General features: G+C 48.6%; 22 protein-coding genes and 2 non-coding genes across 45 annotated transcripts; 11 read left to right on the top strand and 13 right to left on the bottom strand.

Annotated features, from left to right (window-relative positions):
• Nucleotides 1–1,253: 1,253 nt before the first annotated feature.
• Nucleotides 1,254–80,465, top strand: LOC120953725 (uncharacterized). Of its 8 annotated transcripts, none has more exons than XM_040373930.2 (7): nt 1,254–1,508; nt 4,156–4,486; nt 46,166–46,380; nt 64,231–65,003; nt 65,101–65,212; nt 71,869–72,008; nt 75,770–80,465. In XM_040373930.2, exons 4-7 carry the CDS (start codon nt 64,577–64,579, stop codon nt 78,190–78,192), a joined length of 3,102 nt encoding a protein of 1,033 aa, XP_040229864.2. In that variant the 5' UTR covers nt 1,254–1,508; nt 4,156–4,486; nt 46,166–46,380; nt 64,231–64,576; the 3' UTR covers nt 78,193–80,465. The 8 variants fall into 8 exon arrangements, with proteins under 8 accessions (XP_040229864.2, XP_040229861.2, XP_040229862.2 ...); XM_040373927.2 differs by having other exon boundaries at nt 1,254–1,635; XM_040373928.2 differs by having other exon boundaries at nt 1,254–1,639.
• Nucleotides 44,444–44,515, top strand: Trnat-cgu (transfer RNA threonine (anticodon CGU)). The gene has a single exon. It is a non-coding gene; the product is annotated as a tRNA-Thr (tRNA).
• A 1,055-nt stretch (nt 80,466–81,520) lies between the features above and the next one.
• On the bottom strand, nt 81,521–91,131 carry LOC120953729 (uncharacterized). 3 transcript variants are annotated; one of them, XM_040373939.2, is made up of 7 exons: nt 91,041–91,131; nt 90,548–90,737; nt 90,020–90,361; nt 86,394–86,776; nt 85,810–86,284; nt 84,557–84,782; nt 81,521–84,455 (listed from the first exon to the last, which is right to left on the bottom strand). In XM_040373939.2, the coding sequence occupies exons 3-7, from the start codon at nt 90,354–90,356 to the stop codon at nt 84,074–84,076; spliced, it is 1,803 nt and encodes a 600-aa protein (XP_040229873.2). In that variant the 5' UTR covers nt 90,357–90,361; nt 90,548–90,737; nt 91,041–91,131; the 3' UTR covers nt 81,521–84,073. The 3 variants fall into 3 exon arrangements, with proteins under 3 accessions (XP_040229873.2, XP_040229871.2, XP_040229872.2); XM_040373937.2 differs by lacking the exon at nt 81,521–84,455 and having other exon boundaries at nt 84,739–85,486; XM_040373938.2 differs by lacking the exon at nt 81,521–84,455 and having other exon boundaries at nt 84,739–85,486; nt 85,810–86,281.
• Nucleotides 91,132–92,334: 1,203 nt separating this feature from the next.
• LOC120953730 (E3 ubiquitin-protein ligase KCMF1) lies at nt 92,335–101,893 on the bottom strand. The gene is made up of 5 exons (XM_040373940.2): nt 100,479–101,893; nt 98,904–99,328; nt 98,017–98,286; nt 95,290–95,645; nt 92,335–95,179 (listed from the first exon to the last, which is right to left on the bottom strand). Exons 1-5 carry the CDS (start codon nt 100,492–100,494, stop codon nt 94,543–94,545), a joined length of 1,704 nt encoding a protein of 567 aa, XP_040229874.2. The 5' UTR covers nt 100,495–101,893; the 3' UTR covers nt 92,335–94,542.
• A 138-nt stretch (nt 101,894–102,031) lies between these two features.
• Nucleotides 102,032–104,753, top strand: LOC120953728 (flap endonuclease GEN). The gene is made up of 3 exons (XM_040373935.2): nt 102,032–102,488; nt 102,559–103,501; nt 103,566–104,753. The coding sequence occupies exons 1-3, from the start codon at nt 102,331–102,333 to the stop codon at nt 104,703–104,705; spliced, it is 2,241 nt and encodes a 746-aa protein (XP_040229869.2). The 5' UTR covers nt 102,032–102,330; the 3' UTR covers nt 104,706–104,753.
• On the bottom strand, nt 104,695–105,133 carry LOC120953735 (protein FMC1 homolog). Its single transcript, XM_040373944.2, has one exon. It carries the CDS (start codon nt 105,131–105,133, stop codon nt 104,804–104,806), a length of 330 nt encoding a protein of 109 aa, XP_040229878.2. The 3' UTR covers nt 104,695–104,803.
• Nucleotides 105,134–105,147: 14 nt separating this feature from the next.
• LOC120953731 (SRR1-like protein) lies at nt 105,148–106,187 on the bottom strand. Its single transcript, XM_040373941.2, has 2 exons — nt 105,971–106,187; nt 105,148–105,841 (listed from the first exon to the last, which is right to left on the bottom strand). Exons 1-2 carry the CDS (start codon nt 106,132–106,134, stop codon nt 105,148–105,150), a joined length of 858 nt encoding a protein of 285 aa, XP_040229875.2. The 5' UTR covers nt 106,135–106,187.
• A 480-nt stretch (nt 106,188–106,667) lies between these two features.
• LOC120953733 (translationally-controlled tumor protein homolog) lies at nt 106,668–108,665 on the bottom strand. Its single transcript, XM_040373943.2, has 3 exons — nt 108,532–108,665; nt 107,769–108,024; nt 106,668–107,632 (listed from the first exon to the last, which is right to left on the bottom strand). Exons 1-3 carry the CDS (start codon nt 108,557–108,559, stop codon nt 107,401–107,403), a joined length of 516 nt encoding a protein of 171 aa, XP_040229877.1. The 5' UTR covers nt 108,560–108,665; the 3' UTR covers nt 106,668–107,400.
• A 472-nt stretch (nt 108,666–109,137) lies between these two features.
• On the top strand, nt 109,138–111,510 carry LOC120953732 (dolichyldiphosphatase 1-like). The gene is made up of 3 exons (XM_040373942.2): nt 109,138–109,706; nt 109,789–110,068; nt 110,144–111,510. Exons 1-3 carry the CDS (start codon nt 109,598–109,600, stop codon nt 110,505–110,507), a joined length of 753 nt encoding a protein of 250 aa, XP_040229876.2. The 5' UTR covers nt 109,138–109,597; the 3' UTR covers nt 110,508–111,510.
• A 94-nt stretch (nt 111,511–111,604) lies between these two features.
• On the bottom strand, nt 111,605–115,504 carry LOC120953724 (vacuolar protein sorting-associated protein 11 homolog). The gene is made up of 5 exons (XM_040373925.2): nt 115,366–115,504; nt 113,159–115,295; nt 112,785–113,082; nt 112,479–112,707; nt 111,605–112,411 (listed from the first exon to the last, which is right to left on the bottom strand). The coding sequence occupies exons 1-5, from the start codon at nt 115,378–115,380 to the stop codon at nt 111,821–111,823; spliced, it is 3,270 nt and encodes a 1,089-aa protein (XP_040229859.2). The 5' UTR covers nt 115,381–115,504; the 3' UTR covers nt 111,605–111,820.
• A 274-nt stretch (nt 115,505–115,778) lies between these two features.
• On the top strand, nt 115,779–117,108 carry LOC120949443 (mediator of RNA polymerase II transcription subunit 27). The gene is made up of 4 exons (XM_040366750.2): nt 115,779–116,030; nt 116,099–116,450; nt 116,517–116,738; nt 116,813–117,108. The coding sequence occupies exons 1-4, from the start codon at nt 115,852–115,854 to the stop codon at nt 116,945–116,947; spliced, it is 888 nt and encodes a 295-aa protein (XP_040222684.1). The 5' UTR covers nt 115,779–115,851; the 3' UTR covers nt 116,948–117,108.
• A 50-nt stretch (nt 117,109–117,158) lies between these two features.
• On the bottom strand, nt 117,159–155,518 carry LOC120949442 (uncharacterized). Its single transcript, XM_040366749.2, has 2 exons — nt 153,190–155,518; nt 117,159–119,044 (listed from the first exon to the last, which is right to left on the bottom strand). The coding sequence occupies exons 1-2, from the start codon at nt 153,281–153,283 to the stop codon at nt 117,957–117,959; spliced, it is 1,182 nt and encodes a 393-aa protein (XP_040222683.2). The 5' UTR covers nt 153,284–155,518; the 3' UTR covers nt 117,159–117,956.
• Nucleotides 155,519–155,845: 327 nt separating this feature from the next.
• Nucleotides 155,846–159,220, top strand: LOC120947863 (CDP-diacylglycerol--glycerol-3-phosphate 3-phosphatidyltransferase, mitochondrial). 2 transcript variants are annotated; one of them, XM_040363650.2, is made up of 4 exons: nt 155,846–156,136; nt 156,651–156,891; nt 157,169–158,291; nt 158,371–159,220. In XM_040363650.2, the coding sequence occupies exons 3-4, from the start codon at nt 157,200–157,202 to the stop codon at nt 158,788–158,790; spliced, it is 1,512 nt and encodes a 503-aa protein (XP_040219584.2). In that variant the 5' UTR covers nt 155,846–156,136; nt 156,651–156,891; nt 157,169–157,199; the 3' UTR covers nt 158,791–159,220. The 2 variants fall into 2 exon arrangements, with proteins under 2 accessions (XP_040219584.2, XP_040219583.2); XM_040363649.2 differs by lacking the exon at nt 156,651–156,891.
• LOC120947865 (delta(3,5)-Delta(2,4)-dienoyl-CoA isomerase, mitochondrial) lies at nt 159,203–160,408 on the bottom strand. The gene is made up of 2 exons (XM_040363653.2): nt 160,263–160,408; nt 159,203–160,195 (listed from the first exon to the last, which is right to left on the bottom strand). Exons 1-2 carry the CDS (start codon nt 160,321–160,323, stop codon nt 159,297–159,299), a joined length of 960 nt encoding a protein of 319 aa, XP_040219587.2. The 5' UTR covers nt 160,324–160,408; the 3' UTR covers nt 159,203–159,296.
• Nucleotides 160,409–160,794: 386 nt separating this feature from the next.
• LOC120947864 (P3 protein) lies at nt 160,795–163,754 on the top strand. Of its 3 annotated transcripts, none has more exons than XM_049606632.1 (3): nt 160,795–161,091; nt 161,990–163,409; nt 163,484–163,754. In XM_049606632.1, exons 2-3 carry the CDS (start codon nt 162,082–162,084, stop codon nt 163,536–163,538), a joined length of 1,383 nt encoding a protein of 460 aa, XP_049462589.1. In that variant the 5' UTR covers nt 160,795–161,091; nt 161,990–162,081; the 3' UTR covers nt 163,539–163,754. The 3 variants fall into 3 exon arrangements, with proteins under 3 accessions (XP_049462589.1, XP_040219585.2, XP_040219586.2); XM_040363651.2 differs by having other exon boundaries at nt 160,797–161,091; nt 163,510–163,754; XM_040363652.2 differs by lacking the exon at nt 160,795–161,091 and adding an exon at nt 161,122–161,590 and having other exon boundaries at nt 163,510–163,754.
• Trnae-cuc (transfer RNA glutamic acid (anticodon CUC)) lies at nt 161,805–161,876 on the bottom strand. Its single transcript has one exon. It is a non-coding gene; the product is annotated as a tRNA-Glu (tRNA).
• On the bottom strand, nt 163,706–164,265 carry LOC120947866 (small nuclear ribonucleoprotein F). Of its 3 annotated transcripts, none has more exons than XM_040363655.2 (2): nt 164,155–164,265; nt 163,706–164,082 (listed from the first exon to the last, which is right to left on the bottom strand). In XM_040363655.2, the coding sequence occupies exon 2, from the start codon at nt 164,025–164,027 to the stop codon at nt 163,761–163,763; it is 267 nt and encodes an 88-aa protein (XP_040219589.1). In that variant the 5' UTR covers nt 164,028–164,082; nt 164,155–164,265; the 3' UTR covers nt 163,706–163,760. The 3 variants fall into 3 exon arrangements, with proteins under 3 accessions (XP_040219589.1, XP_040219591.1, XP_040219590.1); XM_040363657.2 differs by having other exon boundaries at nt 163,706–164,063; XM_040363656.2 differs by having other exon boundaries at nt 163,706–164,097; nt 164,155–164,257.
• Nucleotides 164,266–164,538: 273 nt separating this feature from the next.
• LOC120951619 (TIP41-like protein) lies at nt 164,539–165,819 on the top strand. Its single transcript, XM_040370419.2, has 2 exons — nt 164,539–164,699; nt 164,775–165,819. Exons 1-2 carry the CDS (start codon nt 164,673–164,675, stop codon nt 165,612–165,614), a joined length of 867 nt encoding a protein of 288 aa, XP_040226353.1. The 5' UTR covers nt 164,539–164,672; the 3' UTR covers nt 165,615–165,819.
• LOC120951616 (general transcription factor 3C polypeptide 1) lies at nt 165,697–172,519 on the bottom strand. The gene is made up of 7 exons (XM_040370417.2): nt 172,343–172,519; nt 171,932–172,265; nt 170,975–171,850; nt 166,473–170,906; nt 166,216–166,408; nt 166,056–166,146; nt 165,697–165,983 (listed from the first exon to the last, which is right to left on the bottom strand). The coding sequence occupies exons 1-7, from the start codon at nt 172,419–172,421 to the stop codon at nt 165,844–165,846; spliced, it is 6,147 nt and encodes a 2,048-aa protein (XP_040226351.2). The 5' UTR covers nt 172,422–172,519; the 3' UTR covers nt 165,697–165,843.
• A 1,060-nt stretch (nt 172,520–173,579) lies between these two features.
• LOC120951618 (uncharacterized) lies at nt 173,580–180,822 on the bottom strand. The gene is made up of 5 exons (XM_040370418.2): nt 180,517–180,822; nt 178,849–179,130; nt 177,560–178,294; nt 176,744–177,481; nt 173,580–176,643 (listed from the first exon to the last, which is right to left on the bottom strand). Exons 1-5 carry the CDS (start codon nt 180,545–180,547, stop codon nt 176,138–176,140), a joined length of 2,292 nt encoding a protein of 763 aa, XP_040226352.1. The 5' UTR covers nt 180,548–180,822; the 3' UTR covers nt 173,580–176,137.
• A 498-nt stretch (nt 180,823–181,320) lies between these two features.
• LOC120948487 (fibroin heavy chain-like) lies at nt 181,321–192,096 on the top strand. The gene is made up of 5 exons (XM_040364869.2): nt 181,321–181,535; nt 181,639–181,692; nt 182,181–183,647; nt 183,807–184,181; nt 185,446–192,096. Exons 1-5 carry the CDS (start codon nt 181,487–181,489, stop codon nt 187,116–187,118), a joined length of 3,618 nt encoding a protein of 1,205 aa, XP_040220803.2. The 5' UTR covers nt 181,321–181,486; the 3' UTR covers nt 187,119–192,096.
• An 8,432-nt stretch (nt 192,097–200,528) lies between these two features.
• LOC120948488 (phenylalanine--tRNA ligase alpha subunit) lies at nt 200,529–202,214 on the top strand. Its single transcript, XM_040364870.2, has 2 exons — nt 200,529–200,869; nt 200,951–202,214. Exons 1-2 carry the CDS (start codon nt 200,591–200,593, stop codon nt 202,160–202,162), a joined length of 1,491 nt encoding a protein of 496 aa, XP_040220804.1. The 5' UTR covers nt 200,529–200,590; the 3' UTR covers nt 202,163–202,214.
• Nucleotides 202,215–202,268: 54 nt separating this feature from the next.
• LOC120948489 (saccharopine dehydrogenase-like oxidoreductase) lies at nt 202,269–205,359 on the bottom strand. Of its 5 annotated transcripts, none has more exons than XM_040364871.2 (5): nt 205,226–205,359; nt 203,181–204,053; nt 203,008–203,098; nt 202,659–202,927; nt 202,269–202,563 (listed from the first exon to the last, which is right to left on the bottom strand). In XM_040364871.2, exons 2-5 carry the CDS (start codon nt 204,008–204,010, stop codon nt 202,461–202,463), a joined length of 1,293 nt encoding a protein of 430 aa, XP_040220805.2. In that variant the 5' UTR covers nt 204,011–204,053; nt 205,226–205,359; the 3' UTR covers nt 202,269–202,460. The 5 variants fall into 5 exon arrangements, with proteins under 5 accessions (XP_040220805.2, XP_040220806.2, XP_049462590.1 ...); XM_040364872.2 differs by having other exon boundaries at nt 203,181–204,284; nt 205,226–205,294; XM_049606633.1 differs by lacking the exon at nt 205,226–205,359 and adding an exon at nt 205,124–205,225.
• Nucleotides 205,360–205,685: 326 nt separating this feature from the next.
• Nucleotides 205,686–227,890, top strand: LOC120948486 (baculoviral IAP repeat-containing protein 6). Of its 4 annotated transcripts, none has more exons than XM_040364863.2 (21): nt 205,686–206,154; nt 206,872–207,230; nt 207,344–210,164; nt 210,262–210,488; nt 210,566–210,787; nt 211,508–211,696; nt 212,099–212,585; nt 212,657–214,578; nt 214,662–215,454; nt 215,523–215,902; nt 215,998–217,054; nt 217,135–217,837; nt 217,924–218,167; nt 218,253–222,203; nt 222,279–222,445; nt 222,515–223,288; nt 223,376–223,618; nt 223,690–223,870; nt 223,965–224,148; nt 224,236–224,480; nt 224,563–227,890. In XM_040364863.2, the coding sequence occupies exons 2-21, from the start codon at nt 207,044–207,046 to the stop codon at nt 226,257–226,259; spliced, it is 16,674 nt and encodes a 5,557-aa protein (XP_040220797.2). In that variant the 5' UTR covers nt 205,686–206,154; nt 206,872–207,043; the 3' UTR covers nt 226,260–227,890. The 4 variants fall into 4 exon arrangements, with proteins under 4 accessions (XP_040220797.2, XP_040220802.2, XP_040220800.2 ...); XM_040364864.2 differs by lacking the exon at nt 205,686–206,154 and adding an exon at nt 206,592–206,776; XM_040364868.2 differs by lacking the exon at nt 211,508–211,696 and having other exon boundaries at nt 210,566–210,775.
• Nucleotides 227,891–233,507: the final 5,617 nt, after the last annotated feature.

Here is a 233,507-nt window from a genome sequence, read left to right as displayed (position 1 = left end):
GGATTATTACATAAAATGAATCTTTCTTTTTTTTAATTACCTCCGATGAGGTGAACGTTCAAAATATGATGCTTTTTAATAAAGCATTAATTTTCTGTTCGATGTATACAAAAAAAAACAATCGCTCTTCTATCTCGATCGATGTGTTTAAATCTTTTTCCCCAACTTCGTGCTTTCCTCATTCATTTCGCACTTGGCTTTCCTCTCCGGAGGCAACAAAAACGTGCACGCCTTATGGCATTATTAAAATTAATGCAAAACACCTCGCCCACCATTCCCATCGTACCAGCAGCAACGCAGACGGAGCAAAACAAACTGCTTCCCATTGCACTTGCCCACACCAAACGGGGCTGCACGGTCTCCAGCGAAACAAACACACACAAACACACGCGCGCACACCCGTATAACCGTTCCGTCACACAAACCACAAGGCGCCTCCATCGCTTCTGCGGTTTTGGGTTGTTTTGGTCAGGGAATACAAAGCAAAAGAAGCAAAGGAAGAAAAATAAAACACGAACGAACACAACGAAACCAGCCAAACGTGCAACCGAACGAAAGCGAGGAATCAAAACACAAGCTCAAAAACGGATTCGGGACGGGGGGGGGGGGGGGGAGGGAGACCTTTCCCTTCCTGCTTGCGTTTCACTGTATCGCTGTGTATGGGCATGTGCTGCGTGTGCGTGTGTGTGAGCATCGCGCTAGCGTACGACTCCGCAAAGCAACGCCAAAATGTCAAAACACACAGATGCGTGGATGGATTTGGGATGGCAAGCGGAAGGACAGGGGTGGATGTCCTCGTGCTGAATTCAAAGACCAGCACGAAACGGCAAATACGAACGGTGGCCGAAAAATGGCATTTATTTATTTTCGGCTCGACGGCGCCAGTGCGCAAACTCACCACCACCACCACCATCAGCGCTCGCAACGTTCGCTCGCTTGACACATGGCCAACTTGACAGCCGACGACGACGACGACTAGGAATGGTGTGTGGTGAGTTTTGTGGTTAGCTCCCGCTCACGCACACACCCATACTGTACGGCTTGTGTCCTTTGTTGACTGCAAACATGCATGCGAGCATTAGGGTAAGTGCACACCTGGACAGTAAAAGTGAGATGACGGTGGCTGTGTGTTGGTGTGAAAGTGGAGCCGCTGCTACACGAACACACACAAAGCCAGTGTACTGTAAAAAAGAAACAGCACGAGCCAAGCGTGTAGCGTGTGGCCGCGCTCGTCGCCTTAAAATGGAGCGTGGTCGGCAGCCCGATTCTCAGTTAAGCGGTCTCTGTTCGTACGGTCGGTTCGATCTGGCAGCCGGAAAGCGTGTCGCCAAGCGCGTCGGTACAGTAGCAGTGCTACACTGTAGTGAAACCCCCGCGACAAGCTGTCAAAGCAGAGCAAAGCGGAGCAAAGCGGAACGGAACAGAGAGCCTGTGCCGCTGCTGCTGCTGCTTGTAAGGAGGGGTTAGTTTTCCGGTGTCGGCAGGTCACCACCACCAACGGCGCACAGGTCGGTTCCGGAATCGTGTGGCGACCGGCGAAAAGGAGGCCAAGGCGGCGCTCCGCGCTGGTGTGAGTGTGTGTGCTGGAAAATTGTGTGTCCGTCGGTAAAGGACAATCGCTATTACGGGTGCAAAGTGAGTGAGTTTCCTTCAACGCTGGAACTGCTGTGTGTGTCAGTGCGTGTGTGTGTGTGGGTTTGTTGTGTGTGGGTAGATGGACGGTGTTTTATCCTTTTTCTCCCGAGCCCGAGTTTGGGTTTGCGTGTTGTGCGGCTGTGTGGCCGTTATTGTTTCCTGGCGCGAACCCGGGGAAGGGAAAACAACGAATGTAACGTGCTCCCCCCCCCCTTCGCTTTGTCGTCCCCAATTGGCTGTACGATTGCGTGCGTTCCGTATGGGAAGCGAACGGGGAAAGTTGAACAATTCCCATTTAGGACAGAACAACAACAACAAAAAAACACCCAAATTCCCCCTCCCGAAACACCGAATTTGCTGGTCAATATTCGAGAGAAGGGAGTTGTGTGTGAGTGAGAAGGAACAAAAAAGAAGGACATCCAACTCCAACTAACTTTCTCAAGACATTGAGTAGGCGCCAACTCAAACGTCGCCAAGGGATACGGAAGTTTTTTTTTGGGGGGAAGGCAGTTTTGTGCGCCTTTACCCGATTTAGGTCTCGTTATTGTCTTCTCCCTGTTAGTTAAAGGGGGGAGGGGGAGGGCTCACTCGCTCGTAGGACTTTTCCAGCTGGTCGGCACACTGTTCCCGCAGTTCCGTGTCGTTACGTACTGTACTTTATTGGAAACCGATAAGCACGGGACGCACTCACGCTGTCGCCAAACTCACCCCCCCAACCACACACGAGGCAAAACCAGACCTAAAGGACATTCGCAAACATCAACACCAACTTAGATGAGAAAGACAGAAAGTGTGTGTGTGTGTGTGTATGTTTGTGTGTGGGTGCATGACACGAGCTTTCGGAGAATATTGGGCAAAGTTTGTCCAATTTCCTACCACATTGGAGAGGCGAAGGGGACAGCATTCGGAAAGTGGGGAACGAAATGAAGCATAATAAATATGTGAATTTGTTTCCCCGTCGGGCCCGCCCCACTTTCTTGTTCCATCCGCCCTTGCGCCACTACTGGATTGGCCGGATGTTTTTCCCAAAGCTTCGGAAAGGGGGCAAAAAAACGGAGTAAACCGACTACGATGGCCACAAAATGAGGCCGAGACAACCGGAGACAATGAAGAGCTAAGCCCCCCGGACCGTCACAGGGCCGAGCTTTGAGCGAAGGGTACGGCCGACACCAGCACACAGCGAGCAGCCCCATCTGAATCAAAACAAAATTCCAACAAAGAGAAAAGGGGCAAAAACACACACACACAAACCAACAACAAACGAATGCCGTTTCTCTGGCGCGCCGTTGTAACGAACGACTGTCCGAAAACGGTTCCGGGCGCGTCTGTGGGAAGACAGCACACAACAACAACAAAAAGCGGTGGGAAATAGATTAAGAGGCGTCGAAAACTTGATCCTACGGGCTTGCGGGAAAGCTGGCGGGGCTGAGTGTGTTTTCAAGCGGCTGCCAAACGATACGAAAGGCTGAGTGAAAGGCCGTTGCTTTTAAGTAAAGGGCCGCTTTTTCTTGGTGCGAAAGATAGTTCGGTCCCATCGGGTGTCCCACTGGTTGGGGAAGCGCAAGTAGCACGCTCTGGGTGGAAATGAAGACCCGCACACAGGCACAACCCAACCCCAAATCGGAAGGGGACGAGCTCCGTCGTTTGAGGATGGAGGAAGGAATCGTTTCTCGTTCGCTGGCGTAAAACACAAAAAAGTACAAAAATGCTTTGGAGGAGTTTTGTTGGAGTTGCCTTAAGCCCTAGACTAGAAGAAGTTGATGATGATGTTGGCGGCGGCGTTGATGCAGCAGCGCGTGGAATGCATTCGGAGAGCAGAACCGGCCGCCTAGCGCGTTGTTACAATCGACCATGGACCATCCTTTCGAATTCTGTCGCTTCCCATTTTGTCAGCATTAAATGTGTCGCCACCGCCAGCAAAACAGCAAAAGTAAAAAACAAAACAAAAAAAAACCGGACGGCAGTAAAAAGCAAGCAGCAACTCACACAGCCACACACTCTGCCCGTCAAACCCGTCGCATTGAAAGTGTCGCCCGGGTCAAAGTGTGCGTTTCCCGAGGAGGGACGCCAAATATGATCCATTCGAATCGGTCGGTTTCGGTGTCGCACAATCCCAGCTTAACAGTGGCTGGTTTTAATGGGCGCCATAAAAACATCGGGCGATGATGGCCGACGGGATTGTAAGATGTACGACCGATAACCACCGACATTCTACTGTCATTCTGCTGCTTACATTCGGCTCGGCAGAAGCGATTGTTTTACACCCCGAAGGGATGGGGGTGGCCGACCCTGGAAACAGCAATCATTTTAACGATCTGTTTCGTTTCCTGTTTCGGACTGGGCAGTGTAGTTTGCTGGTGGGGAGGTTGAATTTGAGAGTATTAAAATTTGGGGCAACTTTCCTCCTAGTGGGGCGAAAGCGTTTGTCGTGGATGCAGGAATTGCTGGAATGTCGACAAGCTACGTAAAGCTAATGATTGAAATCCTTTTTTTTTGTTCTCTCCTCTCCGTCCTTTGAAGTGGCCTGATCGATTGTTCTGTTCGAGGGCAAGGTTCGTCCAATCGTGTGCTTTCTTCCACCAAGGTTAAGATGAGTCCGGGACCGCCCCGAGGGTAACAATGTGCTGAGCAGTTTCCATCAAGTGCTACGAATGAGTGTAATTGTAAGCGGAGAAGAGAAAAAGTGAGAAAGCAAAGGAAGAAACACAAGAGTGCAAGGAGCGAAAAGAAAAACCACCGAGCGCGCCAACTCGCACTGTCACTCAAGCTGGGGCGAGTGGCATTCTTGGAAAGTTAGCACCAACGGTTCAGCAGCCTGCCAGAGACACACAGTGCGCCAGCACACGGGACGGTAAGTGCCTATTAGTTAATTAGAACACCCGAACACATACACACAGACACACAGACACACCAGACACCAGACTAGAAAAAAGAATTCCAAGAAAACCCCCGAACTCCCGCACCAACAGGCTGCCAACTAGAACCAGTGCCAATGCTGGGATCCGTTACGCTCTGGTGGATGTTAACGGGGGATGCTTTTGCTTCGAAAAGCTGCACTGTCAAGAGCGGCCCTCGTACGCGGCATCTTGAAAACTTCACGACCAACACACCATCAAGTGGGCTGGGAGACACTCGAAGCTTTTCTCTGCCGCCCCAAAATTAACTTCATGCGTGATTGGCTTCGGGGAATTCTGAGTGCGCTCATGATCGGGAGCAGCACGAACGAGGACGAACGACGTTTTGGGGTGATCTCGATAAAGCGGAACTGCTGTTTGGCGAACCTGCTCTCGACCGAAGCCGAAGTTGCTAGCACACTGCACAGTCACCATTCTTGCCCGGTCTGGCCGGGGGTTGTCTAGAGCAGGGTAAATTACCTGTTGAACAATGACGCAGCTCGCCCTCCGCACCATGCAGTGACAAAGGCTCGGGAGCTCTATTGATTAAACACTGGAGCACTGGAGGGGGTTTGTTACACGGGAGCATTGTGGTAAAGGTTTGGAATTAGCGGTCAAATTGTGATTGATCTAACAGGTTCCCTTTCAGCGATTCATCTATTCGCCAACAATCGAAAACCTTTTGTAAAGGAAACCATTGACCGATTGGATTGATTTCTCTGAAATGAAACATTAATTAGCAAGTCGAAAAGTTGTTTGATTGCACTACAAAGCATTGCGTTCTGACAGGTAGTTTTTGTTTATTCAGGACGAACGGGTCCATAAAGGCCGTTCTGACAGGTATAAAATTAAATGATTGCAGTAAGTAATAATTTGATATCAAATTGCATACATTTTGGCGTTCTGCTATACTGGCCCGGCATGCATAAAAACATTATTGCTCTACTTATTTTGCATGCATTTTCCGACTGGTGCGATAAAATGACCTACTAATATCTGTCGATAAGTGTATTTGTATGTCGTTCCACCGAACTGTCAGTCCCATAACCCATAACTATAATATATCTGGAACCATACTGCAACGTTGCCAGACTTTTAGGGACTTTGGCGTTACCCTAGACTGTAAATTGAATTTTCATCAGCACTGCTCCGATATTTTAGACAAGGCCAACAAAATGGTAGGTTTCATTGTACAAGTCTCTTGTTCGTCCACTGCCTGAGTCTAGTTCGGTAGTATGATCTCCTTCATCCAGCTTTTGGTCCAAAAAATTGGAGTCAGTACAGAGAAAGTTTACACGTTTTCTCCTACGTTTTACCCCGGGTCGCAATGTAGATCCTCGTCCGTCTTATGAAACTAGGTGTTTACTGTTTGGGTTAGAGACGCCTGAAAAGAGACGAGAAGTAGCTTAGCAGAAATTTATGCCTAAGCTAATTATAGGTGAGACTGACGCACCCGAACTACTAGCTAGAATTAACATAAATGTACCCTCTAGAACATTTCTTAACTATCGACTTCTTAAAACTCAACTGACTAGACGTGCTTATAGTGAAAATGTCCCATAACTGCGATGGCTCTGAAATTTAACGCTAAATACGATAATTTTGACTGGCATCACGCGACTCATTGTTAACATGTATGCTGTACTGTGCGTTATGTTATGTATTTGTTCGGTTACTTATAAGCTATGTATTGCTAGATTTAAGTTGTAGGGTAGTATGAAGTAATAAGGCCACCTCGTTCGGCGAATTATTTCTGCAATAAACAATACAATACAATACTTATGCAGGTTTATGAGCGCTTAGAGATATACAACACATATCTGATAGGTTCATAATATAGTTTATACCATTTTCATTTGCATACCTTCAGGCGGATTCCAACACTCGAACGAGTTGCTTACAGTGCTGCAAAATGTCACCGTCAATGTCATAACTGCTTGGTCAGTAACTTTATCGTGACTTTTTTTATTATGAACAGATCTGCAAAATATCATTGACATAGTCATGTAAAATTGAGGTGAAACTCAAACATGTGGTGCGACCATCACATGCTGATGCACTTTCATTTAGTATCAGCAATAAGCATCAAGTTTTCGGTAAGTAGATAAGTTCATTGTTTTCGGTGATGATTGTTACGTGATGGTCATGACATTTTGCAGCACGTCACGTGTTTGCTTGTGCATTTATGCTACGAATTACCTAGAAATGGTTATCCTTACAGGGTTTCCCACGATAGATTGGTTGGTTCCCACGATTTATTGGTGCGTTCCCACGATTTTTTGGTCATTTCCCATAATTTTTTGGTAGCAACCCACGATTTATTGGTCGGTTCCCAAATATTATTGGTCGGTTCCCAAATATTATTGGTCGTTTCCCAAATATTATTGGTCGGTATTATATTATATTATATTTGGGAACCGACCAATAATATTTGGGAAACGACCAATAATATTTGGGAACCGACCAATAATATTTGGGAACCGACCAATAAATCGTGGGTTGCTACCAAAAAATTATGGGAAATGACCAAAAAATCGTGGGAACGCACCAATAAATCGTGGGAACCAACCAATCTATCGTGGGAAACCCTGTAAAGGCATTGACTTTGAAATGGTTAATTATGCGCCTGAATTGCTGCAAACTACAAAACGATTTTTGCGATTTTACGGTTAATTCGCGGATTGTACCAATTGTCTTACATCAGCAACAATATTAGCAAGCGCCACCACATGCCTGCTCAATTTAATCCATCCACACACGCATCATTGCCCGTCTTCCTTCCAAGCTAGAAATGTCCTTCGCTCATGTCCATCTCGCCAGCGGGAGGCAACAGCTAATTGAGATGTACATACGCCAACAGTATGCTTGACAGCGTGTAGCGTAAGTATTTGACGGCTAACCAAATTGTTATTCTACTTATCACAACCATGCTGTGCAGCTCCAATGCCACGTCAAGCTTAACTAACAACTCGCCGAACCGGAACCAGCCTGATGCCCGATCGACTCCGGCACACTCACACACACGGACACGGACACGGACGCACCAGACGCTCGACCATTCGTGCCGGAAATCAAAGCAAAAGCGAACCAACGTTGCGCGCCGAAAGCGTTGCATTCCTATGCAAATGATTAAATCAACATTTCACAGTGAATTATACAACCGGAGTGAAATTATGGCTCCCGGTGGGCAAGTTTTCTTTCCATCCAGCCCGGTTTGGCCGGTGGTAGTTGGTGCCGCAACACATCGCACGGTCTGCAGCCCAACCGGGTGAATGGGGCTGAGCTGAGCGGTGTTGGCGAAGGATAGGACCGCTGCCCGGGATTGATATAAATCTTGTCCGGTCCGACTTATTTAGTGGGCGGCTGGCGAACCGTGAATCTTCGGACTCATTCCCATCTGACCTGGTCCTTCTGCTGCTGCTATTGCTAAATGCTGTGGAAACGAAAGCACACGGGAACCTGGTTGGGCAAACAGGGAATCCGCTAGCTTGTACGTAGCTGCTGAGCTGTGATCATGGTTTAAGGTTTAACTTTCTGTTAAGTCGCTTTTACGCGAGAGGCAGTGAAGCAGTGGTTCGACTGGGTGGTTGAAATAGAAATCGAACGGTCATCGGACCGGCAGCCGTGTGATTCAGTACGGCTACCGGCCGACTAGCCTTGCCATTCGATTGATTAGTGGTGATCCCTTTCAAGGACTACCCTCGCGTTAGCCAGCATTTTCCTCGCCCTGTGAACTTAGCATTTCAAGGTTGGTTACGGTTACGGATCGATCCGTCCGGTGCAGGTGGATAAGGAGGAGTGAGAAAAAACGGCCCCAACCAAACAAACCGAACCGAAAATCCTTTCCATCCGATAGCCGCTAGCGTGAGCTTTGGTCCATCGGTGCTTGATTCTGCGTCGAAAAGGGGCTCGACAATTTGTGCTTCGATGGTCATTCAATCGTTTGCTACGCGCGCCCACACTGGGCTACATTATGCAGATTACTTTTATGCATTCTGCATCATGGGCTCGTGCGGGAAGCGCGTCCATGGCACTGGGTCCGGTGCATGTTTTATTCAAACATCGGCGGGCGGGCCTTTGACCAACGGCTTCTCGATCCCGCGGGGGAGCTGCATCGAGTACTGGTTGGCCGTAAGGGCAGCACAGTGACGTAAGCTTTCGTGTTCTCTTCTCTCGCTATCCCTCCCTCTCACACGCAGAGGTAACAGACAGCACTGCTTATTATCCATCGGTGGTTGGAGCAGGCTTGGCAGCTTGGTTAGCTAACTATTTCCGATTGGAAACCCGATCCGACCCAGAGCAGGCTCCATCGGCTCTATCTGGGTCATGTTCATTAACACGGCCCGTTTGCATTCAAAATCTTCCCACCCTTCCTTCTCGAACGGTGGAACCGTACCCAGCCAAGCAACAAAACCCGTATGTGAGATCGCATTGAGCGTCGATAATGATTGCTTTTAGCTGGCAGCGATACTGTCGGCAGCTTATTGACAGTGGAATCGCGCGGTGCCCGTTACGTGCGCCGCTGTACCCGCTGTGATAAATTATTACAGCCCGCGTCTGCGACTGACACATTTCACGAAGGGCCTTAATCCACTGGTGTCGCATACATTAGCTTCCGGTATCGGGCCATGCGCGCGCGTACAGTCAGTGATAAGGTACACCATGTAGCGCGAGGTTCGTGAAGTTTATCGTTCCATCGGGCACCATCGAGCAGTAATTTCTTGTAAATGCAGCTATCAATGGTATTATGGGCATTGTTTCGAACAGCGATGACAGTTTTTGGCTGACAATGACACAGCGATAAGAGAATTGCTGTTACAAATGTATTAAAATTAAATTATTCATAATCTGCAGAAAGAGAGTGTGTGCAAGCCGCAATGATAAACGAGATTTTTGTGCAATGAGTTTCTTTCCATTAATGCAATAAAAACATTTAAAATGAAGTACAATAATACTATTCTGACAGGCAGATTGCATACCTTAAGGCGTTCCGCTGTTTTTATGTTCCTTATCGCCCTAAAGTATGCAATCCGCACCACGATCAAGTCATCGTTAGGACGCAAATAGCTTACCATGAATCTGACAGCAACTTTCAGCCAAAATAATTTGCCAACCATTTCCTTCGAATTAAATTAAAATCAAGATAGCAACAATAATAGCACGCAATGTTCGCTACTTTGCGCAACGTTTGATACACTTCATAGAACATAATAATGCAACAACGTGAAATCAAAATTTGCGCCTACAGCACCAGCATCATCACTACGACCACGAACAGCCACATCGACCGCTTGCACGGCGCAAGATAGTTGGCATTATAAATTTACCATTATTAAAGTTTCCCCCCCCCCACCCCCACTAAAGTATGGCCCCCGCTCTGCGCACTTCCGCTCATCTTCCCCCCACCCGAAAGAAATCACTACCCGGAACGCAACAGGCGTCAGAAGGCTGTCGCTGGTATGCCGCGGAAATTCTTATCATTTCCTTTGCTGTAGTTTCGCCCACGAACCACGAACTTCCTGTATGCTGTACTGTCGGCTGCGTCTTGAAGCGTTCAGTTGTCTTTGAGCCAGCAACAGAGTGCCACGACTTCACACAGAACAAAAAAATAAAAGAAAACGAAACCGGCCGACAAAAGTAGTTCATTAAACAAACCCACGGTGTAAAGTTACGACAAATGTCAACTTCGTACAGCGGGCGGAACAGGCAGGGAGGCCTTTTTGAATAGTTTTTCCCGCTTGTAGGGGGGGGGGGGGGGAGAGGGGAAGGGAGATGAGTTTTCGAGCGCCTTCCGTTTCGAATACCGACTTCCGTCCCACCTCCTGCCCTTCATTAGCAATCCCACTCAATAAAGGGGTTTTTGAGGTTTCCTGAGGGGTTTGGGTTGCAGCCCAAGCCAAACTGCCGGCTAGTGTGGGTGAAACTAGCACTTTAAAATTTAATAAACCGCCCGAAATGCAGGCTCGGTGGCAGCCTCCGGCTACACACCTCGGGAGATGTCGTGTCGTGTTGAACATGCACAGTTCTCTCGTCCGCGCGCGTGTACCCCGTGTGAGTGTGTGACATTTCGCACGAAAACTTTTCCCTATCGCCCACCGTTACCGTACCTGCAGCTGGCTGTAAGAAGAAGAAAAGTCCCAAAACGTACCAGCTCTTCATCCTCCAAGGTGCGCGCTGCCGGGTGCCCCAGTCGACGATCGACGGGTTTGTTTTCGTGCTGAATTTGTTTAATATAATTACAAAACTTTATCATTTATCGCAGCTTTATCTGCGATGAAATGCAAATGCTTGCCAGCAGTTGCAGGTTGCCCCCCCCCCCCCCCCACCCGGGCCCCATTCCGCTCAAGCCCCGATTTCCGGGGCTGAAACGTCGATATCGCCACGGAACGAGCGCGCACGGGGACGCCACTTCATTTCGAGCGATGAAGATAATGACGACCTCGGGCACCTCGGGCGGTTGCCTACACCCAGTGGCCACCAATGGTGAGCGAGTTAATTTGCGAAAGATTAGACGAGTGTGGGAGTGTTGCTTTTTTTTTGTTTTGTTTTTGGCCTCCATCATCCTCCTTTGCCCTGGTGAGGGGCACGAGGCTGCATCACACACAAAGGACAAAGCGTTCCATTCTCTCTAATACTCAATCGTGAACCGTGAAGCGGCACTGCGCTGGCCTAATAGCGAGACAGCCGGAACGGGTGGGATAGAAACATGCGGGAAAAGAGCCCCTCACCCCTTCCCCCCTCCACCCCGTGGACAGACAGTGAGCATTTCTCCGCACGAAAGTTTAGCCCGAAGTTCATCGGGAAAGTTGGCCTCCCCGATCCCGCGTCAGAAAATGCAGAAAACCATAAAAATGAAAAGAGAGCGTTAGCGGAGAAAATAAAACGTGATATCGCCTCCATTCGCTAAGCAGTTCTTTTTACCCCTACTGGCCGGGTTTGTGCACCATTCCCGCCCTTCCTTACTGCCACACAGACCAGCCAGACAGACAGGGCGCGCCTGTCTAATGTCCTGCGGGGCACAACTTCGGGGCAGCATTTTTGACAACGATGATAAAACTCTGCTCGAGCAAGTCCCCCCCCCCCCCCCTCTTCCCTCTATAGCGGTGACGATGGTGTTGGTGGTTCTGAATGAATCCCGTGTGTAGGGTTTTGCTTAGTGTGTGTGTGTGTGCTGAGCAAGAAGGACGATAGTGACACTTGTACGACGATGTTTCGTGACCGGATGGAGGCTTTTCTTTTTTCTTTTTTTTTTGGCTACAAATGGAAGCAAAAAAGTACTCGCGTGTGAGTGTGTCGGTGGAAGCGAGCGAGTGTATGAGTGTACATTTTAACAAACCATAGTGATCCCGCGGCTAGAAACTAGATCTAGAAGTTTTTCAAAAGCATCAAAAATCGCCTAACGAGTTTGCCCTACCCGGAAGAGTGGAAAATGGTGGGTCGGCGGGGGGAGAGGGGGATGCATTGAGGCGGAAAGGGGGGCCACAAGGACGCAAGTAGCAAATTGAGGGTTATAAAAAGGGCAAACGATTTACCGAACTTGCTCCAATACGTCAGTCAGGTTCCAGGGACGGCCACCAGGAGGGATTGTCAGCAGGAAAAGAGGATCCAGTGGGAAAGGCTGCCCCTCCTTCCTACCTGCAGGCAACGGGCACATTTTCCCCAGGTTCCCCGGGCCAAACCAGAGCAGCAGTGGCAGCAAATCTCCCCCTCCATCTCCCTTCAAAAACTCTCCTGCCGCTTTTTTAATTGATGAGTTTACTTTTCCAACACTTTTGTGCTACCAAACGGCTCCTCACTTTCCCTCCCTACGTGGATGTGTGTGTGTCTGTCTGTTGTGCCGCTGTTGCTGAACACGGCCGTGCGCAAAGTTTAGCCTTATTTTGTTGTTCTTTCGCGTCTCGCGAAATTTGAATGCCAGGGCAGATTGTTGACACATCATTTAAAGTTGTTCGCTTAACCTGTTTTTTCTGCTCCTTCTTCTGCTGGGGAACTCTTGGTTTGGTGGAAAAAATAACACGCGATGCTGCGCCAGGCCTGAATGTTCCGGCACGGGTTATATACGGGTCTTATGGCTGGATGCCGGTGAGGATTGCGAAAGACATTTATGTGTTTCACTTAAAACCGATTCCCGTGGATTGGATAAAGGGTAAAGCTGTTTGACATTTAAGCATGCTGTTCGTTTTCTGTTGTTTCACAAAAACTCAACTGAAAACGGACGTGTGATGTATCATTTTCGCATCCATCAAACGCTTCTCGAAACGTGGCGCGTAGAATTGCAATCAAACCACCACCGTTGTTGGTTGTTGTTCCTTCAGAACTTTTAATTTCCCGTTTTTAACGCACGAAGCACTATTCTTTAGATCTTTTGCTCCGTTCGCTTAATGCCCATCGCCAGCCGCGGAAGTAATGGGATTTTAATGAGCTGCTCCAGCTAAACACGGCTACCGCTGCTGGCAGCAGCGTGCTCGCCCATCATCACATCTGCTCGTTGCACCCGCCGTATATCGCCGTTATCGAATCTTGCCAACATTTTACATTAATTTCGTGCTGTTGTAAATTAATTTTCTATTTCAATTTTAATCCATCACCCGGCGTGTCGGTCGGTGGCAGAACGCGAACTCCCGGCGAGAAAGGGACGAGTCTCGACGCCGCGCTTATCGTGCTCATCATAATTTTAATTTAATCTAGAACCTACGAGGGCACACCGTACACCTACCATGGAACCACCCGGTAACCGGGCTTTGCTGCACTTTGCCCATCGCGACCACCACCACCGCCACCGCCGCTGGGAAATGATTTATTTTTGCGACGAAATTTAATAAAACTTTTCCACACCCGGGTCACAAATCGTCGGAAGACACACGACACCGGCTAGGTGCGGAGCGATCTTGCTTGCGGTTGGACGAGAAGAGAATGAGACAGAGAGAGAGAGAGAGAGTAAAGGAGAGAACAAGATCTCTAGAACGTAAGAGGCTAGCACCACGCCGATCGAGAGCTAGCAGAACCACAGAATGCTTTTAGCGCGGAAAACAGATAGAAAGGGCGCCGGTTTTCAAAAAGCAAACGAATGAAAATGAATGCAAACGCGTTATCTTTAGGTTTCGCTGTTTCGCCACATTGCTCTCTCTCTCTCTCTATCCCTCTCTCTCTCTCTCTCCCTATCTCTCTACATGAAGAGCACTTTCTCCCCGAGCTTGAGGCACCCTATTTTGCCACTTATGCCTTATGCCCACTTGTCCGCTGCACCGCCCGAGCGCGCCCAGGCACAGGCTGGCGGGAACATATTGATGAGGAAGTAAATTAAATTTATTGATAAACTTTTGCCACTTTGCAGCGGCAGATAGATCGGGGGTGGTGGTCGCGGTTTTGAACTGCCGGCGCAGGATAAGTTTCATTTCCGTCGCGCGAACGCTTCCGGCAGCGGCCTGGGGTAGGAAAGCAGGAAGGGGCAAAGAACGCGCGCCCGGGAAGTTAAAATTCCATCCCCAGTCCGGACCAAAGTGTGCGGTTTATCCTGCTGCAGGAGGATAAATCGTGTTTGCGTTTTGGGGCTGTGCTATATAACGCCTTACAGCAGCGCGTGAGCGTGTCGATTGTGTGGCTTTTTCCCCGGTTTTGGGGTTTTCGGGAGGGTGCGGTTTCTTTTTTAATATTAATTTTCTAATTTTCCACCAAAAAAAAAAAAAAACACCCACGTGTCCCTCCCCCTGAGGTGGTGCTGGGTTCTGGGGCGCTTGGGAGTGGTAAGTTTTAAGCGCCTAATTTGTTAAGGTCTGCTACATTTTATTGGATCAGCGAAGGGTGCGAAATTGGGTATACAAGCTATTTTACCATCATTATGGTGCTTGCGGCCAATGGATTGAGTTTTGCGTTGGTAAGTTTGGTAAGTTATGAAATCTTTTCCTCTACCGAGGGTCGAGTAATTTTTGTACAGGCACACACACACTGCCGGTGTTTTTTTTCTTCTTCTTCTGACACCCTGATCAGAGTAATTTAATCAGAAGGTACAACAGGAGAGGCTCTCTTAATTTTAGAGCTTTATTATGCTTACGTTTTCATGATTTCCCTCGCGGCTTCGTGTAGTTGATTTGAGTGGCGATAATTTTATGTTTTTGGTGATTTTCCATTCCAACTCAGTGGGTTTTGGGCTATTTCAATTATATTTTTTTACTTCCAGCGCTTGAAACTACGTTTCAATCTTCATATCAAACGAATGCGCGGATTGTTTCAATCTGAATCCTCGAAAAGTTTACCTCTTATATTTCAATATGCATAATTATTAGCATAGTGTTGTAAAAGTCAGATTTAGTAGAATGCAATCATTAATTAGGAACGATAGAATTATCGTGGATGATAAACAAGATAAAAAGTTTTCTAATTTAATGCGGGAAATATACCACACTAAGAATTTTTGAACGTTTTGTAACAGGTAAAATCTACTTTCGGGCGTTTGGATATGATTGCTTTATGAAAATAACATAATAATGAAACGCCTAAATGTATACAGTTTCAAACACAACCTTACAGGGTTTGATAATAGGGGTTCTCATAGCTGTGGGACACTTCCTTCACTCTTTCTTGTGGGAAGTGAACTTCATATGACGGAAATTGGACTCTATGGCACTCTTTTTGGACTTGGAAGAGGCGGATGAGGCCAATTGGCTCTAATTATCTATAAAACACAAAAACAAAAATAACCCTTCTTGGACATGCTCCTTCAAATTTCCTATTGGATTTGTCCAACAAGGGTGCTATAGAGTCCAATTCCCATTACATTAAGTTCATTTCACGTAAGAAGGAGTCTATAAAGTATCCCACAGCTATGAGAACTCCTGGAAAACCCTGTAACATTGTTTGCGCCTAAAACTATGCATTCCGCACTGAATTTTGTTATCTAGAGCCAGTTGGTAAATGGACAGGAGTGCTTAGGGATAGCAATAAATATATTTTTTTGTAAATATAGACGAGTAAGAAACTAAAGAAAACTTAGTATGGACGTACCACAGAATTATGTAAATGAGCCGTCCGAACTAAGTTTTAAAATTGCTAATAACCGTCACTCGAACCTACACAGCTTTGCAGAGCACTACAGGCTTATACCTGATTATTATTCAAAACACTCCATTTTTCTAGCACCTTGCCTAAGTAACGCCTTTCCATTGCTATTTACATTCTTCCCCGCCCTAAAGACATTGGATACGGGGCTCCATCATGCACGGCTCTAATTAATAGAAAAATGTGGAAAGCTTTCATAGCTCCTTAGCTTTTCCGAGCACCACAAACAGCAACAACAACAACCTCTCAATGCGTCAGCTTCTGCATCGGCACAGGAACGGAACGGCAGTAATCCAACCGGCAGTAATACCACCAACCACCAGTGGAAGTACCGCGGTGACGAACCGTAAAGGAGTGCTCAAGGATCTTCCCAGCCTTCCCTGTTTTTTTTCCACCACCACACGAACAAGGTGCAACTACTGCAGAGGCTAAAGCCCCGACACACACATCGTACACAGCACAGCATCCAGCGTTGCTAGCAGGAAGCCGGTGGAAAGTACTCACTCTCTGCATAATGGATGCGGAGCATTCTTCGTTTTTCGGGGTCGAGCGATTTGTGTTTTCCTTCTTTTTGTTGGTGTTGCTTCTACTACTTCTTCCAGTTGTTTCTACCCCTTGTTTCTTGCTTCGCTCATCGTGAGCCGGATGTGAAATGGGGTTTTCCACGTATGTGGTAGAGGAGCTGGGGGACAGGATAGTTGTCTACATTTACAAAAATCTACCATCTTCAAGCGGCAGCGGCAGCTGATGGCAACCGGTGGGATTATGCTGCTGCATCGCTGCACAAAGCGTCTTTTAAAAGGTGCGGTCTTATCCTTCCCCGGGTGCAAGGGGCACCCGCTCTGTATGCGACACACACACACACACACACACACACACATAAAAACACACATGTAGCGCACACTTCTTGCCGTTGCTTTTGATTTGTGTCATGCTGTGCCGCGCCAACCAGCTCGTACAGTTTCGCTTACCCACTCATTTTACCACCCCTGCTTCAACCGTTGCCCCCGCGAGTTGTGTTTCGTTTTGGCAGTGACAACTCGTTCGTGCCCGTCACAAGTGCCACAAGGCTGCCGTTAAGTGTGGGAGACTATATTTACAAACTCCCGTTGTCACACGGAAACATCACACGTGGCATCGAGTGGTGGTGCTGGTGCTGCTGCTGTTGCTGCTGGTGTATCACATTACGCTTCACGTAGCTGCGCAAGGTGGCCCACTCTGTCCCTGGCTGGCTGGTTTCTGGCAGCGTTATGGCAGGCACAACGGTTGGGATTGGATTTTTATTTCCATTCGCATCGCTCTTGTGCCTCGCAGAGGCAACACAGCCCACCACCAACGCATAACGGGTGGATGGAAGTCAAAGGTCATCTGCGTTGTGTTGAAAAGAGAGACAAAAGACGGCTGCAACACCTGCCCAATGGTGGTGGTAGCATGCTGATAATAAATTGTTTTAATTTTTAACAGCACAGGAGCATAAAGAATGCCGGAATTAGGACAAACGAACCTGATTTTATTCCACATCCCTGCCGAGAGTGATGGAAGCCATTGATGTTGTTTAGAATTTTGTATTTCTGTAGGTGTAAATTTTCCTTTTTCATTTCAAATTACATATTGGTATGCGATTTAATTCATGTAATGATTTTTTTAAAAATAAATTGCCTTATTGTGTACTATTAACTTTTCAAATCCCCTAATCAATTATATTTCTGAGAGCATCATTTATTTGTTGGATCAATTAGAACTACAATTGACTGAAGCCATTGATGTTAATTATTGCATTAAAATTCATGTTTGTAAAAAGTACATAAAATAATTAGTGTAAAATTGCATACCAAACGGTGAATTATTCACCATAATACATTTTTTACTAGAACGCCTTGATTTATGCAATGTAATGTAGTCAAGCCATAGATGGTCAAGCCACTAAATTCCTCATTAAGTAAATTTAGCGAGCTTATGCTATATTGCATACCGTTAGGCGATTTTTTCCACAAGTTGCATATTTAAGTTAAACACCTGAATGTATGCAATTTGCGCTTCAATTTCCCTAAACAAATGCTCCATGCATTGTAAAATTCCATTTCAAAAACGACTGAACGTTACAAAAATGCATTTCATGTGTAACATTCGATTACATCTATTGCGCTTCCGACGTAGTTACTCAAACTGGCATAGAAAAAAACGCAACAGCAAAGCAATCAACATAAAAAATAGGTTACACGTCCCTTCTAGTCAATCGAAATTTGGATTCGCTTTGAGAACCATCCATGATCCATTCCATTTCGTTCCAAAGCTACGTTTTTTTTCCTTCACCACCAAATTACACTCACTACTGACCTAGTTCACTGTATCGAAACATACAGTCCCCTAGAGACCACACCGACCAATCAATGGACAGTTATAGATGAAAAAAGAAAGAATTTCAAACGCACACCAACACATCCTCGAGCCAAATTGTGGCGTTCCGCAGATAAGTAAATTTTCCACCCACGCACGCAATCGGACAACGCGTGTGACGTGCGCACAGGGTCACGCACCGTTTCGCTGTACCAACTGCGATTGTCAGGACGATTACTGTCGATTAGTTGATGGTGCTTTGACATTTTCGGCCGAAACATCTGTTCTGGTGCTGTGGTTTTTTTCTCCCACCCACCAGCTCTGCCCACACTCTGCCCGCCGTTATTTGAATTATTACCACTGCACCGTACTAAAGCGAGTGTGGGTTTTTGTGCAGTGGGACTATTTGAAAGAGAAAAAAAAGATATTCGCCATTGCTTTTAGGCAAACGTTGCGCTCTACCACATAAATGCATCCCAAAGGGGCAAGTAGCGCGGCTTTATCCGCGTTCTGCCGGAACCAAAAAACAGACACCCGATCGAGACGTACTCTCAAATAGAGATGCTAACCCGGGTTCAATTTCCAGCTAACAAGCGGTGTATTTATTCCTCCGCTCACACAATAAATGGCATCCCGCCACGCGGGCCAGACCGCATCAACTTTTGCTTCTGTGCTCTAATTAAAGTGCGCCTTTCAGCCGGCTGTAGAAGAGGTTGATAATTGGAAAGAACGACGGTACGCCATACGGTGAACGACGCTCCGACGCTGCAGCTACAAATGGCTTTCAATAAACAACAATAGACAGCATCATCGATACAACGGTGAGACCTGTGTATGTGTGTGTGTGTTGGTGTGTTGAGTGCGTTGGTGCAGGAGGTGAAATAGTTGCTCAACCAACGCTGAAATAGTTCGCCCGTTCGTCCCCGGGTAGGAATGCTTTTCACCGACTCCGGCTGCTTCGAAATGGATAAGGAAGGCAAGCCAACAAGCCAAAGTTATGCGATGCCATTTAATTGCGATGCTTTTGCGGGCTACGGTTGCTTCGGCGCCGTATCGGAAGCATTCAATCAGTAGAAAATAACCAAAGCACTATCCACCTCTTGCGCACACTATTCTCTTTCTTTCTCTCTCTCTCTCTGTCGCTCTCGCTTCAACTTGTCTGTGCGTTAAGGATAAAGGATCCATAAGGGGACCCACTCTGTGGAAAACAATTTAAATCTCAATCTGCTGCGGAGCGGGTGAAAAATTGCGGCCAACGTTATTTGCAACCAAGCCGAGGTCAAGCGAGTGCTAGCCCGACGGTCCGGACACTTTGTCGCCCACTGTGGCACTCCGGTGCAAGGCTGCACCTGCGGCACGCGTACGCACGCGTATCATAAAGTGGCAGCGGGTACTTTCTGCATTTTTATCGGGGAAAACCCCGTGCCTCGTCGATGGTGCTCTCGTTTCGGTAGTTCGAGCACGGACGTCGGTTTAACGTTATTGACACGAATCGAGTTAGGTTAAACACGAATTATCGCCTTCTTCTTCATAGCGTCACGGTCACGGAAAGAACGCAACGCCCTGGACCCGGTACGGTACCGCCAAGCCCGATGCTTATTCCCTCTCGAGCCGTAGCATCATTATCACCGTAACAACGTCGTTTCGATGCTACGCAGCATCGACACCGGACGCCGGAGCAATAATTTAATTTGGCAAGTGTTCTCCACTCGCCGGCCAGCGGCAAAGCGGAAGAAGGCTTACGGGAACGGTCCAACCGCCACCATCGCAACCAATCACCAATATTGCCAGTAACGCCGAAATAGGGCACACTTGGGTCGATCGAGTAGCGACGGCATCGGATCTTGCTCGGAGCTGCTCGGGCGTAAGGAAGTTGTTTAACAAAATGTTCGCGCAGCAACGCTTGACGCCAGTGATGATGATTTCGAACCAACGCCACTGCTCGGCTTGATCTGTCGGTCGCACGGGCGAACCTGCACAGCCATAAATTACATCCCGAGCTCCAAAGAACCCTCGCGGGAAAATGCCACTCTCAGCATGTTTGCGAGGTGCGAAAATAGTTTAATTTGATTTCACTTTAAAGCACGGGGCGTCGGCGAGGATAAGCTCCGATGGCGGTGCAAGAGCAAGCATACATATGCATATTTGCTCAATCATGTAATTGTGTATCGGGAAACTAATGCAATTAATTTGCCCAAAAGCCTGTGTGGTATGCGTGCGGCCCGCTGCCAGCATCACACCTGACAAAGGCGGTGCAATTTATGCGTGCACACAATGGCCAGCATACCGGAACAATGGCCGATGCAGCTCAATGTGCAACGATCGTTGTATCGGTGTGATTGATCAGGTTGCACTCGCACAAAGGAATACACCGCTTAACAACACGTTTAATGAGGGCGCTTTGTTTGTTTGTTGCATCTCGATATGGTTGAAGCTTGTCACGGTCGTAATTGTTCCAGTTATTTCGAAACAGGCTTTTTGTGTAATACGGGGAATGGCGAATTTACGAAGTATGAAAAGAAACGAATTTTACTACAAAACGAAACATATTTTGCGAAGCGTATTGCATACTTTGTGGCTATTATCATTCCACAAGCTGCAGGATATGAAACGTGTTAAACTAGCACGCCTAAAGGTATGCAATATGCGTTTCAAATTTGTAGAATAATATTGTGGTTGCCTTTTCTTCGGAGAATCATGTCCAGCAGGCTCACAAACCATATAAAGTATCAATAGTATTATAACACATTCTACAAAAAAGCCCGATATTTAACCCCTCGTCACATATATAGCCTCAAAATCCATCGGTAAAACCTTCGACTATACAACGGGGCGTTTCGTTCATTTGAATATACGCACGTAGTGTGCATAATTTTACCTCCAGCTTCCAATAACAATCATTTATTCCTTGGAACAGCCTCGAAAACCGCCGAAAAGCCCCCGAACGGTAGGTGTGTAATCACACATTACATCAATTGAAGTGAAGCCCACTCATCCCTTTAAGTGCATCCACAATTCCAGTAAATCCCCGCTTTGCGCTACAACGGTGATAATATTTTCCAATCTTTTCCAACATCCTTCTGCCTACACGGTCGCACCGAATCGCTTTCCGACACTAACTTGCAGCCTTTCGTGTATTTGTCTGTGAGTGTGTGTGTGTGTGGAGTTAACATCAGGCAGCAGCAAAAAAAGGTAACAACAACAAAAAACAACCCCAACTTGAACCATCAAAGGCATGGGGCTCGTATTACATTTCGAAAATACATTACCAACAATTCATCGTCGTTGGATAATTTCATTGTGAGGCGGCATAAAGGCAACGATCATTATGGGACATCCCAGACCTGAGGCCCCGCAACCCCGGCTGTACCGTCAAACCGTCCCAAGCCCGGGGAGCTTGGGTGTAAAAATGGGGTTTGAGAAAATTATCATTCCAACCCACTGCCGATGCCCGAAGCCAGTGGGTGAAGCAAAACGCGCCACACACCACCACTAGTCTACGGTAGCACGGCACGGAAGGGATCGTGGAAAGTTTCACAACCCAAGCAACAAAAAAAAAAACGAACCTTTGCCATCGGCTCCCCCCAGATCAGTCTCGGCAAATGGTACACGCGCACGATGGTACAGCAGCAACAAAACAGGAAGGGTAGAAGATTTAATTTGGGATAATATTTCGCCCACCTGTCCCTTTTGTACTCCTTCGGTCTCTCCGGGCTGCTCCGGGCGAGTAATGGGTGGTGAAAGGGCCCGCCGGCTCCGTTTATCTTTCGCCTGCGGCGTTTGCTATCGAGTGTTGAGTGACGCCGAGTGCGAAGAAGTGGAGGAGATCAGACGGAGCAAGAAAAAAAGACACACAAAGGAACACAAAAAGAATAGCAAGGAAATGTAATAAGATTATAAGGGATTGAATGAATCTAACGCCCAACCGAGCGGGAGGCAAATAGAGGCGACGTGATGGTGACGCGCCAGTCTTTCCCGGCACGGTTATGGCTACCGATTTGTTACCTCATCAGGATCCGGACGAAGGTGATGAGCGAATAAGCGGAATCCCATCCCAAGGCCAATCCGGTGAAGAAAGCCCCGTCTCGGGGCTCTTTTGTACACCACACACTCACCGGCACCACCGGTAATTCGAGTGCGTCACCGGGCGCCTCCATCGAGCAAACATCGACATGCCGGCCGAGGGGTTTTCTCCATTCCAGCGTGACGTTTGCAGAAAGCCATGAAGCCAGTTGACACTGGAAACGTGCCACCGGTACACACATACACACACACACAGTCGCACTGTTTGAAGCCGACTTTAAACTTGTACCAGATTTTACCGATGAAGAAAGGACTCGGAAAGGGGGGGGGGGGAAGTATGGTCTTCCAGATAAAACGAGAAGCATGTTTTATTCCCGGTACCAAAAGCCAGCAGTGCTACATGGCTGGCTTTCTTTCTAGCCTAGCCCCGGGGACGCCATCAGGGTCGGCAATTGTATCGGAAAACTTTCTCCACTAAGCGCGCGCGCACGTGTGTGTGTGTTTGGTTGGTTCCCTTTGCCCCAATATATGTCTGTCTGTGTATCCAGTGTTCCAACTTTCCACCTGCACCAAACCATTCGGAGCGGTGCTGGGGATGTAATTTTGCAGACACAGTTTTCGCCGTCCTCTCGGCTAATCTTTGACGATCATTACTTATTCATGTGGCAGTGCCAAGCTGCCGAACTTGTGAAACTATCACGACCGGTGTGCTGATGTGCCCACCACCCACCAACACACACACACACAAACGGCAGCCCGGGTTTTCACAAAATACGTGAGAGTGTTTCTGTATGCTTGCCAGCGCAGCCCGAACACACCATGTGGCCGACGCTGCTGATGGTTTTGTATTGTGATTTTATTTTAGACCTTCGCTCTATCCTTTCTCCGCCCCTGCAACAGCTCGACCGAGAACCGCCCGAGTAATAGAAAACTTCCCTCCAATAGGGAAGGGGAGGCAGCGTTGGAGGATAGGATATTAAAAATTCACCAGCCAATTCTAATCAATGAAATACAGGACAGGACGAATTGGCGAAGGCCCCAGGGATTGCCACCCCTCTGACACACAGGGACAGCAAACCTTGCAATTCACGAACGAAACGAACTCGAGTTCAAAGTTTCGACTCGACAGATTGATTGACCGGAGACGGTCGCTCCAACGTGCCAGATGGCAAGAGCTGCTACAGCGCTGTAGCGAGTGGGAAGCATCAAGAAATGCTTCATGCTACACTTACTCCCAGGCACAGGCAAGTAATCTGGGATCGGTTTCGATGGCGCGGCACTACACGGATTCGGATCCCGGACAGTGCTGGGGACCGGTTGGGATTTATGGCCGGATTGATTTCGCAAATTTGAGCTATTTAATAGGCTCCACTCCACACACCTGCCCGTACTCGTGCATCTCGAAACAGGATTAAATGTAGCGGCTGCTTTGCTATGCCAGCTGTACGGTGGGCAAGTCCCGGGAAAGATTTGCCTCACCCGATCGGCAGCAGCTGTGTACGCTGAGTGTCGGTTCACGCACCGGAGTTTCATGAGGGAAGGGGAAGGGGATTAGTAGGGCCGACTTTATTCTGAAACGACAGGACGATAGTTACCTTTTGCGGAGCTTATTCGTTTCACCGTGTACCGTAGTTCTTTGAAGTGGGTTTATATTCCGTGTACAAATGGCTCAGGCGTTCGCTGCACGTGTTTGAAAGTTTGATCCGGTATGGCATTTGGAAGTAGAGTGCGTAGGGCAATAACGTTCACCCAACATTCGGTTTGAATTTTCTTTCAAGGTTTTTAGTGCGTTGGTTGCTTGATAAAAATAGGGCCGTATTGAATTGGCTTCTATTTCGATCACGTATTTAACATTTTCGTTGCTACTGTTGTACAGGCGAAACGAGTAATTTACAGGGTTTTCAATAATATTATTGACATGTTCAGCGAGTTGTAGATTCGTTCGGGCATATAATTGACACTTTCAGCGAGATATTGAATTGTTCGTAAGCAGGCGTTGACATGTTCAGCGATTCTGTAGTGCTGTCATTTGTTTTGTTTACACACTGTGCCGCAGGGTTCAATTTTCTATTCTTAGAAGTCCTAAAAGTAGCTAATAATCATTCCCCAAGCTGTTTAATACATGAATTAGTTAAAACAAACATATTTTTACGAAAACCGTTTGTTTACCTTCTGATGAGAATGATCCAAGCTGCAGTCCAAGGGGTACGAAAGTGACAGCTCTATAGTATCGCCGAACTTGTCAACGCCTGCTTCCGAACAATTCAATATCTCGCTGAAAGTGTCAATTATATGCCCGAACGGATCAACAACTCGCTGAACACGTCAATAATATCATTGAAAACCCTGTAATATGAAATGATGATTTAGGTACACCATCATTCAATTGCAAGATTATAAAGGCCGGGCTACATTGATCGTACTCCGTATCGTAATTTCGATTTTCACTAGCGCATCTGCTGGCGGCTGTCGGAAACATTTTGCCAAACAATATGTAGCCGCTTCAGAAAATATGTTATTTTTCCTTGTTTTCTACTTTATCTGGACTGGAAAAGCTATGCAATTGATAGATGAATATGTTGTGCAAGTATTCCAGCCATTTTCGCATCGAAAAACGGTGAAAAAACAACTTAAATTTGAGATCCGGCACAATCATTCCCTCGATGATCAAAAAAAAACTTCTACCAGCCGCCGCCAGATGCGCTAGTGAAAATCGAAATTACACTAGCGAGTACGGACAGTGTCCCCCGACCTTAACATTTTACATCATAGCAATCGGGCTCTACACTTTACATCATGGATTGCCTCCGATTGTATGATATCAACTGAAAGTAAATTACTACAATTCCAACACAACTCCATCTAACAACACTTTAAACCACACGTTCAAACCCCCAAACAATGTATAAATGGTGCAAAAGTCAAAATTAACTGGTTTTCGTTAGGATGATTGCATACTTTGCGGCGTCTTGCCGCTGCTCGCTGTTGCATTTGCGAATTTAACACAATTTTACCACACAATAACAAGTACAAACATTAATCAACACAACCTGTTGGATCGTTCTTCCTGTTACGTCTATCATGCCATCGCCATGGTACGGTTTGGAGCATAAACAAAGATGTATCAGCTTAGCGCACGTGCTTTACATCACTTATCAATCGAACGCAAACACGGCACCACTGCGATACGCCTGCACAAACTGTGAGCGTAATTGATTAGCACGCCGATGACAGTAACACCACGCACATTCAATTTGCCTTCGTTTGCCAACGTACTGCCCTCTGCACCGAACCTCCAATTCTAATCAACCTTGATGACGGATTTGATTTTGCTGGCGCCCTGCCCGTTCCCTATCTTCCCTACCGTGCAGTCGAACCAACGGCCTGCCCTGTGAGCTCTTGATTTCCCGATAAACATTTAATCTTATCACACCGGTGTCACATTTCTCCGTCAGCCGTGTGTGATGAGGCTCTACCAGCAGTGCAAGGCTGCAAATGCGACAGAAGCACATTCGTGCGAGAAGCTCCGGGCTGCCTGCCTACGATCCAAATCGATCCGTCTGCACACAGGCACACACTCTGGTTGCTGGACGGCCAATGAGCCCTTTTTTTGGGTACGATGTGGTCCCCAAAAGCACGCCACACTCGCACACACGTGTGCGTATACATAGATCGAAAAAATCGTAGAAAGCATAGTACGCTCATGAGCGGTGCCAATCATCGGCATCATAGCAACCCGGGGTCGATCATTTCGTGCGCAACGTTGCGGCGGCAGCACCAAAACACCAAGATGACTTCGTGAACCAACCGTTCCTCGCTTAAACTGCAATGACAGTGACAGTGTGCCGTGCATGATGGCATGATTGAAATCGCCCCGGCGACAGCATCGTCCCCGGTACGTGATGAAACCGGACATTAAAGGACACCACCATCCGGGCCGGTGCTATGCCCGGAGACTTGCTGCTGCTGCTGCTGCTGTTTGCAGTACAACCACATCGCACGTGTGTATGCTATAATGCTGCCACATCCCTTCCAACACACACACACACACACAGGCAGTCGTTCCCAGCTCCTGACCAATGCTTTGGGTTCGGGCGGTCAACATAATGAGATGTTGTGCCCAATACACTTAGGGCGCTTAGGAGAGTCAAGTGGTTAACCTACTCGTTTGCGGGTGACTTGACGCGTCAAACCCCGGACTGGAACATTGTACGGGTAAAATAAGTGCACCAAAGCCTGTGCCTTGCCTGCCTACTACGATCGATAACCGTGACGCCAGTAAAATCCGACCCCCGAAAATGAAGACTTGGGCTTTGGGTTGCCTACTGGCTACTGCTCGAACGCCCTCTCCCATTCGCTCTCTAGGTCTGGGGCGGTGTAATAGCGATAATCATCGCTATCAGCGACATCGTTTACACTTTTTCGTTTCCTTCCTTCCCTCTCTCTCTCTCTCTCTGTCTCTTTCTCTCATCCAACCTTTTCCTAAGCCTTTTTCGACGAAAACAACATCCGATGAAGGTTGTAATGGTCGAGAATGGTCCTACTTCCCCTGCCTCTGCGTTGAGCCCCATGAATGGACATTACTGACACCAGAGTAGGAGTTGCCCGGCTCGGGCAGGAATGGCATATAAATCACGTAGCTATTTGTGGCCTGCCGCCAAACCTCTCACCCAGCGTGTCGGTGTGTTGGCATGTGTGTGTGTGTGTGTTTGTTGTACGATTACATTGTCCGATGGTTCCCTTACTGCCTCCCTAGATTCGGTATCGAACGATGATACCAAATCCCCAACAATTCCCAACTGGGGACGAATGATAATTCGTGTAACTTCAATGAATTGTTTTCCATCCGTTGGCCTGGCTCCCTTGCACTCCCCTGCCGTCAGCCGTAAACATAACCATGTATGTGTGCCAGTGATAGAGGATGTCCCCTAAACAGTGCCGAAATAATGGCCTGATGATTGGTGCAGCTCGGATTCGTGTTCCGGGTTTTTGATTGCGTGTCCCTTGTTGGAAGCAGAACCGTCCAATCTTCTCTGGTACATCATTCTATTAGTCTGAAATTGTACCATGTTCTGGTACATACATTCAACAAAACATGGGTTTAGAAGAATATTATAAATTGCAAATAAGAGCAATCATCTTCTCGATGAATATTTTAGTCCATTTTGTAGCTCTTTGTAGCTGCCAAAGGCCTAGCAGGCTTGTGACATGATGGAATGAACAAAAAAACACAAAACTAGCTGTGTCATAAAATTTAGGCATCCTCTTCCATGCTTCGACACCATTTCGGCTCTTCTTATTTTCATTGCACCTAAACTGTCTTGTTGCAATGCCGCTTTGCAGACTCATCCTGGCTCATCCAGCCGGCAAGATTAGTTTCATCTCGCCACCAGCTCAACAACCGGACACAAGCTCCAACTCCTTGCAGTTCCTTAACACTTTCATTACCTCACTTCCGGCTCCACTACCTACTACCGCGGACACGGACGGAGTATCCGGGTCACTCCCTAGCTGTCCAAAACTCCCCCGGGGCGAGTAGCTCAACCAAGTGAAACATCAAGGACATATCTTGCCCACAGCTCTTCAACCATAGCTCGCCAGCACGCCAGTGTGTGCAGTGGGCAGTGCTGTACTGCTGCTGCTGTTGTTGCTGCTGCTGCTACTACTACTACTGCTGCTGCTGCTGTCGGAGGGCGGTAGCGCGTGTGCTATGAATTTTGAATGATTCATGTATAAATTATCCAAAACGCTTATGAATATTTAATTGGCGTGCAAACAGAGAAAGAGAGAGAGAGAGCGAAAGAGAGACAGAAACGCTGGAATGAAAATTGGAGGCGAGCAGTCGGTGGACGGAAAGTGCGAGAAGTGGAAGGCCGGGAAGTAGTCAAACATTATTTATTTGTCCCGGGAATGCAATAATCCGCCGAGGATTGTGCTTGAAATGTGAGCGAAAGTGTAAAATGGCTGTTCATTTGGCAGCACGCTCCAAAGACCAATGGCAACGGTCGGTGACGGTAGGCCTCTTGAAGCGGGACGAGCGCATGGGCCCGGGACGAGTAGACAAACAAACCCTAGGAGTTGGTATGGGAATGCCACGTTCAACTGGCGGTATGGGGTGTACGTTCTTTTCTTCTGCTGTGTTTCACTTTTTCAAAATGGGCAAAAACACAGCAACAAAACCATGCGTTTGCTTCAAACCAGCGTTCCGGCAGTGGGTCGATTTAAGCTCACTGTTGATGTGAAGCTACGCGGCTTTAAGCCCAGTAATAAAGCACTTGGGTTGCGTGTGCTTATTGGATGTCATGCGGAGTATTTGCATGGCAAATAAACACTCGCAACAGCAAGTGATGAGCGATGGAAAAACGGTACCGTAACGGTTGGACTGTAACGCTGTTGGTGGGAGAGAATGTAAAGGCCTATTATTTTTCTGTTTTTGTAGGGCAACGCCAAGGATTCAAAACTATTGTACGGTCTAGCTTTCGTCCGGGGCTATAAAAAGATCATAAAACTCAATCTGGGACGTTATAAGAGGGTATGTGTGTAAGAATGCTGCATGATAGTTGATTTAATAGCAGTAATGTTTCAAGCAAGAGCGAAATTGATGATTGGCTAAATTTAGAAGACTGACACACACATTGCATACCTTCAGGCGCAATGTTTCGCTATTCACTAAGCGCCTAAAGTCATGCAATCTTTACGGTAGTTGTTAGATTATAAGATTGAACCAAATTTTATTTTCCATGTTTCCATTCCAGGGATTATAATAAAATAATTACTCCTCTGTAACATAAGAAAAGCATTCCTCAATCGTTATGCTCATTAATAAAAGGATTTCCACTTTGCTTGTTATTGAAAACTGTCTAAGCTAGACACGTTTTTACTGGGAACGTGTTTGCTTACTTCACATGCACCAGACTACTAACAACCCGTCCATCATACCGGTGGCATATCGCCGGAACGGCCGGAAACAATTCCCCGAATTGCCCATTTGCAGGATGTGCGGACCGGTTTCCGCCTACCACGCCCCGAACCCTGGGACGCCCTGGGCTCGTGTCGTTTCGTACTGCACCAAAAATAATTTCCCTGACCAGCGTGGGCGGTCCGACCGGCGGCCGGATATATGCCGTTTTGAAACAGGAGATGAATTTTCAGCTCCACTCGAACCGCTTCGTTGTACAGGATAGAAGCGAACGAACCAACCCGAGAGCTGGTGAAGCAAATCTTCATCTTTTACTGTCCCTCCCCGACCCCCGATTGTTCGATTGTCGGGCACATGTTTGTTTGGTGTGTTTGGTAGCGCTCAAAAAAACGTAACACCTTTTACCGCACCTTGCCACGCCCACGGGATATGATATTTCTACGCAAGCGGGCAATAACTTTTCCCCAAGGTTTGCAAACCATCGGCACAGCGGCACCACCAAAGCCGCTTCGAAGGCAGCCAAATAGGCAACGATTGGATTCGAAGAAATATTCACATTTCGTGCCGGTCTGAAGTTTTATGCCCGGCGCAGCGTGTGAATGCAAATATTCGTCCCTGTCAGGCGGTCTTTGGTGTAGTTGCCCAGTCGGTACCGCGCATTGCTCCCTACGGGTATCATCGTCAGCACCGTTGGGCTACTTCAAAAGTGCTGTAATCAAATTAATACCGTCCCTGTGCGTACCGCTGCTCGATCGGCTCTTCGCCCACCATCACAATGCACAATCGTCAGTTGTTTGTTCAGGCGCTTCTTAAAATGGCGTCCTTGGCTGGCAAAAAAAAAGGATCCCGGCACCCTCCCACTCGGCTTCGTTTGATATTTGATTACACATTCTTCAGTTGTTTTCGTTTGTGCTTAGATGCACAAATCATTACTGGGTCGACCGGGCGGGATAGGTCAACTGACAAGAGCAGCTTCCGAGAATAGGAGCAGGAATTTGAAGTTCGTTTTTATCCTCTCTTGCCACTGACACCGTGTTACTGGAAGCTCTTTCCACGAATTAAGCTAGCATAATTAACATGACAAAAAGTCGCATTCAATTATCGGTAGCACTTATCGTACATTTTTCCTCCCCAGCTCCAATTATGAAGTCATCATCGTTCATCATGCTACAATGATGAGTGACTTTCATCCGAGCATGGTTCGATAGTGGGCACCACACCTACCAATACCAATATTTGTTCAGCCGATTTTTGCATCCCCAAATGGATTTATTTGGACAGCTTGTACTGTTTAAACTGGCAAACACAATTGCGAAGCCGTTTTGGCATGCAAATTGCATACTACAAGGCGTTTTAAAGCAATTACTTTACTGAAACGATTCAATACTACATCAGGCCTACTTAAATACAGCAGATTTAATATCTTTAAATTAGTTTAATTCACTATAAAAAAACATGCAGCTTTAAGTTGGGAAACATTCCTAAGCCTTTCACTGATCCCATCTTACCAGCTCCCTGATAAGCTTATGAACTCGGGGTGGCTTGTGATGCACAAGCAAGTAACTAGACGCTACATACCTCATCACTGTACACCACAGCCATAAAATTGTTGACCCCAGCACAGAAAGGTTTTATTATTGCATCTTGTACAACCACTGTACAGCGCGTACGGTTCTGCAGCGAAACATGGAAGCGGGCAGCCGGCCGACAAGATGCAGCTGTAACATGTTCGATACTCACGTCCATTTGCACATTTGCTGCATCACAAAACCGACCCGAACGCATCGTCAACGGCACATCAGCTCAACGTTCCAGCTCGGGCCGCACATATGCTAACTGTCTTGGGCCCCTTGTTTCCCCTTTGTCGACTAGCACAACAACCGCACATCGGAACACATTATCGGCGTACGTGCGAGTACTGCCAACAGCGGTAATCTACTTTGTTCTAGTGCTGCCGCCGATGTGCTTGCATTCCGTCCTCTATGGCTCCTTATGCTTGTCTTTTGTATGTGTGTATGTGTGTGTGTCTTTCGCTGTCGGCCCTTTGGTACGTTCCTGTCCCATTTCGACGCGTGTACTAGCAATCAATTTTGTCGGAAGTACACATAATGCTTGACGCTCCATTACTAGGACACACGAGCTCAGGAACGCGACAGGGACACGGGGATTGAAGCTGATAAATTGTTTTCCGCCCGACCTTACGCGCCTCGGGTCGGGTGACGCTGGGTTTCAATAAACGGTGACCAGATTAGTCATGGCAGCGAGTTCGACACCGGCGCCAACACAACCGGGACACTCATAATCGACTGCCCCCGACTAAACTAATCCAGCGAACCGTCCCGTACGGCATACGTCTCAAGACGTAAGCAAAGCGTCTTTCTGTGAAGCAAAAACCGAACCAGTCGCCCCGGACGGTGCGAAGAAGCGGAAGAATCGTGTTAATTTATCACTGCCACGCTAGCCAAAAGGTCCTGCCGGTTTGCCGAAATGCGAGCCAGGATGGTCCAGGGATGGGTGGGCTGCAACGGCTGCTAGCTTAGGTACCTCGGGTTCATGTTTGCGCAAGCAAACAGTTGCCCACACTCCACGCTGAAACAAGGACCGTAAGTCCTTCCTCACACACACACACACACACAAGTACACTGGCACATGATCAACCTCAAGCGACAATGTTTATACTGGCGAGCGCTACGAGAATCGAAAACATTAGCTAACGATTTGTCACTCGATTAACTTGCCCCGGCGGTGGTTTTACAGTATCGACGCTTCACATGACTCCACGTGGTTCGAAGATCTCGCAGACACGGACACCTACACCCGCAAAACATGCCGGAGCGTAATTGATCCTCCCGCCATGGTTCACCCGTTTCCCGTTTCCGGCTTACTGGCCATAGGGCTCTTTTGTGCCCTTTTGTGCTGTGATTTTTCAACCAATCACTTCCAAGGAGGGCAAGCGAAGATTTGTCGCTGCTCTGCTGATTTAAGACGATACCGTCGAGAACGTCGGCGAGAACGTCGTCTACGGTAAGACCGGGCTGTACAAAACGGTGCATCCCTTTTGTTAGTGCATCCCTAGCGGCGACAAAGCGGAGGGCAAGCATCCGGGGTAATTGTTACAATTTACTTGGCTTGTTTTCACCCTTTCCCCTTTGTAGGACGCGGTGAGGAAATCGGGTTGCATGGGAGAAGAATAATTTGATGACAAAATTGAATAAAATATGCACGTCATTCTTTGCCGGGTCTTTGCTAGCGCACACGAGAAGCAGCCTCGCAACCGTTGCAAGTCATTTGTTTTTGCTATGCAAAACACACACACACACTGGTTTCTGGGTGAGTGAGTGCATGTAATTAATAGTAATTTAATGTTTTTACAGTAGATTTTATTTGAAAACTGTCGTATAAAACGTTTTCTGTCGCTTGCGGTGCTTTTTTATGAAAACCGCCTAAATGTATGCAATGCACATTACTTTTAGAGTCTATTAGAAAACATTTGTTCGTTTGCTTTGTTAGTTTCTTAACAAAAAAAAACACACACACACACACAATTATATTCAAATGTAAACTACTTGCTTCCTCAAAACCATTTCAAGCGTGTTCGACATCATCATAATAGTTTAAAATCACTTGTAAAAGCAAAGTAAAAGAACGGAGTACGGCAAGTTCGGGATGAAAAAGACTCAACCTAGCAATAATTTTTATTGTAACCCATTCAGAGGCCCCATTCTGTCCGCCTCTCTGCATTGATTTGACTGGAGACTTGAGCAGCAAAAGGGGACAGAAAAAACAGCTCTATCATAAAGTAGAGTTTCATTTTTATGCGTTTTTTTTTTATTCGTAAACCGAGAATGCACCGAGCCGAACAATATTCCCAACTACACTACACCAAGGGCCACCGCCCGGTGCAGTGGGAGGAAAGGGAGACAAAAAACTTTATCCTCCGCCGGGCCCAGCAACCACAAATGTCTTTCTTGTTTCCCTTTTTTGTCTGATTTGCCGCTCACAAGCAACTCCCGAGGCAACTGGTAAAGGTATAACTTTAAAACATTTCTTTATATTCATACACCGCCGGTCAAAGCTAATTAAGAGCGAGTAAGGAGTGTATGCTTCAATATAGAGTATGTAAGTGTGTGTGTGTGTGTGTGTGTGTACAAGCGCTTGCGTTTCCAGCCGGAACCGTAATCCAGTAACAGTAAGCGCCACCAAAGCGAAGCTCCAGGCACGATTGAGTCGAAGCCGCTCTTGCTTGGAACGCTCGCTGCTGCGGTGTGCCCGTGCAAACGCAAACGACTACTCCGCGTCCCGACCGCTCAACTTCATTCAACTTAATTTCGTTTAACAAGGATCCACAGCCTGCCCCACCACTGGGGTGGGACACCCGGCAAAACTGAACCGATGCTGGAATTTCCGCGGTTTGGACGACGCTCAAGGACGCCCGCAAGCCGGTCCGGGTTTTATGTCCGTGCCCGTGCCCGGTCCTTTGTGTGTCTCTTTCTTTGCCGATTTCACCACAATTGTTCTACGCTTGACCGCAGCACTGCTGCCGCTTCGCTTTATCTCACACTTTAACCTTTGTTCTTCCTTGCCGCAATCCACCCTCCCCCCCCCCCCCCCCCCCCGGTCCAGCTCCATTCGCAATCCGCCTTTGCCAATCGAGCGGAAACAGCATCAAGCGATTTGGCATCGTTTTGCAAGGATGGTGCAACCATCGGCACAAAAGGACATTGCATCGCATGTGCACCATCATCGGGTGTAGTACACGTACACCGGTGTGCTTGTGTCTGTGTGTGTGTGCTGTGTGCCGGTGTGTTTATTTGCACTGCTTGCCACCTCACCAGCCACCTCTTTATGGGGCAGCTTAAGGGCATCCCGAGCAACGGAATGACTGGGAATATGTTGGCCATATTTTCTCGCACTCGCCAATCTTATCCAACACTTTACTTTATTTCTTACCTTCGCTGCCGCCGCTGTGCCGCCAGCACCATGCTGCCTCCCCCCCTCCCCCCCACCACACGAACACTAACAGGGCCAAGGATAATATTCCCACGTCGAACGATTGTTCTTCCACTCGAGAACACTTTCGGCCGGCAATGTGGAACGCGCGGCCCGATGTTGGTACGGACGCGTGCAGAGAGTGCAGGTTATGAAGTGTTTGTTGTTGTTTAGTTATCATCCACTCTGGAGGGCCCCATGTGTCTGTGTGTGTGTGGTCTTGTTGTGCGGGTGCCGGTGGTTCACTGGTTGCGATGAACGCTGCACGCCACACTGAAAGGAAACTCCGAGCAAGGATAAAGTCGTCCCGGATCGCCTTGTTCCAACCCATCGCCGGCCCTGGCCAAAGGCGTAGAGAAGAGAGAAAAAATACGAAGCACACACACATACCCAAGAAGCCGTAAAACGGCGGCCAAGCGGCCCAAATGTCCTTATGCAGAGTGTGGCTGTACGAGCAGCTGCTAAGGATGGCTTTGTTCATTCTGCTCCTCCTGCTGTGTGGGTTTTCCCCCCTCGCCTTTGCTCGCTCTCGTTTCTGTTTTCCTTCGGTTGGGAGCGTAAACTTTCTACACGACATTTATACAAGATTTTGCACCATGTTTCTACATGCCGACTGTGTGTGTGTGTGTGTGTGTCGCACACGCGAGTTTGGCACGTCCAAATGCAATTTTCAACCCGCTGTCTGCTTTCTTTCTTTTTTTCCATCTCCCCCCCCCCCCCCCCCCCCCCCCCCAGGTGGTTGTGGGGAGGAAGGAACTTTTATTTTCTTTCGCTTCAACTCACCGTGTACTAAACCTGTACATGCGTCGGATCGAACAAGCACGAAGATGGGTCTGTGAGGTTGGGTCGAGGGAGGTTTTTATTTTGGAGGGGGAGAGAAGGTCAGCACTTTGAAAGGATGGCAACACCGAACCAACGGCAACGATGAATTATGTGTGGTGATAGTCGTGGAGTACCGAACTGCACCAAAACGCCGGTGCACCAGTTGGCAATCCTCGGTTGCATCGGGGATTTGTCGGATAAGAGACGAAAATAAATGAAGCAAACCGTTTCGAGCGTAAAAACTTACTCGCACACACACACAGATCTAAAGCCAAGTAGTTATCGCGGAAACACATGCACACACATGCTCGGGAGTGTGTGTTCGCGCGGAAGGGCTTAACGGTTCGGTCGTGTCACCCCGTCGCTGGCCGGAAGAAATAGTAACGAGATCATCCATCGAGCTGCAACAACCGAGGCGAAGGCCAGCGGGTTGGCAAGAATGTAATCCTTTTCGAGTGCTGCTGCCAACACACACACACACAGTCTCGCTAGAAACTCATGCAAACATGCATATATAGAAAGGAAGAAAAAGAACAAAAAAGACCACCAAAAACAAACAACACTCGCACAGCAAACTGCACTTTACTTTCGCCGCACAACATTCGACAGCGGCTGAAGACGCCCCAATCGAAACCCGTCAGCTCTTTTCCGCTTTTCAGCTCGAGTGCTTTCGTGTGTGTGTGTGTGTTTGGTTGGGACCAAAGTTTTCCGACTCGGATCGTTGCAGTTCCAGTTTATTTCATTGCACTTCGTCCGACCCGCACCCGCTCCCGCACCGAAATGGAGCTCGCAGCCAAACACGATAATGTTGTTTGCATAACTATATCTGTTCAAAATTTACCCATTCGAAGCGGCTGGCACCGCCACGCTTTATGATCGTATTGGACTGGGCAAAACCCCCGCTCTCACATGCACACACACACACACACACATGCGCATAGTCGTTGAGATGAGATCTAACAAACTTGTTAATGCCAATAGTGCTTTGGAGATTGTATCGTGCATGATTTCTATTTCTCGCAGTTGATGATGGCGACGTTATGCTTTGTACTGTGTATTGGATTTGTTTGCCCTGCTCGAGGAGGATGATGTTTTTCTCTGTAATAACGTTTTATTAAATAGCTAGATGAGTTTTGTGAAGCATCGTTCTTGTTTTAGTTGGCAAATATTTTGCACTAAAATATTTGAGTAATAAAACAAATGAACGATTCAACACGGTCAGTAGTAGTAGTAGTAGTAGTAGTAGTAATGTATTTCTGAGATAATTATCTGAGTTTTACAATGACGATTCGAAATTCGGTAAATAGTGGGTTCAATTTCATTTTTCCTCGCTAACTGAAACTGTTCTTGGCTTAGCTGACTGTAACATAATATTTATCCAACATGGGGTTTTAAACTTGAGTAGGAAAACTGTTTTCATCAAAAACCTACCTCACATTCAACAGAAAAAAAAAAAAAATTGTTACTTAACTTACTTAGAGTCTAATTCTTAACGTTATGGATTTCCTATACAGTTCAATTTTAAGTTCTTATACTTGATTTAACGTTTTCAATGCAATAGGAGTATTGGGATTTTGGGATTGTGGATTTTAGGTGGTATTGTAGGATTAGACAGGATTTCTAATTATTTCTAATTGTACCCGTCTAAGTTACTGTTTATGAATCTTGTATTGAATTTTTGAACTATTTTTGCCGTGAATTTTTCGATTGAGGGAACCTGGCAAATTGAATGAAGAGTTCTTGTTCTGAACCACGGTGGTACATTAAGTATTGTTTTCAGAAACTTATTTTGTGTTCTTTGTAGTTTCATTTTATGTGTTTTAGTACAACTGTTCCAAACAGGCGAAGCATATGTGATGATAGGTCTTATTATGGATGTATATAATAATATTTTATTGCCTATATTCAACTTAGATTTTCTATTAATTAAACTATACAAGCTACGAAATACTTTTTCACATTTAATTACAGTATTCAACACGGTCAGTACAAACAATCATTCTTTGTCTTGCCTAAAAATGGAACAGAGTATTCTGGTAAAGCCCTCAATTGACACTGATTAACTAACAATCCGTTCTACACGTTGCTATGAATCATGATATATCCTGAAAGTATGCAATCTACATTGCAATGCGCCAAAAATTATGCAATTTACAATAAAAGATTGTTTGCTGGAGAATTTTTTGTGGAAGTTAGAGCCAAAAACATAACTCCTTCATCATGCATGCTACATTGAAGGGTTAACATCGATTCCAGGTAAAACTGGAACGTCCAATTTGCAATGGAACCATTTATACCGTCTATAGAAAGAAAAAAAAAATCCCCCCCCCCAACCCCCAGTACACATATATGAAGCCAAATATTTCGACACATTTGCATCCACCATTGCTGCTGCAATGTTCCCCCTGCGGTCCGGTCCCCGCTAACCCAACCCGAAAGGACATACATACATAAAATATATTGCTGGCCAAAAAACCGAAAAAAGGGAGTGCCACCGTCGAGAATGAGTGCACCTCGGGAGTGAGAAAATCGTTCGTTCGCTATTATGCAGGAAAAAGTCAACGGCACTACGTCGTGAAACAGCTCCCATACACACAAATGAGAATGGGGAGGGGGAGAACAGTTGCAACTTGCAATAAAAGTTTGGTAAAAGCTGGCGCTCGTTTTTGTGTTGCAAAACAGCACACCTTTCCTTTACGCTCCCGCTCTAGTGCGATTGCCATTCAAATGCTATTAAAACAGAGGAAAATCCCTTCGCATTTCTACGGTCGTGGGTCGTTCCAATTGACGTGTTTTACGTTGCGGCCAGCGTTACACCAGCCGGAGCTACTGCGCTAGCAGATCCATTTCCAGCGAGTCAACTTTTATTCATTTATTATGAGCGTCTATTTGAACTCTTTTTTGTGATGCTTGGGCAATACGGTAACAGCGCACGGACTGGAATTTGATATTTTCTAGTAAGATTTTTTTTTTGCACGCTTTTGCCTGCTGTTTTACAATTTCATTCCACCTAACATGAACGGTGCATGAATGATTGAAAGAAAAACGTAACCCCATCATACAGGAGAGATTTATTTGCTGCCCCGAGAGCGGCAGCAAATAATGGACGCAGTTTTCAACTTCAAATTGATGTTTTTATTAGATTAGCTGATTTCGTGATTCCACATCGAGCAGGATGAAGTTATGATAATCCCGGTTTTGAATTTCTGATTGTGATACGGCACTCATTCAACCAGTAATGGACGAACAAACGCGCGGAAACGAGCTTTTGTTTCTGTTGCGCTCGCTCGCGCGTATTCTTCTATGATTCGCGCTTCTCTGCCCTTTTGTATTAGTATTTATTACGAACAAAAGCCTCGCCCTATCGTTACTCAGGTTTTGTGCATATGTATGTGTGTATTTGAGTGTGGGGCTACGTTGATGTAGCCACATGTAACGTCGGCGGGCGCTTCCGCGATCCCATTTTCACACTCTCGACCCATTGGTTCTTAATCAAAACGAATACTCACATCGTTACCGGAGGGTGCCCTTTTCCGCGTTGGGAATGGAGCTTCGAGCCACAATGCCTAAGGGGGGGAAGAGTAGGAGAATGCAGACCAAATAAAAAAAACTCCCCAAACACGGCGCAGCGGTCTAATCCCCACAGCAGCATAAAGCCCGCAAAACGGTCCCGGGTCGATCGGCGCAAATAGATACGGGGCCGTCATGCCACTGCCTAAATGTTCCCGATGGCCCATTTCCGGTTACGAGCGCGTTCCGGAAAACGCCAAAGACACACTTATCGCCATCCATTTTGGGGTGCCATTTCGTGGCACACACACACACACACACTCTTGCTCAACACTGTCCCTTTATCCGGCGAATCCATCCATCCATCTCGTCGCAATATCATCATCCTTTAGCCCTAATGCAAACACTCTCAACCGAAGGGGGGGCCAAAACTTCATCCTTAAACGCTTGCGACAGATGACGGGCCGCTTGCCTGAGCGCCGGAACGTGGCAGCGCCCGCAAACGTTCTCGAAAGCTTCCGAAACCCTCCGAAACCGTGGGCATACGTGAGCGGGCAGAATCGATAAAGGTGTAGATAAACTCCATTTCGTACCGCTCAGGGCCCACACGATGACGACGCAGAGCACGGAGTGGGGATGTGTTTGAATGTGTTGTTTTATGTGTCGCGTTTCAACGCCCGCCGCACCCAGCCCACGGACCCGAACGTGTGCGAGTGTTTTTGTGTGGCGCATCACAACGCCGGAACCGGCAGAACCGTAAGACGTGCTTACGGCTCTCACCCCTCCGGTGCTGGTGCAGAGATATCGAGGCATGGTGTCACTTTTGACAGGAATTTAATCTTCTTCAATAAAAACGACTACACACAGACGCAGCCTGTTACCAGGGGTTGCGCCGGATGTAGGTGAGTGCTGCTAAAGCTTCGGTTTTATTTTTTTTGTCTGCCAGAGAAGCTTTGAATTAGCTCCTCAACCTACCGGGTTTTGTTGTTGTTAGTAAAGGGTGTTTGGTTGATGCTGATACAGTGCGATACGGCCGTTTGTAGCACATGTGAAATCTGAATCGGATCAAATTACGCGAAGGTCGGCGAAGGTGCCGAGGACCACTCAACTAAACATGAAACGAAAACAGCCAGAAGAGCACGGGTCATGTGTTGTTTGAACCTTAGCTAGTCCGTAGAAGATCACACGAAAAGTTTATAAAGAGATTAGGAGCGTTGTTATAAGTAAAGATATTAAGCGACCGGTTTTTGAACATTTTGAAAAGACCAGCTGTATGCTATGAAAGCAATAGAAATACTCAAATTTATTTTTTTAATCTACCATACTAAAACTAAAAACAAAACTAACCTTCACTGACATTTCAAAACGCATAAAATTATGAATTTTATTAAAGTATTATTTTTTTAATCTTTTAGATAAAAATAATTATTCAAAAAATATTCAATACAATATATTCTTCAAAAATACATCGAAGCAAGCAAAACCAGAAAAGATGCAATAAATAATCATTTGTAGCCCACGAGATCCTCAGCCGAGGGAAAATCTTCCACCGTTTACACCTTTTTGTTTTTAAATGTACATTTTGTAACGCCTAAAACTATGCAACACATTAAATAAAATCATTGGCATAGTAACCACAAACTCTGTCGTGGTTTTGAAGCGCCTGAATATATGCAAAATGTTGCTTTTGTATCACTTTTTAGTAGCTTTGGTAGCTCATTAATGTAATAATTGTTGATAAATGAGAAAAAAGACACTCTATAACATTTAGCGGGAAATACGACTTAAAAGTAATGTAAAAAGGAACATCAATAGTCAAACATTTCATGCGTATCAATAAGGGCAACCAAATTTAATAAGCAAATATTTAAGACACTTGTTGCACAAAGTATTTAGATGCTATTCTATGTTAAATTTATTGTTCTGCCTTAATTCTCATTCTCATATAAGCCAATCGCTACTCAAACTAAAACAAAGGCAAAGCAGGTGGAAAAAAGTTGCCACTCACTGTGTGTTGCCTCTCGATTCCTCCCAATCAATCCACATCGTTGCACGCACACAAACATTTCCCATTATTGGCATACGAACAAGGCAAGGCCACATTCGAATCACATCCTACACATGATAACGCGATTCCCTTGAGGGTAGGAGAGAGAGTCGAAGAGAGCAAAGAGAGATCATGGTAAAGACATCGCGAAACTGAGCCACCACACGCTGCCAGATATCCATCGGTTGGATAAAGTCATAAAAATTGACATCCCGTAATCTGGTTTCGTTCCACCAGCATAGCAAAGTCAGCCAAAGCCCCGCCCGACCGATCCGTCCCCAGCGCTGTTTGAACGTTTGATTTGACAATTGAGTTAAATCGCGCCTGATTTGACCCTAATGCTTGATGCGCTCCGATCCATTATGCCGCGGCGCTGGTGGCACGTGCTGCGTGTGCGATGGGAGCAAGGAGCAGGAGGGGGTGCCGAATGTTGGCGAAAGATTCGTCGCTGGAACCGCACCACCCTTCACCACGACCTTCCCCTGCCCAGCTAATGAGACGCGATGGGTGGCTCGGATTCGGGAGTGTGTTTTGTGCAGTTTCGGTTTCACGTGACACTACCATTAACGGTGCCCGATGCGAACTTTGCGTTGGAAAAAGCTTTACCTCCCGGAATCAGATTGCTCGAGACCAGAGATTTGCTGGAGAAAGTACCGCGCCGGCAGCATAAAACTTTCCTCGCTCTCCCCCATGCTTCCCCATCCCTGCTCAATTGCATTGCCATTTTAATGTAGTTGCTGGTGCCGTTTTGTTACGATCCATGTTTGAGCGTTTCTCTATGTGTGTGTGTGTGAGTGTGTGTGAGTAGCCGCCGTGTATATCGCGTTTGCACGCAAAACGGAACGACCTTCCCATGCCCGCCAGGCACGGCGTTATGGTGCGCGCGCGATGCGCTTGTGAAAACAATGGCAACATGGAGGCGCCCAACCGCCCACAGCGCAGCTCCGGCGCTGGTGCAGTTTGCAGAAATTGAAAACAACCGATCGGGGCAACTGTTTTAAATAACAGTTTGACCGAAAGTTTGCACACATTTCCCCGTTGCTGCGTCCCGGGGGGAGATTAGCTTCGTGGCCCCAGATGGCGATCCCAGAAAGCGGCAATTGCTCGGGGCTGCCTCCCGATTCCGCAGCCGCCCATGATTACCCCTGGAGCCGGAGGTGTAGCATTGTGGCAGGTTCAGGATCATCATGTGTGTGTGTGTGTGGGTGTGTTCGTGCACAAGAACACTGTCCGCCTTCTGATTTGCCGTCCCTTCGCTCCGTTTGCCAAACGTTTGCCCGTTATTGGTTGGTGGTACAACTTTCAGATCAACTTTTCGCCATTCTGCTTTCGGGCTCGGGCTGTTTCTCTCCACCACCTCCTTGGACCACCCATATCTGCCCCGCTGGTTCATTGGATTTAGCGATGAGAAATACAGCTTTTTTGCTTCCCTTCCTTTCTCCTGCACGCGCTCCATATGTGCTCGTGTGGAAATGAGCTTAGCTAGTTCGCACAACACACGTGCCTCACTCCGCGTTGGATGGTGGCGGTCGGAGTGGCGATCGCGCGGTGCATAAACCCTCCCTCTAGGGATGCCAGATGCCGAACGCTTCCCAGCAGCAGTATCGCATGACATAATCGGTGCTGTTGTATAATGCCATAAACTTTCGTGACTTTTCGTGTTGCCCTTGGTGGGCGGCCCGAGGAAGCAAAAGTCCCGCCCGGGCCGGGAACCAACCCGCCTCGGGGTTCGTTTTGGTCATTTGCAGTGCTGTCGGGAGCTGTCGAAACCGCTTCCCACCTTTTTTTTACCGGTTGTTGTTTTGCTTTGCGTTTCGTTTCGTTGTCACACGGGCTAACGAGTGTATTAATTAGTTTTTGGCCACCCGGGCTTATCTGGTGGCACCGTACCGACGGTGCTGCTTCCATGCTTCCATTTTCTTTCGCCCATTTCCTTTCTCGTTGACCGGTGCGGGTGGTGTCGTATGCGTTCATTAGGCGATTTTATGCGAAAACTAACTAACGTACAGCAATTGGAAGCTTTTGAACGTGTTTGTGCTATTATTTAAAGTTTCTAATTAAGGGGTAGCAACTCTTTTTTTTCGGAAATAAAATAATACTTTTTATCAACTATTAACAAGCAGAAAGTATTTGCAAGAGGTATCCATCTATCCTGAAATCTTTCGCCAAAAAAAATCTCACACAACTTTTGGCTTCCCTGTGTGTCTGCGCTTTTCGATACATGTACAACTTTGGCACTGACCAACAACAAAAAAACCCTCCACTGGCACCACATTGACCGAATCGTCCTGCACAAAACTTTTTGTTTGCCTTCCCATCTAATCGCTCAACTGGTACCGTCTGCCCTGCCGTTCAATGACGGAACTTTGCGTTCCACAGTTCTCCTGCGGGAAGTAGTAAAACGGAACGTTCCAGGAACGTTCAAGCAACACACACACACACACAAAAACACCATTTAATACAGCAGCCATCCAAATCATGTCCCTATCCCAGGAAGCCATGGACACCACCGTGGTTGAGAGCACTCGTGGTGATGCTCGTGCTTTACCGTAGTTTTTGTTTTTGCTCATTGCTTTGCGCCTTCAGAATCGTTACGCAAAACTCAAAAAAACAAAACCCAAATAGGGAGGCTATCGAGTGATCGAGGGGAAAAAAGTCAGACAAAATTAATAAAATGCGTACTTCGGTGAGTCCACCAGCAAGAGAGAGTGAGAGAGAGAGAGAGAGAGAGAGAGAGAGAGAGAGAGAGAGAGTGTGGGTGTGTGTATTGTCGTGGTTTCCCCGTCAGCGGATAGTACCTCAGTGGGCCGCTCTTGGTAGCATATGTTGGGGCAGTTTTAGGTTGCAAAAGTTTCACGTTCGCAACCCACGCAATAGCCCCGTTGCCTGGGGATGATGACTTTTGCCTTCTAACATTGAAACTTTGCGACAGCGTTTCATTACACGCGCTGCCAGTTTTTTTTTTTTTGGTAAAATGCGTGTTCACACTGTTTTTATGGTTCTTTATATATGTCCATGTGCGTGTGTGTGTGTGTGTGAGTTGAGGCAGACACGTGAGACTAAATTGGGCAACCAATATATCTCTGCGCGGGAAAATTAACCCACATCGTTGGGCATCCGGTGAAGGCCGTTGTTTGCCAACGGTTTAGACCGTTTAGATTAAAGCTTTTAAGTGTCAAGTTTGCGTGCATAACTGACACCTGATCTGCACACCGCCTGCATACTAACACACCACTGATGCTCTTCTCAGCTCTGACATCTGACCTGTCTGCCAGATAACTGACAGCAGAATCAAAATGTCATCCTAATCCCTCCAACGCACCCCAACCCCGCCGCTACTGACGGTGCTTCGACTAATAAGGCACACCACCGATGGGTGCAACGGATTGGATGTGATTGGGTACACACACACACATTTGCATCCATCTGGCTGTCACCCGGCAATGGCTACGACTACCACTGCACAACCACGCTATAGTAATCAAGTGCAACCACAAACCTAATTGTCTGCAGTGAGCGAACGTGAATGCCTCCGGTAGTAGGTAGCTGCTTCCCCCGTGCACTGGCGTGAAGTGTGTGTGTGTCCCGGGGCCCGTGTGTCCGTCGATTGATGACACTTCATCATTTGGAGTCGTATCAGCATCAACGACACCGCCCAACCGCCGGTTTAAATGGAAAACCATTGTGGTGTACTACACTTGTCCCCAATTCGGGGTTGGGAAAGGCCCGTGCAGACGCATCGAGAAAGGCCCGCGCGAGAAGCCACGGGCCCGGGTGAGGGGTCAAGAGCCCCGTTGGCTTGTCAATCGACATCATCATTATTAATGGGTGTGTGTGGTGGTGTAGCAGTGCGGGCCCCTGACTGAGTGAGTGGTTTTAATGGTCGAATGACCAAAGTTTGTATGTATGTGTGTGTGTGTGTCTGTGTATTGGCAGGTGATTAAGCGCGAAAGCTTTACACACGTACGCACGGGCTTGAAATACCGATCATCGATCACGGGTTGGGTTTTATTCGGTGCGCAAGCAGTGCTATGTTCTAATCATCCATCTCGTACCAGTGTCTTTATCTGTGGTGTAAGTGTGTCGAGCTTAGATTAATGACGTACGCGTAAAGCACAGCGCCTCAGCAGTGCGTGTGTAGAGTTCGAGCAGATACGTGGAAGCAAACGTTTGACGTTTATCAAGCGCTTTAGCACACGCACTTGCAAGCGCGCCTCTTTAGCTCAGTGGTAGAGCGCTGGTCTCGTAAACCAGCGGTCGTGAGTTCAATCCTCACAGGAGGCATTGGAAATAAATCACAAAATGTTGTTTTTATTAAGAGTGTAATTAATAACACACCTTTTATTACACCAACATAGGGAATTTTCTCAATCTAAACTGAATCACACCAATATTATGATACAATCGATTTTACACTCCAACAACTCCTAAACCTCTGTCACATATTACAAACTAACAAACTTTAATGGGTGCGCAGGGCATTATTATATGTGTAATAAGCCTTTGTCACGCATCAGATGGACGTGTGGTTTAATTAATTTGCCATCCAGCCAACCGTTTGCGCCCATTCCCCCCGCTACATGTACGCTTCGATACGCACACAAATCATTCTAAATGCGATTAAAAATGTGTTACAATCGCTTCTCTGACAGGCGGGTGTGGTGTGGTGGTCGTTAGGTTGACCGAACAAAAACACACACACAAGCAAAAAGGTGCTGGTGCTGCTGCCAGCCCCCCAACACAAGCATTCTTTCTCTTTCTCGCTATCGCTATCTGCAACACCATTGAAAAGCCAAACACCGCGCGCACAACGGACTCTGCTCTCCTCTATTTTTTCCCTCCTAACCTTCTCTCTCGCTGTGCGTTATATACCAATCGTTAATAATAATAATTGTGTTAATTGAAACCTATTCCAAAGCTTCTGTTTACGCTAGAGATTAATTGCATCGCGTGCGCTCGCACACACTGGCTGTTTGCACAACCGCACACAATCTAATTATTGTGCAACCCCCTGGTGCGGATGGTGGGGGAGGAGGCTTTTTTGTTCCCCAGCTCCTCCCTTATACCCCATCTCCCGTTCCCTAATAATCACAATCATAAGCAAAACCCTAGCCTGACACGCATTAAATCCTTGCCGCGGTGTCAGAGGTGCCAATTTTGAGTTTGCCAAATGGATTGATTTGCATCATCGCTTTTGTGCAGATGGGTGGCAGTTTTGGCGGTGGGTGGCCCTGTGGGTAGGAGGTTATGAACACCATGTAGCAAAACAAAGCTCATTACTGTCTTTTGCATATAAATGAGCGCGGCAAGCATTATGGATGTGTGTGTGTGGGGCGTACACACATTATTTGGCAAAGGCCATCCGATCGCACTTTCGACAGGGTCGTTCGTCGTCCGGCAATTAGAGCCCATGCCTCACTCAGCATTCCCTGCTCGATTCCACCCCCAATCAGCTCATGCTTTGTTTCCGTGCCTTTTGATTGGGCTTGCAAACGGGATTAGTCCAACCACCGACGCCCAATGATGCATCCTTGCTTCATCGAATTGTTAGAATTTGTAGCATGTGTGTGTGTGTGTATGCTTAAGTATGTCTGTGTGTTTATGTGTGCTAAAAATTAATCGCCGGATAAGTGAGCGCTCTCTTCAGTGGCTTTACGCAGTAGGCCCGCATTCCATTCCAGCGACAGTTTTCCCATGACCCTTGAACATTATTACCTCACCAGAGCAGGAATCCTACCCTTTTCCCCCCTCTAATTCTGCTGTCACACTTCCGGTCCAGTGCCTGCCTGGTGTGGCGTTGGCAAGAAGCGGAACCCTGGTAGTCCGAGTCCCGAGCGAAAGTGGGTCAAGCTTTCCGGCAAGGGCCGGGATAATCAACCAATGGATTGCTGCAGTCGATTCTAAAACGGGGCATTATTTTTCGTTTCATTGCAGATACGGTCAGGGCGAGAACACGTCAACGGGTGTGGTGGTGTAGGCTACCGTCGTGTGCGGTCACCGTACGGGCATCTCGCTCCAGGGGCCAGTCGGGCGAGAGATTCATAAATAAATCCACCACTACCACCACCACCACCAACCACCAACGGCCATCCCCCTTTTGATCGCACTCCCCGTTAGAGGCCAATAATGCTGCTGCTGTTGATCCCAAGGTAACGATGATGCATCGTGCGTGCAACGACCAAAAACCTGTCCCGGCCAGTGGCAGCATCGCTGCGCTGGATGCATAATCCCCCGGGTTCAGCAAATCCGGGGAATTATCGTCTCGATTGTGTGTGGTACTTTGTTATTTGCGGGGGGCGAATGAAGTTAAGGATGCACATTATTTATGCAAAACCAGAAAGCCCACTCTAGGCTTGTGGGTGCGTGCGTGTATGTGTGGTCTGCCGACTGTCAGGAGCAGATCGTTGCGTCCGTTGCCTATCGAAGGCTGTATGGCATTTCGATTGGTTTCAGCTCGATTAAGGCGAAGACAGAGACGAACGCTGTTAGGGTTAAGGCATTGGTTTGAAGAGCTTCGAGATATACCAGACATAGCTGACAAAAGAAGTAATCTCAGTTGTGCTATGATGCTATACATGGATTACTAAAGCCAGTGCGGTAAAGTGTACGGGATTGTTTTGGGCCTACAAAACAGCAGAAGCTAGCATGCGATAAGACGTTCATTTCAACAATAATATGTTCCGAGAAATTATAATCCAGCAACAAACAATGCCTTCCAAAACGCATCACTCCATGGCCGTGTGTAACTCTCGACGTAATGGGAGCAAAAACACCTCAAACTCGTTCCGAGAATCTGAGGGAACACAAGCCTTCAGTTGAAAGCGCTCCATTCTGGCAGGGCAGCTTACCCAACACACACACACCATGATAAAGCAAATATTTACATCCAAAACCCCCAAACATTCACTTCCGGGAGGCTTTCCCGGTACGGTGCGGGGCCGCTTTACCAATTTTTGAAAAGGATAGTCAAGACTTCGGGAACCAATTCAGAACGTTCGTTGCTAAACATTCAATATGTTCCCTTCTCAAAAATCAACCAGAGACGCGTTCGACACGATCGATGAATGTAATGCTGGGCTTTAATTTTGCCACCCTCACCACCCGAGAAGGTGCAAAAATTGCACATTGGAATTAAATTTTAATCACACACCCTTTTGGGCAACGATTTATCGGCAACGGGTTTTCCATTAGCTTCAGGGCCACCTCGGGCCAACCTGCACACCGCACTGCACCGACCGGTCGGACGGTCGGTATACTTAAGGATTGGGAATAGAAAAATTATCGAAATCAATTATAGTAAATCACAGTCATTTTCTGCTCCATTATGTTCTCTCGCCAGCCGCGCAATGCCATGCAAGTCGCGTGTGCTGTGCAAAGAAGTCGTGCGGTGAGCTACGGAAACCAAGGGTAAGGCCAGAACACACAGTCCTACCAGTTCGAAGCTAACCTCTGGAGCCGCAGCGTAGAGGTGTTGAAAGTACGGTGAAAAGTGAAATAAAATTCCCACCAGTAAAGTGAACCAGCAGACGGGTTCGACCAAACTCACTGCGCCACGGGAGAGCAAATGCAATGGGGTTGAAAAAGAAAATGCCCCATGTTCGAGTGCCGTGTTGGAAAGATGGATATTTCCTTCCATTTCGACACGGCATGAGACATGGCCTATCGAATTATTACTCTTTTTTTGCTCTTCTTTTCCCAAGCATCAGGCTCCATGTATCACGGGGTACGATGAAAAGCGGAATTGGATTTGGGGTCCTGCTTCTGCTTCGCTTCGATTTCCAATCCTTCGTATGTCGTACGCCTTTTCCGAGGTTTGCCACACGAGGCGCACACGATCCTTCATCTCACGCTTCTCCCGTACACAGCGCTGCTCGCTAAGGCTTTTATCTTATTTTCATTCATTTACTTCGCCCTAATAGGATTAGCGAATTGTTACTGCTCGCATGTTTGCCTCGCTGCCATGGGATGGTACCGTGTTCCTCCTGCGGGAAAGCGCCTGTAGCGTTCGATGCCAATTGCTTAATGACGGATTTGCCGTATCTGTGTGCCTGTTTCTTGCTGGCTCTGTTATCATCTCGTTAGAGCGTTGGCATAGGAGCGCAGAAGAAGTAAAAAACATATCGTGAAATACGATCCGTTAGCACGTTCTCGAACCTGTCAGACATGGTCGGAATTAAAGAAGGAAAAGAGTTGACAGAGTCTTCGTTGTTGGGTCCTAGCAAATGGGGGGGGGGGGAATAATAATCGCAATCATTACTGATGGTGTTCGAACGAGCAGAAAGGAAGAGATTAAATATCTCAATTGGTCTCAGTAGAGAGACTGTTTTCAGCAAGGGAAATCATTTCAATCGCATGGAAGCAAATGATCATTAAGAGTCTTTGAATTGCATACATTGAGGCGCATTGCAGCAGAAACATCCTGCTGGATCCTTTTCTTTTGCACAACGCCTAAATGTAGGCAAATGTTATCTCTTAGTATGAATTTTCAAATTGTAGGTAATGCTCATCCGTTTTCTTAACTTCTAATCCTCTTAATGATGAAATCTACAGACTTACTGTACCACCTGCAATTGCCGGAAAGAAACCATCATGCTTTTGAAGTGCACTCACAAATCATCGTAATGATTTTTAATCATCGTATCAACCAACGCACATTCCCTCACACCCAGCAAAACCCTAGAGAGTATAGGTGAGCGTTGGAAAATGCATCCCCCCGAAGCGTACAGCTCACCTAACCACTAATCAACCGAGTTGGCTACATGTTGGCCACGGCAAACGACAGGCACGACGAGGACGGCAAACTAACGAGCATGGCTCCTGCAACACTGTAATCATGTTATGCTTCCGTTACGCACGATGCATACCGATCACAATCAAGATGCAGCATGCAATCGGGTACAATGTTGCTACATTGCAAATACTGATAAAATGTTGAAAGATACGCATCCCCGAGATAGCACAGAAACACGGAAACGCAACCGTATCGTTTTTCAACGGTAAGATAAAAAGGCACTCATACACAGCACCCCGCTGCCGATGCTTCTCGTTAGAAGCCGAGATTACATTTCGAACATATCCAATCTCACCGTTACCGGTACCAGGTTGGCAGGCAGGGGACGGGGGCGATGCTAGGACGACATTTGCACAAGCTTGCAACGGCAAAGCCTTGCTGCCCTGCTCAATAATGTAGCGATCGAAACGAGGGAGAGCAAAAGGTCCATCCGATCCGGACCGTACAAAAGATGTCGCCAAGGCAAAGTCCTCTCAACTCGCCACAATATGCGGGGGTAGAGGTGGAGGGGTTTTTAGAGGTGGGTGGTACAGATATTGCTTTGCTGTATGCTGCAGCGTGTGTCTTAATAATCGAGTTATAATTCCATTGCAGCCTTTCCAATGCCTTTATCACTGATGGCAGCAACAAAAAAGAACCCACGAGAACCGCCGGTATGGGTTGATGGGGAAGAGTTGAGCTTCGAGATAACCTGGAAATTCAATCTGTCGCCCTGGTTTCGTTCCACCGCTGGTGGAAAAATCCTTCCAATTGTCCTAGAGCATCATCACCCGTCAGCAAAACGTTGATAGAATGGCGACCAAAGGGAAAAGCATTTCTTGACGCTATTTTCTCCTTAAAAGGAAGACATTTACTCCGAGCACTCAAACACCTCCCCTCTGTAAGCTGGAGTGTCGTATACTGCGCTGCTTTTGCTATCCGAACCACCTCACCAAGTCGCTGGTTTTTGGCTGAGCTTGAGCTTTTCTTTTCATCGTGTGCTTCAAAGCCAAGATATGCTAAGGCGCAACAATTTGCTTCCAACATTCACTTCTTTTCTCTCGTTCTCTCTCTCTCTCTCTCTCTCTCTCTCTCTCTCTCTCTCTGCACTGCAGAGTGTCGCCTTTTGTTACCCATTATCACTCACGAGCCGGGCTTCGACACTACACTAGGCTAGAATATCAAAGGCGGCCATTGCGAGCTCTGTGTGTGTGTTTGTGCACAGCCCAACAGTGGGCAGAAAAACTTGCCCAAGCGCACCACACTACTATCCAAATCAACTAACCTATCCATTTCGCAGCCGTTAACTTTTATTTTCCACCACCTCCTCGCTCCCTTGTAGCATACAATCACGCCAGCGTTGCAAAAGCCGCACGGAAACAAAGGGCAAAATCTTTTGCCATGAAATTTACATAACCGTATTCATCCCGTTTGCCCGATTGTTCCTTTTAAAACAATAGAGCCGGTGGGGTGGTGAGCTTCGGGATGGGAAAATGCTGATGGCAACACACACACGCACACTGAATACAACGGCAATCTAGCATACGTGTGGCACTCTCTCTACTTCTTTCTTTCCCAACATTCTCTCTCTGCTTCTCTCTCTCTCTCTCTCCCTCTCTCTCTCTCATCATAGTGCAGTGGTAGTACCAGCTTTTAATAGTGTTGCCCTAACGGTGGATAAAGCCCACCCTAGCTGAAAGCTAAACCTTTGTGCTACTGTTATGCTGAAAAGGATGAAGAAAAAAGCCGTTACAATAGCGAAATGCTCTTCGGCGAAATGGAAAGAAAGCGAACAAACGGGCCTGCCTTGGTGTTTGTGCCCGTTCCCGTTTCGTGTCCGCTTTTGTCGTCCGCCTCGAAAACGGCTTCGTTATGACAGTTGGTAGCAGTGTGCATTGCCTAGATGCAGGCGCTTGGCGTTGCTGGCGCTCCATTGTCACTGCTACAGTTTCTTCCCCCTGTTTAATGCCGACCCTCCGTCGTATTTGGTTTCGAATCCCGTCGACTGTTGCATCCGCTGTTGCAGCTCGGCATGCAGCACACACCGTTCGTCGGTGGATCGAATCCGATCCTTGATTGCCCAAATGAATGCACTGCATGTAGGGAGCGCCTAGTGTTACGCTCCCGTAGCTCCTGAATACCGTTGTTTGACGCTGAATGATGGCGTCCCGCCTTCTACCCAGCGCCCAATCCGGTCGAAACAAAAGCAACCAAAATCGTCACAATCATCCATTCTTGCGCCGCACCGACAACGACCCTCCTTTTACTCCTCGTCAAAAAGGATGAAGGGAGGAGGGTGGGGGCTAATGTCACGACATTCACCATTATGATTGAAAGTATCTTTCGCGAAAAATGCGGTCCGCCGGTGTTGACCTACTTTTGGAGCCGCGGAGACTGCTTTTCAGTGGGAATTTTCATCGCCGTAAAAAAAGGGGAAATGCACACAGATAAGTCATGCGGGGGTTTTTTTTTGAACGGGGGAAGGGGTGGTGTGGTTTTCCCATCATCAAAATGTTCTTTCGCTCATATGATCAGAAACATGGCATCCTTAATTAGAAAAAAAAGATGTGTTCACCTCTTATTGTGCCAGCCTGCTGCGTGCGTGGTTACATTTTCTTCGACAACACACTCTTGGGAGCCGTAAATAAATCCTTTCCCACCGGCACATCTCACCCGCCCAACCACACATGCACCCTTTTAGGAAAGCTCATGCAAAGCTCTAACCAGCTAACACCACTCCAACTCCTTTCCACAGGGGTTGTTTGTTACCACGGGCGGAAATACAACAACGGAAGCCGATTTCCTGCTTTACATCTCGCGTACGCCAAAAAAGGGGTTGAGGGGGGGGGTGCCCCCACCCACGGCTGAATGTGTAATGAATATTTATACGATCCTTCGCCGAAATAGCCCGCGGCGTCCAGGACCGCGACGTCCTCCTTTCGGCACGCGCCCACTCACACACACACACACAGAAACAGAGAAAGGCTCACCCGCGCTATGGCCCTCGCGGGGATGATTAAGCTGTTTTAAACTGCTTCTTCCATCGGGCGCTCCGGGGCGCTGGTGCCGTTGCGGCCTAACGTCATGTCGCGCGTGCCGTGACAACAGTGGGCTTTGGTCCTTTGGTTTGAAACGGGAAACGCAGTCAATTAAGTCGCTAGCCCCGGCCAGTACTCGGGCGTCATTCTGGCATTCCGGCGGGCTCGCAATAAAACTCGCTTGCCGGGCCGCACTGCCTGTACACTATCATCATCAGTATCATTGCCATCGCAGGGAGAGAGAGAGCGATACAGGCGTGGGAGTCGTTATGACCCCAAACGGTAATGTGGTTGTCAGCGGTACACGACTACCGTCGAAATAGGGCAGCACACCGATTCAACATGCAGATTACTTCGCACTTAATTGTTTTTGCACTGCACTGCACGCTTCGGCCAAGGGTCGAATGGGACCCTGGACGACGATTTGAAGCTCCGGGCTTAACGGGTTGTACCTTCCGCCCTCAAAACATTTATCCTTACGCGCCCGTACTCCACGTCCACGTTGACAAAGCAAAACGGGATGGATGTCCCGACGGGTCCCGCTCCTGGTACGGCCTTGGCCCCCAACCCACCGTTCCGAGCGAGAAGTCGTGAAACGAGCCGTGTGAACCCGTGTCGCAAGCGCGCCAAGTAATCCGCACCATTGTTTGCACCCCCCGCATCCCTGATCATCCCCCAACCGCACACTCCCGGGGTACAGCGATCCGTCAGCGAACCGTCAGCGCTGGTACAGCATAAACGCCGTCTCGCGTTATCACAGCCTGCACATCTATATGATTAATTTTTATGTTCTGGCAGATGTCGCGCTCAATTTCGCGCAAACAATAGCGCGATTGTACCGAGATCTGCTACCACCGCCGCCGCCGCCGTCTTGCCACCACGCACCATGGTAACGTCGGTCTTGTCGGCCCCGGAAATCAAACTCCAGCTCGGGTGGGTGAATGTTGTTTTTTTCTTCTTTTTTGCAAAGCGTTCGGAATCCGAGTTGGCTGCGACGACGCTGCACAATAAATAATCGTACTAGTGCTTGTTTACTTTGTCCCCTTTCTTTTTCTACACTCTCCCCGTCACTCCCACTCAACAGGGGGGGGGGGGGGGGCTCAATAAAGTGTACCAGCTTCCACCGTTCACTGATTGACTGCCCGTAAAGCCCGGCAATCCCGCCCGATCCCGCCGGTCGTTTGCGGCTTGTACCAGCACGACCTCACGTTTATAGGAAACCGCATAATTTATTGAGCAATAACTTGGCCACAGTAGCGACCGGGGCCCGAGTCCGGGCAAACCGCAACCCGTTCCGTTGTTTACTTCTTTTTTTGCTTTTTTGTTGGTTAGAATGACCATCAATTTTAAATTATCTCATATGCTCCTGCTGGCTTTGCTGGCTTTGTTTCTACCAACTGGCGGTTTGATTTCCATGGCAACAAATCGGCCACAACTCGATGTTTTATACATTTTTAAAAAGCACACATAAAGCCCCAGTAAAGGTGCCAGGAACTGTTGGGGTAAAGCACGCCAAACCCCACTGGCGCAACTAATGTGGCAATGTCGATCGTGATCGTTTTGCGCGGTGATGATTGTCATCGAATTAAAGAGCTATTTAGTTGTTTGCTTCTTTCTGCCTATTTCCCCCCCTGTTTCTGCGCTTTGATGAATGTTTGCCGGTAACACCGGTTGCATTGGGAAAGCCTTTTCCACGTACTGTGTGTTGCGCCTGCAACACATTTTCCCCCCATTCTATTCTCCTCCTCATTAACCGACAAACAGGTTCAGCGCGGATCGGTTCGCAAGTAACTTCGCCTTCGTCCGTGGCAAACGCAATTGCAAAACACAGTGCACGTTGCACAGCGCACCCTCGAGCTGCACATTATAATTGAATGATTTCACCACACACACACACACACACACACATAGGACATAGTCCCTTTCCCGACACACTCGCCTCGTGTTGCCTGTACCGGTAGTGGCAGCGGGCAACAGGTGCTAATCCCGCCGCTTCACGACACGGCAAGATACATCAGCCGCACGCAGAGCGACACAGCGACACGCACGGGCACCAACCTTCCACCCAAACCCTGTACCAGCCGTCCGCCGCAAACACATACGGGTTAAGCCCGTTCACTGGTTCACAAACTCCACAAACAAGCAGCATAATTATTCAATAAAGCATAATTCCCACCACCCGGCTCGAGGTTCGCTGTCAGTGTGCGATTTCAGAAGCGATCACACACAGACACACACTTTCGGGCCAGACACACTTCCGCTCCAACCGGGTGTCAGATCAGTCTGTTGGCGCAACAAACTCGGCCGGCCCTTGCGTACGTGTTGTCCGACTTTTCCGGTCCAACATGTGTGTGTGTGTGTGTGTGTGTGTCTGTACACCGGGTTGCTTGTCGAGATGGAGAACGAAGCCGAAGAAATGCTCCATCCATCGGGCAGTACCGCCCATGACCCACCACAACATGGTCCGGACGGTACAACAACCACCTCATCGCAACATCCCGCCCGATCACCAACAAGCTTTAACGACCTGAAATGAAACCTAATAGAATGCTCGGACAGGCGCGAGAAGACGACGAGATACGACGACGCTTATCGCGCAATGCCGCTTATCAACTGCGTATGTGTGTTTGGACGGTGCTGCTGCTGCTGCAGGGTTGCTTCGGTAGTTTTCCGCTTTTAAAAACTCCATCCATACCGGCACTTTCCGAGCCACTTTAATTAAGCGAACTTCGTTTTAGTTTTTGTTTCGTCGGGCAGTTCGCAATTCGCCACCTAATTGTGTCCGTTTCTTTTGCCCGCTGTATGATTAAATTTACACTCAGGCGTACTGCAACAACCGGCTAGTCCACAGGACTCAACACAGCTCGCTTCTCTGCTCCATCTCTGCCCGTCCTGCTCCCTCTCGCTCGCTCGCACACAATCAAATATTGGAGCAAACTTTTTGGACCGTCTCCCAGCAGCTTGGCCGCTTCACAGTTGCAACTTGCGGTGATGAATGTTTGATAGAGCAGTCCGGTGTGTTCGTGTACGTGCCGCGGGAAGAAAACCCATTCGTTCCGCCCATCCCAACACGAGGCGCGAGCGCAAGCGATAAGCGATGCCACCGACCAGCCCGGGCACGGCCAAGAGCTTACCCAAACAAACCATTACATTACATTATTAAATCGCTGCCCACCGTCGGTCGCGGACGTACCCGCGGGTCCCGAGCTTGCCAGACGAAGCGAACGGATTGCCTGGCTGACATCCCAAGTTGCCCGTTGTGATTCTGGCCACGCGCGCGCCCGTCCGCCAGCGATAGTTCTGTGATGGCGGTGCAGATAGAGAGCAGTGCAGAGGGCTGGGGACAGTGAGTAGCAGCATCGTCTCTTAGCTAACCGTAACGAAGAGAGCGGTACGGGATCGGATTGGCAAAAACGGTGCAAATCAACGCTCCAAATTCAGCGCTCCGTATCCGTGCCATGTCACAGGAGAAAGCTAAGAAGTTCGGACCGTTAAGAGAGTGAAAGTGGTGTTCTTAAATCATTCATTACGCGCAAACAAAGCCACGTAGAGTCAACGACACTGTGGGACGCGAACGAGTGCTACCGTGGAGCATTCAGACATCGAAATCATCTGAGCTGTGCTGCATCAAAAACGTTATAGTGTTTGTACCGTTGCCCCATCCAGTTGGGGTGGGAAGAGAAGGTATCTTATCGAATTGATAAGCGGAACGTATAAGGCACCAAACCCTATCGGGTGATAAGTGAGACGCAAAATCCCGTTCGTGGTTTGTGATAAGAATCGAAACCCCCGTAAGCTCTGATCGGTTGTTTGGGCGATCGATTTGTCTTAGCCATTTCCGGCTTGCGTTGGTAAATTGCAATTTGTTTATCTAGTGTGCTGTGACGTGGAGTTTTGACAGGTTGACGCAAGTGTATTCTGAAACGTTTCTGGAAGATTGCAAGGAAGTGTTTTTGTTGGGTGTTGGTGGTTTTGTGACAAAAATGGCTGTTATTTATCAAGAATTGCATTGCAAGTGAAAAACAAACGTAAGTTTCTGTTACCGTGAGGCCACATCAGGTGAAATATACAGCGAAATGAACTATTTGACAGGCGAAATATCTGACGGATAAAGAATCACAGCAACCAGCTAATGTGCAATGTAAACAAATAACGTGCACAAAATCGTAACTAAACCAATTGAATAACTTCAATGTGGAGTACTTCGTCCATTTTCGGTCAACAGTTCATAATTTCTTTCAATTAGAAAATGTTCTGCTTAAGAAGATATTATTTTTAAGTGAGTTTCGAAAGCGGATGTTGTGTCTCCTCTTTACCCTTTACCTGTACCTGTCAAATAGTTCATTTCGCTGTATTTTAATTCATGATGACTAAGGATCTTCCATGCGACAAAAAACCACATTGCTGATAGCAGTGAAGTTCTAAAGTTAGTTTCTACAAGTACACGATACCTGCACCATTCAAACAAACAGAAAATCGCCAACTAGATTGCTCTTTGGCGCGATTTTGTTTGATTTGATGTATGTATGCATTGCACTTCACCGAGTCACTCGTTTTTTTTTCCTGAGGTGCCAATACGTACACGCACTCTCTCTCTCTCTATCTCTCACACACACACACACACACACACACGATAAAAGCTTTTCAGTGTAATTTCATTACCCCGGCTTTCGAAGTCCCTGGAACGGTGAACAGAACGAACGAACGAACGAACGAATGAATGGGAAAGCCTAAGATATTATTCATGAAGGGCTTGCCGATCGAATTGGAACTCACCAGTGTTCGAACTGGACCGGTCGGTGGGAAAATAATTGAACCACAGGAAACTTTTGAGCGGGAGAGCAGGAGATCGCCCACCCCATTTCCCGCCTCTCAGGCTGGTGGTAGAAAAATCACGTACAGAAAGAATTCGCTCAAAAGTTAACGAACGCTTCTTCACCGGTTTCTCGCGAAACTCGATCGATAATTCATCCCTTTTTGTTTTCCACTGCGTTCAAGTGCTGATGTGCGTTCTTCACCATGTGGGAAGCTTTGTGCTTGGGTGTGTTTGTGAGTCTGTTTGGTTAGAATCCTTACATTAGCCTGAAGGGCGGGCAGCAACCGTTCGACAGAACCAGCGAACGAACGGACTGATTGGATGCTGGATCGATTAAAATCATTTCATTAATGGCTGGAAAGGATCATAAAAAAGCGTCAAGCATTTCGCAATCGGAGCGCCGCTTTGTTAGCTTCTTTGTTGGAATCTAACCAACGCAGCCAGCGATTTATGTTATCTTGGCAGCCCCAACCTGGTTCCTAGGACTCGAATCCAATCGTTCAACACCATAAACCATGCTTTGCTTTAGTGTTTTTTTTTTGTTTTGCTCTCGAGGAGCGCGCGATGGAAAGACAGGGAGGATATTTATTCAACCCACAGCTTTATGTCCACAGAAAGTTCGAATCGATCGCACGACTTGTGTCGTTTGCAGTGTTGCCGTGATGAATGCTTTTCGCCAACCGTTGAAGGTTGGCCAATTTATTGTGATAAGACACTTCGCTCGAGACCGGTTGGAAATGAACCAAAAATTCAGTGCTACTTAAACTGTTTACGAACTTTTGTTACTTGTTCTTCATTTAAACACAAACAAGTTTCTCTGTTGGAGTCAGGCATGGTACAATTGTAATGCTCCCTGGATGATGATTGGCTATCTTAAGCATTGCATACTACTAGGAGCTACCGGCAAGGGAGTAACGCGCCTAAAGGTATGCAATTGAAATACAATAGTTACTTTTTAGGATGAATAGTTCCCAATCGACTATTTCTTCAACTAACCAGGCATGAATACACCAAATAATCTCTCTCAACTCAATAAATAAACGGGTTGGCTATAAATTCGTAGAAAAACGCCGTTCTCTATGCAGCCAACATCTTGAGGAACACTGCGTTCGAAGACGGATCGACCATACCGAACAGGGCATTTGTTTTCCTGCACTGTTTACCAGTACGGTAAAGACACTTTTTCAAAGGCACCGCTTACCTGGTGAGCTAAAAACGGGGTCACGCATTAAAAATCCAACAGCGGTTCAAAGCAGTGGAGCGCACTAGAAGAAACAGTCCCTCAAATTAGTGTCATCAATTTCACCGTGGCGACTATTAATCGTTTGGAAAGCGGTGTTTGCCTTCTGGTGCACCCTTCCGGCAGCTGATGGTGAAGAAAAAGAACCTCTGTTTAGCGTCACTCATACAGCTGCTGCGGCTGCAAAGAGACGCGGGACACGTTTGAACGTTTGTTTAGTGTCGTTCGTCTTGTGGGTAGGCACATGGGCCATTATTTCGGTACGGTTGTCGGATAATAACAACACCTTAGCTTTTTGCCGCTATTACCGCTGCGTCACACTCACAGCGACAGGGGAAGGTTTGTCCTCCGGTACCGAAAACACACACACACACAACCTTCTGACAAGAGGGCAAAGTGTGAAATAAATCAAGATTTTTCATGGTTGACCCAATTCGCTACGTCTCCGTCGCAAATCATCTTGAGTGTACCCGCGTCCCGCGTATTTCCCCCCTCTCGTTACTCGCTTTATCACTTATACCAATGTTATAGGATGTGCTCCAAAACAAAACGTAAAAATGACCCTTAAAGTGCACCAAAGCGAAAGAGACAGATGGCTGCACTGGGCAAAGCTGGAAGAGCGAACCCAATCCCCTTGAGTTGCACTGGTGCACCTGATCTTGTCCTCAGCACCCACGAGCGCCGCAGGAAAGTGGTTGTCGCCCACAGTATTTGATCAGGGATAAACTAACTCGTTGGCCTTGGCACTCGGTTGGCAGGAAAATGGGAGAAAAAGCACAAACAGTAATGCTTTTTCATTGGATGAGCTAGCTTGGGAGGACAAAAAAAAACTGGAACTGGAACGCATTCCACTTCCGTTGTAGCACTAGGGAAAAAACGAATCGGCCCTTCGCCGACAAACGGGCCAAAGGTGGGCCGCGAAAACAGGTGCCAGAGCTGGTGTCTTTAGCTGCAACTTTGTTTATCTTTACCTTTCCCCACACAAAAGATAGAAGCCTCTTATGGATGTTGCAATGGATGGGGAGAGAGAGAGAGAGAGAGAGAGATAGAGATAGAGAGTACAACTACCCAAGCTGTACAACGTCTCGTTTTTCTTTCTCTTTGAAATAATTCCTACAACTTATTTCGCTGCTAGTTGCACTGCTGGTTGCATCAGGGGGGTTCCTAGAATTGCATATAATTTTACAAGCAGCAGTAAGAGAAAAAAAAAACTTGCAATAAGAGAAAAAACCTGCAGCGTAACGATGACCACCGTAAGCAATGTGCACGGAAACCGGATACAGAAGTCAAGCGAACGGTGGTGCCATCGAGCAGAAGGTAAAAATATTAATACTTTTATGTGGGCACAATGGGAGCTGACCTCGAGCTGGGACTTTTATGCGAACAATTTCTCTTGCAGCAAAGCGGCTGGTTTCGTTCCCAACCCGTCTTTAAGTGCTATAAGTAATGGAAATGCTACCCGCAATATTCGGTAACAAGGTTGCATTACAAAATGAAGTCGCTCTTGAAAAGCAGAAAGCATAACTAATGATTGTACTGTCGACATCCTAATTGCATACCTTAAGGCGTCACTGTGGTAAACGTAGCTGGATTGAAACAAAATTGCCTCAAAGTATGCAAACTGTGTTACAAATATGCAATATTAATTACGAAACTGTCGGCATAATCGTGAACAAGTTATGGTTCCATCGGAACCAGTCCCATCAACTGGCTGTAGGTCCCCGATACTATCTGAAATATTACGGGAGCAACCTGTTATCAACCTATTAGCAATAAATATGGCACCCTGCTTAATGCTCGAAGCACAAGCCACTGGCAATCTCCATCGTACCATCGAACTTCAATCATTTTCATTTGAAACTGGTTCTGACAGATCGGTTTCCGTATCGTTGGCTTGCCGTTTCTCCTTCCAGTTCTCGTTCCATGAGCTCGGAGCACTCGTCCCTCGGCGGGACAGATGTTCGGCAGCACTTAAACAACCCACTTAACCCACAGTGGACGTCCCAAAATTTACTTCACAGTCTCTTAACATCTATCTCTCATAACACACTTACACAGTCACGCTCAGCACACCCCAGCACACACACACAGAAATGTAAAGAGGAAGCGTCGCATAGGGCGAACCCCAGGGAAAAGCCAGGGAAGCTTCATAAACCGTACAAAGTTGCCAGCCAATTTTCAACGGGGTGGGTTTACCATCCTTTCTTTCATCATGAGCATGAGCTTCGAACCCCTCTGTGTGTGTATGTGTGTGTGTGTGTGTGTGTGTGTGTGTGTGTAGGAGGGTGTGTATCCATAAAATGAGCTTTGCTCTGCACAAAATCCCATTTGCGCACAATTGCTTCCGAAAGTCGGCAAAACTCGCAAACCCAATGGAACCAACGGGTCCACTATTTCGAAAGATATTGCAAAGCCCCGACAACACTCGGTTGTCGCAGAAAACGGGAAATATCAGAATGGAGCCGAACAAGCCGAAACCACCACCTCCCCGGTTTGCCGACCGAAAAAAAAAAGTTGTCGAGTAAGCGTAGTCTTCCTACCCTAGTGTAGAGGCAGAGCGGGGTGTACCGTGGGATGCGCCGAGCACAAAGGAGCAACGAAAAAGGGGAGAGAATCAACCAAAAAAACCAGTGGCAAGAAAAATCCAATTCAAATTTTCCAAAGCCTGGGCCCACCGTTCCGGAACATGAATACTGAAATAGCGCGCGCCCGCACACGCCCCACACGGGAACGCTACCCAACAACCCCCTCCATTGGAGGTCCCCCAAAGTCCCCCCCCCTCCCCTTCAGTTTCTTCCATCACCGCTTTTCGGCCATTCGACAAGACTTTTCTCGCTCGCGGCGGGCGAAACAAACGAACGACTTAACACTCAATCGAGAGCAGCACTTTGCGATGGAGTGGAAATGTGTTTAATTAAATCTCCAACTTCTTTCCAGTTGATTTGATATTCAAATTTCGAAAATCCATTTCGAACAACCATTTGCTTCCCGCCGCGCACCATTGTTTCCCGCTGTTTCTACCCATTACTCAAACCTGATTCTTAACGGGTTTTTTTAAAGGAGCGTTCCTTCTCGTCCTTCCATTTCGTACTTCATCTTGTTTCCTTTTTTTCGTTTTTTTTGTCTACCCTGGCCAGGGCCTGTCTTTTCATCGCGAGCATTAAATGACAAAAAGTGCGCATTTGTGTAACAGGCACAATTCAATGGAACCAAGTCCTTCCGTGAATACACACTCAGGCACACGCAAACACTCTCGCAGTCTTCCTGTTGCTTGCACATGATGAACATCTTCCTTGCTCGCGTACACATTGTGCACCTCGCGTTGGTTTAGTTAGGTCGGCTGCTTTTGACTCAGCGTCGCTTTCATTCTACACCTTGTGTAGAATACACACACAAACACACACACACACACACTAGCTTTCAATTTTCCACTGTCCTCAAGATTGGCATCGAAACAGACAGACTTTCATTAGGGAGGGCAAAATTGGACTTTCTTCGTAGCGTCTGTATTTTTTTTTTTTTGCCTTCCATTGCCCAACTCTCGTGCATCCGCTGGCGTCTGTCTCTGGTTGCCGTTCTGTATTGTTTGAGATTAAAGGCGTGAATGGCATTTCGTGTAGGTGAGAGGAGTCCTTTCGAATGCTCTTTCATTTATTTGCAAATTTTCCGGGAATTTCACGGGACTTGAGCATTTTAAGCCGCTTCTATCACACGCTTCCTCCAGTAGCTTTGTGTTGAAGAAGATGTTTTTTTTATTACACGCACACACAGCTGTAGAGAAACAGGATTAGTAAATATGGCTTAAAGTATAGCCATGCCTTAAAGCCTCCGTTAAATTAGCGAGTGACCAATAATTATGCCCTTCAAGGCGATTAAATTGGGCCGACCACGGAAATGGCGCAATTACACTTCACGGAATGATAATCAAACCAAGTCAATTACAGAAAACGATGTCATAGAAAATCAATTACATCTACGTTGTTAGACGCTCAATTGTTATGGCACTTCTTGAGCAGCTCAACAACGATCAGCAACTGTACCATCAATAGCCATTTTGCAATAATATGAACTAAGATGTTTTCAATCAGTCAAATGATTCCCTAATCTAATAGATCTAATTGATCCTTAATTGCCAGTTTTATGATAATTTCACTCATAATACTAAACATCATGAGAATCACGCAAAATAAATGAACTTTGTTGTGCAGATTGCCTAATTTACGGCGTATTTTCATCTATCATTGAGGTTTTCTTTTATTAAATACGTGAAAAAGGACAGTTTTGAGTGTGCTTGTTAATATTGTTCAAATATCACTCTGAATTAAAAGTTGAAACAACAAAACTTTGCGACATTAATGTTACACAACGAATAATACGCATTCCCGTGAACATTCCACATTCCCAACACCACGATAAGCATCCTCACAGCAAGAGTCAGCTGTGGCAAACGCCAAACCGGCACTAATTACCATGCAACCGAAAGGGAGCGAGAGGAGAGTCGTCCACCACACGTTAAATTATGTGCACATTGGATGCATTTTTCCATTAAACCGAACCGAAGGTGCACCAAACCACCAAATGAAAACAAATTCGATGATACACTTGCTCGAAAAAGAAAAAAAGAAAGGCTCCTGCTACGTACAGCATAACACATCCGGAGCGGAAGCGTGTAGCTTTTAACCGCTGCCACCACCACCACCCCCATTTGCTGGAAGAGCCCAGCGCAACCGGGAGGGCCACAGCCACTCGACACAGTTCAATAAGTCCATTTTTCCTGTGATTATCGAGTTTGGAGTTCGATTGGGTGTGGGAGTAGCAAAGGTCTTTTTTTGTTGTTGTTGCTGTTGTGTTGTCGGTGTTGTACCTTCATTCTGCTGCATTGTGTTTATCCACCTTGGGCACGGTTTGCCCACCAGCGGACGACTGGTGGAAATACGAAACAAACAAAAACAATCAACACAAATCCAAACACACACACACACACACACCGACACGCGCACAGGAAATTTGGGATTCGGCAAAACCGGAAACGAGCGAACGAGAGTGGAGAGTGAACGTGAACCATAACGAAAGCAATCAATAAGTGATTATTTTGCAGCCCGGGCACTGAATCAAAAATGCAAACAAATAAAAATAAAACAACTTCAAGCACTGCTGTCCTGGCTGCAGCAAGAGCGCAACGAGCGAACGAGGCGAAGGCCTCGCTTGTGGGGAACGCGCTGAGCTGGAGGTGGAATTTTCACCTTCACATTTTCCACGCTCCATGACGAGCCGTTACGAAACGAAGCTCGAAACGTTCGTGCAACAATTTAAGGTTGCCTGTGGTCGCTCTCTTTCTTCTCTTTCATTCTCTCCCTCTCTCCCTACCACACATACAAACACTCAAAATGGTTACTTGAGTTTAACGAGCCCTACCGGTCGGCCCTGCCCTCACTGCAAGAGCCTGTACAATTGATTATCATTCCAATTGTGATTGTTTCTCTCCAGTGATTTATGCGATCCCTGGACCCTGCCCTGCCCTGTTTGCTGCAGGTGGAAGCAAAGGTAGCAGCTATGGATGGTAAAAAACACTTTGTGACCACTCCGGACAGGCGGGACAACAACCCACCCGGAGCTTCGGGCACAAGTATTTTAAACAATAATTTATTGCCCCGGCAGCACAAAGTAAGTGCGCTTCGGGGAGATATTTCCCAGCAAAACTATTCCCCTATCTTCGAGGAACAGTTTTTTCCCGAACCAACAGGGGGTTCAGTGCAATCAAAGTTTGATTTCATTAGAGATTCCGAACGCTCACGTCGGCGATGGTACCACTGCGTCGTATCATTCGCCACACCGTCAATCGTAATTGAGATTCCAGCGGCGATCGATGATGACCGCGCAAGATGTAGCCTCCAGGGATTACAGTACGAGGAGAAGGTTCCGTTTCCTGGTACGCAGGAAACGTTCAGCACTGCGCTCGGACATCGATCGCTTGTCGAAATCAATCTCAGTCCTCATAATCATCCCTCAACACTTCTTTCGACACTAATTTACACCCCCGTCGTCCCTATGAACGCAAACAAGTGTGTGTGTGTGTCTAGTAAATATAGAACTCCTCTCACCACCACCCTATTTTCTGCTTCTTTCCTTCCCCAGGGACGACACGCGAGTGCTTCTGTGAGGGGGTCGAACGGGCCGGTCCCGACCAATCGGCCCGGCGCTGTGCTGTGTGCTGCTAATCGATCGATAATGACAAAATAACAGCCGACCGAACGAAGTGCACGAAGACCACCGGAACACAGGCTAAGGTCAAGGGCTGCGTACGTCGAGATTACGCGCCAGCGAACATAACTGGCAAAACAACACGGAACCGTCTCTCGCTGCGTGGTACCGTCAGTATTCGCCGAGAAGGGGCGACCATCGGGCGACACTGTGACACTCGCTGTGTGCGTGTGTGTGTGTGTGGTGCAGCATACCTTTACCGGTCTCCAAAAGAGTGATAATGTGCTCCCGCCGAAGCAGTCGAGCGTCCTGCGGGACATCTTCGACGCCTTGGGTCCTGGGCGTTGTTACCCTCACACTGCTGACGCTCGCCCCCACCCGAAGCCTTTGCAGTGTAGCACCACATCCGGCCACTAGCACCATTAGCAGCGTTGCCAGTTCCAGTGTCGCATCGAGCAGCTCCACCGCCCCCGTTCCGGACGCTACGACCGCACGGCCGACGGTCAGCGCACGCCAGGATGCGGGCCCGACCGAACAGCCAACCCTGCCACCCGAAGGTCAGATACCGCTGGAACGATTGCCCTCCAACACGCTGCTCAAGTACACCGCCTACAAGGACGTCTCGATACTGCACTTTCGCATACCGACCGACACCCGGACGGCCTTCTTTAGCTTTAAGGCGTACGAGGAATCCAAAGGTGCCTTCCGTAAGTGTGCACCATCCCTCCCCCGTTTGCAATCTGCGTTCGATGAACAATATCATTACCATGACGATCTTTCTTTTCTCTCCTTCTCCCACTGCAGAGCGCAACTGCAAACCGAACGATATTACGCTGCACCTGAAAGCGGGAAGCTATCCGGTCATCAGTCCGGAAAATATCACATTTCCCAAACACTTTCTGGACGCCGAGGAGCGGTAAGTTTCTGTTTCTGCTTTCTTTTTCGGGTGAATTTCGAGAGGATTCGGTAGGAGAGAGTGTGTGGTAATATGACGGACAAAGAAATTGGACGAACTTTTTTCATTAGTTCAGTTACGGCTGCACGTGTGTGTGTGTGCGTGTGCCACATGTCCCAATGGGAAACATTAAACCCTTGAGTGCCGTCTAGTCCTCATTCGTTCGTATTGGTTAGTTTGTGTTCGCATTTTGCGTTGCCGTAAGTCGACATAGATAAAGATATGTTAATTGTCAAATCCTGTTGTTAACTACAAAAATTTCAATTTGAGACATCGACAACAAGATTTGAACCATAATAAGACTCTATTGTACGCTTTAAAAATTCAAAACAAATTAAACCAAATTTAACGCTAGCTAATATGACGAAAAATAACAGGGCAAAATTAAGCGGCAATAATTATACAGGATTCTTCAATAGTACTCATAATTTTGAGACACTTTCCTGACCTCTTCTAATGGAAGATGAACTTTTTATGATGGGAACTGGACTCACCGGCACGCATTTTGGATAGTCGCAATAGGAATTTCCAATGACACTGTCCCAAAAGGGTGCGACAGAATCCAATATAGAATCCACCTCATAAAATACATTTCACGTAAGAACGAGTCAAGAAAGTGTCCCAAAATTATGAGAACCTGTGAAAACTCCTGTTATGTCGTTAGCACAGACATACGGTGTTATTTTCATGATCTGAACAACCGTCTATAGGTATGTACAGCACAATATAATCCAGTTAGATCTAAACAATGTTCAACTTCAGTGAATGTTGCGTCATCTTGAAATATTTGCATTTCTTTAATAATCTAGGCTTTTTAATTACAAAACTGTAACGAAGAGAAGAACCAGTCCTGATTATTGTAACACATTGCCCATTGAATTTTCTACTACCCCAAACAAGCCCTTTTAAGCATTAAAACACAGCTTAAGGCACCCATACAAATTTTCACGTTTCCAGGTGTTTGGAATTATTACCAATTACCCAGCTCCTAAAATTGTAAATTTTTATCAAAACACTTCAACCCCAAAAACCGCTACAAAAACCCCTAAAAAAACGAATCCTTTCCAGTAAAGGGTGAATATCAAACCTTGCCGTGCGCTGCTGTAATTTACGCCATTACACACGATCGCTGATCGAAGCCCGCTGCTGCTGGTGGTAACTGTCGGTTTTGCTGGCTGGTAACAAGCAAACTGACTATCTTGTCGTACAACCGCCGGAAGGGGGGCCCCGGGTCGGGCGCGGTAGCGCCCAAACGCAGTAAAACTCATCAAAAATTACGTGACAAATGTTGCCAAAGCTATCATCAGTCAACCGCAGCTTCTGGCCCCACGCGTGTCAAACTGTACCATCACGACGACCAGCACGTCCCGTGGAGGCGTCGTGGAGGCGCATTTCAGCGAAAAGTTGTACTTTGCCAAAGTCTTTAACGAGGTTGGTGGGGAGGGGGAGGGGGAGTGAGGCTCCAGTTCCTTTCCCCTCCGGACTGCCTCAGTCCAGGCGTCTCCATCAACAGTGAAACAAACTCCCCAAAGTGTGACGGTTTGTGTGGCGGTCCCTGGGAAACGCTGTTGGCCACAACAAAATCACAGGTTTTATAAATGTGTGCCAACGTGCGCGCACGTGTGTGTGTGTGTGTGTGTGTGCGTCTTCCATCTTTGGCAACCGTCTTCATTTGGGGAGGGGGGGGGGGGGGGAACATTATACCATTATACCGGAGCCTACAGAAAAGGGGGAAAAGTTATTTGCCCAAAACTTCCAGCACTCCCACCCTCCCGCCCGCTATGAACGCCCGCCGAAGGGTGAATTGGAATGCACGATAAAAGATGGTGCGTATCCTCCACCATCCGCAAGGTAACGGTGATGGTTCGGTGGGGAAAAAAAGAAAAAAAAGTATAAACATAACTTTTCATCGAAAAGTGGGACGATAAAGTTGCTCCTTTACGGGCAGCAGAGAAGGAGCGGAGGAGAGATTTGAGGGCGGAGGGCTGCAGACGGAACCGAGCAGACAGCCCAGGACACGTAGCGCAGGAAATGAGTAGTCGATGAGGCTTTGAGCCGATGAGGGAACACAGCCAAATATTCATCGCCCTGATGGATCTCCCCCCCTCTCTCGCACCATCCCTCACTTCCGATACAACCCACAGAGGAACTCGGAAAAGTTGGACAAACAATTCGCTGAAACGCTTACCGCTGAAGGCAAGAGCAACAATTTGCTTACTGCTGCCGGCAGCGCCAGGCTGCGATTAGCTGCCTGTCCAGCACCGGGAACGTCGCCATTAGCCGTTCCACTGGGCGTTCGGATTGTCCATTATTTAGTGAGGGTTTCGAGGTGGGCGGAAATTTCCAATGCCCCAGGACAAAGCAAAATAGCGCCGGATTGACGTAAATTTATAGTCTTTCGATTTCAAAGTGGAAGTTCAAGTGTTGCCCCTTCCCTGGATGGACGAAGAAGGACCGAAGACGTCCGTTTGCCGCGTATCGTTAAATGAAGTGAGCTTGTAAGCGGAAGCCGGAATACCACTCTGCCGAAAGCTGTCTCACCTTCAAAGAACTAAACCTTGGCGAAGTAACCGTCACTCCGTCGGCCAACCATTTCGCTCGGAATTGTATCCGCTGCGAGCGTTTTTCATTCGTCATTGTCTCACTGCCCCACACACTGTCGCACTTAATTAGTGCAGTTTTGTACGTTGCTTCATCTTTCGGTTGAAGATTCGTTGGGGTAGGCGCAACTGGCCTACAGAACGGGGCCAGCGTGTGCCAGCAGTTCAAAGCACACGTGTTACATGATATCTCTGATGTGTGTGAGGAGTATGCCGTTTTCTCTTCTGGGGACGGCTTCATGGTCATGGATGAAAAATCAAAAACCACCCGCTCCGGCAGGATTTGGCAAACAAAAACAAAATCCCCGCTTTAGAAGCGGAAGAGTGACGACGGCAGCGTGGGATAACGCTGGCGAGCAAAATAAAACATTGTGGAAAAGCAAATTTCAACTCCCCAAACATGCTGTGCCAGTGCTTTTGATAGAGACCGAAACTCCCGCCCACGGCACAAACGAACGAACGAACGAACGAGTTTCCCCGTGAATCGGATCATGGAAAAATGACAAATTCTATCACATTCCGATACGCCGAAATCATCGGAACACGCGACGACGACGCAGCGAAGACACAAAATCCTATGAATATCAAAAAACGAATCCCCCAGAAGTGGTCCCCGCGGCAGGCGTACCGGCGCGTTTGATACTGGGATTTGGGACCGTGGGAAGGATGTGGCTCACAGCGTCGCACACGTCGCTTTCCTTCCCAAATCTTTATGTGATTTGGTACGATTTGTTTGACTCCGCGCACTTGGCAGACGATGGCAGATGGGGCGCCGAATCTACCTTTTCGGTGAGAGTGCTAGTACACCTACCTATCGCCCTACCAACGGCAATGGGACGAGTGCCCACCGACCCCCCCCCCCCCCCCACACTACCACGTGATGCAACATTCTGGTGAAAGACTTGTAGCTTTGGAATCGAAAAGCAACTCTTCTCCCCTTGCCAAAGTCCACCAAGTGCCGCCGTATGAGACGATGGAGACGCCAGTAGTTTCGCCACTGCCTCTTTTTTTCTGGGATTTTTTTTTCTCTCCCTAGCTCGCCCAACGCTTGGCAAAACAAAAGTGCCAAAAACAACCCGAAAAAACCGAACCAAAAAAAAAAAACAAAAACCCTCATCATAACCCATGGAAATCGTGGCGTTCCCGTCTATCTATGCACGCTAACAGCAGTACGTGGGACGTGGGACGGAAGAAAACTCCAACCACCGTTCGTTACTATTTCTGCCGCTGCCAGGCCAATCCCCTCGCACGGCTAATGCTATTTTGTGCTAGATTATTATATTTTCTTTTGCCATTTTCCTTCTCCTACGTGTGGGTTTGTGTGTGTGTGTGGGGATGATGACGACGACTGATGCACTGCCGGTTTGGCGTCCGGAATTCATCGCCAACGACCGCGCGCGCCCGGTACAGGTACTTGGCCTGGTGGTCGGTCGGTAGTGGAGCCGTGGACACGGGGAAGCATATTTGCATAGCGATCGGGCCAGTCCTCGGAGCACACACAACGGGCGAAAGTAGCTGTCCCCTGGCTTAACTCTGGAGCGAGCATTGGAAAAGACGAATGGCGTTGAAATTTGATTTACAGCCCGAACGCCCCAGAACACGCCAAACTCTCTTCTACTCATACACGGGGCATACACATACACACACATAGACACATGGACAGGCCAGTGTGCCAGCGTGTTCTCATGGCAGTGGGCGAAATAGTCTCCTCCTTTGCGGGAATGGGGATGGGTTTGTGTTTGGATGTATCGCAAGGGTCCACTGGTCCGTCATGTGAACTCAAGGCTAACCGCACACACACACACATATTCAAACAAGGGAAATAGAAATGGGAGCTTTGGCTTCTTTTTTCTATTGGCACAAGGGCATTCGGGACGGCGGAGAGTGTTTGTTGGAGGGCTCAAAGTCAGCAGAAACGGGAACGCTAGTTTCTCCGAACAGTGCTCAACGAAAAGCTGCTGCCAAAAAAGAAAACGCTGCTTTCAGCTCGTATTTAAATTACTTCCCAGTTGTGTGCGGTTTTGTGAGGGTGACCTGTGGGGTTCAACAAAACAGTAAGGGCGAGTGTAGCCATTTTCGAACAAATTCCTTCGCACACTATAACGCTTCCATCGACTAACAAGCCAATTTACGTGCACTACTTTACAACCGTTTGCCCAAGCAAACCTTATTCCTTGCATTACAGGTCAGTCAGTGTGTGCTGAATAAAAATGGCTCAAGTCATTCCCCTCCAAATCGGATGTAATAGGCACTTGAATGTGAAGACAGTGACAGAAATTGTGCATCTTTACTTTTGAGTAAAGTTTAATACCACCTGCTGGCCTCAAATTCAACCTCCATCTAAGCTTCATACTGTTGATGCTAAATCATTTTGATTGCAGTGAACAATACAAAAAGTTTTGTTCTTCTACTTATTTGGTGCAACAAATGTATTCCTTGTAGTTCTGCCATTTGAATATAGACAGAGGGGGCTTCAACCCATGTGACGGGGGCATACTGTTAGGTTGTACGACTTAACTATGGTGCCATCAAACTAGTGCCCAATAATATATTTTGTTTCAAAAAATCCTTATCAATTACAAAAAAAACCTATGCGCGCATACATTGGCTGGTATCATTGTATCCGTCCGTAGCGGGAAAGGCACGGCGCTCACATCGGAATCCTAGGGATGGCAACACATCTGATGTGGCGGGTCCTACAACGCCGCGGGAAACAACTATAGCAAGCATCTAGTACGTTAGAAAAATGAGTGAAAATGAGTGTCGGGATTAGTGATGTGCTGTATGGAGCGCACCCACGACTCCGATCCGACTCCGACTATTGTTAATCCGATTCCGACTCCGGCAAAATGAAACCACTAAATCCACCCGGAGACGGAGTCGTTCGGAGTCGTCCGGAGTCGACCGGAGTCGTCCGGAGTCGTCCGGAGTCGTCCGGAGTCGTCCGGAGTCGACCGGAGTCGACCGGAGTTGTCCGGAGTCGACGACTCCGAACGACTCCGAACGACTCTGGACGACTCCTGACGACTCCGAACGACTTCGAACGACTCCGGACGACTCCGAACGACTCCGAACGACTCCGAACGACTCCGGACGACTCAGACTCCGGGCGACTCCGGACGACTCCGACGACTCCGAACGACTCCGAACGACTCCGAACGACTCCGAACGACTCCGAACGACTCCGAATGACTCCAGACGACTCCGACTCCGGGCGACTCCGGACGACTCCGAACGACTCCGTACGGCTCCGGACGATTCCGAATGACTCCGGATGACTCCGACTCCGGGCGACTCCGGGCGACTCCGGGCGACTCCGTACGGCTCCGGACGATTCCGAATGACTCCGGATATTGAAGCGCGGACCTACCTTCCGGAGTCGATTCCGAATTTATCGGAGTCGGATCGGAGTCGACTCCGGATTTTTGCCAACTTTACCCATCACTAGTCGGGATGTACGCTGCCGAAACGAAGGGATCAATTGATACGACACCATTGGCCATTGGGTTTTATTTTGATACCGTCACCAAGCTTATCTCGTCATCAACCTAAAACATTAAACACCATTTCAACTACTGAAGAATGCTCTCTCTCTGTAATTAAAGATGACGCAAAAAGGTTAAAAATTAAAATTGGTTTTTTGTTGTAGCTAGTTAAAAATTAGTTCAGTTTTACAATTTAAATCCTTTTTAAAACGTACATTTAGTTCCGACTTAAAGGGCCGTTGTACTCATGAAAACCAAATACGACCATCTCGTTAAATCTAAAGTTTGAATATGAAAGCCAACGAATAGCAAAATTTGCTAAAAAAAACAGGACTCGCTTATATAGATTTCTGCCACTGTAGAGACAGACTTTTCTAGAGTGGGAACGGATATTTCACACACACAGAAACAAGCCCAAAATAACATACACCCATCAAAAACATCAAAAATAACCCCTGTCGAATAATCACGATTTTTTCCAATTTTGCAATCTCTTCCCGCTTCACCGGTTTTATCTCCACCGGCGGCACAGGTTCGAAATCCACAGCCTACAGTTCAAGTCGGACAGCACGACGAGGCGGCTAAGCATTGAGGGACCCCATCCGGGCAACTGGTTCGCCGTGGCATTCATCAGCTGGACCGACCCGAACAACGAGCGGATAGAGCAGCAAGGTAAGTGTCGCTGTTGTGACGGAGTTGGCAAAGAGTTCCGGGAAAACTGTGTGTCCGCCCCCAAAACTAGGACAGGCACGAGCGAGCGAGCGCGTACAATCAGACGGGCCAACGGGTCGCATCATCCGTCAAAAAGCGACAGCACACCTTTTGGTGTGCCTTTAAAGAGGGGCGTACTTGAACATGACACACCGGACACGGGACCGGCCGGTAATAGTGTAATTAAATCACCACGCCACTGGTGGACAATTTCGTCCAAATAGAGAGCGAGGGAGGGAGTGTGTGAAGGAGAGAGAGGAAGGAAAAGAAACTCAATTCACACGCCCATGCAAATCCAAGCCCAGGCCCGGCGATATAGTATGCTCCAATATGCAGATTGAGAACATTGTCCACTGAACACGGGGCAGGCCGTCGAGCGAAACGGACCAACCTCAAATGGTCCGCTCTGTGTGCTCTGTGCGAGCGGGAAAAAGAAACGCCAAAAGAACGACCACAAACCGACCACCGCCGTTTGATTGACTGTCATTATTAGTAATTAGGTCGAGATATTGAGACACATCCCTAAAATAGTGTGCCCGAACGGTCCGGAACGGTCCCTCAATCAAATTAACAAATGGCGTTCCATTCCCGAAGCGCTTGCTGGGGTGCTCTCTTGCGTGCCGTTGGAAAATTGAAACCATTCAACAATGTCCAAATCGGTCGGTACGGATACGTCGAAGCGGAATTTAGCGCGTGCCCGATTCGACGTGTGTTTGACGCCGCACAATCGCGGAGCAGTGCTGCCGTGGACGTGCAACCGGTGATTATTGCATTCCAGCGTGTGTGAAAATTCAGGTTGGGGATCTTTTTTTATGTTTTCCAGCTCCTACCAGCAGACAGATCCTCTGCGGGACAATGTCACTGCGGCAGGATGGTAGAATTAAAGCTGAACCGAAATCTTGATTTCCCTCAGTCCTCGAAAGGGGGGAAAGGTGGGTAGGTTACGGGACGTGGGAGACACACACTCGGTAGTCAACCCATTCGTATGTTTTACACACCCCTAATAGGTGGGTCATTAATTTTAGGGCCACGGGAAAAGCCGGATTCCAGCCGCGACATTAAAATAGTATAATTAGAACATTAGCATATCTATAGAGGGCGAAAAAGACAGAGATATAAAGAGAGAGAGAGAGAGAGAGAGAGAGAGAGAAGGATTTTCTTTGGGAACAAATCAGTGGTGTAGAGTATACTTTTCAGTTCGCGGGCCGCATTCCTTTGCAAGTAAGGTTGTTGGGGACCATTTTGGCGTTACCTTTAGCGTACGGGTGAACATTTAAATCTCGTTTTAATACAAAAGTACAAACTGAATAATGTGAAATATGTACAGGTATTCCCCAATATACGCTATTAATGCGGACCGGAGGGAAGAGCGTATCTAGAATATTAGCATAAGTCGATTTTCGAGGGTTTCCGGCAAATTACAGTCTGTAACGCGGTTTGTACGTTTCCGAGGAATTCGCGTAACTCGAATATCCGCGTAAGTCGAATTTCGCGATTTTCGGCCAAAATACAATTGATTACTCGGTTTGTTTTTATTAAATTTAGTACTTTTAGTACTGAGTCGGTATCATGGTACAGTCGTCAACTCGTACGACTTAACAACATGCCCGTCATGGGTTCAAGCCCCAAATAGACCGTGCCGCCATACGTAGAACTGACTATCCTGCTATGGGGGGGTAATCCAAAAGTCATTGAAAGCCAACCCCATAAGTGGTGTGGTACAGAGGCGGGCAGGTCTTGACCGACAACGGTTATTATTGAGCCAAAAAGAAGAAGACTTTTACATACTCTAATCATTTATTTTATACGATTCGTGCAGAACATTCTTATATTTTTGGCTTTTTCAGTGGATTAAATTTATCAGCAAAAATGCTATTTATACTGCTTAGGACAATTCTTGAAGCGATGTGCACTGATTTGACATTTGATCTGTTAAATTAAGAAAACCACGAATCCGCGTAAGTCGTGAACTGCGTAACTCGGGAACAGACTATATAACTAATTTTTGTATAATTTTGCTGGAAATGGTCGGTTTTAGTCACTACATCTAAGGGACTTGGTCTAAGTACAATTTGCTCAAGGAGCTGTCAAATTTAAAAAATCGCTTATATCGAAATTGCTTTCTATTATTGAAGCTCGATTGAAGCTTGTAAAAATAAGTAAAAATAAAATTTAAAATGGTCATATACGAAAAGAATAATATGTTTGTTTTAATCCTTGCCAAGTAATAAGCATGCCCCGCACTATAAGCCTCTCGAGGGTCAAAAGACCGTTGCTTGACGACCCCTCCTCCCCCCCCCCCCTCCCCCGCTCCCCTGGAGTAGAAGAGAAAGGGATATTCTAATTTGTTTCGTAATAACTACCATCCTATTCCTAGCCAGTACTATATACATACATAGAAACCTATACATAGAAACATCGAGCGAGTAAGATAAGACAAGGTAAACTTGTTGTGTGTCACTAATTTTGACACGTATAAGTAAGAGATTTGATACTAATCCGTTATTGTGAAAATGGCAGCACGTCTAACGATTACACCACCGAGACGTACAACGGCTGAGCATTATCATCAGCAATATATGTCGGAGCAATGTGCTTCGATAATTTGCATAAAGCTTGTGAATTTATATTTAAATTCAAATTGAACAGAACGTCCTAAGAGTAACATTTTTACAAAAAAGGAAACACGGCTTTTCCAAAAAACAAAAACCCGTATTCCAATCAATCGCCGACACAAAGGCGTATTAATTAAGTGCCACAAAACACAGAGCAACGTACTGACGGGGCGAAATTGAATTTTGCGATGCGAAACGGAAAACTGGCGGAAAAACGCACAGAAGTTCCACTCTTGCTGGGTGTTTTCTCTTCCGCTGCGGCTCGTGATACGCGTTAAGTGCAAAATTAACTCTTAAAACCCGGCGCAGAAACGGAATAGTAGACACAAACACACACACACAAAACCCTCCCACCTGGTAATGGCTAAATTATCCTCCGCCTCGTTGCGCCCATTTCCACCTCACAAGCTCTTCGATTCCATTTCCCCCATTTAAGATAAACGTTTTTGCACCGGTTCGAGGATTTGAAAGCGATGGTATAACGAACCGAAATGGCAACGACTCTACCACTTGCCAGCTCAAACCTCACCTGTCCCAGAGTAAGTTGAGTGGTTCCCGTGGTTCGACACTCGACTTTGCACATCACCTTCCCTCTATCTCTCTCTCTGTCGGGCGGGGAACCGTGGAAAACAAACTTTTCCACTGAAGTGATAAGAAATTTTAATACTAAGTAAAAAAGGACGTGTCCCATCCGTGCGTCTCCTCGCGCCATCGCGGTTTGCACGAGCCGGGGTTTGTTGAAAGGTTGAAAATTGAACTGTAGCGACAATCGTGCACTATTGGCACCAGTATGGGGCAGTAGCAGTCGGTAGCGGTAGTTTGCGAATGTGTTGAAAAGAAAGCGAATGAAGAAGAAAGCGGAAATCTGACTTTCTTTCGTTCGTAGAAGTAGTTAAAGTTTTTAATGACATTCGGAACGGTGGGAAGCAGTGTTCGTTCTGGTGGATACTTAACTTCAATTCCCTCTGCGGCTCTGTCTGATGCGCTGTGTTTCCGTTTTAGCCCAACGAAGAGTGTTAAATAGCATTCCAGATATTTTAAAAATGTTCACTTACCCACTTCTTCTTCTTACTCTTCTTTGCCTTTCGCCTTCTTTCAACCAACCAGGTCTGGCGGCATCCTGCGAAACACTGCTCATGTCCGAGATGGCGGTCGTGAGCGCCCGGCCCCAGCTGCTGAACGTGGACGTCCGGTACGAGGGTACGCTGGCGGCCGATCAGCCGGAACCGCGGTCGTTCAAGTTCTTCGTGCCGCACAACGTGTCGATCGTCACCTGGCGGCTGTCCATCGCGCAGCCCTGCTTCAACTGTACGGACGTGAGCTTCCACGTGCAGGCGAGCGCCCTGCCCACGGCGCGCAACTATCTGCAGAACGCGCTCATCTGCCCGAACCAGACGGGGGACGTCAGCATCGATTTCTATCCGCACGAGGGCGCCTGGCACTACGTGGATATGGACTTTGCGCGTGAAACGTTGCCCACCGCCATCGGTGCGATCGTGGCCCCTGGCTACCGGACACCGAACGAGACGACCGAGCCGGAGGAAAGGAAGCAGCAACCGGCGGCACCCACCACCGCCGGTGCACCCGAGGCGCAAATGGTCGCGTACACGGTCGAGCTTATCTATCACGATACGTACGATGCAGGGGTAGGATCGACTGCTGCTGCTGCTGCTGCTACTCCAACGACTCCGTCCACCGAAGATCCAACGCCTGCCGACGCGAGTGGCGACGCAGCGGAGGACAGTGCGGAGGGTCCCGCGGCCGACACCAAATCGCTGCCGAACCGAAGCTTCGATCGCTACCCGGTGCTGCGCCAAACGTACCGCGAGTTCTTCATGTTCGACTACGACCTGCTGCCGGACGTGAACGGGACGGTGCCGGTGACGCTTAACCTGACCGCCGGCGTGCCGGCACTGATGAAGTTCGACGTGAACGATGTGTACGACATTGGCGGGACGCTTAGCTTTGCCGTTGCGATGCGGCAGGATCTCAAGGGCAGCCTGATCGACGCGCGCCACGAATCGACCAACGAGCATGCGAGCGTGGTGGCGGAGAAGCTGGTCGACGTGCAGGAAGAGTTTGTGCCGGAGGTGGATCTGATGACGACAACGACGACGACGACGACCACCACGACCACCACCACCACAACGTCCAGTACTACCACGAGCACCACGCCATCGAGCGCTGGTGAGGCGGGCAAGGGCAAGACAGCGCCTGCCGGCAAAGCAAATCAAACGGTGATCGTGTGCCTGCGCCTGGAGGAACCGGGCATACCGACCTGGCCGGACAAGTGTGTGTACGGCCGGCACATCTACCCGGCCGCCATCGTCATCAACAACACGGACGCGGACACGAACACGGGCCTGGTGCACGTGCCGTTTCCCGAGCCGGGCAGCTGGTACGTCACGCTCGGCCTGTTCTGCCACGGCACGGAGGCGACCGCCCGCTCCACCATCATCGACAGCGTGAAAGACTTCGTGCGCTCCTACCGAGCGACACTGGCGGCGATGCGCGCCCCATGCTCGTGCGCCGATCGGCTCAGCTACTATCGCGGCTGTCTCGCGGACGACGGCTGCCTGCAGGCGCTCAACGAAACGGAAACGCTCAAGATCAAGGAGTGCATCATGGACGCCAAGTGTACCGGCGGCCGGTCGGACGAGATGGCGCGCAAGTTCGAGCAGCACCACAAGTACGCAACGGAGCAGAGCGTGCAGGGTGGCGTCGCGGACAGCACCTGCAACTCGAGCGTCGTCTTCACCATCTCGTCCAGCCCGTGCGTGGCGGGGCGCTGCGGGCGGTTCGGCCGCTGCTACCACTACATGTCGGGCGGGTTCGTGTTTTCCACCTGCCTCTGTCTGCGCAACTATCGCGGCTGGGACTGTACGGAGGATTCGCAGGTACCGTCCAGTGCCTCGATCCTGCTCGCCTCGCTCATGCTGACGCTGTCCAATCTGCTGTTTCTGCCGAGCATCTTTTACGCGGTCAAGCGCGGCTACCACAGCGAAGCGATCATCTACTTCTTCGCGATGTTCTTCTCCGCGTTCTATCACGCGTGCGATTCGGGCGAGGAAGAGTTTAGCTTCTGTCTGGTGAAGATCGGCGTGCTGCAGTTTTGCGACTTCTACTGCGGGCTGCTCGCGATCTGGGTGACGCTGATCGCGATGTCCAACATCCGGCACCAGCTGGTGTCGCTGCTGCACATGCTCGGCGCGATCCTGCTCGCGTTCGGCACCGAGCTGAACAAGCAGTCGCTGTGGGTGTTTCTGGCGCCCGCCCTCACCGGCATCTGTCTCATCTCGGTCAGCTGGGGGCTGCGGTGCCGCAAGACGAAGCGCTGCTTCCCGGCCCGCAGCTACCTGGCCCTCTACCTGCCGATCGGCAGCGTGCTGGTGATGGTGGGCCTGGTCTGCTTCGCCTTTCTGCAGACCAAGCAGAACTATCACATCGTCCACTCGATCTGGCACATGGTGATGGCGCTCAGCATTCTCTGCCTGCTGCCGGACCGCAAAACGTTCCACCCGAAGTGCTAGCATACGGTGCGCATCTACCTGCTCAACTCGGGCTCACCCTCCACCTCCACCCAGTCGTCGTCCGGCTCGATGTCGACGTCCTCGACGACGTCCTCCTGCTCGACCGTGGCGGCGGTGGCCGCCAACACCACTACCAGCTCCGTCGCCACCACCGCCACCTCCACCACGGCTGTGATATCCCAGGCGTCTCCGGTGGCAGCGCCCTGCACGGTGGCCACGATCACGGACGGGCAGGGTGCGATCGTACACCGCGAACGGGCGGCACCGGGACACGAAGGGCCACTGGAAGCTCTAGCGCCATAAACGGCCCGCTCGCTCAACCTTCTGCACCTTTCCCCCACGGTCACACGCCCTGCACAGGCCAGTAGTAGTAGTTAGAGAGTAACACCGAGCACCACCACAACCCGATCGATGTTGATGTCCTGCACCCCCCCCCCCCTCCTTCTCAAATTGTGGCCGCAGATACTAGTTAGATGGATTAGCTCAATGAACAGCGTGGGGGGGGGGGGGGGAACGAAACGACTCAGGACTTCCTGGTCCAGAACGCCCCTCCTTCCCGGTGTCTTCTCGATATGATGTGTGTGTGTGTGTGTGATTTGTTATCTCGTGTCTCTGTCTGCATAGGTCTATGGATGTACGTGTAGGTGTATGTGTGTATGTATGTGTGTATGTGTGCGTATCTGTGCTTGAAAGACTAAAGGGCACTTCCGGCGTAGGGCCCTGCGGTGGATGTGTTTTAGAGCTCGTCCGTGTCGTCCATATTCCGGCATATGGTTGGCGCGATGGTTGCGGCACTTTCGTCCCATTTCCTCAATCGAATGCTGTAGAACGGAGGAGAGAAACTATTGGTAGAGATCGATTACACTAGGAGAAAAAGGAGGACATGTTCTAATACTCACACTGCACACACATAAGAAACGCCATATAGATATATATTTGAGGGTGCCAGATTTACACCGTTCGATCGACCATTGTTTGATAAATTCATACGTGCCTTGCTGTTGTAGTGGAAGCGGAACCCGAGCAAAAAGAGAACAAAAAAAGCAACAACCCTCCCCGACCAGACAGTTGCAGTTGCGTCAAGTTCGAAACTCACCCCGGAAACAGTGAGCATTCACAACGGATGGGGGGACACAGCGGGGATGAACAGGGCTGCTGGCGGGATATAGTGCGAAGGGACGAGGGTTTTGTGAAGCTTTTACTCCTTCAACTTTCTCGTGTCGTGTTGTTGTTGTTGTTGTTGTGCACAGCCCAATCTGCGCGGGTGTTTTTGTATTTCCTCTTTGCGTTGCAACCTAACGATACGATGCACAACCGTTTTTTCACTCCCCTACACACTCACACACACACACACACACACACTCCAAAACACAGTCACCAAATATCCGGTTTTTTGCACCACTCACTGTTAGGGAACGAACGCGAAGAGGCAGAAACTAAACCTACAAACAAGAGAGATAAGAATTATTGTAAAAAAACATTGCAAAAACCAAACGAAGAAGCGGATTAATTAATGTAACTTTACTCCGTAGTAGTGCGCCGGTAGAGAGAGGAACTAGAGAAAGAGAGTAAGATTATAATTACTATTTACCACAACAGCCATCCCCTGGCGAACGTAAGAACGAAAAAAGTGAAACCAACTCTTAAACATTTTACACGTCCAAAAGCAAATGAAATAGATGTTTGATACCAAAAAAATAAAAAATAAAAAATAAAAACAAAAGCTCAAATAACCCTAAACCAGAGCAAAGTAGTTAGAGTACGCGCGCAACTGCAAGCAACTTCTTATCACAGCAACAACAAACACAACAACTCTTTTTGTCGCACGGTATCGTACACTTATATGTTTGTTTGTTTTTGTATACGTAATAGAGGCAAACTGGCTAAGGCAATGCACATCACTTCAATGTATGGCACCGCAAACGGTTGTAAGAAAGCCCTTTGCGCAAGAGAGAACAGGATAGGCACGCGGAACGCGCATAACTAGCATGTACAACATGCCAATAGGAACACATTTAAGATCAGCATTAGGCAGTGCTGTGGAAGTACACACCGGTTCTCATTTACTGCAAGAAAAAAAAAGACAGACTTTGATGGCATATTTTTCTACCACTGTAATACGACTACTACCACAAGCGTAATCGAACATTGTTACCAAGCGCGCGGACAGGTGGGATTATGAATCCGCACCGGTTTTCTTGTATAAACGAACTATTATTTTCTTTTATCTTAATAAAAAAAGTACGAACTTTCGTCCGAGAGCAAAATGAAAAGCAATGGTAAAGACTGCAACCCTCCAACAAACGTGTGTGTGTGTGTGTTTGTGTGTTTAACGCTACTCGGCAGTATATAGGGTTTTCCAATAGGGTTCTCATAGTTGTGGGACTCTTCCTTGACTCTTTCCTATAGGAAGTGAACTACATATGATGGAAATTGGCCTCTACGGCACCCTTTTTGGACAGGCTGCTTGGAGATTCCGATTGGATTCGTCCAGCAAGGGTGCTACAGAGTCTAATTCACGAAAGAAAGAGTCAATAAAGTGTCACACAGCTATGAGAACTCCCGGAAAACCCTGTAACGTTCGGCATCGGCCCACGTGGACGAACCACTGCGCCACGTGTGCCATACACTACGTTGCAAAGTATGAAGAGTGACTTTTTTTTAATTTTACTTCTTACTTACACAGTGAGAAAACAAACAAACAAATGAAAAACCAAAGCTAATAACGCCTGTTCCGGACCCCCGGAACACACCACGAAACACACCCTAGGATACGAATGTAAAAATGATCGGATAGAAAAGGGAATTTTTCACCTAGACCTACGTCGTTCTTTAACATAATACATAAGAAAACAAACACAAAAACACGATAAATCTTTGCACAGAAACAGTATCAAACAGTACACAAACGGGCGCGCGCCCGCGCGCACAGGAAAAGGATGTTGAAAAGGATGTGAAGCGTAACACTCTTGCGCGGAGGGCGGCGCACCGGCACGGTAAAAAAAAGTTGTAGAAAAGTTGACGAAAAAGGATCGTGTTTGTAATCGATGGAGAGAAATAATGCAGCAGCAGCGACAACAACAAAAAAAACTCTATGTGTAATAGCAACAAAGATCTAATAAACGTTTTCTAAAAAAAAAGAACAACTATCTTTAAACTGCATCACCTTTGAACGCAACTCTGGCTTTCCCAAGCGCGTGTGATACATCACAATACATGATACGCGATAAACGAGTGTTGTGTTTCTTTCTACACACTACAGAAGTATTTCCCACCGGCAAAGGGTGGCGAGAGAGAGAGAGAGAGAGAGAGAGAGAGAGAGAGAGAGTGCGTGATTTAGACTTTTATTCAATTTTGATTTCCAACCTGATTCGCGCGCAGGAAACGAACGCATTTGGGGGAGTATGCATTTGTCGCAGCTACCGGGGAACCGAGCGGGAGGAGCAAAACCAAGTGGTGTAAGGACTAAACTTCCCGCAACCGAGTTCCCTACAGTGTTGGCTTCCACAGCTATCGAACCTTTTTGGGGCAAAGAAACAAACAATTTTTCCACACTTCCCAATACAACAATTTCTTTTAACGTTTCTTTGTTTGTGCCTTTTACGTGTGTTTTCGTTCGTTTTGTTTTTGTTTTTGTTTGCCCGGTACACTAATAACTCCTACCCTCCCCCCCTCCCCTACCCCCTCTAGAGAGTTTGTGATCGCAATTTAATAAATTTAATTTTAATATTCGCTTCAATGCGCGGCCTACTTACTTGGAAGTTTATGATACTGGATTCTTTTTCTAGTTGTTTTTCTTCTTCTTCTTCTGCTTTTTGTTACTAATTCAACCAACCATCGTTGAGTTTACATGTTCGAGTCTACGGCGCTAGATTATTCTTCAAGCACTGTTTTTTTATCTTCTTCTTCTTTATACTACAATCCAATCAAAAACTGTTTTCTCCGTTTTCTGCTCGTCATTAACATGAAAGTTTTGTGTCTCACCTAGTGCGTTAGAAGATCTGAAAAATCTAATACTTTACTTTATACTACAATATCACTAGCACTACTACGAGAGCTCTGTATCTTTAACTCTGTTTCACAACATTGGAAACTCAACTGTTAGTGCTCAAGCCGTCTCGTTTGCTTCCGACTCTTCCCCTTTTGTTCATCCTCTTCTCTCGTCTCACAGTCGTTCGGTTTTGTTTTCTTTTAGAATCACAAATCTATTCGCCCCTTTCGACTACTGCCCCTCACTCTACAATCAAATGAACCGGAATGCTACATGTAGTAGCAACTCACCTTTTTTGTTTGTGAGTGTACACGATGGCAGGGCGGTATTGTCATGCCCGCGTTCGCGTCTGTAAATTTGTGCTCCACTATACTGATATATCTGCCATCTGTTCCTTTGCACACTGTTGCACACGAACCCCGCCTCCCTCCCTTTGTATAGCCCCTATCTAATTGTTTGAATGAGATTTCTTTTACTCCTTTTCCCTTTTTGTTTGTCTTTTAAGGAATCACAGCTGAATCAAATGATTTGTTCATTTATCTTCTTCACTTTTTTGTGTGTGTTTTTTTTTTGCTTCTAAACGTTTGCTCGTCCGGATCGTTGTCTTCGTTGCCCGATATAATAGTTTATCGCGTACCCTTGCGCCTATTTTACTACTACTACCCTAAATAGTGTTTGTATGTGTGTGTGTGTGTGCCATTCCTTTCGAGCATTAAGGCAAATTTGTAGAGAAAGAGAAACAAACAAACTGGCTGACTAACAAGACGAAAATTGTGATGTAAAAAGCTGTTATAAATACGAAAAATGCACTATACGATAAAATGTGACTCACTGTGGTAACGTAACTACTACTAATATAGCAAATATGGAGCTATGCACACACTTAATTGAAGAAAGAAAGAAAAAAAAATGCTAAAACTAAATCTATCGTGTACACAACAGAGACTGGTTGTGTGCCGATCGCGTGCCAGTCTGAGGAGGAGAGAAGCTACGGCAGCTTTGTTCGTGTTTTCCTAGTTTCAAATTTAACACATTCCCACTAACGTGACTGTGACAATAGAAGCGCCGCCAGTAATTAAATTATCCTATTTTGAGTTGATACTAGCAGAAAAAGGACCCCCACCGCCTGGGCAAACCGCGCTTGCGCAATTTGTGGCGGTGATCGTCGGAGCCTGTTGCATACCAGGATCATCCTACCAAGTACAATTACGGTTATTTAAAATTTCTGTAAGGACGTTTTCTTTGTTCATTATTGGAAGGCGAAGCTTAGCTAATTTCAAATCGTCTTTTCAATTCGCATTATACTTGACTTGATGAGAGGAAGCGCGTCAGCAGACTTAACGTTTTTTTTTGTTGTCTATGTATGTAAATAATGCTCCATAAACTGGCCCTTTTTGCAAGTGTGTCGCCCCTTCTCTTTCTGCCTTTTTCTACTTATTAACTAAGCAGCTCTACTGCTGCGTTCACGTGTTCCAGTACCACCGCGCGGTGGGAACGCAAATACGGTGCCGAAGTTAGTCAGTGGGCGGTTTGGTGCGTTTGTGTGTGTGTGTGTGCCATTGCTTTACAGTCTAAATGAGATTCTGGGTGTGTCGTTGAAATGGCTGTGCGTTTCGAGCTTGTAACTGTGCATATTAAAGAGAGTATAAGACGCGCCCACGATCCTTCTTCCGGTACGGCGTTCCTTCCTGTCATGTCCGCTTGTAGAGATTGCTCATCATTCGGTGGATAGTAGTAGTAGTAGTAGTAGTAGTAGTGGTAGTAGTGTCCCCTCTTTGTCACCCACACACATACACATACACACAGACAGACAGATCACCAGATCGACAGGAACTGGCGATAGCGTCGCCGCGACCGGCCCGATGGCGGTATGGCCGCCCGTTTACGGCATCATTGACACTTTTTGCGCTGCTGCAGCTTCAGCTGGCCAACGGTGAACCGTTTCTCCGGCCCGCTGCACACGATCGAGCCATTGGTGATGTAGTCGTACGCGGTGCGCAGTTCGCTCGCCTGTAGCTGATGCTGGGAGATCATGCCCCGCAGGGCGCACAGGTCTTTGGTGTAGGAGTAGAAGAACAGTGGATGGTGCCGGCGCCGTACCTTCACCCGATCCGCCACGATGCCGGTCAGGTAGACGTCCTCCAGGTGGAAGATCGGTGTCGACAGGCTCGCCCGGTACAGCAGCCGGGCCGTCTCGAGGTTCATCAGATACGCCGTGCCGGACAGATAGTTTGGGTACACATCCTTGTCGTACATGTACGTCGGTGAGTACCTGCAACGATCGACCACGAAGCAACACACACACGGGCGCGGTTAGAAAGCAACTGTTTGCTCGTACCTACTTGGTGACGAAGCACACACCACGACACGTACCACTTGCTGCTGGTATCGCCGATCGGTTTCGCCTCGCAGAAGAGGAACCCGGTCAGCAGGTGCCTGCCCACGGTGAGACGGTTTTTGGGTGACTTCACCGCCACCGTGTTGGTGTCGTAGAAAGATATGGCCGCTTTGTATAGGGGGACCGTACCGCCCAGCAGAACGTGCAGCAGGTTCGGTACGTTGACAAACGTGTCATCATCACACTTCATGATAAATTTTACTGAAACAAAAACAAAAAGAAGATGGCACAGAAACACCGGTTGACCGGTTGCCGGTTAGTGCTGGAACCGAACGGTCAGAATGAACCATCACCCCCACATGCATGTGTGTCTAAAACCAAAGCACGAAACACCAAAACCGATGAATCCCAAATTGCCAACCGTTGCCTACCGACAATACCGTTCAATTCAACCGCAGCCGTTTGCCATCCGCACCAAAGCATTGCTGTAAAGGGGGAAGAAAAACGTATGCAAACTAGAAAAAATGGTCTTACAAATTGCGAATCAGTCGGACTGTTCACCACCAGCAGGGCGGCGAGTTCGTTGAGTGTTTCCACCGCGATGTACTTGCTGGTACGGACCGTGCCCTGGTCGCGCTCCTTAAACCACTCCAGCACCAGATCCGTCACGTTGAACTCGACAAAGTCACCTAAACCTTTCGGGACGGTGCGCTGGAAGCGCTCCAGCACACCACCCGCCTTGCCGGTCCTGCCCACGGTGAAGATGACTTCGCGCTTATCCAGCTTATCGGCTGAGCCGGCGACTCCTCCGTCCGCGCGCATGCTGTTGCTCTTCAGCCATTCCTCGCCGCGCACGTACACCATCAGCTTGGCGTGCAGGTCGCCGGTGAAGTCACGCGTTTCCAGCTTAAACTGTAGGTACTGCTTCCGGTCGCCGAGCGGACGGCGGTCCTGCTCTGGAGCCTCTGCCAAGCGGTCCATCAAGCGGAGACCGAAATCAAAGGAAAGAGACACACAAACACACATACACACACACATACAGACAGACACACACACATACACACCATATTAGCACGGGGTACCATCGTTATATGAACGGGTTGACGACGACCTTGTCCATTCTGCCACCGCCGTTGATTGTTGCCAACCGCATTGCACGACGGAAAAGCAAACCGGGACCGTTTTCGAACACTCGAATCATTGTAAACGCATTGTACCCTTAAAGCTAAAGCCCACGCTTGCCGGCCAAAAGTTTACCAGACCCCCTTCTGCCACCTGCAGCACTCACCTTTGCCATCACAGTTGTTGGTAACCCACTTCAGCATCATGATCGTCTTCAGCGTCAGGTTGTTGTAACTATCTATAAAGCTCTCCTGTATAATATCACCGTACACTTCGCTTTCGTTCACGAGGCGCAGCTGCAGCTCGTCCACCTGCTCGTTGCCGGGCGGGTTGAACGCGGGATCGACGTCCGCCCCGCTGGGAAACAGTGAGGAATGGGATGGGCCTGTCGCATCGGCCGACGGCTCGCCGCCGGCCACTGGCACGTCCGTGGCCTGCGACACGGGCCGCCTCGTGTCGCTTTCGCTGTCTGCCGGCGGGTAGGCCGCTGATCGCTGCCGTTGCTGTACGTAGTCCGCTTCGGATTGACCGACGAGAAACACGAGCTTAACGTTAAATGCCTTTCCCGCGAGACTGCTGCTGCTGCTTCCGCCATTCCCGTCACTGTGACTAGAAGAGTTCGGTTTCGCGTGACCGTCCTGCTGCAAAATGGGAGAAGAGAAGAAGTGTAGATGCACATTCACACCATTTACTCCCGTTTTTTTAGGGAGCACCGAACCCGAACCAAACCCCAGAGCCAAACACACTTACATTCCCTGCGATGGTGGTTGTGGCGGGCGCACTGTCATCACCGTCCGGCACGCGCCACATGTACTCCTGCAGCTCCTGCGCTACCAGCTTTTCCTTCGGGTCGAGATATTCGCCGCGCATGCGCTCGTGCAGCCGGGCGAACTGATCGTAATTAAACTCCCGCACTCTGCCCCACGTTTCGCGGATCGCCTGGCGGGCTTCGAAGTTGCGGGCGGACGAGCAGACCACGATCAGCAGAAACACTTTCCCGCTTTCCTCCACCAGCCCGGACCGCTCCTCGGTGGTGCACACGTTCAGCGGATCGATCAGCGTCGTGTTTTCCTCCGGCAGCACGTAGTCGACCGTTGCCCGGGACGTGTTCAATCCCCAGCCGGCGATCGTACCTGTGGGCAATACAGTGGCAAAGTGTACAAAAGCACCCAAAAATCGTGAGAACACAGCGGATGAGATGGCACCGATATACGATGGTTGAATGCCGCAACTAATGGCCGCGCAACGGCATTCAACCCAATTTCAACCAACGCTAAACGGCTACTGGCTCGATTTTTCGCGCGCCAATAAAAATTAACCCCCCTTTTGGTCGAAACCAGAAAAAAACGGAGGGTCCGTACCCGGAGAGGCTTCGCGGCTCAATTGAAACGAGTGTGCAACCCCAGCTTTGCCCTCCCAAAATCTGCCCTCGTGCCTCGCCTCGTCCAAAACCGAGTGCAAAATCCCTGGCCTCGTGCAGCACACCACCACCACCACATCGTCATCTTCTCATCCACGTTCGATCTCGATTCTCCCTTTTTGTTCCCTTCGCACAGCAACGCAGATGCAACGAGCGTGGGGAGAGAAGCAGCAAGCACCAACCAAACAACACCACGCTCGATCCTCTCGGGAGAGAAGATCCTCGCGGCACGGGTGCCCGACCGCGGGACATCAAGACGACCCATTCGCTCTCGTTTTCTCTTTCCCTCTTCGAGTGTTGTGGTGCTGTTGATCCTCCCACTGCGCTGCTATGAAGCGTTCGGGAACGATATCGGTCGGGGGATGGAACGGGCACCACCATCACCGCTACACCACCGTCACTAGCGTGTGCTCGATACAATCTAATTATCCACCATCTGAGAAGAATTCCTTCCCCGCTCTCCACCTTCTCCTTGTGCCGAACACACCCTTCCCCTTTGCTGGCCCTCTCGGGGGCATGGTGGCGCATGGTTTTGACGAATTAAATTGATCGTGCAGCAGCAGCAGCAAGCAAGGGGTGTGGAGCAGATGACTCCATGCCCGATGATGGTGCAGCAACCTTGGACCCGTTGTGTTGCTGCTGTGCTTTGGTGCTCTGGTGAGTTTGTTTTCTTCATCACATCATCAAATGCGGTCATTTGACCCCACAGCAGCAGCACCAGCAGCAGCTCATGCGCATCAACGGTACCATGCAAGTCCGGCATCTCGCACCCCAAGGGGGGATGCAATGATCATACACGCCTTCGTGTCGAACTGTCGTCGACGTGACGCCAATGTGTCAGTCGTTTTTGTTCCGTTGTTTTTTTTTACCGCGCGCCGTGTTCTTCGTTCGTCGCCAGCAAGACACTGCCCCGCCCGTGCACGCCCTGGACAACACCGAGTGAATCGGTGCTGCTCAAATCAGTGTAGTGCACAATGGTATCAATAAAATTAAAAAGCTTTAAATTGATTCCAATCAACGCCAATGCCGGTAAGGGGAAGGAAAATATTGACCTCTTCCGTCGCGAACATGTCACACCCATCATGCAGCGAGCGGTAACCGTAGCGTTGGAATCTGCCCGCTTCTGGAGAACGCATACGGTGCGTTCTTCCACCGCAGCCCGGTCGAAGCGATGGCGATGCGTATACGCATGAATTCTAATCGCGCACGAATGCGTGCGTTCGTTTTATGCTGGGATGGGGATTGCCCAGCAGGAAGCTTTTGCTAGCAAGTATGGCTGTTCGGAACTTCAACAAAAAAAAACGGAAAGAAACGTCATAACGCGTGTCGCCATTTCGGGGTAGAGACGATCTTCATTCATGCCCACACAGGGGCGTTTGGGGACGCCAACGGAGATGGGAGGTGGCAATAGATTCATTGATAGACTCGCGATCGAAGCTCGTGTAATGATGATGGGGCGAGGTGGTTGATGGGGCCCCTCATCGGCTGTTTGTGCGGAGCCAATGCAAGCAAACGAACCCGCGAACGCCCATGGCGGTTGCTCATAGAGATAGAACGCCGTCCCCGCGGCACGAGCGACACTTTCGGGACTCCGTGTCAATTGGGGCGATGGTACTACTAATCGGGCCCGTTGGCAATGATTTGAGGGAACGCAGTATCGTCAACGAAGTGGTTTCTAATTCATTTGTTTGATGGCACTTCCTGTGGGCACGCGCACGGTGCGGAAAAGACTACAAACACGGGCATTACCACTACCTCGCTCTCTAGCATAGCTAAATGAAGCCAATCAATAATCGTTTGCCCGATGGGAGAGTAGCCCGTGTTTTTTTTTTTTTGGGGGGTGTGGGTTGGGTCGTGCTATATATAGACCCCCCGACAGCGAGCGATCTGCGGGAAGGACAAAAGGACGTTTCACATTAAAATTGGATGCTGAATGAGGGTGACAATGAATGGAGAACCACAATGTGAAAGCTATTGGATACATTGTCTCCATCGCTGTGCTGCTACTCGATTCGATGGCAAATCTCAATCGCAGCACTTCGTACTACCTCCATTAAGCGTCTACTTTACACGATATAGATAAGATTTTCCCGACACAACGGTGACTTTTGGTGAACCATTTTAACCTCTGTTGCCTACCCCGGGTACAGCCGGGCCACAAGTACGGCCGATATTTTGGACCACTTTTCCACGGTCGCTAAAAATGTGCGCAAGTGTCTTCTTCCCCCTGCCTGTGCTCCGACCCATGCCCAAGCTAATTCGGAACATGCTCGTATTTCGCCAATTGAGTCAATTGAAATTCGTTGAATTCAATTCGCGTTTTTTTTTTGTTTCTCTCGCTTACTCCGAAATGAGCGTTCGAATGCTGATTTTTGTCTTTCTTGCATTGTCTTCCGTACGTGCAGCAAGTTGCCAGCAAGCAACGCTCAGAACACTGAAGACTTATGGGGACACCGTGATGTGTACCAACAGGCCCCGTGGCTTGCCGATGATGCGGATGGAACCGGGAGAGGTGTGGACTTCACATTTGCATAATCAAAGCTTGCAAATGTCGAACCGTCTAGCCAAAACATAACATTCACCTCGATCGCCCGGCCCGGCCTAATCGAAGCACGCGAGAGGGTAATGGCCGGCAGTGTGTTTCATCGGCCAGTTGGCCACGAAAGCGCATGCCACACGATCGAACAATCCCTCACTCCCCTCCCCCCCCCCCTCCTTACGGCAATGTCAATGATTTTCTCAATCAGCATTCGAGGCCAAAGTAATATTGGAGATAGCGCGGGCGAAGCAGCGAAAACGCTGCGGTGCCATCGATAATTCGGGCGCAGGTCTTGCCCACACTTGCCAATTCGTGCAAAAATTCGTACCTTGTGCAACGAGAACCAATAATGGTGGTGGACATTCGGTGCAGGGCGAGGGGAGGGAGTGTGCATGCAAACGCGTAAATCGTACTCACCTACACGACCCCGGTCGTTGCCGGTGGAGATGATGTTCATGAAGACGGTGCACATGATGAGCGCCGAAAAGCACAGGCCAAGGAATATTTTCATGCAGAAACCACCGCCATTGTGGGGCGCCGGCGGCGTAATGTCGTACAATCGCTCGTGCTTCCGGACCGTCTCATCCAGCAGGGTGGTACTTTCGGTGTCGTTGCTCGCCGAACTGTTACTGCCACCGTCGATGTCTTGAAACCGGCGATACACGTCGCCATTGCCTGCGCCGGTACCGATGTCGACGGTACTGCCGAATCGTTCGTTCCAATCCACCTGCACCACGCCGCTTTGTGCGTACATTATTTCTGCAAGATATTATCACCTTCATTAGCATGATCGTAAGGCAGAGTGGTTGCGCGTGGTCGAACCATACGAACGGGGCCCTTGCGACACAAATGCGCCACGGGACCTTCGGATTGTACGGCGAGCGAATATGTAGGAGAGAGAGAGAGGGAAAGAGAAAGGTGTGCATTGCATCATTTGCCACTTACCCGTTGCCGTCCACCAAGCCGACGTAGAACGAAAGGACACTCCAGAACGATTTGATGAAGCTTTAGCATCGGCAGCATCGGAAACCCACCAGGAAATCACTCATACTGAGATAAGCAGAGAGTGGGCGCAATTGTTGGTGAATGTCCTCTGCCTATGCGTACATTTCATCGAAGCACGGATGAGTTTATGCTGTACATGGAAGGAGAAAACTGTTACTAATACATTGCGGGGTTTTTAACACACTTTGTACGAAAACTATTTCGCCTGCAACACTTTCAATAGGTTTTAAATTCTCTTATGGGGATGCATTGTCATAAGTATGAACATTTTCATCTCGTTTCTCGTTCTTGCCCACCAAGTGCCATCTATGGATATGTTAAAAATTTCTATTGTGTGTGCTTCTATCGACCGATAAGGGGAAGCAAATCAATTCCTACACACTTTTTATAAACTTTTGTAAGCTAAAATCCATTTTATAGTGCTTAAATTCACCTTTTTCGTTCGAAGGAAAGTTGCTGTTTTGGCCGACAACTTCGTTTGTTTTGACAGAAGCCGAAATGCGTCAACTGTCAAAAAGGGGGTTTTGCATGAAATTCCCAATAGGGGCAACGCACTATGGGCATCCATAATGGGATCGAGCGTATTTTGGTCAAAATTATTTGTTCCCTACTTTCTGAACGTAGGGTAACTGTACCAGTTTTCGGCAGGCTAGTGCAGCAGTACACTTTCACTACAAAATTGTATTTTGTGAAATTTTTTACCGCATTTGTGCAGAATTTCACGTTTTTAGCTACCCTGCCGAAAATAGGTACACTGCCGAAAACTGGTACAGTTACCCTATAAGAGGTACCGTGTATCTCGGGGACCGCCTGTAATCGATTTTCACGGATTGTCAAACTAAAAAAATATTCAAATTAAAAAATTATAAAATTCACTGGTTTTACTAACAATTCACGATCGATTCAATCGATTGATAATTGCTAGATTATTATTTTAATCAATAACTATGGGTTTAAAAAACTGTTTATGCACAAAAATGAAATTTGAAAATATCACTAAACACTAGATAGCTGCACAAAAAAAAGTTTTTTCAACTTGACCATCGCTGTAAATGTTCGCCACGATTGAACAGCTGTCTAAATTGACGCGCACGAATAAGCCGCCCACCGGTTAATCCAACCCCGGATAATCGATTCGGGTTCTACTGTATTCATTTTTAAATATTAAAAATTTTGATCTTTTTCTAAATTTATCATATTTCTTTCATTAAAAATATAACAAAATTTGCAAAAATGTGTCCGATCATAAACTTACCCTGCATAGCTCTCTTGCAACCAAACATTAATAATTTATATGCACCAATATTACGAACTTATTATTGCGCAACAACTACTTTTTCCCAAGCTCGCATTGCACAATACTTACAGCTCCAATCAGAACCAAAATAAATCGCATCTCGAAGCAAACCAGCATTTTTTTTTCTATGTCTTGCTTTATTTTCAACATTGAAATATTACTTGTTTCTGTTGTTGTTGTAATTATCGATTGTTTTTAAAATTTAAATTTCTATACAAGCGCTAGATAAATATACTTTTTTTTCTTGTTGAAGAATCATGTACGAATTCAGCTGGGAAAAATAATAATATTTTGAAAACGAAGACCGGACCGAACGGCCGCTCGAATGGCTCCAGCTTCACACTAAGACCGTTGACCATTTGTGTAAACCGGACCCCATTGATAACAACACAAAACATGAGCACAAAACGTTCTAATTCTACCGGGGAGGCGCACGAAACTAATGTTTTCGCAAGGATAAAAGTAAAAACATACCAACGGAGAGTGTGAATATGGAAAACATAAATGTACAACACAACATATCATGCACGACGCTCCTCCTCGTTTTTTTTTGCAAACTCCCCTTTTCTCCTCCAACCGTGTGCAGCAGACTCGCAAACGAACCAAATCCAAGTGAAGCGTATATAGCCTTCGCATTTTTTTTTTTGCGGAACGGAACACCTTCGCAGGACGAATCATCAGTCGGCCCAAATTAAACTAAGTAGCATAACGTATATATGGATGCTGTGTGTTATACCTTGTATAGATGTACACTTTTCGCTTTTGCGTTAAGAAGTGCCGCCCGTTCTTGCGTTCAGTAGTGCACTCCCGCCGCCTGGGAGTTGGTAGTGTGGAGTAATGCAACGCTAACTGAATTTTTAAGAAATATCCAACAAACACGTTTATGAATGGCCTCTCTATCTCTCTCTCTTCCTCTTCCTTATCTCTCTCCCTCTCTAACTCTTCTACTTTGCATCACTTGCATCATCATCACTCTTATCGACTGCTTTCACTCCCTCTTGGCTTCAGGTCCATATATTCACGGTTATTACTAGTGCTTAGCTTATAGGATATCTCAGCTTGGCATGGTGCTTGTTTGAATCGTACGATATCTTTTTGCGCAATGATTAATAATGTATTCTGTTCGCTCTTTCGCTCGATCTTTCCCTCCCATCTATGTTTTTTTTACATTCCCAACGCTCCCAATCAGGTTTGGGCCGTTGAAAACCATTCCGTCGTTTGTTTGCTTGTTTCCCTTTCTTCTAATGTCAGACTTTGTATACTAACAAGGACCAAGATTAATGCTCAGCATTTGCAAGAACAACATGCATTGTATGTGTGTGTGTGTGTTTGGTTAGTTGAAATTCGATCCATCGACGGTAGTAGTACACCATCGAGTACCATCGACGATAGCCGTCCGCGAACCGGCACAAATTCAAGTAAGATTATTTGTTCCACGTTCACAGAACACACCAGGCTGCTGGCTGCTGCTGCATGAAGTTGCCGAAAACAAACCCCATTTCGCTCTGACCCCATGTGTCGATGCTTGAACTGTGTGTATATGTGCAGATAGTGAACAAGTTTAAACTATACGCGTATAAGAATAAGTATGTTAAATTATTACCAACCAATATTACAATCGAAAGCGTTAGCATAGAGTCTTTTAAAAAGACTATGCACAGTATAAGAAGGAAACAAACGTGGCTTCACAGGTGGGCACCGATGAACAACTGAGAGAATTGGATGGATCAAATGTAATTTTGTTCTTCTTTTCCTTTTCTTTTTGGCTAATTGAAATGCAGCATTTTTCGTGTGATAAATCACTTCTGACCATATTTTTGGTGCTTCAAAAATACTCTCAAATTCGTTATCACACTCAAAACCAACGTCCCGCTGCCGCCACCTTATTATTCCATTCCTTCTTACAAAGATAGCTCTAGTGGTTTAGTAGTTTATGTGACCTGTGTTTGTTTGTGGCATAAATTTCCTACATCCAATTTTCCCACCCACCACCACCCTCCGTTAGAGCTGATGAAGGTGGTGTATACTTTTCTTTCCGCTTAAATGTTGCCCAGTGCTGGCTAATTTGCATTATCTGCCGATTCTTGGATTCATTCTCTTACTGCGTTTCTGTTTTGTTTTGCTTGGTTTGGTGATCACACATAATAATTTTACTTGTTTGCTGTTTGTTTTTTTCTTCTTCTTCTTGTTTTACACACACACACTCACACACACAAAAAACACTCCCACTGTATGTAGGTGAGGCAAAAACAAAGCACATGCTTCCCTATTTCTCCCCGATTGCGTAGCCTTACTGCCGATATTACTGCCTCTCACACACATTCATTCAGCTCACACACACACACACGCACACACATTCTATAATTTATTTCCACTGCCAGTCGTGCAGAAAACCTCAATGGGAGCGGAAGGGAGTTGCATTTTTCTTCGCCTAACCGTCCCTTTACCTTACCATTCCATGGATTAAGAGACAAATAGATAATGTGGGTTTGTTTTTGTGTGACTACACTGCTACTACTGCTACGGGCGACGGCAACGGCATCGGTTACCGGATTACTCTCCCACTGTCCGCTTCTTCTGTTTTCATGCTGCTCCTGCTGTTTTGCTAAATAACTTATACCAGTTCACCGACCAAACACTACCTGGAGTCGGGCACGTGGTGCTGCTGTCTCGACGACACCGACGTGGAAGTGTTTGACGAAGAGTTCGCCTGCTTCAGTTCGCGGGCTTTGGCCGCGTTAGCGCCACCACCACCGGACGGGGGCGTTTGGCGGGACGCTCTGCGCTCAACTGGACCGCCGCCACCACCACCACCACCGGCACCACCGCCACCACCCAGGCCCGATTTGGTCGAGCTGCCGCTTTTCGATTTGCCGGCATGTCCACCACGCTGCTGCTGCTGCTGCTGCTGGGGACCTAGCGCGTGCTGTGCGGCCGACGGATGCATCATGTTCGGCGACTCGTCGTTCGACCCACCGTTGGCGGAATCGGCACCTAGCTTGAAACTATCACAATTGCCATCCTCCTTGCCGTAGTTGCTGCTGTCCGTAGCACCACCATCCTGTAGCAGCAGCTCCCCCACCGCGGTCTCGCCACCATCGTCCGATGCCGGCCTCTTTACACTACTGTTAACGGTACTGCTGCACGTGTTGGTGCCACCGCCGACACCTAAATTCATTGAACTCAACTCATCGGACAGCTCTTCCTCGGCGTTTTTGTTGAACGGTTGAACGTTTGCGATGGTTGATAACATTAAAGCTTGAACAAATTGGGATCTGCAAGCAGGTGGCAAGAGAAAACAACAAAACCGTTACCAATATGAGTAAGGAAAATGCGTTCTGCCAAGTGCTTGGCAATTCCTTGCCTCCCCTCTCTATGCGCTCACCTGTCCGCTCTATCACGTCCCAGCTGGGTCTGTTCGGCATCGTCCATGGTGGGCACCATGAAGCGGGCCATCAGAAACTGCGACTGCTGCGCGCTGGAACCAGCGCCGGCTGCACCGCCAACCGTACCGGGCACATTGCACACCCCGCCGACACCGGTCGACACCATTGGCAACGAGGAGGAGGCTGCGATCGGACCATCGCGCCCGCCGGCGTTCAGTGTGATGATTGTATGGTTCGGATTGGCTTGTGTCGCGCCGATCGCATTGTTGTTGACACCGGTTGCGTTCGGGGCGGAGGACACGACGGCCGGCTGCTGCTGTCGTCTCGGTAGTCGTTCCAACTGTTGACGAGCGGCCTTGAAGCATGGGGGAAGGGGAAAAAATGAGAACAATAATTACTGGTTTGCATACACACAGCTTCGATTCCGATTGATGCTGCTACGTTTCCATTACAACATTCATTCCATCCTCTACGCGTATTCTAATGTCACATACGAAATTATTATTCGAATGTTTGGACGATTTTAAGATGTACTTTTTACGGGTTAAATTTAAACGACCTCAGCGTACACTATACTAAGGCGAACCCCCCGTTCCAAAATCTGGCCCCGTTGGCGGATGGATGGATAGTTGGCCCAATCGTTGTTGACGGCACCTAGCAACGCAAAATCCAGTGCTCGATGTACCATGACATCCTTATACACACAATAAAGTTCTAAATTTAGGTAAGCAGCTGCAAACCCCTCCCCCTCACCAACCGACAAAATTCCACTAACGAATTGTTCGTTCTATCCTGCCCCAGGGTGGAGTTAACGTTATGTTTTAGCAAACAATAAATCGATGCTGTTGAGCAGCAGCTCGGAATATTCCCCGCTCACTCTCTTCGTACGATATCGACTGCTGCCACCGTGCAAACAAGCAAGCAAAACTAAGCCAAAGCGTTTGTGTCAAGGAACTTTGATCGATAATAATATGGTAGAAAAAAAAGAGTTTTGCAAAGCCACAATCATAATCAGCAATTACCGTGGTAAACAAGCTGGCATACAAAACAAGGAACGTGTAACAGAAAAAGGCTACTTCGAGAAGCAATGCCCATGGATGGCGCCAAAAGTGCACTACGATTGTTTCGTACATTGTTCTTCCCGTGGCATCGGCTGCATCAGCACTGCATTTTGATACGGCGCCGATACAAAACACGCGCACAAACATCCACAGCACACAGGATGATCGCATACGACGGTACACACACACGCGCGCGCGGGAGGGTTGATAATTCGATAGGTTGTTCTTCGCGCACAGGAGAGGGCCGTCCGTTAGCACAGTAGTGCACTGCTTGTACCAAAGAGCGGAAGGACGGAGTTGATTAAAACAGGTGTTGGGGGAAGGTGGTGGTGGTTTGTGGGTGTAGCGATAATAAGAAGTAGAACGCCACACCACTACACTATGCCCTATCGATGGTAGCAGCAGCAGTAGTAGTAGAAGTAGTAGTAGTAGCAGTAGTAGAGTACCAGTAGTAGTGAAGGTGAGGATGATGACAAAGATTCACTAAATGTACACTATTGGATGATGATACAACGATACGAAGCGGAGAATTTCTCCTAGGAAACTACCAAAAACGCAATCGGCGGAATCGCTGGAAGGTGTGCACCGGGTACTGCACTGCGACGCGCTCTACCGCTGGTGCTACCGCCCCCGGAATGCATCGAAGAACGGCTGCCCAGCGCCCCCGTTGCAGGCAGAGGGGATGGCAAAAGTGCAACAACGACACGCGTCTTCAGCACCGTAACGAAACCGCGCTTTTGCGCGCCTGCCTTTGTGTTCGCGGCCAAATGTAACGTCGTCTGCACCGAATATTTGCTGCTTGGCACCCGCCTTCTACTCTCCTCCTCCGACGAAGACGACGAAAGCGGGGATGCTCTATTTTGAATTTTGATCCACTGCCGCTGCCGTAACTCTCTCCTCGCGATGACTTTTGCCCTCACTTCATGCGCCTTCCTTCCGCTGCTCCTTGTCACACGCACGCACACACACACACACACGATCAACACTACGGGCGCTGTAAGGGTAACGGGCGGTTACGACGGGTCCAGGCAAGCTGGAAAGGGGGCGCGAGAACACTACCAGAAGGCTCACAGCCAACTTTAACCAGCGAGTGGTTTGAAATTGTGCGCTGCTCCAAACAAACGCAGCTACACCCCGAACAGCGGGGTTCGTTTCATGTACATGGGCAAACAGACGGACCTAACGATACAACCGAAACCCATTCTCATGCTCGGATCGTGTTGGCGAGGTTTCGAACGGTGGAATGCAATCGGCACACTGCCGCCATTCGCACACTACCATCCGCTCAAACAGTTGTCAGGATGGTGGATTCGGGCGGTCTCAAAAAGGGCACGATAGAGGGAAGGGGTAGGTGGCATTATGCACCAATACACCAGCACACACAAACACTCTCTGTTGTGTAATTTTCGGGTGCGCGAAATGAACCCACATTCGGTCAGTTTGCGCAACGAGTTTAAATTTAATACACTAATACGCTTTTCACTTTTCGTCACCGACTACTCGTCCCGGTCGACGACGGTGAAGAATTTCAATTTGCCATATGAGTGAAACTCCCTTCCCCGCTGGTGGAGTACGAGTCGCAAATCAGCTGAGCTTTGTTTACACTATTTATGTGGCGTGTTGGCCCCGACCTGAGCCCACCATTGCTACCGACATGACACTTACGGTGACTTGCTGTCGCTCGAGCTGAATCTGCATTTGCAGTTGCTGCAGCTGTGATGGTTGCGGCGCACCACCGCGACGTACGTTCGATAGCTGCTGCAGCAGTTCCGCGATCGGGTCAACCGACTCTCTGCCCGACGGGGACAGCGTGGACAGCCCTCCGCCGGATGAGCTGAAGTGCATGTTGGATCGACGGGATCGGGGCCCGCCGAGCGCACGGCCCGAGTGGGGCATCCTTCTGACACCTCCGTGGCGGATCGCTGATGGCTCATCGTACACAACCGAACGAAAAAAGCAAATCTTCAGTTAAGGAAAACTTTACCAGAGTGGAGCTGGACTGTGGAGAAAAGAGAGATGTTAGGGAGACGCTCGATCTAGCTGTTTGTATGCGTTGAAACGTGGCCCTAACGATCTTATTAATCATGTGGCAAGAATCTCGATATTAATATCCCCTGTCATGGTTTTGTGACTCTATCGAAAACCTATGGAAAGTCGATATGATTGTGAAGATCGTTCGAAGAATCCTGGCATGAAGGTAAATCCTTTAAAGACAGTAACTGAATGTACAAATCTACAAATTTCTCTTTGCGTCCTAATGAAACTACCGTAACATGGACTAAGCTAATTGGTAAAACATTTTTAAACAACTCGCATATACAAATGATCAGCAATTACACTTCTTTCTCACACGAATGCATCGATCTTGCAGGTATCGACATACAGTGCTGTGTTAGCTTATTAAAACTACATCCTGTGCTTTTTTAATTTAATCCTATCATTCCAATGTCCCTTTTACTTTGCATCCACTATCCTCCGCACAAGATCGAGAGCCTCCCTACAAAAGCTGATCGTTACGACGACAGATTCAGTAGCATATTTGAAAAGGATATCAGAAACGAGATGAGATCCCGGGATCCGCTCCGATGCTCCAGGCTGAGATGGCGCGCGAAATCGTCCGTCACGAAGTTGGGCTCGCCGCCGGGCAGCGCGGCACAGACCGGGCACACCACCTCCAGCCCGGTGTCGGTGTGCTCCGCACTGACGTGCTCCAGCAGGGCGGAATCGCTCAGCCCCATCCGCTTGCAGTACGGGCAGGTGAACGATTGGGGCTGGTCGGCCTGCAGCACCTCGCCCCCATAGTACAGCTCGAAGTCGGACTGCGTCAGTATGCACTGCATCGGGTGGTCGGTCGAGTGGCGGGTTGTGGTCGCGCCCTCCTCATAGCAGGTCGCGCACAGATCGTAATCATAGCAGATCAGACACTTGTACCGTCTGCCGCGGAAGTTACTTTTCAAGCACGAATCACAGCTGACCCCTGTGTGGGAGAGGGAGAGGGATGGGGGTTTGGACCCCGCGAGCGGAGAAGAAAGATTAGTTAATTAGTTTCAAAAACGTCCTTAAACCTTCCCTTTGTTAGGAGGGAGCGTGTGTGAGTGGGAGAGACTGAGAGTGAGTTGGATAAGATTGTTGTTTGTTGCCCTTTTGCTTCGTTTCGTCCCGCCGACCGTGGAGGGAATGGAGGCCCTCGATCCGATACAAAGCAGCAATCGATGGGATATCCGCATGGTGTTTATTCTTACGGACAAGCCGCTTCAAGGAGAGGACCATTGCGAGCGTTTCCAAGGGAGATGAACAAGCTTTGAGTTAGCCTAGTAGGAAGAAACATGCACACACACACTTACAGGACAAGGCGGTCATGACGATCGACAGCCTCCCAACTACAGTGTTGATGTGTGTGTGTGTATGTTTGTATGTTCACAGAAAAAATCCTCTATATTTAGCAGCACAAAGAATGCTGTTCTGTGCTCATTGCTTCTTGCGTTTGAGGACGAAGGGAGGCGCTGGCGCTGCAAGTACTTGCGACGATGTGTCATGTGTAGTTAGTGCCGATGTGCGGTCGATGGTTCTATCCTCTCGTGGTGCAATATGGTCATCGCGTACACCGCCAGCTGGCGCGGGACGTAGGTCATTCTATCCAGGTCATTCCGGTAGTGCGTAGTAATTGAGATCATCCCGGGGATCCCGCCCAGGGTTGACGCTCACCGAGTCGCCATTTCCGAGCACCAGCACATGTCGTCGTATCGTGGTCCCGCGTGCAATGGCACCCTTCACAACCCCTCCTCTCAGGGGCAGAAGAGAACGGACGGACTTTGGCAGTGCTACAAAAACAAATCCACCGCCCTAGGAATGACTGCCCTTTTTGGTTGGCCATCACCACCACTACCATCCGCTAAGGGAAACACAATATGGTGATGTTGGTGGATGATATGTGTTGTTTTGTCCGGTTATCGTTAGACACCGGGCTTTCCCTTCCGGCCTCAGGCAGGAACGAAATGAAGTGGCAACAAATCACAATCTAGTAGTCGGATTTTTCCGCAATATCTCTCTCTGTCTCTCTCTCTCTCTCTTCCATCTCTCGGTGGGATGTATTTGTGATTGATCGTTTACTGCAAATTTTGTATTACCTTCATGGCGACTCATTATTTTTTCACTCCTAGACCTCCGGCACCTTAAGCACACACACTACGCGCGCACACACACACACACACTAGTCGGCAACCAGGCCAGGCCAGCAAGAGACACACAGTGGCCAACACGCACGCACGCACACACACACCGGGAGCCGCGCGTAGCCAAGAGAACGGCCAATGCAATTCTACACTCGCGCGCGCACACACTAGCGAACAACACCGATTTTCACCGTTCACCCCTCTCTGCACCGTTGTCTGGTCGGCCTACTTGTTCGGAGATGCGCGCCCTTTGCAGCGGGGCGGGGTGGGGGGATGAGTGGGGGGAAATCTGACTAAACACCAGCACCGAGCACAACCGTCCCCGTTAGGCTCACCTCGCTTTTCACAAAAATCGCACCCCGAACGGTACAACTGTGTGTGTGTATGTGTATGTGTGCTTTGTGCCTCTGCTTTTCCGTGACACCCGTGTGACAATGTGATCGATAGTTGGCTGCGGCAGCAGGGTTGTCCCACTCTTTTGCCAACCTTTTCCCGTTCCCTTGCACGCCGGGGGCTCCGCTCCGCCTCCTCTCCCTTTGATTATTGCACTGATACTTTTGTGCGATCCCCCCACCCACTGACGCACCACTCTCTCACACACACACACTCACGCACACCGTCTGACACAATTTTCAGTGCTAGAAAAGTGCACAATTCGGTGTCGCCTTTGCTGCTCCGAAACACACATACACCCTGTATCGGGGCACACGCAATATACGTACGCACAAACACGCACCGCACACGCACACGCACACATACACCGTCAGCAGCGCAAGCAGGCCAGGCTAGGAAAACTATTCACATAACACCGTGGTTTGTGGGGCGAGCGATGTGTATTTTTCTTTTCCTCTTCTCTGGCTATGTGTGTGTGTGTGTTTATGAATGTCAGTGTGCGACCGCACACATTCACCTGTACGCTGGGGCCCGTATTGGTTCTTCGCTCTATTGTGCAGCAGTAACGCAATGCATATTCACAGATCGGCAGCACAGCGAGCCTTTAATAATTATTGGACGCAGTTAACACGGACGCACACACTTGGCAGATGAAGCGAACCGCACGACGAACGGTGGCCACACAATGGCATTGGACGTTTTATTTGCCTTGCCACCACTTCCGATGTAACTCGAGAGCGACGGGAGCACCTCTTTCGTGCGCTTTCTTTTTCTTTCCCTCTTCACCCGAACGTTATGGCGTGTCCTTCCGGTTCCGGTGTCGGGCGGCAGGGCACCACAGGACAGTTGGAGTTTCGCACACGGCACACGGCACAGAGAGTTGGGATGGGAATTCTTGCACAGCTCGTTTTTTTCCGCGACGAAAAAATCATTCCCTTCTTGCGCCCGTGATGATGACTCTTTGCTTTGCTGCTCACACACTCACTTCGATTCGTCGTACCGATGCGGTGTCTACACGGCGCTAAGGCGACAGATGACAGTTCGTACACCCGTTGCGGGTTGGAGAATCGAAATTGTAGTTAACGATCTGCGCTGCGCTTTATGTTTAAGATTTTGTTTCCTCCAAACAAAAATGTCTCTAAATCATGCAAATTGATCATTTGCGCAATCCTGTGAGCTAATTAACAGCAATAAAATATGAATACACAACGGAGTTGCAACGTCCATCGGTACCACGTGTAGATTGGGCATTAGCTGTCAACTGGTCAAACGTCAAACTGCTCCTTAATTCACCACGGTCCACCTCTGCAGTGCTTTGTGTACCTTGATTCAACGGTTGTTTACGTTCAGTTGAAATGTGGTGAAACGTTTGAACAACGATTGTTTTGCCGCATTAGCGCATCAACTCCACGAAATGGGTGTAAAAGATCTCTGGAATTTACTAACTCCGCACATGGAGCGCAAGCCACTGTTCGAGCTGAGCAATAAGGTGGTTGCGATCGATCTTTCCGGCTGGGTGTGCGAAAGCTTGAACGTTGTGGATTATTTCGTCCATCCGCGGTTCTATCTACGGTCGGTGCCAGTGGTTCATTGCTTCCCAAAACAGCCTATCTAACCAAAACATCCAATTGACCAATTGCAGCAATCTGTTCTTCCGTACCTGCTACTTGCTGCAAACCGGCATCACGCCTGTCTTTGTGCTGGAGGGCACGGCACCGCCGCTAAAGTACGGCGTAATCGTTAAGCGCAATCAGATGCAGTTCCGCGGAGCGCGCCCCAAGAAGATTGCCAACTGCGACAAAGCAACGGTCAGCAGTACGCAGACCACGGAAAAGCCCGCCAAACCGACGGAACAGAAACGGAACCGGTTTCACCATGTGCTGAAGCAGTGCGAGGAACTGCTCAGCGCCATGGGGTTGGTGTGCGTGCAGGCACCCGGGGAAGCGGAAGCCCTGTGCGCCTATCTAAACCGGGACAATCTCATCTACGGTGTGATCAGCCAGGATTCGGACTGCTTTGCGTACGGTGCCGTTCGTGTGTTTCGCAACTTTTGTGCCTCCCAGAACGGGGGCTCGGTCGAGATTTACGATCTTACCCGGGTGAACGCAAGCGTGCTGCAGCTCGGCCAGGAAAAGATCGTTGCCATGGCGCTACTGTCCGGCTGCGACTACTGTCCGGCCGGTGTGATGGGGGTGGGCCGGGAGCTGGTAACGCGCTTCATCAGCTGTTACGAAAATGGTGAAATATTGCCCAAGATTCGATCCTGGCGTAAGACGGCCGATCGGCTGACGGAGCTGGAAATTCGAGCCGAAGATAAAAACATCTGCTCCGAGTGTGGTCACGTCGGGAAGCAGCTGCAGCATCGCAGGGCCGGTTGTTTGGACTGTCGAATGAAGCCCGGCTGCAATGAGACGCGGTGGAAGCAGCAACGTTGCAACATTCGGACGGAGCTGGAAATTAAACGCAAAGCGCTGAAAGATCCGGAATTCCCACACGAACCGATCATAGAAGAGTTTCTTACCCGGCCGTGCGAGCTGCCAGCGCTTGACCTATCCTGGAGGCAGCCCAACTTGGTGAAATTTATTGTACGTACATTCCCAATTGTTTGCTTCAGTGCATCCTTTCATTGCGTTTATTTGCTATTTTCAGAGAAGCATGTCTACCTACCTGCAGTGGAACGAGCTGTACTGCTTTCAAAAGCTTCTACCACTCTTCACGCGCTGGCAGGTATACGCAAAGGAGCATCCTTCGTGTAAGCGAAGCAGCATCTTTCTCGAACCGGATCATATAAAAAAGCAACGAACACCGAAAGGCATCGCTAGCTACGAAATAGTGTGGAAAGATGCGCACAACATGTTTACGGGGCTAATTCCGCAAGAGCAAATCGATTCCTATCTGGCCGAAGCGGGCAACACGCTCGAAAGCTTATGGAGTACGATCGAACCGCACGATCTGGTGCAGACGGCATATCCGGAACTGGTGGACGCCTTTCACGCAAGCAAAAGCAAGGGTAAAAAGAAAAAAGCACCCACCATACCATCGGCTGCCGAGGACAAACCGAAGAAGAAAGTCCGCACCAAGAAGGATAAGGGGCAAATTCCGTTAAAAGAGTTTCTAGCGAAAGCAAACAGCCAAACGCAGAAGGAGGAAATGGTCGAGCAAAGGGGCAACAGTAGCGGCAGTGATACGGAAAACCATCCAAACGCCCTAAACGTATCATCCGAGGAGGCGTGCCTGAGTTCGGTCGATCATTTCCTGAACTTTACCGCCGAGCTGGAAGCCATCGCGGAGGATCGCACAGCAAACGATACGTTCAATTCGTCCAACTTTATCGAACGCTTGTGCCGGCCAAACTATCTGCAGCAAGCGCTGGAAGAGTACATGCAACTTATTGAGACGGAACGGAAGGCCAGCGCATTGCAGCAGCTCCTCTCACAGAGTGGTGTTGCCCTGTCGAGGGAAGCGGAGGAAGAACTGGAAGAAGACGGCCGTGTGCAGCATTGCATCGTGTTGAAGCGTGATATACTGAACGCTTCAATGGGCGGTAATGGGCAGCAGCTGATGAATCAGTCCGCTTGCCAGATGCTACCGAGCAAGAAGAAGCGCATGAGCTTCTTTTTCGAACCAATTGACATTCCGCCTCCGGAGGAGCAGCAGGAGCATGGAAACGAACCGGATGGTATGGACATGTTCGAGTGTTCGCTTATGCTGAAGGATCAAATTGTGGTTGGACCGTGCGACGGGGAAAGTGATATCAATCAGACAATCATATACGATGTCGATTTTTAGAATGATAATATTATATGTAGATTTGCTTACGTTTTATACGTTTTTACACGCCAGGCTGGTACTGTTTTTGTTTGAGCCCCGAAACACAACCTGCCCATCTACTTGGGATCGTGCGGCAGCTTGAAGCCCACCATATCCGCCGTGTCGCGGATGCTGCGTTCGCCCTTGCCGCGGTAGCTTTCGTTCAGGTCCTTCAGCTTGCGCAAGCTCTCCAGGTAGCAGCGGTACGTCTCCGCCGTGAACTGCAGCTCCTCCTTCGCCCGGCAGTGCTGCTGTTCCGTCGTCTCGAACCGCCGGTACTGGTCGGTGATGTACTTCGAGGCCAGCGCGAACGCACCGGAGTCTTCGGCCGACCGGATCGCTTTCAGCTCGGAAAGCAGTTGCTTCAGCGAACGGCTGCCGGCTGCTGCACGGATAGCGGTTGCCATGGTGCCGAAAGCTTTCAAGCAAATGCAAGTTTTGCTACCTTCTCCTTGGAAATGAGCTCGAGATCGTCCTCCGCGTACGATGGTTCTACGGTGCAGTCCCAAACGGCAGCGTTGTCCCCTGCCGGGCGGTCGTTGTTCGCAAAATAATGAAGCGAAGTGTCGTTAAATATGTCGCCGAAGCGGAAGCTGTTGCGTAGTGGCACTTCCTGAAACAGGTCGACCGCGCGCAAGATGTAACCCGCGTTGATGCGCAGCAATCGGTCCGGAGCGTTGTTCACCACCGTGCTGAAACTGTTGCAAAGAAGCACCACGTTCGGTAGCCGGTGCGGGTACCAATTCTTCCACAGCAAGTTGTTCACGATCTGCTTCGGACAGTGTGGAAGGAAGAACAGTGTTTTGCGCTCGACACTGTACTTGCCTTCGAGATTCTCCTGCAGGACGGTTTCACCAAGGGCGTGCTGCAGCGTGTCCACCTCCGACGGGGTAAACACTGGATCGAAAAATTGTCCCTTCGCGGTGAGATTAGCTTTGTTGCGTACACAGCGTATGAACGCCAGCTGGTAGCGTGCAATCGTGCAGTCGAGAAAGTTGCCCAAACCGAGACAAATGATGTCTTGTACGCCGACCAGGACCGGCTCAAGCTTTTCCAAACACTCGCGCAAAAACTCCGACTGCAGTAGGTCCGCCTCGGCCTGCTGCAGCTGCGTGCTGAAAATGGGTTTGAATTTATGTAACCAATCACGGCCAAATGTCTGTTGGGTGTCAAATGCACACACCCAGGAATGCTCTGGTTGCCGCCGGGTGAAGCAAGTAGAGAGGGTGGTTTGTGATACGTACAGTACTGTCTTATGGCAAAATTCGGTTCGATCGACGCGTTCTTTATCTTCCAGCTGATGTACGAACGTGTGTGCTTTGTTTCTCTGCTTTGAGCGATTTTTTCCTTTCCTCGTTACCACCAATTTAAAGTCCAATTCGTTCGCGACCGCATCCACCTCGCTCATTGCATTGTTTACGTTTTGGAAGTGCGTGTTTTGCCTTTGTCCCACAGCGTGTCCTCGGTCAATGTGTTCTTGGATGGTGGACATGACGTTGACGGTTAACAAAATGCTTGGACAAAAAAATAAAATCTGCTATAAATTATAAAATTATTCACAAAAATATTAAATTAAGGAATCAGAAACACAAATTGCCGACTTAACAAGATTTAAAATATTGTAACCTATTGTTCGATATTTTTAGTCTACAGCAAATTGAAGACTTCAGTATGTCAGCGAACACGTGCTGCAGCAGATGTTAATTTATTTAAAATGTATGCATCACTGTAGTTGCACCAAGAGAATCAAGAACCTGCATGATTTTTATAGACTTCATCCAACGACCTGACGGCACCGCCCAACCAACTGTTGATTCGCGGATTCACTATCATCTACCGTTATCTCAACCGCGGGCTCCTAGGTCTGGCTACATTCGCTGCACATACAAGTAAATCTGCGCATTCGCTCGTTCGGAATAATCAACACAATAGGCCATGGGGTTTCAGTTGATACGATTGATGTTTTCTTCTTTATTTGATGTTAAGTTTCATGCTTGAAGTTGTTATTATTTTTTGCAAGGAAGTTGTTAAATCTTGCAGCACACAGAAGATAATCGTGTTGGTTTTTCTCCACCTTCCAAAGAAGTCATGATGCCAATTCTGGTACGTTCCTTTGCGCGCACACGTTCGGGCTGATGTTCTGTCCACGTGCGCTTTCTACCGTGCTACCGCCCAACGAAAAGTTGATAACATAACGGAACTGCGTACACGTTGGGAGGGGCGCGGGCGAGTATTGTTTAGTCTTTTTCTTCACACACTTGTAAATGATTGTAGACGATTCGTTACACCGTGAGGCTCTCATCCGCATCGTGTTTGGAAATGTCGCGCCTAGTCGTAAAGTTAAATGCTGACGGTAATTTATAAAAAAAAAAGTATGTCTCAAAATATCCTCTTCGCCTTTCGTTTAGTGTCCTCGATTGTTCTCTACCGGGTTGCTGCTGCCCGAGCGCGGAAAGCGGTGCGAAAAAACGCATCCCACCTAAGCGCGCTACTGTCGCTGCTTACACCATTATAAATAACGCTATTGTTTAGTCAGTAGTCTGCCCTTTTCTATGCTCGATGCAGGATCAATCGGGGTCAATATGAAAGCTTAAACCAAATTGAAAAATATATGCATGATGCTAACGCGCGTCTCGGCAACAATCACACACACATACACAAACACCACCACACTTTAGAACTTCTCCTCCTCCAGACCGTGCTTGAAGCAGAGCAGCACGGGCACGGACTCGCCATCGATATCACGGTACTCCAGCATGGCGATCAGACCCTCGCAGTCCATCGATTCACCGGTGAAGAACTGCAGGTCCTTGAAGCGACCGAGCAGATCCTTCATCACTTTGTTGATGTTCGTTTTGAAGACTTCCACCTCGCCGGGCGACTTCTCCTCCAGCCGGGTGACAAGTCTGTGTGGGGGGGAAGGAAAATACAAAATTAGAGTTAGATGCTGTTTCTTGCACCATGCATCACAGCACACCATGAACCAAACATGGCTGCATTGCAGCAGCTGCCGCAGCCATCTCGGAGGGCGCCATAACTTACTTCTTCATGTAGTCCTTCAGGTAGGTGGTGAACTGCTTCTTGTCTGAAAATCCGGTTTCAACCAGACGGTGGTTCAGGACGATATCCACTCCACTTTCGGTGGCGGATTCGGTTCCCTCCTCGGCTTCCTCGGCGGACGGGTTGGCGCCATCCAGCTGCACGTCACCCAGGGTGCGGGAGACGTGCTTGCCGTACACCTCGTACATGACATCGTCCACCAGCTTGACCTTGTAGGTGTCCGAGAACATCTCGTCACCTTAGAATGGATTTTCATCGGGGGAAAGTGAAAGAATAAGAAAAGAACACCGGTTAACTTTTTTTGTCCATCACAAGTCCATGAGTCATCCTCTGCAGGAAATAGACGAACGATGACCCCTAACCTCAAATATCATCGCGTATCCTTTTGTTTACGTTTGCAGTACCCTGCCGCCAGGATAAAGCAAACACACGGAAACCATATTTTCATCCAAAAAAAGGATTAGCAAGCCACATAGTACAGATCTTTCGTCGTTGCATTCGCCCAATTCACAACGCTTGCCACTGCATCTGCTTTTTTCCAATTACGGACTTTACACGTACACATACGCCATCCTCGCCAGTGTGTGAGAGAGACAGAGAGGGCAACCAGCGGTCTTCTCACCGAGTGCAACATACAAGCGGCACATTGTAACCACTTTTGCGGCGAGTTTTAGCATACTAATTCACGCGGCTTTCACGATATTCCATCGCAAAACGATGGCCCTTCACATATTTTATCACTTACCGGTGAAAACGTCCTTCCAGATTTTCATTTTGTTGGAAGATGGAGAAAACTTTTGTCCAACTAATAAAAACTACGATGCGTCCACCTGAAGAGCCTCACCGGAAAGAGAGATCTGAAGCGAACGACGTTTTGATATAGACAGTTCGGACCACATCCGGCACTGTGGGACATCCCCATCAAAGTAATGCAGCAAATTTACGCCATTTTGTGTAGTTTTCTCCTTTCGGGTAGGCGTATAAAATGATTTCTATGTTTAAATGATTATTCAAACTACTGATATGCAAAAAGATAAACGTAATTAGACAAAATTAATTAAATTATCTCGAAGCTTTGAAAATAACTGGCACCCCCGACACCCTGTGCTGGTTGTAAACGTCAATTATTTCTTGACAGCAGAACAATGGGTTTCCTTGATGCTCTTCGGAACATCTTTTGCTTTAAAATACATGTTCTACAAACAATTAAATTGAACATTAATTTGTTCATCCTTTAGCCGATGAAGTGTAACCAATTATTGTGATTTGATGCTGAGCTAAAAATACATTTTACATCGAGCAAATTTTGACTATTGACGTAGATCGTGACCACGAATATAACCCACCGTTCAGTGCCTTGTCATTTGTAGCCACACATACAAAACATTGCCAACAGTTTCTGCACGACTTCGGTTTCTATACCCAAAATATATGCCCTTTTTGCATATATGGTCCAGGAACTAGCGTACACCTAGGGTAGAATTTTTGCTAACAACATACGCAGTGTGCAATGATAACGAGACGCTCACAGTCCAGTGTTTGGGCCTGAAACGGCAACGCAAGAACCATCCACGAGAAACAACACGCACTGATCGGTCAAAGAGTGGCGAAGCTCCTTACTTACCTTTCGCAAACTGCCTTAACCAATCTACCACACACTCCCATCACAGGACGCCCTTCGCAAAGAAAGGGCAGAAGCGTGACACGTTAACAATACCCGTACCGGCGTGCCCGTTCCATTCGTCCAGTCGCAAAACGGCAGCAAATGTCACAGCATCGTTAGAAGTAAAGCTAGTTCTTCTTCACGTAAAATGTCCTCACCGGATCTGCTGCTGCCGAACGAACCGAGCCTGTCGGTGGACGAAAATGTGGCAATAGATTGGCAACCCATCACACTGACACTGGTGGAGTATCCCAAAGGTGAGTGGAATCCTCCGCAAATGCGTCTGCGGCTCTAACGCTTCCCACACAAAGCAATGACGATCGTTTCTCGTTCCCGCAGGAGATTTCGTCGGCAAATTGCTAGCCTGGATCAGTCTGGCCCCGCTCGGCATTGGTGCGGGGTTTGTCGCACTGATACTGTTCCGAAGAGACTTGCACACCATCGTGTTCTTTCTAGGGATGCTGGTAAACGAATGTCTTAACATCCTGCTGAAACACTGGATCCAGGAGCCACGGCCAGTGTCGCGCGCACAAATTTGGACCGAGTACGGCATGCCTTCATCGCACTCACAGTTTATGTGCTTTTTTTCCACCTACGTACTCCTGTTTATCTTCATAAGGTAAGTGCGAACGTGCGTGCGTTCGATATCGGAGCTGGATTATTACTGATTCACACCTTCCCTCACTTCCCACAGACTGCATCATATAAATAATAGTAATAGTGCCCGGTTCGAGCGACTAGTACGATTGCTGGTACTTGCCATCTGTTGGACGGCCGCATTTCTCGTCTGCTTCGGCAGGATCTACCTGCTCTATCACACACTTTCCCAAGTGCTGATCGGTGCCCTCGTCGGTACGGTAATGGGTGCGCTGTGGTTCCTGCTGACGCACTTCGTCCTCACGCCCTACTTTCCGATGGTCGTGCTGTGGCGCGTGTCGGAACTGTTCCTGCTGCGGGACACCACGCTCATACCGAACATACTGTGGTTCGAGTATACCGTTACGCGGCACGAAGCGCGCGCCCGGTCGCGCAAGCTGGTGAGCATGAAATCTCAGTGACGTTTTTGGTCACCCTGACGGCGATACTCGTACATCAAATAGCATTAACAAGTAGGCGACGCGTGTGCTATGGACACTCTACTTTGCAAAGCGCAAATTGCCCCTGTCATACGGACGGAATACCGGGAAGGGCCGGCAAATCACCGATGGTGCAATAGACAGCAACATTTTTGGACTTTTCTGTCCCTGTGTGGATGTGGAGAAGCTAAACAGTCGGAGAGAGAGAGAGTTAGAGAGAGTGTTCCGATGGTCAGCATAGGAACAACAATCGAGTCATACAAACATCCAGAAGCTGTGGATGTGCTTTAGAGAATAAGAATAAGAACATAGTTTCACAAACACTGAATACACACACACCGATTTCCCGATACAGGCATTTACTATACGAGAACGTTTGAGTTCGCAAAGCTGCTACATTGCGTCAACACGAAGGGAGGGCAAATCGTTTGTCTAATTCCTCACACCCCTTTTGGCAATAGGAATTATTGTCGGATTTTACGCCATTCGTTTCCGGAAAGCAATCAGCGACTTTTTAATTTCTTCTTCTTCTTCTTCTTTTTGCCGTAACGACCTACCCGGTCATGCCGATCTATACAAGCTTCCGAGACTTATTAGTACACCACGCAGCCGGATGATAGTGATAGATCTCTTGCTACGGAAACGAATCGAATAGACATTCGGGCCACCCCGACTTAATAATTTATGTTTGGTAATTGAAACTTTCCCTCCGCGAAGGGCACACTAATTGTTAGACCGACGATTGCTGGCGAATACCAACGCGAAAACACTTCTCACAGCAAGTCACAGGCACGACGCACGCCTGAAAAGCGCAAAAAATATTCAGGAGCTTACACTCTTCAATGCGACTCCGTAGGACACGTGCACACCACCACCACCACCAGAATGTATTGTGATGATGATGATGACGATGATGATGATACACATGTTTGATTTTTTTTTAGAAAACTAAAGAAGACATATAAAAGCGACAAAAACACTGGAAGTGATTGATTTTTCGATTCGTACGCACAGGAAAAGGAAGAATAAATTAGAACGAGCTTGTAAAGCGAGGCTCACATAATTAAACAACTCTGGCGTTTGATGCATACCGTTGCAGAAACTTCTCCTTTACAGGGGTTATCAGATTCTTTTATTGGTTACATTCACCGACGGTATAAATACGGGACGCATTTGTTGGGTTAGACTCAACAGAATTGAAATAATATGTCAGCGAAAAAGATGGTATTAAATTATCATTTTCTTTTGCGCGCTATAACATGCACGATATACTTATGTTTGATGTGTTGGTAGCATTACTCCGCAAATGGATCCAGCTTGCTGTCGTACTCCTCCTCGAACGGGTTCCTAGCAGCGGAACGATCGATTGCCGCCGGTGCACTCTCTTCACCGAACGGATTTTTGGTATTGTCGTAGTCCGCCGCCTCCTCCTCCTCGAACGGATTGCGTGCCGTAGTTGCGATCGGTATTTTTGCGATATCTTTTGCGCTGCTGATCGGCTTCGACGACGGAACGACGTTTGCCTTTTCGAATGGATTCAGCAGCTGTTTGCTCAGATCGACGCTGGCCGATGCGGGACGCGGACTGCCGTACGGGGATTGCATCTTGGGACTGCGACGATCGTCCCGAAGCTTCATCTGCTGCTGTGCCATAGTGGCTGCCTGCTGCCGCTGCCGGATGCGCTCCTGTTCCATCAGCCGGAGGCGCATTTCACTTTCCTGCGACTCCATGCGCAGCTGTCCCGAGCGTCCGCCCTCCTCCTGGCGTAGTCTCGCTTCGCTCGTGTACGCCGGCGCTGCTGGTTGGGGCGGAATGGCCGGCCGTGGTTCGTACGCAACGGATGGGCTTGGCTTTGCTCTTTCCGTTTGTTTGGGCGGCTCTGGAATCTATACAACGGGGGTGAAAGCGTCATTCATTATCTGCAGAATGTATCCTGGAATGCTCATTGCTTACCTCCATCGGTGGATCGCCTTCCTCAACAATCAGCAGCTTATTGAACAAACCACGCCCGAAGTAGTCGGCCACCACTGAGAACGGTTCCGGCGAGCGATCGAGCAGGTCGTGAAACATTTCGTGCTGATCGCGGGCCTCACTCTGCGCTCTAAGCGCCTCGATTAGTTGCATGTTGTTCTTATTGCACACGGGGCAGTCCCGTTCCGTATCGGTGTAGCTTCGAATGCAGCTGAAAATACGTTCGCACGTGGAAAACACGATATCAACCATTGCTAATTGTAACTGTGACCAATTGTTATCGCTTACTCTTGATGGTAGGAATGTTTGCAGAGGAAAAACAAGGCCGGCATCGAAAGCGGCTGCTTACACGCATCACAGGTTGTGTTTTGAAACTCCACATTACCCTCCTGCAGGTGCTTTATGTAGCGTTTAATGGACACCGACTCTTCGCGGTACGCTCGCGCCTGTTCCTCCTCACTGCGGATGGTGTCCTGTTCCTTCTGGAACACCTGCATAAAGTATTCCTTCACCGAGAGGAAGTTGGGACCGTTATCCACCGCCAGACAGTCGAGCACCTGCAGCGGAGCCTGCAGTCTTTTCTGAGCTGTGAAGGAAATTAAATAATAAATATAAACCAATGTCTATTAAACAAGCCTAGCCATGGTCACGTATGTACTTACAAATTACTTGCAGTATCTGGTTGAACAGATGCGGCGGTGCTTGCGCATCGTTCTTCAGCCCGTTCAGCGTCAGCAGCCACAGGGAGGCATTGTTGTGAGCCAGCTTCCGGCAGCACGCCAACAGCTCCTCGTACTGCCGATGCCGCAGATAGTGCCGTATGATAAGATGGTACAGCTTATCCTCCTCGTACAGATACATGACGCCGGGCCAAAACTCGTGCATGCGGCACTGGGCGAGCGCATGGTTTTTGTCGTACCGGTCCGTGTTGAATTTGAGCAGATCGAGCAGCTTTTCCTCGACCGCCGTGCTTTCCTTCCACCGGTACAGATAGTGCTCGATCAGCGTGCTGTACACGCACTGGCTGCTAGCCGGCACGAACCGTATCAGATGCTCGAGAAAATCGATCAACAGCTCCGTATCGTCGAACAGATGTATAAACTCTTCCGGGTTGCCGTGGCCGCGCTCGTCGTTCAGGTTTAGATCGGCCAGCAAGTCGGCCACCGTCAGGGCGTCCCTGCCCTGCGTCGAGTTCCGGTTCGTCGCATACTCTGTGCAGAGTTTTTTCAGCAGCGCGATCGTTCGGGACGGACAGTTTGCCATCAGCACGGAACCGTAGCGCTTTATACTGTGCTCCGCTTCCGCACACGCCAGCGACTCGATGTAGTTCAGCGCCTCCTCAAACTGACCCATATCCTCCGTCAGTATGCTGAGGCAGGCGTCATGCTTACGGTGTGCTTTCGCCAGCTGCAACGCCTCCTCCACATACGACGCATCACGGCACACCTTGATCGCTACGTCAATATCGAACAGGTTGGACTTTTGATCGTTCTTCAGAAACTCCTTCAGCTGGGTCGTACGATCGAGCCGCGTGAAACAGTTCAGCAGCAGCGTCGTGTGGTCGGCCGTCGCCCGGCCCTGCGCGTGTATCGTTTGCAGATAGTCCGTGAGATAGTGTATGTGGCGGGCGTCCAGGAAGCGCTGTATCACGTACGAAGGCTCCAGGTAGCCGATCGTTTTCGCGTACTGCTCTACCGCACCGGCGAAATCGCCCTTGCTGTACAGATGGTCGCCGTACTGCTTGAAAATGCCGGCCAGCCCTTCCGCATCGTACTGATTGCATTTGGCTATGCGCACCGCAATGTCGTACAGATTTTTCTTAAACAGCACGTTCAGCTTGCTCTGCAGGTCCTTCTCGTCCAGATGGAGGATCTGTTTGCCCTCCGTCAGGATGTAGCAGGTGCCGAACTCGGTCAGAATCGCCGATACCTCCTCTATCGGCGAGGTGAACACGATGAACTTGTTCTGTATGTCGATGACGGTGAGCGTGAACCCGCCCGGACTTCTCGGGTTGCGCATCACCACCAGCAGATGGGACCGATACCAGTGGAGCAGCGTCTTGTTGCCTTCCAGCGCGTAGCACGGCCCCCGACCATCCGACGTGTAGCAGTACACCGCATCCTCTAGCCCCACCATAAAGTGGCCCTCGTTGTGGCCAGTCTGCAGCGCACAGCAACCGACCGGTTTCTTCATGGTGGCCAGTATCACGCGAATCTCCTTATCGCGACTGTGCAGGTTGTACACGTACACGCCCGAGTTCGAGCAGACAAACATTTGCGTGTGCTTGTGGCAGTGCTTGAAAGCGATACCCGCGATGTCGCTCGTGCCGGCCGTCAGCTGTTTGAGCGTTTTCGACCGATCTCGGCTAATGTCCCCGCGGTACAGGGAGATGTTGCCCTGGGCAAACCCGATCGCCATAAACTGCCCACCGTCCGAGACGGCCAGCGCGGTTGGCACGGACACCATCGTTCGCACGGTGCGCAAACATTGCGCCCCATTCGTGGCGGACAGCTTCGACAGGTTCCAAACCTTAAATGAGGGGCCATTAATATCTTCGCCCACCGTTACGAGCAGATTGTTGGGCTTGGCAATGTCGCACAGCAGTATCGAGCCTTCGTGGCCCTTAAAGCTGATGGCCGACCAGGTGCGGCTGAATGTGTGGATGTATCCGTTCGAGTCGCAAATCACGATCAAGCTGCTGCCATTGGCCGTCGCGGTAATCTTTGCGCCCTGCAACGCCCCGGACACGTTATCTTTATCGACGCCCTGGCGGAGGTCGAAAAAGTTGAACTTACGCCACTGTGGAATACGGTACAGAGATGAAGACGGTTAGTTACGTTGCAGGCAATGCACGCTGTAGCTTTTTCACCTCGAAGATAGCCATTGCGGTGTGCCTTTCGGCAGAGTCGTACGAATTTATCCAATTAGTGCAATTTGCTGCAATACTGTTGTTCGGTGCTGTTCTGCGAAGACGGGGGGGAAATGTTTTGATGAGCAATTTTCTCGTCCAGTTCAACTGTCACTTTGACAATGGTCCTTTTCGTGCCAGCTAGCCCTTTGTGCAGTTTAATTTTTGAACTTTTTTTTCAAAACCTTTCGATTAAAATTTAACGAAGCAATTGAAGCACTCAAGTTGTTCAGAATATTTATATTTTAAGCAAACAGTACAGTAAACGGTAAAACAGAAATAAATGAGCCATTTTTTGTACTTTCAAGCCGAATCGAATTCGAGACTGAACCCTCTCTTATAAACCAAATCCAGAGGCCGCTTGTTTACGTTTGCCGCATGTGACACGACATAAACAATACAAAACTATACCGGGATCACGGCTTGCAGGAAGTTTGCCAAAATATCATGAATTTAGAACCAATTAACAACGCTCTCTCTCAGTTGCGCGTGTTGCGCTCGAGTGTAGGTCAAGTGTTCGAAACGCTCGGCACAGGAGTGCGTGCAGACCATGGCGAAGAGGGCAAGGAGCAGAAGTTTCTTCAAGAGCTACAGGAGCTACTCAACTCGGTTAACGCTAATCTCAAGTAAGGATAGCTCGTGAGATAAAACTGAAATACACATTACTCATGCATGCTGCCGGTACCGTTTTCAGAGACTTTGAATCCTGCATAAACGATCTAACGCCACCCCAGACGCCGCTGACGCTTGCCAACTCGGCATACCTGTCGCTGGAGACGAACCTCGAACGGCAGGCACTGTATCCGCACCTGGTGCAGAGCTACAAATGGCACGACAAGCTGCACGAGTACAGCACCTTCGCCTCGACGCTACTGCAGCAGAACTCGCTGAAACGCTCGTACTACACCAACACCAAGCGCCGACGGTCGCTTCCCTCGAGCCATCTGGCCACACCGCAAATGGTGGAAAATCTGATCGGTAGCATACATTACAACAACATGAACCTGAAAATTGCACGCCCCTTTATGACGAATGCAATTTTACACGTAAGAACCCACCAGAAAGTAAGCGTAATGTAGTGGAATTGCAATACATTTTCGGACGCATTTCAGATAACCATTGCCCGTGTGCTGCGCGCTGCAGTCATACTGAAGGGACTGCTGATCGAATGGGTGACGGTGAAAGGGTACGAGGAGTCACTGCTGGACGGGGTCGACGAGCAATGGACCGAATCGAGACATCAGGTATTCCGCAAGGTGCAGGATCATGCACATTCGGCAATGTTGCATTTTTTCTCACCCACACTGCCGGAGCTGGCCATACGCAGCTTTATCGTAAGTGTATGCGCGCGTACCACAAAGGTGAAAGTTGCAATTGCAACGATTGATCTTTTATTTTTCTCTTTCAGACGTGGTTCCGAAGCTACGTAACCCTTTTCGCTGATCCGTGTAAAAAGTGTGGAAAACATCTGCACAACACACTTCCACCGACCTGGCGCGATTTACGAACGTTGGAACCGTTTCACGAAGAATGTAAACAGTAACAGTGGAAGCTCGAGTGAAATAGATTACAGCATACATGGGCGTTCGCTATCGACTGGACATAGTACTCCGTGCCAGTTATCAAGGCGTATGAACGGGAGGCATTTTTCGGAATAAAACAAATTCCATGCAGTAAAAACTGATCGTTTTTACTGAATCATGATCTGAAAAGCTCGTTTTTCAAACTGCAAGAAACACACAAATACGACTAAATGAGTTTCCCTTTCACAATAGTAACAAAAGATTTATTTTTGTAATGTATCTCTTGCAATATGTCCGTTTTTTTCGTTTTATTTCGTTCGTAGTATAAGAATAACTTCATTTTGCCCACTTCGTATAGAGGATGATTTTTCTCTAAAATTAATCATTATTGTCGTACTTTGTGCAACATGGACCATCTAAACCGATTCGATCCGCGATGGAATAATGAATAGTGCTTAAGAAAAAAGACAATGCAATAGCACAGCTTACAATTGCTTAATCCTTCGTATCGATTAACCAATCGACAATTGGTCTAGCCCTGCCTTGTGCATTCCCGCGATCGAGGAAGAAAACAGGAATAAATAGTTCTGCCTAACGTTCCCTTCAACCAGCTCAATTGGTGGTTGTCTTGTTTGAATACCCTATTTTTACAATATAACTTTGTCCTGTTAGTTTGTAGCTCAATGTTTACATATACACACACTAACAATTTTAATGCTGATTACGGATTATGTCCTCCTCCTTCGCGTTGTTCGTTGTCCGCCTATGCCCGCCTATGTGATTCTAGAGCACCGCGCTCGTATCTGACTAGTGCACATGATGCCTGCGTGTGCGCCATTATATGTGCGTATTGTTTCGCGGGTCCCGTAATCATCACGCCAAACGATAGCACCGGGCGGCTGCGGCGGCGGCGGCGGGGTATTTTGACAATGTATTGCTTATATACAAATATTGCGTATCCTGTTGATTTGCACTGGAATGGTGACATCATCGTGTATTTGGGACAAACGTTTTCTCCTCCCTCGCCGATCAAAGCTCGGTCGTGATTTCGTCCTGGGGCCGGAAGCCCAGCTTAAAGAACTCGTCCTGCAACCAGAGCGAACTGTCGTTCATCCCGGACGTGGACAGGTACGTGCGAACGTGATCGAACGTATCGTCGAACGGATTGTTGCCACCACCTCCGCCGCCACCACCACCGCTCCCACTAACGACGCCGGTCGTCGAATGGTGGTTCGAGCTGGTGTCGGTCGTGTGGGACGATCGTTCGTCAAACTCGTGCAAACTGATCAGCGAACCGAGGAAGTGGTGCGTGGTCTGCATCGACGGCAGTGTGCGATGTTTCTGCAGCTGGATCAACTCCGGCTGCAGCAGGTTGCGCTCGTTCTTCTGGCTCAGGCTCGGCGATAGGTCCGTGCCCGGCGCACCACCGTGCTGGTGGTACGATGCCGACTTGAAGGTGGAATGGTCCGACGCACCGAGCCGTGGATCGGAGGCAGACGGTTGCTGCAGAAACTCGATCAGCTGCGCCAGCTCGGGCTTGTAGCGGTCGAGCACACGTTCGGCCCACACGTACAGCCGCTGCCAGTCGTGCGGTGGCGCATTGATCAGCTCGATCGGTTTGTTCAGCAGGATCAGTATTTTGGCGAGATCGCGCACCACCGGATGGTACGTGGCAGCGCCGGCACTGTCACCGGCCAGGTGCAGCTTCCGTATCTGGCGCCGCGTGTCGTTCAGCATCTGCAGGAAGTATTCCGCCTGCGGGCGCAGCTCGTCCAGCTGGCGCAAGAACTCGAGCCGGTCGATGTTTTCGTCGATGAACGATTCGCGGTACTTTTTGCGCTTCTGGCGCCGTCGCAGGATGGCCAGCGCACCGAAAATCAGCACCACGCACAGGATCGCCCCAGCAATGATGCCGACGACGGCCGCCAGGAACGAGCCCGACATCCCGACCGGATGGCAGACGCGGCCCATGTACTCGCTGCTCGTAGACCACTGGGCGCCGTACCCGCTCGGGCACTCCGACAGACATTCGCCGGTGTCGATGCGCAGCACTTCCGTACACTTGACGCAGCCCGTATCGGTGCAGCGGACACATTGCTCGTGAAAGCGGGTACAGTCTGCAAGTGAACGAATGAGAAGAAGCGTTAGATTTGCTTACAAACAAGCCATGATGTTTACGAAGGTCATTGTTTAATAATTAAGTTAATCCTATTTGCGACACCCCTCCAATCGCTCCAAACGACTTAGCATTTCAAAGCAGCCGATATCTCTTTATCCAACGCCAGTCGATGTACTATGTTGAACACGATTGATGTACGTTATTTCCTTTCCAATGTTCAAACCTCAATCGATATTCAAACAAATGCTGCGTGGGCAGCGTGTTATGGCAAGCGATCGAGGTCTGGAGAAATATTGGCATACATTAGCGTCAGCTTTAACTATGCAATAAAAATGGTTTAACGACGCGTTTAAATCTTCGCAGGTGGTCGACAAATTTCGGGGCTTGCGAAAGATTACTTTGTAGATATAAGCCCACTATTTTTGAATGAAAACGAACATGTGTAAATATTATTTAAATTTATGTTGTGATCTTCATGCAGCAATACGTAACGCAACTCGAAGGTCCTCATAAACATCGGAGCACGGACACGGAAGGGGTAACTGCTTCCTAATCTCTCCTGGTTCTGAGCCAGAGTCGCAAACCTATACAAATCCTGTAACTCAGAAGGGAAAGAGACCCTAAGAGGTCAAAAAAACTCTTTAATATTTTAAACAACAACTAGTCTGTAACTGATTTTGGAGTATCCTAGGTCCAAGTCCGGATATGATTCTAATCCAATTCTGAACAGTGGATGCGGAACATTGAAGTAATTCAGAGAAGTTCAGAGAACAAAATCCAGAAAATTTGTGGAAGAATATCAGAAACAATTCAGGGATAAATTAAACTGCAATTTTTGTAGCTATTACTAGAACATGAAAACCAAACTCAAAGTTTATGGTCAACTTGCAGCATTTTATTTTATCTAGATTAAGCTACAAAGCATGGATTTAGGTTGAGCAACTCACCCTGGCTGTGGGCGCACGGTGCTGCGCTTTACAATGAAAAACGAAAGCACCGTATAAAGCTATCGCGCTCCAAAAGCAGCTTCGCGATTGCCCTGCAGCTCTTACGAAGAAAACCAGTCGAAACTTATCGACAATTATTGTCTACCGCACATCTACCTTCTGGGCTCCTGCGCGGCCACGGCTCACGCCAGTTCCCCTTTTGAAAGGCGGACACAATTGAGATTCGAGTGCAACGATAAACCGAAATCCTCCTGACCACTTGTAACGCGCACCGCCACCCGACACGAAGACACGAAGTGTATGCGCACCTCCTTGCGGCGGCGGCAATGGCAAGCATTTGAATGCGAACATCTCGAATGCAGACGCCGACCAGTGGTGGGTACGTGTGCGCAGTGCACAATGATGTAATTTCCGAGCGCCTGCTAACGGCCGATCAGGTACCGGTGGTCGATCGGTAAAAGATGAAACTAAAAGAGCTCCCTTGCATTTCCCAACCCTCGGTGGAGGGGTGGTTAATCAACTGACTGTACAGAAGAGTGCCTAATGTGCAAATAAGGTATAGGAGATGATCCCTTTTCCCAGTGTGCGATGCATCGCGACGTCTCAAGGGAGCTCCTTCGGTAGGGAAGCGGATACGTCGCCTTACGTAAGACGAACGGTGGGTGAGAGCCTGGCAAGATGGGTGCTTTTTGAAGGAGATTCACATCGATAAGGGAAAGCTAGGGCTGGCTTCCACTACCAGCCTACTTCGCACGGCTATGTGGAGTATTACACTACCGAAGTAGGGAAGTGGAGATCGATCGCTTAGCGTGCGGACGGTGGGGCTTGAGCAAGTTCAACGTTTGCTAGTCGTGATCGGCTTGTTTGCATCAAGCGATCTCATGTAACACCAGCGCGCTATTGACATACGCCTTGGGGCAGGATAAGCTACAACGAGATCACTACTTTAGAGTGTGCCGAGTTCTAGCTATCCTCTACTAGTGTGTTTGTATCGCCTAGCGTCGCCTTTCGGAGGATGCAATTACTGTTAATTATCTCGTGCCAGCTGCCCGACTTGCAATTGCACTCGACGCTCTGACCCTTTCAGCCTGTGAAATTGCGCCCTGCTTGCCTTGCCCGTGACCGCTAACGAGGTGATCCTCTGGCCCCGTTACACATACCGCAATATGTGGGTCAGAGCTAATATTCAGTAAACGTATAAACATTTCATGCATTGTGGGTTTGCATTTTTTGAATAAAAAAAAGCCAGAAGTATACTGGAATGCATTACATTCACCTGTTCCAATCTTGTTTTCTAAATGATGCAAAGCGTGCTTTTGTTCCTGTTTCTAACTCTGTTGCGCTTGCTGCAATGTCTGTTGCGCTTGCTGCAATGCTTCGATGTTGAGCATCTCATAGCTGCACCACTGCAGGTTATGGTCGTGTACGCTCAAGCTAGAACATACCACACACATTGGTCGCAATGGTGGTGGTACGCCGGTGGCCAAAAGTTCGCATGCTGCACACAACAGCATCACAATTCTAGCGCTGCCTCAGGGAACCGGTTTAATTCGCTTAGCAGCACACACACACGAAGAAACAGGCCGTAAAGAGTCCTCCTCACCGACCTCAAGACCTCTTCGCAGGGTTCGTTTAGGTTCCTGGGTTGGAACGTCTTGGAACGTCGTCGCACACAATAATGGGCCCCCATCTTGGTGGCGATGCAGTTCAGGGAAATAATGCATCCCGAGTTTGTCCTTCTCATTTTCTCTCTCTCGCTCTGTCTCTATCTCTCTCTCTCTCTCTCTCTCTCTCTCTCTATCTTTCCCTTTCTCTCTCTCTCTCTCTTTCTTTCTCTCCCTTTCTCTCTGCTTTTCTGTGGTCGGTCCGGCGTTCTAGCAAAACATGCCGAATTCAGCACCGATGCACAGCCGCCGAAAAAGGTCGACATTATTGCACCGCTCGTGAATGTGTTTGTACGTGTATGCAAGGCTCGGTGCAATTACTGTAAATGATGCCCGATGCACCAGAGCAAATTCTACCCTTTTGCACATGAATCGACGGTAATGCATTGAGGGTAAAACGCAACGAAAGAGGAGAACGATAGAAAGAGATCGAAGGAAGCGCGTAATTTCCAATAGCGTGCACCTTTTTAAGCACTTCCCGGCACGGATGATTCAGAAGCAGGTTTCTGGCTTAAGCGCAGCATCCCGCATCTTGAAGGACATACCCCGTGTACTGGTGGCGTCAGTCGCACCGCAGTAGTAGGAGGTTCTTTGTTACTTTTTTGTTTTACTTTGTTGTGTTTTTTGTAATTGGGCAAAGCAAAAAGAACATTATACCAGTAAGATGATCACAAACACTATAATACTGCAAAAATCCGCACAAAAAAAAACACACGCCTCACTGGCAAATGCTCATCGAATGAGTCAGATAGCACACCACCGGTGTTGTGTCGTGCGTTCGTCCCCGTCGAACCGAGTCCGACGTCTTCATTGCTTCCTTATTGCTTTCCTCCCTTCGGGGATGTAGGTGCTGCAATGGTGCTGCGTGCTGTTCTCGGGGGTTGGGTGGGTGTCGTACTGGGCTCTAACTTGGCCAGACACCAGAGACTTGTGCAGTGCCAACGAGCACCTTGCACATGAAGAAATTGAATGATTATTAGCAATAAAACACGAACCACACTAGCCGAGTCATGGAAGACGCTGGTATGGAACCAACCGAACATGTATAGAACAAAGACACACGCCAGTGCAAACATAGCACGCCTTCAACAAACATGCCTGTTTGTGATGTTTCTGATGGGGCTGGTGGTCGAGGAACACTGTTCCAGCTATTAGACACTTAACATTTAAACGCGCTGGTTAAGTATTTATAGGGAAGTAATCATCATTTCCTGTCTGCACACATTAGCATACACACACACACACACGCACAACAGCAACATAAGATTCTGCTTCTCCATATGTTGGCCTATGGTGCGTGTACGGAGGGAGGGCAGCTTAAATCCCCAACGAGGATCAGATCGCGTGGAATAATAATGTCCATTTTTTATTACATTCCTCCGCTCGTGTCTCACATGCAAACATGTGCACACTCACAAACACAACAGTTTCCATCCCAAGTTTAATGCTCCTCCTGCTGCTTGCACAGCGCAGCATCACCACATAATAAATGCAACTACAATGCAACGCCATTCATTTCAAAACACACACACATACACCCAGCGATAGCGATCGGATGCCTGACAGTAAGGCGCAGATGAATGAACTCCGCAGCGAAGGATGACTCCAGGGGTTGCTGCAGCGGCTTCTGCTGCTGTTTTAACGAATGCGGGCGGCAGAAATGATGAATTTGATATCTTAATCAAATTGCGCGGTTTTCTCCCTCGTCCGCGCCCGTTTATGACACACCCAGCGAGCCAATCTGCCAGCCAGCCAGCGAGATTGCATTCTGGTGAAATTGTTGCCTCTCCTCCACAGTGTGACAGTGTGAAGATTCTAGAGTTACAACCGCAGCGTGCGCTGGTTGGGGAGCGGTGTCGTTTAAATCATTAAACCCCAACCAACCTCGCTTACTGAACTTTCTAAATGTCATTAAGTTGTTGTTGCCGGCGACCGAAAACCGCAACCGTGAAAGTGACTGAGAACTGAACTTGTTACTCGGGCAGGCCGCCGGTGAGGTTCGTGTTACAGAATCGAATATGACAAATTGTGATGGCTGGGGTTGAGGGTTGAGGGTTGAGGTTGAGGCACCCACCTCGGCCTCATTCACCGCACGATTGGCTTCACAAACAAACGACAACAATGATTTCACACCAAACATCGTTGTGAGCGGTGTGACACCTTTAGTGTTAGACGATTCCACCAAATGTCGGTGCCAATTCCCGGTTGCTTCAATCCTGGAAAGCTTCTGCCCATATGCTGACAGCGAGCAGATGTCTTCAATTATCGTCTCATTATCACAATAACGTGTGCTCCCTCTCACCCATCCCAGGCAGATAGCTAAACAACTGGTACCCAAACATGACACTCCAAAAATGGCTCTCCATATTTGTCCTCGGCGTGCCGCTAGATCCGACCCCGTGTGGCGTGCGAATTTTTGGCGAATGTCTTCTCTAACGACATTTTGAACTGCTAATAAGGTGGGGGGATGGCAGAGTGCGAATGTGAGTGCACCAAACCCCGAGCAAGTCGTTTCACTCCAACCTATACCCCCCCCCCCCCCCCCCCATGGTTAGGGGTGTCATTTTTTGCTTCGTTTCATTTATTGTTCGCACTTCGACGCTTTGCCGCAATGAATGAATTGCGGTGGGTGGGAAGAGCATTCGCAAGGCGGAAACGGAGGAAAGAAAGCCGTGGGATTCTGCACAACTCCATTCAACGACGCCAACGCAGCACCAACCACCCTCTGCGCCATTCTTCGCTAGGCGAGTGAGTGTGCACGGTGACATAAATTCGATTCAATGGTTGTCGTCCACCAACCAATTCGGGATGGAGGTGAGAAGGTGGTGGTTATCCTGGGCAGACCGAAACCGACTAAACCGAAAGCTTATCCCGCATGGTGGCGCGTGTACCCGCCAGCCAGGGCTGGGGGCAAGTAGTACCGGCGCAAGCGGCTGCGCCGTGAGTGTTCGGCTCTGTGCGTCAATCAGCTGCACGTGGGAAGATTTCCGTCCCCGAAGTGTCACCTCTTGCCGCGTCGGAACCACAGCCTACTGCGGTCCCACGTCCCGAGAGAAATGTTTGGCCGGAAAAGAGTTGCAGCTGGGAGAGAGGTGGGAAGCACAATTCATTCGCAGTCATCCATCGGAGGCCGAAGATGCTTTCGAATCGAGTCAAGCCAGTATCGAACGAAGCTGTATGCGTTTGCGTCGATCAATGCGCGATCAGAGAGTGATCTTAAATGTGTGCGTTAAAGATAATATGCAAATCATGATCAGCAATCGGCAGTTCAGATCCTCCCGTCCTGTATATGACGGAGTTGACCGATCAAATTAAAGCAAACCACCGGAGCACCATAGCTCAGCATGACTCCGTCTGCAGCAACAACCATGCGGTGGCACGATGAATATGCACTTATTAGGCAGGATTATACATACACAGCTTGTCCGTCTGCGGGAGTTTGCATTGCAAACTTCACCTGATCCCGGCACGGCGGTGACATGACACAAATGAACCGTATGACCTGCAGGGAAGGATATATGCACACACGGTGCAGTTTGGTCACATTGAATAGGCTTTACTCGCTTGTAACGTCTCGGCACACGTTGCGGCCCTTTCACCCTCATTTCCTATGCCTCCGTGTGCTACTCCATTTCGCCCAACGTCCATGTCTGTTGATATGTTAATGAGCAGGGAATTATCTGCGGCAACACATCTTTACAAACCCCCCCCCAGTACACTCGGCTCAGCGCAACGTATGTGCGGTTGTTCATTTTTATTGTTATTTGCAGTCTTAAACTGTCTCAAGTTGTGCGATTTTGTTACGCTTCGTCGTTGTTGTTGTTGTGCGGTGCTGCTCTTTGTGAATCATGGCCGCGATTTGCAGCAGGAACGTGCAACGCATACAACCTTCTGGGGTATGGTTTTGTGCATGTCCTAGTTCCGCCGAGTCCGTTGTCGGTGTGCTTCTACAACATCTTCTTCTGCATAGAGGCCGCGCTTCACCAACCACCACCACCACCAGAGCTCGTAAAAATGTTTATTTATTGGCAAACTTCATAACTGCCAATGGCAAATGTAATAAGTGCCTGGTGTACGGGCACCACCACTCATAGCAACCAGTACGCAACCCACAACACAGGCACACCACTTTGCACGACGACGACACACGAAGCATTCGTTCGTTGTGAACAGAGTTGCTGCATGCATTTTTTGAACGGAACGGTTGAGGGAGACCCACCAAACACTGTGGACTGGCTGGGCCAGAGAACAAGGAAAGGGCAGCGTCCCGCAAATGCAAAGTTAAATCACACACACACGCACACACATCCATCCGTGCAGAGACACCGTTTATGAATGAAATTAAGATTAAGATTATGGAGTCCGTGTAACGCGTGGGTTGTTTACTTCATCGAAGAATCTTGTTCCGTGCCACACTACCACCGCACAAGCTGTTCGCGCTCAGGCAACCGGAACCGGTTCTAGTGGCAAGTGCAGCAACATAGAAGGGAAGGGGTTCCTCGAAGCAGCACTACTACTGCGCACTAGAAATATGTGATAGCACACAGCCTGTCACAGGTAAGGATGCTTCCTGTGACAGTTATGAGATACAGTCAGCATCTCCCGTAATATCGCTCGCAACAATGTCTGCGGCAAGGGCCCAATATCGTCCTACGACTAGGGCCCCAAAGGGAGCACTGCTCCTTCTAGGTAGCAGCATCATTAGGTATTATCTGCAAAAGGGACAGAATTGCCCATCATACAGCAGCAGCTGGCGTGTGGGCTGACTTCCGTGCATAATGTGGGAACCACTTTGCAATAACTTACACAGTAGTTCTTGCCCGCGGGATGTCCAGTTTGTAGATGACACCGGAGCAAAAAAGTGGAAGTTGACTACACAAAGGTTGCTGACTTTGTTACAAAGAAAGCAAGTGTTGCAACAAATACCACCCATCTGTAGACCGATTTGAGGAGTCGTTCTCGTGGTACAGCTGTCAAATGTAAGTCTTAATTGCATGCACGTGCCAGGTTCCAATCTAGTATATACTGAGGCTTTCTGGACAGCATCGCTAGGACTTTTGTAACTATCTTCATGATCCGCAATATGGCCTTTTTAAAAGCAGACACTAACCTAACACACAATCCTATGCGGGATGTGACTAATGGAAGACACCTGAGATCCAATGGATGACACTGGAGAGTCCGTCGACTAAATTCTAACACAGCATGAATCATACACCAAATAAATGCAGCAACAAACACATACCTACAGACCATATTTTGTTTATCTTTTTCCCACTCTTTCACGTGTTATAGCGTCATAATATGTGGAAAAAGCTTGCGCAAACCAATGAACCTGTATCCGTGGCTCCAGTACCACACTATCTACCCCGCGTCACGATTGACCGATTCCATGCGAAAAAGGATCGCCAAAAACAAAACATCCGCATAACATCTCGAACAACCTAAGCAAAATGAAACGGATCCGTCCCGTATCGGATGTCACCACTCGATCGATAGATAGACAGGCGATCGACTTTTGTGCGAAACGTTTTCTTGCCTGCGCACCCCGTATTAAGTTTCCCTGCGGGCGCTCCCGGAAGGGCATGCAAAGTGAGCGTTTCTTCCGCTGAAAATTGATCAAACAAATCCGGGCAGTCTTGGATGAATGATCAGCTAACCCCCAACCCAAAGCGTGTGAGGGTGGATTTGAAAGACGTGGCAAAAAAAAAAAAACGGTTCCATGCACCGCGTACAAACACAACATCAACCATTCAACACACGTTCATCGTGTGGCGGTGTGGTTCGTCAGTAACCTTCGCCAGGGTTTCGGGTACAATCTTTTAAAGTGAATTTCGTCACAGAAGGTTTTTGCTCTCTTCTGCTATGTAGTACCGCCGCAAAGGAAGTCACCGAGACATTGTGCGCGAGGTTCGAATATTTTGTTTGCCACTGATAGTGGCGAACCCAAAAACCTTCATCAAAAAGTTTCCAAACTGATAGCGATCACTGACGTGTGTGGCTGAGAGCAAAGTAATTCTGCATTAACTCATCTGATGAGCATGCCCGATTGTTCTGGAATCGGATGGTCACTGCTTATCGCCCTCAGAGGTTGTTTCCCTTTTTGCAGCAGCCCAGCAAAGGCCTTCCGACTCCCTGCAAACTGATTTATTACAGAAGCAAATTTACGACAACGCTAATTAACCGACCGAGCACACTTGACAGGATTTCACTTCCCATTTTTCTACCGAGCACCTCCCCGCACGATGTGTGTGTGTATGCGGTGATAAAATGCAAATTCAATATACACCAACAAAACGTCTTTCTTCCTCGCCGTAGCATAACACCACCACACCACGCATCGCTCTCGTTGCTTAATGCTTCCTTGTACGGCAAATGATCATGTGATTATAATAATCATTATTATCATACACACACACACACCCATCTTGTTTTATGCAGATTCGTTTCATGCTTGCTTGTTTTTTTCTTCCCTTCTGCTCTTCACACTCCTCGTTTCCTATTGCTCTCCGCCACAGTCATCCTCAGCTCCACTTCATAACGATATTTAATCGGAAATAATGCCTCCTCTGCTCAATTACCCACCAAACCGCCGGTACCGCAGAGCGCATCGCGCGGTGTAATCATGGTGAGAAATTCCGGTCACAGAGTACGGCTCGGGTCGGAAAAGCCTCCAGACCCGACCGTGGTGGTCATCTCGGTCGACTCGCCATGCGTATGAAAGGAAAAAAAAACTAAGAAACCGAAACCAGGTCAGACACGTTGTGTTACGCGGCGATACTGCTTGCGGCTCGGTCGCCGTAGCCATACACACACACACACACACACACCCTTCGTAACCCTTTGCGCGTTTTGGCTCGTGTCGCGCGCGCTCCGCATGGTCCGTCCGGGAAACGCGCGGCGCGATAGTGCGCAAGCGGATAACTATTCCTCGGCAGCGGGGTGGCGACACGAGGTCCTCTGCTCGATAGTGATTATTATGTAAGTCGGTCGCGCCGGACCAATTGCGTTCTGGACCACTGGGGGGTGTCTGTGCATTTCCTTCGCTATGCATTTACGTGCAGCTGTGTTGCGCCGACTGTGACCCACTATTGTCATCTGTGTCGGGGTGCGTGCGCGCGGCATCTTCCGGCAGCATGGCTGCTCGATGGCAGACTACTCCAGGTACGGGCACGGTGTGGTAGACAAGTACGATTTTCCCCGCTGGGCACCAGCGCTAATTTGACAGCTAACGCGATCGCGATCGGGAGCGAATAAAGATCGATTCCTACATTCACGGCTGCCCAAGATGCAACGATGGTGTGGGTATCGTGTCAGTAGGTCACACTTAGTGTATCCCGTGTATCTTGAAGGCAAGCCCAGAAGTCTGGAAATGTGTATTTTTTTTAAATTATTTACCATTAAATACTCCCCCCCCCCCCCTTTCTCTGTACCAGCAGCGGAAGACACATAGGGCGGAAAGAAAACAACGCACGATAAATTTACATCGATTAATAACCGTGCACAGCGGTTGATCTTCGTCTTTGTTGGATGTGACAGTCCGATGGTAACGCTTCGTGATCTCCTGCCGTTTTGCCACAGTCGCTTTCTTAACAGCGCAGTACGTTGATCAGTTTATAATTTGCGTGCATACAAAGCAAGCAAAAAACACGCCCCACGGTAGGTCGGTTTTCGATTATTGGATTGCGTTTTTTTTTATTTCTTGACCCAGAAAGCGAGTTTCTGGACAAATGCCTCCCTCCGCCCCTCATACTAGTGTTTTTTTTTGCAATAGTCGTTTACCGTTCTTTCCTTTGCCCCGGTAAAGTGTGGTACTATCCGAGCAGAGATTTATTTATTTCGTTTGCTTCCTTAACTACCACACATCGATATTTCAAGTGTTCCAGCTGCACGAATCGAACAACCGTTGTAGTTCCAAAGTTTATGTGCGTGCCACTCCATAGTACCTTGTCGTGCTAATTGCAGTACGCAACATCGCGCTTTGCCTTCTCTTTTTTTCTGGTGACTGTGTGTGTGTGCGCGCGCGCGCGCCCTTTGGCAAACAAAAAGCAAAAGTCCGCACTCGGCATACTCCAGCCATTGCAAGGAAGCAAGAAAGCGTGTGTGCAATCAACAACCGATAAGTGAGCTTTAAACTTTCGGTTCGAAGGTATACACGGACACACAAACACACCCAAGAGGTAAAGGTATTCGATCAGACTCTGATTGCGCATGAAATACGCACCCGGTTCCACCCCTCGAGGTGATGCACAGCCTCCTCCACCAAGTAGGGGAGATAAATTATTCCCTTGACTGTGTGTACAACCAAATTCGGACGCGTCGATCCTTGTTTGGGTGTGGGGTAGATTAATGATGGCGCGAGTAATAATCCGTACCGAAATTACGTTCCGCCAGATCCTGGTCGCAGTTGCAGAAGGAAGGGAAACTCTACATTTAACCTTCAACAAAATAGTGGGGTGCCATTTTTGCTTAACTTTTGTTCAATAAGTATCATAGAAACACACAGACATACTAAATCCCAACTTTTTTTTTATCTCAAACAGTGTGCATGACACAGAACCAGAGGTGTTTCTCCTTTGTTTTCTCCTTATGCGATACACATCTTCGATGCGCTTGCACTTTTGGCGAGAAAATGCGGTTAAGCGGAATGTTAATTGATTATCAGCATTATACTGGCTCGGTGCGCGCGATACTGCCTTGACGCTGGAACGCAATGACGAAACGCAAGAGCTATTTGCCATAGTTCAAGGGGATGGCGGGATGGGGTAGGATGGCGGTGTTCCATGATGCATTTGCGTGGAATGCTTTACCTCCGCCGAACCCATACCACGTGTGAGTAGGCTTGAAATATCGCCTATGAAATGCACAGTATGGTGGGCAATCGGAATGGGGTACCAGTAACTGCATTCTTCCAGTTCCAGCAGATTGTGTGCAAAGCTGCAAACTCGACAGTGTAACAATATCCTGTCGCATGGAACCGCTGATTGCATGTCCGGAGGGTGCCAGAAGATTTCCACTTCGCGCACACATTACTGTACACGATGGTGCGCCTTAGGCAATGCTGTAAAGCCTATCCTTGTCGACCGATTCGCACCAAACGACCAAAAACATACTATTACGTCATGGCGTCCAACACCGACAGTGGACAAGTTGCTCGGCAGTCCACAACAGCTGATCGTACCCTACACAGTGGAGTTGGTAGTTGTCGCTCCGTCGTCGACGTGTTTGCAGATGAATAATCGATCAGACCACACGCAATCGGTGCTGACAGGGGCGTTTATGCCGTTCCTTCGACAAGACGTCAGGAGATGACGAACCGGAGGAAACGACGACATGCCATGACGACGTTGTAGCACATTGAAATGCAAAGCCTGCGCGCCCGACACGCGTCATGGTCGCGACCTGTCCCCGCGCGTAATGATGGCAAGAAACAATGTTAATGCTGTTGTTTAGTGGAATTTTACATACAATCTGAACACCAAAACATCAAGGAGTTGCGATAGAGTACAAACCGCAACAGCTGCGTGAAAAGCTTTTTTGTCTAGGTGATAAAAAGCTACAGTCATTCAACCGTGTCCCGAGGCACGTCCGATGCTATTTGTTAAGTGCATCCATAGATGTAAATAGATTCTATTTTGATGTTTACTAAATGTTGTCACTAGGTATAGCCCTATTTTTCGTTGTGTGTACATGTTGACACGTAATTTAGGGTATTGCTGTTAAATAAAAGCGTGTGTGTCTTTCCTCCAATAACTGCAGACTTATTGCTCATTAAATATTTCACGAACAAACAAGCCTTATTGCTCATTTGCAATAATATGATATCTAAAAGTGTGAAGAGCTCTTTTCCCGCATGATCGAGATTTGAACCCACATCAGTTTTTTATCTGGTTAACCCATTCCATTCGCTTACACACTCCGCTATCCGTGGTGACTGCGCAATGTCGCACTTTTCACGAACAAAAACTAACTCCCCTGCTACAAAACACGCCGGTACAACGCAATACACGATTTGATTCATCTTTCCAATCATATATTTATCTGATACTACTACCCACCAATCACGCGAAACAACAGCTTTTGATCGCCATAAAAATCGGCTCACCAGACAAATGACATGGCGATGGCGATGGCTGCTAGAGCCCGCTCCAGGTTCGCCCACTACTCAGGCATTGTGTGTGCGTGTGTGGTGAAATTCTGGCCCACTATCCCGTTTGTTGCCGGTATGTCTTGTCGATTACGCAAATCCTGAAAAAAAGCCAACGAACACACACTAAGCCGACAGATATTATACCTTTCGGGTTAGTTCTCCGCTGCTGCGTTGGCGTTCCAATTAAAGCGCACTGCCCACACTGAGATGATCGTACGTGTATTGGGGCGCTGTTGACAGTGCAACGCAACCGGCTGGCGGACGGATAAGATCAATTGACATGCTACACACGCGGGGTCAAACAATTAGGAGGTCCACCAATCGTTCGTACACTGTTCAGAGCAGCACTGAAACATGGATATATTGATGAGATAAGACCTGGCAGAGGTGGGAAATACTACTTCGACTACACAACGAATTATGTGTGTCACGTGAAGCTGCGCGGATTAGCAAAATATTCTCGCATCACGAGGGGGAAGGTCACGGTGATGTGATGTCTATTATTTACACATTGCTTATGTAATATGTGCCAATGCGTCCGTGTTGTAACGATCAGATACTACACATCGGCATGTGATGCTTGTCGAACACCATTTATGTTTAAGTAAAAAGCTTTTATCTGCTTAAAAAGGAGAGCATTCCGGAGCATGGATATTGAAAATAAATCTTCAATCAGGCAACTATTGCTATAAAGCAGTAGGTAGGTTGGGGTTGGCACTATATATTACTGCATTCTTTCAATCGATTTGATAGTCCACCAACCATTTTGGAATCAATATAATAGAAAGCAACGTGGATTTCTCCATTACCTTTCTGAGGTCACAATAGGTAACTTACGCAATCGAGTTTTAGTAAGGATCGCAATCGTAAGGGATTGGCAGAGCATCCATTAAATAGCCATCAATGTCCCGGATTGTATCCAATTGCCCGTTCATCTTATTCGAAAACCAACACGGCATCTTGTTGCCACCAGGCTGCATTCTCACGGGACTTGCCCTTCGAGAGGCAACACTCTGCCGAAGCCAAAATAAACAGTTAAGCACAAAATAAGCAGCCCTCGGCTTGTTTAATGTCAACGGACACAAACGACCGATAGAAACCGTCGCCGCCTTCTGCTCCTCCGTGCCACCAAAACGACCGATACAACACATCGCGGGAACTCTGGGTCTTCCTTCCCTTTTGCGTTTCGAAGCTGCGCGGTTTTGTTTGTTTTGACAAATCGCTCGTTAGTCGTCAAACTGTTGAAATTCACAAACACTCGACATCCGGAGAGGAACCGGCCGAACGGCGCAAAAAGGGGACAAACACACAGAAACACACACTAGCACAACCGTACACAAGGCAATGGAGCTGGCAGCAGAGGGGTTTGGAAAAATAAATTATCAACAGCACACACCCTACTACTCTCTTGTTGTGTGTCCTGGGTGGGAGGAAAGATCTCCGAATGCATAAAACACCCCATGCGTGTACGTGCACTAATCGTAGAACGTGAGGGTGTGCAACCGGATGCTTCCATTCCCTATCTGCCCTCTCTCCGGCCGTCCAAAAAAGTGAGTCCCCACTCGCCCAGTTGGCCAATCATGCTAAGAAGGGAGAGTATTTAAAGAGTCGTCGTCGCCATCGTCGTAGCGCCGAACTCGGTTGGTGCACGGTTCCTTGTTCGTGATCTACCGTCAACTCGGTGCGCCAATTCAATTAGAGATGGGCGACCTATTTTCTGACCTAGTTGGAGCGCGCTCCCCACAGCCAACCAGTACCACCACACCACCATCGTTGCAAACTATCGAGAGCTCCCCACCCCACCCCCATTGACTTCTAGGCTAGGTCAGCGCGCGCTACGGTTAAGTGTGCGCACGGGGGGACGCGCGTCTTTAGCAATGTCTCACAGAAAGACAGACGCTGACAGCGCAATCGTTGCCCGAGCTCTAAGTACGGTGTGCAGTTGTTGGGTGGAAAATTGTGCACTTTTCCGGCTAGATGGTGATCGTTCAACAATGAATGCCGCGCTCAACGGAGATAGTGCGCGCTTCAAACGTCTTCATCTTTGCGGGCCGTAGTTTTATTGACTCTCCTTAATACCACCTCGAACCTGGCTTGTCGAAGCGTCAATATTGACTCGCCTGCAACCTAACGCGGTGGTGCAACTTCCTCAACCGTGCTAAGGTCAAGTGGGATCATATAACAAGAGTGCGTTCACGTTCACGTCTCCCCGATGTAACGGAAGCGTGCAGCAGTAAGAGTACCTTTCTAAACGATACAATAATAAACTTGAATAAACATTTAAGCAGTCCTTTACAACGGGCAATATGTTCCGCTTTCACTGGTCAATGCAGAAACGAGCTTACACACACAAATCAGCCGAATGTTACGGTACTACCGCCGCAGGTGTAGGTAGACATCATCGGCCAAGATGACACGCCTAATGGGATGACTCACAAGCACAAATGGCGTCATTATTCGGTCACTGGATTCCATTTCCGTAAGGCACTGTTTAAGGCCATTGGGAAAGCAACATCGTCAAGGGTAAAAGTGTCACGATTACCGACGAAAACGACGTACATTTCACTTTGTCCAGTGACAGGTGCATGAAATCAAATTAGTGAAGCTATTGTGCATTCTGCTAATTAAGTGATGACTGTTTGATTTAGCATGTCCCAACATTTTCCCACCGTCCTTATGCCAGCCACTGGTGTGCGCGCACATTATTCAAGTGTGGATTGCCCTCTCCCACTGTAAATTCAATTGGCAGATTAGCATAGCCGTGACATATTTCATCGAGCGTAGCAGCAGTGGCCTCTCTCTCCCTCTCTTGTCACCGCCAGAGATAAAAGAGCCGCATAGTCCATGGACACATAATCCGTGCGACAAATCTGGCCTGGCATTATCTCACTCCATAAAACTGCCATCGCTATTAATTTGAGCATTCTGTCCCACCACAGGTACTACCGCACAGATGCAACAGCTACATTCACTTTACCGCTTGCAGGATGGGGACTGGCCTCTCCTTTCCCGTAGGGTGGGCAGCTCCTGTGATGTGAGCGTTACTCGCTACTAAAAGGTTCTCTCTGGAAGCGTTTAGCACTTCACTTATCGCGCGCAACCGACCACCGTACGGGCTGGTACTGTGACATTCGGCCATGGAACCACGGTGTGGAACGCGCTGTAATTCATAGTCATCGCTTCACACGACACAAAATGGGTGACGCAACCCACGCCGAGAGAGCTTAAACAGCGGAGGGAGTAGTCGTGCCGATCCGGTTGCCCATTTACACTTGCCACAGCAAGTACTTAAATGCCAGGTCTAGAAAGAGCAAAAAAAAGCACACAAGTAATCATCGCAACCACAATCAATGTGCCCGTGCCGGCGCGTAAGTATGGATAGTTAATAAATCAAAATTTTCCGATCGCCACCGAGAGCGATTTCCGGTTCATATCTCAAGGCTTCTCCCTTCATTAAAGAGAGTGTGTGTACCTTCGCTGCGCTCCCTACGATTGCCAATTTCTTCTCCTATTCTCCTAATTCTCCTAAGCTTGATGGTGACGAAGTGTGAAAAACGACCAAATGGCTGTCCTGATTTCTAGCAGCAACTACACGGCTCACGACGCTTTGCACTATTGATCTGCGCCTAGAATGGGAGTCAAGTCAAAGATCTTGCTAAGGTAACACCACTGCCGGCTAGTTGTTTCGTGGACCCGCGTGGGCAGCGGTTTATTTTACTAAATTGCACATGTGTACCTGCCAACTGCACTGTGGCGTCGCGACGATCCTTTGAAGCTCACCGACATCTACAGACCGCGGCAAGGGGGAGTTGTTGGTGCACAAGCATGCACTTTTGCGACATGCAATTACGCCCGTTTGCTTTGCATGCAGCATTTGCTCAACGGTGCGCATAATGCACGCTCCACCAAGAGGTTTAGCTGATAGTTCATGTGGTAAGATTTGAGCGATTCCCGTTGTCGCCGCTGAGCTGATGGGTTTAACTCTCCGATGCGTCTCTTGTCAAAAAAAACCTGCAAACTGACATAGTCAGCATTTACGCCTAAGCGTCGAGGCTTGTGAACCGTTCGCCTATCGTTAGCTTCAATTGCGTACGGCCTGCCGATAGCACGGGTGCAGCGCACCCGCCAAGCAGCATCGTTTAGTATGCTAACGGCAAAAATTATGCCAACAATATGGCAGCATTGATTGCGTTCCCCCGACGCACAGCTCTGTTGGCCTGCCGCTACCGATTGCGCACGGATCGGATGATCGTTGACAACTTGTTTCGTTTTGCCACACGGTTGCTGCTAATCGGCTCCCGTCAATCTTTGCGCCATTCCCTGGTAAACGGAGCGATACCGTAGTACATTGCTGACAGAATGACACACGTTTTGTCAAGCTTTACACCTCCTTTCGGTGGGCAGACGGAGCAGGAAGAGAAGGGTAATTCACAGCGGGGAGCTGCGACGTAATCGCAAGCGAGCTGATTTAATCTAACATTGCCTGTTGAAGGATATCTTGATATGGCAATCTTGCGCGGCTAAAGCGTGCAAAGAATTCATAGCCCTTCATAAGAAAGGGCCGTATAGACACAGTCTGGGGACACTCGGGGTATCACCACCCGTTTCCAGTAGTGCCGTCTCCGGCAGAGTAAATACAAAGCATGCACTTTTACAGTGCATCTGCCATTACGCGCATCGAACGGGGAACATCCGGTGATAAGACCATCGCGAACGGCGTGCCCCCCACACCCAAACGCGTCATAAAACGATCACTGTTTGTCGCCCGTAAATATCCACTACTGCTCTGCGCAGGGCTAATCCATTAATCAACATTATTTCCCCATCGACGTCGCATGCAAATGAATCATTGCCGGACAAATTGAAAGCAAAACGCCTATCCAAACACACGTATCGGAGAGCACAAATCATCATGAATAATCGATTAAATGTACCGCAACGACCCGCAGGGGATCTCTCTCTAACCCGGGGTTGTCACGGCATTAGTGATGCTTTCGGAAACATGTTGCACCCTAAAACCGCCTGTCTATGGGTATCTCGGCCACAAATCATAAGCATAATCATCCACGGAATGAATTTCATTCGCCTGCCCTGCGGCGACTGGTTCTCCTCCACAGCAGAGAGTGGTGGTTCGCTGTGGTTCCGCCGATCGTCACCAGAGTGGCAGCGAAAGTTAAAGGAAACAAAGTAGAAAGTAGAAGCAACAGATTATGACGCTGTCAAAACAGTGATAATTTCCTCTGCCCACGTGTCCGCGTTTCCGCCTAGGCCCTGTTCGCGTACGCTTTGTTTTCTACTCAAATTCCGTTCCGATGCCACTCACGAGACGGGGCGCGATGCATCGGAGCTGCAGCAGCGGCACACACACACACACACACACACACACACACACACACACACAAAGACATAGTATGTGTGTCTTTTTAATGGATTTTAATAGACCGATTATGTTATAACTCAACCCGCGGGACGATCGGAAGTGTGTTTGTCGGAGCCGAAGCATGACCAGTTTTACAGGAGAGAGGGAGAGGAGGCCGATCGGTTTATGAGCATTTAAATTTTATCGATCGAACCCCTCGTCGGTTATTTTAATGGAAATTCTGTCAACCGCACGGTACAGCAGGTGTCAAAAGCAGGCAACCAGGAACTATCGTGCATTGGCCGACCTGCACCCAAGACAAAGGACTCTGCTGCACCAGAAAACTGTCCACTGTCGACCCGGGGAGATGGCTTGGCCGGCGCACAACGACCTCCGGGATGGAATGTTGGACGGAAATGAAGTCGGCGTGTGTTTGACAGCCAACTTTCCATCGACACCCACTTACGAGGGGGCTTGGCACAGCAGACCCATTACTTGGCGAGCCCTTCTTTTCTGGAACCGTTTTGACTGGGTCGAGCTTTTTTTTTTCATTCCGAAAGATGCTGGAGAGAGCCATCTGCGGATACCTTGAGTGAGCACCAAATTTACGGAGAATGGCAGCCGGACGATTCAACGTTCGGTGTGTGCCCGAGGGCAAATACACGACACCAAGACCACACCACAACAATCGCCACTATTCACTGCATTTTCTCGTGCCCGGGATGAAAATCCACCGACAAAAGGTTGAGCTGCTTCTTTGTGTTGAGTCGTGGACGCTCTTTGCTTTGCCTTCCGTTTCTTATCGCTCTCTGCGGCACTGAAACCTGAAGGGAGCACACAAGCGACAAATAACATTGAAATATTAACTAAAAATGAACCTTTTTTGTGTATTGTTGTTTTTTTTAAACATGGACAACCACACACTTTGTTGCCACTTTGCCATGGAAAAATGTAGCCCTCCAACACCAAACGCATAGAGCGAAAAGGAGAGACAGAGAGAGAAGCGAAGGAAGCTTAGTCGCCGTCCCAATCCAATTAAGCGCGCATCATGATGATCGTTCCGAGCTGCGCTTCTCAACACTGCATGGACAAATATTTTGTCCCATTGTGTTCACGCAGGTGTAGTAGGTTGGGGGAGAAGGGCATTTATTTGCGTCTTTTTTGTTTTCAAACCAACCATCGCCCTATGATAAAAAACAAACCCCGCCAAGCCAGACAATGCGACGATACATTCGCTTACAGCGGTTGGCGAAACATGATCATCGAGGCCGCGCGTCTGGCCCCGGAAGGATGCAGCAGCACATGGAGAGCTGTGGGGCGTAAGGGGAGTAGCGGGAAAGGGAGAAAAACATGGCAACGTTCTAAAACAACCATAAATCTGGTACAAACTGCCGCTTTTCTGGCGGTGGTAACCCGCTGCAAGCCAAGTTCGCTCTAGTACCTTCTCCGTTCGCTGGCAGTTTCCTTGTTGCTGGTGCTTTTTTGTGTAGCCTTGCGTAGTTCTAGGAACACACACACCGTTGATGTTCGCTGGTCATGATCGTTTGTTCCGCAACACGCAGTAGAAGCAACGAACGAAATGAAAAGCTATTCCTTAAAGAGCATCACATATTATGGGTAGTAGCGCTGCGCTCTGTTCAGAAATTCGTTTCGCTTCCAGATCCAGCATCACGACAATCCCGAGCCTGTCCGGGCAGCTGCTCCCCCACTTACACTGGACGGTCTGGGATAGGGGCGTCCAGCTTTATTGCCTTGTCTGTTGCAATTGCTTTTTTATAGATCAATTTGTTTGCAATTGATGGTAGCACAAAGTCTGCAGTTATTTTCCATCTCAGTCTTGGAGGATGATTTCGGTTCTAGATTACACCATTCTAAAGCACGGGTAGTGTCAGCATCATCTCACCAGTCCGTCGTAAAATGCTGCATCAAACGTAGTTCTATAATGGTTCAACATCAGCTCAAACCTGCACTATTAAACTGAGGTACAAAATGATCAGCTGTATAGGGCTCACATCACCCTATTGCCTTGAGGACAAAGTCATTATGGAACGGGAAAAACTTGAAACCTCACATCTCGACCTTTTCCAACACCCCGCCCACCCCAACGGCCATATCTATTGCATCGCGTCCGGAGCGTGCATTCGTTCAAAATTGGCACTATTGTGCATCAATTCAACTCCATTTCGACGTTGATACGTGTGCGTACTCAACAAGACACGGCCGGGCACGCGCACGCTTCGCCAAAGTCATGTTAATTTAATTTATACCACACAGAGGTCACGAAACTGTTGCAACTCTACACAAGTACGCTCCTCCCCCCATACGGTTACCGTTTTCCCTTTGGGGCTTAGTGTACGATGTACGGTAGCGCGCCAAACACCACAGCAAAACACGGCCCGGATCTAAACATACGCTCCAAAAAAGGAGAACCCTGAATGGCTCTGCCGCAATCTTTCTGGAGCGCACAGTTAAACCACGCCGCAGAAAGGATCGGTTCATCACGTAGTTCTCCTGCCCGATAGCCATGATTCACCTTGATGTTTACACACACACGCACATGCCCTAGCTCCAAGAGAGGAAAGAAAGTCAAGAAAGAGTGGAAAAGAAAGCCAGGTACTCCCCTTATATGGAACCATACCCTAACCGCGCAGCACTCGGCGTTTGATTATATAGATGAACGGGTGTATTGAATGCCCCCGATGGGGCCCCAATAGAACCGAACCTGCCAAATGGAGTGATCACTTCACTTTTGCTCGCAGCGAAGTCCCACTCCCCCTCCCCGTTTGATTATCCCGTGTACTCTGGAGGCCAAAGGTACTGCTGTCCGTTCCCGTTTCTGCTGGCAGGAATTAAACCCGTGAGTCTGCCAGAGAACTCCAACATAGGCAGGCAGGTGAACATGTTCGTACGTTCGGAGAAGCAGCCAAGGCTTTTGGCCAGCACTACACCCGTACCACTCGAACCATTGGATGTTCTTTGCCATGCCAATCGACATTCTCTCGCATGCTGGTTGGCTTTTACGTGATCTTCATGTGTATCGCTCATCGAGCATTGCCCTTCCTCTTCCCGAGGGCCTTTACAGAGGAAGGCCGCCTCTTTATCCTCCTACCTTACCAAACGTTAGCACATACACTGGAGAGCAAGTTTCTCCCAGTTCCGAAAGTGCTGGCCCGTCACTCCCAAGGCATACCACCACCAGCAAGCGTGTGCGGAAAACTGCGGAGCAAAAAGGCGCGTCGGAAGCGTTTGCGTACGCCGCAGAAGAAAGAAGCGAACGAGGACGAAACGGCTCAAGTCAATCACTATTCCAGGCACGCGAAAACATCGACCAACCTTCTCTCCTCGCTGGACGAGGGGCGATCTCTGTTGCTGAACGGCGACGGTCGCCACCGCTGCCTGATCGTAGCAATTTGAAGCCATTAGCATCCAAAAAAAAGTGATAGCTAATAAAATGTCCGCCGTCTGCAGTGGCGCGGGATACGCAAAAGAATGGATCGAGAGCAGCGCAGCGGTCAAGGAGGTAACTGTACATTCGTGCTACTTATGGTGAAGTATGCTAAATTATGGCGCCTCCAAGAGGTTACTCCACTTAGAATGAGGATCAGGGCGGGATGTAGCAACCCTCTTTTGCTCTTTCTTTCGGCATTAGGGTGTTGCGCAAACATGTCACTATTCTTGCGATCCTGCTACGATCGTCTCGCGAGTTTGCGAGAAATCATAGCCTTGTTCACACGTCTTTGAAGATCGTCTTTGCTTTAAAAGGGTTTAGAAAAGTTGTTTACACTTCCAGCGACGATTTATACGAGCTCTTCATCATGTGCCGGGGTTTACACAACACAGCATTGGTCATAATTTATGCCTAACCCTACCATTAACCTTCGGATGCATCATATAATCTTCAAGCCCTTGAAAAAACGAGCCCATAAATTGGGCGTTTTGTTGGAAGCCGATACCAGCCGGCTGTCTCGCAGGTCTCACTGCTCGCTAGCAAATCGGTTAATTGTCTCCCTTGCGGTTGATCATCGTGAATATTTTTGCTGTCACAAAACATCGCAAACCGAACAGACCGAAAAAAAACAGGCAAACACCTTCTCCCAAAACGTGAAAAACCTGTTCCACGCCAACCTGTTCGCTCGCCAAGAGCCAATGTCGGTGAGGCTGCGGGTGAGTTTGACCGAGAATATTGCCGCAGGCAGTGGCCAGCCAGCAGTTGATCATTATTACTATACGCCCCGAGCTCACGTGCTGCTTTCGCGGGGAAGTATTGAGCTTTTTTTTCTGAGAACAATGGCAGATATCAAAAAGCTTAAAAAATTGAAAGCAAAAAATACGTCCAAAAAAACCTTTCTTTGCGTACAAAGGAACCAAAACGAGTGAAAACTTTCCCCAAAACTTTACATCAATATCTGCTCGTTTGGGTGGCGTAACGGTGTGGATACGTGTCGTTTTTTTTATCAAACCCTCCACTGGCCAGCTCCACCCTGCACCATCATTAGGGCCATACACTGTCGCAAGTCATGCTCTCCCTTTGGCCCCTGCGGGCAATCCAATCAGTAGGATCCGCCATACGACTACCATTGATCTCTAAATGCCCCGCTAGCCCCAATGACAGATGGCATCATCTCATCTTGTGCTACCGAAAAGGGCATCGAAATAGAAGAGAAACGGCCTCCCCTTAAAGGTAAACCACCTTGTGAAGTATGCGTTAGCGCTAGCGAGAGTCGCCTATAAACAACTTGAAATTTATCTTCGCATGAGTTGCAGTCACTAACGATTCCCGCGTTTCAACGTTGCGAATAGATCACCTGTTAATGATCACTGCATCGTAATTCATGTGCCAAGGTATCACTAGAGTCGCGCACCACTCAGAAAAATACACACACACATTCAAAGTAATGGCAATCGTTGGCTTTTTAATTCTACCAATTCCTTGAGGAAAATCCTTCAGGAATCGAAAGCCTGTGCTGTCGAACGCGTGTAGCAACTGTCATGTTTCACAAACGATTACCCCAAGGAGGGGTTTGCTGCTGGATGCTACAATCGAGCGCAAGCATCATCGTGCGCAAATGTCGCGCTGCGTCAACCACTGGCGCATCAACATTGACGCGGTTGACAAGCAGTCAGCTCCAAAAGAACACCGTTAATTTCCTAGCGGTTTCCTGGTCGCGCCGCAGATGGTGTACGCAAAAGAATTCGCAATATGGAAACTTGCTCACCTGGAAGGTCCCCGGTGGCTCGGTGGGGCAATGTCAGTCAACCAACGGGTGCACTAAGCGGACTTGCCCAGAACCACCTCTCGCCAGTTATGCTGCACACCAAGTACCACCCGGAAAGAAGACATGCGTCCCCAATGTGTACCGGGATGTATTGCAAGCTGCAGCTGAATGTACTCCACTTAAAGCCGACGGTGTCGTCGAACCAGTGCCTTTAGGCAAGTCACGACAACTCGATCACACACACACACTTGTGGCGCACGACGGGTTGCAGTCGGTGAGTATGACTCATCTCCTTACGTGAAGTCATCAGTAGAAGCTCATCAAAGTTACGACGCAAAAACGAGCGGGTTTTAGGACCTCCAACCAGTCCTCTCCAGCAACGTTCTGGTTCTACAAAAGTACTAAGGGCCCTGAACCTGCATACCAGTGGTAGTTGATAATTTATCATACATTTTACCGACATAAATGCCATTCTAATCGGAGGAGAAAGCTTTTATTCTCTGCTTGGCACACGTGCGAGTGTATACGAGTGCGTTGGACGCATGCTTTAGATGACGAACGGCATCATCAGCCCCAAAAACGCACGTGAATGACCATCAACAGCGACAATGGACTGTAGCCGTCCGGACTAATGGCCGACGGCGAATGCACGCCACCAACAATTTGCCCGAAAGCGCGATTCCCGTCCAGGGCGGGACAAACGGTCGAGAACGACCGATAACGGCCAGCGGTCTAACGGTGAAGGTGTGGCCATCTTTCAAACTGCCCCGAGTCATGACGACCCTTCTCTGCTGGTTTGCAACCTGTGACGAATCGTACCAACCATTCTCGATGAAAGATGATGTGCTGAAGCGAGTGGCGAGCTTACGCGAGGAGCACGATAACTTGGCCGTAGCGACAACGCCACGAAACAAAACGCTCCCTTGGAAGGGTAAGATCGATCGGTACCTGTGTGCGCACCGGCGACTGGACCACGGCACCACACCTCGCCCATGTCCGGCATGATGGATGTTGAATCCGTGCGATGACGATGCACTTTCCGAACCGCCGCATCGAGCCACCAGCCGGTGGAACTTTCGTTTGCGCGTTCTGATTAACCTATGATGCCCCAGTCGGTGGGGTATCACCGTAACAGCGTGGTATCGGAAATCTGCCCAACTCGGGGCAAAACCCGCAAACAAAATGTTAACCCGCGGTCCAGGCAACCCCCCCCTCCCCCGCTGCCTTCCTCTCTCTTTATGTCTCTCTTTCTCCAGCTGTAATGATGTAGCCGGTTAGATTTAAAGGAAACAAAAGGCACGATCATGTGTTGCTGAAGTAATCGTTAAAGGCTGGGAGGTAATCTTTCCATCGGCGGTCATAATTCTTCCTTCTATCCGCGCGCGCCGCCGCTAACAAAACGGAGATTCATCTTCTTTCGTAGGTCCCGTGTGCAGTGGATAGAACCATTCACCATTCTGCCCATCCGTGGATGGGTTTATTTTAGTTAATTTCATTTCTTTGCAGCTCGGTTTTTTTTCGTAAACTCTCTTATACCCCGAACCGGAATCGGATGCCCTCCACCACCGACCACAAAAAGCTTGCCCGACACGGGGTCAGCACAGGTGATGGGGCAGATGAAGTTTAGAGATTGTAGTTAGCAGATTGTATCGTTTGCTTGTTTGCTTGTGCCGCGGTTGGCAGCGAAGGAGAAACTCCATGTATCAGCCGTGTTGCCGTTGCCCTTTGTAACGTCCCGGGCCATTACGCGAACGGTACCGGTGTACACTGGTGCCTTCAAATGTCGGTCACAAAAAGGAAGCATTACAGTTCCACGGCATGCGCATTGTGGAGAGTTTGCTGAGTTAAGATGTAACGCCGTACAATTTCGCTCCCGTGCAGCAGCGGGTCGCATAAACGTTCGGCTTGGTCAGTGGTCAGTCGGGTTGATATAAATATTGATAAGGAATATCTCATCTTCCCAAACCTAAGATCACATTGCCTTCCAATACGATTCGTGGGGTTACCGCTAAAGCCTTCGGACGCCCCTGTGAAGTACAGACCGTGACCATTTGGGTCAGCAAGTACGGTTCGGGGTCTCTGTTCACCAATACACCGTTGATCGGTCCACGTGTATTTTATTGTTCAAAATTCCAACAAGATTAATGTATCATCATCAGGATGATTTCTCCCGATCTGCAGCAACGCTGTTGGTAAACAAATGAACGGTCACGACGAAGGGAACAATCAACAAGAAACTCCCGTCGCTGGCATCATCAGCATCACTTTAATAGCTTCTGGTACAGCCAATTCCACCATTATTGTAGATGACGATGGTGCCGCTTTTTTCTTCACTCCGTTTATCATTGTTCGTTGGCTGCTAAAGTTCTGCACTGCGAGCGTGATGAAATGCAACACCGGTGATGTTGAGGTTTCGCGACATGCTCATGATTTCACTTTTCTCCGCACCATCTTTCTTGCCAGCGGAAACGCTCATCCTTTTTTGTTGTTCGTATACACCCCTGAACCACAACGATCGTGTGTCTGGCTGTCGCCAGTCTGTGCTAAAGTCGCCTCACGTCCAAACACTTACGCGCAAAAGAAGGCAACGCCGACCGGTGCCTCCCGTGCCTGTGAACCGCATCGTAATTAGAGATGCGTTTAAAATGCGATAATTATCATCAGCGCCATCGGACAGTGTGCGTCGGATTGGCACGCAGGTTCCAGTCGACGATTGTCCATCGGGAGGGTGGCGGCCTGGGGTAGCGTTCAGCCGTCCACTTCCTTTTCTATTATTTCTCTAGCTCCATTAAATGGGTGTGTTTTGTTAATGCACGGACGTTCCACAGCAGCCGTTTGTTGTGACCGTTTCCCTTTCTAGAAATTGGGAGCTTCCATGGCCACACTCACTCACGCACCACTGCCAAAGATCTTGAACTTCGGATTAGACGGGGCCGAGAGTTTTCGTCATTTTGGAATGGCAAGGAAAAATTAAAACGAAAGTGTGCAAGACGCTACCCAATCTGTCCATCAGCGCCGCGTGCAACTCGCAGTCTCGTCCGACAAAAGTAGCCACCGTACCACTGTGTTGTCTTTTCTGTGGGTCTCGCTTGGGTGAAAGTCATAGCTGTCAAAGTTAAAATATGCTAAATTAACTCCAACTAGCTCACAGCCACGGATTACACAAATGGAGAGGAAAACCAGGGCGATTAAATCCCATAAAACAGGCAACGGAAAACTGATCGGTTTCGCTGTAACTGAGCTATAAACAAATCTTTCTCCCATCCCACAACAATACGGTAGCCACATGGTACGCGGGAAAGAGCGAACACAAATTAGTGGTCCTGGTGCCAGAATCTCCTTGTTTGTGTGCGTGTGTGTGTGTGTGTGAGTGGGAAAATAGGTCAAAAGTTTATGATCCCTCCGCTGTTTAAGCGCTCTCCTAGCTCCCCATGTTGCCTCACCCGGGCGAATGGTACGGTTTAATCAGCAACAAACCCGACACATATCCCTCCCCCCTGGTAGTGGCAACCAGACAAAACATAGCCTTTGGACATAAGAAGGTGTGCGTGTATGTGTGTTTGTTTCCGATCAATCAAATGTACAACACAACGTGTCTGGGCATTCGTGCATACATGCCCGGTGTGTAACGGACAGGCCGGACACCAACCAGCCATCCAACCTCCATCACTACTTGGGGCAACAGTAACACAAAACAAACCTGTTCCTTTAAAGACGTCTTCTTGTCTTGACTTGGCGGTGTCTCGTCTTTCACGACCGCGCGAAGAATGATGAAAGATGATGAAGATGAATTTTAATTGGTTCGCCAAAAAGTACACTACCAGCAAATCCTCGGGATGGGGGAAAGGATACACCACAACAGAGAGGAAACTTGAAGCTTGCCACGGGTGTTGTTTGTACGTACATTCCTTCGCTGGCTACATTTGCATAATGTCATCGCGTGTCCTCCTTTGCAAATATCATCTCATCGGAAGTGACAGTACGTACCGTTACCGTACCTTTACTATCACGCGTGGTGTCTCTTTTGACACTTTGATTAACATCAGGCTCGGTGGGAATTAGGAGAAGCTTGCACACAGCCTGAATCCTGCCGTGCGATTTCGTGACTACAACAAGGGGCCCCACACATATTGGAGATTTTCGTTGATAGTACTCTGGAAGTGGTAGGATTTCCAAACTGCATTTTAAAAAGCAAACTAACCTTAGCCCGCATGTAAAGAGGTACGATGCGGTCAACGCTTGGTGTCAAAGTCGTGACACGGTCAAGAGAAACGGTACCTCGGCGTTTGCGTTGCGTGCAAGCGCACGAGTCTGCTCACGAAGTCGCGAGATATAATCGATCGGGTAAGGAAAATTATGCGTTGCTGCATTTGGCCCCATTTGCACCAGCTGATTGTGGACAAATGCGGGAATGCTTTTAAAAAGCAGTCAGATTAACGCCTGCCCCCGGGTGGTTAGGTTGAGACGTACGGGGAGATTAAGAAAACGTGTTTTGCTTCCCTGAAGAGCTGATATCGACCTAAAGCAGCACATTCGTGGGGTTCCGATTTCTTTGTTTTGTGTTGCAGTACACAATACACAAACTTCCTGGTTTGCAGCAAGGATCGTGTGAGAATTGCTTAAGCCACTGTGCCACTGGTGCTCAAAATCAGTCATTTTATTGATGCCCATATTTGGAATTTGGTACGAAAACGCTAATGAAGTTTCACACGTTGATCGCAATAAATACCGCCACAAATGTCCATCTAATTTCAACACGTCTATCGATTGGGAAGTTGGATACTGAGTCATTGCATTGTATTGTATTGGATACGGGATAGTTTGTGCCGGTCTGCAAAGCACATGACAGACCATGCTCATTACTGGGGCAAGGCACGATAATACTGGTCCAAAGTCCAGAGCTCCCCGATGCCTAACTCCACAACCATTCCATTAATCACTCCTCATTTGGGCAAGTACCACCGCCTTTACGGCGTACAATCCCGTACCGAAGAATGACGGAATTACGATCAACGGTAGCAGAAGAATAACGACCTAGCGGTCAATTCTTGGCCAATGCGCAGACACCAACGATTGGGTCATTGGACATTGAGCGTTCAGCACAACCTACGCACTGGCATGTAGTCTGCATTGCCCTGTCCAATCACTTGCCACCCTTGAATAAGAGCATGTAGCTGGCAATTTTCGACGTAAATAACCATACATAGACGGAGTTCTATGATCCGAGATATAACATCTTGTTGAAGTTGCCGTGCAAATCCACACTTCGGCGGTAGCAGGTACAATCGACACTTGCTCGGGGATGTATGTTATGTGCACCCGGCAATGATTAGATCTCATCGCAAAACCCCCGTTACAAAACATTGGTGCAACGGTAGACGGTTTCTACTCCTACTCAATCCGTACGGTCTCCACCTTCAACCATGCCACGCAACGCAATGATTAATCGTGTTCAATATGTGATCATGACATCTTATGCTGGTGCGAGATCGGCTGTCTAAGGTGAGGATCCCGTCCGTGTGGAACACGGTGCAGTGCACAGTCAACGGAAGTTGGCAGCTAGCGTGTCGCGTGGGCGCTGGTTGGCAAGCATTATTTCGCAACGGTGCGCAAATGAGAGAGCAAATGATCGCCCACCTGCTTCGCAATGACTTAAGGCTCCAGAGGTGACAAGATCACAATGGTGCAGCGCGCAGGATGGTTTAATAGGCTTACGCAGAGAAGCTAATAACAAACAAACAAGCTATCCGGGAAAGAGGGGTGAAGGAGGATCAAATCCCTCCTCCCAAGAAAACAAGTTCTTGCCAATCTTTTTCAACAGATATTCGGGAACGAATGAACCTAACTCGTTTATGCTACTCTCTATTTCCTACATGCATTCAGCCTATACGCACAGCTTCTTTGGATAGAACTAGTCAATTCTCGTACGCGCGTGGTACTCGCGGCCGCTCTCCACTCACCCTAGTCAAACGTGTTCTTGGACGAGACACTCATGGCTATCGGATCGACACGACAGCTTGACAGCTCTCGACTTCCGTCCGCTGAAACTCGAGAACTGGCCGTTAACTTCACCGAGCACAACCAAGTCATGCATGTGTGTTAGCTTTTGCGATCGAGCCCCATTTGACGTCATCATTTCGAACGCCTGTCATAATGTGGTCGCACAGTCAGATCAAAACCTACCCAACCATCCGCTTTTGCAGACTGTCGGCCGTTAGTCCCAGACACAATCGCACATGTCTTCCAGCCATTCATCGATTCTGGGCGGCAGTAGTTCTGTTGCCCACTGTTATACGTCCCTTCACCGACCCACACACACACGCACACTTATTACCCGGGCCAAGTTCTTCTCTAGCCTAGCGTCCCATTCTGCGGGACACACGCACCACAGAGCGCGCGATCAGAGCCAAACGAGTGGTGATTTCGATTAAATGAATTCAATTAGTGACGGGCGAGTCAGTTTGGAGGCAGCGAAGAGCATTGCTTGATTTCGCGGGGCCAATGTGGAGACTGTGAGCGTGCCTGTGTGCTGTTGGTGGTTGCTAAACATTGCGATTTGGATGGCGAAGCGTACACCAGCCGACAAGTGGGCGCAGGGCGAGGATGAAATATATTAAATAATTTCCATTATTAACCGAAACGGTCTATACGAAGAGAGGTGCAGCGCTACCTAAGCTCCCACCCGAATGGTCTAAATATGCGAGCTAAATTAATTGTATTTGTCTACCTCCTCTTCTCCACACAAGACGTGAGTAGGGGAGATGGTATCTGTTTTTTACCACACATATTTGTTTCTGTTCCTACCACAACCCGACACAGCAACCCTAACTCGATCGCTTTGTCGTGAGCAGACTAATAGCCCGTAATGGATCGATATGTTTCGGTTATGTTCCCATCCATTCCAGCGGCGTCTGACCAAAATGTACCACACACACACACAAGCTCGATCGGACGACGGCATCAAAACGATCGTTTTTACAACCGAAATAAAATACAGCAGCACAACGTGATCTTGCGTACCGGGAGAACACATAAAACCTTGACGTTATGGTACAGAGTTCAACGGGCATGTGCAGCTATCAGTCGCGCGGCGTCGAACGCACAACCGGCGATCGTGGTGGTGGTATTTGCCGATTAGAAACAGCAACGTTGGGGAGGCTTGGTATTGAGGGGATTCTGGATGATGCTCGTGATTTCAGCGTAATCAGTCGTAAGTATAATGTTCCAAATTATTCCAGAAGCAATCAAAAAATCACTGCACGACTGCTGGTGGATGACAACAGCAACGCTTCTTACGTATGTGTGCGCAGAAGCAAGGTGGAAATGTGTGATTAAATGGGAGCGCTGTCAGAACAGAAAAAAACAACAACACATTATAAATTGCAAATTTGATAAGAGATAGAGGGACGACTTTGCAAACTTGTTAACAGAAGAGGAAGTAAATATACGATCGGAAAGATCTTGAATCGTCGTTGCCTTAATTGTCCCTCTTTTAAGGTGTGTTTCGTTTTATTTGTAATAGCATTAATAGTTTTAATAATCACTGTCCATTTATTGCACCAAAAAATGAAGTTTAATTTGACTGAGAAAAACAAAATTTGTACACAATTTCGCGACAGTATCACTGAAGCATGAAGCTAACTGTTTTTGCTACTTCATTGTAAATTCACTTTAAAAAAATATATTACTTGAAATGGAATATACTAACACTCTTTTCCTCTTTCTCTTTGTGGCAATAAAGCTAATCGAAATTAAATGCGGTGGATAGCTTTTCCATTTGCAAACAAGTCATGGTTCCGAAAAAAGGGAAAATCGGTAAACAATAATCGAACCAGCCAGTGGAGCCAGAGAAACCGATCGTTAACTACTTTATTATTGCGAATTTCAACAAATGCGTGCTTGAAAGAAAATCAAAACAACTCGTTCCACCAACTAGAGAGCAATTGATATGCTTGATAAAATCTGTCGAAACGGAATTAAAATAAACACTAGTACGTAAAAACCCGGAATGGCCGTTAAACTGATGTACAAACGCATGCGAAAGCCGTCAGAAAAGTGGAACTTTCCAAGACAAATGATTTCAGTACCAAGGGTTAGGTTTTTCTCACCAACTTTTAGTTTACATTGCCGGCCGAAGGTAATGCAATGTTGTCTATAATTCCATAACAAAAATTATGTACACGGTAGTAATTTTGTGCAACCAAATGACACGTTCACATCAGAGATGGAATAAATTTAAAAAGGCCACCAACTTTGTTGTAACATCCACATCAGAAAACACTTCCCGCCTTTAAACTCAAAATCACTTCAAAACCAGTGAAACTCAAAAGACACAGAGAGAAAGAGAGAAAGAGAGTGTGTATGTGCCGCCTTAAGTGCTGCTGTCCCATTTAATTTTTTGGAATGTTTTCCTACACAATTTTCGGTAGCGTCGGCGCATCTAGAGGCACCATTACTTTCCCTTCGCAAGCGCGGGCGCGCGCCTCTGAAGCCCTTTAGCGCTGGTTTGTGCCGCAACCTTTTTCCCAGCATGCCTTAACTGCATCCACCCGATAGTATCTGTTCCGAAGCGCCCTCCCGAAAGAGGCTGTGTGTGTGAGTGAGTGTGTGCCCGCGCGTACCACCTGCCCCGCGTTGTCGATCGTTGCATTTATTTACCTCATTCCACCATACCACTTTAGAGGCTCGTTTATCTTTGGAAGAGAGTCATCTTCACTGACCTACGCAGAGGGGCACATGCAGCAGAGAGAAAGGTGGCTGCTGGAGAGCTCTTGTACACGGTTCACGGGGGTTCGCCGCCTATCGACAGCACACCACACGGTAGTCCTTGGAAGAAATCATGATAAAAAAAAAACGAAAACCTCTCTTCCCGGCTCTTATCTACAGCACCATACCCTCTCTCCTTTAAGGGGTACATGTGGCTCGGAATGTGGCTAAAGTGCACTTCATCCCCGCGCCAAGTAGCGGCCACGGCTAGAAACAAAGTACTCTTTCTCACTTTTCTTTAAAAAAAAAAAGCAGCCAACCAAAAATGCCGCTGTGAAGGTGGTGGTTCCCCCGCTTAGCCGCAAAGTCCCCGTTATTTCTATCAGGGGGTGGACTGTACACTTTTTTTTTTCTGTATGTACATTTCATTTGGTACCGTCCGTAAGATCGTTTCGGTTCCGATGCCGCACAAAATGTCAATAAACTGCCCCATCGCGATCGCGATCATACCCATAGAAGAGGAGTGTTTAAGGGGCTAGGGTGGAATGGTGGATTATTAAACAAACGTCCCCGAAAACGTTCATTTGGGAAGCACACTACTACCGTGTATATCATTGCGGGAGGAAGAGAAAGAAAAATAATAACGGCACACCAAAGCAAGACCCCACCAGCACGTGGAGATGGAGGAGCAAACGAACGAAACCACCCATCATCGGCCCGACGACCGGGAGGAAAAAACACTTCTTAATGCAATGTTTATATTTGCGAGAGGAATAAACCGAAGCCTGGGGGGCTTCGGGCCGGGCCACATTTGTACAACAAAAATACACGCGATGTTTAAATTTGAGCTTCTCGCAGTTGGCGTGGCGCAGTTAAAAGGTGACTGTGGTAGGAGCGCTGTGAGGGAGAGGGTTTGCTCGTTCCTACCTACCGGTGTGCAACTGCAGATGCAACGGTAAGCATGTGGGGCAGAACCGAGGACGGTAGCTTGCGGGAGGGAATTTCTCCCATCCAAAACTCATCATAAATGCAATGTCTGCTGGGGCTTGTTGAACAGCCCCCTCCCCCCCTGGCAGACACACGCGGTGCTATGTTGTCGCCGGTAAGACAAACATTAGCAATGGCGTGTGAGCAAGCAGTGCGTACAGCATCAGCGCTCGGCACCTTTCTCCACTCGATATCATCTTTAGATACGAGAAAGACATCACACTCGACTGTCGTCGGACAACGGCAACGGGACTCTAATTAAGACATTCTAGTGACAGTGATGATCGCGATCGCAGGCTCTGTGCGAGACGATTACAAGCTGTAGATGTGTTTCGTTTTAAATCATGTGACATGATTTGTACACAACATATTTCCATAACTATCATTGCAATAACGAAGAATTTCAATTTGCTGCTTGCCCTTGCCCGGAGTGCAAAAAACACTTGCTAATCAATTTCGCTCGCTCCGTGAAGTGTAAAATTTTACGCAACATGTCCGGATGTAAACCTTTTCCCTTTTTATATTTTTACCCCGGGCCGATATGCCCAGAAGAAGAAAGAAGCAGTACCCAAAAAAGAACCTTAAAACCGGGCAAAGCAAAACAAAACACCAAGATAGATGAGTGTAACAAATAGGATAAGAAGCTGAAGATGAAAAGTTGTAGCATAAAACAAAACCATCGACGGGGGTCCCCGTCCTTTCGGATTCGGTTTTGTCTTACATGTTGTGCTCTGCTCTGCTCACGCCAAGACTCCCGCCCGGAGTTTTTAATGCCCAACTACACGGTGTGGCCTTCGGCTGCTTGGAGGTTTTCTTTTGTAAAGAGGCTTACAACTATAGCACAACTTATCGAACCCGATCTTGGCCCTTTAGTGTGTTAAGCGCTTCAAGACGGACGAATTGAACTTGAGAGCCAAAGATGACTTAAATTTAGTTTGTTTAGTGTATCAACACGAACAGTTGTTTGGGACGGTGTAAAAAGACCAAACTTTCTCCAAGGGAGTAGTGTTACATTAAGACATCATTTTCAGCCCAGTAAACATGGAAATGGGAGGGCAAATACACAGAGAAAAAAAGAAACAACGCACGCTACAAATTAACACCCCGATCTTACCTTTCGTGTGTGACATGTTATGATGTTCCGCCGTTGCACCGGGCAGCATAAACGCGCTGCTGAGCAGCATAAACAGTAGCCCTGGCCAGATCATGTTTTTTTTTTTTTTTTGAGGAGGTGCGATGTGTATCGGACCCAGAGGTTCCTGTCCCGGTTTATTCCCTTTTTTCTGTAGCTCTTCCGTTCGGTTTCCTATTCCCACTTCCAGTGGGTGTGTGTAGGGTGGGCGCACTTTCACCGAACAATGGAAGCAGCACCGTCAGAACAACAGTACACCGTCTTCCGCTCGCCTGGAGAATAGAAGAATGATGCTGCTGCTGCTGCTGCTGCTGTTGCTGATAGTGTGGCTGGGCTGTGCTTACTGTGATGCACGATAGAGGCCCAGACGCAAACAAACGCACGCGGGTTGTTATGCTGTCGGCAAGACAGCATGCGATGATGATGATGGTGTTGAAATTGTGTGGCCTTCGCTGGATGATCTCCTACGTTTGGGTGTGAGTGTGTGTGTGTTTGCACCGGAAGATAGTGAGAACGATTCGAAACACCGTCTTCGTTCGCCCAGGCTAGCACCGGTCTTGTGGGGTACGGGTACAAACTTTCAATTAAATCCCAATCGAACTTTTTCTTTCCTTCTTTCTCTCTTCACTACCGCGCCACCACAGCCGACTTTGATTCGTCAGACGGTGAAGGGATGTGTTTTTCCGGTGTGAATGTGTTTTGTTTTTTTTTTTGTTTCTTCTTCGGAGAACTAATTTTCAAAAAAAAAAAAACACCCAAACAACTGCCAGCAGCGGGAAGAGCGAATTACCGCACTTTAATAATCGTGATTTATTCTTTCGCACCGCAGTGGACCCCGCGCAAGCACAATCTGTTTTGGGCGCCTACGTTGTGTTTTCCTTCCGCGGTTTTGTGAAACTGAACTTTGTAAATCAATTAGCTTTTCTTTTTTTCTCACACACAATTGCTTCCCCGAATGGGCGACCCCTTTTCGCACTAATTCACTATCAGTGCAACGGTTGCAACAGTGAGGACGGCATCACACAGACACACACACGCACTTATTTATCAGCATCCGAACGATTGTGTCTTCCGGGATCTTCGAGAAGGCGCGCAGCTCATCAACACACTGACTCACCACGGCCAGACATACTTCAGGGAGCCCTGAAGACAATCAGACACAGACACGCAGCGCCCTCTTCCCGCTGCTCACTTTTATAAGGGGCGAGAGTAATCGGACGATTATGTTGCACAAGGGGCCGCAGATTCACTACAAATTGCACTTCTTTGATGCGTTGCGTTAAGACGCAAGGGGTCGTCTACAATTGGCAAACCTTCGCTTCGCTTGCGATGAGGGATGGCGAACACAATGGACACTAATTCGATGGCTAATTTTAGGCTCACACATCCGCAGAGCACGGCGCCACCGCCGCCGTCGCAACCACCCGCACTAGAGCAGCAAGACGCACTTAATTCCACGCGCACTTCGTCACCGTTGTGCTGCACGGTGCCCCACTATTGAATGGGTACGCACAATACCCGTTTTTGGCCGTTCTCCATATCGGGTGCGGCGCACCACCCTCTTTCCCTCATTGACCCAGGCGTAACAGCGTATCAAACAGCGGGAGCGGGGGGGAGTTATCACCGTATCGTGTGGGCACGTTTCGCGACTTTCACGACGATATGGCGCGTCTCCGGCCGCAAACACCCTTTGGGTGGATCCTTTTTTTTTTCTCTCGAACTCACTCACTGCACATGAACAAACAACACACACTCACACACGCGTGCACTGATCGCGCAAGCACGGCCAACATAAACGGTCATAAAGATTCTTGGCCGAAAAAAAGGTGATCGCGAAAACGTGCAAGCATGCGATGATCTCGCATAGCATCGACGCGCCCAAACTCATAAACAAGAACAGCGGCCTCGTCGCTGGCGTCCGTGGGTCCCTGTGGAAGCTGCTCCGCACCGGAAAAGGCGTATCGTGTGCTTTTCACCGTACTTTGGAGCCCTTGCCTTCTTGCCCTGCACTTGTCGGTTCCGTCGTGCGTGAATTGAATCCGTTGATCGGATGGAAGGAAAGAAAGCCCTGATTTTTGCTACGATCGGACCACGTCTTTCTGTTCTATCTTGCACAACAAATAAAATGCACGAACCGCTCACAGAAGTTTCGCAGTTAACTTGCGTACACCTTTCGGCAGGTAGAAAACAAAACAGCAAAACAGAAACGAACCACGGTTTTCTCGGTGTGTGCGGAGCTCGCGGAAACAGGCACGGCACACGCGTCCACTCGCACCGAAGCGCAATGCTGAAATGAATCGAAATGAACGAAGCGAAGCCGAAATGAACCGACACGAACGGTGCGCAGGATGAACGGAATGAACAGTACTGGGATGCCCAGCTGGTTGATGGCGAGTGAACTTGTTTGATTTTTCCCCTCATAATATGAATACATTTAGCATGCTTTTCCTAATTCCTCATACATTTGAGTAAAAAAATATGTTTTGATATTTTGCTTTTATCGTTTCATTCCAATGAATATTTTAAACATTATGGCAACATTCGGTTGTTAAATTTCGCACAGCACACAGTTCAGCACACCCGCAATCTACTCACCTTGAGCTAACCGGTTCAAAAGTTGACGTTCGTATTTCGCAACGTAAATATTGACATCCATCCAGTGCGCACTGTTGTTGGCTGGTTTCACTGGCGTTTTTCCATTGCCTGCGGTTTCGGACGGTGCGAAGGTGGTCCAAATTTTGCAGCCTACCCAAAAACGGACGTACTGCGGTATCTACTACAGCGCAGCAGAGAGTTTCCTCCGCCCGAATTGGAAAGTAAGATCAGCAGCTTCAACGAAAAGGAACCTTCGCGCTTGGTGTCGCGAACAGTGATGGTAGTAGTAGTATAAAGTAAACCCAACCATGAGCGTAATCGATTTTCTCTTCAGGTAAGCGCGCTCGTCCTGCATACACGCACAGTTTCGTTTATTCTCTTTCGTTTTTTTTCTACCCCCGGTTTTTGGCTCAAGCTATATAGTCCGATTTTTCCGATTTTAAAACCAATTTTTACCCTTCCCTTTTCTATGCTCTTTTGTCTTACTTCCACTCGGCAATTGTTCCACGTATTATCAGTTTCTTTCTCTTACCAGTCTCATTACGAATGCACTGTTGTTACGGTAGCGGTTTGGTTTGACGACCTCACTACAAGATGCGCATTGAGCTTGTTTTGTTTATAAAAATAGATCCAAACTTCTCTCGCCCTTTTTCCTCTTGCATCCCAAACCACAACAAAAACGGAAGCTTTACCGTACAGCCCTTCCTCTCGTTACGAACACCTGTTCGTGCCCTCTTCGAATCCTTTCCTACTACCCCTCCTGGTCTGCAGTCCTGGTCCAGTGGAAACACAAACAAAAAACGTGCTCTTACATTCCCTGTTTTTTCCCCATTACTTTTCTCGTGCAGCAGAAACAGTCTCGCTCAGTAAAAGCGGGTTTGGCGCCGAACATACACCCGGCACGCCAAATATTGTTGTTATCCTTTCATCAATGCTTTTGCGTACAAAAACGTACACCAAAAATTCGATTCCAAAAGGTGCGGCGAAACACACAAAGATTCAATCTCTCTCTATATATACATATCGGCCATCCAGCGTGCGTGTGAGTAGAGTGTGTAGCCTTGATGCGCGTGGTTACTAGCGAACGAGGTAAGAATTTACTACTTTTTTGTCCCCCCTTTTTTGCAATAACTACTGTGTATGGCGTTTGTAGTGCTCGTTGATAGCATTTGTACTAGAGCTAGCGTGTGTATATGTGTGTGTGTGCCATGTGCTTGTTCGTTAATGCTTCTGGAGTATACCCGTTCACGGTTGCATCAGCGTTTGTGTTTGTTGCGTACGAATGCTTAAACTACCTAGCGCATCCCCTTACAATCTGTCTGTCCCAGCTTATGGTTCGCGGATCTTTTCTTCTCTTTCCCAACAGTTGGCAGATTGTACTAAAACCACTGCTAAAGATGATCCGGCGACTGTTCAGCACGCTCATTGCGGATTACCCTCCGGCCGGGGAGTTCCTTCCGTCGGCACCCAGCAATCGACAACCTTCCACAGGCAGTGGTAGCGGTGGTGCGGACGTAGTGCCACCGGCGTTCCGGACCAGCTCGCTACAGTCCTTGAGCTGGCTGCACGCCATCTCGCCCTGCTTTCCGGTGTCAGGCGACCGCATAGAGGTCATCCGTGAGCCTGGCACGTTCTACAACACGCTGCTGGACAAATGTTCGGTCGCGCAGCGAAGGATCATGCTCGCCAGCCTGTATCTTGGCACGGGCAGCCTGGAAACGCAGCTCGTGGCCGCCATTCACGAAAACCTCCGCAACAATGTGCAGCTCAAGGTGGACGTACTGCTGGACTTTACGCGTGGCACACGGGGCGAGCGCAACAGCAAAACCACGCTGATGCCGCTGGTCAAGGAGACGGACAATTTCCGCCTCTCGCTGTACCACACGCCGGTGCTGCGTGGGCTAACGAAACGCCTTGCGCCACCGCGATGGAACGAGCTGCTCGGCATACAGCACATGAAACTGTACCTGGTGGACGATACGGTCATCATTTCCGGTGCGAATCTGTCCAACGATTATTTCACCAACCGGCAAGACCGGTACGTCATGATCGAGGATCGCCGGCTGGCCGACTTCTATGCCAACTTCCTGGGGAAGGTGCAGGAGTTTAGCCTGACGGTGGGGCGCGATGGAGCGACCCGACTGCACGACACGTGGACCATGCTGCCGTACAAGTGTGCCCAGCTAGAGTTTGCCACGGAAGCGCGGGATCGCATCCGGGCGTACTATCGCAGCGTGATGGACGAGCAGCGGGCGGTTTGCGAGCGGGACGAGGCACAGCACGCGGACACGTGGATATTCCCGCTGATCGAGATGGGACAGCTCGGCATACATCACGACAGCCTGGCGACGAAGCAGCTGCTGTCGGGTTGTTTGGCCGGCTCGCAGCTGCGGTTGGCGACGGGATACTTTAACCTAACGGAAACGTACATGAACACGCTGACGCACGAGTGTCAGGCACAGTGTAACATACTGATGGCGCACCCGAACGTAAGCAGCTTTTAGTGCGTCGCGAGTTCAAATCAATATGCCAACTAACGCAATGACTTTGTTCGCTTTTTTCCCACAGGCCAACGGGTTCCTCGGAGCGAAAGGACCGGCGGGCGGTATCCCCGCAGCATACTCCCTGCTGGCGCGCAAGTTTCTCGAGATGCTGAAATCGTCCGGCCAAAGCCACCGGGTGGAGCTGCTCGAGTACGAACGACCCGGGTGGACGTACCACGCCAAGGGCCTGTGGTACTATCTACCCGACTCGTCCCTCCCGAACGTCACCCTCATCGGTTCGTCCAACTTTGGCGAGCGCTCGGTGAACCGCGACCTCGAGGCACAGATCTGCGTGGTCACGAATAACGCCACTCTGCAGCACAAGCTCGAAACCGAGTATCAAAATTTGCTCCAGCACGCGACCACCGCCGAAACGGAGCTCATCAACCGGCCGGTGCCCCGGTGGGTGCGTGCCGTCGTGGGACTGTTTCGCAACTTTTTCTAATCTCGCCCCGCTTCCGCTGGCGGCCGGTCCGGGTCCGGCCGACGGCATCATTGCGCATCGAAGATGCGATACTCGTGAGCCCGCGCGAACAAACGCCTAACGTATCGAATACACGTGACAGTCCCGTTGGAGTTGTGATCAGTGTTAAGCCGACCAATCGTTCGGTTCCGACAAGGACCTGGGCCCGTGCCCAGGGTTACTTCTAGCTTCTATTTTCGCCATCATGCATCGCGTTAGCTTAATCGAAAAAGAAAATATCTTGTTACACAAGTTTGTTACCGTTCCAGTTGAAGGTTGCTCCAGCGTGCGTACGACCGATCACCAAAGGAAGCAGCAATAGGGAAAAAATGAAACCGAACAGTTCCTGTGTTGATGAAGTAAAAGACATTGTTTTAAAAACAGTAAACCACTATAGCGTAGAAAAATCGAGGCCCCTCGTCGGTACCACCACTTTATTTGCACTCCGGCCTTGCCTTTCCGAAGCGTTCCCTCCGCCCTCCTTTCCGTTACAGCTTAGCAAATACCGGCGTTTCCTTGCTCTGCGAAGCCATGATCGCGTTCAGGAAATCTTCACTCTGCAAGTTCAGCATGTTAATAGCGCGGATATGATCGAGCCCTTCCTGCACCGTGTGGTCCGCCGAGTAGACGATGTTTTTCTTCGTTCCCTGCACCGCGATCGGGCTCTTGCTCGCGATCTCCTCCGCCAGCTTGATCGCACCCTGCAGCAACTCTTCCCGATTGTCGAACAGCCGCGATACGAGCCCGTGGCTGTGCGCTTCATCGCTAGCGAACTTCCGCGCGGTAAAGGCAAGCTCCCGCACCCAGCTCTGATTTCCGACGACACGCGGGAACCGCTGCAGTGCGCCAACGTCCGCCGCCAGCCCGATGTCCACCTCCTTCAGCGAGAACCAGGCGTCCCGCGTGCAGTACCGCACGTCAGCCGCCGTAATCAGGTTAAGGCCGGCCCCGATGCAAGCGGAATGTACCGCCACGATGACCGGCTTGTAGCAGTGCTCCAGCGAGCTGATGCAGTCCTGGTACAGCTTGATGGTGCCCTCGAGCAGGCGGCCCCGTCGACCCACCTCCTCGATGGCTCCCATCTCCTGGCCCAGCTTCATCATATCGAACAGATCGATGCCTGCGGTAAAGTGTTTGGAGGAACCGCCGGACAGTACCACCGCCCGGCAGTCGGGATCGTTGTGCAGCTGGTCGAAGCAGTCCTTGATCTCCGTCCACAGCTGCCGATTGAACGCGTTCATACGATCGGGCCGATTGAACTCGACGTGCACCACGAACGGGCTCGGCGTGGACAGTTTCAGTGTTTTGAAGTTGTACTTCGTCGACGCATCGGTAGAAGCGTTGGCCGCGGCGCACAGATTACGTGCGATGTGTGGCGCAACCGGTGCTGTGAAATGAAGCATTTGCAGACGTTATTGGAGTCCATTTTGTGGATTAGCAATACTTTCACTTACCTCCTGGACGGGCCATCGTTTTGAGTGTGGAGAAAACGGTACTAAATGCAAGCTTGTTCATGGTGGCAAATGAAACTGCAAAATTTAGCCTTTTTAATGCTGGACTTTGATCCGTAGGAAGAGCAACGAAGATTCGAATCAGCTGAACCGTGTATCAACCGTGTGAGAGGGAAGAGGATGGTGAAATGATAACGGTACAGCAACCCTTTGCTATCGCAGATAAACGTCAAACCTATACGTAAACATTGGCTGACGCATTTGATTTAATTTTACCGCTTCATGGGTAAGTATTTTTATTTTTTCTGGTAGTTTCAAATAAACCTCCCTTAATATAAACTCTTGATGGTCCTTTTATAAATGTAGTTGAATGTTTGATCCTCCAACTACGAAAACTTTATATAAATTCCAAAAACAATTCCAACCCGGTGGAGTGACATTTGTAGAGCTCCGCTGGGAATTACCGGTTCGGATTGCAACCGTCTATACTGCACTGAATGTTTTGAAGAATTCTTCCCTTCGGCAAGTTTTTAACTGTAATTCATTGTAGTGTTTGGTTTGGTGCATGCCGCTCTACGCGTAGAGCGCAGTTGCATCACAATATTCATTCCGATCGCTGTTGTGATTGAAAGTGCACAGTGCACCACAGCAAAACGCTGTTCAGTTTCTCATCGTGGGAGCCGCTGCTAGTGTGCACGTTTTTTAGCCCCTACTGTGGCTACGAACACATTCCGAAAGGGGTATCCACGCAGTTGTTTTGTTTTTCCAGCACTTTTCAGCAAGACGCAAACTAAAGTGAACGTGAACGTGCAATGTTCCATACAATCTCATGGTAATTTGTTTATTTTTATCGCAGTATTAACGTGTCGCCTCTTCGATGTTATTCGATTTTAATGTGCAATAAGAAGTTATTGTAAAACATGATGTTACTGCCAGCCTGTATCCAGAGTCGCGGTAATGGGGCAGGTGCATAGAATTTGGAGCGTATTTCCATTAGCTTCTTGCATAGCAATTAAATGGAATGTGTTTCAACTGGTTGTGCAACAGGTTTCCCCCGGGCGAAGTGATACTCTCACGACACGAAAGTGGATTAGATTATAAAATAGTGTAGAAGATACAGTGCGGATAGATCCGTGCGATGGTGCGTGACAACATCACTAAAACTGCGATAAGATTCAGACATCCCTGGAGAGGGTTGTGAGACAAGTTTATGGTTGAAGCTCTGTTCATCAAACAAAAAAGGAGGAACAGACACAAACAAGCGCAATCAGTGCCCGGCTCTCAATATCACTGGGACCGGCAATAATGCTTTACAGATAAGGTCACAAAACGTACGTATGAACCACGGTCAAATGGTTTGGTGGCTTCCTACTGCTACTCGTGTGTGTTGTCATAATTAAGATTGCTGATTGAACAATCAAAGCAAACCGATACAGTCTACACACGCGTACAGTGATTCACCATCGTCTGCCGAAATGAACCGCGCAATGACTATGCAAAAACAAAATAAAACAGCATGTGTGGTGCGAATGGAGAAAAAAGAGTTTCCCATACCGGGAATCGAACCCGGGCCTTCCGGGTGAGAGCCGGATATCCTAACCACTAGACAATATGGGACTGTTAGCGGAGTGGCAATACAAACCGTTCTGTATCTACTGCTGCGCTTTCATATAGAATCCAAGTAATTGAATCATTCAGTCATGCATTTTGTTTTTTAATTTTCTTTACAGAACCAGCGCAAATATCTCCTGCTCCCAACGGTGCTTAGTAACGTGGAAAACTAACGTATCACACACCTCCGAACGCAATTCCATCGAGTACAATGGCCTGTCCACTGTATAAGCTGCTGCTATTCACTGCCCTACTGATACTTCAACTGATAGCGACCTGCAAAGCCACTTTAGCAGCAAATTACGATGAGCAACTGGATAATGCCATCCGCCAGGTGTCCAGCGTGGGCTGGGAAGTTACCTATGATCCGCCTAAGCTCAACATGGACATGAGCACCACGCGAAATGTAACGCTACGAATAGAGCGCATAGCGAAGGCGGATTTGGAAGACATCCGCTCGGTGCAGTTGAGAAGCGAGCGTGAGCACGTGGCTTGGGTCGAGAACGGTACGATCGTCATTGAACCACTCGTCGCGGCCATCGCGTACAATGGGTCGTTTACCGTCGTTGCCAACTTTCTCGGCCAGACCAGCTTTTTCGTCGAGCTGGTGCGCATGAACGGCACGACCGAGAGTATCAAATCGTCCACCCTTCCGATAACCGTGATCCGCCCGGAGCGCGTCATTGACCATGTGTTTACCGGATCGGTCATACTGCTCATCTCCATCCTGTACATTAACTTTGGCGCTGCGCTGGATGTTGGAGCCTTGAAACAGATCGCACGGCGTCCGATTGGACCGATGATCGGGTTCGTGTGCCAGTTCGTGTTCATGCCCCTGCTCAGCTACGGTCTCGGGCATTTGCTGTTTCCGGACAACTACGAGCTGCAGCTGGGACTGTTCTTTACCGGCGTCTCGCCGGCCGGTGGAGCTTCCAACATCTGGACTGTGGCGCTGGGCGGCAATCTAACGCTCTCCATCGCCATGACCACTATCAGCACGATCGCCGCGTTCGGCATGATGCCGCTGTGGATTTTTACCCTCGGGCGTACTATCTTCCAGCGGGCAAACCTCGTCGTGCCCTACAGCCGCATTGCATACACGGCCGTTGGACTGGTGGTCCCGATCAGTGCCGGTCTGCTCATACAACGGTACTGTCCCCGGTTCAGCCGGCTGCTGGTGCGCATCCTGAAGCCCATGTCCGTGATATTGATCCTGTTCATCGTCATCTTCGCGATCGTAACCAACCTGTACCTGTTTGAGCTGTTTTCCTGGCAAATCATCATCGCCGGGTTGGGTCTCCCTTTGCTCGGCTACTGTTTCGGGTTTCTGGCGAGCACGCTGATGCGTCTGCCGCTAGCCGACTCGCTGGCCATTTCGGTCGAAACGGGCATACAGAACACCGGTATTGCGATCTTTCTGCTACGCTTTGCCCTGGAACAGCCGGCGGCGGATCTAACGACGGTTATGCCCGTTTCGAATGCGATTATGACACCGTTACCTCTGCTTCTGCTCCTGGTCGGCCTACGCATTCATGAACGGTAAGTTTTACATGTCTGTACATTTGCTGTGTGCTGTCTGTTTTGTGTGTTTTTGCTAATTTGAGATGCTTAAGCCGCAACCATTATTGTTTAATTTCAGCACGAAGCGACGCGCTGAAAACAGTCTGATACCGAAGACGGAGACGGATCCTGTGGTGGCAACGCCAGAGTGAAGACAAACAACTACGATCATCCCCCCGATGGTGACGGTTTTAGGGAACACAGGCCTAGCGAACAACTCACAATCACACATACACACACATACATCATACTTAGCACATAGTAGAAGAATGTGATTTGTTTTTTGTACATCGAAATACAGAAAAGCCGTTTATTCTAAAAATCCCTATCTTAGTCTCGCATTTCACCTTCCTCGTCCTCATCGTCTATACCGCGTATGTACAGCACGTTGTTGCACCGGATCAGCACCTCACCAAGGTGTCCCGTGTTCTGTCCGTCCACAAACTCTTCCGTGTTGGCTAGCTGCATGTTCATGTACCCGTCTACCGATACCAGAAACCCTTTGTACTCGTGGCCCCACTTTAGCTTAATGATCACCGGCTTGCCAGTGAGTCCATTGAGGAATGGTTTTGGGTTTATCGGCATAGCAGTCGCCATCGTGCTGGATTGTTGTGTTTTCTTTTGCGGTACTTGCTAGAAAGAATTATGCAAACTAAAGCAAATTCACCTATTACCAGATGATGGAGGGAAGTGAACGATTGTTTTCGTGTTCTGCTATACTTACTCGAGGTTCGGGAAACTGCAAAACACCAATTTATTTGGCGTCCTTTAGCAAAAATTTCTTGTTTTCTCTCGCGTACAGCCGGTCGAGTGTTTTTTTGACAGCTCGCCCTTGCGCGTTTTGCAAAATGTCAAATGGATACAACTGGGTTGAGCTTCGCATGATCGCGTGGAAGACGCATGAGCAAAATAAGTAAACTTGTGACGCAAATGAGCATGATTTTTATTTTATTTTTTTCATTTTTTCATATAAACACATCTACAGTAGATTTCGGATTAGTAAACTGCCGTTGATCTACTATTTCTTACCAAAAGTATCGAAATGTTTTACACGGGTACAGCTCCTCTACATTCACCTTGAACTTTTTTGGAGTTTATTTGCTGGCTGGCACCACTGCCCACAAACGTCAACATCGCGGGTACGATAAACGAAGGACGCTGGAATATTTCTTGTTTACATCATTTTTGCAGCAAATTCTTGTCGATTTTCCGATACCAAATACACATTAAATTGAACGTACCATGGCCACAAAAGCGTCACCACAAGCGGTAAGTAGAAACGAGCAATCGAATCCAAGAAAGTAAAATAAGTTTCAAGAAACTTTTCATTTTTCCTCGCCATAGCCTCCACAGGTAATGGGGGACAACGATCTCGGACCGGTCCGTTTGCCGGTGGATCGAGAAACGCACCAGTACGACGATTGGACCATCGGGTACACCAAATCGCACATCCTCAAAAGTGTCTGCGTCAAGGGCGAAACCTGTGTGGCCGGCGATCCGGACTGCTGCGAACTGTGCGTGTACAACTTTGCGCTCGCGCTACCCCACCTGCCCGATATGGTGTTTCACCGGAATGTGCTCCGCATCAGCCATGCGTCGGGCGCACAGCTCGAATTCAATCCACTCGACGCACTAAAGCTTGTGCGCAACGAAAAGCTCGACCTGAAGGTGGCCTGCTCGGACGAGTGGCGCGAAAGCCGCCCGGAAGCGGCACAAACGGGAGACAAAGTGAAGCCGTTCGACTGGACGTTCACGACGGAGTACACCGGCACGGTGAACGATCGCTTCCGCGTCGAACCGACCGAGCAGCGCATCGATATGTTTAAGCTGATGCGCAAGGAGGAGATTCTGTTCTATCACAATCTAACCCTGTTCGAGGACGAGCTGCACGATCACGGCATATCGTTGCTCTCGGTGAAGGTTCGCGTGATGCCGTCCGGGTTCTACGTGCTGTTGCGTTTCTTCCTGCGCGTCGACAATGTGCTGCTGCGCAGCAACGACACGCGCTTCCACTACGAGAAGGGAAACGATTACGTGCTGAAGGAGTTTACGCACCGCGAGGCGAAGGTGGAGCAGTTGAAACACATTCCACCGGCACTGTTTACCAATCCGGACCACATTGTGGATAAGCTGCCGGTTGTTCGGAAGGTGAACGAGAAGCTAACGATCATCAAACCGGAATGAGTCGGTGTGTGTGTCGCGAGCGATCTCACGGTGAACTTGTAGGGTTTGAGTGTGTGTCTGTAAGCAAAGAACAGTACGCGTGTAAGTGGTAAGGGCCGTAGCTATGGCGTCAATGAAACGGACCGTCGTTTGTGATTTTATTATGTCAATATGAAAAATAAATACATACACACATGACACGTAATGTGTGTGCTTTTAAAATCAAGCGGAAATTCGGCCCACTTGCTGTTTAGGGGTTTTTCCGCGTAGGATCGTAGATATCCTGTCCATACTTGCGGTTTTCTCCGATGCAGAGGGACAGCGTGCTCATCGCATCGGTTGCCACCTCAACGTACGTTTGTTCGTCGGGAAGGAACTCCGAGGGTGGGACTGTTGCGGAAGAGAAGCGAATCATTGAAGGCACCATAGTAATGTTAAAGAGAACATTCACCCGCTACTTACCAACAGCGGAGGGTGAATAGACGGAGAAGATCGTTTTCTTCGCCGTGTGCTGCATCGAATGCATGCTAATACAACCGTAATTTTGAAGTATCTGTAACGGGAAAAAGCGAAAAAAATAAGACCAGTTTTATAGTGACACTGTGAGCCTAAGCCACTTCACCTCTAGCAGCTGCCTCAGATAGAACGGTGGCATCATGTTGAAGCGTACGAACAGCACACTTAGCGGAACGCCCGGATGGGCTACGCAGTACAGCAGTATTGAGGTGAGCCAGCGGAACAGCAATCGCTTATTGACGACACCGTCAATCCTTATCCAGGGTGCCATCGCCAGCAGCATATACTTCCGCTTAGGCCTAACGGTACAAAGGGAAAGGAAAGGTGATTAAAGAGTAACACGAAACCATGCTTTCAACTCACCTTTTTGTTTCCGCTTTGCTGTCGGAAGTATCCGGCCGATTCTTCTCTTCGGTTGTGGCACCTTTCGACCGTTTTGCCGTCTGCTCTTCCACATCCGACGTTCCCTTACGCTTGGTACCGGCTTTGATCGGGTCGGCTGAACTGCTTGGTTGTTCCTCGCCGGATCGATGGCCGCTGATGGCTTCCGGTACCGGTGCCTTCGTCAGCCACTCCTCCACAAACTGCCAATGCACGTAGGTGATGGTACGGTACCCGGTACGCAGCAACAGCTTGAACCCGCACAGCGCCTGCAGATGCTGCTTCAGCTGCGCGTGGTTCGGGAAGGAAGCGGCCAGCTCGAACACGGTCGCACCCAGCCACTGCTTTGACTCGATGTACGCCAGCAAGGCGCAGGCGTGCGTGTTGCGCTCGATCACGGACATCGCTTCGTGCAGCGGCCGTTTCAGTTGCTCCATCGCGGGCCACAGCGCATCGCTGGTCAGCTTGACCAGCAGCTCGCGGCGCCGCTTCGCACCCTCCGGCAGGAAGCATCGCGGCACATTCCACTGGCCGTACGGTTCCCGGTCGGCCAGGGCCGCCGCGCTGAAACGCTCTGCCGGCGTCAGCTTCATGCGAATGTGAACCTTCATGATTGTCACTTCGTAGAAGTTGTGCAGCTTAAACACTTTCTCGCTGAGCGCCGTCAGGCTGCCGTACAGCCGTTCCTCGTCCTGTTCCGTCTCGCCCGCATCCTCGTCCTCGAGCGCATTGGACAGCTCGTACCGATCGAGCCAACTGTACTCGGGCAGCTCACTGTCAAAGGACAGGCAGTCCTCGGCCAGCTCGGCCATGTTGACGGCGTGCCTGTCCAGCGCCTGCCCGGCCAGGGTCTGACGATTCACGTCCCGCTTCTGCTTTTCGGCCCACCGCTGCTGAAACTCGGCAATGTATTTGCTGAAGAACGGCAGCAGATTTTCCTCCCGCACATCGAACATCATCGCAACGTCCATGCGATTTTTGCGCTGCGTGCGGTCGCTTGCGTACTGCCTAATGCGCGCCAACTGTTCCTGTCGTCCCTGTGCCACCGCCAGGCATCTACCGATCAGATCGACATTACGCGCACCTCCGCTAGCTTTCGTCCCCACGCCAACACATCCGGCCAGCGAGCAGTGAGCCGGTTGCGAATCGTCGATTTTAAACGTCTGCGCAATGAGTCGCCGCTCGCCCTGCTGCAGCTGATCGAGCAGGCAGAAAAAGTGAAAGTACTCGATCGGTACCTTCAGCAGCCGCTCGACCGGATGCGAAACGTACTGGAATGTAATGTCCTTCTGCGAGGAAAAGCGCAGCTTGCGCGATGCCGCCGGATTCACCTTGTCAGTGGGCGCTTTAAAGGGCGTTTGGGCAGGTTTGGGCGGCACCTTTCGTGCGCTGGACGCTGGTTCTTCCTGGCCCGAGCCGCACTCCTGCTCCGCCAGCACGTCCGTGTAGAATGGCACCGTTTCCTTCGTGTCGGCGCGCACCTCGATGTAGTTCGCTTCCTGGTCGATGTGTACGTCGATGCGGCCGGTCGCCAGCAGCTCGCTAAGCAGCAGTACCAGCCCCTGCGCGTCATCATCGTACGCGTACATCTCGTCGTAGCGGACGCGATCGAGCAGCTGCATGTACTGGCCAAAGATCGGCAGAAACAGATCGAACGGGAGCGATGTCATCAGCTGCTGCTGGTAGTGGATCGACACGTGGTACAGCTCACGATCGCCTGCGTTCGAGGTGTGCGTAACGAGCAGCTTCGTCCCGACGCCTCTCAGCGTCTTGTTCAGCGAAACGAGATGGTAGTTGCGCATCAGACGCATCGCCCCGGACAGGATGCTCTCGGAGAACTCACGGTACACGTTTTGCAGCGCGTCCGGCGTCCGGCCGTGCGTTACCGCGCTGTGCATGAGTATGGTCAGCTTGTATATTTGCAGCTCCTGCAGGGTGGTCGGATCGGTCGCGTAGTTCAGCTGCTTCGCCACGTGGCTCGTGTCCGTCACGGTGAACTTCCGGTGCAGCTCCTCGATCGTGCCCGGTATGCGCGGGTAGCTGCGCCGCGGCTCATTGTTCCGGTCGCGCGGAGCTCGCGGCGTCGTCTGCGTGGTGCCCGTGTTGATGCTTCGCACCAGATTGGTGCAGTACTGGCGGACCAGGTGCACCAGCTGCACGAAGTGGATGCGGGCCGCCACCATGTACTCTTCGCTTTCGGTATACCGCTCGCGCAGCTTCCGCACAAACCCCGGCCCAAAGCGCTCGGTTATTATCGGGTTTTGCTTCACCTCCTCGAGACAGGTTTGTATCATGTCCGCGACGCCCGGCACCTTCTTGCCCATGTACAGTACGCGCCGCTGGCAGGCGCGAGACGTTTTGCTCACCGAGCGGGCACAGGCCCAGTGCAGCACGTCCCGGAAGGTGGACGAATTCACCGGGCAGCTGATGGTGAGCGAAGCGTACATGTACAGCTGCGCCACGCGGCACATCACCAGTATCTGATCCTCGGCCGGGGACCACTTGACGCGCAGGTTGCTCATCAGTTTGAGCGCCCGCTTGTCCACCTCGTCGTACGTTTCGCGCCACAGCCGGGTCGAGGGTTTGCGCGGTTTGATGACGCGCTTTTTTATCTTCGATTTGCGCGGCACCTTACGCGGCACCACCGAACCGGTGACGGTCGGTTTGTCCGTGCTAGCGGACGTGGTCGACGCGACGCCACCGTCGCCGCCCGTCTTGACCTTCTTCTGCTTTAGCTTTAGTGCGCGCCTCACGTACTGCAGCCGGTGTTTATCAAACCGCCGGCTGTACGCCGTGTTGACCATCTTCTGCCAGTTCGTTTTCAGGTGCATAAACAGGGCGGAATCGAAGCCGGCTGCTCCCTTCCCGTCACCGCGCGGCAATCGCTCTGGGCGATCGTTGAGCGGGGCGGTGTCGGTCGTTTGTACTTTTAGCGCTTCGACCAGCGCCGGCTTGGTGCTGAGCTGCTGCACCTGCACTTCCCGCCCGATGGCCGTGCTGCGTAGGTTTAGCCGAGTCGAGATCGATATATCGAACAGCCGGTCCCAGTAGTCCTGCAGATCATCCATCGTTTCGAAGCGGTACCGTAGGACGGGGTACTTGCGCGCCTCGATCTCGTGGTAGCTGTCCTTCGACGAGGTGGTGTTCAGCAGGCAGGCGTGCCGGTTCAGGTACACGTACGTTTGGTCGCGCGTTTTGCGCAGCTGCGGTCCCATCTGAACGAGGCCCGCATAGCACAGCAGCTTCGTAATGTCCAGCGTGGCGTGTATGTAGCGCCGTCTGGCCAGCAACTGCACGCGCACCGCATCCGGCAGATCCTTCAGTATGATGTACTTGCGTATCGGATGGTTCAGATAGTAATCCAGCGCGGGCGTGTAGAACGAGAAGGTAAAGATCGAGCAGAAGATGAAGAGCGGCATGCGCACGACCGCATCGGTGAGCAGCACCCAGCCGGGCCCGTACCCATCGTACAGGTTCAGCGGTGGGATGAACATTTTCCAATCGTTCGTGTCGCTGTAGATGGGCGACAATTCGTCCGGATCTAGCCCGCGGAGATCGATCTCCTTCAGCTCGCTTACGCTGATATCGCGCGCGTCCCTCGGCTGCACGTACGCCGTATAGAAAAGGTACTCGTGGTACAGCTTCATGCGCGGACACTTGGGCAGACAGCCATGGTAGCCCTTCGGTTCGACGGAATCGTCGGTCGGTGCGTCCGGGATCGTGATGGAGGACTGCGTTTGCAGCACGATGCGCGTCTTCGCCATGGCCAGCTTCGACTGTAACCCGGGATGATCGACCGTTATTTTAGGATCGCAGATGTACACCAGCTGAAATTCACGATCCTCCCGCCGCATCGTCACGTTCGCGATCATGACCAACTTGTCGGCGGCCAGGCGACCGATCAGGCGCATCAGCGACTTATTGCACGCCGTGTACTGATTGCCAATCGACGACTCTGCCTGCTTCAGCCGGTTCAGTATGGCGCGGGGTTCGATCGCCTCCTCTTGCTTCACGAGATCGATGATGAAGTTGCAACGCCGCAGCATCAACTCGCTGACCAGCTTCGATTTCATCGCGCTCGAGATGCCTTTCTGCGCTTTCTTCAGCATCAGCTTGTCGGTAAGGATCACATCGGTGATGATATTGTCCTGCAGTGTACTATCGAACGCGTTGTTTTCGCTCACATTGTGCACCGACAGAGCAGAAGAGCCAGCAGTGCCAGGGTTGTCGTCGATGCTCATATCGGAGATCGGTTCGGCCTTGCTGTTGATGGCGGCTGGCTCCGGAATGCTCGCACTAATAGCAGCAGATATCTGCTGTCGCTTGCTTTCGATCACGTTCAGCTGGTTCGATACGTACTGGGACATTTCCTTCTCAAACACAGCCGTCCGCTGTGAGCTTCCCGGTATGAAGAATCTGCAAAAAGAAGATAAGCACTATAAGCATATCTATCTGGATATGAAGCTAGTGAATACAAAATTTACTTCGAGGTACGCTGTCTTCCTTCATCCACAGCCATGCTTTCGATGGCTTTCAGCTTGACGAGATTTTTCACAACGCCCCGCGCGTTAAGCTTATCCAGCCCCATCTCCTGCGCCATCTCCGACTGCGATATGCCCTTCCCTCCATGATGCGCAACCACATTGTAGGCCAGCTGCAGCAAGGGTACGTCGACGTACAGCGAGTTGCTGTCCGCACCGGCCAAAAACCCTTCCTTCGCCTCAGCTGCACCTTCCTCGGCCGCGTCACGATTGCACGCATCGTACACGTCCGCATTCGGGTCGATCAGTCGCATCACGCGTACCATCTTTTCTTCCCCACGCTTTGTCATGTACGCGTTTTTGGACGCATCCGGATAGAGCGTCCGAAATGGTACGGATTCGTCCGTTTTGATGTAGCGCTGAAATTCGGGCGTGCGAAACACTTTACCCGCCTCCGATTTGTTCAACACCATCAGCTTGATCTCCTCGTAGTCGGCCATATAGTGGTCCCGGCGCTTCAGCTCGTTCACCACGCGCTCGGCAATCACCATCTGCTTCGTTTTCATCTCCGTGTAGTAGCGCGGCAGATGAAACACCATGCCCTGGATGCTTATATCGTCCACCCGGATCGAGAGGTTTTGGCGCGTAATCAGCTTAGCACCGCTCAGCACCTTTCGGTGGTAGAACAGCGAGCTGGAATCGCCCGTTACCTCCACCAGCGAAAACTTCCCGTGCGATGTTTCCCCATTGAAGCGGGAGCGACCGATCCACTCGAGCAGGCAGTACTGCATGCCCGTCAGCTCGACCGTGCAGTTCGGCACGATCAGAAACGATTCGCGCATTCGCTGAGACGCCACAATTACAAACTTACGTCCATATCTGCAAGGATAGAAAATGACCCGAGCTACCGTTTATAACAAGCACAATGCGTTTTTTTTAAAGCCTCGATGCCTGCCCTACCTTTGCTCCGCCTCAACGCAGCTAATCGTGCGCAATTCCTCCCGCGGGATTGGCGTACGCGTATCATATTCTTCGCACGAACCACGCACCCCATTCTCTTCGACCAGCCGGTACGCGAACCGATGGCCCGGATACTCGCTCGGCTGGATCGGGATCCCATTTTCCGGATCGATTTTGCCGAGGCGGTTAAAGTGTGTAAAAGGTTTCCGCTCGGCTAGCAGCAGGAAGAACTCGTACTCGGGATTGCGCACAATCAGCGTCCAGACTGTGCCCATCAGCTTCGGCGGCAGTGGCATCGCTGTCTTCAGCCGTAATGCGATGTGATTCCATAGCGCTGTGAAAACATGGAGGAAAAACACTCGCTCAGCATATGCGGCCATTGCGGTGGAAAGAACGCGCCGCTGTACTTACAGTTGAGCGTACTTCCTTCAAGACCTTCCAGACTTATTTCCTCATCGATTATCGATTTCAGCGATGCATTTGGTAGCATTTTGGCAGGATTTTATCGAAAAACAATCAAAGAGCCGAGAAACATCGTCCGAAAGTTTGTTTGTGTACACTTCGTAATGACAGCTACAAGGCGGCAAGGCACACAGGGCGCCATCCACGGTCAATATGATCAGATTTATTTATTTTTTTAACATCTTCAAACAAAGATAATTAATTTGTTCAAAGACTCAAAAGATTTTAAAATGTTTTATGAGCTTACTTACGGGTAACGTGTATGTACTTTCAAATAAATAGATTAATTGTAAATGATTCTTTCCAAGACAGCAGATGGGTTTGTTTACGGTATTCACCATTTGATTGTATTGGTGTGTTGCTGTGACTGCAACTTGCATTTGAACTAGTGATGTGCAAATGCGGAGTGGAGTCATGAATCCAACTCCGGCTCTGACAAACTGTATCCGACTCCGAATCAAAACCGGATTCGTAGCTACAATTCTGGAAGAGTACGAACGTATACGGTCAAATCTGGCGATCGAATCATATTTATTAAATTAAAAGGCATATCCTTTACACATGTGATATTATATGTACCGCTGTTATGAAAATTTCTTTCGAATAATAAAACAAACTACATACACTTATTAACGCGGTTATCTGAAAGAGCAGAAATTTATTAGCGTTATTTGATGGTGCGTAAATGCCTGCAATGAAAAAGAGTACAATTAATGTTTGCATTTATTTATAATATTTCATGGAGCTGATGTAATAGTAAGTAATAGCAACAGTGTTTATTGCGTATTATTAAAAAGGGCAATTGATGAATTCACATGAATTTGATCAACGAAGATCAGTGGATCAGTTAAAAATTTGCTTCGGCTAAAGAAGAGCCTCTGCTTACTTACGGAAAATCTTCAAAACGGTGTTAACTATTCATCTTTTGAGCGATATGGGCTCCGTTTTTTGGGACATAAAAAGCACCATACATTGGTACAATTATTTTGCATCAATTACCATGTCATCCTTCGGGACACTGGACAAAAAAATGAAAAACATTCATAAAAGAAATCTTCCAACCAACCTACTACTATTTATCGCAATGACGAAACCCATTCATGGTAATACATACAATTTACAATTGCATCGTCAAATTAAAAAAAAAAAGTCACAACAATCAATAAATGACCGTCAGGTCGGGGGGTTAAGGTTTTACAATTTTTTCTTTATTATTTTAGTACTTTTTGCTTCTTTTTTTGTTCTGTATTTCGAAAAATACGTTTTCCACTTTATGCTGCGCGCGTCACATTGCCTACAGAGTTTGAAGCGCCACTGGGATCGTATCTCTCTTTGTTAATACACGATCGTTCCGAGTTTGCACAGCTGAATGCAGTAATGCTCACACTAAATAGTAGATTATAATTATACAATACGGTTGTAAGAGTTGAGAAAAAGTGAATAGAAGTAGTTTTGTTGATTTTTCTTGCTGTTACATCAATTTACACCACCAGTTAAGTGTGTGTAGAAAACTCATTGTTTCGTGTAATCCTGGTGATGGGTTTTGTTTTATGTTATTTTTTTCATCAAATTCTCCCCATCTATGGAAGAATATTGCGAGAAATGTTATGCGGAAACATCGAGCTCGACACACGCACACACTCTTCGAGCATCCTTAGCAGAGTGGAGTCGTCTGCTGAAATGAATGTAGTAGGAGCGGCAATATGAAGCCACTGGGCGTAACGAACAGTTTTCCACGGATGTTTGTGTCAGAGACACCGTCAATCTTGGGGACATTTAAAAAAAAAAGATACAATTATTCATTGCTTGTTTCTCGGTTTCCTAATCAGGACAAAATTAACCTGCATGTTACTGGTCACACTGAACTAACTCTATTGCATATCTTTCTTGTGTTACACTGGAATGAGCATGCCTCAGCTTTGTTGCTGAGCTACGCTACACACCACACCACTGCTTGTCTCTGTGCCCACTACTACTGGAAACCAAAAACATTGCTGCAGGTGTCGGGGTTTGCTGTCTAAAACTGACTACACACGACTAGCGATAGTGTCGGGTACGGTATATTTAAAAATTACTTGCACAATACTTAGTTCATTCAACGAGTTTTTGTTTTCAGTGAACGAGGTTGCATTTCAAAATAGTTAGTAAGTTTTATGCAAGAATCGTTTCATGCGCTTCGGTACGCAGAACAAAACACACACACTCTACAGACAAGGATGAACAATGTCGCCCTTTTAAATCGCTTGCTCGCTTGCTACGTCATGATGTAGTGCTCACTACCTATTAATGTTCCGAGAAGGCGGCTATCGTGCACACACGTTTTAGAAATACCAAAACTCGTCAATTTCCGCTCACTTCCATACAACCACCAAAGGGCACTGTCCTATGATGGGCAGTAGTAGCGCGGCCACTTCCTACTAAGTTTCCGTTATTTAATTTCCACAAATGGTGGCGTCTGTTACATATCATGCTAGGTTTATCATATTTATGCAATTATAGGCAGGCTAATCGTTTTTTTACTGTTCTTGAATGAATGTATTTCCGTTTGTATGAAAAAATAATCATGTTTGCTGCTCTCCAGTGGCTCCGCCAAGCCCCAGGAGGCGCGCAATTATTAAACACACACACATATCTATTCACTTGATTATATATGTGCCCTCGTTTTGTGGCAATGCACGATATTTGAATAGAACCAGTTTACTGACACGACCAGTTTTACAGTACATTTGAAGACGAAACGAACGAAAAGAAAAATAAAAGCAGTGTGTAGCATACACGCGCACAAGAAAAATTTATTTGCTCGCTCTATCTTATGTTGCTTTTGTTTAAAAAAAAATCGGCTATGGAACAACACCATATGCCCATTGGGAGCCTGTTCCCTGAAGATAATTTAATCCTATCTGTCGGATTGCGTACGGAAAACTACAATGAACAGGTCTGGCTGGAAGCGCTCCACTTCACAAAATGTCCGAGACATGTTTAAAATACACGAAAATTAGTTTATGTTTACACAATTTCCATCGAATGTGGATGGGTAATTAAATAAAAATAATTGCATCAAAACTGCCTCTTTCGCTACACATGTACGAAAATATATCTTTCGCGAAAAATATAGTAAGGAGAAACAAATTACTTAAAATGTGTGTCCGAGAATCAAACATACGCGAAAGAAGTGGTTCTTTTCTCTTCTCCAATAGTCATTTTTGTAGTTTCAAAAATACCACGATTTGTGTGGTAAAACGTTTTTCTACGCAGCTACCTGCCAAACGTGGATCGATATATGGTTACGCTCAAACGATCTATGCTACACATACACGCACATACACACACACACACACGTACATAAAATCGCAGTAGGCGATGAAATGTATGATCATCGCCTTCGTCTGAAAAAACAATTTGATTGCGCAGAGTGTCCATCCATGCTACTACCGAAAGATGAAATGTCGTCATACATTTGGTGGTGGAAGATAAAAAAACAGAGCCTGACGCATTTGGCCAACATATGAGACTCCAAGTGGCGCAGTTTAGCAGCTCCTTAACCTACCGAATTGGGGTAGTGATGTAGCAGCAATAGTCGGCTGGTGTCTCCTCTTAAGTCAATATGGGATAATAGATTGGGATAGTAGGGTGAGTGTGTGTGTGTGTGTGTATGTGTGTATGTGTTTGTTTGTGTAAGTGTGAGTGGATCGACGTTCACTGCTACCACTACCTGCTATAGTTTGCTGGATGTGTGTGGATGGCTTAGAAGCGTCGGTTCTGGTTTCCACCGCCCTGGCGATTGTTCTGTCCCATGCGGTTCGTTTGCTGGGAGCCACCGTTGAAGCGCTTGCCGCCGAAGCCGCCACCCATATTGACGCGCCCATAGCCACCGCTGCCCATGGCGCCGCCGCCTCCGCCCACATTCTGGCCGAAGTTACGATTAACGCCGCCACCTCCCATGTTGTTTCGGTTGCCGCCGCCCATGTTACCGCTGGCGTTGTTCGAGCTACCGCCAAAGTTGCCATTGTTGGAGTTGTTGAAGCTGTTGCGCTGATTGCCACCGCCGAAGCCATTGGTAAGGTTTAGGTTGGGTAGTGGCGGATCGCCACTGTTGAACGGGTTGCTGTTTCCGCTGATAGCGAGACCCTCGCCGAGATTTTTGCCGGAGATGAAGGCCAACCGGAGCAAATCCTGGATGACCTGCGGATTGCTGAAGTCACCACCATTGTTCGGGTTGAACTGGTTGCGCGGTCCCTGCATGCCGAAGTCTGGCGAGGGGAAAGCAAGAAATAGAAGATAAGTATTAACAAAAGTATAACCAACGAGCCAACTAACACACACACACACACGCACGCATCGGATACTTACTGGCTGGGCCGCTGAATCGGCTGCGCTTCAACGGTGGCGGACCGCTAGAACGATCCGACGAAACGTTCTCCAGCACGGCCGGGTTTTTGTCAATGATTTCCTGCATAGCGAGTGAAATCTTTTCGTCGTTCTCTTTGAAGATCTTTTTGTTGATCTTGCCCGTCACTGCCTCGACGTTGCATCGCACCGGCCGTTGCTTCTCGTCCAGCTTCAGCACCTTCTCGGCGATTTCCTTATCGCGGAACTCAATATACGCCGTGGTGCGGTCCTTCTTCACCACACACTCGATGAAGCCGAACTTGCGGAACTTCTCGAACAGCTTCTCCTCAGTCACGGCCAGATTTAGCCGCACCACCTTGATCGACTTTTCCACGTCGAAGTAGGTGTCCTTGCGGCCCGGGAACACGTGCAAACACTTGCTCTGGAAGTGTTTGCCGTTGAATGCTTTGATCGCTTCGTTGGCCTGCTCGCGGCGTGCGAAGTAGATGAGCGCGGCCATCACCATGGACGTTTGGCTCTGCTTGTACGACGGAATGTTCGGCGAGAAGATAAACTTAATGTGTCCACCATAGCTGGAGAAATACTGTTTGATTTCGCGCTTGTCCGCCTTGTACGGCAGGTTGGCGACGTAGATCGGCCATAGCTTGGCCAGTGGCTGCGGTGGCGGACGTTGCTTCTGCTCCTCGCCTTCCTCGCTGGAGGCACCCTTCTTCATTGCCGGTAGCTTAATGTCCAGAACTGTCCCGAGAGAGAATAAAAATCATTAGCAACAGGAGAATCACACACCAGACGACCACGCGGATGCGATCCACTTACCCAACGGACCATCGTAACGCTTGACAACGATGGTCTTGTCCTCCGTGGTAGTCTCTTCCCCTTCCTTCTTCGTTACCGGCAGGGTGGTGCACTCGAGTGCACGGTCAACCGAGCTGGCCTCCTTGAAGCACACCATACCGTGCTCGTCGCCGAACTTACGCCGGTTAACGAAGTCAATCTCGCCGTACTGCTCAAAGTGTGCGTACAGCATCTCCTCCGTGATCGTTTTGTCCAAATTTTCCACGTACACGCTTGTCTTGAAGTTCGGTATCATGGTGGCAATAACGTGATGCGCGTGGACCCGCTTGCCCTCGAAGAGCTGCTGGTTCAACTTCTCGGCCGCGGCCTTCGCCTCGTCGGCCGTCTCGTAGAAAACTTGCGCGGCCGGCCCAAAGTTGCCGGTCGTGACGCGCACCTCGGTCACGGTGCCGGAGCTTTCGACGGCCTTTTTCAGCTCGTCTTGGGAGCTGATCCAGGACTCGGGAATGTTGTACATCTGGACACGGTTCAAATTGCGGAAGAACAGCTTGGCAGCGCGCAGCACGTCAATGTGCTGGTTCTGATCGTGCCCGTTACAATCGTACACGTTTATGCCCGCCTCCACGATCTTCTTCATCGCTTCCTCCTTGTCCTCCGGACTGGTGCAAGTCACGTAGGCAAGCGGATGGAACAAAACCACCGACTGGACCTTGGCCAGATCTTTAAACTTCTCATACACGTCCTCCTCCGTTACATCTACCAAAGCACATACATGTGCACACATACACATACACACACACACGAACCATTGTCAATGTGTTTTGTTGTTCATCATCAAGAACACACCATCATCGTCATCGTCACCGTCAAACGCAACGCAAGGCACGAAAAGGCACGAGGCAAATCATCAACCAGGATGGAATTAGAGAGAGAAGAAAAAGAAAAAAATAGTAACCAAAAATAAGGCGACAAAACCGTTCTCGTTCATTTTGCATATTTTGTGTGCGTGTGTCTGTTTTTGCTTCATGTGTGTTTGTACAGCCTGCGCCATACGCACAGCGTGCCCGGGGCGCCATCAGGCTGACAGACCCGGTGGCCCCGGTGGATAATGCACGGATGCGCGCGCGTGAGCTCGGCGGCAGGAGTGACACGCCACACAACACAAAATTCAACAACCAACAACAACAAACAACAACTACTATGTACCACCAAAATTGGCGGCACTGTTATTTCGAGTGATTTTTACATCCAAAACAAAGCAACGGATTTTATTTAGAGAGATGAAAAAAAGGGTGTTGGATAAAACTTACTCTCATTGTCAACAACATGCACGAAGACATCCTTCTTCATGTGACAAATGACGATGAACTCAAGGTGCATACGCAGCCGACGTCCGCGGAAGACAGAATTTTCTTTCTCCTTGAGAGCCTTCGTTGCCGTCTCCTTATCTTTGAAGAGCAACAATGCCAAGGTGTACTGTTTGTAGTGGAAAATTTCCACACTTTCAACCGGATGGTCCGCAAAAAGCTCCCGCAGTTCCTCCTCGGTGATGTCGGCTGGCAGATTGCCAACATTCAATTTCTTTTTGTTGTCTGAAAACAGAGCGCACAAACGGAGAGAAAGAAGAGAGAGTTCCATACAGAAAATGCATCTTTTGGCGGTGTGGGGGAGCACGGAAGGACGGCAACAAAAAAATAACACGCGGCTACACGGGCGCGCGTTCGTTCTAAAAACAAATACATGTGTATGTGGTTCCGAGAGGGATGGGCCGGCGCTCAAAGAATCTCGATATCCTAGGGAGTGGGATTTTGCGAATTCATATCTTCCCATCGGCACAGTACCTCTGGAACCGGCCAAAAGGGAGTGAGATAAGGCACCACAAACGCGCGCGCGCCACCACTTTTTCTACTCTAAGTTCGAGATTGCTCTGGGAATGTGCGATGCTGGTTTCGGTGGCATAATTGCACACACCACACTGCTACTTCTGCTATCCCGAATTGCCAACGCAGAGGGGACGCGCTCTCGCGCTTTCTGTTACTTTGTAGCGGGTCATTTTGACCGCTTGCTCCACACATTACGACTAAGCCTTCTTTGATGGCAATTTCGCGGTGTAAACAGTCGAAGAACCTTTTGCAGCCCGGACGTACTCTGAAATGAACAATTTTAGTTTGCAAATTCTCATACAGTAAAGAATGGGGAGTGTGTGTGGAAGGGCGTTCGATGAATCAGGGTGATGAATGAGGAGGAGTTAACCGGAAGCATCTCAGACGACGGTTCCCGGTAAATAGCCGCCATTGCGAGTACAACAGCGGCACAAGCATCGGTTTTTTGTTAATGGCGTTTTTCTTCTTCCCTTCACGTATTCTCTCACGGTTCCCACTCATTCACGCACACACTCTCACATACAATTTCATCCGTACACATCGCGCCGGGTGAGAGGGTAAGAAGGGATATATGCGCGCGTTTCGGTGCGTGTGTGCCAGTGAGATGAAGTGAGAAACAGCATTCTCATTTTTTTCACTGTTACCGCCGCCATTGTTCGCCATTGGATCGACATGAACCGAAATCGGTAAACCTTGACCGGGAGATGATGCTAATACCGGTGGGGATGATGTATCTATGCTACCGAGTGATGGGGGAGCAGCGAAGGTGCGTGTACAGGAAAGGTTCGCGGATAGGGGAGCATTGAATAACATATTCGGATAAAGGCACACACAAATAGACCTGGCCGCGGACGGCCGGACAGATGAACGATTTGTCTTCACCACTAGAAAGCGTCGCCATTTTAAGCTATTCGCGGCGTCCCTCTTCTTCTATGCCTCCGGGGAGAGGACATGTGAGGTTGGAAAATGTAAAAAGTTGGCTAAACTTTTACAACCACTTCATCTTGGTCTCGAATACCGGGTTGGTGGTAGGGCCGTCGCACCCCTTGGTAAAGCAGCAGCATTCGTTGCACACACCAATTCACGCTTACTCACCAGCCTTCATTCTGGATGGGTTATCAGCCATTTTTCACTTTGGATCAAAATTGGTTCGGCGAACAAATACAGCAAATATCGATTCGTTTCGGTGGACGAACGGTTTCGTGCACTGGTATTTCACTGTCACAAAGCACAGGGGCTTCACTTAAAACACAAAATCTTTTATTAAACTGGGCGAACGTCGGAAAACGGTCTCTGCGTACGCTACGTGTGCGGAGTCAGCAGTCCCGGCTTGGCTCTCTGGTGCTGCGATGGAGAAAAAAACTCTGATCTGCGCCTTGCTCTTTCAGCGGTCGCCCATTTTATTTGCCGTGCTTGAGGCACAGCTATACCCGTACCGGGTACTGCTGCATTCGATCGCTGTAAACTTCACAGTAGAAAACGGTGAAGGCAGCAAAAGCGTTGGAAAGAGCGAGACCATGGCATCGAGAACAACCATGTACCTGACTAGATGGGTGCAGTCCGTGCGAGGAATTTCGAACTCATGTTTCAGGTGAGATCAGAGGCACGCTGTACGTTCCGCCATGTTTTTTTGATAAATACAATTTTTGCTATACCGGTTTACATAAAACAATTCTATTTTGTTGCAAAAACCTTATATTTCAGTAAAAATCTATTGCGATGAGTTTATTCATTTTTGTTTGCTAAATTTCTAAGGAATTTCTTGACTAATTTTCATTTTGTACATTGTGTGCAAAAGAGAGCGAAAACGCAACCCAATTATGTCAAATGTGGAATCTGTCATAAAATATAACCATGAACTTACCCGGTCGAATAAAACATTTAGCTTAGAAAATTTCGCTCTGCAAGTCGCCATTTTATTCATTCGTCATTGTTCATCCACTTGTTCTGGATTAACTGGCTGCTCGTGTGGTTTGTGAAAAAGAAAATTCTAGGAAACCCGGAAATAAGTGGTTTTAAATTTGTGACTACCAGTTTGCTGTAAGTTTTAAATCTGTGAACAATAATGACTGACGCCGAGAAGACCGCACCAGAAACCACCGCCGAAACAAAGGGTAAGTGAATTTCACATCTTGTACGGTCGTAATAACGGGAAGGGCTCGGTAGAGGATGATTAAATTAATGACGTCTTTTGTTCATTTTGTGCTGCATTTACAGAAACGACCAAAGCGGAAAACGATGGAACTGAAGGCGATGTGCAAAAGGACAACGGTGAGTAAAAATGTTGCTTTTTGGTTACGGTCAGAGCGGGGAGCATGTTAGCAGCGAAAATGTAGCAATGGCGGCCGCTTGGCCTTGTGTGCTTGGTGTAGCGCTAGCGCTACGCACCGCTAGGGATGTCGGCTTGAATTCAAGATGGCGGACGTACTGACGCCACTTGCTAGCGGTGAGAATTTGTGTTAAAAGAACAGCGAAAAGGCTCGTTTCTTCGATGATATCCATTATTTTTTTTTGAAGTAATCGCTCTTAATTGATCCATTTGTGATATTTTTCCGTGCATCAGATTATTTATGATGAAGTGCAGTACAATCGATTAATTTAATAGGTCATGGACCTTTCCTCCCCCCACACTTCTATGGACGCCATTTGCGGTAGTTCTTAGTAGCAAGGGTTGGTGATCAAGCTTTGTACCTTTGTCTACGTGCAGCAACTGAAATTCGAATGTTTCGTTTGTTTTCCCTCGCATTTATTGTTTCTAGAACACCAACGTACGATCAATGTTGGTAACTTGCCGAAAGATATTACGGAGCAGCAGCTGCGTGATCACTTCGCGGGGCATGAGGTAGAGCGCGTTGAGATTTATCACTATCTCCGCAACACGCTTGCCCTGCTGGTGTTCAAGGAGAAAGCGGCCGCTCAGAAGGCTTGTGAGGAGAAGGATGGTTCGATGCTGAATGATCGTCGGCTTCGCATCCATATCGAGTACATTACCATCCGGTACACCAAGAAGGACGTGATTGTGGCCGTCTTGGACGATGACATGACCGAGGAGAAGCTGTACGATCGCGTCAAGGAGCACTGCGAGGTCACGCAGGTGTTCATCTTCCATCCGCTCGGCTACGTGCACCTTGGCAAGGATGTCGATAAGGCAGCGGTGCTGGAAAAGCTGAACGCCGGCGGGCTGAAGGCGTACGACGTGAATGGGCGCGATCAGAACCAGCACGTCGACCTGTGGCGTGCGGCCAAGCTGTTCTTCCGCAACCGCAACCGGGTGCAGCTGCTGAACATACCCCAGAAGTGGGTAGAAAATACGGAAGAGCTGAAGAAGGCTTGCTCCGAGGCGGGCACCATTACCGAGGCCATCGCTAACAACGTCAGCCAGGGATCGTCCAACTATTACGCGCGCATTTTCTTCGAAACGGAGGAGCAGGCGGCGAAGGCAGCCGAACTGCTGAACGGCAAAGTGTTCGAAGGCAAGCGCATCCACGCGCTGCATCTGTCATCCGCGCTGCTGCCAAACTACAAAACGTCCGTTTATGTGGCGCCGCTGGAACGCACTGTCACCGAGGAGGAAGTGTACGAGCATTTCAAGCAGTTCGGTGATATCGATTTCGTCAACCGGCGCAACTGTGGAGAAAATGCCATCGTTTGCTACAAGACGTCGGAGGCGGCAGAGAAAGCGCTTGCCTGCACCACCTTCCCGGCTCCGACCGAAGCCAACAAGGAGGCCACCAAGACGGTCACCGTCTTGCGGTACGATGGGCCGCTGGTGCTGCGTGCCACAAGCGTGAAGCGTAAGGCAGCTAGCGGCACCGCCAAGGGTGCGGCCGGTGAAGGCAAGACGCGTGAGTCTCGCCCGGCAGGTGGTTCGGATCGCGAAAAGTCGCACAAGGACATCCTGCAGAAGCTGCAGGCGTTCTACCCGGTGTACGTGTCGAACATTCCGTTCAGCTGCCCGGCGCACGTCATCCGTGAGTTCTTCTCCGGGGCCGGTGGTGAGGTGAAGTTTATCTTCTCGCCCCAGCACTACCATCCGTACCGGCTGAGCTCCCCGCAACCGGTCAAGACGGCGATGGTGTACTACACGCGCCGCAGCGACATGCTGAACGCGATCAAGCAGCTGGACAAGAAGATGCTGAACAATCAGCACCTGCACGTGCTGCCCGGACGCGGAGACTGCAACTTCAGCCAGCAGAAAACGGTAAAGCTGTCCAAGATCACTGAATGTAAGTACCGAAAGAAGCTTTCCCACAATTTTGCCATCGACAAGCAGGCTCGAGCGCGGGACCTGTTCCAGTGATCGGTGCTGCTAGCCGCGTGTGCAGTAAGTAACACGTTTAATAAAACAAACCCGTATTTCTTTTCTTTCTCCCTTCCACAAACAGCCCTGTCGGAGGACGCCATTTTCCGCAAGATGCGTCCGCTAGGTAAAGTTGTACGTTTGACCAAAAAGAATCGCTCACTGGCATTTGTCGAGTTTGCCGACGCTGCCGATGTTGAGAAGGTCTTGAAAATGAAGCCGGACGAGCTGACGATCAATTGTGTCTATTCGAAGATCACGAAGGACGTCAGCCGCCGGCTGTACAACGAGTCCGATCCTCGCATTCTGGGTACAATCGTGCGCTTGCTGCGCCGCAACCCGAAGATGCTGAACAAGACCACCGGGGCCGGTCCACTTATGGGCGGCAATAGTGCCGTTGGCGGTGGTCCCGGTGGATTCGGTGGTGGCAAACGCCCTCGCATGAATGGTCCGCCTGGTGGTAAGCTTTTCTTTCTTATCGATCTACTAGTTTGTTTTACTCTTCATCGCCTATATTTTCCTGTACACTTTCATAATGTAGAGATGCATTTCTGTTTGTTAAATTCTTCTACTCACAGTGCCTTCGCACGTCGTAATAGTTCTATTTCTCGTTATAAATTTGTATACTTTTTATTGCTATTTTTTCATAGCAATTTTCATTAGCATCTCTATGATGTTTTGTGCCCATTAAGGAACCGTGAGAGAACGTTTACTTTTCATAAAATGTGGTGAGAGTTGAATTTAGCTCAAGATGGCAATGTCCCAAAAAAAAAGCAACTAATATTGCTGTGTTACAGTGTCATTCTTTTCAATTGCTGTATCAATTGAAAACCATCGTTTCATGTAGCTCGGTTGTATAGCAGCAGCGCAACTGAAATTAGAAACGCCCTCGCTTTTAATGAAAAAGAGTTTTGATAACAAAAGATCCTGAATCAGCCAAAATAATTGTTGTAACAGGTCTTGTTTCCAACATTGTCTAGCATCCCTGACCCAATCATTTGATCGTGTTGATCCCAGCACGAATTCCTGGGTAAGATCTTCTGTCATTGATATCTGTTTACCAATTCTTACCCTGATTCATGTTGTGCTTCTGTAGTTCCAGTGTCCCATGAATGCGCATGAATTTCTTTTTAACATGCTTGTAATTGGATATTCAACTAGTATCGTTCTCTCGCAATGTATGCACAAGACAGCAATAGTACTACTAATCTTTTAGACATTTTTCAATGAACTAGTACATTTCCTTTAGTAATCTATTAGACACACGATTGCTACAATTGATCCATTCGACGACGTATTTAAAAAAGAACCCTTTATCTGCGTGTGAGAGGTGATACGTGCATCTTAGTTTGGCTAAGTTGAAGACGCAACCAGTTTCGAATTGCGAAGGCCATGCGTTTTTACGCATTAAGATTCGAGTATTGGCTCTTCACTTTTACTTACGAACATAAGAGCGCGCGTAGGGTGCAATAAAGGACCTGAAGATGCAAGCAAGCGAGATGCGCTGCGCAGTGTGTTAGTGGTCGATTGGATGATTGTAGTGCGTACACATTTCACGCTCAATACTTTTTTTGTTGGCATTTATAATGCGACGAAGGGCTGGAGTGTGGTGGCATACGGCTTGTGTCGGTCCGCCCTCTCGTCGCCGGAATGCATTCAGGGTGAATATTTCTCATTATTCCCATTTCTCTCTCTCTTCCCAACATTTACCACTTCTCTTCCAGGTTTCGGCAATGTGCCTCCCTTCAATCCGAATGCCGGAGGCAATAACCTTAATAACAACCAAGCCATCCAGGACCTGCTGCGCCTGGCGTTCATGTCTGGCAAGAACGTTGGCGAAAGTTTGGCCGCCGGCGGTGGCAATGTTGGTGGCAATCAGGGCCCCAACCGCGGTGGCGGCGGCGGCGGTTCTTTCAATAATGCCGATCCTCCAATTTCTAACCAGGGCGGCGGCAACAATGCCTTCGGTGGTGGTGACGGTGGCTTCGGCGCCGGCGGCGGCGGCGGTGGTGGCGGCCGCAATATGAACAATCGTAATCAGAACATGAACTTCCGCGGTGGTAACCGCAACAATCAGAACAACAACGTCGGTGGCAATCGAGGCCTCGGCAACAACAGCAACAACAATGCTGGTGGTAACAATAATTTCGGCAACCAGAACCAGAGCGGTGGTGGTAGTGGTGGGCCACGTGGCGGCGGCGGTGCGCTCGGTGGTGGTGGTGGCAACAACAACAGCGGTGGTGGTATGATGAACAACCGCAACATGAATAACATGAACAACCGCAACAATAGCAACAATATGAATATGAACAACAAGCGCACCGGGGGCAACAACAATCTGCCGCAGCAGAATGCTGCCCTCCCGGCCGGCGGCGTTGCTGCCGCCGTCGGTGGAGGCAATATGAACAAGGGCGGTGGCATGCGGGGCAACAACAATCAGGGCATGGGTGGAGGTGGCAGTGGAATGGGCAGCGGTGGGGGTGGTAACATGAACATGAACCGTTCGAACAATAGTATGGGCGGCGGCAGCGGTATGGGTGGGGGTAACAACCGCAACAATCGCAACAACTTCAACGACACCAGCTCGTTTGGCGGTGTCGGCGGTGGCAATAGTAACTCGTTCGGCGGTGGTAACAACAACTTCTCGAACGACAACTTTGGCGGTGGTCGTAACAACGACAACAGCTACTCGAACGACAACTTTGGCGGTGGACGTAACGATAGTTACTCCAGCGATAGTAACTTTGGCGGTAATAGCGGCGGCGGCGGCGGAGGCCGTAACAATTTTGGTGGCAATCGCAACAACGATAGCTACGGTAGCAACCGCAACGATAACTTCGGCGGTAGTGGTGGCGGTAGCTCCAACTTTGGAGGCGGCAACGCGTTCGGCAACAACAGTCGCTTTAGCAACGACAATGATGGCCCGTTCAGTGGCAACAGCGGCGGCAATGCCGGTGGCGGTAACAATTCCTTCGGTGCGAATAACCGCGGCAACAACTCGTCCAACAGCCGCTTCAGTGACGATAACATTGGCGGCGGCGGTTACGGCGGTGGTGGCAACACCAGCAACCGCGGGGGCAATTTTAACGACAGCGGCAACAACTTTGGTGGCAACAACCGCGGCAGCGGTGGCAACCAGAAGCCCCAGGGTCTGTTCAACCTCGGCGGAGGTGGTGGCTCCGGAGGTGGAAACCTCGGCGGAAGCGGCAACATGTCGTACAATAACAATTTCGGCGGCGGCAACTCGAACAATTCGGGTGGCAACAATTTCCGCAACAACGACAACAACAAGGGAGGCTGGAACAGCAACAACAGTGGGCTGGGTGGTGGCCGATCAAACAACAACCAGGACAATATTGGTCGCCTGGCGGGTAGTCTGTTCAGTCGCCGCTTTTAAGCTAAATAACGTGTGTCGCGCTTTTTGTTGATGCGAAAAGGCGTTTTTGAAATAATAGTTGGTGGTGTTGGTAGCTTGTCCCGCTACGAGCCACGAAGAGGGTGCGCGCAGTGTGTTTTCGAACACACACACACACAAACACACATACATATACGTGCGTGCGTAAGTACCGATATATGATCTTGACCCAGCACATGCATCTGCTGCTATTTTCTCTTAAGAATCCTTGACAAACAAAAATAGTTCAAAGTTGAGAGATGTTCCGCAAAATTACCACCCTTCACCAAGAAAGCCCTAACCAACGTGTAACACCCCACCAACGATAGGAAACTGCAAACTTTCAGGGTGAATGTTGTTGCCCAGTAGAGTAGGGTTTAAGTTAAGAGATGTCGACATATTTGATACGATCGTGAGATATCCATGGTGTATCAATTTTTCAGATAGATTGAATTACTTTCTCCCTCCCTCCCTCCCCGTGCATTATGTTCATGCGCCCGCTTAGTTCATAATTCTAACGCCGATGTAACTAGCTTGTTTTACCAGTTTAATTGTGAACAGAATTTATTTATTTGTAACTCGACAGTTCGCAGTTTGGCACCTCCTTTACGAGCACTCTTCCATTTATTGTTTTGTTTAGCATTGACGGAAGAGGAAAATCCTTCCCTCTTGTACTGTCGGACATGCAAATTTTTAACTAAACTCATTTAATGTAAGGTATATATCGCAGGCAGTGCAAAGATACTTAGGATTAATTGGATACATGATTAAGGCAAACCACACGCGCGAAGGAGACTACCAAGCTAAACTAGGATTACATGTTTCACCTTAACATTACATTCTTTAGAAATGTATTTGAAATGAAATGCGCTTCACAAGTAGTAAATCGAGCTAGGAATGATGCAAATACATGATAACAAAGAAGTCGATTCGTGATTGGTTTTGTGGCACTAGTGTACGAGAGACAGAGAAAGAGCTTGATGTGCTGTGCGATGTGGTGGCTTTCGTTACGCTCCACCATTATTTAACACTTTATTCTACAACTTCTGATTCGTCGTCGCAAAAGTGTATCACCTTTGTAGTATGACAGGCGACGAAACGGTTTTACACCGACTCAAACCTTTAGTGATCTTTTTAGCACTGTTTTGAAGTGATGCTTGAAAAATAGACTCATCTTTTCTTTGTCTTTCCTGTTGATTGGTTAGTTGAATAGTTCCAAAGCACAGAGGATCGCTGATAACTACAATCTAAAACGAAATTCATAACAGTTTGAATGAGTCAACCGCAAATAAAGAAGTGTATCATTTACGAGGCAACTGCATGATCACAGCTGCAGCTGCTGCATGAATTCAATGCACGCACATTGCCCCCGATCCGTACAGCAAACGATGGTTAATAATAGCTGTTCTCTTGCGAACTTAGCACGTTTTTTTGTAAATAATAGTTCGGCACTCAAACTTAGCATCGGGTTTGAATAAACCGCAACGTGTGTAAAAAATTCACCTGATAATGGTTTTTATTAAAACACATAATCAATTTTCTTGAACATGTTTAACAATCACCACATCCACGTCAGATCGTACTACAATTAGCCTAAAAGCTTCAATCACAGCTTGGTCGATCGTACTAAGTGTAGAAATATGCATTGTGTATTATTCCAGAATAATTGGAATAAGTTTTAACGGGGCACATATTTAGAGTCTCTCAGTTCAAAACACTTAGTAGAAGAGAGACCGACCAATAACCTCTGTTGCTAGCGGGCGGTCCCAGCCAAATACATTCGCTCTTGAATTGTGTGTATTGTGCATCATATTTGGCAAGAAAGTTAGGTGGTTTGCGCATGTCGAAACAGAATCGATTTATAAATAGTGAAAAACATGTACAACAACAAGATCAGTCAGTGTCAGTCAGTCCATCCCGAGTGTACACGTGTATGTTGACTATCGGCTGGTGTGTATTGGCACACGTGTTCTTTTTCCCTGAGACAGTACCGACCCCGTTGCCAATTCATAGGCGCGCGCATAAGTGTGCAACGGTAAATATGATTGTGTCGTGGAATGATTGAAAAGCATGATAGTATTTATAATTAAAATAATATGCTCAAACCCGACGCAACTACTTCGTGCGGCGTTTCTGCTAAAAGAAGAAGAGGAGGGAACACACGGATGCTAATTCCTAGCAGAAAAGCAAACCCCGTAAGCTAATACAAAAAAAAAAACAAAACAAAACATTCAACTAAATAAAATTGGGAAAACCAATACTTATAAATACTTGGTTTGACAAGTTGTCTGATTTTATATTTCCATAGACAAGAAAGCATACCTATAGAGCCTAACTAGCTTGTGGGAACAGTTTAATATTTATCCTTCCCTTTTTACAGTAAAACACGGTAGCATTGTACACCAACGGCAAGAAGTGTACCTGATGTATGCCACAAAATTGTATCAAATGGTAGCAAAAGAGTGAAGACTCAATAATACAAACAATGATGGACCACTTGTCGATCGTTACGGGTAGTTTCGCTTACCGTCTGTTTTGAAAACACTTGGCTTCCCGATTGCCCTGCCGCACAGGAATTCCGCCGGATGTCCGCATTCAGCAATATTACACCATATAGAAGGATGGAAAGGAAATAAACAACCAGCAGCCACCAGTTACTGCTGCAGCTATCTTCACCACTGAAACCCAATGCGTGTATGCGCTTGCAACGCGTCAACGGAACTTCAATCTCCTCATATTCCCGCAATAGGGAGCGAAAAGCGTTCACTACTCATTGTCCAAAGCTCTAATGTGTACACTATTTTGCCTTAGTCATGTGGCGCACTTGCATTGTATGGTAATATGGCATTTCTGTCTTCACCAACAGCTTTTGTTCAGACGAGAAAAGAAAACACGTTGCTGTGGTGCTGGTGGATGATGTGAACGGTATACAGCTGATTGCATTTAATTGCGATGCACATCTCAAAAACAAAAATAACATCATAATAATAATAGTGTTTGGTGTGCCTTAACACACAATTCTCGATCAACCAGCTTCGAGACGCGCGCAGTTATATTAACATTTTTAGAGCGAATTGGATTTACCTTTGAGTCGTCCTCAATCTGCCAAAGGAGCAGCAAAGCAAACACACCTTGCTGGTAGCGCTTGACGCGCGTGTAGCAACTTATGTAAGTAAAACTTAATTATGCTTCTGCCACCATTTTTGGCCGCCTTGGACGCATCGAGCGTTGTTTCACATTAGCTTTTTAGCTAGGATAGTCAATCGCCACCACCAACCCGAAATAGGGAGAGCTCTGATCTTCCAATAGACACACACACACCTCTCACGATCGCCTCGTCTAACGTTGCCCTTGAGTGCATCATGTTCGTGAGCGAACTATCCGAAAGCATCCTGCGGATGTGTGTATCATCCAGGACGAAGGAATAATAATGTAAGATCTCGATTAAAAAAAAAACCCCAAATGATCATTGCTCTCCATCCGTCTTCCCGTTTAAAAAGATGTTATTATTCTTATAACTCTTATTATAACCCGTCTTATTCTAGCTGTTAGTCTTTGTTTCTGTTGCCACACTAGTGTTAAACACAAGTGGGCTGAAACATAGCAATTTAAATATTCTATGGGTACGACTCAACATTCCTAGTAATGTAATGTAACGGATTGATGGCTCTCCAAAACATCGTATTCCTATCACTGCCCGATGGGGGAGCAATGAAGCCCCGAGACAAGTGCCGCCGTTGTTGTACTTGGCGCAACACGAATTGCATTCCAGGACCGTAAAGTTACCTCTCGTTTATTGGACGTGACAGAGGGAAGGGTGAGTCCTTCGAGCAAATCTTGACAAACCCGTCTCCAAAAGGATCCATCCTATCCGGCACTATCGGTAATCTTATTACGATACGGGGGCATACGGACACAGTAACATTTCGTAGTCTGTGCTGTGTGCATTCCTGTTTTTAGTGCGTACCCACGACTCTCATCATGTTCCTTGCTCTCTGTTTTTATAAATTGTATTATTACATTATTATGCTTGCAAATATCTTCCCAATCACTTACACCTACTGCTGAACAGTGTGCTACTAATTATACTTTGATCTATCTTTTAGTGTCCAAGAAGCCTGTGGGGTGTATTTTAATGATAATCGTCGATTTATACTTAAATTAAACTAATTAACCTTTAACAAGCTTATCGTTCGTCCGCGGAGTGATCATCATCATCATCATCTGGATACATCGTCTGCGACACGATCTATGGTGGTAAATATGAAAAGGGAGCCGTCTTGTAAGTTGGTTACTGGTACAATGATTATATTGTTATTGCTATTACTTCATATTTTAAATGTAAATTTCGCTATGCTCAATCATAAACGAAAGATTCCAAAACGGTGTTTCGAATGAGTAATGCTCAGCCGTCCCCGTAAATGAGCAAATGTGTAAATGACGTGTGACAGATGGTAGGAGATATGTTATTTACAATTACCTCAAATAATAGCCAAAGTGTGCGTGTGTATGCTTCCAGCATGATTGCGGAAATGCTGTTATACTCTGCTACTAACGGAAAACTGGTGTGTGCTGTAGTGTGTGAAACATTGGATATAAACAAACAAACAAACAAAGGCAAACGCCCGAGGCCCATTTGGTTGTGTCACCGCCCCAAACAGATCGGCCGGGAATGTTGAATAAAACAGAATCAAACTGATTTGTGCGCCTCTTAGTTCCGACGAAATGGGTGGCGTTGTGTGCTCTATCACTGGACTTGCAAAGCGGCGGGGATCATCTTGTGGTTCTTCACAAAGGTTTTGGATGCACACGATGGCGTCGATGTTCGAATGTAGAATGTGTGAAGAAGGGTTACAATTCTATTGGAACATGGAAGCATAATCATGTGTCAACAAAACACCGTTTTTGCTTTCCACACGCGCACACAATCTCGCGTTTCGGAAGAACGAATGGGGCCCCACATCGTTTGTTGAAAATCAAATTTACTGACTTGTGTATTTGTTTACCTCATTTCTCGATATATTCTCTTCTCCCTCAACAATAACCACAACACGCTCTCGCTCTGGTTGGTCGTACTTGATGTCCGAATCTGTTTCTCTTTTCCACCTCCCGCTGCGGCTAATGATGGTCCCGGTTGGGGTTTTGCTTGTATCGGTTTGGTCCACGTTCTTCTTTTCGCACTCAACATCTCATCGCATCTCCCCTGGTCTTGGTTTTGGTACGTTCCGTGCATTGGCCCTTCGGAAGACACGTTCGACGACGAGCGTTACTATCAGTCGATAACGCCCACGCCGGCCCTGCCCGTACCGGCAACGATACAGGCGGTGGCACCGGCCACCGTCGTCACGACCGTGATCACCAGCGACAACTCCTTCCAGTCGGAGTACATCCCGGTGCCGCGGGGCGACGAGCGGTACGAGTTCGCGGCGAGTATGATGCCGCGCGACACGCGCATGTACGAACCGGGCGGACTTGTGTCCGCGTCCGGACCGATGGGTGATGCCACTGCTGCCGCCGGTGGTGGCGCTGGTGGCGGTGGCAGCCTCTCGAACGCTGGCCCACCGCCTCCAGTCGTTCCGCTGTCGTACCGGGGAGACGAACGGCACTACTATCCGGTGGTCAGTACCATCACTAGCTCCTATCTGCTCGACAACCGGCAGTACGAGCAGTCGCTCAACTCACCCTCGATGATGCACGAGCGGCTGTACCAGCCGACGACGCACACCATTACCAGCGGCATGCTGTACAACGAGCGGTCCCACTACGAGACGGCCAGCATTGCGGCCGTCGGCGGGGCGGGCCCACCACCGCCACCCCATCTGGCCAGCCTGTCGAACAACAGCGACTGCCACGCGGTCGACATCATGATGCGCTCGGACGCGTCGGTCGCGGCAGCGGCTGCGGCAGCAGCGGCCGCCGGCATCGAGCACGCGGAAGCGTCCTGGCGGGCGGAGATGATGGAGCGCCAGGACGAGATCGATCGCCAGTACTTGGTGCTGTTGCCGCGCGAGGACAAGATCGAGCCGCAGGACGACCTCTGAATGGTGGGGACCGGCGGTCGGTCGCTAGCAGCTACCGGCGGCTCACAGACGTTCTAAAGCGTGCTCCTCCTCCTCCTCTCCTCTTCCTGTGACACTCTTGTGGTGCTTTTGGAGCAGGAGTAGAGGAAGTGTGGTAGTGGTAATGGTCAGTTGAGTAACAAGGAAGAGAGAGAGAGAGAGAGAGAGTACGAGGAGACACCACCTCCAATCTGCAGACATTCGTGTGTGCTCTTACACATCGCGAACCACCACCACGGGTGACGCACAGAAATTGCCTTATATCCTGTAAATGAATGCAGTGCAGAACTGGACAGAGGAGAAGACTGCCTTTGTGTGGAAGGAAGTGGAGAAACCACGTTTCAAATGCCCGACAAATGGTCAATTTTTGTAGCGCGCAATACCAGTTGATGCACCCGATGGCGAAGGAGAGGACAAAGACAGCGAAAGGCCGCCGCAAAGAAGGGTCGTAGCAGAAGAAGAAAAAGGAGGAAGAGAAAAGGATTAATAGGGAAAGGTTTCTTCCTCCTTGCGCCGCCGCCGCCGCCGCCAATATGTTAAAAGACGTTTTTGTAGTAATCCAATGTTCAAGCAATTTATAGACTAAAAAGAAAAAGAAGGGCGCATTATTATTAACTGACATTATATACATAGAGGAAATGTGCAGTAGCGTGGTGTGTGCGTGTTTGTGGTGGTACAACTGTGTGTGGAAGAACGCGCAAACACAAAAAAAAAAACAAGTTTCTTAAGCAACAAACATGGCTTTAAAGACAGCAATGAGGAAGAGAGAGAGAGAGAGAGAGAAAGAGAGAAAGAGAGAGAGAGAGAGAGAGAAAGGTGGCAAAAAGCAACCCCTTGCTTTGGTGGCGTTGATGAAGGCCCGATGAAGGAGAGAGAGAGAGAGAGAGAGAGGTCCTAGAAAAGCAGAGAACAAACGCAGTGAGAGTTGGTTGAAGCAACTCAACAACTACGACGAGTACCCATTATTCTAAAACAGTAATGATAAGACACTGGGGCTGAGCAATAACTAACTAACGGAGTAAGAAACATAGAAACAACTATATAGAAGTAATAAGCAATATATATATATATATATACAGGGCAACAAAAAAAACAGCCCGATTTGTACGTTGATTGTTTTGGACGTTTTCTTTAGTTCTTTTTTTATAAGATAAGATTTCATTAGGACAATAATTACGAAGCGAAAGTAGTAGACAAATAGATTGTAGAGTATAGTAATACACCTAGCCGGCGCAGCGTGTAGCTGCTAAAAGCCCACATTAATTAACATAGGGGAGGGACACAGATACTACAACTATGTTACCACGTTGCGAAGGCGAAGTCCAAAGTCCGATAGGAAACTGAACTAACTACTAAAACCTTAGCGTGTTCCTTTTCTAACGTTACTCTCGTACACGTACGAAAGCTGGGAAACACTATAAAACGATTCAAAAAGGACATTATTAACAACGATGAGCGAGCACTATTAGTAATATAAAATACACACAAACACACTCACTTGTTACCACATTACTATAGGAGGGGGAAAGCTAGGAAAGCTGGTAAACCGAAGGCAACGACGATAATATAATAAAATGCAAAGCCGGGCGGGCGGGATAGTACCGTGGTAGGTAATATTATGAAGAGAAGGGCAAACGCGCAAAATCAAGTATATTAAGAATTTATATTGAACAACAATAACTGGCCTTAAACATATTAAACTATATTTACAACAAAAGGAAAACAAACAAACAAACAAACAAACAAACAACGAGGACAAAACTACTAATGCTCTAACTATTTATAGCAGCAGCAAAAACTCTGTGGTGCGATCGTTTTGTGGGTCCCTTCCCAGCTAACAACTAACCGTTTAACGAGAAACGATCTCTCGATTATTATACATCGTGATCGCGATCGTGATCGTGGCATACGAGGATTTGTACATAAGATTCACGCCTGTATGAATTTCTAACCCAACCTCCCTCCCCTCCTCCGTACCCATTTATCACACCATTTTTTGTAGAAGTGTTACATGAAAACAGTTCTTTATATACGGAAGTTAAAAACAAACGTTTCAAATTGAACACAACACACGAAGTGCAGTAGTAGAAAGGCTAACAACACCGCTCCAACTGATATAGCCACGAGCACGTTTCACACTTACTTACTTATCGTCTTACTACTACTACTACTATCTCAATCGTTATCTGTATTTGATACTAATATCTCTTTCTCTGCTACTATCACCACTACTATCACTACTACTGCTATTATTACTATTACTACTATTGCAAACTAACTACTACACTACCACCACACTTGCTATATCTTTCCCTCCCCTATCCTCTTATTATTACACTAAAAAGCGCTGCTTACTAGGTTGGTAATAATGATCATGAATCATGAGGCTAAGTACTATGTTAGCGAGCCCTCAGTACTTCAATCGACTAAAGGTGAGATAGAGAGAGAGAACGACTTTACTTGTCAGCCAAAATCAAAATTAATAATTGCATGCTTTTTTTTCTAACATACATATTTATACATAAAAAAAGAAATGTGAGAAGGGCCGGTTTTTGCTACGCTAGTTCTTCAAACAGTGGTTGAGTTAACAAAATAGAATTGTTAAAAAGTGATCACGTGCCAATAGAAGAGAGGAAAGCGAGCGAGAAAACAAATCATAAGTAGATTGTGATGATTGCTTATTAATTAGTAGGAATCCGGTACGGGGTAAAACCAATGGTGCGCAATTATATAATAATAATATATAAACAACAGTAAACAGAACTGAGCAAATTGTTAACGTCACAAAAAGGAGCTAAATTTAATGAGAGCGAGAGAGAGAATGAGATGCGTATAAGGCCTTACCGATAAAACTATATATCGGCTAAAAACGGGAAAAATGTACTGTGTTACTAAACGTGTTAAACATTGGTTATTAAAGCGAAACTGAGCAAAATAGGCAGGAGCATTGGAAGAAACCACAAATATGATCACCTGAATTTGTTTCATCTTTTGGTCAAAGAATTTGAAAAATTACTACAACAAACATGACTTAAAATCGTATGGAAATGTTTTACTTCAACACCAAATTGGCTTTAAATAGATGAACGTATTGTAAATCGAACCCGAAAATCTAATTTCCCACGTGTTCACTGACCTTAGGTTACCTTCAACTAACACCAGCTTTATTAATCAGCTAATAGTACCCGCATTAGTCGGTGCACCCGAATAACACAATGTGTCATTGAAAAAGTGAACAAATTTTGCACAAAGCAGGCGGGCGACGCCATCACCACCTGCGCCTAGCAGTTGGGAAGAAGTGTCGTCGAGGTAGTAACAACCAGGCATCTTTAGTGCACCTACTCTTCTTGCACTGTACATGCGCGTGGTCAGACTTGTGTTTGTGCGTGTGTAAGTGTGTGTGTGCATAGGTTGCATTAGCGTTTAAAATCAAAATTCCTCCCCTCTCTAACCTAAATGAATGAGTTATCGAAACCAAGTAGTGATATTTAGAAGATTCTATATACTTGCATATATAAACACAAACGAAAGTCTCTCGATATATAAACCGAATTCAATGATAGGGATATCCTCTTATGATAGACACCATTATTCTATTTGAAATGAAGCGAGTGAAGACAACGAAGAGAGCGATACTACTAAAAGTGGGATGAAAGGCAAGTTTAAAAAAAAGTGTATTACAAACCTACCAACTAGGATTGAAAACAGACAGAAACGAGATAAAAAAACACACGCCTTCCAATTATTCTATAAGCAAGCTGACACGTTAGGTTTTTTTATATAGACTATAGATTAATACTGGATCAGTAGAAGTTTTTTGAAGTAGCGTTGTCTTCGGGAAAGTGTTTGGAGTATGATTAGTATGATGGATAAAGGTATTAAGAACGTGCTCTTACACATTAGGACATACACACACGTACACACATCGGTTGGGGAAGCATTTCTTCTTCTATACCTAGCCAGACGTGATATCGTTGTCATCGTCACCATGGTGACAACGACGCGAACATTAAGCGTAGGGATGAGAAGAAAGGCCCCTAAGCGATCATTCAACATATAAAAACAAAGTTGGCCATCGGGTTTCCCAGAAGCAATAGCCTCTCTATAAAGCGGATCGATATTTCAACACAAAGAAAAGGCAACGGCGTTAGGTGAGTAAACAGAATGAAAACATTAAAAAAAAGGTTCAAAATCAAATGCTATTAGGGTTTTCTTCACAAGTAGCTGCGGGTTGATATTTACCATTTAAAAAGAAAACTGATACGCTAAACAACAAAGAAATGGTCCTCAAATCAGGCGACAACCATGCCAAAATGAAACAAAGATACGTATTTTCTGCTGGGTACAGCTGTCCCTGGGTATTGAAATAATAACAGCATACCTCTGCAGACAGCAGCAAGGGGAGTGCCAGGATTGTATGGTAAACGGCCGGAGCCAGGTACACAAGAACCTAAAATTGGACTGTAATAAGATCATCATAGACCGAATACAATGAAAACCGAAACTGGTGTTTGTGTGTGCCTAATACCCTATATTACTAATCGTGCGTCGTACAGCTAGGACGGTGGGGCAGGTTTAATGGAGGTAGTGAAGGTAGATTGAACAGACAAACCCACATGGTCGCTCCAGTGTGCTAGGAAAAGAAGGCAAACCGGTAAACCCCAACCCATAGAAGGTAGAATCTGCTAAGAGTGTGATAAAACTGATGAAAATACAATGAAAATGTCCTTCAGCAACCATCATACCACTCTCCCCTAGAGGCTCTGTGGTACACGGGAAGGTGGTGGAGGTATTCATAGTGGAAGGAAGGATATGATATAGTCAATTAACAGTGAGAAGACAGAAGAAGGTAGAAGGGAATTTCGCCCGAAACAAAGACGCCCAGTTTATATAAGAAGGTACAGGCGATCGACAGAGTGGAGAGACAGAGTTTATGCGCTTAAAAGTTAGAAGCGACTCTAGCGAGCGTACTATTACTACTACTACTATATTACTACATCACTTACAATCCCCCCCTCCCTCAATCGGGTGCAAAGTATACACTTTTTCAAGGATAGCAATTGTGCCAAACACCACATTAAAATAAGAGCAGTTTGATCGAGAATATTAGAGTATTAGAGACATGCCCGAGAGTTTGTTACCAGCAGCTAGCAGCAAGAATAGCGTAATACTCCTCCCGTACGGCTCCCAAAAGAGGAGAAAACAATTAATTGGATACACAGAGCCGACTTGGATAGACGAAGAAGGAGAGGGAAGGTTAGCGAATATTGTACACGCACGATCGCGCTCTGCTTGTTGATCGCGACGACGGCATACTGTTGAAGGCTACACATTGAATCAGCGTTTTCCACAGCCATTTCCTTGCTCCCATTGCACTGCGCTCTGCTCCATCCCTGCGGAGTAGTGCTTAAAGCAATCTCTTCAAGAATTAGTTCATTTTCCACGTGCGCGAGCAGCGCTTATATGTTAGCATGCGCTTAGGTGTCCGTTTGCTTTTCGTGCACACATCATCATGTACAGGATGATCGTGATGGGTGAATACTTTCGATTGCTATCCATCCATCGATCGTGTGAACTCACGATCCGTTTTTTTCGCGTTTCTTTTTCGTAATCGCTCTCTATCTATCTTAGAAAATGAGAAAGCAAGCAGAGAAAACAGTAAACAGCCAGGGGTGTAACAGTAAAAAAAGGTGGACAACAGGGGATCGCTATAAAATTACCATTCAAGCCGGAACAACGCGGAAGAAAACACGTAACTATAAAAAGTGCCTTTTGAATGTATTGTTATTAGAACTTTTTATCACCACCGATCGTGTTCCTCTTTCGAACGATCGGTGGTTCTCAACGTTTGTGTCGTTGTCGTCGTCGTCGTCGTTGTCGTCCTTTTTTCAATTGCATCGTTGATGCTAGGTGTGTCGTCGTGCCATTTAAAAAAAAGGGATTATTTCGTTACTAGGTTTAGGCGCTGTGATTTGTGTGTTTATCGGTGCACCCGCGTGCGTCCCAAGAGGATTTTTGTTTCTCTGTGTGTGAGTGTGTGTATGTGTTGTGTTGTGCTATACACCGACCTAACCCTTTCCCTTTGAACCTTTCATTATGTGGTTCGCTGTATATTGTTGCTGAATTGTTTGAGAACGCTTCTAGATAATTTATTAACCGCGCTCCTCCTACGCACGTGTTCTCGTACCATTCTCCGTCTGTGGTCACCTTTTCAGACAGCACGGGAGGGAAACAAGCTTGTTAATTAATTTTACTTACATGCCCAGTCCTTTAGTTAGTTGAATGGAAGTAGACACTAAGCTAAGCTCGAAGCAGCATTCGTAGGTACTTAGTATACAAAAGCCGGCCAGCTAAGCGAGCATGGGCGCGCAGACATGCCAAACCGGGAACTTACTAATGGGGGAAATCCCCTCAAAAATGCGCCCTGAAAATGTTAATTGAACTAAGAAGAACAAAAAAAAAAACAAGGCAAGACGAAACAAACTGAGAAAAATGAGTGCATAACATTTGATACACAACAACTACACTTTCTAACATTAGTTTACTCTCTTCATCTTCTCTCTACTATACTATTGTTGCTCTGTAGGTCTCTCTAAATGGGATTTTCTATGCGTTCGAACGGTTGTTTCAATTAGGAGAACGAAAACCTTCCCTTCCCCACGTTTTATAAGTCGTCAGGCAGTGCAATGTGAAATGTGTTAGGAGAGGAGAGAGGGATACGTTAGCAATGCAAAAACACTACCATCGAAATTTATACTCTCACTCTCTTTCTTCACCATCTTCATATGTTACTTTCTTATAAAGTGCGTTAGCGTACACATTTGCTATGCTGCTCCCCCCCTTTCTCACAGGCATAATCACACTATTTTGCGTGATTACGTTCATAGACAATTCTGACCCAGTAGTGAAAACCGAAATATTCATACACTCCCCCTTTCGTCATGATAAGCTGCATAGAACGCAAAAGGGTCACAAAAGACTTGTACACACAAAACGAACACTATTACTACTATTATTGCGCTTAAAGACACACGAAAATCATGATATGTACCGTCAAACTCTCTATCTATTGTATGATTTTCTTATGCTAATGCTTCACATAAATACATTTCAAAGAAAAACCGTGTGTGTGTGTCTTTTCAGATTTGTTTTCAAATGCATCCGTTTGAAAGAAACCCATATTGTGTAAAGGGATGAACGGTTTCGCGTCAAACCGACAGTTCCGTAACGGCCCCCTCTGTTCAAATTTAAAAACATTCGAACGTGTGTTTTTCGAACAAGGGTGACACACCTTGGCTATAGGTACCGTGTCAAAATTTGACATGACGTGACACGCGGCATGTTATTTAGGTATCTTGTTTGCCGGTGCCAGACAGCCACTAGCAAGACGGTTCGTGCTGCTGCAGTATCATCAAAATGCAGGATATTTCGGAACGTATTCTAAAATACATCGCCGACCATGGCGAAGTGGATACGCTCGATCTGGCCACCATTTTCGGCGAGGATCATCAAAAGGTTGTCGGCGGCGTGAAGAGTATCGAGGCGACGGGCGAGCTGATCCGCTCCGTGCCAAGCACGCGCAAATCCTGGAAGCTGACTGCCGAAGGCCGGGACATACTGGAGCACGGAAGCCACGAAGCAAACGTGTTCCAGGCGGTCCCCAAGGATGGCATAGCGCAAAGCGAGCTGATGAAGGTAGGATGAAACTTGAGTTTGTGTACTGTACACTGTGCCGGGTTCGCTAATCTCTCACACACACCACCCATGTTGTTTCAGTGTGGTGGCAAGAATCCGAAGGCTGGCTTCAGCAAAGCAATGTCGAACGGGTGGATCTACATCGACAAGTCTGGCGGGGCCCCGCTGGTCCGGCGCAAGGTCGACACAATCGACGATGAGGTCGGTGCGCACGTGAAAGCCATCGCCGGGGGAAAGGAATCGAGCGTACCGGACGGGGTGAAAAATGAGTACAAGAAGCGTAAGATTTTGGAGGAAAGTGTGACGAAAAGCTTCGTCCTATCGAAAGGGCCCGAATTTGCCACCACGCTCAAGAAGCTGGAAACCGACCTGACGGTGGAAATGTTGGCAAGCGGCCTGTGGAAAGATCTAAAGTTCAAGGCGTACAACTTTGATGCGCTCGGTGCACCGCCCGGCCGGGGCCAGCTGCATCCGCTGATGAAGGTGCGCACCGAGTTCCGGCAGATCTTCCTCGAGATGGGCTTCTCCGAGATGCCGACGAACAACTTCGTGGAGTCGGGCTTCTGGAACTTTGACGCACTGTACGTGCCGCAGCAGCATCCGGCGCGCGACCAGCAGGACACGTTCTTCGTGTCCCACCCGAAGATGAGCGACAAGTTCCCGCTGGCGCTAGTGGACGCAGTGCGCGATTCGCACGAGCGCGGTGTCGACGGTTCGATCGGCTACCGGTACGACTGGAAGCTGGACGAGGGGCGGAAGAACGTGCTGCGCACGCACACGACCGGTGTGAGCGCGCGCATGCTGTACAAGATCTCCCACCAGCCCGGTGGGTTCAAGCCGATCAAGTACTTCAGCATCGACAAGGTGTTCCGGAACGAAACGTTGGACGCGACGCATCTGGCCGAGTTCCACCAGGTGGAGGGCGTCGTGGCGGACTACGGCATCACGCTTGGCGATCTGATCGGTACGTTCAATGCGTTCTTCAACAAGCTCGGCATCACGGAGCTGGAGTACAAGCCCACCTTCAACCCGTACACGGAACCGTCGATGGAGATCTTTTGCTTCCATCCCGGGCTGCAGCGATGGATCGAGGTGGGCAACTCGGGAGTGTTCCGGCCGGAGATGACCCGGCCGCTCGGCGTGCCCAAGGGTGTGAACGTAATTGCCTGGGGGCTGTCGCTCGAGCGTCCCACGATGATCAAGTACGGTTTGAACAACATACGTGACCTTATTGGCCCGAAGGTGGATCTGAAGATGGTGCAGGATAACCCAATCTGCCGTATGGACTGTTAATTTAAACAAAAAAGCAAGCCGAACAATACATTCACAATTCTGCTGCCACGTACGATTTGTTCTTTCGTTCCTTATCTCTAAAGAAAAAATGGTCTCTATCTGTCTGTAAGTGTTTAAATTAATCTCTTTAAGAATGTATTAGTAATAATCGATGACAGTGAAATGTTAAAGGCGACTTTGTCGCAACCACCACTAACCATTTGCAACCTTCCCACAGTTTGACACGTACCAAGAGTGAATTTATACCGCTGTAATGTAAAGTTTCCTCCGACCGTCCCGCCGCTGCCTATTACTGCAATTACTTCGGCGGCTTGATCACTTCGAATGTGAAACCATTCTTAGACAGCTGCTCGATAAGGCTCGTTTTAGCATAGGCAGCGCCGGGAGGATAAACGCCACCGCTAGAAGCACCGGAAGAAGGGGAGAAAGAAATGATGAATCATCGATCGAAGCAAGCGAGCGCAACACGAAGATCAGCAATGCTGAGGTTACTTACGTGCCGGGCATTTTATCACTTTCACGCAAAATAGTAAGAGCAGACAGGACCAGGGCAACGCAGGTTGCTCCATAGCCCGGATTGGTGCCCGACACCTTCGTGACGATCTTTTTCGTCGGAGGGCTCTTGAACTGGTCGGTGGGTTCGAGCAACTTCTCCTCCTTATCCCACCCTTCACCGCGGAAGTAGATCGCAAACTGTGCGTTTTCCATCGATTTTTCAGTCGGACCTTCGTGCGACGCGTATCCAAAGGTGAAAAGTTTTGGGAACTACAAGGTGGAGAGAAGACGAATAAAATCAATTTTAATTATTACGTGCTACATGGGCGAAAAGATCAGCTTGCACCAACCTTAAGCAGCATCTGGCGACCGAATTTGAACCGGCACATGATCGCAAATACGATCGCTACAAACGCAACCGCCAAAACTTGCACAATTGATCTGGAACGTGATAAGAAATGGAAAGAATAGGCTTTTAGTGAGACGATACTATCGCAAACTGCTTCGAAACTGTTCTACTTACTCAAACGCAACGTAAGCCTTCATTTGGATCGGACGCTTCTTTTCTGTGTCGTAGAAATGGCGCTGGGAGCGCATCACGACCGACCGATCGGAACCGGGGAACGGTACAGCCCACCAGCCGTTCAGAAAGCTCGCCTTATGCACCACCATACGATCCTTAAGGCGTGGTTGGAAGTTGGGCAGTCGCGTTTTGTACAGCTGCGTCCGCAGTGGTCGTAGCTCGTTGGCGTGGGCCAGCCCGTAAATTGCCGATTCCCAGGTACCGTAGTGCAGGACCGCCCCACCGTCGTGCGGAATTTTCGACGTCACCTGCAGATACGTTTCGACCGAGTTGACCACCCCGTCGAACTGGCGCTCCAGAAACACGGTGCCGAGATCGGCCGGGATGGAATCGAACCCGCAGGCAGACACCACGTAGACGCCGCGCTCCTGCGCCCGCTGGTGATACTCCAGCTGCATCCGCTCCATGTACTGCGGTTCACCGCTGACGTCCACATGGTGGGTGCCGGCCTCGATGCACGCCTTCACCACCGGTTCACCGTAGAATCGGTACGGGCCGCAGCAATTGATCAGCACCTTGCACCGTTCCGCCATCTGCTTCAGCGAGACGTCATCCTTCAGGTCGGCCGTAATGATGGGCACCTCCGACAGGTCCTTGTCCGCTTTCTTTTCGATCTCGGCCACCGTCTGGCGCAATTTCTCGCGACTGCGGCCAGCTACGCCCCACCGCAGCCCCTCGAGCAGCTTGATGCCTTCGTAGATGGTGTATTTGCCGGTGAAGCCGCTTGCGCCAAAAATGATGACGTCCAGTCTTTCCTCGTTCTGTGCCATGTTTGCTGCGCTATCAGTTCACCACGTACCACGTCGTAGCAGGCTGGATGGAAAACGAATGAGAGTATAAATTTCACCGCCGCCTTTGCTGTGCACACACTGTTCTGTTGGTGTTGCCCTTTTACGATGGGGTCTGCGGTCCCGCATTAGGCAAACTAACACATTTAGCGGGCTATATGTGCCGTTACATATGCTTCACGGTGTATGTAAAAGGGGGCGAACTTGCATTCAGCAGACCATGCCGGGGAATGCGAAATGCAACAAAAGTGGGTGGCTAGGGGGAGGGGAGAGCGGGGTTAGTTCGAACAATCGTTTCCATTCATGGGGTGGGTTTGCACGCCTCCACCATAGTGAATCGGTTGCGGTTGAAATTACATAGCGGAGGAGCGAAACAGCGCCAATACATGCACCGTTTATTTTAATTCATTTTTTTTCTCCAGCTGCTGACTCACGCTTAGCTTGTAGCTGTGTTTTTTTGCACTCGCGTTAGTTTGCGGTTTAAGGAAATGTTCAACTTTTCTACCAATCGCCATTCCCCGACCGCAAGTGTTCTTCTGAGTTGCGTTTTTGTTTTTCGTTTCTATTCCGCCCCGCTAATGAGCTCATCCAACGAAGATCAATAAAAATGTATAGCGTCATCCATCACCGGCTGGTACTTTGAATAAACAAATTCTCTTTGCAGACCACTTTATGCAGATGGAATGTTATTTTATGGAAAAATCATATCTTTAGACATACGCTAGAGCTTGGGTAAGCTAAACCCTTATTTAATCGGAAGGAAAGGTAATGAAAAGCAGGCCATGTAAGCAGGAGAAGCCATTTTAAACACTTGTATTCTGCTACACTACACCCGTTAATGATTGTTCTTGTGTTTTGAACAATCTTAGCTTTGTAAAAATATAAAACTGAAACTGATATCACGAAAACGAACCTAATACGATTGAAACGAACGAAATTTTACATTATCTTTTTGAACCACGCAACAACAAAAAAAGAATCGTTTTGGTTGCTCGCGAATTTGACCTCCGACACTGCGCCACCGGCTTACGTGATCCGAAGATTACTCGATGGCGCTTGGGAGCATGATTTGCCTGAATATAGATTCACACCGACCTGGACTTTGCACTCGATGATTATCGGCCCCCTCCGTGTACCGGTTGTAATCAGCAATATTACGATTAGGATAAAACACACTGCACCGATCGTCGAACTTACCTATTTTCGCTAGAACGGCAGCCGGCGGTTGAATGAAGTGCGAGCTTCGTGTAATCGCCGCTTTATTATGGAATTCAACAAAAAATCCCCTTTGACAGACAGTGCGATAGAAAGAGACATAGAGAAAGGGAAAGGTGATGGAATGTTGACAAATCGCTGCCGCCATCATTACCCTGCTCGCTGTCACTTGGTGTTGTGAAAAGCGATAAAATAAGCCTTGCTGTATTTAATGTCGTGTTGTACCTAATTTATAAGCTACTTAAAATATTTGCTAAAAAAACAAATACCATTGTGAACTTTGAAACTAAAGAATTGCTGAGAAACGGGCACAACAACAAACGAATCACGAGCTACAGTAGAGTCCCTTGCCAACTGTCAATGTGCTGTTCTTTCCCATCTGATCTCTCCCGAACTTTCACAAGAATGATAAAACCACACACACACACACACACATACTTACACACACAAAAGATTTCGTCTGGTCTGGATCACTTATTTTTCTCGTCCTGTAAAAAGTTAGTTTTTTCATGGTGAAAAGCATTCGCTGCAAACGTTGTGTTCGGTGGAAGTTACTCTAAAAGCGACCGGAAGCCGAAATCTGTCGTCCGGCCAGTTGCGATCGACGCGAATAAAAGGGTACCAAAACTGCGTTCGCTCCCTTTCGGTGATGTGAACCAGAGCGACGACGACGACAACGACGACGACAACGACGGAGCTAGCAGCAGTTTCTTTGCCGTTGTTCTTTTTTTTCTCCTCCCTTGAATTCGTCGAACCTGGAGAGTTGCAGAAAATTGGCTGTGCTTCAGTGTCGCGAAAGCATTTCGGCGCGGTTTTTTTTTTTGGTGTTTGGTGATAAATCTCTTCCCTTTTCATGGGAGAACAGTGGTGTGTGTAGTGTGATCAACGACCCATTGGTGTGTGCAAAATGTGTAAGTGCCGTTTTTTTCTGCGTAACTCCACCGCAGAGGTAGAGGAAGGTAGAGGAAGAGGAGATGCTGTTTCGTGAAAGATCTTGTCCGTGCATGATTTGGGGCCTCTCTCGGTTGTGGTTTTATTATTGACGAGACCATAATTTTTGCTGAACATTAAAATTGTAGGCGCGATATGCAATAATGTCCAACAGGCTATTTTTGGGTTGCTAAACGGTTGCTTAAAAAGCACATGACTAATAAGACAAGGTGCATTCTGCCTAGCGACATTTTTCCATCGAAGTTGGCTAGTGACGGGGGAGGTGGAAGAAGAAAAAAAGGCAACATCGCACGCCACAGCGATTTGTAACTCCGTCCCTCCGTGCCCTTTTGCATAGGATCGGGCAGCAGAAGGGGAGAAGAAGGGGAGTGCAAATGTCATCGTTTGACAGATTGCTTCAAATAGCCGTGCGAAGCTGTGTGATTCGGGGTTATCTTTACCTGTCCGTGCGTTGCACCATTGTGGTGACACGGGCACATTCGCGTAGTTGGAGAGCGAATATGGATTACAAGAAATTTCACACAACGCCATGAGAGTGTACACTTCTGTGCATTGCCTGGATTGTAATAGCAGCTTTTGGAAGTGGGAAGATAGCCGTAGCAGCTGCCTGTTTTCCCCCTAAACAATCTAATCAGTTCCTTTCATGTTCTATTTTTTCTCCTTTTCCCATTTCGTAGGTTCTCCAAGTAGTCTACCAAACAACACGACGCCGGAATAGTTAACTGATTAATCGTTAGTCATCGGGTGTGTAGCGGGCGGGTGTCAAAACCGCCACAGACATCCCGCTCTTTATTAGGTTAGAATTACGTAGCAACAGAAGATCCAAAAAAAAAAACAACATAACCCATCATGGCAAGCAGCAGCAGCAGCGACGACCAGTGGTTGAAGGAGGACGGCTACCTGAACGTGGACGCAGAGTCGCGTTCGATCACATACCATCCGTATTTGAACGTGATTCTCGTCGTCGGAAGCAACGGCGAGGTGAAGCTGCTGGACGTCAACTCCGGTGTCATACTGCAAAGCTACAGAATATCGGGTACGGGTTAACATCCTCCGTGTCGACGATGATAGTGCTCCGGGCGCGTCGTAGGTGTGTCACTGATTGTGCGTGTTTTTTTCTCTCCTCCCCCCCTGTTTCCTTCCCAACAGATCTTAACACAGTGCGATGCCGATACTTGCCCCAGCAGGATAAGATGTTGATTTGGAACGGGCGCAATATTTGCATGCGCGGCGATTACAACGGCGTTCTGCTGCTCGATACGATCCTGCAGGCACCCGTCACCTCGACCGACGACCGCGTGCGGTTGGAGTTACTGCTCTCGGAGGCGCTGCTGTTTTTGCAGTGTCTGCAGAACCTGGAGGAGCATGGGCTGGAGAACATGAGCGACGTTACGAACGAGCTGACGCAAAAGATCGGCGAAGCGCAGGCCCACTCGAAGCGCGGCATTAAGGCCCAGAAGTGGGAGACAGTGTGTCTGGAGTTGCCGCACTCCTCGCTCCGCATGGTGGCGAGCGGTGTGGTGATGCAGCTGCGCCGGCTCGACCAACACATACCGGCGATGGCGATTGCCTCGGCGATCAACGAACGGTTGACCGATTTGCTGCGCGGAGCACGGGTCACCGAGTCCGCCAAATCGGTGCAACGGTTTCAGATGTACTCGGAGGCCGCCCGGCGCCAAACGTTCGAGGCGTGGCCGCACATGGACTACAAATGGGTGCTGCCGGATCAGATGGCCCAGGCCGGGTTTTACCATCAGCCGGGCGAGAATGGCAACAAGGATCGGGCGATGTGCTTCACCTGCACCGTGTGTCTGGTGTGCTGGGAGAAGACGGACGAGCCGTGGAGCGAACACGAGCGCCACTCGCCCGAGTGTCCGTTCGTGAAGGGCGAGTTCACGCAGAACGTTCCACTGTCGGTGACGTACGCGACCAGTCCGGCCATCGCAACGGGCGGCTTTAGCTTGATCTCGTCCGGCGATCGTGGCGTTGTCTTTTGCACCGGCAATCCGTCCGGCGACGTGACGGTGTGGAACATCGAGCGGCAGCTGACCAAGGTGCACGAGTTTCAGGTGAAGCTGCATCCGGACATACTGACGACGACCACCATCAGTCCGACCGCGACCGTCAACTCGATCGAGCTGAGTGCGCTGGCTGCGTACTTTGTCCGGACGCCGCCCGGTATGATTCTGATGCCAAGACGCGCTTCCCTCTCGCTGAAACCGAAAATGCTCGGCACGAAGATTGTGGCGGGCGTACGGGTGAACAGCACCGAACCGTTCGACGAGGATATGGACGCGTACAAGCACGAGCCGGAAACGACCCTTCTGCTGATCGTATACAACATCGAGGACCCGCTGCTGGAAGATATCCTGCACGGTGTGCCGATGGCAGTCGCCAATGGTATGCCGATGGCAATGGCCAACCTGCCACCGGGAGCCACCGTCACGCTGAATGCTGGCGTTGGCGCCAACGCCAAGAAGACGAGCCTGTTTACCATCATGGAGAGCACGGAGGATGATGCGGTAAAGCTGCTGTCCGAACGAACCAACCTGCTGATGGACGAGCTGAAGAGCGCAAAGCACAAGCTAATAACGCAAAAGTCAAACAAAGCGAAAAAGAAACAGTACGCCGATGTTAGTGAAAACGATAGCAGCGACGTGAGCGCACTGGCACCGGCGGACACGATGCCACACACGACGCTGCCATCCACCTCGATGAACATCGTGACGGATGCGCTGGCCACGGGTATTGGCAGTAGTACCGCTGGTAGCGGAGGCATCGCTGGAGAAAGCGGTGGCGATGGTGGAGGTGGTGGAGGGGCCGGAGACGATGGAGGAGGTGGAAGTAGTAGCAGTGAGAAAGAGGCCATTTATTGCATACCGCTGCAGTACATTGAGCTGCCGCCAATACTGATCGACTCGTACGATCATTACTACATCTCGGACACGGTTCCTTCCAGCGATAATAAATATTTGCTGGTAGTGGTTAAGTACGATGCAAGCACGGCGGCCAAAGATGCACCCACTGCTAAGGAGTCCGGCGTGCCAACCGCCAATGCGGCCGACGAAGCTGACGAACAGCAGAAGCAAACGACGGACGGCGCGGAATCTGCGGGCCCGCGCTGGTATGCCATTTTGTTCCTGTACTTTCTGAACGAGGATGGGCTGGTGCGTCTGGACGATCCGCTGACCACGTGCCTGAAGCAGGAGCAGGTGCCGTTAGAAATTACGATGCTGCCAAAGTGTGACGGCACTGGGCGGCACTTCGGTGGGCCGGAAACGGAGCAAGGAATCTTCGTGATGACCTGCGCCGACGGCAAGCTGCGCATTGTGTCGCTCAAAACGCTCGGCATCATATCGGAAGCGTCGGTAAAGGACGATCGGTTCGTGTCGGTGACGTACTGCAAAAGTTTGGAGCGGCTGTGCGGTTGCACGGCCAAGGGTTGCCTGCATTTCTACTCGTTCTACGATCTGGACGCGGACTCGAGTGACGAACGAGACGAGGAGATCGTTGTACCGTCACCGGCGGCCATAGATGCGACTGACGTACCGTGCGGCGGCACTGCTCGCGCGGATGGCGTTCAGTCTATGGATGATATCGATAACGTAACCGCTGCATCGACGGCAGGAGCAGAAGAAAAGCAAAGCAATGCCGGATCAACGGGAACTGCACAGCGAACACAAACCCAGCAGCAGCAGCAGCAGCAACAGCAGCAACAATCGCAACATCATCCTGATGGCGTGGGACTCGACTGGTTGCTAGCTTTCCGCAAGGATATCGGCAATGTGAACAATCTGAAGATGCTCCACACGTTTACACTGTTCAGTGAGCTGTTAACGCCTTATTCCGCTGAGGTGCCTGCCTGTTGGAACGAATTGGAGCAAGCCCAAAAGCAACGGCGAAACCCGCAGCACCTGCGCCCCGGAGACGATACACATCTGACGAAAACGTGGCGATTGCACAATGATGCGTAAGTATTGAATGAAGTGTGGTGGAGATTGATAATGACCATTCATTGAAATAATATCTATTTGCTCCATCTTTTTTTGCTCCTTCCATCGAAACAGTTCTACCTGGGATGAACATCTGATCGAGCTTAACCTACCCAAATGCACCTCGCTCGGTCATATCGATTTTAAATTTTCTCTCTATCAACCGTGCGCTAACTCGCCTGCAATACAGGTGACGCTGCTGAAACAAAAGTCGATGGGTCTGTGCACGCGCCGTAAAACCCAGTCGATCAATCGGGTCGATGAGTCCATCAACTTCAACATCGGTGCCGGCGAAGGCAAACGTAAGTGTTGATGTCCTGTCGTCGCTTTTCGCATTCTTATAGTCTAATGCTGCTGGTTGTTGTGCTTTTTATTGCAGATTTTGTCGAGAATCCGGTGCTTAGCGAAGAGTACTTGCAGGCTCGAAATGCCGAGATTGTAGTCGGACCGATCGAACTGGCCTCTTGCATGGATCTGAGCGAACAGGGTGGCTGTGTAACGCTTACCAGCCCGAAGCTGCTGAAATCGAAAGGCCGCAACTACTTGCTGCACATCAAAACGATGACGGATCTGTCGAAGGATGGACAAGGTAAAACTAGAGGTAAGCAAACAAACGGAACGGGTGTAGGGAAAAGTTGGCTTAGGGTACAGAACAACGTTGGGTGTTTTTTTTCCCTCCAATACGCTCTTGTTTGGTGTTACATAGGTTATGTTTGGTTACATTGAATATCTCATCCTGTTTTCTTTTCTTATTGTTTTATCATTTATGTTCATCATTGTATCATTCCCGAACAAACTAGTTTTGTAATTTAATTACCATCTCCACCCGTTTCTCGGGGTATAATTTAGCATATTTCTATCATAGCATTCAAACATTAGGCCCCAAACTGTGAGGAACACTATGAATGTACTCATTTATGTATGCAATTGAAGTTTGGCAAAAGAGAAGTAAGTTCATAATTGTATCAACCGGTTCTTCCTTGACACAATCCATATAAGAGTTTTTATGTCTAGTGATGATATAATAATGTGTAGGTAATGCAATCATTATTTGTTATTAATTCTCGCCTTTGTGCTTAATTTTAAGGCTACACACTAATGTTACTAACCGATGGTCTCTGTATTGATATCATATATTGAAATTCATTACCATTTCATTACAATTCACCAATGGGACAACTTGCGTCACATAATCGCGAATGGAACAAAATCTACATGCTACACGTGCCTTCGGTCTAACCTATAACACGAACGTATGACTATACAAACGTGAACTGTGCCGAAATAATACCGCTCGGTGTGTCGCCTTCCTCCCCTGCAGTGCCGGTGCGGAAGAAGGGCATTACGAGCATTCTACTAACATCGTTGTCGAATATCTCGATACCACCAAATGCGCCGCCCGGTGGCGCTGTGCAAGTCGGTAAGGACGGGTCGTTGACGATTTACCCCGTGCCGTCGCCGGCTGGGTCCGCAGCGGCAATGAAAACAAGAGCAAATGATTTCTACATAGGTAAATTTTGAACCGATAAGCCTGTTCGGTGCTACCATCATTTCGTTACGTTTGTTGTAGTTCTGTTTTTAATTAACTATTATTTTATGGATAGTCGCAATCACCTTGCCCGACGGGGAGAGCAATTTCGTTTCGTCTTATGAACTAACGAGTGAAAAGGGTTTCAAATGCAAACATAAAACGTTGCAAATTGTGTTCCTTTGTTTAAAAGCAGGCATTAATCTTAGTTTTATTGTACGCTCAATGTGTTTTTTTTTTTGGTTGCAAAGATAACACTTATTTACAGTTAGATTAGATTCAACGGCGAAGGTTTTAAGTAGTTTATAAAGATGTTGAAGGCTCGGGAAAGGAAATGCTTTAACGAAATGGAACTATTTTTACACTCTCTTTTTCTCCGCCCAGGATGTGATTGGTTAAACGAAATTTCGATAACGGTACGAGCCACCCGGCAGCTGTACAAAGTGGAACAGGAACGTGCCCAACGATTGGCAATGCTCGACTCCAATATGCTGCTAGAGAACTTGTTGGGGCTGCTTCATCAGAGCACGGCGGAAACAGCGGAACTCGTCGATGATGGTAGTGGGCAAGAAAATGGCACCATATCGCCTGGGGAGAATACAATCATCATGCAGCAGAATCTTGCCATCGACATACTGATCTGGATCGTCACGATACGTATGATGCGTTATCGCTATCCAAAGAACCCGTTCGCCAAGCGTGCCGCGCCGACCGAGCTGCGAAAGGTGGCGTCAACCGATCTGAACATCCAACAGACCGAATGCGTGCAGATCATCGAGAAGCATCTCGAGCAGACGATTCGTCACTGCATCGTGCTGGCGAACCGCAGCATTGCACACAAATGCGTGAAGTTTATTTCTCTGGCACTGGAGTAAGTATATGCGGAGGGGAAGGAGAAAGTGGCATTGGATTTATTATTGTTTGTATTTTGTTGTTCCGCAGGGGAGCCCAAAACATGGTCGACAAAAACGTGTGCAACGCGTTCGAGCAAACGTTGAATGATGCCATTATCAAATGCCTGCCAGACGTAGTGAACTGCAACAATGCCGGGGCTTTGCGTTGGTTCGCGCTGCTCATATCGGGAACGACCCTGGCGGAAAACCATCTATCCATTGCGGATCATTGCCTGACCCTGCTGAAGTCGGTAGCAGAGGAGCTGCAGAAACGGAACAACCCATACACGGCCCTGCTGCGGACCCGCTTTGGTCTGCATGGTTCACCGTTCGATTCGGAAGTGTTCGACGCTCAGCTGATGGATGGACGGGTAGCTTTCGGTGGGGGTGTTGCGTATCCGTTCGGGTGTGGGCCGTCAACAAACGGGCTTAGCATGAACGGGGGCAGCAGTAGCGCTGGCTGCACAAATGCCGGCAAAAGTGCGGGTGGAAGTGCGGGCGGAACCCTGGGCTCTTCGGTACTGTCCGGCCCGTCATCCATAGATCTGCGGCTTATGTGCTTTGCGGATGGGGCCGACCTGAAGTGTTTGTTTGATCAGCTGCGCAACCGGAGCATTGGTTCACACTTTGTGGGACTGCTTGAAGTGGAACCGCTGCACTATTCGTGCTGCGCCACATCGGATGCTACCAGGTTGGAAAACGTGGATGCGAATGGCAACACTACCACCACGACTGCTACCGCCGCTACCACCACCAGCAATGTGAACGGGTTCGGCGGTCCAGCGACTGGAACCGGCAATGGCATAACGATTGAACCCGTGAGCACCGCCAACATTTTGATCGACGAATTTGTGCTAGAGAATTCGGTCGGTACCGGTGCCTTTACCGTGAAGGTGGACGGTGGAAGTGGACAAGGGGAGCACGTTGATACGATGATCGTTTCGTATGCGGAAGCCGATCAGCAGCAAGCCAACAATAGCAGCAACCATGGCAAAGCTACTGGCGGAGGCAGCAGCACCAGCAGCAGCGTCGATGTGTCTAAGAAAGAGTTAATGCAATCCATCGAGCTGGTGAAGGAAAATCTGGCCGACGGAATGATGAACAATGTGAAAAACGTTCTGGTAGATAAGATCTTCTTTTCCGCTCTCCAGAAGCACAAGCTAAAATCGGCCGGGAATTCGTCCGCCGACACGATTGGATTTCCTACCTATCTGCAGCAGACCAGCACAGATAGCCACGCCAAACCGCACGCCATCAACATCGGCAGCAGTGATAGCGAGATGGCAAAAGAGCTTGAAACGTTCGACGACATGTACGTGGATGATCTGTCCTGTGACATGTTCAATCCGACGCTGATAATAACGGACACGGCTGCGTCAGAGTCGGCTGCCGCCCATGTAACAGCAAGCAACACCGTTGCCGACGGGCCACGCTCTTCGAAGGGCGTTTCGTTCACTGCAAACGATGCCAATCTGGATCTACAGCAGGGGCCGCTCACCTCACTGCTGGACAACAAGATACAGGAATACTTTGAAGATAAAAGTGCCGAAGCGGAATATGCGGCCGATCAGTCGGGCGGGCTGCCGTGGCACAAGCTGCTGGCCAGTCCGCCGAAGCAAACGATCGTGGTCGAGCGGATGCATTCATCGGCCATACGATACGTTACGCTGGATTTCGGCGCACCGATCATGCTGACGGACGTTATCATACCTGCCCATTCGGACCTGGCGTCGCTCTCGATCGACGTTTGGTGCTTTGAGGAGGAAGCGGACAGCGTGCGGCTGGTCGTTTCGCAGGACATACATTCGCGCACGCTCGTGCTGAGCGATCTGCAGCCGCCTCCCATCTGTCGGTATCTTAAGATCACCATTACTGGACGCTACGGGATGACGGCTACGCGGTGCCGCATACCGATGGGTTCGTTCTACGGTCACATCGTCATTCTCGACCGTGAGGCGTACGCTGATCCAGGTAAGCCACGCGCATCATCGCTGTTCGTAGTGCATCGGAAAGAAATTAACACATGCTTTTGTTTATCTTTGTTCTGTTTTCAGTGATGAAATTCCTGCAGAAAAGGAAAACCAATGTGCAGACACAAATAAAAATTTTGAAAGCCTTGTACGAGGACGTGCATTGCCGTTACTGTTTGGCCAGCAGCAAGCTGATGGATCTGCTCGTGCCGTACTTCAACAGCGACGCTTCCAACATTGCCCACATGCAAGCATTCCTGAACCGTATGAAGGACACGTCGTTTGGAGGGGCGCTGGGTTCGGACGGGTATGGAACGTATATCAACACCACCATGCCTGCTGGTAGCAGTGTTCCGGCCGAGTGCGCCAAGGTGACGGCAGCATACGAAGAGTGCATCGGATTCCAGCATCAGCTGAACGTAATTCGTCGTGTGATCGACCGCATAAGACCGTCGGTTGATCTGAAGCACCCGACGTTGGCACAGCTAATGCTGCCAACCCAGCCTACCCCGCTGAAGCCGGGCGATGATCTGAGCTCGATCTACACCGACAAGCTGCGTATCATGAGCGAGTGTTTGATAGAGGTGGTACTACAGCTGGTAACAACGTACGGCAGTATGCCTGGTTTGGCAATGATCGAACAACAGCAGCAGCAACAGCAGCAGCAGCAGCAGCAGCAAGTACAACATATTAGCCAAGACATGTGCAACTTGCTGTTTGATACGATGGTCATTGCGGGCGACGCGCACACTCAACTTGCCACCTGCTCCATGCTGGTTCGGATGTGCTGTCTCGAGTCGTGGTGGGGCGATTTTCTTGCGGATAAATTTTTGACGCTATATTCTTCACAAAACGATCGCATTTTCCCGCAGGACCGGTAAGCAATAAGTGATTGAATTGCTGTTGCGCAATGGCTCACATCAGGTCTTCCTTTTTTTTTTTCAGCGTATTTCTACTGCTCACCTACTTGGGACGGCGAAGTATCGCTATTGGCCGTAGTCGCACGACCGTGATTGATGCGATCTTGCGCAGTCTGGCAACACTGCTTGCGCCGCTGGCCACTAGTGGCGCGTCCGGTATGAGTATCTGGTGCAGTACGGACTTAAATCTGATTGGCTGGATATTGCTGTTTTTGTCCGTGTGTCTGGACGATGGAACGGAGGGTAGAAAGGATCAGAACAATATGCGATGGGATTTCATGTCTGGAGAGACCGATATGGTTAAGGCACGTATGAACATCAACAACAGTGGTTTACGCACGTTGACCCGATCCTTCAAGAAGCGGCTAATTCAGACAAAGCAGTACAGCTCACTCACAGGAGGAGGTATGGTTTGGTGTAGTTTGTTTGCTTAATTTTGACGTGTCCAGTCGTCGACACCTTGTCGTATTGTAACTTGACGCTTTTTTTCTTTCCTTCAGGCGCTTCATCAAAGCTGGAGATGGCATTAAAACAGCAAGAAAACCAACTGAAGAAGCTGACCGTGAACATAAAGCAAAGCCTTGGCGATTACATCAATGAGATAAACAGCAAAATGAAAGAGATTGGTAACTCGATTATGGTACCGTCCTCGCTGAGTAAGAACGAGACGGCGGGACAGGACGGCAGCAGTGCAATGTCGTCATCATCGGGCGGCGGCATGCACGCCACTTCGTCTACCGCCAGCAATATGACCCAACTGTTGTCTTCTGGCTCGAAGGGTGTGGGCAAGTTTGTTAACATTGGCGGCGAACGCACGATAAGAGACACCTCCAGCGATACAGTGATGGGCCATGGAATGTCCGCTTCTAAGGGAGCGGGTGACACGGCCGACGGAGAAACTCCTTTCGATGCGGGCCTAAAGTCAATGAAAATCGGTAAAATTATCGTGGTGATTCGTGGCCTTATTGGGTTGCTGCTCAGCATGGACTTTACCTGCAACATGGACCTGTTCCTAATCACATGCAAAATTGTTGCGCGGCTCGTGTTGGCCTGCCGGCCAGCACTGCAGCTGTCGAAGATCATCACCACGAACCAGCTGCTGCAGCTGATCAGGATTGCGGTATGGGAGAATCAGCAGCAACCGTGGGCAGTGCATGCCATCACCTGTCTGCTGCAGGATGTGTTGGAAGCGGACAAAAGCTTCAAGGACGATGAAAACGACACCTCCGACTCACCGAACGACGACGGAGCTGCCGGTGCGGCGGCTTCCGCACACTCAACTGGATCAAATGCGACACTGCACTCGATGCGACCACCGGCGGAAGTACCGTACAAACAGCAGCATCCACTGCAGAGCACGGCACATCATGTGTCGTGCGATCTGAGCTACGCCGATGTGGCGAAAAGTCAGCTACCCTCGGTGGTGGAATGCGATGATCCGGAAATGGAGGAAATACTAATAATCGACGAAATATTTTCGGCACGAGAAAAACGCTTCCACAGGCGTGATATTGGCGCGTTTGCATCATTCTCTAGCAAATACAGCATCACAAACAAGTGAGTTCATGTGTGAAAATGTTGGTGGAGCTTTTCGTACTTATAATTGAACCGGTTCCATCTCTTTTCTTTTGTTCTAGACCGGTTTCTGTGGCAATGGACGCGCGGCTGGAAATGGGACTGGATACGAATGTGGAAATAGTGTTACGCCGCTTAACGACTCGCTCTGCCTTCAATCTGATCACGAGCTTACCGCACGTTGCCATGATGCCCGAGCTGCTCGGTATTGGCGCTTCGGCGGGACAACCGTCCGATTCGTTGCCACCCTGGCCGGACACGATCACGGACGTGTGGTCGGGACCGGAATACCTGCAGGGGATGGAAACGAACGTAATGCTAACCGAGGTGTTCGACAACATCCTTTCCGACCTGCACCAACTGGATTCATGGCTAAATCTGGAGAAAATCCTCCAGCTCTGGCTGACGCTGAACGGCGAGACGCTGGAGAATATTCCTGGAAGCTGTTCGACCGGATTGAACCCTTACTCATTTCCGCGTATCCCGTTCGGTGATCGGGCGGTGAAGGGGCTGCTCAAAGCGCTTGCGTCACATCCGAACATTAAGCTGCGGGCCTGGTGTCTCGGATTTCACTGTCTGATTTTGGCGTGCAAACCGCACTTCGAAGCAGACTGTTTCGATAATATGGCTTCGAGTAGCGATAATCATTTCCGCCGCATGGGAACCATGATAGTGCAAGATGAAAACTTCGAGAAGATGCTTTTGCGCTTTTTCTCCGGCGCTGATCAATCGTTGATTTCCATGGATGGTGGTAGCAGTCGTTACGTAAGTCGATTTGATCGAATTCGTCACCAGAAATCTAATAATTGTTCCAAATTTCAAACTAAAACATTGCCGTCTACCCTTTGCAGGCTGGACCAACGGTGTGTAAGCTTGTGGTGGAGCTATTCATTTGGCTGGAAATCCGGTGCAATGTCGGCGAGGAGCTGAAACAAACACTACTTAGGGTAACGTTGCATTTGGTGCAATTCGGCGGTGCGATTGCCAACCAGCAGGGTCCCATCGATGCACAGAGTCAAATGATAAAGGAGCTGCTTAACGTCCCCTTCAACAAGAGCGATTTGGGCATCGCAATGAGCATCATCGAGTGTGTTTGTAAGTAACCGCTGATGCTTGTTTTTTTTTGTAACTGATTCTTTTTCCTAGACGCTAATGAAACTTCTTTCTCCTTTCCTCACAGCCCATCTCGTGTACAACAATGTAGTGAATGTGGAGAAGCTATACTGCCAGAAAACGGTTGAATCGAACAACTCGGGTGGCATGCTGGGTGGAGGGATGCGTTTTAGTAGCCTCTTTGCAACCGTATTCAACGCGGAATCGAATCGCGCGTGTAAAACCGCCACCGACAGTTCGCTGTTGGTCGATTTGCTAAAGCTGGCGTCGATACTCGTGAACACGAAAAACCCCCACGTCAGCACTGGAGCGGATGGTGGCAGTACGGCCGAAGATACCGCCTCAGCTAGTGTGCAAGCTGGCGCCGGTGTGGACAACCTGAACACGTCCAGCGAGAGTCAGACAGATGAGATCAAAGCTGAACAACAGCACACCGGTGGTTCTGGGGGCGCAAGTGCTGGAAACGGTTCCGGAGCCGGTGTCAACAGCGGTAGCGCAGCGTCGGGAAGTGGTGAAACCCGCCCGAAGGTACCGTGCTTCGCTGACACCGTGTTGCAGCATTCGCCAACGATGAATCGATTGCTGAGCACGCTTTCGCACTGCAGTCATTCATCTTTGACAATGCTCGTAGCGTCCACGGTTAGCTATGGCAATGGGGCTGATAGTGGAAGTGTGAAAAACCTGCGCAATACGTACCCGGAGTTGTGTACCGTGGCGGATGCGGTCTTTCAGCTGCTGCTATACCTAAGCCGTACCGCGTCGCAGAATGAGCTGATAGTGAAACCCCTGTTCGAGTACATCAATAACGCATCCAACGCGAGACACGCAATGCCTAAGCTGCACCTTTCCGAGCCTTTCTTGTGGTTCATCCTGAAGGTGCTCGGTACGCCCCCGTCGGTTGCCATCTTCACCGAGCTCGGCGGCATACAGGTGCTGTGCGAAAGTTTGGTCCGCAGCAATCGAGCGCTCATCAACACACAGCCGAGCCTGGTGTCGATGATAATGCAGCGTTTGTCGAAATCATCCGTCGGTTTGCACGGCACGGGCGGTGCCGGAGGAAGTGGAATGGCGGGCGGCAACGGTGGCGGAAGCTCGTCGAAGAAGAGCACCCCGATCGTGGCGACACCTCGCAACGAGGAGGGTCTGATCAACTTCGCTCCCTATTCCACCATTACGTCGGACAATCAGTCGGTGCAGGCGGCGGACGTGTTGATCCAGACACCGATCGCTTCCCATCGCCGGGCTAGGAACCCAGCGTGGAGCTACCTGTTCTATCCCAACGAGTCGAATGTCGATCTCACGATCACACTCCCAACGGCGGTCCTGCTGAAGGAGGTGCAGCTGCAGCCGCATCTTGCCACGCTTGCCACCTGCCCTTCGGCGGTGGCAATCGAGGTGACGCGGGACAGTATCCTCGGCCCGATACCGATTACGCAGCCCATCTCGACCGTGGGTATGACGTGCATTCGGTTGCGCTTTGCCCAGCCAGAGATTGCGACCAGCGTGATCATACGGCTGTACCGGCCTCGCGATTCGATGAACATTGGACTGACGCAAATATCCATCCTGGGCACGACCACGTTCGGCGAGCTGACACAACCGGGACCGTCCGGTTTTGGCGGTAGCCCGATGCAAAACTGGCCCAGCTGCCCCATGGTAGCGTTTAACGGCGCATCGGGATCGGGCGGTAATCTGAAACCATCGAACGATTTGTGCAACAGCGTCAGCTACCGGAAGGCATTTGGTTTGGGCGATATGGACGCCGGCGTCGGGCTGGGAGGTGCCGGAGGCGACGACGATCGTATGGCCGGTGCAGCACGCACCAGCCTCGGGTGGCTGCGTGTGCTGACGCAGTGTTTCGGAGTGACTATATACTACGCCGACCAGCAGCTGGCGAATCGTGTGATCGATGCCGCGAATGAAGTGACTGGCTTCATGGAGGCTTGTTGCGCGCTGCTCAACATTGCCCCGAACAGTCCGAACGACACGCTGCAAAATCTGGAAACCGTGCTGCTGAAGCTGGGGCTGCACAGTCGCGAAATGGGTCTGCGGCTGATCAACACACTGCTGCGCCAAAGCATACCCCAGACGTTCCAGCTCTCGAACGATTCCATCTCGGACCTGCTGTATCAGTTGTGCACGATGCAGAACGAACACACGCGCGACAGGCTGCAGGCCATGCTGGAGTGGGTGCTGACGTTGTACGAGCGCTACCGGCAGAGTATGGCCGCGGGAGGAACGAGTACGATCAATCAACACCGATTGGCCCTTCACGCCACCAATCCGTACAGTGGGTTTGTGCGCTGTCTGGCAGCCATACTGTGGCAAGCTTTCGCGACGGATCTGATTCCGGAACTGCTGGACATGGTCTCGCGCGAGCTGTTCGATGTGCTGTTCAGCTGGGTACAGGAGCTGGAACAGCACGAGGGTGGTGCCGGTGCCGGGCCGTTGAAGAAAGCGATCGATGCGCTGCTCTGCTCTGTTTGCTGCATCCGGCCGGAGTTTTTCACCATGCTGCTGCGGCGCATGGGCGTACTGGTGCCGAACTTGTCCACCGATCTGACGGCGTCGATTTCGGACGATCGAAAGGATGGCGAACGGCGCACGGACGACAGCAAGCAGGAGGAGTCCGACACCACGGAATGGTACAGCCATCTTGTGATAGAGGATATTGCTTCCTTGGATTTGTCCTCCAGCCAGCTGGCAACGATTGCCATGGCCAGCCAGTCCCCGTTGGCCATACAGCAGCTGATTGATTCCGGCCTGCCGAAACTGCTGAATTCCGTCATCCTGGAATTTTGCCGTCGTGCCACGAACTATGTCGAGCGAATGAGGCGCGGAACCGTGAGAGCAGCAGCTAGCGGCACTAGTCAATCCGGTGCCGCCGCTTCGTCTGCTGGCGCTGGCTCGACGGAGGGGGCTTGTCTAACGGATGCCGACAAGTGGAGCGGCAGTGAATCGACCGAAAGTGCTAAACTTCACCCGATGGTTAACATCCACAAGGTGACGGAAATTCTGGCCTTCTTCACGGAAATGTGCTCCGAGGGGCACATGCGCGATTGGTTGGGCAGCCACGAAGGCGCCATATTCTGGGAACCCTTGCTGCTGCTTCTGTGCAATAGCCAGCTCGCTAACGTGACGCGCGACATAACGACCCAGTCCTGTCTGGAGCTGGAGGAGTGCTTCATCAAGTTCCTGTCGCGTGCCACGACATGCCATCCCAAGAATCAGGAAGTGCTGACAATTAACCTCATTTCCGTGATACGCAAATCTGATCCGACGGAGGAGGCGATGCACGGCGGTCCAACCGATGGTGCAGCGCCGCCCACCACGTCCGCTCCACCTCTGTTACGGAGCTGCATTTCCGGGTTCACCCGACGGCTGGTGTTGCAAATTTTGCTCGAAAGCGAAAAGATAATGGTGGCGGTGCGCAGCGATTTACCATTGCTGCAGAGCAAGGAAGTAAGCGGTACGGGCGCCGGTGGACTGTACAACTCCATCGCCAACCATCCGTCGAAGCGGCCCAACGCGCACCTGATGCTGTTCCAGCTGAGCACGAATGCCAAATGTCAGGACATACTGGACCAGTGTGCGGCGGCAGTTTATCAGCCCATCTTGCCCTCTGCTGTACCTGCAGCCACGTCGGTGGCCACTGCATCACAACCTGCGGGTGTGGCTGTTGCAACGGCAGCCTCCGCTGCTGGAGGAAGCTCATCGGCTACAGCTGCAGGCAGTAGTGGTGGGGGGATCGGAAGTGATCTATCGATGCTAACCGGTGGTGGCGTGTCCACACTGGTCACGAATGTAGGTGGCGGCGGTAGCGGAGCGATGGTATCTTCCGCCGGGGCAGGCTCTTCTAGCAGCGCACAGGGCTGCCGAGACAGTGAACTATGGGAGCTGGGCATCGGGCTTGAGTTTCTCAGCGTTGCGGCTGGGGTAACGGCCAAGGACAAACGGCTGAAGGAGGCGAAAAATCAAGCAACAACCATGCGCCGGAAGGATTTGCTTTCAATGTTCAGTAAGTTTCGGCGTTAATTGTGTGTCCTGTTGTGAATTGGCGAATTAAATCATTTTGTTTGTTGAATGCTTACAGAGATGAAGATGGATGATGCTAAGCTCTCCGTACCGGATGGTCTGTTCCTAACGCACTCGGCCGTGCCGGAAGTAATAATAACAAGCGACACAACCATCTCCCAACTGCTGACAATGCTAAAATCTGCCGGCATATCGCTTTCGATACCGTGCATCAATCTGAACTTGGTAAGTTTTATTGATCTTGAACTAGTGGCTTTCTATTCGGGGTTTAATTGCTTAACTTCTTTCTTAAAGATCGACTCAAAGAATCGACCAGCTACCGATGCACCGTCCAGTGGGGAATCTTCCTCCATGTCCTCGTCGTCCGGGCCTGGATCGTCTGCCTACATGCGCGCGACGGAGTTTTTGCCCCTGCCCTCACCATTGCAAATCTTCTCGAGCCGCGGTGGTCTCTCGCTGCTAGCCCACTACCTGCCGACCGTGTATCCCGAGATGCCGAAAACCAGTGCCTACTACATGGACAAGGATCGCAGCCCGTCGGGAGCGGCGGGCGTCGGCAGTGCCGGCGCCGGCAATGAATGGGTGAAGCTCGAGCAGATGGACGAAATCTACGAAGATTTGGATGATATCGTCGCCGAATCGTCACCCAAGGCGCAAGCGATTACGGCCATCCCGCAGCATTCGCTCGCCGCGTTTGCACTGTTCCTAAAGCTTCCGGCGTACTCGGAAGTGTTGCTCAACGATACCGTCCGGGCGCAGTGTTTGCTGCGCCTAATACTGGGCGTTACCAGTGACGGTGAGGGTAATGAAATATACAGTCTGCCCCTGTCCAGCACATTGCCGACGTTGCCGTTCGAGGTGTTCCGGCAGCTACTGGAATCGTCGCCACTGACCACCGACGACGGTGTACTGCTTCGGCGCATGGTGATTGAAGTTGGTGCAATACATCTCGTGTTGAACTGTCTCAGCATCTTTACGCACCATAATGGCAGCGGGTGTTCCGTACGAACAGCTGGCGCTGCTTCTGGGCAAGCCGGAACAAGCGCTGGCACCAGTACGGCCAATAATGTAAGTAAAAAATGCATCCAGGTTCGATATAACGGGAAGCGTTTTTAAAGGAAAACATTTATCAAATTTAAATATCCTCCTTTAAAGGTGTTCGACACAATGTATCAAGGAATATCTACCGGCACTGGCACTAACAAATCGTCCTCCACTATGACTGGCAACGCTACGGCTAACAATACCGAGGACCAGCTGAATGCTGACGATAAAGGACATATGTACTGGGCGAAGGGAACCGGATTCGGTACCGGCTCCACCCAACAGTCGTGGAACGTGGAGCAGGCGCTTATGCGACAGAAAAGTGAAGAAGAACACGTTACCGTACTGTTGCAGGTATGTTTCGATAGCTCTGTCTCGTGCTTCCTAGACAATGTTCGCTAAATGCAACCACCCTTTTCTCACAGGTTCTATCGAGTTACATTAATCCGGGCTGCAATAGTTACGTGATCAGTTCCGGCACGGAAGAATTGCACAACTTCAAGGATTCGTTCGAATCGGTCGGTGAACTTCCACCCATCTTCCTTGATCTCATCCAGCAAAGCTGTCTCATTCCCGCCCTAAGTTCCTACTTGCGCAACGATTCAGGTGAGCGCAGCGCACGATTACGACGGCTTCTAGCACAGCGGCCACCACGGGATATAGGTGGTAGTTAACCAATAATGTTGTTTCTTCCTTTCAGTGTTGGACATTACGCGGCATATTCCACTGTATCGTGCAATTTTGCAGCTGCTGCGAGCCATCTCCGTTTCCAATCAGCTAGCGATGCTGCTGGTGAACAAGAGTGCCAGCGAGGGTAAACTATCTATTGCAGGGCTGCTGTCAAACATGAAGGCTTGTGTGGATACTTATGCTAGTCGGTTGAAGTAAGTACACGCTTGTGCTTGTGTGATTGTGCTGTTGTGGGTAATTTGTTAACCTGTTCGCTGTTCAACCTTTCTTGCGCCAATTAGGGTTAACAAGAAGTCAAACCTGAAAGGGCAGACGCAAAAAATTATCGTCAGCTTGGACGATGGCGACGATGAAGGGTTGGCGCTGATGATGCATGATATCCAGCTGACGTCGTTGCTGGTACAGAATGCAACCAACATTGACATCACAAACGCGGCCGAGGAAGAGGAAAAGCAGCTGATCCCGCGTCCAATCACCAAGTCCGTCGAAGACAAGTATTTGGAGATAATGAAAGCGCTGCAGTTCGGTAAGAAAAGCAAAACGCTAATGTAGTACGTTTAGTTTGCGACCGAAAACTGAACGCGGTGTTTTTGTTTGTGCTTTTACAGACACTTACGAGATGATTGCGGAGTCCGAAAATGGCTATCGCTTTACGATTTCACACCACTTCGAAACGAACGTACGGATGGCGGGCGACCGTGGCCATCCGGGGCGCGTGAAGCGGTTGGCGCAGGAAACGGTGACCCTTTCCACCAGCCTGCCCCTGTCGTACAGCAGCTCGGTGTTCGTACGATGCGATACGGATCGGCTGGACATCATGAAAGTGCTGATTACCGGACCGGCCGAAACGCCGTACGCGAATGGGTGCTTCGAATTCGACGTGTACTTCCCACCGGACTATCCCAACTCCCCGATGATGATCAACCTCGAAACGACCGGTCGCAACACGGTCCGCTTCAATCCAAATCTGTACAACGATGGCAAGGTTTGCTTATCCGTGCTGAACACATGGCACGGGCGGCCGGAGGAGAAGTGGAACGCGCACACGTCCAGCTTCCTGCAGGTGCTGGTATCCATTCAGAGTCTTATCCTGGTGCCCGAGCCGTACTTCAACGAGCCGGGTTTCGAGCGTAGCCGTGGCACACCAACCGGCACGCACAGCTCCCGGGAGTACAACAGTAACATCTATCAGGCGTGCGTGCGGTACGCGATGCTGGAGCAGCTGCGCCATCCGTGCCCCTGCTTCCAGGACGTCATACACGCGCACTTCTGGCTGAAGCGCAACGAGATCTGCAACCAGATCGAGGAATGGATCGCCGAGCTGAGCCATCCGTTGCAGCACGAGCGAACCGGCCGAACGATATCATTCAACGCCATGGTATTGCGCCGCCAGTACCGACAGCTGCGCGAGGAGCTTGCCAAGCTGACGCCACCGGAAGGGCTGGAGGAGGCGGACTTCCCGTTCAACGCTGGCAGTAACGTTACGCCCACAACACCTTCCACTGCTGCGACCAGCACGACCACCGCCGGGAACGCTGCGACGGTGTCGTCTAGCGGTGCGGCGCTTCTCACCTGTCCCTCCGGTTCAATGATGCATTCCTCTTCATCCTGCTCTTCGTCCTCTTCGTCGACGTCGTCGTCTTCGTCCTCTTCTTCCTCGTCGTCGTCCTCTTCGTCTACTTCGTCGTCGTCGTCATCGAACTCATCGGTGCATAGCCAGCAAGCCGCTGCTGCTACTGCCACCACCAATGCCAATGTGGCCGATAGCCTCGCAACGGACGGTGCGGACGGTTCCGACAGTGGCGGTAGCGCCCTTCTTCAAACGGACGGACTGTCGGCAAGCCTAGAGGATGAGGCAGAAGCGGTTAAGGTAGCGGGAGGAGGAGGAGTACGCGATGGTCACGAGACTGACAGTGGTGGTCATGAGACGGGTGAGATGATGACCGAGGAAGTTGCCGTCGTGTTCAGCGACCATTCCGAGGAGCAGTGCAGCGAAAGTACCGCTCCATCCGGAGCTTCGGGTACGGGCGGTGGAGACTGCAGCGAATCGTCGTCGAGCGGCGGCAGCAGCATCGTGTGCACCGGTGTGTCCGCCAGCTCCGTGGACAATAGCACCAGCGAATCGTCGGCTGCCGTGACCGGCTGTTTGTCCGAGGAGACGGCCGGCTCCAACCAAATGGCCAGCACGACGGACGACATTAGTAGTATCAACAGTAACGAGAAGCCAATTAGTAGCAGCGTGCACGAATCCCTAGACGATGAGGCCGATCTTTCGCTGGAAGAGATGGCCCTGTCGCTGGTTTAGGGTGAGTGAAGTAAGCCGAGGGTGGCAAACACACACCATCGTTGTACATTCGTTCTATTCCTTAACGTACTATAATTTCCACATTTCTTCATAAACTTATGTTCCGGGGTAAGGATATACTAAGGAACATAGCTATAACATACATGTATTCCCCGTTCATATGGTGAAAATAAGTCACGGAGAGAACCCTAGCAGCAGCAGTAGTACGTTGGAAGCAGGAAACAGGCTACAGGTCGGTGGTATATAGTATAGAACATTCAAACCCCGTGTTGTGTGGTATGTGTTTAGGCGCGAAAGCTTTTGCTGTGAACTGTATGGGTATGGATCGTAGCAAATTGCGTGCAGTGATGTGATATAATTAGATATGCTATCAATGCGCAGAGGCGGACATACCAGATGAGCTTTCGATCTCAGACGAATAAGGGGTTGCCGACAGCGTACAGGATTAGGAATGAAAATGAGAAATACTGAAGAAGGTGGTGATGTGCAGGCAATTGAACGGCAACGGAAAGGCGAAGGAGGGAATGGATCTATTCTTTGAGTTTGTTTATTTATAAGATAAAGCAACAAAACACACCCCATTTCAAAAGAGCCATAGATTAAACACAGAAACAAAACAAACCAACCCCGTAGATTAATCACATTTAATAGCTCCTGTATCTCTTGAGTATCTTACTTTTATAGCGACAGGTCCGTACACAGCTTTTACCACCTTACCTGATGTTGTTGATAGAGAGGAAGATGTTGTTTTTGTTCTGGGTTTCGAACGAATTGCAATGAAACAATGTAGGTTTTATCGATGAGCTTTCGGATTAGCTTAGCGCGCCGTTCGTTTGGGGAAACCGGCGGATTGGCGGACTGTTGAAGGATTTTTTGTTTTATTATTTCTGCTTTGCTAGCAACACACTTTCATTTGTATCATTTTGTATCCCTATATGTATTGTTTAGCAGTTGCTGAAAGCCGATGGCCACAGGATATAAATCACCAATCGCCACCAATAATCCCTCGTTCAGTTCCCAAATGTATATGTACAGCAGCAATACGAAGTATGGTCAATAAGTGTAATAATCAGTTTTATTTGCAATTAGGACTTTTTTATTTCACTCATTATATTCGTGTGTAACACACATTCAATTTCTTCCTGTTGTCTGTTCTCTCTCTCTCTGCTTTGAGAGCGTAAACTTACCTACTTAACCGGCGTATCGCATGACTCCTTTTGGTTGTCTGTCGTCGTTCTGTTCTGGGGGGGTGTGAACGAAGCACGACGCGCGTTGATCAGGGAATAAATCACTGGGAACGAAGACTTGAACTACTTCAACTAACATTTATCCAACAACATTTGACCCGATAGATGCTCTACATATGAAAAGAATCAGACAACAGCAGCAGCAGCAGCAGCAGCATCTCGCCGCAGCAGTGTGTTTCCATCAAATCGGATATGAAATACGGGTTTGCGACAGAAACAAAAAAAAATCGCTCCCTTTTACGACGAAACACAGTTGGAAGGATGCTCTATATATAGAGGAGGGGTTCAAGTACATGAAATCCGATAAATAAGTAATTAATTAATGGAAAAAAACAACAACAACAACAACACACGCAGTAATAAATGTAATTTAAATAAACTGTCCACTAGTGGGTTGTGCGCGCTCTCCCCGAATCCGAAACGTTCCGGTGAAAGTTGGTGAGTTTTGTATTAAAAAGAGTTTGCTTACTTTCCATAACTGCCACGAGTATGATTTAATCAATATGCAGATGTGTGATTCTCTTCCTGGAAAACACGTGCCCTGTCGGGCATGAGGTCGTCGGGCAACCCATTTGCCGAAACAGTTACACTAATATGGTTGACCCAGCCTCTAGATAGTGCGATATCCGATACCGACGCATAAGCGCGCGGTGATTGCGCCAGCAGCGTTAATTCTCCTTAATGTGAATTTAGATTATATTATTGCAAATCTCAGAATCCAACAGTCGTGTACGGTTCGTACAGTTCAAAATTCTTCTAATCGAATTCTCTGGCGCGAGAATTGCACAGTTATCAGCGGTGCTTAACGGCAGCCAGTAGCCCCAACCCATGCGGCTTAATTAATATTTATATCATTTGTGAATTTTCGCACATTTTGGCGAAATGTGTATGCACGCCAAAAGCAGGGATGGGGAACGTTGTGGATCCATTTTGCCAGCACCAGAAAAAGCACGCAGCCATCGCGCCCCGTGCCGCCACGGTGGTGGCGTAAACTAAATCAAAAGCATTCATTATCATTTGCATCCCAGCCAAAGCGCAAAGCTGGCTGCAAATTTGTCGGAAAATGGTTATGGAAAGAGTGTTTTTTTGTGAATGTGATTTTTTGTGCTACTGCTTTCACGCCGCAGCATATCGTATGATGTGAGGGGTCCCGCGTGAGTAATTTCTATTTGGGTTGAGGTCACTGTTGTGTGACGCTTTAATGCAGGATTCTAGAAGGATAGGGATGAATTTTGTTCCATTAGATTTTATTACGCGAAACGTGAGTGTAACACAACCTTACCATTGTAGTAGAACTCTTCCCGTTGGATGGACAATGCAAACTGTTGATGCTGACCTTACACAAACATCAGTCTCTCGAACCCACCAAAGTATGCGATGCGGACAGTCTCTGATGGGGGGTGGGGGGAGGGGGTTGGGATAGCTTTCATTAGTGAGAGCACACGACGTGAGTTGAGTGCGCTTCATCGCCAGCTACGATGGGGCGATCGTTATGAAGATGATGTGGCCCCCTGCATAAAGCAATCAATCAACATAAACTGCCCACGATGATTGATGTTTGGTGGCGGTTGTTGTTATAGGAACTACTATTTCCACTCTATTACAATGTGCGCTCGCCACGAACCGTAGCAACCGCTGCCGGAACAATCCTCTAAAACCGGTGGAGATTTTGTTTGATTAAAAATTGGAATTTTATGTAAAATCAGTAGGAACGAGGGGGACAGTTACCGGGCCTGCTGGAATGGGGTAAGTTTTCAGAAGAATCGTGTTGCAAATTACTCTACTACCGGTCATTATAGTAAAACATTTTGGAAATTGCCCCTAATCAATTCGTAGCCGACGGATCAGCCGACATTTCGTAATCAAATTTGTATTCAAGCTGCACAGTAAGGATACAAATATCTCTCTCTCTCTCTCTCTCTCTCTCTCTCTCTCTCTCTCTCTATCGCGTGACGTGGTAAGCATGTGCACACAAAACAAACGGAATTATGATACCGTCTGTTTGATATCCGCCATTGATATCCCTTGTAGTATCATCACCGACCGACCGGTGCCCCGGTAGTTGTTGACATTCGTCGGATTTGACCTTCTGCCCAGCCGGACACGTGCTCTGCGTGGGTTAGACAATATTAGATCTCGCTGCCATGCCATCGTTTCGATACAACAAGCTATCCAATGACTAGCATTAGGTCCTACTATATCCTTCCTCGCGAGTGTGTGTGTGGGTGTGTGGGTGTCAATGAACACGTATCCAACAAAACAATGTCGGACGTGTGATTTCCGGCGAGAAAAGCATACCGAAACGATGAAGGGATGACTTTCAATGTAAAACTTAAATCTGCCGGGTTTTGTAAGTCTGTGGTAGCTTGATCTAGCCCGCAATACAGTGTTTTGGGGGCAAACAGGGATTTACCATCACCATTGACGACGGCTGAGGTTAAAGCCGGTTGGAGCGGAATTTAAATATGGCACACAAGAAGACCATGACCAGGAACTATAAAATGAGAATGTTGATTCTAGTAGGCGCAGACAGATATTTGCTTGTTACAATCTTTAGAATAAGCTTGCTGTCAATTATGCATTAGCCACATTGTAGTGCCGTTGAAGCAGAAATTTGTAAATCAATAAGGTGATTATTCTTCATTATTATTATACCGGCCTGTGGTTTTCTGCGCCGCTTGTGGTAAACGAAAACTTTGAATTAATTTGTGTGTGTGTGTGTGTGTGTGTGTGTGTGTGTGTGTGTGTGTGTGTGTGTGTGTGTGTGTGTGTGTGTGTGTGTGTGTGTGTGTGTGTGTGTGTGTGTGTGTGTTTGTTTAAAGTGGTTCCAGCTATAAGTAACGGCATTTCGTACCAACAGCTATTAGCTAAACGGCTAAAGCCCGGTGGTTTGTGGCTCGCAATGAGGCTGCCAAACAGCACCTTTAACAATATGGCAATATGGGGAAAGCGGTCTCAACCGTGCTTAACACCGAATTTGTTGAACCTGTGTATTTCACGGCGCAATGTGAGGTTCTAAATCCGACAGGCATTATACGCTATCGTCTAGAAGTTTGGACCATATGCCCACCTATCGGCAAGCAAGCCGCACATACGCACATAAAGCAAACAAAAATGTGTCCTAAAATACGCACAAACGCAAAGCACCGCCTACTGTGTATCTCCCTCCCTCTCTCTCTCTCTCTCCCTCCATCTCTCGAAAGAATTGGGTGTGAAAATTAATTCGCATGCTACGGTATTGCAAAGAAAGGTCCTTCACAGCTTACGTTGATGGTTTGTTTAATCGACTGAATTTACACACACACACACACCTCGGTAATGTACCACTGAACGGTATGCCGCGGCTTTGTCCTTTCTGATAAGCAGCGTGGCGTGAAGCGGATCGCAAAGCACGGCGAGAACTTCTTCCGCACCGGTAAGCAATATGAGTGCTGAGTGCAAAGTGCTTATAAACCATAATGTTTACACAACGATTAATAAGCCAGGTGAAGTGTGCCTTTTTTTTACAATATTTAAACAGGTGAAATTAAGGGGCGATATTTTTTGGAAGGGGGGTCGGATTAGGCCTCAAATGGTTGTTGGTTGTTGTCTCTCATCTGCAAGCAAACCAGGTACGAGGTTATGGTGATCATAAAAAATAAACACTACAAATTAGACAAATTTCTCTGAAAGCGATCGTTCAATATGATTTGTGGCTGTGTAAATACACGTTTTTTTTCATGTGCATTAAAATTTGGCTACTTCCTTGCCGTATCTTTCTTTGGCTGTTTAGGTGACTTTTTAGACGTAACCAAAATAGTCAAATCCTTTCTACAGGTGGGCGACGGTCTGTGTGGGAACAGAAACCGTCTAGCCTTGAAGGAGCCGGCCGGTGAGTATTGAATACTGCTTTAAATTTAAATTCCTGTCTTGGGTTCAAATCGTCTTTAGATCGAACTCCTTCTGAGCAGGGATTTCGAAATAATTCATTAAAATAAAAATAAAGCTAAAAAAGCCAAGTATAATAGCATAACTCAGGCATCCTTTTAGCACTAATTGAATGCTGCTGTATCATCAATTGCTTGCACAATAATGGCCTGTGCACTAAAATAGCCTACTAAGGGGTCGTGCTGAACAGCCATTAAATAATTTAAAAATGTCGTTATTAGATTTCGCAACTGCCCTTCGCGCTACCGTGTGGCAAACAGAACGAGCGCGTACAATCAATGCCTACTAGTCGAGTGGGGTTCTGTTTTCTACCACTTCCGCATAACTTTTCAATTTAACGCGAGCGCAGTGTCTGTTCAAACGGAACAACGGGCGGTTCATCCCATTCTCAATCCCCCGGAAAGTGCAGAAGCCACAGTTGAGCGTCAATAAATCGTAACAATCTTATGTTTTAGCCAACTATGAACCTCGAAGGAGGAGACGGAGCGGGCAAAACTATTCTCCAAGGCAAAACAAAAAAGTCCCCAAGTTCTCGAGTTCTCATACGCTCCGCGGCACAGAGATGTGTGTATAGTACGTGTTTGCAACCCCTTTACGGGAGGGGCGGTTTCGTTCCGCGCGCGCACCCGAGTTTATCGCGCTGTACCCGTACGGGGTGGGAGAGTTTGACCTTCGGTGAGAATTTATAGCCATTTTCCTGTACGCTGTGTCTCGGGGTGTGCCGGGCGGACAAGGTGATATCTTGTGCCGAAGCCGTCTTGCCCATGCCATCCAAAATAGGGCATCACCCCGCGCAAAGTTCCGTTTCGCACTGCTTCATCGCTCGAGCGTAAATGAATGTGTAAGTGCACATTCTTCCCCTGAGTGTCGGAATATCTAGCCCACCGATGTGGAAGAGCAGGCGGTGAATTGGGTGATGGGTAATTTAATTTCCCGCACTGGTTTTTTTTGCTGTTGTTGACGTTTCCTTGTTTTCGCGCACCAAAGCAGCAAACAGAAGCTGGTAAGTGATGTGGAAAAAAGGAATGGTCAGAGAAAATGATCCTGCTCGGCAACGGAACCGGTGCTAGGACACGGCGCTCTCGTAGGCTGTTCGTTCGTTCGCTTTTACACTCAATTATATTTGTATCATGGCATAGCGATACCGTCCACCAGGCCCCGGATACCGCAAGACGATCCTACCGAAACCGTTGCCAGGAAGTTGTCTCCAAGCTGTAAGTTCCATCAATAGTGGAACCAACAACCGCACAGTGTGTTCCTGCTGCACGACCCCGTAATCGTATGGTTGATGTTTGACCCGATAGGGGTTAAGGTAAATTTGAATGCCGTGCTTTTTGGCCCTTAGCGGAATGGACAACGGGGTGGCATATTAATATTACCATTCCCTATATTTACCATCAATCTCTCCCGGGATGATGGTTACGGTCGTCTGGCAGCCAGCCAGCCAGCCAGCCAGCCAGCCAGCCAGCCAGTGATTGATTTTTCCACCGGGGATACTTTGGGATGCTTAGCGCACGGCGGGAACATACAGCCACGTGCCCACAGATTGGTTGTGATGGACAGCAGGTGATGAAGGACAGGGTGCAATGTGGTCGCGAGGAATGATTTGGCGTTTTTACTTTTTGCTAGGCCAATAAATCACGGCCATCTTTTTTTCGTTCCTCTTACTGAAGCTTCTGAATAATGCAGTCGGTGGATTTGGTGCGGGTGCGGCATTTTTGATGGAATATTCAGTAAGGTGTTCGACCACGTTCGGCATTTAAAAGGTAGTAAAATGCATTAGAGAACTAGAGAAGATTGATGGAATATACTGGAACATATGCAGTGAAGTGAATTGGAAGTTTAATGTTTTATTTATACATACAGTTGGAATAAAGAAAAATAGTATGTGCGTCACTTCATTGGCAAAGTGTACAGGCGATGTGCTATTTGCTATCACTTGAAAGCACGTACGACAGTAAAAGTTAACAGTGTAATATGTCACCAAAGAGGTTTGGCAGCAACTACGAACCATTTCGTCACGTCCGTAATAACGTCTATTGCATAATGTACTGATACTGTTCGTAGTATCCTT

This window comes from Anopheles coluzzii, chromosome 2 (assembly GCF_943734685.1).
Source record: "Anopheles coluzzii chromosome 2, AcolN3, whole genome shotgun sequence".
Taxonomy (NCBI): Eukaryota; Metazoa; Arthropoda; class Insecta; order Diptera; family Culicidae; genus Anopheles; species Anopheles coluzzii.
This window is presented reverse-complemented; position numbering and strand designations above follow the sequence as displayed.

Coding starts and splice junctions, on each gene's coding strand:
- LOC120953725 (XM_040373930.2), top strand. CDS start 64,577: ATGTGCTCCCGCCGAAGCAGTCGAGCGTCCTGCGGGACATCTTCGACG. Junction 65,004..65,100: donor GGAATCCAAAGGTGCCTTCC/GTAAGTGTGCAC, acceptor CTCCCACTGCAG/AGCGCAACTGCAAACCGAAC. Junction 65,213..71,868: donor TTTCTGGACGCCGAGGAGCG/GTAAGTTTCTGT, acceptor CCGGCGGCACAG/GTTCGAAATCCACAGCCTAC.
- LOC120953729 (XM_040373937.2), bottom strand. CDS start 90,356: ATGTACGCACAAAGCGGCGTGGTGCAGGTGGATTGGAACGAACGATTC. Junction 86,777..90,019: donor CAACGACCGGGGTCGTGTAG/GTGAGTACGATT, acceptor TATTGCCCACAG/GTACGATCGCCGGCTGGGGA. Junction 86,285..86,393: donor CAACCACCATCGCAGGGAAT/GTAAGTGTGTTT, acceptor CCCATTTTGCAG/CAGGACGGTCACGCGAAACC.
- LOC120953730 (XM_040373940.2), bottom strand. Junction 95,646..98,016: donor TCGAGCGACAGCAAGTCACC/GTAAGTGTCATG, acceptor CCATGCTTCAAG/GCCGCTCGTCAACAGTTGGA. Junction 95,180..95,289: donor GGACGTGATAGAGCGGACAG/GTGAGCGCATAG, acceptor ACCTGCTTGCAG/ATCCCAATTTGTTCAAGCTT.
- LOC120953728 (XM_040373935.2), top strand. CDS start 102,331: ATGGGTGTAAAAGATCTCTGGAATTTACTAACTCCGCACATGGAGCGC. Junction 102,489..102,558: donor CATCCGCGGTTCTATCTACG/GTCGGTGCCAGT, acceptor GACCAATTGCAG/CAATCTGTTCTTCCGTACCT. Junction 103,502..103,565: donor CCAACTTGGTGAAATTTATT/GTACGTACATTC, acceptor TGCTATTTTCAG/AGAAGCATGTCTACCTACCT.
- LOC120953735 (XM_040373944.2), bottom strand. CDS start 105,133: ATGGCAACCGCTATCCGTGCAGCAGCCGGCAGCCGTTCGCTGAAGCAA.
- LOC120953731 (XM_040373941.2), bottom strand. CDS start 106,134: ATGAGCGAGGTGGATGCGGTCGCGAACGAATTGGACTTTAAATTGGTG. Junction 105,842..105,970: donor TTTTGCCATAAGACAGTACT/GTACGTATCACA, acceptor ACCCATTTTCAG/CACGCAGCTGCAGCAGGCCG.
- LOC120953733 (XM_040373943.2), bottom strand. CDS start 108,559: ATGAAAATCTGGAAGGACGTTTTCACCG. Junction 108,025..108,531: donor CTGGAAGGACGTTTTCACCG/GTAAGTGATAAA, acceptor ATCCATTCTAAG/GTGACGAGATGTTCTCGGAC. Junction 107,633..107,768: donor CTGAAGGACTACATGAAGAA/GTAAGTTATGGC, acceptor CCCCCCACACAG/ACTTGTCACCCGGCTGGAGG.
- LOC120953732 (XM_040373942.2), top strand. CDS start 109,598: ATGTCCTCACCGGATCTGCTGCTGCCGAACGAACCGAGCCTGTCGGTG. Junction 109,707..109,788: donor ACTGGTGGAGTATCCCAAAG/GTGAGTGGAATC, acceptor TCGTTCCCGCAG/GAGATTTCGTCGGCAAATTG. Junction 110,069..110,143: donor CTCCTGTTTATCTTCATAAG/GTAAGTGCGAAC, acceptor CACTTCCCACAG/ACTGCATCATATAAATAATA.
- LOC120953724 (XM_040373925.2), bottom strand. Junction 112,708..112,784: donor AAACATTCCTACCATCAAGA/GTAAGCGATAAC, acceptor ACGTATTTTCAG/CTGCATTCGAAGCTACACCG. Junction 112,412..112,478: donor AAGGCGATCCACCGATGGAG/GTAAGCAATGAG, acceptor CCCGTTGTATAG/ATTCCAGAGCCGCCCAAACA.
- LOC120949443 (XM_040366750.2), top strand. CDS start 115,852: ATGAATTTAGAACCAATTAACAACGCTCTCTCTCAGTTGCGCGTGTTG. Junction 116,031..116,098: donor TCGGTTAACGCTAATCTCAA/GTAAGGATAGCT, acceptor TACCGTTTTCAG/AGACTTTGAATCCTGCATAA. Junction 116,451..116,516: donor TGACGAATGCAATTTTACAC/GTAAGAACCCAC, acceptor GACGCATTTCAG/ATAACCATTGCCCGTGTGCT.
- LOC120949442 (XM_040366749.2), bottom strand. CDS start 153,283: ATGATCTGGCCAGGGCTACTGTTTATGCTGCTCAGCAGCGCGTTTATG. Junction 119,045..153,189: donor TAACATGTCACACACGAAAG/GTAAGATCGGGG, acceptor GTTCACTTGCAG/ACTGTACCCGCTTTCACGAG.
- LOC120947863 (XM_040363649.2), top strand. CDS start 156,111: ATGAGCGTAATCGATTTTCTCTTCAG. Junction 156,137..157,168: donor GTAATCGATTTTCTCTTCAG/GTAAGCGCGCTC, acceptor CTTTCCCAACAG/TTGGCAGATTGTACTAAAAC. Junction 158,292..158,370: donor TACTGATGGCGCACCCGAAC/GTAAGCAGCTTT, acceptor TTTTTCCCACAG/GCCAACGGGTTCCTCGGAGC.
- LOC120947865 (XM_040363653.2), bottom strand. CDS start 160,323: ATGAACAAGCTTGCATTTAGTACCGTTTTCTCCACACTCAAAACGATG. Junction 160,196..160,262: donor AACGATGGCCCGTCCAGGAG/GTAAGTGAAAGT, acceptor TTCATTTCACAG/CACCGGTTGCGCCACACATC.
- LOC120947864 (XM_040363651.2), top strand. CDS start 162,082: ATGGCCTGTCCACTGTATAAGCTGCTGCTATTCACTGCCCTACTGATA. Junction 163,410..163,509: donor GGCCTACGCATTCATGAACG/GTAAGTTTTACA, acceptor GTTTAATTTCAG/CACGAAGCGACGCGCTGAAA.
- LOC120947866 (XM_040363655.2), bottom strand. CDS start 164,027: ATGGCGACTGCTATGCCGATAAACCCAAAACCATTCCTCAATGGACTC.
- LOC120951619 (XM_040370419.2), top strand. CDS start 164,673: ATGGCCACAAAAGCGTCACCACAAGCG. Junction 164,700..164,774: donor CAAAAGCGTCACCACAAGCG/GTAAGTAGAAAC, acceptor TCCTCGCCATAG/CCTCCACAGGTAATGGGGGA.
- LOC120951616 (XM_040370417.2), bottom strand. CDS start 172,421: ATGCTACCAAATGCATCGCTGAAATCGATAATCGATGAGGAAATAAGT. Junction 170,907..170,974: donor GGAAGACAGCGTACCTCGAA/GTAAATTTTGTA, acceptor TTCTTTTTGCAG/ATTCTTCATACCGGGAAGCT. Junction 166,147..166,215: donor ATCTGAGGCAGCTGCTAGAG/GTGAAGTGGCTT, acceptor TTCCCGTTACAG/ATACTTCAAAATTACGGTTG.
- LOC120951618 (XM_040370418.2), bottom strand. CDS start 180,547: ATGGCTGATAACCCATCCAGAATGAAGGCTG. Junction 178,295..178,848: donor GCATGTTGTTGACAATGAGA/GTAAGTTTTATC, acceptor GTGCTTTGGTAG/ATGTAACGGAGGAGGACGTG. Junction 177,482..177,559: donor GCGTTACGATGGTCCGTTGG/GTAAGTGGATCG, acceptor CTCTCGGGACAG/TTCTGGACATTAAGCTACCG.
- LOC120948487 (XM_040364869.2), top strand. CDS start 181,487: ATGACTGACGCCGAGAAGACCGCACCAGAAACCACCGCCGAAACAAAG. Junction 181,536..181,638: donor AACCACCGCCGAAACAAAGG/GTAAGTGAATTT, acceptor CTGCATTTACAG/AAACGACCAAAGCGGAAAAC. Junction 184,182..185,445: donor CATGAATGGTCCGCCTGGTG/GTAAGCTTTTCT, acceptor CTTCTCTTCCAG/GTTTCGGCAATGTGCCTCCC.
- LOC120948488 (XM_040364870.2), top strand. CDS start 200,591: ATGCAGGATATTTCGGAACGTATTCTAAAATACATCGCCGACCATGGC. Junction 200,870..200,950: donor CGCAAAGCGAGCTGATGAAG/GTAGGATGAAAC, acceptor ATGTTGTTTCAG/TGTGGTGGCAAGAATCCGAA.
- LOC120948489 (XM_040364871.2), bottom strand. CDS start 204,010: ATGGCACAGAACGAGGAAAGACTGGACGTCATCATTTTTGGCGCAAGC. Junction 203,099..203,180: donor AAGGCTTACGTTGCGTTTGA/GTAAGTAGAACA, acceptor ATCACGTTCCAG/ATCAATTGTGCAAGTTTTGG. Junction 202,928..203,007: donor GTCGCCAGATGCTGCTTAAG/GTTGGTGCAAGC, acceptor TCCACCTTGTAG/TTCCCAAAACTTTTCACCTT.
- LOC120948486 (XM_040364863.2), top strand. CDS start 207,044: ATGGCAAGCAGCAGCAGCAGCGACGACCAGTGGTTGAAGGAGGACGGC. Junction 214,579..214,661: donor TGAGGCGTACGCTGATCCAG/GTAAGCCACGCG, acceptor TTCTGTTTTCAG/TGATGAAATTCCTGCAGAAA. Junction 223,871..223,964: donor CTACTTGCGCAACGATTCAG/GTGAGCGCAGCG, acceptor TCTTCCTTTCAG/TGTTGGACATTACGCGGCAT.